Raw genomic sequence first — 243,838 nt, forward strand, 5'->3', positions numbered from 1 at the left:
TTTTAGTAAGTTTTCCAACTTTTGCCAAGAGGGAACTTTAGATATTGGTCCCTAGATCATGTTCACCAAGATTCATGCAGATCGGTCAAACTTCCTAGGAAGAGATCAATTTTAAGTGTTTTTCAAAAAATTCAAAATGGCGGAAAATCTATATAACCGGAAATTATGGGTTCTTGAGGCAAATTTGTTCCTCATGAGGAGAGGCATCTCTGTGCAAAGTTTCATGTGTCTACGACATACGTGGCATGAGATATGCCATTCAAAGTTTGCAGTTTCAATTGATTGCTATAGTGCCCCCCTTTGGCCAATTGATGTAATATTGCTTCATTCGCATCCTCCCATGACCCTCTATCACTGTGCCAAATTTCACATGGATTGACCAAGTCAGTGAGGAGAAAAACGTGGAACAGACACACAGGCAGAATTTTTGTCATTATATGTAAGATACAGACCCTGGAAATCCAGAGTTCTCACGAGAGCACAATTTGAATTTGCTCAGCGAGTCACTCTGGCAATCAGTAATGATGCTCATTACCCATGCCATTGGAGTCGAGCTGCACCAATCACATTGGTGTATCTGATATAGGCAGGCCAGAGGCGAGCTAAACAGATGACGACAGCGCTGCGACGACGAAGTCCGGAATCAGTCAGTAAACATTGCAAGATGGCTACAGATGAACACCAGTTGTTTGAAACGGCTTTGGCCGCTACAATGAACGAGTTAGACTTGGCTTTTTCTCTAAAAGAGGAACAGAAGACGGCGCTCGAATCTTTTCTTTGCAAGAAGGACGTTTTTGATGTTTTGCTGACCAGATATGGCAAGAGTCTAATCTACCAGTTCGCTCCACTGGTAGCTAAGCTCTAAGTATTGTTCTGATTGGTCGTAGTGTTACCCAATTGCTTGCAGTGATATTTTCAAATGCATGCTTGGTGCCGCCTCCCGAGTTGGGCCATTTGCATTACTCATAGCCAGACCCTAAATCTTTCTAGATTTGGGTCTGGATTTCCAGGCTATAAGATACATACACTGCTCAACAAAATTAAGGGAACACTTAAATCACACATCAGCTCTTGATGAACAAATTATTCATGTTGAAAATCTTGACTGATGTACATTGTATAGCATGTTGAGAACAAAATGACGAAACAACAGAAAGTGGAAACCACAATCATCAACCCACTGAGGGCTGTATTCAAAATCACATTGAAAATCAAAGTGAAAAAATGAAATCGTAAGCTGATTAAACTTGCATGAAATTTGCAATGGCGACTGACAATGTCACTCAGTAGCATGTATGGCCCCCTGTGTACCTGTATGCACTCCTGACAATGTCTGGACATGCTCCTGATGAGTTGGTGGATGGTGTTCTGGGGGATCTCCTCCCAGACCTGAGTCAGGGCATCAGTGAGCTCCTGGACAGTCTGGCGGTACTTGGCGGCATTGGATGCACCGATACATAACATCCCAAGGGTGCTCAATTGGATTTAGGTCAGAGGAACAAGAGGGCCAGTCAATGGTATTGAGGAGCTGGACTGCCTGTGCAACCTGATTGGCCTGCAGGTACTGCCTCATGCTACCAGTAGTAATTAGGACACTAGCTGAACGCAAAACTAGAGAAGAATCAGTCAGGAAGGATAAGGAGAGAGCAACTGTCTGTGGACACCATATATTCCCTTGACTTTTGCCTCTCCATTGCACCTGTTGTCACTTAAATTTGCACCAAAGCAGGTAAAACTGATTCACAATCACTTGTGCTTTCTACAGGGACAGATTGATATCCCTCAAGTGTTCCCCTCATTGTTTTAGCAGTGTATATAATTCCAGTTTCTCATAATGTAAGAGCTACAAACAGACATCCTTGGCCAAAACTGACATGAAAAGGACATGTGGTTAATGACATAACTGTCCAGAATTTGCTCAGTTTTTGTGTTTAGAAGTTAGCATTTGGTGACCCTTTAACTAGATTAGCCATCAAAGTGTGCCGCAGCTGCTACTACTCCTTCAATAAACAACAGTCAGCTCATTGATATGTTTTTATTTAGAGGCATCAGTTGAAAATACTTTTTATAAATGACTGCATCACAGAAAGACATGACTGCTGTAAAGAAACTATAAAGAGCTGTTTTTAAGTCAATGTTACAATTTTGGACATTTGTTACAGTGAAAGTAGCTCAGACCACAAGCAGTCGCTCACCGAGTACAGTTAGAGCTGTCAGATCAATGTATAAGCTTTTGATATTCAACAAAGATTTCTACATCAGCCAGCTCTAAGGAAGTCAAAGGTCTGTTCCATGCAATAATCAATCAATCTTGTTTACCCTAACCTGTGCAGACCACCTCAACAGCAGAGGAGGAAAACCGCGGATTAACAGTTCCACAGCTCATCAGTGCAGACTCAGATCCATCACAGTCAGAGTAGAATCTCGCCACAGCTGTGTTTTTGTGAAGATCAATCTCTCTGGTTGAAACAACAGAACCACAGCCCAGCTGTCTACACACCACAGAGGCATGCTTCAGGTCCCAGACTGTGGACTCTGTGCTCAGAGGTCTCATCTCATAGCCCAGGCTCGCCAACAGTTTGCCGGCACAGATTTTCATATCGACATCTCTGAGCACTCCATCATCCAACGCGACATCGTAACGCTCTAGCCAGGGATTAACAAGAAAGCCAAGGTACGTTAATACAAGTAGGACAACAGATCTAAGCATTTATTATTATATTGCATTATCTGTGTGATCTATGCAGAAATTGAATACAATCGCACTGTCCTACCTTCGACAATGACTGATAGGCTCTGGCTCTCAGAAGAGAAGTTACGATTGAAAACAAAGTTGTGATAAACACAGCTCCAGTTCCCTTGGTGAGCCTCTTCTGCAGCAGGGATCATGAAGTAGGCAGAGTTATTGGCAGCAGGCTGGGTGTAGCTGTGGGTTTGGTTGGAGCCAGTGAAGATGAGGCTGAAGTGACCTCTGGGGTATTGTGGCTCCACGGAGCAGATGACAGTGAAGCTGTGGCCCTTGTACAGCACTGCACCCTGCATCTGTTTGTCAGGGGGCCCAATCGACATAGTGTTAATATCAATTTTCGGCCGAGGCAGGATGTCTGCAGGCAAAGACAAAAACTGGAGATGTGACACAAAGCTTATGCAAATACAACTTTATAAACGTAGAAGTGCAGAAGCTTCTGTGTCTACACCTAAGACTCTCAAGTTTGTTTTACAGTCAGCGAGAAGAAAAAAAGTTGTAATAAATTATTCACTCCAGCCCACTTGATGGCGGTAATAAATTTACGTGGGTGTCGCCAACCGGCAGGAAACCATTGCAATGTAATGGGACACAGAGAAGAAGGTTGGCGTTATGTTCAAAGGCATCGTACTGCGAAGGATGTTTAGAAGCGAGTAATCCATTGTGCAGTTGCTTAAACTTATTACAAATCTTTTTCGTTCGTTCTCGTTCTTCCTCCAGGAGCGCACACAGCACTGTCGAGCCGGCACTTTCGCTGAGCTAAAAGACTACAATGACTACAACCTTGTTGTAAACAACCCTCTTTCTGTTTCCGATGGCGGATTACTACCAACGGACAATGAGGCTTTTATATAAACCCAATGTATTAGAAAAAATGTCAAATAAATCATCACGGAAACCACAGTCTGCTACGGTTTTTATGTCAGAACATCAACGAACACCACTGACCACTCTGTGAGTGTCATGGCTTTGAAAGCGAACGTTTAGGGTGGTTTTAAGACAGGTTCACACATGGCCCGGCAGCGGTGTTATGCCAGGCAGGGGAAAGCCAAATTCTACGAAAAGGAGCAATCGTCACAGTTTTGGTCTTAACCACTCTATTTCATCATAAACGACCCAGAAATGGGGCTCAAAGTGCAAAATACTGGACTTCTCCTTTAAAGCTTGGGTAGGCAGTTTAATTTTGGCTTCACTGGGCAAAAATTCTATGATAAACTTTGAGCATATTATAATGCAAGTGGTCTTAAAAAAAAAAAAAATAGAGTTCAGCACCTCCTCTTTGCTCTGTTTTCAGACTTTAGAGAATCTAGAACCCTACAATACCAGAGTAGCGACACACATTGGTCAAGCAAAGAAAGTTGGCCATGTGTCCTCTAGTGGCGGGATAGCACGTGGCATATCCGACCAAGAACTGACTGAACTTCAGTATTGCTGCCGTCCAGGAATTCTTGTGAGTTTCCAAAATCAAGCAAACCTAAAAACATAATCTACCATAATCTACCATAATAGGAGCAGCGGGGACCCGTTTATGGGTAAAAAAAAACAAACAAACAGTTGACTACCATAATGTTACTCTCTACATTTTGAAATAAACAAATTATAAGCATAACTTAATATGACCAAGACACCTAAACGTAAAACAATGCCGTTTCATCAACTTACAAGCAAGTGTGTGTCAGACATCCTGTAAGTGAATGGGTTTTCTGGTTGGAAAGGTAATGCCCTCATGCCCCACTAGAGGGCGCGTAAGGCTTAACTTCAGCATACAACAGGAGTCAATGGAAGTGTCGTCACTCTGGTATTGTAGGGTCCTAAGAGAATCTAGCCAGTGATGGAAAACTTTGGCCAATCAGAGGTCATTTCAGAGTAAGGGCATTCCTGTTGGCTGCTCTACAAATGCAAATACACAATGTGCGTCCCTTCAGTGAAAGCCTGATCAAAGAGCATGGATACCAAGAGGCGAAGCTACGTTGAATTTTTGACAACAGCCACTAGGGGCGCCATTTTGCACTGTTGAGCTTGGACTGTTGCGCCCAGACAACATGCAGGAGGAAGGAGGAGGAAAAAAGTAAAAGAAAACAGTGTAGTGCAATTAACTGCAACAACTCAGTGGAACACCCCGCACCTGGCCTTCCACCGTTTCCCGAAGGATCCTGACAGGTGAGAACGCCTGAGGTGTAAGTTTTAAAGTGTTTTAATATCAATTTAATATGTATATATACAGTGGTGGAAAAAAGTTTTCGGACACCCCATGCATTTTGTGAAATATTGCATTAAGAATCACTCTTAGGTCTTCAAGTGCAATTTCTTTTAGTACAGTCACAGCCAAAATACTAAATAAATCCTACAAAAGCCATTAAAAACTTAAAATTGATTGGTTCCATAAAAATACATAAGAAATTTTGAGTATTGGGTCATTTTGGTACCAGTGATGAAGGTCGTTCTTGTTATTAAAAGACACAATTTTTGTTTCCAAGCTTCGTGTCTACATAAAGCCAGCACATTTGAAAGTTCTTCAGACACAAAAATGGCTAAAACAAGGAACCTAACGCAGGAAACACACCTGAAGATAAAGATTCTCAGCCAGGAAGGGTACAGCTGCCGCCAGATAGCCAGGAAGTGCAGATGCAGTCCTTCAGCAGTTGGATACACTCTGCAGAAATACAGGCAGAACCAACAGCTTGGAAGACAAACCAAGATCTGGGCGTCCAAGGGTTTCTTCAGCAAGAAATGACCGCATCCTGATCCGCATGTGCAGGCAAAACCGCCAAATGACATCACAGGAGCTTCAGCAGCAGTGGTCAAACCAAAGTGGTGTCCAGTGTTCCACCCGCACTGTACGTGGCCGACTTTTAGATCATGGCTTAAGGTCCTACAAGGCTACCAAGAAGCCCCTGATCAATGAGAGACAGAGGTTAGCCCGGCGTCGTTGGGCCCAGGCACACAAGAACTGGACAGCCAGGTACTGGAAGAAGATTTTGTGGTCAGATGAGTCCACTTTCCAGCTTTATCTTCCTCCTACTAATGTGAGGGTACGCAGAAGGCCAGGCGAAGCATTATCTCCAGCATGTACAGTACCTACTGTCAAGCATGGTGGAGGCAGTATCATGGTTTGGGGATGCATGAGTGCTGCTGGTGTTGGTCATCTCACTGTCTGTGATGGCACATTGAACTCTACCAAGTATTGTACCATTCTCCAAACCCACATGCTCCCTCCTGCGTGCACTGTTCCGTCGAGGTAAAAACTGGATGTTTCAACAAGATAATGCCCCTTGCCACACATCCAAGGCCAGTAGAACTTGGCTGCAGGAGCACAGTATCCAGGTCTTAGAGTGGCCAGCTCAATCCCCGGACATGAGCCCCACTGAAAATCTGTGGTGGATTATCAAAAGGTCTGTTTCGAAGCATAAACCAAAGAATTTAGAAGAATTAAAAGCAGTAATTCAAGAAGAATGGGACAAGATTACCCCTCAACAGTGTGAAAGGCTCGTGGGGAACATGCCAGCCAGGATTAGAGCTCTACTACGTGCCAGTGGCAGGACTACTAAATATTAATTTGAGGATGTGATGGTTTATTTATTTTTTGTTCAGTTTTGAACACATTCTCTGTTATTTGTTGACTTTGATACCGACAATGTTGAGAACTGACATATTGAAACTGTCAAGAATTTAGTTTTGTTAGTTTTTCTTGTAAACAAAAAACAAACAAAAAAATGTATTTGTTTGTATCTGTCTAATGCAGCCACACCTTTTGAAACACAAAAAAGATTTTTCCACAAATATTTCATGATAATATTTGAGATTGTGTAAAATTTTAAGGGTGTCCGAAAACTTTTTTCCAACACTGTATATATACATATATATATATATATATATATATACATACATATATATATATATGGCCTCTTGGACCATTTATATCAGAACTGATTACTGCTTTAGCATTAAAATATATCATATTAAAATAACCTATATATTATTATTATTATTATTATTACTGTCCCCTTACTGTGCAAACTGTAAATAAATCTTTATTCCTGACTATGTGACGTCGCCATTAATGTGTTTCTAGTTAAAATATTGATTTTTTTTTTTTTTTTAATGTTTTTGGTAGATTGGCTTATGGGGTGATTTTGAAGGAGTAATTAAGTTAATCTTCTCATAAGTGGATGTAATATGTAGAGATGCCATCTAGGCCGTTTTTCTTTGTTTTTTTTTTTTTTTAAAGTCTATATTTTGCTTTACAAAAACATGAAAAAGCAGCTGTGACCAAGCTATCACGAGGTGAGTAGCATTGTAAGCATAATTAATAGCGATATACTTCAGTTTGTCAGTGTGTTTTTGTATGCAAGCGGGTCTGCTGCGGTCTGCTGACAGTCCAAAATGGCGGCGGTAGGACGAAACCATGGGTGAGTCTGTTGCTATGGGGCGTTCTATTGAGCTTCGCCTCTTGGTATCCATGCTCTTGGGCCTGATTGTAGAATCCAGCAAAGGAAGTTGCAATTTCAGCATCGACAACAACTGCCTGCTGCAAAGCAACTCAACAAAGGAAGACAAACTTAACAAAAAGAGAGTCTGACAATAAACAAAACAGATTTCAGATGGAAAGAAAATGTTGCTAATTGTTTAGCCTTCTGCTACCCGGAGCCAAAGGCTCACAGCTGCAGCTTCAAGTTCAGGTCTATGTAGCTCAAGTTAGCTAGAGCCTTGAATCACAATGTGTCCTCGGCTTCACTCCCTACCACAAAAGACCACCTGACTGGGAGAAGAGTGAGCAGCAGCTCTGGAGACAGACCTCCAGTCGGCAGCCACAGCAACATGAATCCAGCCAGCGCAAACCCCAGCTCAAGGGGGGCCAGACAACCCTGACTCCCTGCTGGATCAGCTAACAGGTTAGACACAGTGCTGTCGCTGGCCACCAGCCTGCTGTGACACCCGGCACTACGGGGTTTGCGCTGAATATCTTGGGGTTGTGGACAAAACAAGATGACATTCGACATTCAGCAGTGAAAATATTTGTTGGTTGCAGCTTAAATTATGAGGCAGGTTTTCTTGTGCTCAAATCATCATCAGCTAAATGTAAAAATAGCACTGTTACTGTTCTTACCTGAGCAGATAACCTCAACAGTGGCAGAGGAAAGCCACTGTCTCACTGTCCCGCAGTCCATCAGTGCTCGCTCAGAGCCATCACAGTCAGAGTAAAAGCGCCACACTGGCAGGGGTTCAGTTAATTTGTGTACTTTCCTGGTTGAAACAGTGGAGCCGCAGTTGAGCTGTCTGCACACCATAGCTGCCTCCTTCAGACTCCAGGAGTGCTGGAAGGTCAATGGTCTCCACTCTGTCTGATGCTGCACCTCCAGTCTACCAGCACAGCGGGTTCTTGTGTTCACCAACCTCACATCATTGGGCTCTGCAATTACATGATCAACAAGTTATATACAATCCATCCAACACCCATGAGAAGTCAAAAGTACAGGATATTAGTGTTGACCATATATTACATATACAGCATATAACTTCATTAGTCAAGGGATGTCTCAACATGTCCTAATTAAAGATCTGTCTTGAGCTGCTGTTCAAATATGCTCTGACAGAATCCCAGATCTTTACATAGGCCACGTTCACATTACAAGCAAATGTATCCCAAATCCGTTTTTTGCTCTTATGTGACACAGATCAGATTTTTCTCAGAATAGTTTGGACACAGAAATCTGATGTTTGTACAATAAGATCTGGCCACTTTCATATGTGGTCCTAAATCTGATATATAGCCAGATCAAATCACCATCATGTTGGTGTCTTTGTCTTGTGCTGGTGGTGGGCGCAGTTTGTATGGACATGTCGAGTACGCTTCAAACAGCATGTGGATGCAGCTATATATGTCTTAGCCATACCGCTGCTGCGACCACTTGCTCGTGGAGCCAGCTTGCCTACATGCTGTGACAGCGTTTTCATCAGTGTTGCTGCCCTGACCGTGTCACTATTTTTCCTGTGTTTCTCTTCATCCGCTGTTCCCCGCTGGTTGTCTGTCTCTCTAGCCCTTTTAAATAGCAAATTTGCAGTAAAGCCCAATCAGTCTTTTTTCAGCATTGGCAGTATAAAAACAAAATCGGGGAGTGCAGCAAAATGCCGCCTACCTACTTTTGTTCATACCGAATGCACCTTTTTCGGGGCAATGGGGGGAGTGAGCAAGTAACAAAACGTGTAGCTCAGCGTGTGGCATAAACAGTGACGTGAGAGGGAAGCCGCGGCTGGTCAGTCCTTTGGCGATTCTCTCGTAAGTCGGCCTGCTCTTCACCATCCCCATTGACGGTTAATGGCCTCTTCGTTTGTGAGGGCAAGGAGGGCGCGCAATTCCTTGTCTCCCCAGTTGCTCATCTTTACAGTCTCTGTCAGGTTTGCGTTTCCCTCTTGCTACTAGCTCCTCGCTAATTCCTGCTATCAGCTGTTTCTTGTGTATTGCACATGCGGCGTCATCAACAGCTCCTCCCACAACTCATCAACAGCCCCTCCCGTTGCAGAAGGCCGCCTCGGTCTTTTTAAACTAAAAGGGTTCCGCCAATATGACTACCCTACGAGGTGGAAAATTGGGCACCTCGGATCAACTCGCCAATCCGGCTCTGTGTGTCTAAACGCTCGCAGCTTGCTGGCAAAACGGCCCAACATTCGTGGAAAATCTGGCAGTGGAAAAGGGGCTTCTGTGTGTCTGTGCTGTGGGCGTGGCAACTCCCTCACTCTCCGGGGCTCCTGATTACACTCATTCAACTCACCTGCTCACCTGAGAACTATTCAGTAGTCAACCCTGCAGCTGGTACCTCCAAGGCTGCCTAGGTCAAGGCAAGATGGAGGAACCAGTGGAAGTCAGCAGAACCATCAAGGCTCCACCACTACATTGAAGACCCCACAGATGTTCCCGGCCAGCAATGGACAACCCCTCAATCCCCTGAGGACAGGCATAGGACACTTTGGGGCAGCAATGCAAAAATGGGGTCTCGTGGACAGTGCCCACTGCGAGGCTAACGCGGGGATCGCCTACAAATTGTAGAACACATAATAACCAGCTGCCCCAAACACCGGTTCACCTGCTGCGCCCACACCTCTTTCTCCATTGAGACTACCAGCAATAGCTGCTAACAGAGCTAGTGGTCCGAAAGCCCATTTGTACGACAGCTCATTTACTTGTAATCATCTAAATTGTTTTTTTTCTCCGAAAATACTCTACACACTTTCCCAAACAGAACCACATGGCCAATTACTGTGCAGAATGACATCATTAGACCTTATGGCAATCATTCTTGCACAACGACTTCATCACATCCCGGTGTGTACAGTATGAAGAAGCCATGCCGTTTTTCCCTAAATGGCTGTTTCACAAATGTTTTATTGTTGTTCCAAGGTGCATGTCTGTGATAGTATTGGTTGCATTTCAGGGCAGAGATCCATTCACATTGATGTCAGGTATGAGTCACTTCAAACATAAATGTAAACAGTCGAGGCAGACAGACTGGATCTAGGGAAGTAATCGGAATTTAGGATCAAGCCTTGTCATGTGAACGTAGTCATAGTTTGGTTTAGCACTGGTCTCAGTGCTGACTGCACATAATAGTGAGATATCATCTTGATAGCTGGAGAACAACATGTTACCAACATTCAGTTGAGCTATAGACAGGATGTTAAAAGCTATAACTCGGAAATGAACTGCATGCTTTGTCTGTTGGATTGATAAACTCAGGTTTACCTTCTACAGTGAGAGTGATGGTCTTTGACGTGGAGTAAATTTCAGAACTGACGTTCAAGTTGTAATCACATTCAACAACCAATTGGTCGGCATCCTCTGCAGCAGGAAAGGTGAAGATGGCTTCCCCTGTGTCAGGTGACTGGGTCTGCTCAGTGTGGTTGTCACTGTTAACACCAATTCTTAGCCTGTAAGAGGCTATATCGTATTTTGAAAATTTAGAGCAAGTGATGGCAAAGCGTTGGCCCTTGAAAATCCTTGTGGGATTGTCAGAAGCATGTCCTTGCGAGGTATACAAGCTGATAGAAGGTTCACGTGGGCGATCTGTAAAGAAAAAAGAGAGTTAAACGTTTACTTATTTCCTATGTCATATGCATGAAAAATGGATCCATACGTGTTACGTATGGCAGAGATATTGCAAATAAAACTTTTTTTTAAAGATCCAGTGTGTAGGATTTAGGGAGATATATTGGCAGAAATGTAATATAACATTCATAAGTATAAGAATCGTTGTGTTTTCATAACCTTAAGGTGCAGACACACCAAACCGACATCAAAGAACTAGCAGTAAAAAAAAAAAAAAAAATCTGTCAACACAATCTTCAGTTCACAAAATATCTCTGTCCAACTCATTCTCACTCCGACCTGGTCACATATCGACGTTTGGTCATGGACTATGCACGTCCAGATACGATGTGACCCAGGTTTGTTGGATGTTGGTTCTGGGACGCCATGTCAAGTTCTGCCTGTTACATGCATTGTCTTCTTTCAAAATACACTTCAAACTACCGTTTACATCCAGTCCCTCACTGTCTCAGTACAACAACACAACAAAAACGCATGGAAAAAAGAATGTTTAGCTTTAGAATCTTGTGCGACACAAACACCGCTCTCCTGGGTGAAAGTCGGAGTCTGGTGGACCCATCCACCACCCCTCCCTCCCACCCTACCCCAACGTTCATTGCTGTCCTGGCATGTTTCCCCCTGATGCTGCTGAGCACTGTTAAACTATAACAGCAATTGGCCACGTATCATGTCAACATTAAAAGACAGCTTTTTTTGTTAGTCACTGCCCAAGCCCAAGCGCAGCAATTCTTAAGGAAAAATATAAAAGCTGATTTCATGGGTTCTTATGGAAGTTTGCACACCAGGGTGGAACTTTCATGCGGTGAAAAAAAGTTTCCGCCCAGACTTTGACCCTAGCGGAAATGGCCAGCGGAACTACACAGCTGGACTAATGAAATTGTTTGTTTATAGTATAGTTTCACAGCACCCCGTCCTTTTTGATAAAAGACGGGATTTAATGAACAATGAATTAAAGGACAATGTCAGGCATTCCATTGTCCAGCTTGGTGGCTGTGGTGAGAGTGGTAAGCGCTAAAGAAAGTTGATGTTGACGCTTGTTAATCGTTAGCTTGCTAGCTAGCTAGCTAGTGCAACTCCTGGATGAGCCTGTAAAACTCCCCATGTTACGACCAACCTTGGAGGATCGGATGGACCCAAAACTTTTTTTTCTTTTTGTTCAGGCAATAAATAACAATAATGTCATCGTTGCTGCTGCTGCTGCTGCTGCTGCTGCTGCTACTCTCGTCCATATTCACCCACATCCGTTCATACTGCGCGGACTTGGAATACAACAATGTGAAATTCTGCACTGCATCCGTCCCGCATTTCCGCATCGCGGCAGTGAGAATGAACTTTAACACTAACTTTTTCAAAACACCTACTGGTGATCTCATCACCGTTGTTTCCCGTTTGATATGAGGAAGAAGGTACTCACTTGCTCTTAACAAGCAAAAGTTTTCCCTCCCATCCTCATCAATAATATTCCCCCTCTCGAAAGTATACCACCATCTTCTCGCCTGATCCAAAACCATTGTTTCTGGCTAATGGACAACCTCAGATGCTGAGATGGGCCAAACAGTGGGCACAGAAGATGCCTCTGTTAGACCATGAAGTGGTGCAGCAATAGAGAGTTAGAAAGAAAAGTCATCATTACATGAAAGAGTGCTGACAGAATGTAAACCAATCGGTAGTCCGCCATTGTTGTTGTTTCTAGTGTGCGGTCATTACACAAAAGCAGCAATGTCATTATTTTCTTGACCCTCCATTTTACATTTTCACATGGAAACAGAGTGACCGTTTTGAAAAATCTGCACATTAGAAGGCGTTTTACAAAAACTCTGTTTACGTGTGGACGAGAGGCCAAAATGTAGAGGAGGATATCCACGTTCAATTTGTATAATATCTGTATACATGTAGACAGGGCCAAAAATAACCCGTGATTATTGGTTATTACCTATACAGGCCAGGTAAGTATTTCGACAACCACTCAGTTCCTCTTCTGTGGTGGGACAATCCACAAGACGCTTCTCGTTGCCTTCACACTTAAAGACTGGGTGCCAGATGGGTCCTGTATTTATAAAATAGTTGTCATTCCACCTCCCATGGTAATCATCAGGAAGCCCACAGTGAAGATCTCGACAGGCAACCAGTGCATCCCAGGAGCTGAAATAATCCGAACACACGCGAGCCCACGACTGACCAGACTTCACCTCAAGCTTTCCTGAGCATCTGCTGGAATCTTTTGCAATCCTCACACCGTCTGGAGAGACAGAAACAGACAGAAAGAGAACTTTGAGAGCAGCTTAAAATCAATTCATTATGTACAGTACAGGCCAAAAGTTTGGACACACCTTCTCATTCAATGCGTTTTCTTTATTTTCATGACTATTTACATTGTAGATTCTCACTGAAGGCATCAAAACTATGAATGAACACATGTGGAGTTATGTACTTAACAAAAAAAGGTGAAATAACTGAAAACGTTTTATATTCTAGTTTCTTCAAAATAGCCACCCTTTGCTCTGATTACTGCTTTGCACACTCTTGGCATTCTCTCCATGAGCTTCAAGAGGTAGTCACCTGAAATGGTTTTCCAACAGTCTTGAAGGAGTTCCCAGAGGTGTTTAGCACTTGTTGGCCCCTTTGCCTTCACTCTGCGGTCCAGCTCACCCCAAACCATCTCGATTGGGTTCAGGTCCGGTGACTGTGGAGGCCAGGTCATCTGCAGCACTCCATCACTCTCCTTCTTGGTCAAATAGCCCTTACACAGCCTGGAGGTGTGTTTGGTGTCATTGTCCTGTTGAAAAATAAATGATCGTCCAACTAAACGCAAACCGGATGGGATGGCATGTCGCTGCAGGATGCTGTGGTAGCCATGCTGGTTCAGTGTGCCTTCAATTTTGAATAAATCCCCAACAGTGTCACCAGCAAAACACCCCACACCATCACACCTCCTCCTCCATGCTTCACAGTGGGAACCAGGCATGTGGAATCCATCCGTTCACCTTTTCTGCGTCTCACAAAGACACGGCGGTTGGAACCAAAGATCTCAAATTTGGACTCATCAGACCAAAGCACAGATTTCCACTGGTCTAATGTCCATTCCTTGTGTTTCTTGGCCCAAACAAATCTCTTCTGCTTGTTGCCTCTCCTTAGCAGTGGTTTCCTAGCAGCTATTTGACCATGAAGGCCTGATTAGCGCAGTCTCCTCTTAACAGTTGTTCTAGAGATGGGTCTGCTGCTAGAACTCTGTGTGGCATTCATCTGGTCTCTGATCTGAGCTGCTGTTAACTTGCGATTTCTGAGGCTGGTGACTCGGATGAACTTATCCTCAGAAGCAGAGGTGACTCTTGGTCTTCCTTTCCTGGGTCGGTCCTCATGTGTGCCAGTTTCGTTGTAGCGCTTGATGGTTTTGTGACTCCACTTGGGGACACATTTAAAGTTTTGCAATTTTCGGACTGACCTTCATTTCTTAAAGTAATGATGGCCACTCGTTTTTCTTTAGTTAGCTGATTGGTTCTTGCCATAATATGAATTTTAACAGTTGTCCAATAGGGCTGTCGGCTGTGTATTAACCTGACTTCTGCACAACACAACTGATGGTCCCAACCCCATTGATAAAGCAAGAAATTCCACTAATTAACCCTGATAAGGCACACCTGTGAAGTGGAAACCATTTCAGGTGACTACCTCTTGAAGCTCATGGAGAGAATGCCAAGAGTGTGCAAAGCAGTAATCAGAGCAAAGGGTGGCTATTTTGAAGAAACTAGAATATAAAACATGTTTTCAGTTATTTCACCTGTTTTTGTTAAGTACATAACTCCACATGTGTTCATTCATAGTTTTGATGCCTTCAGTGCGAATCTACAATGTAAATAGTCATGAAAATAAAGAAAACGCATTGAATGAGAAGGTGTGTCCAAACTTTTGGCCTGTACTGTATATAATTAAGCCTTTAAAGCTTGGGTAGGCAGTTTAAATGTGTCTTCCTTTGAGCACATTGTAATTCTGTTGGTCTGTGAGAAGACTTCTGCACCTCCTCTTGGCTTTGTCTTCAGGCTTTGGAAAAATCTATGCAGTGACGAGAGACTTTGGTCAATCACAGGTCATAACCCAGAATTTCAGGATAAATCCAGGAAGTAAACAAAACGTTGAAGAAGAGTACACTTTCAAGACACTTTCTAATGTCACAATGGAAGGACAACTACGCAGGTTGATTTTAGCGCTGGCCATCGTGGACTATATTGCTGCCATTGTTCATTTTAGTCACACCATACAGTTTGAAAACAAGGTGCCGCACCAACTAGAAAACAATGTTTTGATGCATTAGATGTGCTGAATGTGCATATTAAGGCAGTACAGGAGGAGGTGCACATTAATAATCAGTTGGTTCAGATCGAGGTCGGAACACGTTGTTTAACATAATTAAAGTTTGTTTGGAGAGAGAGTCTTAGAATAAAGCAGCAACTAAAATGACCCTATTCTGGATTATACAGAGGCAACATATAACTCATCATACTAAAGCAGTGATTCTGAACATTATGGAAGACTCAGCTATCAACAAGTTTAAGGACACATGCAAATATCATAACGCTGACCTTTGTAAGAGGGTGGTTGAAGGAATACAAGAGGGGGTGTGTTTGCACACTGGTGGAGAACTTTGAAAATAATCCTATTTTGATGCAAAGAAGTAAAATAACAAGTGAATCCAGCCATTCCACTTTTCCATGTACTGACACAGTAACTGACAATTTAGGGCACATTAATCAGGTATGCATGGCTTAATGTAAACAGGGATATTAGTGGAATATTCATTTTCATTACCATGTAAACTGCTTGGTAGGGATATTGGGCCTCATTCACAAACAGTATGTGCACACAAATCTGTGCTTAAACCAAGCGTTTTAGTAGAAATCCAGGATTCATCAATGTGTTTTTACTTTTTTCACACCCTTTGGACAAATTTAGACCTATATAGGCTGTTGCTGCTCCCTTTCACTCTTCGTCCGCTCTTCAATTTCAATGAGCTCTGCATCAGTGTACGTCCGTGTACTCCGTGTTCAAATAAATACGGGTGGTCATCAAATTCAGATGGCTCATCCAGATCCAGTTGGTCAAAATCAGGTAAAAATTTAGCCATGACTACTCCAAACAGAGTAACTCCTCGCGTTTGTAAGGTCAGTCCAGCGGTAACTTCCTGCAACAACTCAAATCTAGCGAGACGTGAGATTTCAGAGCCAGACTTTGATTTTGACCAACTGGATCTGGATGAGCCATTTGAATTTGATGACCGCCCGTATTTATTTGAACACAGAGTACACGGACGTACACGGACGCAGAGCTCATTGAAATTGTCACTGTCTGAGTGCCCGCTCACAGGCTGCAGGCAGGTCAGCCATAGCTTCGTACTCGAGAAATGTCAAATATTGAACATCCTATCACTCATTTAGACAAAAGTAGATCGGAAAATAGGGCCCAGGTTGAAAAAACATTAGTTCCCCTTTAAGTTTAATTTGTAAGTTTTAGAAATTCCGCACGTTAATTTGTAGCCAACTGGTTAATTGGCAGCCTATTAATAGTCATACAGGGGATATGAAAAACTTCCGATCTACATCCAAGCAGGTGTTGAGATGGCATATAACCTTCAAAACATGTTTGAAGGGAGTGATGACTGGCTTATCAACTGTTTCTGATTTTCGCTACATTCGCAGACACTCACTGATGGTCTGACACTGGAGTGTCAGGGCCTTAATATGTGAAACAACTTCACTGCTTCCTCCATGATACACCTCTGGGCAAACATATTTCCGTGTATAGAGAAATCAGTGTATGGCAGTTTGCTGTTTGCTAATAGCAGGGCACCTGTCAATTTAGAGTGATTGTGATTCACTAACATACACAAGGTGGTAAGAAAAGAATAAGCCAGCGTGCACATGTCATGAATCAATCCAGTGGGAATTTTGCATGCACACTTTATTATGCACAGAGTAAAAATGTTTCTATGCACATATTATTAAATGAGGCCCATTGACTCTTTCGGAATAAGGGCAAAAATCGAAATATTTTGTGCATGTAAACATAGACACTGTTGGCTCAGGATGTTACATGCATACTGAAAATAGCATGTATTCACTGAAATGGAGTCACATTCAGGTAACTTCTGCTCGCCTTGTATTGTTTTGAGCTTTGTCATTCTAATTAAGGAAGTCATCATTAACAACAGGAGATGGAAAAGGGAAAGACAGATAGATATGTCCCTACATTTTAGTATTACCTGTACAAGACACAGTTATGGCTCTGGCTGAATGATTCTCTTCCCATGATTTACACGTGAAGGGAGTAGTGCAACCATAGGTTTTAGATCTGTATGACAGACGCCACACAGGTTGTCTTCCTGGGAGAAGACCCATTGATGTTGAGATGGCATCTCCACAGTCCAGTTGCCTGCAAACGTCCGCAGAGTATTCTGAGTTCCAGTTACCCCAAATATCACCCAGGGGCCTCCACTCTCCATGATGCATTCCCTCCAGTGTGCCTTTGCAATGAGTTTCTCCTCCTGTCAATCTTAAAGTATACGGACCTGGACGGAGACAAGATTGCAACACTTCAGTCTGTAGTCTGTCTATGGTCTGCATCACAATCTGCTGACATGAAAGCTTTATTAAACCTGGATGTGGACCAAGAGGCTGCGGTGTGTGTGTGTGTGTGTGTGTGTTTCCTCACATGATGCCTCCCTCCTTAATTTTCAGTGGTTTCATTAACCACAAACTGATATTCACTCTGCTTTTAGCTCTATTTTGGTCTCCATCAACCTCTGAGGAGCTTGCCAGCTGCTTAAGTGTTTCACTATGTACACCAGCTAGTTGCTAACTGTGTCTGTCTGTGGTTTGGTAGTGTACGGTGGAGTTCCCAGAGGTATTTTACCAAAAACGGTCGTCTGTTGCGACCAGAAACGAGGATTATTAGAGTGGTGGGACTTACTAAAACAGTAATTTGCAGGCTCGAACACTAATAGATCAAATACTGTCATTTGCATTGTATAAATTTAAAAGGAACAGCACACAACTCTTAATGTAAAAAGGGCAGGTGCAATAAGCTAAGGCTTCAGCCTACACCTTTTTGGTCAGCTTAACTTGCTTTGTTTTGTCACTGCTTCAAAAAGTAATGACTTGTTATTGTTATCACTATTATTACTATCTCATTTTTTCTTGTGCATGTTTGGCTGACAGGGACAGACGCACAGTACGTCTATTCCAATGCTCCCGCGCTTCTTTAGCCTGGGGTGTTGTTATATTACATCATATTTATTCAGCTGATGCTTTTATCCAAAGTGACCTGTGCTGCATTCACATGGAATCAGGCAGATGGTAGATGGCAGACAAACAACACAGCACAGGAAAAACAAACAAACAGTCCAATAGAATGCTGGGATGGTAAAATGAAACATGCCTCATCATATGTCCCAATGGTGACGCCATGTCTTCTTACTATCTGTCTGTGGGTGTGTGTCTGTTCCATGTTTTTCTGCTCACTGACTTGGTCAATCCATGTGAAATTTGGCACAGTGATAGAGGGTCATGGGAGGATGCGAATGAAGCAATATTACATCAATTGGCCAAAGGGGGGCGCTATAGCAACCGATTGAAATTGCAAACTTTGAATGGCATATCTCATGCCACGTATGTCGTAGACACATGAAACTTTGCACAGAGATGCCTCTCCTCATGAGGAACAAATTTGTCTGGAGAACCCATAACTTCCAGTTATATAGATTTTCCGCCATTTTGAATTTTTTGAAAAACACTTAAAATCAATCTCTCCCTAGGAAGTTTGACTGATCTGCATGAAACTCGGTGAACATAATCTAGGGACCAATATCTAAAGTTCCCTCTTGGCAAAAGTTGGAAAACTTACTAAAACTGAGCTTCTATAAGGCAATGAATATTGTGGAGGGCGTGGCTCATCACATAAAGGTGTATAACATCTCAAGGGTTTCACCCATCACCACGCAACTTTGTAGGCATATGACCACACATAATCTGAGGGGACCCCTCCATTATTGACCCCATCAAACAAAATGGGGGCGCTAGAGAGCTAATTTCTTATCTAGGCCTAACCGCCATATGGATTTTTACTAAACTTGGTTGATATGTAGAACAGGACGCCTCAAGGTGACTGGAGAAATTTAACTCTAATTGGCAACTGGGTGGCGCTGTAACAACGGAAAAATGCTTAAAAATGGCTAAAATGCGACCGATTACTGTGGCTCCCCTTGTGGACCAATGTTTTGGTTTTTTTTCCCTAATTTTTGGTATGACCAAGTCATGGTATGGTATGCTGTACATAATCATGGTAACTGTCAGTGTGTCATTCTGTAAGTCAGTCAGTCATTCTACCAGTGTGCCCCACTTTTAAGTCAATACAACATATAAACACTTTAACTATCTGCCTTTCAACGTGCTACCTCAATTACTAATGTACAGTTTTAGCCCACTAACTATCCCACTATTGGCAATGGTACGACTGTACTTTCAATAAAGCAATCGTACTATCAAATTCACAAAAACTCTGTCTGAATACATTGCTCTTCTTAATGGGTTGAGTTGACTATTTAATCTGCAATTTCCTATGACCTGTATCCCAAACACACACCATGTGAAACTGTGTGTGGGCAACTGTGCACTCAATGGGTATGGACTAGTTGTTAACAAAGAATGGAATATAGTACACTAAATACAATTGTTTTGTGTTTATTTTTTATGTGACTACTGACTAGTAATGTCTACTTATTGTCCAGATCACCTGTGTTTTCTCTTTGTGTGAAGGAGTTACATAACATCTGGTTGTAAATTTTATCCAGGAGGACATATAAAGTTGAACGGTAATGTCGTCTACCAATACAGTTATACTCTGCCAGCCTCAACTAGTTTTACCGTCCTGCTCTCGTCCACTAAAATGATATCCAGTTAGTTCTGGTCTGTCTGGTCTTGATCTATCTTGTGCCTGATTCCATGTGAAATCAGTATTACAATGAGTACATTCAACCACGTTCTCATTCTGAAGTCATCATCACATCGCCACTTTGCAGTCACTTGTCATGGCATTGCATGCTAGGTAAGCTGTCTGCTGTTTATGTTCCAGGACACTGCAACCAACGCCAGGACATCAACAAAAGCACATGGTAAGGATTAGGCAACAAAACCATGTGGTTAGGTTTAGAAAACAACATCATGGTTTAGCTCTACGTTCATACGGGAAGCAAACACGGGCCTTCCTGGTGATCCATCCACCACTGCTCCTGACCGCCCTATAGGGACTTTCCGGCTCCTTATATTATGTCGTTACCAGTAGTGTTGCTGCCTTCCACAGGTGGCTTTTGACGTCAGTGTCTGACGCTGAAATCACTGACAAAGCGACAGCATTTGATGACTTCGGAATGAGAATGGGCTGGGGAACAACAACAAAAATTAGAATAAAAAAAAAAGATGGTGGATGTATACATACTGTTGCATTCGAATTCAGGGGCACGTGTGCAGTTGTTGCGGGTCGATGTGGCGCACTCCTCAAGACGAGACTCGTTGCCTTTACATTTGAATTGTTTGGACAAGACAGGCACGTCTTTTCTTCTTAATGATGACGTAAAGGAGCTTGGAGGCCCCCAGCCTAACTCCCTGCAAACCACCTTTCGAGCCTCAGAATCAAAGCCATCCGCACACACCGAGACCCAACCCTGATCGGACTTCACCTCCACGTTGCCCCCGCAAACTTCTGCTGCTCCAACAAACCTCACAGTCTCTGAAAAACAGACAGAGAGAATGATCAAGCTTTAAAAAGGAATCCATGGCGAATCTTGCAATCTTAGAATCTTTGTCACCTGGCTGCCATGTTAGAAACAGTCGAGACAAAAACCAGGCACTGCCCACCCACCCAAATGTTATCATTTTACAGCTAAACTAAAATATGTTTCTAAAAATATTTGGGATGAGAAATAACAATGCACTAACAGTATCTTGATTCATATTTGATCAGTGCTGACAGTTTAACTGCAGTTCACAAGCAGTGGTTGACATGATTGACAGCTATGTTTGAGACTCTTGATTGGTTGTTTTCCATGAACTATGGTAGATTCTAGCAAAGTCATTTAAAGCACAAGGAGTGGGAGGAGGGGCCTATTGTTTTTAAACTATCTGTAAAATGCCCCGTTTCCATGACTCAATACATGAGTTGACGACGTGATCCATCATCGCACCTTAAATTTCACTGTGACAACTTTGACCATTACTTGAGTTTTAATAAAATATACACTTTTAGTAATGAGTGGATCTTCAAGTGTTTATTACGACCAAGTTATGTGAACTGCATATATTCTAATCCTCACTCAGAGAAAAAAACAGTGTTTCAGAGCATTGTTCCTGTGGGCTCCGCCAACACTAACCCCCTGAGCTTGCCTGAAAAGGACTAAATGCACAAACCTGCTATTTCTAAATATCCCATGGAGAGAGACTCTCACTGTAGCCTGTTTTATTTTATACTGAAAATGTCAGCATGCAGCCTCTTTCTGTGGATGACAAATTGAGTGCAGACTTCCCCCTGTGTCACTGGTAATGAGGAAATACAATGAGTACTGGACGGAGCAGCAAGTGACAACAACCCCGCCCACATTAAAGAGTAATGTGTTAGGTAGAAATGCTAAACAGACTGAGGGTCTAGGTACCATGTCTGAAACGTTACTTTTGGTTCCAAAGGTACCATACCAAAAATGTTTGATGGAAATGGAGCTTACTGTACTTCTGTGTGGACATAGTGAGAGTTTCAGAAAATATGACAAAAAGTTATTTTAATGTTATTTATATAAAACTTAAGTGATTAAAGTTTTGGTGCATTTAATTGCAAAATTTGTTTATTAGTTACCCTTTAAATTAACATTTTAGTTGATGTATCCTGTTTCCTGCAGACATTTGAAGAAGTAGTACAGGTAAGATGTGACCGTGAGGCATTTGGAGAAATATTTGATGTGAAAAGTTGATTTGATATTAAAAAAAAACAAACGCTCATAAACTGTTATTTGTGATGTGACATGAAAATATTGCCTGGTGCCATTTTTTGTCCTGTATTACCTGAGCAGATCACCTCCACACTATAGGTAGAATTATCTTTCCTCTGCACTCTTCTACGTGTCATGGTACTCTCGCACTCCTTCAGGGTCGACTCAGTGCCTTCACAGGTGAACTGAACCTCCCAAGCTGGATGCCTGTCGGTGTTGTTGGTTCTCTGTGTTATTGAAACTACAGTGCCACAGTCCATCTGCCTGCATGCCACTAGAGCATACTTGACTTTGTCCCTGGCTGAAGCCGCATCCTCCACAATGTTCAGAGCTCTCCACTCTCCCCGATGCTTCATCTCCAGCCTGCCAGAGCAGAGGCTGTCACCATTGGCCAGCCGAGCATCTTCAGGCACTGAGGAGGAAGGCGGACAGTGAAGCTCTGATTTAGTTTCAAAGCACCGATTTCAAAAGGACAGCGAGGCTGAGGATACTGCATCAGGAGTCAGCAAACACTCAAGAGTTGTTACCAGAAATGTGAATCTGAATTATGAAAGCCAAACTGCAATTAGAATATATAAAATAAAATGATGAGAGTAAAGCAAAAAGTCCTCTATTTTTTCAGATATATTCATTCATTCACTCATTCATTCATTTATTTTTCGTGACCACTCATTCTGTTGTATAGTATGTCACCAAAACCATGAAAAAAAGTCATAGAATAGTATGTCGTCAAAAATTGTGAAAAAAAAACTTCATACTATAGTGTGTCATCAAAAACTATGAGAAAACGTCAAAGTATAGTATGTCATCAAAAACCATTAATAAAGTCAAAGTACAAAATGTCATCAAAAACCATAAAAAAAAGTCATAGTATAGTATGTCATCAAAAACCATTAATAAAGTCAAAGTACAAAATGTCATCAAAAACCATGAAAAAAAGTCATAGTATAGTATGTCATCAAAAACCATTAATAAAGTCAAAGTACAAAATGTCATCAAAAACCATGAAAAAAAGTCATAGTATAGTATGTCATCAAAAACCATTAATAAAGTCAATGTATAATATGTCGTCAAAAACCACGAAAAAACGCCATAGTATAGTATGTCATCAAAAACCATTAAAAAAAGTCATTATATAGTATGTCATCAAAAACCATGAAAAAAACGTCATAGTATTGTATGTGGTCAAAAATCATGAAAAAAAACCAAACTCATAGTATAGTATGTCATCAAAACCCATGAAAAAACATCATAGTATAGCATGTCATCAAAAACCATGAAAAAAAAAACGTTATAGTATAGTACGTTCTCAAAAGCCATGAAAAAAGGTCATAGTATAGTATGTCATCAAAAACCATTAAAAAAAGTCAAAGCATAATATATCGTCAAAAACCATGACAAAACATCATAGTATAGTATGTCATCAAAAATCATGAAAAGAAGTCATAGTATAGTACATAACATGTTTTGCAGTAGGGTTCAAGAGTTTAAACTATGAGCAAACATTGCATGGCATGGGACAGACCTTCAATATATAGGTCACACATATATTTTCTGTATTTTAGGATACGTAAAATTCACTGAGCAATTTCATAAAAACAGACACTCTAAAAGGAACAATGTGTAAATTATGTGATACTTAAACTAATTTACAAATGCTTTTTTAAGACTAATCCATGCTTAGAATGATTTTTAATGTTACTAAGTACAGTTCAGTATTTGAGTAGTGTCATACTCTGTCTTCTTGTCATTTCTCTGATAATGAATAGACCTGAATAAAAGGCTAAACTGAAGTAACGATGTCTCTGCTAACTCCAAACTGCCTCACCAGTCAAATGTACTCACCGGCAGACTTGCTCTGATGTTTCTTTCCTGGGTTTTGACTGGAGATCTCTGTTGTCAGCAGAACAAAACACCAAAATACTACTAATGACCATCTGCAAATTAAACTATGCTGCATTGAGAGCATTTTTAATTTGGCTCTGATTTCACGTAAACACAAATCTGAACCTACATTAAGTTTTGGTAGCTGGCTTGGTGAATACAGCAGGGCTGCACTCTGCACTCTTTTATACACACGTTTGTTTGCATAGTTGTCCTACCTTGTTGCCTCACCAACACAACCAATGGTGTCAATGAGCTTTTCTCCAGCACGTAGCTGGGAAAGTGGCTAATGTTAATCAAAGTGATACGTTTATGTGGCAATCTGTATTCTGCATCAGCATATATACAGTAACCTCTATACTTTATCAGTTTATGTAACCTGATGTTAACCTTGGTTCAAGAAGGCCCATTGGATTACATTTCCTTAACAACAAATTTTACAACTTTGTAGTTATATTACAGAGATGAAATTTGCCTCAGTCTGAGGTCTTGAATATTTTGATAATTACTGATCAAAGTGGAAAAAAATCCACAAAATCTATGAGTGTGTTTTCTGATGACTGCACAAGAGGAGAGCATTATTGAGAATCAATATTCACATCCAACAGCTCATCAAATTATCAAGATAACATTACAGAGCTCTAGTACTGCCAACAATGAAACATTCAATCTGTGAGTATGCTTAATTAAATTAAAAAGAATCAAACTTTCATTGTGTCAACATACTGTACAATGGTTTTAGATTCACTAAGATTTTTTTTAATCATTTACAAACTGTATTATTCTTTTATTTGATCTTTGTATAGATATTTTGGGGGCTTTTTGCTTTTATTTGATAAGACAGATATAGCATCAAAGCCATTTTCTTGTATATGCATGAGTTGTGATGCTGTAGTTGCATGTAAGCCACTACAGTGGATCCAAGAGCGTCTTGCCACACACTGCCGCCCATTGGCCAGGTGTTGTAAGTGCAACACAAATCTCTGAAAACCAAGATGGCCGACGGACCGCAAGAGATGTTGTGCAGCTCAGGAATTTATCGCCAGTCCTACTATAACGGGACGCCTTTGCAGGTAATTAAAATCTATCAAATAAAGCATCAAGTAACATATAAGAAGTAATGCAGTTGTTAACATTTCCAAGTATTGGTTTTATGTTGGGAAGAAACTACAGTTAAACCTGGACATCATGCAGCACTGGCTATATTTTAACTGCAATAAATACCATTACTACAACCTTGTACTTTATCTACATTCACTCTTTGAGCTGTAAATACTTTAATGTGTGTTATCGGAATGTAACTTGCAATATTTGTGACAAAAAATATTTTTTACGCAGACGTATTTGGTAAAACGTTCATTGAAAAAATATGATTAGTTTAACAGGGGGAGGTTTGTGGGGGGCTGAGGAGTCAAGAGCAAGGAGCTGAGTGAGGGAGGAGGGGTACAAGAGGCTAAGAGTCAGATGCAGGTTCAACGCTTTTGCTTATGCATAGAATAGTATTGGAGTATCTTTAAATATGTGAACACTCTAGTTTAACAGCATTAAAGTATATCTTGTTGTAGTTTCACATAGTTAATCTTTTTTTTTCATTTGTTTATTAAGGTCAGTTGAAAACTTGAGCGCAGGCTGTCCACTGGACTGGATGGGTAAAAAAAAAATCTTAAAAATGCATGCTTTAAAAAATGAACATCGTATTTTTGTTTTCTATGACTTAAGGTGAATATCTAGAAAAAAACATGACTGAAGTAGTCATAATTTACGTGTGAAAGGGTTAAAATATTTAGCTTAGCCCTCTGGGCCATCGTGTTAAGGTGATAATAAAGTAGTTCTGATTTAGTGCCGTCGCCATTTTATTTTGAAAGCACACAGCCAAACCGGAAGTCTTAGCAAGCTCGTGTGCAGTGCTGGGAAGGTATGGGTTAAACAGGATGACGACCCGTCGTGTAGTTACGACGAACAGAAACAGAGAAACAGCTTTTAACAGAACCGCCTGGAAGACTTGTGTTCTTTATAAACGAGTAAACGGTTAATAAAAAGTGTACGAGAGTGGCTCCTACGCTTAAACGCCATATACAGAACATTACCAGTCCCGAACAGAGACACGCTCGAGGACGTGGCTCCAAAGTCCGTTATCCCGTCTGTTCCGTTAATATCATTGACCCAGTGACGTCAGTCCCTTTCAGATTGTTCTCTGTAGTACATGATCGTGGAGCTATTGACACAACATAGCGTCATATGAAGTCATATAAAACTGTTTAATCGATGACGAAATGTGACGTGTCGAGTTAAAGTTTATTTCCGGTTGTGCGTCGTTCATCAACAGGTGGCTCCGTGGCGCAATGGATAGCGCATTGGACTTCTAGTCAAGCACTTGAGCAGTGATTCAAAGGTTGTGGGTTCGAGTCCCACCGGAGTCGCACTTTTGCATAGCTTTGCTGCATGGATTACAGACGTCCTGACACTTTTATACGGTCTTTTTGGCTCTAAATCGCTTTTACATAAAATTTCGCTAGCTAACGCCTGAATGTTTTCAGCAATAGTTCAAGTAGCTAACCTCCATCTGCTCTCATGTTGTCTGCTGTGTGTTGCTAAGTGTGAGTGTAATACACGACACACGTCATCATATTGTATGGAGGACGAAAATTATATGCTGAAATAAATACATGAACCTTTCAATTAATAAATATTTTAATTATAAAATGAAACAATAGATAAAAGCGAATATAAATAAATAATATGCATACTTACCATGTCTTAAGTGTTGGCAATTAAATTATAAAATATGAAAATGCAGGAATTTAATTTAATTAATTATTTACAGCTTGTATTTATTGTTAATTATATTTATTAAGCAGCTTAAAATATGAGTTTATTTACCAGTGTATTTATTCAAGCTTTTATCCACATATTTACTTAAATATTTGTTGCCAATAAGTCACTTTTTAGGCCTGCCAAATAAATGTAGGTAGTTAATTAGGAAATGAATAAACATTACTTATACAAATCTGTCTGTCTGTGCCTTTACGTTAATGAGGTATTTGGTACAGCTCCACTTTTGCCTTACAGTAAGGTTAATACCACCTAACTTCCAAAATTTAGTTGTACATTTATTACTGTGATTAAGAAAATCTATTTAATGATTCATTAATTGATTTATTTCAGTTTTTTGTCTTCATTTTACCATTTATCTACATATAATGATGTGATTTATGGATTGATTAAATTTTTGATGATTAAGACATTTTAGTCCTCCTTAACATACATCAAAAATGACACCTTTATATTATCCAGACAGGTAATTACTCCATCATTACTACATTGTTTCTGGGGATAACAGACTGTGGACAAATGAAATAGGTGATACATAGCCAAGTGAAATCGCTGTTGACCCTGTATGTTCAGTATGAGATATTTGGTATATGTAGGAGACAGTTACTATTTAATCAAACCACCAGATGGCATTTTTCAGTAGTATCAGTCCATGTGCAGTCTAATAATCTCCAGCCACACAGAGTCATGGTGAGAAAGAGCAGTGAGCACCATCAAAAAACCAAACAGCGCAGAGGAGAGAGGACGTCAGTGAAGCTGTATAGTCAAAGTGAGACGAGACAGAGCGGCAGTTTGATTCAGTCTTCAATCAGATCACCGATGATGGGAATGCTGAGGACATCAGTGGCCTTTCTTCTTTACATGGCAGCCTCTCTGGCGGTAAGAAACTCCAACTCCTTCTCAGTATATAAAACTACTGCTGTAAATACTATATTACTGTAATCATTTCATATGACCCAAGATATGGGGGTTAAATATAGTTTGTAGATGTTGAAATAATAACTAAAGACAAACCAGATTAAGGAGGACAGTGTATCTCTACTGTCTACCATTTCAAGTTTGTTTCTATGAGACTCAGGTTTTGGATCGAGGGGGATCATTGGTGCCTGTTCTTGCTACTTAGGTTGCTTATATTAGGTGTCACCTTACCCATAATTACTGATGAAAACATTATGTAGCTCTACTCTGGTGCAGCTTTGCCCCCGATAAAATTAAATATTATATTTTTCCTCATTGCTTATGCACAGATTTTAAAAGTAAAGGCCCCTTTTTGAAAAAAAAACTGCACACACTAATCACAAAACCTTTACCGAATGTAAACAATTCTTGCAAAACTCTTTTAAAAAATGTAATTTTGCATTAATACAGTACACACACACACACACACACACACACACACACACACACACAGGTATCCAAATGTGTAAAGTGTGGATGTTTATTCCACACTATTAATACAAACACTGTAAGGGGAAAAGATTTTTTCTCTCACAAAATGTTTTAACACTTTTCAAATGGCAGACGTGCAGGAGAAGAAATTAAAAACATTTGTGTTAAAAATTAGGCTAAATGTTGCCGTCTTTGTGGGTCTGGCCAGAAGACTTCATCTACATCGCAGTTAATGTTTTCTTCAGCCAAGCAGCAAATGTGTCAATAAATGGCGAAATAGTGTAGAAATGTAAAGAACAATGTTCACAGTTTTGCAAAAAATGTGTCATAATATAAAAAAGTAATGTGTTTAAAGCAGAGGATATTAATTCAGTTTGGCACAGTTGGTAAATGCATTGGTTACATGTGATAATGGTTCCAGAGACAGTGCTTAAAAACACTGTGTTTAGCATTAATAAAACTGTAAAAACGTGCCTCTGTAACAGTGTGAGAAAACATCTCTCATCTCCTCTCTTTGTTCATATTAAAGGTGGTATATGTAACTCTGGAGAAAGATAGTTGATAGTTGGGTCTCATTCCCAGGTCGTCAAACACTGACACCTTGGGTTGTTAGTCAGACTGAACCACCAACCACCAGTATTTCACGACCTAGGAATAAGACTCATCCATCAGCTATCTTTCTATGTCTTTGTTATAACTTTCAAAAGATCAACCTAGAGGGTTAACTGTTGCATAACAACCACAAAAACACAAAGCCACAGTATGTCAAACATGAAGCATTTATTCTTTGCATAATGGTTGCAGTTTTTTTTATATCCAAAAGCAAATATAATCAAGTTGCTGACTGGTCCTGACTGTTTCCATCCTACTACACTTAAAGTCCAGGGTAAGCTGTGATGTATTACTTACTAGTTTTGTCTTTCTTCGTCTGTCCAGGCCCCTGTGCCGTGTGAGGAGAAAGTGGTCCGTCTGGAAGCAGAGATCCAGGGCCTGAAGAACGTGATCGACGACCAGCGTCGCTACATCAGGGGGCTCCACAACAGCCAAGCTCAGCAGCTGGAGCACATACCCAACTCACACCTGGGCCCTGACAACCTCTACAGAGGTAGGGAGAGATTTCTATCAGAGATACATGCATGTGTGTTTATTGTATCTGCCTTCACTACCTACCTGTTTACAGTTCTACCTGCAGAGCTAGCAATACACAAGTGCACTAGCTACTTCCCTGCCTGTACCACATGTCCTCCCACAGTGTTTAGCACAATGTTAAAACTATGCTAATTGTCTGATTTTACCTCGGATATCTTTGTGTGTTCAGACTGCTCCGAGGTGTTTGCAGACGGTAACGTGGCCAGCGGGCTGTATGTGATTCGTCCAGACGGCTCTCCCACCGCGCTGAGCGTCTACTGTGACATGAATAATGGAGGAGGATGGACTGTCTTCCAAAGGAGGAGAGACGGCAAAGAGAGCTTTGACAGGTGTGTGTGTGTGTGTGTGTGTTTCATCTTTTCACACATAAGCACAGGAATTCAAACTCTGCGTGTGTCAAGAAATTTGACATTGCAAGTGTATGTATAATGAGTGTGTGTGCTGTGTGTGTGCAGAGCGTGGGTGGAGTACAAACATGGATTTGGAGACCTCTTCTCCCCTGATGGAGAATTCTGGCTGGGCAATGAACCTCTACACTTTATCACCTCACAAGGTGAGTTTATCCATATATGTGTGTGTTTGCATGATTCCTTAAACATTATAGGATCACAGCCTGTGTAACTCAGTGTCTTGTAGGAAACTACGACCTGCGGATCGACATGGAGGACTTTGAGGGTAAGCAGCGCTACGCAGAGTACAAGAACTTCAAAGTGGACAATGAAAAGGTAAAACAGACAGAGCCCGGTCAGTTTCCATCCATTTAAAGTGCTTGTTTTTGCCACTGAAAGGCTCAGTTTGTTAGCATGAATGTCTCAACAACATTGCAGAGAAGACCCCACAGAGAAATGAAACTTTTCCTCTGTACCTTTTGCTAGTTCTAGTCTGTTTTGTGTCTAAGTCTCGCTAAAGGAGAAGTCTCGTTCTGAAATCTCACGAGAGGTGACTTATTGCAGTAAAAACAACAGTGGAATGTTTGCGATGATGTGAAGGTGATGAAGGAGACTCCGCTGACACCGTCTTGCTTGTATATAGAAAGGTTTATTACAAGAAGTCCAGCATCAAATCAAGCACCTAGGATTGCCTGAGAGAGGGTTCGAAGCCAATATGAACTGCTCCAACTACACTGCTTATAAATAGATAAAATTCAACCATTCAACCTAGCTAATCAGTTCTTGACCTGGGCCCCAGTCAATCCTTGACCTAGGCCCCTAACTGATCATATCAGACCCAGGACGTCAAATACCATATGGATCTTCAGACACTACAAACTGAAGGAGCCTCTTGGATGAGATGTCTTCAAAGAACCTCAAGCACGTCTAGTCGCCTTCGATATAGCACTTAAGAAAGGTGGAACTGTTAGTGAGAGTTGTAGAAAGGGTTGCCAGTAATAGTTTGTTGTTACAAAAACTGTATCTTATCGTAATCTAAAAGATTTTTAATGTCATGGCTGAATATTTAAAGATTTCAACAATGTGGAAAAAGTCTGGGAGATTACAAAATGAGACTTTTCCTTTAGTAAGACAAACCGAAACAAACGCAGAAAGACGTTTAATTTCTTTTTAGGGTCCTTTCCATAATGTTGTTGAGACATTCACAAAAAACGTTTGAGCCTGTCAGTGGCAAAAACAAGAATTTTCAGTGGATGTTAATGGATAGCATGCACCTGACCCAAGTGATTACATTGCAGCTTGTTTCAGCACTGCCGGCTGCAGCAGTCTTGCTCTATACAGGCCCAATTTCTAAAATGTTGGACCCATGAGCCACTTAGACAAAAATCCATGAAAAAATAGGGTCCTGGTTGGAAAATACTCAAGGCCCCTTTAATTTAATTTACTGATCATACAACGCAATGTTCTGCGGATCCATTTGACATGCAGCACCCACCCAAACACTGTTGTGGACCGAGTGAAGAATGCAACAGAGAGCTCAACTCATCGACCTGACCTCCAAATATTCCAGATCCCAATCTGATAGAGCATTCATGAGATCTGCCAGTACCCCAGAGGTACCCCTGATCCACTGTGGGGGCTTTTGGATCAGACTTGGCTCTGACATGTCAAGGCATGGACACAAGACCTCTGTGGGTGTCCTGTGGAGTCTGGCAGTGGATCCTTTGAGACCTGTCGGTCGTGAGGTGGGGCACTGGCATGTCCCACGGATGCTCGATCAGATTGGGATCTGGGGAATTTGGAGGCCTGGTTGATGCCTTGCACTGTTTGTCACGTTCCTCGGGCCATTTCTGAGCATTGTTTGTGGTGAGGCATGGTGCATGTTCTGCTGGAGGGGGGCACTGCCATCCAGGAGTGTTACTGCCAAGAGGGGGACTTGGTCTGCAATGGTGTTTGGATGAGTGAAGTGCTTCAAGTGGCATCTGCATGAATCCCAGGACCAAAGATTTCCCAGCAGAACATTTTTTCTATATTTTTCCTATCTTGTAAAAACAGCTTGTAACACTCTCTGTCTGTCCACCTGTCTTTTTTCTGGCTTTAACCTCGCCCTCTCGTCATTTCCCATAACAGCAGGTGTCCTATTTAGACTATGTGTGTTCTTTGTGTTTTATTACCTTTGCTACAGAAACAATAGCAAGGACGTCTGGCTCCTGGCCTGCCAGCTGTTCTCCATTTCTTTCCATTCATCCTCCTCTCTCCCCTTTTTCTTTCTCCTCCCTTCAGGCTTCTACCTGCTCATTAACTTTCCTCTCAATACCTCTATCTCTATCATCCCTTTTTATCCATTTATCCCTATAACCCTGTTTCTCTTCCCTCTATCCTTCCCATCCAAAAAGCTGCATCAATTCACAGTATCATAGATATGAATATAAAATATACAACATTTCTTGCCGTCCTTACTTTTGATTGTAAGTTTTCTATTTCTAAAATAAAAGTTTGTTTGTCATTGATGCAATAACTGGATAATAGTATAACATGTAAGAATATCAAAGTATGAAGCCCCTAAAGTATTGAAAGGTGACATTTTTTATTATGTGCTTTTGAGAACAGGTTATTATCGTGTGCACACAGAATGAAAAAATACCACCTTTCTGCACTTTACGGGCTCCATACCAAAGTGCTTTTGCAGCGTCAACGATTAACTCAAAACTCTTTGCTCTTACTCCTCTGTTAAACCAAAGGATCAGTACCAGTTACATTTGGGAGAGTACAATGGGAATGCAGGGGACGCCCTAGCTGACGCCCATGGCCTCCCCTCTACACATCAGAAATGGGCCGGTCCAGGTGGGATCAAGTTCAGCACTTACGACCAGCTGAATGACGGCGATGCCGACAGCGAGGCCAAGTGCATCAGACACAGCAAGTCAGGCTGGTGGTTCAGCAGGTGACACACAAATCCTTCAGTTATGCTGTAAAAAAAACATTTGGAAATTAAAAGAGAATACAACAAAATGGCAACAAGTGTACAGTAGTTACAACTGGCAATGTTTTTCTTTTACCTCCTCATCACAGGTGTGACTCAGGCAACTTGAACGGTCACTACTACAAAGGACCGTACCAAGCGATGATGGATGACGGGGTGGTGTGGTACACATGGCACGGTTGGTGGTACTCCATCAAATCCGTGGTCATGATGGTGCGAGCATCTGAACTGGACCATCCGCCGCCAGCCATTGCGCCGTTAACGGGACCATTTGACCCAAGCAACGCGCCAGGTGATGTCATTGATGTTCCTTATGGCCAAAAGGCCTGAGAGCAAGTGTGGAAGCAACATGTGTCTCCTCACTGGAACTGAAATCTTCTCCTATTTTTTGCATATTTGACTTAAATGATAACTTTAATGCTCTTTATTTGAACGTAGACCTTATTTTTACCATGTTTTTGTGTCTAAGTGACTTTTTGATACTGGTCCTGTATTAAGAGAGGGTTGCAGCCAGCAGCAGGCAAACAGGCTGCAACGTGATTCCTACATGCAATAAAGCACCATCAATTTACATCCAATTAAGTCCTGGAGTCTCCTTCAAGGAGAAGTCTCGTTCTGAAATCTTTGAGTTTTCCAAATTGTCAAAGTCAGTTACGTATTCAGCTGTAATGTTGAAAATCTTTTAGATAAGTGTAGGCTATGCTTCTGTACTCCAAAACAAGAAACTCTCCCGACACTCCTTCTTTCCAACTCTCACTAGTTTTTCCATTTTTATTTTTTGTGCCACAAGTCCCCTCTTGCAAGATTTTAGAACGAGACTTCTTCTCAAGTGAGACAGTAAATACACATTAACACACAGACCAGCGAAAGTTAAGGTAAAACATTTCATTTATCTGTAGGGTCCTTTTCATAATGTTGTTCGACACTCATAATAACAGTCTGAACCTGCTGGTAGCAGAATCAAAAACATCCAATTGCTGTAAATTGACTGCACAGTTGCCTGTAGGGATTACATTGCAGTCTGTTTCTCCACTTCAGCTGCAGTGGTCTCACTCAGTACTGGACCAATTAAAAAAATTGTTGTCTCCATTATTCACTTAAGCCCTATTCGTACAGGATTAGTATTACCTTGGGACTACATGTGATTTAGAAATCACCCCACCACGTCTGTGTTTCATCTGGCGCATTCATGGGGAATGAGCAAAGTCTTTACTCAAATTTACTGACATTATTCCCAAGGTATGGTGCACAGTCATTTGTAATTTCACTACAAAGCACAACAAGTACTGATGTACAGTGTTAATATCCTTTTTTCCTTAAACTGTGGGTTAAACCAAGATTTCCCTCTTCTGATAAATTTGAGCTTGCTTTTCTGCGAATGGTTCTCCACGCTGTGTAGCAAATGAGACTCCAGCACCAAAAATGCTGTCAAAACCTTAGTGTATAAATGCAAACACAGTTTCCATAAGTCTCTGTAAGTCATGGAGAAAACAGAAAACTTACATATGACCCAAAATCCCCTAGAATATTATATTATCACATGGCCTCTGTGTATGGTGAATTATGATGGGTCATTTTCAGTGTAATTTTGACTTGACAAATTATGGACATGGCTGATTTGCAAAGAATTAAGATCACAGACGACCTCCAAAATTACAACAACCTACCAGAGAACCACAGGTAATACTGCAGGTATGTTAATAGGGCTTTAGACACAATAACTTCGGGAAATAATCCACATCTGTAGCAGGGTACACACTGGATAAAGTCAGTGCCATCTAACTCAACCCTTGCTTGTACTCTGCTGTTTGACTTTATAAAAAATGCATACCATAGCATTTATTTTAAAATAAAACAATGTTGCTTTGATCTGTCATACTGAATTTATTCCGTGTCCAAAATAAAACAGAACATGGTGAACTGAGGCAATTTGGGTACATCTGAGGTTTTTCAGGACAAACACCAGACAAACAAAGTGATACTTTTATTTGGATTCAGTAACACAAAGGCCAGTTATCGCTCAGAGAAGGAGAGTCTGGGAGTTTTCTCTGTGGAAATGATCATGGGTGATTTCATATGCGACCCAAAGCAAAGACAGATATTAACTGATCAGCCACAAGTTCAGCTTTGTTTCTGTTTGGGCCCAAGGTGACTTTAGAGGATGTGGGGGAGTCGATGCCTTTATTTAGAGATTTAAAAGGAAAAAGTAAAGGGGTCGGAGTTGAACACTGTCCTGGCCAACACACTCCTTCTGCATATTTGGCTCTGAGATGGTGTGTTGCTTCTCTCTGAACTGGCCTGCTCAGATTTAACATCCAAGGGTGATTACATTCCACATAGTAGATTAAGGTAGAGGTTGTGAGGAGCTTACAAGGAAGAACAGATATCCATCGGATCAAAGGTTCATGTCAGTAATACAGGTCAGTTCCTCAGGTGGACACTCTGAGTATTTGTTCCTGTTTGCCCACTGAAGGACATTGAGTTCATCCACTTGTTCCAGAGGTCCAAAGCAGATACGTGATTGAGCTTCGCTCTTTGGGGAAAAAATATCCTCTTTAAAAGAAGGGAAAGGCAAAAGAATCCATGCCATGCCCGTCTCTTTTATGATTTGCCAAACCCAAACAACTTGAGTCTGTTCCCACAAACCTCCATCCGCCACAAATCCAAGGTTTTTTCTCATCCACCTCTTTAGAAAAAAACGGTATAAAAGAACAGGACGAGCTGAACTTAAACTGTACAACATATCAGAAAAAAAACAGGTAAAGATAGTCATAACGAGAGCGAGGCGCCATGTACAGACCCTGAGGTGTGCCTCTTATTTACGTTTCCTTCTGAAAAAGAAGAAAAGTTTGTTGGAGAACCAGGCGTTTGGTGGAGAGCAAGGCCAGTCCTGCTCCCATAAGTTAAGTGCATCGGTGCCACTGCAATGTCTTTGCTTTCAAAATAAGTGTCTTCAATGCAGTTTATTCCAAATGTACAAGTTTATCAATAATATCCAACAACACTGATGTAACTGAAGTCTCTCTCTGCATTTGGAACATCTTTGCAAGGCTTGTAAAGGTTATAAAGAGGAGCAGGAGGTCAGAGGAGAGGAAGGGGTTGCTCTGGTTGGGGTTATCTGGGCGATAAGGGCGCCGCTGTGGGGAAGGAGGCAGAGTTCCGAGGTGAGCTGAAGGGAGAGGTGGGTGAGAGGCGGCGGGGACTCGCCAGCAGGTCACCGTTGTGGAGCTTCCACAGCAGCTCCTCGTTCTCCATGGACAGACGCTTGTTGACCTTGGACTCTTTCTGCAGCGTCTGCTGGAGTTTGGCCTGTTCGTTGGACAGCTGCCTGCGGGGGGAGACAGAGAGCTGAGTGGGCTGAATGGAGAAACACTGATGCTACAAGAGTCAAGGTTCATGAAGATAAAAAAATGTGAAAGAATAAAACTGAGCTTAGATTTTAATATCTGTGAGAACTGCTTTACAGTCCACATTTTCATGTTTTCATTAGTCAGACGATATATTCCTCCTGAAATCCGAAAATGTCTCTAATGTTACTGTAAAGTGTAAAGTTTCTTTAGCAGCAGTGAAAATAACCAACATCAAATCAACATCGAAATGCTTGATGTGAGTCTTTTGTTTGTACACGGATGAAGTAATTAAAATAGTTACATTATCTATCACATTTCTAACAGGGTAACTAGTAATCGGTAATCTCTTTACACTGGTTAAACCTCACAATACTTGGTATTCCTGGCAGGTTAAATCAACAGAGTCATATCTGTCACAGGTCTGATGGAGTCATGAAGCAGAGATGGACAGCTTTACTGGATAGCTGAGAGAGAAGTGAAGTGGAAAACAGGAGGCAGATAGATGCTGCTGTCAGAGCAGATGGCAAAACTGACGCCTCTGCAGAGAGATGAGTCACCATCTCACACACACACACACACACACACACAGAACCTGGAGTACGTACTTGGAGAGAGCAGCGTGTTTGTCCATCCTGGCCTTGTAGTCCTCGTTCTCCTGTTGGACCTTCGTCAGACACTCCTCCAGCTTTACATTCGTCTCCAACTGTGTCATTAACACAAAATATTAGTTTGATACAAACTCCTATATACACATGCACATATTCCTCTGAACTGTGTCAGTATGTCTGGACTGCATGACTTGTGCTCATCTTCAATCGCACAAAAAATTAAAAGTAATACGATTATTTCAGAATACTGGACTCTTGTGAGAATGAAAACGGCTCATTCAGACCACAGAGGAAACCTGATGCTCACCAGTTTGTCCATCTCCATGAGCTTCTTCTCCTTTTGGTGCAGCTGATTGTTCTTGATCTCCAACACCACCTTTAGACTCTCCAGCTCCTGCTCCAGGTACAATGTGTGGGAGTCCTTCTGCACAAACAAACAAGCAAACAAAAAAGTGAGCGCATGACATTTCAACGCCCTCTGTGGGGAAAAGCACAGATAAAGACCTGATATTCGGTCACCATGTGGTCATGCTAATCATGTCATTTCTGTGAGCTTAGAGCACTCATGGTTAGAGAGAGGTCAGTTCATGGAGCTCAGAATAAAGTTAGAGTGTGTGACTCCTTAAAACCAGCAGGGGGAGGTTTTGTTCAGCAAAGAAACAGATTCAGACCAATACTATCTGAGCTGAGAGTCACAGTGACAGAAAGCTCTTATTACAGATGCAAACATCTTTACCAGATTCTTGTCACTGAGTATCTGCTTCCTCTTCTCCTCCTCCGCTTTCAGCTTCTCATTCAGAGCCTCCTTCTCTGCCGACAGCTCAGATATTTTCTCCTGGTAAGAGGGACAGAGGACAGAGACAGAGGAATTACTGAGTGAACAGTGAGCTTTGGTCCTTACAAAGTTAGCCGGACACTTCAGAGTCAAAAACGGTAATAGGTCAACTTCACTGTGAACCTGAGAGGGATTTAAAAAACATGATTAAAAAAAAACTTCACTGCCAATATGAGGAGCATTTATTTATTTTTTGTGCGTGTGGGACTGCAGGACTCCAGACATGCTACATTATGAATTTTTAAACTTGGTGTATCCATACCTATCATAGCTTTGTTTTGTTTTTGCTTCCAACCAACAACTAAACTACAGAATTTCACCAAACTGTTGGAGTATGGCAGGAATATACACAATAAATCATTGTGACTCTGACAGAAGAATTTAGACATTTGAATATTTTTCCCTGAAAAAAAGTGCAGAAGAAGAACATGTTTGGGTAGCAAGGGAACTCTATTTTTTTCTGACTAAACTGGAATAGTGCAGCACCCGTTTAGTGACCAAAACCAGCCCTGATGCAAGAAGAAAATGTCGGCATTGTACGTTTCTGTAAACCATGATGTTACATTTGCACGGTTTATATGCATCATATCAATGTTTCTAAAGTGACGTAGTATATAAGCTGACTTTGTCACCAGTAGGTGGAGGGGATGGTGAGGCAAGACGTCTGCCAAGCTGCAGAAACACTGTTCCAGACCAACAAACAATAAAACCAGTCGTGTTTTAGTGACCTGTCCTGTTTACCCAGGGGCACCAAACATGGGTGTTTAGGTGACCCGTCGCGCCTGCTTCTTCAAACTGGGGGCACAGCAACTACCATCTACTGTAGGTAAAACACTGACTACACGCAAGTACCTCATAAAACCCCACTTAAAAGATCCGGACTATCTCTTTAATACATGAGCAGCTCTTACAGAGAGAGATTCTTCTGTCTCCTTCAGTGTTTTCTTCAGGTTCTCCAGGTCGGCCTGCTGGAGCCTCTTCAGTTCTGAAATGCACAAAGAAACACACGTTAACAATCAAGTGAGCAAAACCACTGAATAATCAGAGGTGAATAACCTTAAAAATGATCATTCAATATATTAAAACAATAACATAGTTTAGTATGTAAAGTCTTCAGTTTTGTGAATGACGTTGTATATGCTTGTCCTGCACACACACCTTCTGTGGAGGCCTCGTACTGCTGTATGAGAGACTCAATCTTCTGGCTGTGACTCACTTCCTGGTTCTTCCTCTCTGCTTCCTGTTGGCTCCTGAGCTCCTCCACCTGAAGGATGCAGACACAAATCAGGGTGGTGCACAAATGTCTTAAACTAATGCTCAAACTAAACCCAGCTGAGAGGAGTTTTTAAATCAGCTCGCAGGAAATGGCTGTTAATTAATGAGCAGATACACACAGTAAATGTAGAATTTTAAATAACTCATCAAGTTGTGCTGAACCATAAAGTAGCTCGAGCTTAACATTCATATGCAAGCTGCAGTAATTTCATCAATCAGCAATCAGCTGTATCAGAGGTGTAACCATGACGACGGTCATAAATCTTTGGCAGAGATTTTTTATGGCTGCTACATGGTGTTTGTGCTGAATCTGAGCTGTGAGTCACACCAAGCTCCTGTGAACCAATCAGAGCTCAGTCTGAGGAGGGCGGAGGATGTCCCCAGAGGTGACACCAGTGTTTAGAGCTACAGTTTAGTTTTTTTTTTTTTAAGATATTTTTTGGGGGGCATTTTGGCCTTTAATTGATAGGACAGACAAGTGCGAAAGGGGGAGGGAGAGAGAGAGAGAGGGAGTGACATGCAGGCCACAGGCTGGAGTCGAACCCGGGCCGCTGCGGCAACAGCCCTGCACATGGGGCGCCCGCTCCACCACTAAGCCACCGACGCCCCCAGTTTAGTTTTTTTTTATGAAAATAACTTTGTGTCATATTTAATGAAGCTGTTACTGCTGCTTAGATTGGCAGTTTAACCGCAGTTCATGAGCAGTGATTGACATGATTGACTAGTCTGGGGCCGTTTAGTGGCCGTTTTGGTAAGCAACTGGAACCAGGGCAAGAGAGACAGGATACGGAATTCGATGGATGCGCCTTTCCGCCTTTCCGTCAAATAAAAGCACCAAGCTAATAAAAATGCGGTGAAACTTTTTAATTTAAAGAATATAATTTACAAGAAAAACTCTAAGCCATTAAGACAGAAGAGAGAGAGAAAAACTGCATGATGCTCGCCATGTAGCATGCTCTATCAACCACAACAACAGCAACAACAACAATATGGTATTAAACCGGAGACGGAAATCGATGGTGCGCCAGAATTTAAAGTGGTAATCCAGTATCTTTGGTTTTACTTTGGTGAACACTTTGACTTTTCTGAATTTGGTGAATTCCAGATCTGCTCTCTAGACTGGATCCAGAATCCAGACAAAATTCAGAATGAATGGAAACCAGGCTCTTCGCCGTACGTGAAGAGCCTGGTGACGCGAGGCTATGATTGACAGCTGCGTTAGAGACTCCTCAGCTCTGATTGGTTGTTTTTTGCTCAGCTGCAATAGATTCTAGCAAATGCTGCCAGGTGCACTACGAGGAGGAGGAGAAACATGATTTTTTCCACATATTATGTGTCTCGCTCTTAGTTCTGTGTGAATATAGTGAGAGTGTCAGCAAATATGACAAAAAGTTGACCCTGATGACAACCTGTGAGTCACAACACGCTGGTCTGTTTAATCTGTACTGCCATGTAAAATAAAGGCATTTTAATTTTTGCACAAACTCTACAGTGTGCCTTGGATTGGAGACTTGCATTTTATATTTTGGATTTAGAGTTTACTCATGCAATGCATCTTTGAGGATGTTTTTTTCATCAGATAATAGGATTCAGAGATGATCAGATGAACACAGAGTGACCACACACTGCTTTTTTTGTCTCCTGCAGTCATGTTTGCAGCTCAGCAGTAGATCAGAACATTAAAATCCATGTATCAAACGTCATGCTGCATTGTGAGAGGGAATGTTGTCTTCATCACCTGTCGTGTTCAACTCTGTCATTATTTCATAATAAGACTGTTTTATGGGAGCTGAAGAACATTTTATGAGTCTAAGAACATTTTATGAGTCTAACAGGCAGCTACTTGTTGCTCATGTAACGGGAGTGACTGTAACAACATGTGTGTGTGTCCGCTCTGACCTGCTGTTCCATCAGCATGCGGTATCTGTCAGCCTCCTCCTGGTACGTCTGGTGAACTTTGTCCCACTCTGTTTGGTAGAAACTCCTCAATCTGACACACACACACAGACATACAATTAAGGACACAAAGTACGCCCAGAGAACAGTACAATCAATGCAGACTTTGATTTCCCAATAATAATGTGATAACACTGTTGGGTGTCTGCCTGTGAGCACATCAGCAGAGGTGGATGCCACACCTTTCCTCCAGCTGCACCAGCTCCTCCTTGTGCTGCTCCTCCAGCTTGTTCAGGGCCTCCTCCAGGTTGACGCGCACCTCCTCCTTCCCCTTCTCCAGACGCTCGCAGCATTGTGACGATACCACTGCAAGGAGACAAGAAGAGCAGAGGAAATGTTAGTTTGTACTTCTCACTGAAAACTCTTTAAGGACCCTTGAGACTTGTTGGTTGGGAAGCAATGTTTCATATGAAATTATGAATTAATATGAATGAGCAGCACACAAAGAGCACAGTCTAACCTAGAATGAACTGTTTTGTTTAACACTTTGCAACAAGATCCAGAAAACAAAAGTCTCAAAATGAAGAAGGAAATAATCTTATCCATTTTAAAATGTAGAGGATTATTATTTCTTTAGATATGATTATATTTGAGTGACTCAGACAAGAAGGACAGCACACATCATGCATATTTTTAAGCCTTTACACTTGTGACCTGTTTGTTCTTGCATTGATTTAAAAATGCTTTTTATTAGTCTATGAGGCACTACATGGCCGTATACCAGATTACCTCACAGATATGTTTTTATTTATGAACAAGTAAGGCCCCTCAGATCCTCCAGCTCTTCTCTCTCAGCTGTTGCACAAAGCAGAGCAAAAATATTTGGCAACGCTGCTTTCAGCTATTTCGCTCCAAGCTGCTGGAACAGCTTCAAGAGGATCGGAGAGGAACTGAATTTACTGATATCTTGGAAAAGCATAAACTAAAACTCCATTGTATTAGTCTGGCATTCATGAAGTATTTTACAATTCCATAGCTTAATTATTTATTTATACTCATTTTATTATTGTTGATCATTGCGATTTATTTTATTTTATTTTTTTATTTGCATTTCACTGCTATTTTTTGTTTTTGTGAATCACTTGTAAAGCATTTTGAGATGCACTGATTTGTTTGAAAGGTGCTATAGACTGAATAATTATGACATCACGTCGACAACAACGATCACTGCCAGGTAAATAGCTATGTGAATCGGCAAACTTTAAGCCGTCACGGTAACATTTAAAGATGTACAGTAAAACACTGGTCTGACATATCTGACGTTTCTGCTGTTCTTATTTTATGTTCTGTGTTGCTTTGCTCTCATCTTTAATAAACCAAATTTATGAGCATAGAAGCAAAGCAATGTACTGCTGCAAGACATATTTTAGCCACCTAAAATAATATCACTTTAAGTGCACACTGTATTTGGAATATTTTTTATTGCTTTACATACAGCATTAACTAATGGAGGCAGTGGTAGACCTGCAACATCCGTGGTCTGCCAAGCAAAATTGCTGTTTTTGTAAATGCAGCTTTAAAAGAAGCGAAAAAGGCTGTCTGACGCCAAGGTGAAGCAGTGAAAATATACTGCACATAGTGTACACTTAAACTGATACTGATTTTTTTTTAGGTGGCTAAAAACTAAACAATTAAGGCAGCGTTTGCTCAGCGCTGTTTCATTTTACGTACGTGGCACAGAGTTTTTGCACCTGCAAGTTATTATAAACATGCATTAGACATATATAAATAAAGTTGGACTGATCTATTGATTGATTAATGTTTCAATAACATGAGAATATCTATATTAATCTCACTGACTAGTTCAAATGGGTCAGGGTTTGACCTGCTGGCTGGGGTCGTTGCAAAACAAAGGAAAGAAAAAAAAGGGAGAGAAAATACTGAACTGGTTTTGAATCAGCTGTTTCTCACACAACATAAGATTTCAGTTAGAAATCCTCTGAGAGCAGATGTGGAGTCCGTTAGCCATCATCATCATCACTGAGCTACTATTTTGACCGTTTATTATTTTACCGTTAATCAAATGTCACATCCTCAAAATACACCCACACTTTCATCACATCACATTATGTCAGCCCTGACTACACAGAGGTGGGACATGCCTGGAACAGTCAGTGTCTCAACAGGTAATGAAAAACAGATTTTCTGTGTGTGTGTGTTTGTATGTGTTTGTATGTGTGTGTTCGTCAGCATTCCCTGACAACCACATTCCAGTTTAATTACTCTTACAGCAGACAGGAGATCCAACCCTGAAACATCTGCAAGTCAGCTCAGAAGTATGCAGCAGGACTCATTCTTCTCATGACTAATTTCAACTCTCGCAAGCACATGCACGCTTCCCTCTGTCTTTACCTATCGTCACACGCCATGTTGATTTATGTCTGTTCCTAATCTGAAATATTTGGAAAAATCTAGAGCACCTGGACGACCAGAGATCTCTGCCTCTCACTCGTTTCTCTCGGCATTCACACAGACCACAGATTTTGGACAGTGATCTATCAATATCAATATCAATATCAGTGCATTGTGTATTGGAGTCACGGTAAGTACTTTCAGTGGAGAATATATTGTCCCACAAACAACATTTTAGGACACGTTATGCCCCTGGTATGATGATATAATAAGATAATAATGTGAGTACACCCTTTCAAAGAGCAGTCAAATCTTAATTCTTAGGAGTATTTGGACACTAGAGCTGGAATGTGAAAAAAAACGTTAAATAAATATAATATGATTCAAATAAAATCACACAAACAAAACAATAACTAGACTCTCAGGCTCTGTGGGGGTATACAGTCATTCCTTAACCGGCAGTACATGACCAAACTCTGCAGCTTTTCTCTGGCATCATGTCCCAAAAATGTTGGTAACATTCTTATGTACCAACCAGTGGCATACAGACGTTAGGCTGGGCCCCAGTGCACAGTATTATGACGGGCCCTTGTGCCAGATTTTGCGTCGAAACAGCTACCGTATATTTTATAGTATCATCTCATGATTAAATACAGACTTGACGTTGGACATCTACATACGTATTACCAATCAGCACTGTAAACCTGTAAAAATACCAGAAAGAATAAGAAATAATTCTAGTTTATTTATAGTTTATGTAAATATACATTATAAATTTCTACTGACTATTTCACAAAAGAAAAAAGAAACTGACAGAGATGGGTTTGTCTTCTCGAGGGCATATATATAGCAGATGGCAGCGTTTATATTTTAATGCGTATTCTTCTTTGAACACAGGCGCATTTCTGAGGTGGCAGGCTGAATAACTCGCAAGGGCCTGTTCTCTGCTCTATAGAGAGTGGCCCCTCCCACCCCCCTGTGCAACTGCACTGCCTGCACGGTCTGTATTTACGGCCATGGTACCAACTCAATTCAGTTCAACTGTATTTAAGTCCACTATCACGTGTCACAATTTGCCTCAGAGGGTTTTACAGCACACGACATCCCTCTGTCCTTTCGACCCTCACAGCTGATACGGAAAAACTCCCCCCAAATAACCTTTAATGGGTAAAAAACGGTAGAAGAGCAACTGAGGAGCTGTCCGTCCTTCCTCCAGGATGGACAGACATGCAATAGATGTTGTGTCCAAAACAGATCAACGTCATGAAATTACAGTAATCCATATGGCAAAATATGACGGAGCCTGACCATTTAGAGCTTTGTAAGTGAGGAGAAGACACGCATCTAACCACAAAGGCAGTGTCGTACGACATATGGATGTGACCTTGATAATTCGATAACAGTCATGGAATCTACAAAAAATTATTGATTTTAATCTAATATATATATATATATATATATATATATATATATATAGATAGATATATATATATATATATATATATATATATATATATATATATATATCTATATATATATATATATATATATATATATATAAATAAAATGCTTTAAAAATGGTGCAACATTTCGAATGAGAATACACTATGACCTGGGTGTTCTACAGGGGGTTCATGACCCCTAGGGGGTCCTCAGAGTTACTATAGAGGGGCCACCAAATGACCTCTAAATAATCTAATTAACTAATGAAAGTTTTAGTAAGTAAAATGTGTCTGAAAATCCACATTAATGAATCAAACATATTATTAGCCAAGGTAAATCAGCCTATTCATAAAACCTATTCGTTAACAGTACACAACATTTTTGATAGGCTGACTGTTACCCAGGAATCTTCATGCGATCATGTGAGCTAGCTAACACTACATCACTGTGCGGCACTTGTAATTATTTTTGCATATTAGCCAGTTAGCTGTATTACTATGTCAAGTGTACAGACATTCTTGTGTGCCACAATGGATTGTTTCATAACTTTTTAACAGACTCTGACACACCGTCCACCGTTGAAACCACCACTGAAAGTGCAGAGGGTGAGGCTAACGCACCTAGCAATGCTACAACTACAGAACTATCTCAAGTGCAACTCTTTTTTTAAAAAAAATATATGTAGTAGGGGTCCCTGCTGTCTGTCTTTGGGCCAAGGGGTCCTTAGCCTGAAAAACGTTGAAGACCCCTGCACTATGAGATCCCTGAAATGTAATTTGATATCAGCCTGTTACAAAGTCACGTTCAACGCAGCGCGCACTTTCATCCATGATTAGTTACGAGCTAAAGTGTGACGGTGAGATAGTAAGTGGAGGTTAATCGGATGGTTCAAAAACACCGCAATGGTGCCTCCAAATGGAAACTATTAAGAGGAGAAGTGCAGATCAGGAGACTATCTAGAGCAGCCCTACTGAAACTGAAGTGGACATTAAACATAAATGCTAGTAGCTACTTAAGCAGTGACCTGTGCAGTGTATGACTGTTGTGTAGCAGAGTTGAAGTGCCAACTCTGGTGCTAAGCCTTTGTACAGTGTGGCCGACAACAGTCAACACTATATGATCCTCTGATTAAAAATAACCTGCCTGTAGTGGGAACTCTCCACAGCTGAATATAGTAGGCCCGCCTTGCTGTCTTTTAATGGTGGTGCTTGAGATGGAGAACCACTGATCTACCAGGAACAGCTGGAAGCCATCACCTGAGACGTGAACTTATCAAAAGCCACCCTGTACACACAGCACTGACTGTGCCTGTGATAATAATGTTCTACCTTATGTAACTGTGTGCTAACAACTGGCTGCAGTCGGGACAGTTGCTGTCTCCCTCTGAATGGAGCTCTATAGTGCGAGTGAATGCGCCTGTCACCATGGTGATGGAGACACAAAGCCAACGACAGCTGAGGGCAGTTCGAACACAAGCCTGCTCTCTATCGTAGACCAGACAACACTATCTGTGTGTGTATGTGTATGTGTGTGTGTGTGTGTGTGTGTGTGTGTGTGTGTGTGTGTGTGTGTGTGACAGCAGGTGCTTGGCAGGTGGCGGTGTATTATAATGACATCACTTCAGAAGAGACCCCTCTTTTTCTCTCCAGTGTGATGATGTCTACCTGGAGGTCGTGTTTGGGGTTGTAAGGGGGGAAGTGAGGGCTTTATTGCTGCTTGCTCCAGTGAATAAAAACAAGAGAGTGAATGCAGGAAGTCAGTGAAACAAGGAAAACCGATTGCGATCAAGGTAATGCAACCAACTTGTTTAGAAGAGTGACACACAGCTGCAGAGACTTTATAAATACACTGTTGGCTGCAGGCACAAGGATTTTACTTTATAATGTACAGTCTTTTACAAAGCTTTCCTCCTGTTGACAGGGTGATAAACTAAAACATTTACCGAATGTGACTTCTGCATATAGCCACGAGCTTTGGGTTTAATGTCCCCCAGGAATGGGTAGTTTCTAAATATGCAAACATCGATCACATAACAAGAGACTACGCCCTTTTTCAGAACTCATACATGCTTTTCCTATGGTCTCAGACAGTCCAAAAATATAAGTAATCTCGAACAACACAACACTCCCAAATTTTTTGTGCTGACCTCATTTATACTGGTGTCTGCAAGCATAGTGAACCTACTGAGTTTTGTTTTTTCATCATGTCTGTAGGAGTAATGTTACTTCTGATGTTAGAAAGTGCAAACTGCAGGCAAACTCGTGGAACGTTATATCACAGGCATCTTTGTGACAAGATAACATTTGAATTACCTAAATAAAGCTCAGCGTAAATTCAATCAGGAAGACTTTCTATGTGCTCACCCTTTCACAATTCTCTCCCTCCCACTCCCACTGCTTCCTCTAATCAGCTGACTATGGGTGTTCACTCTTCTAGTTATCCAATCAAACGTCGCCACGATCTCTCTCAGCCAATCAGGATGCTACTGCAACATTTTAAATCTGCTCTCTCCTCTGCTGCTGTCAAATGTCATTTTAGGCAGAATCGTCTCGCCCTCCTCGGTTGTATCACCGCCAGCCATTGCATCCAGAATCCAGGATGAGCTCAACAAAGGCTCATTCCTCTACTCATCCAGATCATCAGTACTTCTCCACCCTCTCCTCATCTTCTTCTCATCTCATCTTCACCACCTCTTCCACCACCGTCAGCGTCTCCTTAAATCAGACCATCTCAATGGGGTCTCATCGCCAAACACTTGTCACATTTTTCATTATTATGTGCACATGTTAATAAACATTCTTTTTACTATAAAAAAGAGTTTTTCCTGATTGCTAACAACAATGTTTAGCAGATAAAATGTTTGTGTGTGCCAAATTTCATGGCACAGCATCCACACTGATTCTGAGACATTTCAGTCTGGATCAAAGCAGTGGAGCGACTCACCGCCATCCCTGAAGCCACACCACTGTACGGCTAACAAAAAGCCCAACCTATGTTATACCCATACAAAAGCTCAGTAATTACGTAACATTACATTTATTTACCACAATACTTCATACAGTGTTTCCTAAACTACACATCAGGCAGCAGACTCACGACCAAAGTTATTCACCTCTAGAGATATTTAATATGTATTGATGTTATAGAACTGCTTCAGTCGCTGTCTGCTGTATAAAACTTAGATACTGTACAAAAATGTAAAAGGACTAAAATGCAGGTATGTTGAAATTTGATTTGGACGCGCCCTTTAATCTTATAATTTACAATATGTGCAGTTTAGTTGAGCAGAGAGCTGCGTTAGGCATGGGAGCACATCGTTTTTCTACTGTGTGACTGAGTGTAATTTCAGCTTTTCAGTTAACAGTTAAAAACTGGATTACATCCCCTGTCACTCACATCAAACTTTAGTTACTGTGCCTACAGCTCAGTAGTGGCTTTTTTGATATTCAGAGGGAATGCCACTACAACCGCGTTGCATTGCGGGATATACTATAGTATTTCACTGGAAATGGTATACAATTCACTTACCATTGATTTCAAAGCTCACATAATGTTTAAGCCTGCTGCATCGCATGTTAATATGGAATTTCAGATGCTGCTTTATTTCTCTAGTTTCTGGCTTTGAGTGACTTGAATGTTTTAATTTAGGTGGTGTTCCCCTTTAAATCTTTGACTCTGCCTGAGCATTAACCTCTTTACATCAGTGCTTCTAAAACACACTTCATCTATTCTGATTGCGGAACTTTACTTTAAAGCAAATAAACAGGTTGGCATTTCAGGATGAGTGAGATGAGCGAGACCTGTGTGGCAGCAGAGGAAGCAGGAATGCCGCTCTAACCTGATCCTAATAGTTGCAGCAGCTAGTTACAGTTACTCAACATTGTAAAACTTCACATGAAAGCTATTAAAATCACCTTACCCAGTGAGACAGGAACGGGCTGTTCACATTCAGTTTGACTTGGAGGCTATGAGGGATTAACAGACAACTCTGTGTGTGTGTGTGTGTGTGTGTGTGTGTGTGTGTGTGTGTGTGTGTGTGTGTGTGTGTTGACAGCGGGAGTCTATACATTTTTGACATTCCTCAGCTCTGTGTGTAAAGAGATGAGCCAAGGGTCAAACATGCAGTAAAAGAAAAGATTATAGTCAGAGCTCAGACTGATAGACGGAGGGAAAGTTGACAGAGAGAGGGGGTGTTTTAAAAGGAAAGTGACGGTGAACAGGAGAAGGCGTGTGTGTGTCTGTGTGTGCGCTGTGTGACATGTGCAGCGTGCATGAAGCCAAATATAAGATGGCATTCAGAGCAAATGTGTGTGTTTAAATACTTGTATATACTTGACTTACAGTCAGGGTTATTTTTAATACAGCAGTAAGTGTGGGTGCATATTTCTTTGTGCGTGCTTGTGTGCAGATATGCATGCCTTCATGTTGCTATGTAAATACAGCGCATGTGAAGACACACCGTGCAAGTCTCTCCAGTGAGTGTGTGTCACTATGGTGCGTTAGTGTGACTTTAAGTGTGTGTGTTCTTATATAATCCTGTTGTATCAGCCAAACTGGCAGAGCTGTTATTGACATGACACACACTCCCAGCTGTCTGCGTGCACACATACCAGCATCACTTTGTATTTGGGACACAAAGTGTACAGTAATGATATTTCCATATTGCGACCTAAATGTTTGTGTTCAGATGCTCAAACAGAAACTTTAACCCCTCTCTCCACACATATGTGAAGACATGTTTGTCTAGTTTGAGAGACGATTCAATCATCTGGAAACAAACTATAACTTTAACAACCACTGCCATGAGAACACTGATACAAAATATTCCGCCTTCCTTCTTTTCTGAGTAAACACATAGTTTGTAACCATCAGGGTTGAACTCGTGTATTGTCTTCAGGACAGATGAAATGGCTGACTGCCAAACGCTGTGGAGATACTGAGCAACACACCTCAACAGACACACGTACATAAGACATGAAACCTGTTTCCTAATCATTTTCCAAAACCTCCCCAGCAGGGCCAGGTGACATTCTGCATTCTTTAGACGGATCTTCTCGTCATTAAAGTCTTACTCACCTGCTGCAATTATCTTCCATTCATTACATTACACTGTGAGACAAGATGGTTCTGACGGGCAGTTATTGAGTGAGTGGAATAAAGAGAGGCCTTTATGTGCTGCTGTTGACACTCATACTAATAGACTAGTCGCTTTTAAAGGTGCTCATATTATTCAGAAAAATAACATGAAAACCATTGAACTTTTAAACCATATATCTACTTAAAATTGACAAATAGTCCAGTTAGTTTTGTGCCATAAATCTATTTCCAGGGCTGTCCCAAATGTCATTTTTTTCCATTTAAAGCTTCTATTTAGGTTTACAAATGAAGCTTTGAATGTCTGTCGTTGTTTTTTATGACGTCATCACCCTAAAAAATACATTAAAAATTCTCTAACAAAATCCTCAATTTGAGTAAAGTGATAAATCAGATTAAATTAGTTAGTTCTCTTTAAATTTAACCAAGTTTCTTTCATGAATAAATGTAATTTACAGTGCTGTTAGACTGCTGCTTCACCTCTCAGTTGATACAGGTGCGTGCCTCCTTTTGTGTGCAGGAAGCGGGAGAGCAAACAGTTTTTTGACCACAGTGAAAATATTGTTCTTTAAAAGGCTAGACACTGTTTTGATGGTTTGAACTTTGGAATGGATTACATCTTACTTTTTCCAATAAATTTTTCCTTGTGACTTAAAAATGCTCTGGAGTTATTGGAAATGTTTGGATCACACAACATACGCAGTCATCTCTGGAGTCCAGGGTCCCGACCACACAGAAAGTGTTTTAGCAGCTGGAGACGGCTTTTTGAAATTCTTTTTAATGAGAATGAAGCTTTTTGCTTGCTGTATTTGTGTTGCCATGCACCTCGTGTTTCAGCGCTCAAGGTGGCTGATGTTTTTGCCGGAGCGCTCTGAACTCCTCCACTGTAAGCTCAAGTTTTTCAACAGAAAAGCGCCCCAGGTTATCTCTGATTGGATGATATGAGAGGCGGGCCTTTTGTGGTGGTTGTGACAATAAGTTTACAGTTGCTAAATAATGGAGGAGAAACTAGCGGTAGCAGTTGCTGGATATCCAGTGCTACACGGCCCGACGATAGACAGCAGGTTGCCAAACTGCCCCTGAGTCATCCTAAAATATGTCTGGAAACAGCCATCATTGAGGTGAAGCTCCTGGACCAACTGGTGGTACTCCCCATGATCCGCCCTCTCTTTAGGGTCTCATGTGCCCACACAGATCTCCGTTTCTTTATGTCCAACAAACTATTTGCTGACAGCCTCTCACCCTCAACCAGAGCTACAGCGAGTACCCTCTGCCTGTGCGATCGGGGCCTGACTCCACAAATAGTAGAATACTGTTATTATTGGTGTAGCCCAATGTTTATCTGCAAATGTGCAGAAATACCAGTTTAAACAGAATAAAGAGACATGCAGCAAAAAGTTGATTTAGAATTTGAATGCCAGTGTTATCAAAGAAGCTTTGGAGCTTCAAACTATTAAATACTTGCCTGGCTATTTCTGTTTGTGCTGTAAAGCAACAAACCAGATTTCATTTCACATCCAACCTGGTGACACAGACATTCTCAAATAAAATGTGAAGATGGAGAATGCTCCAGGCTGTCAGTTGTTGATGTTTAATATGAATATAGTAATTAAACTAATTAGCCTGAAAATTAAAATCCTAAAAACCCATCGATGTTGTGTTGTTATGTATAACCTACTAGTCCTCAAATGCACATAAAAAACTCATGAAATCACAAGTGCACAGAGCAGATGACAGATGTGTTGACAGGTTACAGCCTGTGTGGAGAATTCTCTTGCTTTGAGCCCTTTGCTGAGCGTGAGGAGCAGCTGCACTACAGCATAACAGCAGAAACAACATCAGGTTTTGAATGGCAGTTGACCTGTCCTTGATAAGCTTCATATACGTGCTCCACATGCAAATGTACGAGAGAGACAGAGAGAGGAAGTGCAGGGATATGAATTAGCACTTGGTAGCACGAGTGGTTTTCTCTGAAGCGTCTCTTACCCAGCTCTTCTCGGAGGTTTGCCAGCTCCTGCGTCAACCCTTTCTTCTGCTTCAAGGCCTCCTCGCGCTACACAGGAGAGAAGATGAAGAGACTTAAGTCAAACTCAAACATGAGCAGAAATTGGTAAATGCACACACACACGCGCACACACACACACACACACACACACACACACACGTACAGTGTACACTATAAAAGGTTTGGGACAACACTGCAAAACAGCGAACATATCATGTAGTGAACTACAAAGTGAGCGGTGCATGATTGCAAAGATATCTGCCATTCTGTGTTTTAGAATTTGTACTCATCACAGTTAAGTGATGCAATCAGTGACAGATAACTACAGGACACTTTTGTAGAGGTCAGGTGAGGTTAGAGACAGGACTCTAAGTAGGAATGTTATTATACAGATTAAAGAGCTAGCGGTTTACCAAACATTAGAGAAAGCTTCTGAAAGAAGGGCGACCAGATCCTATCTGGTCTTAGAACAATCAAGAAAATAACAAACATCCATCATGGCTGAAAACACCCATTATACTGCTCAAGGCTGCAGCTGTAACTGACCTGAAAAAGTAAAGAAATTGCTTTTAAAGGTTAACTCCAATAAAAAAGATAAAAGATATGATGTTAAGATAAAGTCTGTCTCAGTGTTTTTATAACCATGCTCTGAGACATCAAGGGATGCCCGTTATATACAGCACTTTATATACATTTCACTCTTCACATCTAACACTGTAAGGCTGCTGACACCACACCAACACACACACACACACACTTGTAAACATGTGGACCAGCACACGTGATCCTGATGAGCGTACCAAAGTGCACTGCTGCACTCCAAAGAAGAACATTATGATCCTTTACTCCCACATCTGAATAAATTAGTCTACCATAACATTCACTCTTTCCGGCATACACAGTGAAATCTGACTGCAGCCGCCTCCTCCTGCCCTGTCGCAGATGACAGGAACAACCCCCACCATTTTTTGCAAAGTAACTTAGTGAGTGCTGTGTTGTCCTGTTTGTGAAATCAGTGGCTATCCACTCTGTCTTAAGTGGGATTTTACTCACTTTTGTCAAATTCTTAAATCATTTAAGCATTAGTAATGACTGAGATGGAAAGAAGTGGGGCAAATGAACAGTTGCTTGGTGACATTAACGGGGCTTTATGTAAAATTCAGAGTGTATGAGTTCTCTCCACATGGTTCTCAACATGGAGGTGGCCGAGCCAGCAGCTAGCAGCTAACTCCATAAATAGTGCTAAACAACAGCAACAGTGCTGACAGAACAAACCGGTGGGGAACCTGGGGATGTGTGTTTCCACGACGATTCTGTCCTGATATCAGCAATAACTGCCGCATGAGCGCAGTACAATATGGCGACGATAAGTTAGCCAATGGGATACACACACACACACACACACACACACACACACACACACACTAACATCCACATGTAGCCAGACCAGTTTACCACAACAAACCACAGAGAAGCTCGGATTACAACACACACACACACAGTTAGCGTGACTTTATTCTGTGCTCAGGATGCCTTAACCCCACTACATCTTATAGCAAATAAAGGTTTGCTCCTCTATTACGCCTAAAAACACACCAAGGAGTGGCAAAGTGTGGCATGTGGGCTTTTTTCCCTTTATTTGATGGGACAGATTTAGTGTGAAAGGTGGAGAGAGCGTGGGGATGACATGCAGCGCAAGGACACAGCCTTTGTACATGGGGTGTCTGCTCTACCAGGTAAGGTAAGTGAACTTCTAATGACTAATTGCGGCCAGAAAATATGAGCAGCCAATCAGTAAACAAAGTCCTGTAACATGTTGACCTTTGTTACAAAGAATTTCTTCTCACCTGAAACATATCAACATGTCTTCTGGACACAGATCAATATAATTATTGCGACAAGCTTTACTTCACTGCTGCTTGGTGCGTTTTCAGCGTTAATGCTCTGAATGTCACACACAAAAACACTGACATAGGCCTGAGCAATCTGAACAGTCTTCTAGCAAGACATTCAACATCTATTGATGTTAATATGCTGTTAGTGAAATGTTGAGTGCTAGCTTGTAGGCTGTATCCCCCGAAAAGGGTGATTCATTTCATCAGTGGACATGGTGTCCTGCATGAACAGCAGCAATATTTTTGTTCAAATATTTGTTAAAATATAATATTTTTGTTATTCTGAAAGAAGAACCCGCCTTAAACTGCCACCAAGAATGTCCACATGTCCTCATACAGCCTTCGCAAGATGACTACTGACTGTGTCCTAACATGAATACAACTCGTCTTGGTTCACTGCTGTCATTTTTTGTGCCTTTACGATGAAGTAATAACTAAAAGTAGAATGAGCCAGAAGCAGCTGTGCATTGATGCTAGAGGAGCGGATAGCCTCTAAATAACCATTCTTGTGCCCCACAAGCCAATCATAACAGTGGGTGTTCCTCTCCCATGCAAACCAATGATCTACGACCGCCACACACACGAACGCACGCGTAAAATAACAGCAGCTTTACAACAGGAGTAGTGGAATTTACAATGGAAAGCGAACGTTTGTGCTGCTGCATTTTTGCTTTCAAACACACACACACGCACACACACACACACACACAGAGTCATAAAGACCATCTGTTGTTGGAGGGGTCAGTAAAGTGAAAGAGCAGACACAGATGGAGGAAGCGGTGGGAATAGACAGCCGAAAGGTACAAAGACAGCTTGTCATGACAACATTTTCCTGACAGTGAAAATGTAAACTCAGAAATATGATTATAGGAGTAGTGATAGGAAGCGTTCAGGTCCTGTTGTAGCCTTTATGTCACATTTCATAACTCAACCATGACATTCATGATCCAAACCAGACGGTGTCATGTTGTTTCTGAACAGTCTGGACTGAAAAACCAACAGCTAATGTGACCAATGTGAGAAACAAGGCGGAAAACACATGCAGCTAGAATCCTGTAAAGTGACCCAGCTGTAAAATGATTTCATAATCCCTGACGTCTCCAGCGTGTTGATCACAGACCAGCAGAAGTGAAGAGAAAGAAAAGAGCAGCAGCAGATTGAAGTAAAGCAGAGCCCCGTCTGTGGCAGTAAACACACACACACCTTGCGTTTCTTCTTGCGCCGATGAGGGAGGGCCTTGCTGGGCTTTGCATGGGCTTTGCTGGCCGTGGTGCCCATGCCTCGGTCAACGAAGACACACACACACACCCTTCAAAGAATGTCCTCAGTCCTTCCTCCTTCTCTAACTGATTCCCTCCCTCTGTCACCAAGGGACAACACACACTGCCAAACACACACTCTCTCTCTCAGTCCTTCTACTGAATGAGACACTCTCTGTCTACTACTGACTCAGCCACTTCTACTCCTCCCACTCTGTACCTGTTCTCCACCCTCCTTCCATCTGTTTCTCCTCCCACTGCCTGGATACTGTATGATGCAGGAATGCAAGTTATTTCTGCACCACCTTCCTTTTATATCTTTACTCTTATCTCCCTTTGTCGTGTTCCCTACCAGTCGTTTACGCAGGAAACTGGTGTTTCTGCATTTAGCTCATGCCTCTCCTGACTTTACTCATGTCCTTTCTAACTTTCTACTTATATATTCCTCTGTCTATTTAAAGTTTACATTAAAAATAACTCACACTGAATCAGTCATATAAATTCACTCTGTGGTGAAGACAGTTTATCTTTATGGCACAAACTTAAGTTTTACAGCACTGCGGAGAAGATTACAAGCTGGGACTTCTTAAATTTAGGGCAGCACTTATCTATCTTCCCCTGTTCACCACGAAACCCTGCCAGCACTCTGTAACAACATTGTCTCAACACTAACATCAACACAGAAAAGACGGCATGCTGCAGAGTAATAACAAGCTCCTTCTGATGGGAACACGATGGACAATGAATAACAGTCTTCATCCCTGAAGCATGATGGTTTAGTTTCTATCTGTGTCTATTTGTTCACCTAAATTAACTAAAAACAACAAAGTTATGTTCACTTGAAAAAGGGGATTAAAGCTAATTTTAAATGTGACCCAGTATGACAGCAGTATCATTTATCAAAATGTCCTCAAAACCTTCTAAAAATCACTTTAACACAAACAAATTCTCTACTGTCCATCCATATTGGTGTCAAAACAGTATCTACCAGAGGGGTGGACTTGAGTCACACAACTTGGACTCACAGTTTTGATGACTTTAGACTCAATGTGACAAAAATCTGAAAGACTTGCAACTCGACCTGGACTTTAACACCAATGACCTGTGACTTTACTTGGACTTTAAAATACTGAAAACCTTCCCCCAAGCACGAAGATTAAAAAGCATATTATTTAAAAAGCGTGTCACGGATCAATTCATTTCCCAACTCAACTAATGTTAACACACATTACTCCAAGTTAGCCAATAGTTAATCCACTGGATCCACTTTGTTTGAACCTTCCGACAGCATGAAATCAAGTCGCAGGCAAAAACCATGAGGAACTGACGTTACATTACCGAGCAGCAGTTGGAAAAATGATGCAAAGGATCATTTCATTGGAGTACAAGAAACATGTGGTTGTCAGCAACAAATGATTGGCAGTATGCCATGTCACAAATTATAGACAGAGCTGAGGTGGCTGCGATGAGCGAATTGTGGTCCTAGTTAATAATTTTATATGCTGTGAAAGTGCAGTCAGCAGCACTGCTTCTTTGTGATCAAGTTCAGCTGCAATTGTTTTAACAAATACAAATTATTTAAAAGCATCCATGATTTTTTTTGCATGTAAAATGGCAGTTTGGTGACATTATGATTTGTGTAAGTGCTGTTCATCAGTTTATAAGTTAGTTTTATTGTTAGATGGTGTGACTTGCTACAAAACAGAGAGAAATATGTTTCAGTGTGATGTTGAAGAGGTTGTTAAATATGTGAGGTTATTTTGTTCCTGTATATTTTGACCTCTGTGAATCTTTATTGCTCCTCTGCAGCTACCGTCTATATGTGACAAAAGAACAGGAAGTGAAGCTTTTATTGTGAAACTTTCAGTTTGAGAAAATAAACAAGGACGGCGGAGCAATACAGTTGTTTTACCGTTTGTTAATTGGCATTGCTACTGAACTGACATGTAAAGCAGTCTCCTGTCATCATTAAAATGTGGTTAACAAAGATGAAAACAATGAAGACTAAGGATAGCCACTGCAATTTGTTAAGGACTCAAAACTTAACTTTTAGGACTTGGGACTTAAGCGCAAAGACTTGAGACTTATTTGTGTCTTCCAAAACAATGATTGGTCGCATCTCAGATGTGCCAGAGAAAAGTGACAATGAGAAATCAAAACAAACAAAAATAAATAATCTCTAGCTAATTCATTCAGTAACTTTAAAAAAACAACAACTATGTAATTTGGAATAAATTTTAATGACACTTTCTCATAGAGTTTCTGGGAAATAAATCCTTTGTACATTTACGGTTGCCAACATATGAAACACTCAGAAAGTGCAGAAAATAAATAAAGAAGTCGAACTGAAAACATGAGGGTTGCAAAGGTATATCGGTTTTAAGGTTTACCGTGATATGAAAAGTTACGGTTATCATACTGTTAACATTTTGCCGGTCTACAGTATTAAGGGCAAAAATGCAACCTGATGAAGAATCTCACCTTCATTTTTTTATTTTCATTTTACACATACATCCATTAAAATGTTTTTAAGTTTCAATTATAACAAATCTTTTGATCAACCGAGAACACTACTGTTTTTATTACTTTAACGGTCATTATAACTGATAATAAATAATCATGTTACACCATCTACTGTGATACTGTGATATTTTGCGAGATGGTTATCATACTGTGAAAACCTCCTAGTGTTGCAACCCCAGTGTGGGTCTTTCAGAGTGGAGTACACGCACCACCCACCAAAACTAAAGCCTCATTAAACCAAACAGCCCCACCCCCACCCACAGCCCACCCTGAGGGGAAAGTAGCTCTGCATCAAGTGTGCAGTTTATGCTCACCAGTCACCTTTTAAGTGTGTAGGCCAGATTAGATAGCATTGGTATTCATGCTTCAGATAAAACACACATTATCTCAGACATGCATATCAAAGTGCTCCAGGGCTTAAACTGCAGCTGCTGCATTCCTCCGCCCCTCCCTCCCCTCTATTCATCACTCCCCCTTCACCTCCACTTTCCACCAGGCCATCCATCTAATCAATAACCCAGCCAGGGAGGCTCCTGCCCTGTGAACCTCTGAGAGCTCGCTCACAGCTGATCTTTACATGCTACAGTCCCATTGTACACACTTAGCTGCTGGAAAACAGCCACAGAAATTGAGCAATTATCCTAATACACAAAACCATGCTAATCAGGTCCCGATTCAAACAGTCCATGCTGAGAGTTATGTAACAGTTAACATTCGCACACACACTCATACATGAGCTGGTTGTTACTGCTGATAGCAGGTTATTAAACAGATAAAGAGCTGTTTTCCCTCGGAGAGACATGCAGGGAGTTATATCTGTCCTGAGCCTCTCACACTAACACACACCAAGGACAAGTGTGTGCGTGTGTGTATGCGTGTGCGCCTTAGGTGTATGTACATTTTCATTATCTTCAAAGCAAGAATAGAACACAGGCCACTTTAGAAATATTTGCATGTGTTATCAGTAAAGGTTCACCTTGTACGAGCATGTGTGTGTTATTGCTGCCTTTGTCAGCATGGTTGGATATAATGATTCTACCACGGTAAGTATTAAAGGGACAGTTCACCACAAAATCAAAATTACTAATATTTTCCTCTTATATGTAGTGCTATTAATCAGTTTAGATTGTTTTGGTGTGAGATGCTGAGTGTTGAAGATATCGGCCATAGAGATGTCTGCCCTCTCTCCAATATAATGAAACTAGATGGCACTCGGCTTGTGGTGCTCAAAGTGCCCAAAAAATACATTTGGAAAACTCAACAGCAATGTCTCTCTCCAGAAGTCATGACCTGGTTACTCAAGATAATCCACAGACCTTGTTGTGAGCAGTTTCATGTAGGAACTATTTTCTTTCTACCTAACTACACCTGCCAACCTTATCACTGTGCAGAAAGAAGTGTACATCCACTGCTAGCTCACTGAACATAACAGCTCAGCCGAGTAGGGTGCCATGTTGTCTGTTCCTAGTGCTCGGACTGAGCTGGGTAAGAAAGCTTTTATGTGCTCTGCTCCTCTCACTTGGAATAACCTCCTAAAATATTTGAAACTACGCAACCTGGTCCCTCTGCCTGATTTTAAAGCTCTCAAAAGTACAGGGATGAATGAGTCGGTTGGGTCTTGCCATTATGTGTAGGTGCTCTGATATTTCTACGTGTTACTGTGTATCTTTTATGTGTTTTTATTGTGTTGTTGTTTAGCTGTAAATTTTTGTGTGCTGCTGTCTCGGCCAGGTCTCCCTTATAAAATAGACTGTTGATCTCAACAGGACTTACCTGGTTAAATATGGGTTAAATAAAGAAACAAAAAAATCAATGTTTACATCTCATATCACAACCATGAGCCTCTTGTCCATGAGTAGATGCACGCTTCCTTCTGTGCGGCGATATGGTTGGCGGGTGTAGCTCGGCAGAAAGAAAATAGTTCCTACATGAATTGTAATGTTGACTTTTTTTAAATACGTGCTAAATAAACAAACAAACACACTCCAAAACAGTCTAAACCGATAAATAGCAGGTAAGATTTTAGGGTGAAGTGTCCCTTTAAAGTTTCATATTTTGCTTCAATACTGTGGTTTCATAAGAATTTAATATCATTTATATCGTGAGAATTAGTGGTTAGAAGAAAGTGAAGCAGAGTCTGATTCCTGCAGTGAAAGGCAGAAATCTACACAACATGCAGCTACAAAACAAGTGTGTACAATGAACTCAAGTGTGTGTGTGTGTGTGTGTGTGTGTGTGTGTGTGTGTGTGTGTGTGTGTGTGTGTGTGTGTGTGTGTGTGGTTGTAAAGTCCCCTGAGGTCTCACAGACTAAAGGCATTTGTGTTATTCTGCCTTTGCTCCCCCAGCACCTTCCGCACGAACAACATGACAGTTCAACCAGGCAGAGTGAACGAGAAGAGAAGAAAGTTCAAAGTGACAGAACTCTATCCAAAGTGCTGAGTTCATGTACATGTATAGGTTTAAACACACACAATCACACACTGAGAAAACAGGTCTAATGACAGGGTTCACACACTGGATCACTTGACAAGGTGCGCCCAGCTGAATGATAGTTATTGTGGCTGAACCAAAACGACTCCCAGTGATGTGTGTTTGTGTGCATTAATTTTCACTTCATATTCATTATGCCCTGCAAACATGACACCACTAATCCCTGTAATCAGAGAGCAAATATTTACTCAGCAGCCTATCCATGTCCGGGACTGTATGACTGACACATCCTGGTGCCTGAACGGACCAATCAGAAGTCTCCAGCACATGAGGAACCAGCCCACTTCAGTATAAACTGACTCAGTGATGTTTAACCCCCTTAACAGAAGTGTTTAGAGACTAGAGCAACAAATACCTGCGCCTTTTATTGGAATTATTTAATTCACTTTTCTTGGATGTACCTGTCATCACCTCAGTGGAGATACTTTATGCGTCAGCCAAAGGAAGACGAGTAAGAAGTGTGTTTATACCAGGAATTAATAAGAGTGTTACATTCAAAAACATCAAATCAGAGTTTGTAAAAACAACATAAGTGTTTGCACCACAGAGCCACACATGAGAGAGCATGCCTCTTGAGAAGTGTCATACAGGCTCATACCACTCACACGCACTCACAAATCCATCAGCACATCAGTGTCAAACAGCAGCAGGATGTTTCAGTGGCATCATGTGTTGTTGTTGTTAATGGCAGCTGGGTGTGGACTCAGACAAGCCTCTCCCTGCTTAACGCTTCCTACTAAAAACAGCCATTACTCCGCTCCTCCTCTACAAGCATCCCAACGAGCACCTTAAAAACAGCAACACCGTCATATCACCGACAACTGTGCGTGATGCTTTAATTACAGGCTGTGGGTGCTTTGCTGTAAAATGCCAAAGGGGAAGGATGGTGTGCTGATAACTGATAGTTTCCCCTCATTTGCCCCCTTGGAGCTGCACTAGACTGTATTGTATTTACATGTACAAACACATCCACCTTATCTGCCTTTAAAGTGGTGCACCAGACACACTGTAGAGCCACCATAGTTACCAGAAAGTGTGGGGGAACTCTCGCTAACAGGAGGTACGATACTGGCTGCATCCAAAAATATTTTCATTAAACAGAAGATCCCATCTAGAGAAAACTAAAGTCAATAATGAGGCTGAACCTCCTACAATACAGCCACAGTAGACAGAAAGGGACACCATTTTTTATGTTCTCATTATAAAGACTTAAACTACCGCGCTGGTGCCGTGGAGCTCCAGTGAGACATAACATAAATAACAGATAACAATCCAATCACCAGAATGAAAGGTTGGCATCGCACATTTCTGCAAACCATAGATTCGTTACATTTGCATGTTATTATATGGTGGACACCTTAAATTTTACGCTTCAACAACGTGTGGTTAGGTTTAGGCACAAAAACCACTTGGTTATGTTTGGAAAAGATCACGTTTTGGCTTTTTGGGACATAATTACTGCAGGAAAAGCAGAAACGGGTTGTTTGTAGGTCTCAAACAGTGGTGTGCAGCTTGACAGACATTTCACCCAGGTGTCACACCATCCACTGTCCCCTCCCTCCTGATGCCAAAGTCAGCTCATATACTGTCACTTTGAAAATGTTGATATGATACGTGTGAAATATACAAATGTAATGTATTCAAGGTTTGCAAATTACTGTGATTACTGTGTCAGGAAACTTGAGAAGAATCTCCTCATTAAAGCTGAACACAGCTAGACCTTGCAAGCTAGCTACGATGTTTATAAGGCGGTGACTAATGTTGGCCTCTACTGATTATGAAAAAATGAATAATAACAATAAAAAATGAAATCCCCAAATTTCCTTCCAACTTACTCTTAGTTTTTTGAAAGCGGGTCACAGTTGTGATCTGAAGGATTTTGGAGACACTAACTAACAAAATCAGAGGGTGTATCGTTGTGAGCAAACCAGATATGCTCCATTGAGTCCTCTTTTCTTTTAACTTGTAGAAAGAAGCAATTAACACTATTATGCCCCTAAATGCTCTCCACCTTTCAGCCCTTAGATTTATAACTAGAGACAGCTATAGCACTCATCATAGTTTTCTATATCCCCTTTCTATTAGAAATTGTCTGTTTTATGTCGTTATTAATGTACTTAGGTTTCGTGTGAAAATGAGATTGCGATCTCACCAGAATTGACCTGATTAAATAAAGGTTTATATATATTACTTGTCCTGGTATTAATGTCAGCTGGTCAACAAGCTGAGTGAAATCTGTTGTTTACGTGCACTGACTGTCGCATCTTTACCAAGGTCTCTCATTCCCCCCGGTATAAAAAAGTTTACACTTCACATTTATCCTGTAAAGTATGAACTCTACTGGTTCATTTCATTATAAAATAAAAACATTGCCTGGCCATATCCGCAATGTGGTCAATATGCAAATCAAGCAGCTTGGGCTGATTTCCTGCTTGGCCTTTCTTGCCAACACGTCTGAAAATCTCTATTAAAATATTTCTCCGAGCTATCCTAATTACCCAAACATTATCACGCACCGCAGCACTGGACGACTGCCATTTTTATTTGTCACACAGCCTGAAGCTTTCACTCCACAGCAGGTGATGTGAGTGTTTTTTCAGTGTTTGGTAAGCGCAGAAATAAGTGAAGTACCTCAGTGAAGAGATGCTGGATGACTGTAGCCAGAGCCTCCACTCTCTTATTCCCCTGGACGAGTAGCTTCCTCAGCTGGATGATGGCTTGGTTCTTCTTCTCCGCCTGCTCTTTGCTCTGGTTCTGTTTAGCTGTGACCATCCGCTCGGCCACAGCCGCCCCGGCTGCTGCTGGCTTGGGTGCATTCTGCAGGCGGGATACTGCTTTGGGGCTGGATCGTGACCCAGTTTTTGCTTTGGACCCAAGAGCAGGGGCTCCGGTGGTGCCTGACCCAGTGTTGGTGGTATCAGTGGCAGGCGCTGGGAGAACTGCTGGTACTGGTGTATTACCATTCACCACGTCCGGTACCTGTGAGTAAAAAATACCACATAGCATTCTAAATAAAGATATTAAATCAGAACACCTGATTTTGAGTGAAATATATCATAAGTAAATGTCCTCAAATGAACCCATATACATTTGATTTATCATCATGTCTGCACACTTATAAAATGCTGAATGACAACTTGTCCACATGAGAAGAAGAAATGTAGTCAAGAAACACAAACATAAAGAGCAAGGTGACTTTATATTATAGTTAAATGTGGATGCTCCTACCCTCTGTGGCTAATTGACTGTTGAATCAACTTTTATCCACCTCAAAAATGCCTGTATTTTGCCCGTGACTGAGCTGAATGTGCGTCCTAAAGCTCAAAATGTTAAAAAAGAAGAGGACGTACCAGGTCAGGTGGAGGTTGCTGCTTCTTCTGGTTGTTCCCTCCTGCAGGAGCTGCTACCTGCGAGCTGCTGTTGGTGTTTGTGGGTCTTGCCGGTGCCTCCCGGGGCTTGTTTTTGTCCACTGCAAGAGAACGGCGACTTCTTAGTGTGCGGGTGGCAGGCGCAACATTCAACATGGTGTCCACACACATGCAGAATACTCCCTCAGCCCCATTAACAAAGAGTAAAGCCCCACAGCGCAGCAGGGTCACAACATGAAACTACACTCACTCATCCTCTGAACACAATAACAACCAAATACATGTGTGTAAAAGAAAACAGAGGAAAGTGTATGAACACACACAATGTCGGCCCATCTGGACTTGACCACCACAACATCAAAACACAGAAAACATATAAACATAGCCCACACACACACACACACATACACTCGTCTCATACGTTTGCTCTGGTCTGGTAAACGAGAATACGCCCTGCTGACTGTAGAGACTGATGCATCATGGGATTGCGTGGTAATGATGGCAAATGTGTGTGTGCGTGTGTGCGTGATGGGCCCTGGGTGTGCATTAAGGAGTGCATTACCAGAGAAAAAGCTATTAGAGAGAGACAGAGAGATCAACACACATCTTTTCTGTCTCCTCCTCTGCTCTCTTTCTCTCTCATCTCCTCCATCCTTCCCTGCACTTATTGGCAGTCTGTCAGCTCCACTGCCATCAGAGCTGCATACTGATTGGAAATAAATCCCAGCGTGCTTCAGTCTGGGGAAATAAACCTTAATACAGTCATCAGCAACAGTAACACCACTGTCAGTAATCACATACTTGCAAAACTCACACTTAGACTGAGCTCTAATCTCATCTGACCAGGCTTTAACCTCTGGGGCTAAAAAATGAGGCTAATGTCTAAGTGGAATTCAGGAAGAGCAGAAGAAATGTCCACTTGTCACCAGGCTACCTTATACAATGTAAAATGTCATAGACTTGTGCTAATGATGTTAGCATCTGTTTGGAAAATGTGTTTAGCATGAGACAGTTGTTTTGTCAGTGAACCTTGTGAGTTGTAATGGAGCCAAATTTTGTGACATCACCTTTGTTAAATGTTGCTGCTGTCCCTGGCCTCATATGAGTAGAGAGAAGTCCACTAGCTGCTAGGCTAATTCATACAATGTGAAATGCCATAGGCTTGTGCTAAAAACATTAGCATGTCGTATTTGCGGGGAAAATGTGTCCAGATAAAGACAAGTGTTTGTCTGTGAGTGCTGCGAGTTATAGTAAAGCTGATTTGTGTACCTGAGTTTGAAATGGTCTCAATTAAGCCATGTTTAATGTGTGTTTAAAGTGTGTTTCAGGTGTGTCAACTAAACTTAACAACACTTCACAGAAACCGCCGCCGCCAACTAGAGTTTTGGAGGTGTAATTGCAGAGCGACGCAGACACCACTGCTCAAGTGCTCACAACGGCGTAGGGTCTCCAACACAGTATAAATCCCCCTTAAAAGTGCCGAAGTGCCAAAAACTGCACTTCCTTTAATGGCCACCTGAGACTGGCTCAATCCCCTTAGAACCCCCCCCCCATAAAATGCACAACTAATAGTAGCGATAAACATGTTTAAAGCCTGATACAAAAACTGTTTTGGTCTCTATGGCTAATTTTAATCTTCTTCTTTAATCTTTTTATATAACTCAACCGTTTTAAGGATTAAAGTTGGGCATAATTAAGGGAGCGGCTGCTTTGAGTGACAGACTGTGGTCTACGCCTCGCAAACAGCCTGTGTGTCAGATCCAAACACTCGCTCCTCCACAGCTCCATCCTCTCGTCCAGATTCAGAGTGATTCTTTATTGTCCTCTAAAGAAGAAATTTGCTTTCACAGGCTGTACACAATCAAACACTTAACAAGTAGGTAAACCTCAGAGTTTTGGCTTTAGTGCCTCTAACCTGGAAATTTAAAAAAATGCCGTGACCATTTCAGCCACATGCCTCAGATCAGTCAACAGCAAAACTGAATTGCAACAGCTTGGTTTCAACGAGTGCTGTTTCTATTCTTGTTTCTAACACTATATGTATCTTAATCTCAGGTTGATTTTTATCCAACTAGAAAAACCAATAACCTTTGCCTTGCTATTGTTATTGCTGAAGCCATTGTGTCATGAATATGTTCTATCTTATAATTACGTTGTTTTTTTTTGTTGTTTTTTTCTGTTTGTTTTTTTTTCATAATTGTGTCTTTTAGAAGATAGCAATTATTCTCTGTTTTGTGCCCAGGCACTACAGATGAAAATTAGCTTATGGCCTTCTCTCTGGTGCAGCCAAGTAGATGTGCACTGTCCCTGTTAAATTAACTGATAAGATATAAACTGGTTTTCGCTACAGTTTATGGGTTTAGTTACACTTTAAAAAACACCCAAATATGGTCACTTCTGGCTCCAAAAAACCCCCCAAAAACAAGATGGTAACAACCAAAATGCCAAAACATGTACAATGTATATGTAAGACATATATACAATACAGCTTCCTGTGACAAATCACACTTGCAACAGAGATGTGAGGTGCAAAAAGCCTCTAAATAATTCAGTATTCCCCAGCAGACTCTGGTGTGACGTCACATAGGTTTTCCGTGCAGACGTGCAGTCACTGGGCCAGTAATACAGTGCTACCTGCAGGACCATGAGTGTTGTGTTATCTGGATTTTAATGCTTTGAAAATGAGTACTTTTTCTGAATCCTGGGATTAATGAGTTGAACATTTCACTCTCAAATTTTAGTTTCATCAGGAGCAAAATTCAGTTGGTCTTAGCTGAAACTGTCACAAAAGGTATTGTGAGATTTCAATGGATGAGATTGTTTGGTAAAGTGATGTTTTATTCTTGTTGAGTGAAAAATGATGCACCGAATTTACCTTTAAAATCTAATTCAAATGCTCCTAGACTCATATAGGTCTGTACTCTGCAAATAGACTTGAGGTAACTTCCTTAAAGATACTGCCACCTACTGGCAGCCACTGAGCAGAACATGCTGGTCTGTGTGAATGTTTCTAATCAGAGCGTGTGGGAGAGGAACAAGAAAGGTCAAACATAATTGAAATGGATTGGACTGCTGAACACTTCTGTATGGGAGCGATTGGGGGGAAATCATTAGCACACACTGACAGCTAAAAGCTGTAAAACACGAACTCGATTTAATCTATGAGTCATCATCAGCAGCATCTAACGACAGAAGCAAACATCCTGATGAGAGTGCAACCACCTGCTGCTGCGGTCTTACAGTGAGACACTGAAGGACAAGCAGGAGCAGTGACACTTATTAGATGTGTATGTCTGACTTTTTATAGTCTAGCTGATCAGCTCAAATTTAAAACAACGATTAACATATTTATATTTATATTCATAAAGATCTGAATGTAACACCAGTATCAGCAGGACAGAACGTTCCAATCATTATTCCAGTGTGTGGAAAATGTTTGTGAGTGTAGAAATATGAAGGCAGGTGAGAACATTTTGTAGTGCAAGGGAGCAGTTGCTAAGACAATACATCTCATGTTGAGTGTCTGCCTCCTGTTGCAATGTGTGACGGGTCTGTGTGAGTGTGTTGGAGATGATGTTTTGTACCTGGGTTCTGCCAGGCAGTCATGCAGAGCTGCTGAGCCCAGACTGAGAGAGAAACAACACAGTTAGCATGCACATCACGTTACAGAAGCACAGCGGACGGGAAAGGACAATTCCTGTGTTGTCATGAGAGTCTCCTCCAGTACACAGTAAGATGACCTTCATAAATATGATGAGATAAGAGAATCATCATATGAATTATTGGAAGGCTGTGTGACAAATAAAGATGTGATGATAAAGATGACATGCACTGAAAAATTTGACAGTCACATACCTTTGTGAAGCTGTTTTATCAGTTTGATAGGCATCACCATCATGTCAGCCATCTCATTTGTACCAGTCTCATGATCACTCAGTGGGATTGTCTGCTGTGCATTTAATCACAATATAATCGAGGGGAAACCAGTGAGGGACTGGGGAGGATTTTGGGAGTGGAGGAATGAAAACACTGGAGAAGCAGTGGGGGCTTTGTGTCGACCTGTTTTTAAAACAACAGCAAATATGTCATGTCTTCTCTCTAAAATAGCGACTGTGTTCAACCACCTGCCAGATTATTTCACTTTGGCTTGGAAAAAACAACCTCCTTCACATCCCATGGACTGCAACAACAGCTATGACATCATGGGGGGAATAGGGGTTTCTTTGTGTTAGTCTCAGTTAATGTTAGTGTAAGTTCTCCCCTTTGTGTTTAAGTTGGTCTGATCCACCACTATATATGTTGCTCCATCATCTCATTTTGTTCGGTCTGTTTGTTGAGCTCATGTCTAGTTTTGTTAGCCTTTTTTTAGCAGAGTTATGTTTGGCTGACCTCTTTTAAGGGCCCTGTAACTCAAACTTTGTTATCTTTAGTCATTTGCTTTGTAAAATGTAGTTTTTGAGAAATAAACCCACCTGTTTTTGAGCTTTAAATCTGTGTTTTTGTGCTTTGACTGCTTGGTCCATGACAACATCTCAGATGAAAATACAGTGTGTCCCTTATTATGCATCATTGTCCTTCTTTGTTCTGCATTAAACAGTGAATAAGTATATAATTTGTTTTAAAACTGTGTCAGCTTATTCATTTAAAAAGCAGCAACATAATAGCTGAGAGTTTATTTATGAAGCAGTAAAATCAAAACAAATGAAGTAATTTGCAAAAACAATAAAAATGTTGGTGTTAGTTTCCGCATATCATCCTGTTGAGCCACCCTTAATCACCACAAGGGAAATTCGTTCACAGTGACAGCCCTAGTTTAATGACAAAGTCGAGTCGAGTTTCAGTGTCAGTTTGAGTTCGTTAACAGCTGGGTTAGGATGTTTGTCACTGCTGATTTGTTAGCTCTTGCTAAATGGGTAGACACTGAATTGACCGTCCTCCATCTGGCGTGGAGTCGGCACGGTCCAGAATCAGACCCTCAGGGCAAGGACTTAATGTAGGTATCATTTGATTGGAGATGTTTCAAAAGTACTTGGTACTTGAGTGAGTCTGGGGGCAGAAGTGAACAAATAAACAGTGAAACGATCAAGTTGTCCTTTGTGTTATTTAATAAAGTGATATGACACAATAATAAGAGTAACAGCAGTCACCTGGAGTGTCCTCCGTAGCAGAATAGATTCAGCCACATAATATAATTGAAAGCAAAGAGGAGGCCTCCAGTTCACTGATAACTGTCATGGGAACAGCTACAAAATGTGTTCAATGACACAGTTCACTTCAGGTATGAAGAAAGGGAATATTACATGCCCATTGGTGGTGATGACAAATGTTGCTCCTACATAGAACAGGCTCTAGTGTTGTGGCCGCATCTTTAATAAGATCCCTCATTAACACAAACTCAGACAAGTCCTCCATAAATTGGACCAGCTGAGGCAGAAAACTGAGTTTACTGTACGGCCACCCGGAGCTGGCCAAATTAAACATCACAGACGCAGACAGATTAGTGCTGGATTATTCTCTATGTGTGTTTGCAGGACAAAAAAAGTGTGCCAGTGAAGCATGGAAGAGGGATGGCTCACCACATACACACACTACATTTAGTTGTAGCAGTCCTAATCTCCTTAATCTGTCACTCAAATGGATAGAAATATAATCCATCCCTTTTTATGAAGAGGGAGATTCCAACAGAAGTTTGATTAGGGCGGGTATTTTGAACTTTGACTTCACTGGGTTGGAGTTTCCTAGAGATTAAATTGGCATCCCATAATCAACCACATCAAGCACAGCAATTAGCTTACAACAGTTATCTCCTGACACATTGAAGGAGGACTGCACGGCTGGAGACATCAAGAGTGCTGATGATCAGCCATCAGGTACAATTATAGATCCATATCGTCTGTACACTGGAGATTCAGCTTCCACATGCCTGTTGCCATGGAAACAAGTGGGCGGAACATGTCACAGTTTGTACCATGTCCACTTTTTGACCCATTTACATGCAAACTAGACCATCTGGTCACCTAGCAACAACCCACGTGTCCATTTTGTCTACCTGTCTAACAATCATGTCATCGATCATGACGACAGAAAGACAGACGGCTTGATGTTTTTACTCTCCCTCCACATGTGTCAGATCAGCTGAACCGTGAGAGCTCTTGTTATTTCTCAGCTGTACAAAAAGATGTTGAATGCAGCAGAGACAGGGAAACCTCAGCGGAGGCACCACTGACCACTGACAAACTGACAGACAGATGGACTTCACCGCACAATGATAACTGGTTTCTATCCAAGTATATCTATGCATATTGTCTTGTACTGAATTTAAAAGAAAATGCACTGAAGAGGCAGTGTTGGCAATTCTGGCAATGACTTGTCTATTGTCACTATAAACAATGATGCAAAAAAACAAGGAACACTGATAATAGTGACGGTTTAAGCGGGATTTGTTGAACTGATGATGTACCTACCATGTAGGTACATCATCAGTTCAACATGGTAGAAACCGTGTAGCTGCGTACCCCACCCTGTAGCCTTCAGCTGAAACAAGGCTTTTATTTACTTTTGTTCACAGATAAGAAACAATAAATTGTGATCACAATACGCCCCCACAAATAAGCAATTTAAGTCTTTTGTGTGATTTATCCTGACTTTATATGAGAAGATGAAATTTGACCAGGCTTATGCTAAATACGTTAGCATAATATTGTTGCTACATTAGCATGATATTGTTGCTATTAAGCCATGTTTTATGTGCGTTTTTGGTGTGTTAGTTAAATCTATCAGTCTTTACTACACTACAGAAATTCAACATGGCATAGAAACTCCACCACCACCTAGTGTTTGGAGGTGTAACTGCAACACACCACTGTACAACCATTGGCGGCAGAGTAGCTCAGGTCATAGGGACCTGGCTTGGGAACTGGAGTGTCGCCGGTACAAGTCCCTGTATGTACTAAGTATGGAGCGTGGACTGGTAGCTGGAGAGGCGCCACCCTGCCGCCTGGGCACTGCCGTGGTGCTCCTGAGCAAGGCACTGAACCCCCAACTCCTCAGGGTGTCTGTCAAAGGCAGCCCCCTCAGTCTGACATCTCTCCATTTAATGCATGTATAGGTCCTTTTTGGGCCTGTGTGTATATAATATAAAAAATGAATTTCTCCTTGGGGATTAATAAAGTATATCTTCTTCTTCTTAAATATAAAGGTTCAGAACGGCGTAGGCCAATTGTGTAGGCTACAGCGTACACTTTGTGTAGAGCCTACACACAACTATGAATTCACCTTTACAAAGGCAGATTTGGAGATTTTAAGTGTTAAAACATCCGTAACAGCTCAGCTGAGGACGCCGTTGCTTACATCTCACGCTGTCACGAGCACTCATTCATGAGTAGATGCAAACTTCCTTCTGCGCAGTGATATAGTTGGCGAGTATAGTTCTTTAGAAAGTAAAAATAGTTCCTACTTGAAACTGCTCTCAAAAAAAATCTGTCGATTATCTTGAGTAACCGGGTCATGATTTCTGGGAACAAACATTGCTGTTGTATTTCTTTGGTGCTTTGAGCACCATAAACTGAGTGCCATCTAGTTCCATTATATTCAAAAGAAGGCAGACATTTCTACAGCCGATATCTCTAACACTCAAAAACTCACACCAAAACAATCTAGATTGATAAATAGCACTACAGGTAAGAGGAGAAATATGTATTTTTAATTTGGAGGTGAACTTTCCCTTTAATGCTCTGACTATCACATACAGCTCCATTAAAAATGTTTTTTTGTTCTTATTACTCTTAACAAAAACACATTTTGGTGACATTTGAAAGGTTTTCTACATTTGGTTTGGTAGTTGGATAGAAACATCCAGTAGCCCTGCATGACCTTATGAATTGGTAACACTGCAGCGGAGAGTATCTAACCAGTTAGTCAGAGATCATAAAACTAAAGTTCTAGCAAACCACAGGAGAGATCTTTGAATGATTATCGTCATATAGGTGAGCCAAACCACTTCATTGGCAATGCATCCCACTGAGAGAGACCGAAGAGTCAAAAACCACATGTTAAATAAAAGAGGCCAAAAATAGAAATTCTAGCTTGAAAATAATACCCTGCTCGTCATTAAAGAAGAGGTTAAACAACTGCCGCGACATTAATGTAAAGATCAATTTAACCGCTTCAACCACCGGCTGTTTTTGGAGTGAAACATAAAGCAGTTTTTGGACTCGGAGGCAAAAACTGTTTAAAACAACTGTTAGTCATTTCACATGAGGTTTCCAGATCAGATGCAGCACCAGATGTGCACATGGCTGCCCTTGATCTCCACGGAGAACATCTCTACCTAGTTTTATAAATATAAAAGAATACTGCAGCCTAAATCTACTGTACATCTCTGCTGAGCCTGTGGGAATATTCCACTCCAGCAGATACAACCTCTAATGTCCTCATCTGCCACCACATTAGGGAAAAAAACAACAACCTCCACATCAGATTAAAGCTTGCACGACTAGCCAGCCTCAGCTGAACCGTTGTGCAGCGTGCTCGAGTGTCTCTGCTGAGTGTGTGTGGATGCGCACATGTGGTGACTAAAGCCTGCTCTAACCTACATTTCAGTGCAGCAGGGAAGTGGGTTTGTGGAGCTCAGACTGAGAAAACACACTGCAGCCAAACACGTGCTGCCGCGCTCAGATGGGCCAGCAGGGATACACACAGTACAAGCCAGAGAGGAAGAGAGCTGGAGGAGGAAAGGGAGCAGCATGTTCTCAAATGAGGAAAAACACTGTCTGCAGAACATGAGCTGATTTGTAGATAATTTGCTGCCGAACATGAAAAAACATGCAGATCATTTGGAGAGTTTAAATGGATAAAGACGATTTGTCAAAGATGATGAGAGAATTAGTGAGTAATTTAGCCAAGACACATGAAAGAAATTAATGCTTCAGAGTAAGCCCAGTGGCCTAATGATACTGGCAGACGCACAAGGCAGAACCCACGTGAAGCTGCTGAAGAAGTCAGACTTGGAGAAACATTAGCTTAGCTTCTCTGCTCCTTGTAATAAGCAAAACACATTAAGGTTTAATTCTCTGGTGTCTTTGTGGATTATTATCTCAGCTCTTAATTTAAGGCTATTCTCTTTCTTGTTTTAATCCGTTCACATGCACATATGTAATGTAAAAAACAAACAAACACACTAACAGCTTAACTGATGTGTTTAAATATCCAGCTCTAGTTCACTGCCTTATTTTGTGTTCAGCTCAGACCACAGGGCTAACACAGCAGACAAAGCAACACTAACACTAAGAAGGAAACTTCTCTCTAACATAATGCCAACACTGGGCCTCACTTACAAACAGTCCGTTCACACAAATATGTGCTTAAAAGGATAGTTTGCTGATTTTCAACCAGCTCTGTGTCATAACAATGTGGGCAGTACGTGTAAATGGACTGTGGTAAACACAAAGAGTGTAGAAGTGGATCAAGAGAGTGACCCACCTCTTTTTTCTCTCACAGTCTCCCTCTCTCAAACTCAGATCAGACAGTAAAACTAACCAGTGCCGATCAAATATAAACCAAGACTCCGTTACTGCATTGCCTGTTTGTCACCTAAAATATTTTCAGAAACATATTTAAGCTCACGGTTTAACTACAATTTTAAATCGTTTGATACCAGCTGCCCACCATATTGTTTCCTGCAGAAAAATGCTCCGGTGTGGTGCAGTGCATTCTGGTAGTTGTAGGTTTCTACCTCTTGAGCAAAAGTGTATCCCACAGGCCCTTTCCTGTTTTCTCTGGTCATGTTGCACCAATGAAAAGTATTTACGTCTTTCCACTACATAGGCAGCCCAGTTTCATAAATAGATCATCTATCCAGGGGTGAAATACTTCCTTAAATCAGGGTTACAAACATTTTGCGTACTAGGATTCATCAATCTCTTTTACCTGAATTTGCGCGTCCTCTGCAAACAAACTTAGAACTGCAATAAACAGTTCAATGAGCTGCTTCACAGGGACTGCACCCACAGAAGATACTGGAGCACATGATTCACTTAAATATTTAATAAGGTGCAAGAACTACTAACATTATGATGCACACTCAATCTTCATCAGAGTCAAACAGTCAAAGTACAGACTGAAAAAATTAAATAACCTCCTCCAAACAAAGAACAATCTCTCATTGGAGAATCAGGACCAATACAGTGACAGCACTGAATAAAAAACTCTTTTAATTCTGCCTCAAACCATGAGTATGCACAAATGATGAAGGCCTGGCTGTCTTAGGAAATTTACACACACACACTTTTTAACTAAAGGCGTAGCATAGTAAATCTACATTCATTAAAAAAAAGGCTTCAACAGACAACAGTATTTAAAAACCTTAATTTACTAATGCATTTGCCAAATGCAGCCTATTGAACAATTATGAAATTAACGCCCTTGAATCCTCATCAATTATTGTGATAATTAAATTTTTTAATTACACTATAATCTGCAATGTGACAAAGGCATAAAATAATTAGCAAGAAGGAAAAAATTAGTTTAAAACCTATTATCTGTGATACAGTTGGGTGGTAATTTATTCATCATTCGTTTTCAATGCACTAAAAATACATCAGTTACGAGTAGCAGCACTGGCTGACGAGAAGCAGACCTGGGCTGGTGTGACAACGGCACCATTTTCTCCATGATACAACTTGGGGAAAACATATTTCCTTATTTAGAGAAATGGGGGCGTGGCAGTTGGCTGATTACAAATAGCGGGCACGCACCTGTTAGTTCAGAATGATTCTGATTCACTAATATGCGCTTGGTGGTGAGAACAAAATTGGCTGGTATGCATGTGTCATGAATCCACTGGTAATTTTGCATGCACACTTATTCTGTGTGGAAAGTAAGAACATTTCTGGGCACATGAGGGTCATTACATCTCATTTGCTTGGCAGGCTGAACCCAAAGAGAGTTCTTTACAAGACACACTCTCTTATCTCTATCTCTTATCTGTCTCTCTCCTGTATACAAGAAACAAACACCATTAACACTGAGGACGGACTCTCTGCCACAAATAAACGCTCTTTAAACGGCTGAATAACTAAAAGCCAGATGCAGCTATTTCAGGTTTGTGTATGTGTATGTGAGTCACGTGTTTGGTGCCCGTCTAAGCGTGGGTATCACGGCTAAAAGGAGCCCGCAGCCACAGCTATTCATCACGCCACTGCTCAAGCACTCGTGCAGAAAGCTTCCAAACACACACACACACACACACACACACACACACACACACACACACACACAGACTCATGTACACACACTTGTGTTGAGACAAATGACGGCCCTATTGTAACCCTATACATCCATGGCGGCTGTGGTAGCCAGCATGCACAATACTGAAAGCCCCCACGGTGGTGGAGAGAGGGGAGGCAACAATGGCTGCCAACACCGTGTAGGAAAACAGGAGGAGCCGGACCAAGAGGAGGAGGGGAGGGTGTGAGAGGGTAAAGTGGCCTTTGAGGCTGATCTGGGGTCAGGCTTGCCATCCCATGACTAAAGATTAAGCTAAAAGAAATGGTCAAGAAAGCTGAACCTTACGCTCTATTCAAAGGCAACCTCACCCGTCAGCTTAAGAGGAGGACGACGGATTGCAATGAGGGGTTAAACATACAAAAAAGGGTGACTGGTAAACAATATTGATAAAATAAGATAAACAATAAAACACAATGCACAGACAGGTGGATTTGTTTTGGCACACCTGCTTTCAAAATCAGTGATTCTTTGAGTTTTAATCAGAAATGGGGCAGCCAATGAAGATGAAGATTCAAACAGTGACTTTCAGGGACATATGAGTAGTCTTGAACACAATTAGCTCCTTGCTAGGGTGTGGTAGCATCCCACCTATAACCCCACCCAGCCATGTGCATCAATGGTGGAGGAAGAACTGATGGAGGATGAGGATTTTCTAGCACTCTGAGCACATGGTAAAGAGTGAGATGACGGGAAAATGGATGGATGGATGGATGGATGGATGGGGTCACAGATGGTTTGGAGGTTCCTGTCACACTGCAGTGATCAACCTGTTGGCCTGAGACATGCGTTGATCAACTCTTGGAAAGACAAATGTGTTACAATAATTTAAAAATCGATGGTTGGATGATGGGAGGACCAGGGGAGGACGAGGAGGGGGGAGAGTGGCGTACGTATCCAGACCTGCGTGGAAGACCATGGTGTTCTTCCTGCATCCCGACAGCAGCTGAAGGTTTCGGAAAAGTCCTTTGGCCGTCAGCTTCACATGGAAGTTGGACAGCGACAGTCTGGGAGACCATAACATCGTCTCTGTTTGTTGTCCAGCTCTCTTAAAGATTCGACTGATGTTTCTGGGTTGGATCTTCTTTGCGTGTCGGAACTTTTCAGCACTTTCTCTGCTCCTCTAGACGGTCAAATTGACCCAGATTTTTTTCTCCTTGGGGTCCAAATTCCCAGTGTTGCCTGTCTGACCTGTTTACTATTGTCACCTATTTTCACAAAATGATCACCTTTTAATTTTAGACGCACAATAGTTGCTTCAAACTGAAGTCCCAACTCTCTGGTAAAACTCTTCCTCTTTTTGTCTTCAAGTTGAGAAGTAAGAAATAAATAAGTCCACACGAAAAAGACAGCAAAGACTTAGAGATTGTTGCTGCTGGAATTTGCGCCTTGCTTCTCCACGACGGCCACGTGGAGATCAGAGAAAGGACAAAAACAGGAATTTAAAGGGGCAGAATTTTGACTGGGTACAGAGTGTAACAGAAGCATTAAAAAAAACAAAGACGAAAAAAAAAGGGAGTCCATTAATCCGCCAGCTGCCCTTCATCCATTCAAAGCCGAGGAGTCGCCACTGCACAACAAAAAAATAAAAACCGAAGGTTTCTGTAGCCTGGCCAGTAAAAGAAGAGAAAATGGCGCCAAAAATAGCTGTGTGCTTCACAGTCGTCCAGGTGGTAGTGAATCATCCAACGATAAAAGATGGAGAGAGAGAGGTAGTACTCGTGTGTGTGTCAGGGAGGAGAGAAAATCCTCGATGCGGTGATGATTAGTATTCCATCGCTGCTGCTGCTACACGCAAAACACACAGCGTCCGTCCCACTGAAGCACGCCACGGAGGTGTGTGTGTGTGTGTGTGTGTGTGTGTGTGTGTGTCTACTGTCACAGAATGTAGCTCTCCTTCACACACACATGCCGAGTGGTCGGACAAAGACAAGCATCAACACACTCCCTCTATTTTACTGCTGTTTGCAAAGCTCTGTGAAGCCAGTGTACACACACAGTCACACACACACAGAGGGAGGGATGCTGCAGGGGAGGAGGGGGAGGGGGAGTGGGTGGGATTTGAATAATTTGTCTCCACTGCTTACTCGCTCTCTCCCTCCCTTGCTCCCTTGCTCCCTTTATCATTATTTTTCAGGTCTCTCGTGCTCTCTCGGTCTCCAGTTGAATGTCAGGGATGAAAATGTCAGAGATGAATCATGTCAAGGTTAAATGTGATGAAAGGACCACGATAAAGAGGAAACACACTGAGGGTAGGAGGCGGGCTGCGTCTCTTCATCTCTCAGTGGCAGGTGTTCTATTAAAACTTCAGCCAAACACAGACGTCTTTGTTTTGCGCGCGCACACACACACACACACACACACACACACAGTTTATATGCAGCTAAGCCTTTTGCTCAAATAATGGAATTCAGCTATGTTTTCAAAATGACAGAAATAAGACAAAGATGGAAAGTAAAATGTATTTTTGCTGGCTGCAAAGGCAGATTACACGCCCTGTTTATATTTCTTTTTTTTGCCACTGTGTATTTGCAACATGTATTTATGCTTCTTATCTTTTACGCCCCATATTTGCTGTAAATTTACAGGCAGTTCGATTTTTTTTTCCAAATCAACTACAGCTGTCGAGTCCGGTCTACAGGTGGGCATGGATGGGCGCAGGTCAGCACATTTTCACTCCCCACTTGTTAAATACTGATGCTTGATCAGGAAACATGTTTATGTGACATTAGAGAAAAATGATTTATTGTGTTAGTCTGACTGAAATCACAATAAATTAAAATTCTCAAAGTCGGACTAACACACACAGATAATGCAATTGGAAGTCAAATTACTCCTGCATGTATACAGTCAATCAGACCCAAACTGGCTGTGGCGCTCAGTGCATGCTCCGTAGTTTCCGCCCCTGGACTTTGACCCGGAAATCAGAAGCATTAAATGCATAACAGAAGAAGAAGCAAAATTTACATCCAGAGCCGTGCATTTTTGGACGGAGTTGTACAAAGTTGTCCACCATGGTACCAGTTTGCCACTAGCTAACCAAAGCTAACTTGTTTGTTGATTGTTTGGTCTGTGACAAAATAGGTCGACCAGAAAAAGGTCAAATACTAACAAGCTGAAAGGGGGCAGATCACCACCTATCATATTGGAGTTGGACATATTTCAGTCAATAAATTGATGAATTAAATGACTATGTCAAGCTATAACCATAGGTCAGCTTAATTGTGCATATGAACGTACTGAGTGACCTAACAGGTCAAACTATGACGCTCTAGGTACCCCTCCAGCATCACTTTTGGACACTTCGGGATGGCGTGTCAATTTATGTTTACAATTACGGTCTTTCCAAATCACAGGAAATGCACAGTGCCCGCTCATTTGGGCAACAAAAACATGTTAGGTTTAGAAAAAAACATCATGGTTTGGCTTAAAATAAGAACTTTTGTTAATATGTCAAAGATCACAAATTTCAAGTGACACCCACCTCCCCTCACACCTGCCCATTGCGGACTTTCTGCCTCCTTATACTACAGCAGTTGCTTGGGGCGTCAAAAAATGCCTCCTCCTGCAGCACTTCACACTGATGCTAAACGGTGCGTCAGCATCTGACACTGAGGGCCACTGACCAAGTGTTGATGTGTCACTATTTGACTCCAGTCTGCTCTCAATCCCAACTCATCAAAGGCTTGTCAGTGATCTCTGCAGAGGATACCGACACAGACAAGCACCTTTCACGGCAGAATGATACACCCATGTTGCCAGATTTGGAAGAATGAGATAAATATTTTGATTGTAGAGAATCTAACCAAGCTAACGATGTGTAGCATGTCCATATTGACAAATGTTTAAACATTAAATATATGTATACGTGATGCTGAGCCACTTAGAGCCAACATTTCATAAACTTTATTCATAAACTCCGCATGGTAAAATGTGCACGGTACACTGCTTTTAAAACAAGAAGTATGAATCTCAAAAATTACAACTCAACCGTGACACATAAATAATCCCCTGAGAGCACAACACAGCTCATGGACAATAAAACCAGTGTCCCGTGTGTGTATATAAGAATCAATAAAGTGTGTGTCCATATAGAGACAAACAGAGCTAAAGAAAGCCACTGGACGCGTTAAAAGCCCACACTGCTAACCACTGTCGCCTGAGGGCTGCTGCGGTGTGTCAATGAGAGAGAGAGGTGAATGAATCAAATGCATGTGTGGGGTTTATGAAGTGGAGGCTGCCTGCCTCTGTGTGTGTGTGTGTGTGTGTGTGTGTGTGTGTGTGTGGTGGTGGTGAAGCCATCACAAGGGTGACAGCATGTCTGTGAGTAGTGGCTCCCCACAGGCCCCAGAGAGACTTCCAGGCCCGGCCACAGAGGGGAGGCAGCCAGGCGCCCAGGTCCACACCAGAGTCACCACACTGGGGGGAGGCTGCAAGCAAAGGCCCCGGATTCACAGGGCCCACACGTGCGAAACCAGCAGCACTTCACAAAAAATGGGCCTCAGAAAATACGACCAGTGTTTTTCATGCTAAGACACCGTCTGTGAGTGCACGTGTATCTGCTGAGATGTTGTCTTGGTACCAAAATCGTTCCTAAAGCTGCTTTAAAATGAGTTTTAGTGTCACGTGACATCAAAGGTGTGAAATGTTGGACTGTCGACTGCTTGCGTAATTCAACCTGTGAACAAATGAGTGTTTACTGGTTGAAAACTGAGCGTTTCAGCACACTAAACAGTACTAAAACATCCAACGTAAGTACTGCTCAGACGCAAATATGGCTCCACTCTAAATTCAAAGAACGTAATTTCTGTGCGTGTGTGTGTCATGAGCAGGAGAATAATTACAGAGAGACTGCAGAGGGATGATAATTATGTTTGCTTAAGCTTCCAGGGTCTGAGACGTCGACAGTCAGCCCGAATCTGTGTGTTGGTGTGTGTGCAGCTGAACTGTAAACATCCATGAGCATAGTTTAATGATCTCATATCACTACTTAAAAGTTGTTGATTTAAGATTTAAGATTCAATACCTTTATTACCATATCAACATGGTTAACTGGAACTTATCTCGATGAGGTCACTGATGGTATCAGGTATAATGTATAATGCTGTATTTAAGATCAACAACAGACTCTGTGACCTTATTCCAACTTTTTTTCCTCTCAGTTTTCCTCTCATACACATGTGACTAGAAAAAAAGCATCTTATAGAGAGTAAAAAATGCAAACTTAAATGTGTGAGCTTTGGTTTGGTTTGTAGAGGTCCAGGTATGGAATAAGACTGATAACTGTAAAAATCTGTTAAAGCATGAACACCCTAAACGACTAATATCCATTTACACTGTAAGGTTATTTCCACTTGCCGTGTGTTCCTATTTATGTTGTCTAAGAGTTCTGTAGGTTATGAATGTTACTGTAAATTACATGCACTTCCTTTTCTTAAATCTAGACAATGTGTTCATATACACATTTTAAAATACAATTTGCGTCGTGTCTGGGCCCCTATTTTCGAGCATTATTTCTTATGCATTGTACTTGTGTTTTTCTTAATCTGTGTTTGTGAATAAAATTGAATTGATTGACTTAAACAAAGACAAAGAAAGACAAATATAGTAAAATCACTATGCACATTAGGCAAAATAAAAACAGATTCAGTTCTATCCATACACATGATCATAAAATCTAAAAAAAAAAAAAGGATAACATAAGATCCAATGCACAGACTGTGGAGTATGCATGTTCTCCCCGTGTCAGTGTGGATTTTCTCTGGGTACTCTGGCTCCCACAGTGTAAAGACATGCAGGTTAATTGGTGACTCTAAATTGCCTGTAGGTGTGAATGTGAGTGTGAATGGTTGTCTGTCTCCATGTGTCAGCCCTGTGATAGTCTGGTGACCTGTCCAGGGTGTGCCCTGCCTCTCACCCAGCGTCAGCTGGGATAGGCTCCAGCAACCCTGCAACCCCAACAGGATAAGCAGTTATGGAAAATGAATGAATGAAGATCCAACGCATTAGAGCACCATATGAAAACATAAGCACCTATAGGGCATTTAGCATCACATTAAACAACCATCTAGATAAAATGCATCAAGTGCATTAAAAACATCTGTTGTACTGCACAACTATTTAACCTGCTGAGTGTACTGCAGTGCGATGTTTGTAATGTTAAGGAGGCAGACCGCCTCAGGATATGTGCTCTTATGGAACTTGGATGTTCTGTTCTTAGTGCATCTTAAGCCCGGCATGTACTTTCCACAAACACAACACACTTAACATACAAACCGACACATGCAGAGTGCAGAGTAAAGGCTCTTAACAGGTCTCAACCAGTGGTGAAGTGGTACCCATCTACCGTGGTAGATGTGGTACACCCACCAATAGGGTGGGTGTACCACACGGTAGATGGGTGGGTTACTAAAAACAACATGGGTATACTCTCCTATACATTCCACAGTTTTTTGGCTAACAGGTAAAATATGTCATGTCATGTCCATATTTCATGTCCATATTTCTCACAGATATGCTGCATAAGAGGGCACACAATTATATGTCCTTCATTTTGTATGCCAGTCTTACAGCAACACACACGTTGTTCTGGTGGTGTACGGCTCCACCTCCCTATTTCCACTCACAATCTGTGAGAGGAAAACTAGAACCGGGTAGTTTCAGGCTTTTTGTCTGAAACTGATGCTGTTAAATTTGTCCTTTTTTTCGTCCTCCCTTCATCTAAATTGTCGATGACTGATATCAACCCTTTGGAAACACTCAGCCAGTATTTCGTGCAGCTAAATAATGTCTATAAACATTACTATTAACAGCATCAATCTAAAACCTACCAACACTGGCTTTTAAAGAGCCACATTATCTGAACCTTTGTATAAATAAAATCAAAGTCACTTCCAATGCGACACAAACGGAAAGTACAAAGTTAACGGCAACAGTTTTAATCATTACTACTTGGTACAAAGCTGAGTGTTGTTCTGCCAAAAACCTTCAGAATACCAGATAAAACAAGTCAACAGCTTCAGGTGCTTTAACGTCAACATCATTCAAGATGCACCCACACACGTCAACACACACAAATCACACACAGTAGCTGTGATAACCCTGGGTGTTTGCCAGTGTAGCTTTTGCCAAGAGTCTTGAGATTACTGCGGTTTTGCTCCGCTGACACACCCGCTGCCTGTTACACACAAACATCTCTCCTTGCCAACACACAATATGACAGTCACACAACCAACGCCCTGCACACACACGTACACACACTGCCTCTCACACATCCTTACCTGTGCTGTTCAGCCGACTGAGTCTCGCCGAGCCACTTCTTTGCAAGGGGTACTGGGATGCCTGCTTTGTCGGCCCCTGATTGGCAGGTGGAGCTGTTTTAGCTGATGTTTGATTGGCGGCGGCTGTCTTGGCCGTGTTGTGGTTGGTGACAGTCGGGGCCTTCAGACCTGCGAAGAGGACGCAGGAGTCAGTCAAATCTCATCGCAGAACTTGTCCTGGGCTTTGTTTCCTCCTACACTGTTGCAGGTCGAGGGACAGTTCACCCTGAAATTAAAAATACACATTCTTCCTCTTGCCTGCAGCGCTATTTATCAGTCTAGATTGTTTTGGTGTGAGATACAGAGTGTTGGTGATATCAGCCGTAGAGATATCTGCCTTCTCTGGAATAATGAAACTAGATGGCACTCAGATTTAGCAGCAAATAAAGACATGTCAACCCTCATCTGGGTTTCCACTCTCTCCTCAGAGCTGCTGGGTCACAGAGTTGAACAGCTCAAATGGAAGATTTGAAATCAGTGAAGCCAGATAATGAGCAAGAAGTTAAGTTTTTGATCATGTATCTTCCACCATCTATCTCTTGTCCTTCAGCCCTCACTCAGTGCTCAGTGTCTGACAGCTAGCATCACAGCTGTAGTCACTGTTTCTCTATTACACTCTGTGACTGTCCCTCTTTTTGTAATAGGATTGCATGTGTCATCCAGCCTCTGACCCAGATGTGTTACGCCACAGAAACAGCTGTCTGATTCTCTCCTCCAATGCAAAGGAAAAGTACGCACCATGTGTGTTATAAAACCAACCTGCTAACTAGTCTCTGTTGCAGGAGGGGAAGTTGCAGTCGTTCACACTTTTAATAAAAATGTCTCTCTGGTTTATACACACTGACAAATGGAAAGGTCCACATTTAGAATGGTACCAGCCTTCATACACTTCCTGATATTGAAAAAAAAATTACATGGGGCATTAAATAAATTGTTCATTGGCCTTACAACTAAATCATGTGTTAAAAAAACTACTTGCAAAGATTAGATCTAAAAGCAGGATTTAAAGAGTGTTGAAAAAAATCTATTTCCACATTTTACTTTGATATTTTCTGTCAAATTTCCCAGTGTTGATTAAAAGTGCACTGAAAATGCTGAAAAGGCATTAAATAAACTTTTTTTTACATAAACCCACACTGCTAGAAGAATATTATTCTTGGAGGGGTTTGAGGATGATATTCTGCCAAAGCAGAGATTCCCAAGAGTGCGTTGAATGGGCCATTTATCAAAATGCTGTTGTGGGCTTCCACATGAACCTCTCAGTAGGTCCAAGACTCTGCTTATCATAGGTGTAGATTTTGGGGTGTGGACGCAGGGGACACATCCCCCTCAGTATTTAGAACATGTGCATTTGTGTCCAATGAACATGAAAGTAAAGGAGGACTTTATTTTGACAAAATGTAAGGCACTTACACCATAAAACTGACGCAGTAAATTCACAAATTGGTGCATAAGAATTCACCAGAATGCAGGAAATTAAGTATTTGATACTTGAAATTCACGGAGGACCACAAAGTCCCCTGTTTTATAGGCGTTTCCCCCAATGTTGAAACTAACCCTACGCCCAGTTACTGATGACATATTCGAATCTGCCATTTGTTCACAGTTTAGCATCATGAAAAAATATTACCTGTTGAAATTAAACACTTTCCAAGAACACTGACGTGGACAAAAACAGCTCTTTGCCTGACATGTTCCTGAAAATAATACGAGACGTCGCCCGCTGCCTCTTCTTCTGGTGAGTTTTATGGCAGTTGGCATCCATAAGTGATGCATTAGTGCCATCTGCTTGTCCCTTGTCCTATCTATTCCGGCACTGTAACAGCGTGTGTGAAAAGGCTCAAGACGGAAATGTTCCTGAATGCAGTGCACGCGTGAATAGTGAAAAACACTAGCGCTGTCTGAAAGTTCATCCAAGTAATTTACAGGGAAGTGAGTGAGAAAGAGGCTCAAGAATCTGGACTGAAGTGTTTAATTATATTATGCATCTGATAGATGCTATCTTACTGTAATTCTTAGAGTGACAAAAAAGCAACCTTAGTTTGTCATTTGAATCTTATCACTAACTGAACAGTAAGTAAAACACACTCACCTGTGGCAGTGCTCCTGGCCTGCAGTGACAGAGCTCTGCTCCTCATTGCAGGAGGCTTTGGAGCAGCAGTGACACCAGTGGTAACTGCGTCACTGGGAGCATTGGTGCTGCTGGGAGCTGCTGGGATGGAGACGAGGGGCTTTGCTGTGCTCGGGCTGCCCACAGGAAGTGAGCCTCTGCTGGGCTGCTCATCTGGCTTGGTCCCTGTTGGTGGTGGAGCACCTGGAGTTGCTGGAGAAGCTGTAGGAAAGAAAATAAAAGTGCTTTATTTAAATGAAAGAGCAAAAGTTTGGAGTGGGTGTTTAAAGTGTCAGCTTTTTTTAATTTCAAGGTGTGAATCCTATAAATAATAATTTAATATCTATTATAGAAAATAATGGAGGTAAACAGAGACAAAGACGAGGAGGAGACCAGACTGTGTAATCATGGACAAATCTTGACATTATCACTTGAGCGCAAATTACTTTCCAACCTCCTTTGTAAAGCAGAAAACAGAAGTGTAAACTGAGGTGGTGTTTGGGAGGAAGGTTTAATGGTAGCACTCACAAAAACTAAATGTTCATGTGTAATTCCTCTCCTCATTGATACAGACAATAAATATAGCCCGGTTTGGCATATTTGAATGAGGGCATACATGCCCACTCACCCAACATACACTCAGTAAAACTACGCCCTGCAGAAAATTCTGTAAACATCAGATCAGATCAGGATGCTGGTTATAAACTTCTTCGATGGCTGTCAAACATAAACACTGTTATCTGTCTGAGGCAGTTATCGCTCCATTTGGACTAAAGACATCAAAAATGAAAGCATGTGGGTTTTATCAGATGCTTGTGTGTGGTGTGTCTGTGTTGTGGTGTCAAAGAGGGAGACTCAGGCCCTGTCTACACATATACAGATGTTTTCAAAATGGACACATCCCTCTATGTTTTGCCCTCTAGTCAACACGCAAACAGAGTGCTAGGTCACAAAAACGGAGATGTGTGGATTTTTCAAAAATCCTGTTACTTTGTATCTGTGTGAAAGTGTGCAACGAAGCATTTGGGAAACAATAAAGTACACTCCTCAGTTTGCACATGTCCATGGCTGCTTTTTGTAATGAGCGTGCACCAGAAACAATAACCACAACGGCAGGCTACTGGTTTTGTTAGCACTGCTTCATCTAATGACTACTTTAAACTTAAACTCAGAACTGCTGCACCACTTCATGGACAAACAGAGGTGTCTTCTGTGCCTAGTGTTTTTGGTCGACCTCAGTGTTTGCAGTTTCAAGTCCTCCAGAAATGATGGCTTTGGATATGGCACGGCTGAACCAGCAGATGGTGTGACTGATTTCGAGAGTGGGATTGTTGTTGATGAGTAATAGAAGGAAAATTTTTGCATGTCCAGAGCATCATTCATATCTTCGAGTGAGCTCCTCCACCCCTAAATTAAATGGGAATAAACTGAGATGAGATCTCCAGAGACAGAAATATTTTGTATAACGAAGGTCAAGTGGGCAGATTTTTTTTTAAACATAGAGGGAAATAACTGTTTTTAAAAATATGTAAATGTGTCAGGCCTGAAATGTTCACAGCATCTAATTCATAGAAGATATTAATACAGACGCTGTCATGTTAATCAGATATTTTAGGGTGACATCAACATTTTCCATGTCAGATACGACTGTATCTGTCCTAATCTGCTGGTGTTCTGCCGCTCACTTGATGCACCTGATCTGATTTATCAGGATAAATTAACCAGGTAAAAATGGAGGTGTCAGTGCAACTAAAATACACAGAGGGTACATCTGGTTTTATACAGAAACTAAAGCTTTTATTTAATTTTTCACCTCACAAACAACTGCAGAAATTAGTGACTAAGTACTGCTGTTATGTTCTGGGCTGTGTTTGATTATGTTTCATATCCTTCTATGCAATTATAAACTGATTCAGACTTGCAGAAAAACAACAACAATGTTCCTGCGGCACTGCACGGCATACAGAGCAGAAAACAAGCACTCAAGTTTGCAAACAGCGCATGCAGTCTCTAACCAGTACACCTGCGGGGAAAGAATATTATGACACAGTATGTTCTTTGCAAATAAACAAATAAAACAGGTATGTGTACCGCCAGATTGTTTAAGTGTGTAATTATACAAAACCAATACTGTATTTTCTACTAAACCCTTCAAAATACGTTAATATTTTCTGTTAGTCTCACTAATCAATTCTTTAATCAGGATAATTAAAGTCCAACATATCTGAGGCAGGTGACGGTGGGTGGACCTGATCGGACTGAAACACACACACACAGTATAATGCCCTTAGAGTTACTCTCATTTATTTCCAAGAGACAGAATGTCCAGAGCTCCACATGAACAGCTGAAACGAGGTGTAAATAAATGAGTCATTACGAATGTGTGGGTGTGAAATAACACAACACGTAAAAAACTACCTGCGTGGGGGTGTATGACACGGACGCTGCTCTCTGACAGGACTAAATACAGAACCAACATATTACCATGGGAACTAGCACATTTAATCTAGTAACCATAACAACCTGGCAATCTGTAACCATCACTGTGATGTGTTACTGTGTGAGTGAGACGAGAAGAGAAAGGTTAGAGAGTAGAGCTGTTAACCGAGGTCCTACTTATGGTTACATCGAACTACAAGAGGAGTTGTGGAGGAGAAATGTCAAGACAAGTATCTTTGAGACAACTCCACTTACTAGCTTTTTCTCGTGAGCCTAAGACCACAATTGATGGTCTTCATCTTTGTTTTTGTAGGGATGTTTTTAGTGGTGGTTTGTAGAGGCCTCATGAGAAAATGTGCAGATCCTTGCCACAAAGATACGTTACTTAAAGTGACAAATAAAAACCCAGTATAGGGTCCAAAACTGCAGCTGTGATAAAAGAATAAATCTATGTAACTAAAAGAAAAGAAAAAACTAGATTCAACTAGAATGTGTGCGCACACGCCGCACCGTCTCACCTTTGCCCGTGGCTCCGCTGATCTCATTGCTTCCCACTGATGAGAAACTGAGGCTTGTGGGTAATCCCTTCACAGGAAGTTTGGAAGCAGCAGGCGCTGCAGGTCGTCTGATCGACCCCGATGCTGGTTGCTGATTGGCTGTTGGTTTGGAGTTGGACGTTGCGGGACCTGGGACCGCCGAGACAGATGCTCGCTCTGTGGTGGTGCGAGGTTTGGGGATACCTGGTAGACAGAGAGTAAAATGGGAGGCCATGAATTTATCAATACAGACACAATACTGACACTAACTCTGCAGATAATCTAGTCTATAGTCTTACACAGTCTGATGTACTTTGATACGCACTGAGACTGATAGAGAACAGTCAAGGATCTAAACTTGTAGATGATTCGTAGATGCAACAGATGTTAAATGTCGCACTTGATGATATTTGTTGCCTTTAAGCTTCTGAATTACACGAACAAAAGCAGGAAGGCTGTAGCCATGCACAGGTTAAAAAAAAGGTCAAAGTGCCCTTTGAAACAAAAAGGGGCAAATCACTGTGACATTAAATTGATATCAGCTCATGTTTACACTGCAAAACAACCAGTTATCACGACTTGGCTTTACACACACAAACACACACCGTCTCTCTCTTTGTCTGTGCCACCAGCTGTGTGTGCTGCTTCTTTCTGCCTTTCTGACTGACAGGAATACAATATATTGTTATGTAGACGCAGATGACACTAGTTGGAGAGCTGCAGCTGCATGATCAAAATTCTGGTAGTGGTTTGGTAACTGATCGAGGCCTAGTCCACATGGAGACGGGTATTTTTGTGAACAGGGTTTTTCCTCCTCTGCTCTCAAAACAAAATTCCGTTTATACTCTCTGTGATAAAAAAAAGTCTCTGTCCAAATGAAAACGGAAAAACAATTGAAGCGCTGTCAAGAGCTGCCAAACCCACAGGCCGCAATGTAACTGTAACCCTAAAGCCACGCGAAGAAGAAGAGGAAGATGACGGCCAATCAGCAGCCTGAAAAACTTACTGGCAGGCTACCTGGAGCAGTGACCTCCATAGCACATTCTGACACCTCTGTTCCTCAATATAGTGGAAGAGTAACTACATAGGATTTTCATTTTGGACACCATGAGTACATGCGTGTCTAACAGTATATACAGTATATGTTCATATAAAATAATATGAGGTATCCAGAGGATGACAAGAGTTTCCAGGATGTGCTGCCGCAGAGACTGTAGTTCTATAGTTATGGAAATGTGAAGCACAACGTCTCAAACTCTCATCATTTTTGAGGACTGAGTCACACATTCTTTCCAAAAACCAAAGAAGAATTAATTCTCCTGAGAGCCATGACGCCCTCCTCTTCACACCAAACAACGGACACGAGATGCTTAGAAAGTGAGTGAGCATGTGTACGTGTGTGTGAGTGCGTGTGTGTGTCTGAATGAGTGAGTGGGTTGAGTGGGTGAGGTAAAGACAAAAGACTGTGATACAAAGAAATGCCAGTACAAGGGGACAAATGATCTCTGTTTCACTCTCAATGAAAATATAGTCATGGAAATATTTCAAGTGTCCATGATGCAGATCCACCGTCCCTCAGGTCCCACATTTTGTGGTGATGCTGTTTTATGAAGTAAACCGTCTTATACTCTACAGCTACACCACTAAATCCTATTCCTGTCTGCAGCTGTTAACACAAAAAGTACAATCATTGCATATTACTTTTTTTTTTTTTTTTTCAATGACAATCACGACCTGCAGCCTAATCTCCAGCTAAACAGTGAGGACCCGGCAGTCCTGCTTGTCCTCTCTACATCAGGACTGCTACCATGGTACGGTGTTTTTTCACTGACCTTTAAAAGGGACAGTTCACCTTAAATTCATAAGAACATATTTTATCTTCCCACCTGTAGTGCTATTTATCAGTCTTGATTGTTTAGTGTGAGTTGCCGAGTGTGGAGATATTGGCCATAGAGATGCCAGCCTTCTCACATATACTGGAACTAGATGACACTTGCCCTGTGGTGCTCAAATCCAAGATAGCCCCTTTTACACCACCTGTTCAAGGCTTGAGTTTCGTGCCATTATTCCGCCTCACTGTTCTGTACAAAAGGTAAGATAGTGGAATAAGGGGACAGAGTTGTCTCGACTTTAAGCCAGCAGTGGGGGTAGTAACAGTGCCGAATCGATGACGATGTAAAAGGGACAGCCGGCAAGACGGGACAGGTGTGATGTTTAGACAACATATTATAAGTGCGGCCCAGCCCCGGAAGACTTAAAAAGCAGCTAGCAGCAGCTAGCAGCTAACTCACAGAAGAGGAACAGCAGCTAAAGATGTCTGCAAATTGAGAAAACAATGAGGATCAGAAACTCCTCATCCTCCAAGCAGAGACAGATGGTAAATTATTGTTATTGCCATGTTATACCATTGTTGTTGTTTATATAGCGCTGCCAAGGCATATATTACATGTCACACTTGAGGGCAGACACTGTTGTGTTAATGCTTTTGCACACTGAGTCTGTTTTTTGTTTTGCTAAATTGTCGCACGTCTAAAAATAAATATGACCTCATGTTTTGTCAATCACATTTGCACACTGAGCCTAAAATTTTCGTCCATCATTAAAATTTTTGGAACAGGTTCCATTTTCCGCATTTTTCGCATCCGTCAGAAGCCTATAAAGAAGACTGACCAAGAATCAGTGAAAAAAATATGGTAGCTCATATTCAGCAGTTCAGACAGTAATATTCAGGTGGACGATGATGAAGAGGAGGAGGATGTAGACCGAACACAGAATGTGGAGGACAGCTCCGCCCCTTCATGCAGCTGCGGTGCCGAAGGAAAGACAGGGAGGGAGTGATGACGGTCAGATAGATCACTCCAGTGGAGAGGCAAAGGAGGAAATGTCTTTTCATTTCGTCACGGATTGTGAATTTTCACAATGAACAGAACAATTAAACGCATTGGAATCAGTCTGCAAGGTTTCTGTGTGGAATGATTTTTTTCGGAGAAGGGATTTTTGATTTTGGGGCGAACTATCCCTTTAAACACTGTTGAAGGACCAGACCAAAGGTGGATTTGTTCACAATGACAGGACCCTAAATCACAGCTCCTCTATCTGAAGTATGAGAATGTACAAATGTATCATCTAATATTAGACATGAAGAATTTTCCGCACCTATTCTCAATGTCGACGTGAGGTTGTACCAGCCCTCACACCTATTTAAACACAGTCCCACTAACATACTAACGACTTAATATACGAGTTATCCCACTTCCCTTTTTGGCCTCAATGGAGTCTCTTACTGACCTGTTTTTCTCCTCCATGACCTCATTAACAGAGTTACTGTTGTTAATTTGTGCATCCTGCATGTGCTCTAAACACATTTCACTTTCTACAATTGTAATTAAAACTGTTGGTTTTCTATGTTTGCAACCAACAATTAGCTCTTTTGTTTATATCCTATTTTTGCTGCTGGTTTCTACTCTTTTACAGGCTGCACGAACCTCATTCATCCACTAAGGTAATTAAAGTTTCAACTCAAACTTTCACTGAGTCTCTACAAACATAAGTTCTGCCTGGCGAAGGGGAGGGAGAGCGAGACAAAAAGGCACAAAGAAAAAAGGTTTTGTATAAAGAGAGGGAAAAAAAGTTTACATGTGTTCACCGCAATTACATTACCTCACATTAACACACACACACACACACACACACACACACACACAGAGTCTCTGTTGGCTGAAGGTAGAGCAGCAGTAAAACTTGTACTGTGACTGAAGCCAGCAGGAAACATCTGGCTTCATTTGGTTTCAGTTCTGATGAAAAGCCAGCCAGAGGAAAGCAGCTGGATTCTGTTACCTCAGAAATCAATGTTAGGTAAGAGCTGGCTCGCTGCACGTCAGCCTCGTGCTTACTGTTGATACACAAAAACACACATGTACACAAAATTGTCTGACTACACCAGTTCAGACCTCTCAGGGAACACATTCCTCGTGTAATCCCTGACTTTTACTTGATTCTAATCATAAACCCAAGACCAAACTCCGAACTAACAACACACACACACACAGCAGCAAGACACTATCTGCTATGTAAAGATACAGCGGAGTAACGGCATCATAAGCAGAGACAGAAGTCATGTTACCTCTGTGGGTGGTTTAATTAGCGCTTCTCTGTGGCTTGTTGTTGTAGACGGTCCGGCTGTGCGTGCATGTTAGCGCAAATTTAGCTGTATTGGCTAGCTCATTGCCACCGCTTTGCACTATGCTCTTACGGTGGTTACTGCTGATATCAGGCTGACGTTGTCGCACAAGCGTAGCGCCCACCCTCCGGTTTATCATTAGCTCTGCCAGCACTGTTGCTATCGTTAGCGCAGTTCATTGAGTTAGCACCATTAGCTGCTAGCTGCTAGTTCAGTCACCTCCATGTTGTTGTTTTATAAAGTTGAGATACTTTTACTTCACTTGAGTATATTAATCTCATACCATTTTCTAGTTTTGCTTCACTACACCTTAGACAGAAATATTTTACTTTTTACTTCACTACAATTATTTGATAACTTTATTTTTTGGTGACTGTACAAATTAAGATTTTTAAACACAAAATACTAGAAAATATACAAGTGTATGGCCCCAGCTTCTCAAATGGGAATATGAATTATTTTGATTTATTAAACTTTTTATTTTTTTCTGCATGATCACCTTTACGTTTACTTAAAGGTCCAATTGGTAGGATTTAGGTTGTATATATTGGCTGAAATGATAATATGATATTCGAAATTATGTTTTCGTCCATTTATGATCACCTGTAACTAAGGAACTTTGTGTTTTCATTTCCATAGAATGAGTTGCTTTTATCTACACATGGAGCGGGTCCTCTTCTATGGCGTCCGCAATGTTGTTTCAAATCAAACACAGGCTCTAGATGGGGCCATTCATGTTTCTGCATTAGCCACCATATTCTCCTACATGCTTTGCACACAGGAGAAGTTTTAGTTGGTTGCAATTTGCAATCTCACTGCTAGATGCCACTAAATCCTATACTTACTTACATACATAAAGGTTCAGTGTGTAAGATTTAGTGGCATCTAGCAGTGTGGATTGCAGATTTCAACCAGCTGAAATTTCTCCTGGTTAGATTGCCTTCAGTTTTCATTGTTCAGGAGGATTTAACGGGAGCTGAAGTATGCGCAGAGGTCTCTTCCTCTCCATAACAAAAGAACCCGGTGGTTGAAATTGGTAAAAACACTGAATAAAGCAACTTCACATTACAAACCACTGTTTCTCTGAAGGTGTTTGGCACATTGGAGACGTGGGTTTGCCCACCAAGTGCTAATGCACGTTCACAAGCAGTTTCATGTTGAAAAATCTGTATTTTTTCGACACTGCACATGGCAGAAGCATTTGGCCAAAGCAAAAATGCAAAAAAGCATTATCTAGAGTCAGTGCTTGGTTCATCCACTCTAGGCTACTGTAGAAACATGGCAGTAAACATGGTGATTTCTATAAACAAAGACCCACTCCCGAATTTAAGGTAACAAAGACATGATTCTAATTTCCAGGTGATTAGACACAAAGAAAACATACTTATACACAATTTCTTCTGATATATCCCTCTAAATCCTGCACACTAGACCTTTAAATAACATTTTTATCGAGGTCTTTAACTGCTAACAGAGTATTTTTACAATCCATCATGTTTTGGGAAGAAGCCACAGAGTGTATTACATTCCCTGTTTATAACAGAAAGAAAACTGGTGGCTTAATGTCTGTGGATCGCTTGGTTTGAGAACTCACAGCACCAAATGCAACAAACTTATTCAGCTGTCTTCCTCAGACCTAAATCCTTGTCATTAAATGTGTCTCCTCCTCTGAAGATAACAGCCCTGCTCTATATATGATGATAAGCTTAAACATAACATAGTGGGTGTTGTGCCTTAGGAGCTCTTCAGCAGTTCAGTGACATAACCAAATTCACACTGACACTCAAGAGTAAAGACACAAATCAGCATATCAAACAGGAAAGACGACTACGTGCTGCACGGGACACGTTAAACTTTCACACTTAACTTTGCAGAAAGCGAACCAAGGAGACCCGACCCTAAACTGACCCTGTGATAAAATGTGGACTGCTCGGTTTGCCCTCATTTGGGTGAATTTCTTTTATCTTACAAGCAGATTTATCTGTTTACAGAAGCCTATCACATCTGAGTGCAGATAAAAACACTGAGCACATAAACACGTTGGCAAAACCTATTATGGAAAAGATTTGTAATGGATTAATCAAGTCAGGACCAGATTCAAAAGACGCAGACACACACACAAACACACACTCAAAGGAATCCATTGATGGCGATTTCAGTCTGAGGTCAAGAGGCATCCGTTTGTTCCTGCGTATCAGCAAAGAGGACAGACCAGCTTTTGTCCATCAGAATGTGACCTTTATAAGGAGAAAGATCTGGTTTTACACTCACACACACATTCACACACACATACATTTCAGCATTTTCCGCGATGTAAATGACACAATGCAGCTCAGTGATTATGGAAAACAAGGGTCAAGTTTCGCACACACACGAGCACAGGAGTGGAATTACAGGCCACTGGACACCAGACAGGGGACACCATGTTTAAGTTGAGTGTCTCAACAGTGTTTCATCACCAGCATTTACTAGCATACACACACACACTATAGACTGCAGGCTACAGTGTCAGGATGTGACTGACATGACGCCAACAGACTTCTCCATTACACCATTCAACACAAATCACGAACGCACAAAGCCACAGACAGGAAACACACACGGGCCTGAAATTCCCTTCAGGAACAATAAAGTAGAAAAAACAAAGAGGATGACGGAGAAGACGGGGAAAAGTAATGGAAGCACGAAAGCGAAAAAATGTTACCCATGAGTTTTTTTTAAAGGTCCAGTGTGTAGGATTTAGAAGGGATATATTGGCAGAAACAAAATACGATATAACAAGTATGTTTTCTTTAGTGTATAAAAATTGTCGTCAAAGATCACCAAGTTGAATTTCGTTCGTTTCTACATTAGCCCAGAGTAGATAAACCAAACGCTGGGTCTAGATAGGACTATTCATGTTTCCGCATCAGCCACTGTAGTTAGCAGCCCCTCCGCTATGAGAGCGTTGGAAAAACACTTACTTTAACAGTGTTTTTACAGGTTTTCATCACCAGCTCTGTTTGTTTTGGAGAGGAAGAGACCTCTGCAGATAATCCGGCTCCCAGTTAAAACCTCCTGAACATCTGGATCTGGAAGTTACCAGAGAAAAAAGGTGTGCACACATTAACAGGTGCTGAGCTACTGGTCATCTCTGATATGCCAAACAGCATCGGAGAAACACGGATTTGTGATGTGAAATTGCTTTATTCAGTTTGTTTGTTTTGGAGAGGAAGAGACCTCTGTGGATAATTCAGCTCCCACTAAAAACCTCCTGAACGTCTGGATCAAATTTAAGCTGAGCACATATTAAGTTATCAGAGAACAAAGGTGAGCACATTTGGCAGGTGCTGGGTAAGAGGTCCATCTGCAACGTGCCAAATAGTGTCTGAGAAAAACTGATTTGTGACATGAAACTGTTTCATTCAGTGTTTCTACCATTTTTAATCACCTGGTCCGTTTCTTCTAGAGAAGAAGACACCCCTGCAGAAAATCCAGCTCCTGGTAAAAACCTCCCGAACAATGAACACCGCAGGAGTTCTAATCGGGAGAAGTTTCAGCTGGTTGCTGTACTCACTACTAGAAGCCACCAAATCTCCAGAAATCTTACACACTGTTCCTTTAACTTTGTCTGAAGAAAAACAGGGAGGTGCAGGATAAAATTAGTTTGCACACACACACACATGCAAACACGCACAGCCCGAGTGTCCAGCAGTAGTTTGTGAAGTGAAGTGTTAGTGCAGAAAGATTCAAGATACTAAAAAATAGAGTTCTTATGCAACACACTGCAGCTGAAACTTAAAGAGAATCTAATTCTCCAGCTGCACGCACACAGACAGACGATAACAGTACATGCCTGTCCGTCAGTAACTTGCTCCCTGTATGTGACAAAGTTTGGAGATCACAAAACAGTCTGTGCTTGGGCCTGAAAGTGTGTGTGTGTGTGTGAGTGAGTGTGTGTGTGCGAGTGGTGTAGTGGTATGTGGAAGGCATTTTAACTCGCAGCTCTGCAGTGTCAGCCTGCTCATTTCCTTAGTCTGCTGCAGGAACGAGTTTTTCTTTCCTCCACACAGACTGACACACGAGTCTATACCCCTGACAGACAGCTGAGGAGCGTGCTGTCGATCTGAGCAGACCTACACTCCATGTGCAGTGTGCCGCTGTGTGTTTACATTTCAGGTTTCATGAAGTAAAAGTGTCTCTACTGAAATAGCGCATGTTTATGTCTCCGTATACATTCAGACACCGTGTTGACTCACCCTGGCACTGACTTTGGCTCTGCCTCACTCTCGTTGGAGATCCACCCCCGGCGCTCTGTCCACCCTCTCCCAACACGGAGCCATCACTCTGCCTGGGCCCGGGGCTCCCCTGTCCTGGAGGTCCAGTCCCTGACCCCGGAGGTGGAGCCGGTCCTGAGGGCCCCTTCTCCACTCTGGCGCCTTTTCCCTGCTGCCTGGCATTGGGCCCCAGCTTGGAGGAGACTTTCTGTAGGAAGAGGTGACGTTTAGTGACAGCGTCCCAGCCGAGCGGCCCCAGCTCCGAGCTGCGCACCGAGACCATGGTGTTAGCCATTCCCCACTCAGAGTCAGAAATGTGGACTGGGGGAAGCGAGGGAGGCAGGGAAGGAGCAGAGGGGAGGAGTGAGGGAGAGAGTGTGTTAAGACAAGAGGGGGAGGAGGAAAAGAGAGAGCAGGAAAGAGAGGTAGGAGGGAAAATTGGGAGTGTGCTGCAACCACAAGAGGGGTAAAGAAAAAAAAAAGTTGGTATTGTGTTGTACATTCCCTTTGAGAATCCCAGCTCTGACCAGGCCAATTTTTTTCTCTCTCTCGCTCTCTGTCTTACCCCCACCCCCGTCCCTCCATGTTCCTCCCCCTCTGACTCTATAAACACCAGCACACATGGAGTGAGTTTGTGGATGAGGGCCTGCCGTTTGTCTCAGACTTTTCAAAGGAAAGGCTCAACTTATAGAAGCTGTTTTGTCTTTTAACATTTGCCCTAACAGAGCAGTCAGGGGGGAGGGAAAGTGAGGAAGACGTGAAAGAGTGTTCACAGCTTCACAACAATTCTCTGATAAAATCCCTGATGTGCTTAACATGCAAAAAGCCTTTCACCCTGTCACCTCCACATCCACCTCCCTACCCAAATCTCAGAGCAGAGCTTTATTCAGAGGGGACGAAACACTTCGGAGTGTTCTTGTAACTTATAGCCTCATCGACTTTCCAGCTGAGCCAAGAGGCTGAGCCCAAGGATTACTGTAGCATACCAATACACACTAAATCATGTGTTGACATGCTAGCTGGCAGCTGGACTGGGCCTAACTGATGTTCTGTTTGGCAAAACATAAATGTTACGCACACGTGAAACACCATGTCTCTGAATATTGATAAAATAAAGGACAAAATTATAATAAAACAAAGTACAGTGCATCTAATTAATCATTAAGACATCTGAATGTGTGCCACTACATGGATGGGAATGTCATCAAATCATCAATAATGGAAACTGTGCATAGTTTAGTGACATATGACATTTAACCATAGTCAAAGCCATTAAAGGCTGATGCACAGAAAACACAGCTTGTTATCTAAAGCATCTTATTTGCTTCTGATACATATACATATACATATACATATACATATACATATACATATAGGTTAGCGTACGTGCACAGCTGACATGTTCCCAACACACCCTGTACTGTTACAACCCCTCAGGCTGCCTATGAGAGAATACGCTGGGGCAGGTTTCAAACTTGTCACCAGCTCACTGGATCTTTAAAAACACATACCAGAGACTGAGCACACATACTGTACACGCACCACTCCTTCATTTAAAACACACTTTAAACTACTGCTACGTTGACTCTCCTGAGGAAGTAAACAATGCTCGACGACAACAACAAAAACAACAACAACAAAGCTTAAGGGATCAGACAACTATAGCTAACTTCCTTTTTTTGTGTCGGTCCTTTATTTAGTTAATTTTCCAGTCTTGAATTATACTTTACATACAGTAATTGCATCCTGCCATCCTCTGAGTGCAACTGTTAATGACAAGGTTAAGCTCCAGTATACCCGGCTCGAGCACATACCATGACTGCTGTTTTCCATCGAGCTGCAAAGCTTAAAAATAGAACATTGTAAAGATTTCTCAAAACCTGCGCTCGTATTAAAAAATAGCCATGCTTAAGACTTTTTGTATGTTTCTATATATATATATATATATATATATATATATATATATATATATATATATATATATCCCCACAGGTAAAGTTATCCTTTCATGCATGGCACCCCCTCTGTGGTTTGGGTTACAGAAAGGGGTTGGTTCAGGTTTAGACAGGGGGAAACAGTCTTTGGATACAACACTGGCAGCTAATCGCAACCTCCGGGGCTGAAAAATGAAGCCAACATGAAGTGTCAAAAAACTGCACTTCCTCGAATGGCCACTTGAGGCTGGCTCTAGAGGTAAGTTGATCCCCTTGAACTCCCATATTTAAATGCATAGATTTACAGCAGAAATAAACATGTTTACAGCCTGGTACAAAAAACGATTTTGGTCTCTATAGCTAAGTTCAACATTTATGACAACTGTATGGGGAGTGACTTGTTACATAACTCACACATTTACATTTTGTTAAGGCTTAAAATTACAGATGGTTAAGGGTTAGCCTCCACAGCTCTGCCTTCTCATCCAAATATAGTCAATCTTGGCTCCAAAAAAACCAAGATGGCAATAGTCAAAATGTTAACCTCGAGGCTTCAAAACGGGAGTCCGTAAAACCAATTGGCGACGTCCAGAGACTGTATAAATAACGGATGAAGCTACAATGAGGTTACCAATTGGTTTAAAGACTGCTGTTTTGCAGCCTTGAGGGTGGCATTTCAGTCGCCATTCTGTTATTTTGGAGCCAAAAGTGACCAAATTTAGCCAAGAGGCTGGAGCTGTGGAGAAGCGAGGGGTGGATCTGACTCATAGACTGAAATGGGTTAGTTATATAAAAAGTCACCTTCTGTACAGTTGTCATGAATGTTGAAATTAGCTGTAGAGACAAAAATCATTTTTTTTGTACCAGGCTGTAAACATGTTAATTTCTGCTGTAAAGTTGGGCATTTTAACATGGAGGTCTATGGGGATTTGCTCTGTTTTGGAGCCAGCCTGCAGGGGTCATTGAAGGAACTGCACTTCCGCATTGGCTTTCTTTCTCTGCCTCAGAGGTGGCAGCTTGATGACGTCAAGGTAGCTACAGCCATTATTTTATACAGTCTATGGAGACAGCTCTAGGAACTCCCCATCCATGCAACGAGAAAAGTCACCATCCAGCGAATTTGGCCAGTGGACAAGCGCAAGAGCTCCTGGTGCTGCTTTCACAGGAGGTTCCTTATCTACACACACTTCCTACACCACAGTGACACAGACCTGGTAGAGAATTGGGAAAGTTTGCCTCTAAACACACTTGGACATGCTCATAGTACTCACCCTAATAGGATTCCTTGGTCTCTCCACAGCAGCCTTTCCAGAACCTTCATGAGCATCTTCACTTGAATGTTTACCCTCCACCCCTCCGTGTCCTGTTTCACGTTTATCATGCACTTCCTGAACAGCCTTCCTGGGAGAGCCCGGGGGTCCTTCCTCAACCACCTCAGACCCCACAGAGCTGGTTGATGTAGAGAGAATTCGACTGACAGCCAAACTCTTCCTCTCTGGCCGAGCAGAGTCATTGGCTGCTGGCTTGTGGTTGGTTTTAGGATCAGTGCTCTTTCCTCTGAAGGGTTTCAGCAACACGGCCACTTTGACTGGACCTGCGGATGACCTTTGCTTTTTACCCCCGTCCCCGGTTTGAGCTTCCTCCTTCCTAAGAACAGCTCTCTTTCCATTGGCTGAAGCAGATTTGTTCTGTTGAGTAGAGGAGAAATGACGTTAGACAGAAAACAGCTGTACAATATTTGATACGTGTAAGCTTTTCCAACCTGTTCTCAATCTCAGGTCTTCAAATGCAGATGCTTTTCACGCCCCTCGGTATCTCATGGCAACGCACAGGTCACCCTTTAATGTCTTTATATGACGCAAAGCTGAAAGACTTTGTAACATGTGTTTAATGTTACGAAAAGGTTGCGCTTAGGTTTAGACAAAAAAATCCACTTGGTTAGACTTGGAAAAAACATCCAGTTTAGGGTTTAAAAAATTACTGTTAGCAACAACATGCTAACAACAACAGCATAGCATAATGTGACGTGAATGTGTGATGTAAGTAGCATGAGTCCACGACGACCATATGTAAATTACATAACAAAATGTCAAGACAACGGTGACTCTTGGTTTCACACAGGACAGAAAATATGGTCTCCTGGGTGAAAGTCCTGTTTGGTTTGATCTATCCACCTTACGTCCCTCCTGCCCATACAGACTTTCTTGCTCTTTATGTGACGTCAGTTGCACTCAGAGGCAAATTTTGCCACAGATGGTTTAACATCTGTGTTAGCTGAACGTCCACTGCCTCACATAAAGATGCAAAAGGGTGCCTTTGACGTTGATATCACATGCCAAGGGGCGTGAACAAGCGTCAGTATTTGACGACAGGTTGGCTTTTCAGTACAGTACCTGGCTGGGTGTTTTAGGTGGAGACGGGTTGGACCGTGATCTACCTTTGGCCTCAACATCTTTTAGGTCCACTTTGGAAACTCTCTTTGCCTCCACACTGGATGGTTTGATGGCTGTGGGTGCTGCTGTCTTGGAAACAGCTGAAGTAGCAGCAGCTGGTTTGGTTTTTGCTGCTCTGGCAGGCTGACTGGTGTTAGGTTGGGATGGTTTGGAATCCACTGAATGTCTTTCCACTTCCTCAGGTGGAGGAGATGTGACTTCCTCAGCATCTTGACCTGGATTGGTGGAAGATGGAGCAGAGGAAGATATCTGAGTGGTTTCACAAAGGTCCTCAGAAGCAGGAGGCTCTGTCTGGCGTTCCACAGGTAGACCAGGAGGATAGTTGACTCCAAGCTCTTCTAACACCACCTCATCATCAGCTACATTCACAGCAACAATCCCTTCTGTCTGTAGCTCAGTTGTCGCAGCAAGGTTCATCTGGCTGTCGCTGGATTGACTGATTGAGCTTGTGAGGGTCACGCTGCTTCTTCGCACCCCCATGTCAGAGCTCACAGACAGAAACAGAGCCTCCTCTTCGTCATCATCATCAGGAGGGATTTCTGTTGCGTCCGAGTCTGGAGTTGAGGTGCCATGCCTTCTCCCATGACTGCTTCCACTGCTGAGGTCATCATTATTGTCATGGTTGCCGCTGTTTGTCGTCAGGGACAGAGCCAGCGTCAGGGTGTCATTATCATTCCAGGTGTCTTGGCGGTATTCACAGCTGTTTGCGTCCAGGTAAACAGACACAGAGTTGTCATTGGATTCTGTCAGCTCTGTTGCTGTTTGAATCTTTCCTACCGAGACGTCATCATCATTATCATCCAGTTTATTTTCCTCCTCTGGCACCCATTTTGAAATGACAACATCTGTTGTTTGGTCCGTTTTGGTCGTCACTGTCGTCATCAGGGTGACCTCAAACATGTCGTAGTCCAGTGGGCTGTCAGTCCGGCCCCCGCTGAGGCTGCTCAGGCTCCGCAGTGACTCAGGAGATGACTCCCCTAGACAGGATGAAGAGGAGGAGGAGGAGGAAGAGGAAATTGGGAAAGCGTTTCCATTGTGGTCTCCTGCGCTGTGGAGAGGGAGCCTCATGGTAGATCCAGTTTTGCCCCTGACAGGGAAATCATCAGTGGGTTGAGAGACACTCATCTCTGGGCCGTGAAAGCAGAGGGTCAGTCACTCTGTACAAGTTTCCTCTGATCTGTGACGCACAGTTTTATTTGCCCATTTGCTTTTTCTGTAGTTCTTCTTGCTGCAAACAGCAAACAGGGCTCTTTACAGCTTTAATCCTCTTTATACACACAATACTGACATTTGATAAAATGTCCAATCCATTCTCTCCATGCAGCAGTGTTTGCAGTTTTTTCCTCTGGATTTCTAATTTCTAATCCATCCACTTTCATATTTAAACACGGCACAAAAATGCTGCAGTATTTCCAAAAGGCCTGTATGTCATCGTGTCCTCCTCAAGTGCAGAACTGTCATTTAGAGACGTATCACTTTATGGGCGCTGATCCTTGCATGTTATTTGAAGACAAGATTCCACATTTTCAGGACTCTGCTGTTGAAAACATCTGAAAAAGCAAGAAGAAAGGAACATTAAATGTTAAAAGTTTTATAATTTTGACAAAATGGCAACAGTATCAATCAAATCAATGGATGAATAAGATGAAGATGAATAATTTTGTTCACACTGAATCAGGGCCATTACTGAACGAACCTACCAGGCACAGGCCCAGGGAACCAAAGTGTCAAGGGGCCCTCTGACCATCACTGGCAAAGTGTCAAACAAACACATACCAACCAGTAAGGAGGCTCAAAATGACTGCAAAGTGAGAAAAAAACAACCAAACAAGATGTAAAATTACCTCAATGAGATACAAAACTGCTTCAGCAAGACCCAAACGACTACGCAAAGACACAAAGTAAAGAGACACAAAACCACAAAAGATGCTTAACGACCACAAAGTCCGTGTGTCTTTCATACATGTCTGTGCCCAAGAGCAACTCGTCTCATAATCCCCCCATGACTAGGGCTGCACAATTAATCAAACTCTTGTATGGCAAAGTGCAATTTTCAAATCACAGGAGCTGCAAGTTTTAAATAAAGATAAGATGTATCACAACATACCATTTTAAATGAAGCATTGTTGTGCTACAGAGATGCCCAGCCTACAAATCATATTCCAGACATGAAAGACTACACTTGTTTGGTACAGACCGCAGCTAAAGTCATTTTTATGTTTTTTTTTTCCTAGTGAAAATAAAACGCAAAAGTGACCATTCCCACAAAAATCCTGACTCATATCTCAATCACAATATCTGTCAAAATAGTTGCATTTTACCCTATTTTGTATATATTTTGATTAATTAAAACATGTTAATTTAATACACTTAGTATGAAACTCACATTCAAGTAAGCAGTTTTATTTTTGTCATTTATAGTTTTACAGAAAATAATTAATAAAACAATTGGACAAAGAGAAAAAAATATGGCGACAGATATGGATAACTTATTTACAGTACAAAGAAAATATCTTTTCTTAAAGTAGAGAAATTATGATTCATTATTAACACCCTAATATATATATGTGAACAAAAAGCTAGGTTCAGTGGCACTAAAGTTTTGTTAAATATAAGTATGCAGTTTTAAATTTTCTATAAGATCCATGACTCCTTTAATTAATAAGAATCAGTTGCAAATATTAAATATCTTAACTGTTTATAAAACACTTGATCTAATAACATTATTATTATTTTAGTAATTATTATCTGTATGCACATTATTTTCCCCGCTGCTGAACAGACACCCAGTTTACCCCTACCGTGTCTGCACACTGATGGTAGATGGGTTGAGAAATGCTGCCCTCTGCAGGCTAAAATCAAGAAGTCATAGATTTTGATTTTGCTGCATTGCTGCCTGCAACTGCAAGAATGATATGACACAAACTGTCACAAACTCTTGGAGGTGTTTCTGATGAATATCCTTAAAAATCCCGTGTGAAATCAACATGAAGTCCAGTCACAGCAAGTCAAAGTCCTGTTGAAAGCAACGCACTTTGTCTGTGGAACAGTGATTTAGACCCGTATTAGTTTTCACAATCAGAAGCCCCACGATCAGGTGAAACCCATTTGAATGTAACACGGGTGCCCATGCGTGTGCGCATGTGTGTATGTGGGTCAGGGACCAAGAGAAAAGAGAGAGGCGGCTATATAAAGGCGATCAGATCCAGGACAGTGTTCTATCTCCATTATCCCGTAATGACTGCAGGGTCCCTGAGAGACACAGTTGACTCACTTCCAGGTAAAAAGAGACAGAAGGCAGACGGTTAAAAGCCTCAGACTGCTCAAGACAACATCACCTCACTGAAACACCTGAATCTTTTACTTATCCACATGTATTTATAGAGGGGCAGAGTCGCCTGTAACAAACTACTCTCCAAGCAAACGAAGATGACATCAACATTAATTTCAACAGTTTCTTGTCATTTTTCATGCAACCCAGCGCTGTGTGGGTGTTTTTTAATACCCATAACTGCATTTCCAGCGGCTTTAGTGCCACCAAACCTGGGTGCTTTCAGCCGAAACATATTTTCCCTAACCATAACCAAGTTCTTGTGCCTATACCTAACCACACGTTAACCACAGGGTTGCTGAAACGTAAAGAATCGTTAAGTTTCAGCTACATAATAATGTACAAATGTAACGTATCCATGATTTGCAGAAAGGTAAAATCCCAACATTTAATCTGGGGATTAGGCTGAAAGCACAGCAAATCACAATTTGAATGATACAAAACAGAAGTTCTGAGGATGGAGCGGCATGGAGAACGGAGAGGAGGAAAAGAAGACAAAGAAGAAGATGAGGAGGAGGAGGAGGAGGAGGAGGAGGAGGAGGAAAAAGATGGAGATGAAGGAGAAGAAGAGGAGGAGGAAGAAGAAGAAAAAGAAGAGGAAGAAGAAGAAGAAGGAAGAGGATGAGAAAGAAGAGGAAGAAGAAGAAAAAGAGGAGAATGAAGAAGAGAAAGAGGAAGAAAAGGAAGAAGAGGAGGAAGAAGAAGAATATGTTTAAGAAGTAGAAGAAATAAGAAATGGAAGAAAAGGAAGAGAAGAAGAAGGAAGAAGACAAGGAAGAACAACAACAACAAAATAAGAGGAAGAGGAAAAAAGAACAAGAGGACAGAGAGGAAGAAGAAGAAAAACAACAACAATAAAACGAAGGGGGAGAGGAGGAAAAATAAGAGGCAGAAGAAGAATCCCTTGTTACCTTTTTTACAGTAATATGTGCACTGATTTCCTCATTCCAGTCTAAACATTGTCTCACTCAGTGTTGCTCATTTTACTAACCAGTGCAATTTTTGTGAGTTTTGCCAAAATAGGAAACATTTGTGTTTTGTGTATCATTTGATAGACACACATGCACTGTATGCACTGCAGACTATTTTGATAGAAAAAAATACACTTTGAAAAAAAGGAGAAAAGTAAACACTTTCTAGGAGTTTTATATATTTGAATATGTAGGATGAACTCATGAAGCCAAAACATATTTGAACAGTACTGTGATGGTAGAGTTTTGTAATTGTTTCACCTGTGTTTAGTTGATGCCCTGTAAGAGACATTCATATGGTCACTGAATCCATTTTAAAGGGAGAAAACATGGTGTTGAGTGCAGTGTTCCATTTGGCAAGAGATTGAAGAAACTGAGCTTTCAGGAAATGTTTTTAAACAATTGGGGAAAACTGTAGCAGCCACAGCCCGGTGAAAGAGTCAGACTCTTTCCTGCTACATAATCCCTTTAGTCTATCCATAATGTACGAGCAGGGGCTCAGAGACACACACCTCATCCCAAATCTTGTGACATTCGCACAACAAAACCTAAAACAAATCTGGCAACCATACAAACGACAAGTCCAGCTGGCATTTTGTCCTCTGGTGCCAGAAATATAGTCAAACTAACTGAGGAGCTTGTGGACTACCACTTCAAAACGGAAGTAATGAATTTCTTTCAGGTGAGTTGGTCTGTCGCATCTATGAGAAATATTTAGTCCGGAAACAAGACAGCGGCTGCCCTCTGGCATCCACTGAGCTATTTGTCTAGGAACATCGCTATTCAAACTCTCGTCCTGATGAAAGGTCATTTCATTTTGTTTGTGTGTGTGTCTTGAGGGAAGTTGTTTCCTCTCAACAGTCTGTGGACATGCACATGTTTCTGTCATTCCTATGACTGTGGTATAGATGCTTTAATTTTAATAACCCCGCTCCAACAAGATTCCTCTCATCATGCAGAGACTGAAAGACAAAGACATAAAGACACAGAGGAAAAGACCGTCCTACATTACGCTCAGACAGAGTGAGCAGCCCGCTGTCTCTGACATGAAGCCTCTAAAACTGAACTGACTTTCTCTGGCTTAAACTCTTGAACTGGCCTCCACCAACCAAACGCCTCATCCACTCCTGTTAGCATCAGTTTCACCATCGGCCTGCGGGGCCTCACTGTGACTGAGTGTGAGTGAGCTGAAGTGAATAACAGGGCTAATCCACAAGTTAATGACTATTGTTGAGTGGCTGGACCCTGCTATGCATTAAGACACGCTTGTCAAGCGCAGTGCTGGAGGAAGCATTCAGATTCACTACTTAGGTTAAAGCATAAACACAAGAGTATAAAAAAATACTCTGATACAAGTTAAAGTCCTGCAGTGAAAATGTTACTTATCACCCTTTTCCCATCCAAATCAGCACATATATGTGGCTTTATTAACTGCAGGAAAACATGCTAAAAATAGGTGATAAACTCCTTTCCTATTGCCTGCCTATTACATTTCACGAACAAACCAGAAAACAGGGTTAATAAACAGTAGTAAACAGCATGGAGGGTAGTAAAAAAGTTTCAGTGGTTATTTCTTTTTTATATCTCCTATTATTCAGTCTCTGTCTCAAACTTGGCACTGATCAATTTTAACCAATGTTAAAGCACTGCTTGGATGGAGAGGGATGGAATTCATGGCGGTGTGTCATTGCATCATGCCGCAAAGGGGGCAATAATTAGCGTGTCAACCTGAGTGTCCTGTTTCTAGTATCTAAGTAAAATATATAAAATGTACTTTAAGTATTAAAGTAAAAGTACATAAAATGCAAAAAAGTCCCCTATGGCTGTTATATTATTATATCATTTCTCATAAGGTTATTATTACTCATGCATTCATGTTAAAGCAGGTTTTTAAGTTGGTTAAGCTCACTGTCTTTATTATTTAAAGCTAGATTTACCACCTTGCATTTGCATGCCGCTGCGATACTGTCAAGTTGCAGATACAGATTATATCCATGTCTGTGAAAACACGGATGCTTCACACACATCTTTCCTCTGACAAAACAGAAGATCTATACCATCAGCACAGTTTCAAGATGGGCACCCAAGATTAGTGTTACTGATTCAGTATCTGACAAACTGTCTCCCCTTCTGTTCCTGAGTTATGACGTTGAGTACTGGCCAAAAAAGTGTTTTTTTAGAACATTAACAACACCTTTGGCCTTTTACATAAAATGTCATAACTTTATCATTTTATCCTGTTAGAGATTTTTGTGAAATGCTGTTGAGTTATAACATGCTTTCTGAGGTCAAAGTGACCTTGACCTTTGATCTTCTACCACCAAATTCAAATCAGTTATTCTTGAGTCCGAGTGGACGTTTGTGCCAAATTTAAGAAACTCCCTCAAGGCCTTCTTGAGAAACTGCGTTCACAAGAACACTACGGAAGAGGTCACAGTGACCTTTGACCTCTGACCACCAAATCCTAATCTCATTGTGGAGGTTTGTGCTAAATTTAGGGTCTTCTTGAGATATCACGTTCAGGGGAATGGGACAGATGAGGTAACACTGACCTTGACCTTTTACCACCAAACTCTAATGAGTTTACCTTTAACTCTAATTGGACATAGAAATTCTCTCCAGGAGTTCTTGAGGATATCGCGTTCGGGGGAATGAGACAGATGAGGTAATATTGACCTTGACCTTGACCATGAAACTTCTTCTTTAACTCTGAGTGGACATTTGTGCCAAATTTGAAGAGATTCCCTTCAGGAGTTTTCGAAATATCTTAAACACGAAAATGGGATGGACGTGCATACAGATGGACAACGTGAAAATATAATGCCTCCGGCCGCGGCTTTCACCAGCACGGAGGCATGATAATGATTTATTATTGAATCTAGACATGTTTGAGTACAGTACGAGACTGTGGACGATGCAGTTTTAACAATAAATATCAATTCTGAATATTTGAAACGGTTTGACAACAATAGTGTTGACGACATTCAATGACATTTTCAAGAGAAGGCTGTGTCTTCAGAGTATGTCTGTCAGTGTCTTTAGACTGAACACATTAAAAAGAGCATGAATGAAAATGTCTTTGCAGTATTCCCATGGAGAATGAAATATTCAGAGGGGCTCAAAGGTGACACACTTACCCAAAAACACATCTCCTTCCATCTGCCTTGTGTTATGCAATCACCCCCCTGCAGATGCCACATTACTTCATAAGGCTGTGAAGCTCTGGAGGGGGTTTGTTTTGTTCAGGGGGACAGCCCAACAGATCATGATGTAACATTTTCTTTGCTTGGCTCTAATCACTGCACACAGAGTTTAATTCAAACAAGAGAATCGCTGGATAAACAATTAAAGTTCCACGAAGAAGGCGGACCTCGCTCTCAACTGGACTTGAACAACAAGCCGTGTGGCAGCAGCCAGGGGAGGAGGCTCATCTTACCACACCATTTATTACTGTTACATAAGAATACACACATGAAGAAACATCAAACTGGAAGAGCCCAGAGAGACTAATAAAACAACATGTAGAACTCATTTCTCTTTTTCCTTGACACTTGCTCACGCTCGGCACGCTCTCATCGTCTCTCTTAATCTGTACAGACACCATGCCTCTGTTCTTAACACTAACTTTCCACACTGTAATCAACACCACTTTCTCTTCCCCCAGAGGCCTTTGAAAACCACAACAACTGGTTTTTCCAACCTTTGTAATCACTTAACATCCTCCATCCTCTCTTGCGTATCTCGATCAGTGTTCAGGCTCATTTTCGAGAACTTTCTCAAAGGAAAATCACTCAAGTTATCAGTCACAAGGTTTGTATCAGGCTGCCAAAGCCTCCAGAAGCTCTAAATAAAGGTTTGGGTGGAAAAATGTATCAGTTACACTAATATTTGAGATTTCCCTTTTGGTGGACGGAAATTGGCAGTGTGGAAATACCCACTGGCATTACACTGTTGCTAGGATAGGATGCTTAACTCGCACATGTGAAACTGTATTGTATGCCTTTTAACTAGGGGTGTGCCATATCATCATGTTCACGACAATTCTGAAATAACTTTTAATATGATGTGAAAAATTCATACTGTGATACTCGTGATATTTCGACATGTTGACATATTGATGTCATACTGTTAGCCACAGCAACAACAAGCATGGCTAAAGGAGAAATTATTATCGAACAGAGGAGCAGCTTCAGTGGTGTGGAATAAACTGTGGCGTCCTGAATGTTATATGAACAGCCCCAGACTTTTAGCGAGTTACCACTCAGAGGGAAGCGGCTCCTCTGGTAGCAGCACAGCGTCTCTCCCTCTCCTCTCTTGCTGTGCGCACACAGGATTCGGTGTCGTCAAACGATTTTGTCATAAACCTTTCGTAATGTAAACCTACATGATGCTGAGTGGGCGGAAGTTTGCTGCAGAGATCAGCCTCTCATTGGGCGGAACGAGCCACCCGCTGAAGTCCCGCCCTACCACCTCCGGTTGTGTAGCAGTTTTCAACCGTTTTCAACACGTCCTTTACTAACTTCTGCGGTGTTTGATCTTGCAGGGATGTAGCCATTTTTCTGCCATGGTTCGCACGCTGTTGGCGATATTTTTGTGGGCGTGTTACACCAAAACCCGTTTCCCCCGGGCAATATTTTTGCAAGTGCACCGTTGCTGTGGCACCGCCCAGAACGACTGTGATTGGTTGAAGGAAATAAAAGCAGCCGGGGCGTTTTTTTCTCCAATCTTAAAGTGAGAGTTGGTCCAGCCAGACCTTTCTTTTCTTGTGGTCTGGTGAGCGAGACTACTTGCAGCTTGACAAAAAACAATTTGTGGTAGATTTTATTTTGTTGAACTATTTATATTGCATACAGAATCTGAATCTCACTCTGAGTTACTGTTGTTGTTCACAAACTTAAGAAATGACAGATTTTCATCTTTCAATCATTTTAGGGCCGTATCACCCACCTCTACTTTTAACCTGAAAGTTGTGTGTCTTTAACCACTGTACATGTTGTATTCTTCATGTTGTATTCTTTTTATTATCCTAGGACACCTATTAACATCAGGCAAAGGAACTACTGATGAAAACTAGCTCTCCAGCTAATTTAGGTGCATTTACATTTGTTTAAATGTAGATTAATTTAAACTATCCCTTCTTAAATGAATAAACAATTGACAGTTACATCGTAGCCCGTTTTGAAGCTCCAGCCCTCTCGCTCAATACTGGACTAATTTCAAAAACTGTTAACCCAACGAGAAATTTAGACACACATAAATATGGGAAAATAGGTCCAGGATGAAAAAGCAAGGTTACCCTCTAATGTTCTAACCAAAATAGCTCCTACGCAAAAGTCAAGGTCAACTCTATTTATAGAGCGCTTCAAAAAACAAACAAGGCCAAATTTAAAAGGTTTGTTTTATTTGGCCACATCTTTGCAACCAAAATAAATAATTCCTGAGCACAGAATATTGTGTATATATCAAAGTGTATTAAAACTTGTTTAATTTAACGCTAGATATTACGTGACAGTAGTTTGTGAAGGTTCAGCGTTGTGTTTCTGCTTTCATTTTACCGGATCTCGTTGAAAAACTGAGCCGTTAACCAGACTTATCACTCCCCTCCAGTTCTAACAATAGAGTAGTTAAAGTTCAGTATGTTCCACTGAACCAAATGTACATGTGAAAGCAGTGGCACAGATGGGAATGTTGGCTTGCTCTAAAGTATTTATTGAAGCTGTATCTCTTCAGATGTTCACTTGATATGGCTGAAAGAACAACTGGGATCACAGTGTGCTCGGACACTATTAAATCCTACTGTCACGTTGTTACTTCACATCCAGAGGAACCAGGACTCTGGATTAATGTGCTTGTGGAAGTCCTCATGGGGACATTTTGAAAACAGCACTGACATCTCTATACCATCCTCCCTCGTGTTCCTTTATATCCATTTCCTCTCAAATTTCAGACTAAGCAGGTTTTTAAATTTATATTATTTCATATACTGCAGGCACGTTGCCATTTCTCTTCTGTTCATTTGACTGTTTTGGCTTCATCGTCCATGATCAGTGACTACAGACTGAACATTGTGAAATATGTACATTCACTGGTGTCTCTTTGGGTAGTAAAACGTAAATGTATATAGCAGTAAGGAAACACTGTAACTGATTATAGTGATAAGACCGTGGATAAGATCTACAAACACACACGTTGGCTGAAAACTTGGGCTGAAGTCCGACTTAAAAACTTTCTTGTTGGTAAATATTAACCTCCACTGTATCTGTACATTCACTGCCTCCCCACTGCTGGACGTGTGTATGTGTAGGTGTGTGTGTGTGTTGACCTTTGCATGGCCCAGTGACTATTCACACTTCAGCAATTACTGTTCTGATGACTGCAGATGTCAGGGCTGTCAGTGTGTTTAAGTCAAAATAAAAGTCGTGTTTTTCTCCCTATACAGTACAGTAGTAAAGCAGGACTAATGTCTTTACAGTGTTTGTGATGTGGGAAGAAAAATGTCTTGTTGACTATCAACAGTCTGCCAGTCTGTCCTTGGTAATGTCAAAGAAAACTAAAGATGCAACATACTATTTGTGACAGAAGCAGCAGTTACTGACTTCATTTTGAGAGTGACTTGCAGTCATGTCATGATAGTGAGTTTAATACAACTGCATATTGATATGTAAAATGCTACACTGAACTACCTTCATGTTGTTCATGGTGCACGACTAGAATTTCTTTTAGGAAGTGTTGTGCTGAAACAGATTCAAATATTAACAGACTGGAGCTGCTATGTCTCTGCACTGCTGCACTGAGCTCTGCAGCATTCTGCATGTTAAACTTTGCTTTTACAACATTCACTGTCTGCTATGTCTGGTATCCTGAAAAAAAATGTAAGAATGAAAATTATGTGTTGCTCGTTTCTTGTTTGTGAATAAACGCAACACATTGAGCATAGCGTTCGTTCAGACAGGACACAATGTCAGGCTCAGCTCACATCCCAGCTATGTCAGCTGATCTCAAGCAGCCCAGTGAACTAATGGAGCAGCTGACTGACAGAGGAGAGTCAGTGGATAGATCACGATTCATTTCTGTGCAACCAATTGGTAAGTCTCATTCATGACGCCCTATTTAAACTGCTCTAATCTGCCTACTGTTGCTGCTTCCTCTGCAAGCCGCTTTACAACCTGCCTTCAGCCCAGCTCCTCCTTTTCATGCTGTGTCTGACCTATCAATGTCATTTCTGTTTGTCATTGATGCTGCTCTGTTCTGTTCCCGGGGGGGGGGTCTTTGCTGCTGCTCTCCCTGCCTTAGGTTTTCCATGTAGGCGCATGGAAGGGCATGGAGGTTTGCTCACTCTGCCTCAGGCTTTCCTCGTTTGCACATGGAAGGGCAGGGAGGTTTGCTCTCTCCACCTTAGGCTTTCCACATAAGTGCGTGGAAGAGGCTTTGCAGGTAGGCCTAGGAAAGGCAGAGAGGCTCCAGAACAGAGCCATGCTGCCAAATATAATACTGCAAATGGAAATTAAGTTTTCTTAGATTAAAGTGGTCCTGACTGAATTACAAAAACTCAAAATGATCTTGATGGTATTTTCATTTAGTCCCCACAGTATGTCAATACACCATGCTGCATGACACTGGTTTAGGTGTTTAACTGAACCTTGAGCCAGGTTCTAAATCCTATATTGATCAGCTAAAAACAATAAAGTTGACTGCTGGTCATCACATATACATGTGCATGCATACAAACACTATGATGACAGGATGAAAGGGGAGGCTGCAGTAAGAATCCGAGAAAAGGCAAGAGAGAATCTGTTCCAACAATCATCAACTCTGTTTTGGTTTAAATAAACCCTTAATCACTTAGTTTGATGTTGAAAGCATGCTGACTGTACACACCCTAAAATAACTGTTTATTTGAATGAAGTCTTATGAGTTTAGTGATCATGATTTTGAGGCTGTTTCTGGTCAAAGAAACGATATCTTACTCCTCAACAAAAGGTCTATGTCTGTGGGAATCCAATCCATTATATTTTAAGACCCTTAGAATAACAATCTCAGCATATTGATGGCAAAAACGAGCACTTTTAGTGGACAGAAACTGACAGTGCAAACATGTCCTGAGTGGTTACATTGCAGCTCGTTTTGCGGCTGCCAGCTGCAGTGCTCTCACTCAACACTGGACCAAAGTCAAAAATTGTTATTCCATTTAGTCACTTAGACACAAAAACATGGAATAATGGGATCCACATTGAAAAAACAGATGTTACACTTCAAGTAGCATTATCTTAGATGCTCTGTTCTTACTGCCACCATCAACTGAAGAGGACAGGAGAATAAGTTTACATGAATAGCTGAATCTGAAATACCCCAAGCATACAGCATCCTCTCTATGCACACAGTTTCAGGAAGGACAGGTCCTGGGACTCAGGTAAGCTGATAGAGGCAGTGATACCCAATCAGGCTTCCGAACTGTCGACCTGACGGACCATAGCAGCACATCTCAGACACAACACCAGTGGTTTTACATTACACACGCAAGCTCAGTTATACTGTATTCAGGCAATTTAAAATGCAAACAGTGTGGAAAATAACTGGTCCAATGATTCTCAACACAACAACCTGCCTGTTATTTCAGATTCCACTCGAGCTAATGTCCTGAATTGATCTCAAACTGAACCCACTTCATTAACTTGTGATGTAAAAGCCTGCAGGCTCTCTGCTGATGGTGTTTTGTTCCAGTCGGGCACACAGCCAACCTGGGAGCTCGTTAACAGGCAGAAGGCAGCGGGCTCACCTTACCTTCATAGAAATACTTGGCCAGCGTCACCACTGCATCACATTACAGCGACACACACACCGACACAGAGCTGCTATCACCGCACACACATGTCCGCAGCCCAACGACATGCATGACACATAAACAGTAATAATGACACATCATTAACACACACACACACACACAGACAGGGTTGCTAAAAAAGCAATGTATGAAAGACAGCAGTCGACTCGGTGCACTCAGCCTATCACCGCATCACACACAAACACCCCCAATACAGAGAAAGTGGTTGCCATAGAAATCAACAGACTGCTTAGTCACTCTGAGAAAAGATGAATGCGACTGTGTGTGAGTGACTTTATAACCAGCTGGTGTCATTCTGCTATGAAGATACACCCCCCTACAGTTACTGCAGAGGTGTCGGTGCATGTTCGGGTGTGCATGTGTACATTAACGTGCGTGTGTATGCATTTAACTCTATTCTGGTGTAACAGACGCTGCATGTGAGGTCGTGTCAGGAAACGTGACACTGCTGACAGGGTGTGCGTGTGTTCAGATGACATAAAGAATACATGTACACACTGATTCTCCCTTTGATTCCACAGTGAGAATGTGAAAAGAGCTGAGCTGGTGAGATTAATATCATAGTATTCTCTACTGACTAATGACATTATATGACACATGCACGTCTATAAAGCAGCTGAAAATGCAGCACTAAAACAGTTACAATGCTTGATGGAAACGATATTAAGATCAATAAGCATCAAGAGAAACTATAAAATACGGTGAGTCACTACTGAAAGAGAACGAGGCAGCATTAGAGTAATGAGAGTGATGCTGACGGAGATGAGAACCGCGTGGAAAGTAACGAGGTACTACGTGGTGAAACAGAGCTGGTTGGCTGGTTGCCAGTCCAATCAGAAATGGTCCTGAGGTTATACAGCACAGCGTGGATAAAGATGTTATATAAGCAGCTAGCTCTGACACCACCACTATCTTAACAGATCAATACCTGGACACAGGGCAGTGGATGAGGACTCATTTGGACTGCAGCCTCATTAACAGTGATGTACTGTAGTAGTGAATAAACAACTGGGTAAACTAGGACACCAGTTACTTTAACCCAGAATATAAATGATGCCAATCAAAAAAAAAGAAAAAAATGGCCCATTTGCAATAAAGTATAACAAACACAAGACCGTTTTGTCATTCACCCCAAGTCTTATTAATAGGTTACATCACTAATGACTTTTTCTAAATAATGAAAAGCTCAATATTGTTTTGTTTAGACAATCTGTGTTTGCCAAGGACAAAAGCACTGGGATGCTACATAGGTGCCCCAGCCTACGAATCATATTCCAGATGTAAGGGAACAGGACTGTTTGGTAGAGGCCCCAGAAAAATTACTTTATCCTGATTTTTATATTTTTCTCAGTGAAAATTTAATACCAAAATTACCATCCATCCATCACTCCATTTTCATCCACTCATGTGGGGCCGGGTCGCAGGGGCAGCAGGCCCAGCAAAACACTCCAGACGTCCCTCTCCCCAGCAACACTTTCCAGCTTCTCCTGGGGGACCCCAAGGTGTTCCCAGGCCAGATGAGATATGTAATCCCTCCAGCGTGTTCTGGGTCTACACCGCGGCCTCCTACCAGTGGGACATGCCCGAAACGCCTCAAATGGGAGGCGCCCAGGAGGCATCCAGATCAGATGCCCGAACCACCTCAACTGACCCCTTTCAACGTGAAGGAGCAGTGGCTCAACTCCGAGCTCCCTCTTGATGCTAGAGCTCCTCACCCTATCTCTAAGGCTGAGCCCAGCCACCCTGCGGAGGAAACTCATTTTGGTGGCTTCTATCCGTGAACGCATTCTTTCGGTCACTACCCAGAGCTCATGACCATAGGTGAAGGATGGGACATAGATGGACTAGTAAATTGAAAAGCTTACCTTCTGGCTCAGCTCCCTGTTCACCACGACAGTCTAGCATAGTGCCCACATCACTGCAGATGCTGTGCCAAACCGCTGATCCATGTCAAGCTCCATTCTACCCTCACTCATGAACAAGACCCCGAGATGCTTTAACTCCCTCGCTTGGGGCAGTAAGTCACTCCCAACCTGGAGGGGACAATCTACTGTTTTAGAGCAGAGAACCGTGGCCTCAGACTTAGAGGTGCTGACTCTCATCTCTGTGCTCAGCTGAAATCTGGTATTTTACCTTTGACTGGACAGTAAGTTAATCTAGAAGAAGAAAAGCGGATCTGTGCAATGTGCTGTCTAAACAATATAGAAAATGAGCCCATTTTATTTTCTCCTATCATTTTGTTTTTCGTTAACAGTGACATACTTTAGGAAGTTAAAAATAGATATTGACTTTGGAGATATGGAAGATTCAAAAGGACTGAGAAGACATCTGTTAACTTTTTAAACATAGACATTAGCCAGTTATGTAGAGTAAAGAAAGAGGGCTCTGCATCCAGATAATCTGTAAATGTTTGGTATTTTCTCATGTGAGCAGTTAATTTGGTATGTTGTTTGTTTTGTCTTTAATTTGATTGTGTTTCCTTTGTGTTTGCTTTCCTTTTCCACATGTTCTGTTTTGTTTTGTACACGCAAGACTAGAGCATGGTTATGAAATAACTGCGTCTTGTATTCCCATGTGGGATGACCCTAAAAAGGCATGACATAAAAACAAAAATAAATATGGAGTTCATTATAGTACACATTTTTGCTTTAATATAGAGGCTAAACACAGTTTAAACTGGTCTGGTAATGGTGCTGTTCCACTGCAGTAGTGCTTGCGAGGGGAATATGAAGTGTTTCCCATCATTGAAATGCAGCACCAGAACACGTGATCTGTCCATACATGGTCAGAAATGTCCACACAGTCTGATCTGTACAGTGGTTTCACTATGTGAACCGAAATTCCTGATACAAGTGATAATGCACTGCAGAACTCACTAAACCCCCTGTGCTCAAACCCAGAGGGCATTTTTTCAAAAATATTTTGGTCTGAAGACAGTTTCTGCACTGTATGAAATATAAACTTCAAATTGGACCTTTTTAAATAATCATGAACATTTTAAAGTTCCTACACTGCTGCTATGAGGCCTCTCTGCTGTGTGTCCCTGTTTATACTGACTGAGCCTGCTCTGGCAACATTGATGCCTCGGCTCCGGCTGCTGCACTACGTCATTAGCAGATTATGTCAGGTAGTAATCATCACTTGATAGTAACAAGTGGTTACAGTTAGCTTCACTGTGGGACCTGAAGCAACTAACAGAGTGAGCAGAGCATTCAGTAGGTTAATGTTACAGTCTTATAACATTACTAAAGCTTATCAAGAATCAGCCAAGTTGCCTGAGGAAAATGTTGGCTTTGTACATTTCTGCAAACTATGAATACATTACATTTGCACATTTCATACACATCATATAATCGTCTCTAAAGTAACATAAATACGAGCTGACTTTGCCATCTGGGGTGAAGGGGAATTGTGTAGCACCATGGCAAGAGAACAACAAACAACAACAACAACCAGCTGTGAGTTAGAGAGTCACTGTTTTTTGAATGGCTCTTAAGGCACCAAATGTGGATGTTTTTTAGAGACCCATCACTGTGTTTCCAGCAGCTTTTTTTGGCGACCCATTGCTGTGTTTCCAGCAGCGTTTAGCTAACTACTGTTGTGTTTCCAGCAGCTTTTTAGTGACCCATCACAGTGTTTCCAGCAGTTCAGTGACCCATTGCTGTGTTTCCAGCAGCTTTTAAGCGACCCATCACTTTTTTTCCAGCAGCTTTTTAGCGACCCATCACTGTTTCCAGCAGCTTTTTTACCGAGACATCACTGTGTTTCCAGCAGCATTTTTAGCGACTCATCACCGTGTTTCCAGCAGCATTTTTAGAGACTCATCACTGTTTTCCAGCAGCATTTTTAGCAACCCATCACTGTGTTTCCAGCAGCATTTTTAGCGACCCATCACCGTGTTTCCAGCAGCATTTTTAGCGACTCATCACTGTTTTCCAGCAGCATTTTTAGCAACCCATCACTGTGTTTCCAACAGCACTTTTAGCGACCCATCGCTGTGTTCCCAGTGGGGATTGTGCCACAAAAAACATCTTTTCCTGACCATAACCAAGTGGTTTTTGCCCGTAAACATAACCACACGTAATCCACAGTGTTGTTTAAGTATTAACATAAATGCTACATGATAAAAAACAAATTAACGTATGCGTGGTTTGCAGAGAAGTACAATGACAATATTTTTTCTCTGGTGACTGGGTTGCATGACTGCTATCCATAAAGGTTTCATATGTTTCAAACTTGATGAAACTTAAACACATTTTGATCTAAATACATGCCTATTAGCTGCTCTAAACAAAGTCATTTTTTCTCTTGACCAGCTCTCCATCAGTTCTATGGATCTGACAAACACATATTGGAAGCATTTGATGCAAGTCTGCATGGGCCTCTATGTTAAATCACATTTGGACTAAAGACAACTGTAAAGCCGCCACATGCAGTTGAGTGAAACAATGCTTCCACTGTACGTACCGTACATTGTGAAGCTATTTAGTTACATGTGCAATCATCTCAACAAAGCATCTGGATACCATCAAGCCCCTCATCTTCAAAGACCACAGAGAGGAAAGACCACAGGACTGCTTTGTATCTTCAGTTTGGCCACATCAAGATCTCTTTGGCAATTACTGTTTTCTTATTATGATAAAATGTACAGGAATTTGTCCTGGACTTCACATAAACTGGCAGCATTTCTCGGCACATACTGAGTCATGGTGAGTCTATGCTACAGGGAAAACAAAACAAAATCAATAAGACAAAATTTAGTCACATTTATAAAAAAAATAAGCATCTCAAACATTATATGAATATTAATACTATTCAAAATAAATGAAATGAGTTTGACCCAAGTTAATGTTTAATGACTTGTTTTGCAACAGTCAACATCTCAGAGCGCACAGAACATTTGCTTTTCCAAAGACCTATGCTCCAGAACACACGCAGGCAATAACAGAGTGGAAAACACACATAACACACGTGCTGGTCCCATGCATAACTGTTGCCACAGACATAACTTACTCTTCTGTCTCCTTCTCCTCAGGCTGCACTGCAGCAAAAAAACACATCCAGCAAGAATTCATGGAAGCTCGCTCACACTCCTCTCTTCAGTCTGACACGCACTTGGCTGGCTGTCCACCTCCACAAACACCCCTCACTGCGCTGGACTGCACGTTCCTGCGTCGTATCTTATCCCATCACTGCTGTGTGTGTTAAGCGTGTGTGAGCACAGACGAGGTAGGAGACTACGCAGGCTCTGACGGTGGTTGAGTGAGGGAGGGAGGGGACAGAGAGGGAGAGTGAGAGAGGGATACACCTCCCTTTTTGGTTCTGAAACACGAGCAAGCTGCTCAGTGCTGCAATAACAAGGAACACACACACACACACACACACACACACACACACACACACACACACACACTTTCCTCAAGGTCTAGTGTGGGAGGGGATAGTCAGTCCCATGTCTATGTTTACAGAGAGCTGGTGTGTGTGCGTGTGTGTGCCAGGTAACCTAACCCTGGTCAGGGTCCACCCTCCACCACCGAAAACTGTAGGAGGGGCCAGTACTGACCGGTCCAGATGGGTTGGCTGTTGCTAAGCAGCACTGGGCCCCCTCCCTGTTACTGGCTGAGGGGAAACAGAGAGGGAGGTTTTGGACTGAAGGAGAAAGGGGCAATGAGAGTAATGGAAAAGTAACCCATGTATCTGATGGAGAGGAAAACAGGAGAAGTAGAGGGAGGAGTAGAGAAGGCACTGGTGAGCCAATGACAGGAACAGTCCAAGTGAGATTACAGAAAATCAGTCATGTATGTCCTGCCAGTGCAATGAATAATAACTAAACCAGTGGATTAGCAAAGGACCTGATCTGAGAACTAAACCACTACATTAAAGGAATACTTCACCCACAAAATGACCATTTGCATATCAGCTATTGACTGTGTGTTGCCTTAAATCCGTGAAGAAAACTTTTTCACTTCTAACTAGGGTTGGGTGATGTCTACAACATTCTGCAGCTAAAATATCTTCACTTTTTCTGCCTAAAACTCAAACTAGTTTTCACAAGGACAGAAGAAATCCTGACATGCACACATACACACACTGGCCCCGATTCCTGTACTAATTCTGTCACTCTTTAACAGTGTGAAACTGTCAGGAGAACCCACTCTGCAGAGAGCAGGTGCTGGCATACATGAGCCAGCACCTGAACCTGTTGGGTTCTTTTTTTTGGGCATGTTGTTCAAATTTAAGGAGTAGTACTGATGGTTGTAAACTAAAATGAATAGGATGCATAAGTTTGGCTCAATTTTGGGACAGTTTTTTTTTTTTTTTTTTTTTAACTAAAGTTGGGAAATGTCTGCTTAATTGACACATGACGATGTCCACAGTGAAACATTGTGATACAAGATGATGTTGTTTTTAGAAGGACAACATAAAAATGTGCGTTAATCAACCACCTGAACCCGACAGGGCTTGCACACGGCCAACTTTATGCATTGCACAATTACCCCGACTGAGACGAGGACAGAGCACTGCAGGTGAACTGTGTGTTTGAGAAAGAGACAGAAAAGGAAAGGGAAGGAAGGGAAGAAAAGAAATACTGCACACAGTGTTTGTTAAATTATTAAACCTGTGCCCCCTTCTTGGTGTGGATGGAGCTTATAAATCAAGATGTCTGGCTCAATGGTTGATACCTGACGGCCATCAGTGATGAACAATCACCCAACTCTAATGTGAACATCTGACATGTCACCATCGTATCGCCTAGAGGCGCCTTCATCAGTTTGGTTGACTTATGAGACTTCCTGAACTTAAGAGAGACATGGCCGCCATGGTGTTTATTTGTTTGTATTTCTGGGAGTTACTGCACTGCTGCTATGTCATCTCTGTCTTCTTCCGGGGTGAATGCCTGCAAAAGAAAAAGTGATGCATGCGCCGAACGCCTAGTCCGACTCCAGTCGGACTAAATGGATACATGCAGCAATGGTTTGATTTTCAATCGAATTATCTAGGTGTGTTAGTCGAGCTACAGATAGTCCAATTTCGGTCGGACTAAGTTGTTTACATGCCTTTAAAAGTACGGTTTCAGTCTAACTAAGCCAATAATTTAATTTTCTCAAGCTGCATGAAAACGTACTGGTTGTTGAGTTTTTTGGACAACATCACCTACCTCATGTGACATACTTGTAACTTACTTATGTAAGTGAAGTTATGCCTAACAAACATATTTATCTTAACCTAAACCACAATATTTTTTCTAATCCTTACCAAGTAGTATTGTTGCCTAAACGTAAGGTAGACAACAAATCCCATGTTTTTTGTGAACACATAAGTTTATTTAACTCACTATTTGACTCACTGAAGCATGTAACACGCAGAACTGACACCCAAAACTAATGCTAAGTTTGAGGCATAGGGACACTGACCATGCTGCCATATTTGACAAGATGGGAGTGAGAACATGTTGAAAATTGACAATCAGAAGGCAAGTGACAGGATGTGAATTAACTATTCAGTAGGTAATAAAAAAATGCACAGCCTTTTTGTTCTACAGGACTGATGCAGTACGCCCTCGCCATCCAATCTATTCAAGTTTACAAAGACTTCTCACAAAAAAAAAAGCTTGCTCATAAAGTTGACCCATCAGGAATGTTTGAGGTTTTGTAGTCTTTGTAGCTAAAAGGCGATGGATGCTTGTCTGTAGCACCAGCCTCCATCACTGAGCAGCTCAAAATGTCAGTGTGGGTGATGGAGGAGTCGGAAGAGTCTTGAAATGCCAGAGGGTGAAGAGGTTTTGTTCCAAACCTGAGTGCAGGCTGGAAAGGCAGCAATAAAAGCCTGAATTCTCTGGACAGTGTTATGGTTGAGTCACCACTTTTGAACAACATGAAAATGTTGGGACAAAATGTACTTTTTTTATGGGGTAGTGAAGCCCCATTTGACTTTGTTCTGTGATGTCACAGTGTTCCCAAATTTCAGTAATAAATGTTCGGGACTAAGTTTTATTATGTCAAATTAGAGAGATGGACCAAAATACTAAATAAAAATCCAAATCCAGACAATACCATACATATACCTAACAAGATCCAGGTTGTAAAACAGAAGTTATTTCATTCAAGCTTAAAGAGAACAGTGTATGATCAAAGCAACTAAATACAAGACTTTACAAATGTGGCACCAGTTCACCAACTTACATGAACTCACCAAAGTGTGATCCAATACTCCGATTGCATAATTCAAGTTGGCACTCACACACCACTGAGACCCTGCGGCAAAAATCCCCCTTTCAAAATCACTGTATCCAACACGGGTGACTGAGCAATCCACTGGCCCAGTAAAGCTAATAAGAAGACTTCATGTCATTCACATTGATCTGTGAAGGAGAGTCAAACAGACTATACTTACACAAGGAAATTTTACAAATATAATTTCTGTAATGTGGCCAATAATAGCTTATCATAACAACTCATCCATAATCACCTCTTGAAAGGTGTCCTGGATTGACCTAGATTAAGCTACAGTTCGTATGTGCACTGTAACAGGCTTCACTATTGGTTAACCTCCCTCCACCTTGGCACCCTGAGACAGATCTCTGCACTCACTGCCCTATCAGGTGGTAGCATGCAAGCTCTATAAAACCGTGGTGCACCAGTCACTCTGCTCCCTTTTGGGCTCAGCCACTGACGGCTGAGTCAGCTGGGCATGCAGTTAGAGGGCTCTGCATGTACTCATAGAAGTGGAGTTACATCTAGGTAACTATTTCTCCTCGTACACGCTCAGATACTATTGCATCCAGCCCAGTCACCAGAAGAAAATGTTGGTTTTATACAGTTCTGCTAACCACAAATGTGATTTCATTTGCACATGTCAAATGTATCATATCAATGTTTCTAAAGCAACATCGTATATGAGCTGACTTCGTCGTCGGTAGGTGGAGATGTGAGTGATGGCGTGACACCCAGGTCAGACGTCCTGCCAAGTTGCAGACAACTGTTCAGGACCAACAAACAGTTGGTTGTGGAGTTTTCCTGCTGTTTTTCCACCAAGGATTGTGCCATGAAAAGCAGATTTTTTTATCCAGATATTGATGACTCCTCCAGCTGTGATTCTCGCAACAAAACCATGTTTTTAAACCCCAAACTGGATCTTTGTCCTAACCAGTGGTTTGGAAAAAATGTACAATGCCAACATTTTTTCTAGCAATTGGGCTGATCACATCCCAATGGATATCTCCTTGCTGCAAAAGGGTTGTAGTGGCCATAGCAAGCTGTAATCACTGCTGCAAACACCTCTAAGGCATGACTTTTGTGAAGCAGACCTGCAGAGATGCAACAAACATCACTGAGATCTGGGAGGAACACTGCAATTTCCCTGCTTGCACACAGACTGGGCACCAGTTGACCAAATTTGACACTATAATGACACAACTCTCTCGAGGAGGACAGTCGAACGTGTCAGGCTATCAATTTCCAAAAATTGACTGTCAGCCCTCCTGTGGAAGCTGGGGAGAGTCAGATCCCCCTGCCCGTTCAGGCCATCACAGTGATGGGAAAAACTGCTAAACGTGTATCTCCCCTGGAGACTGAGCGTACTCCTTCCTAATTTTTGATGTCACCATAACAACAAACAAGTGTCGGAGATAACTGATGGCAGAGGCTAAAAGTGGCAATAGAGGGAACAAATTAGATCCTCTTTCAGCCGCCTCCTCCTCAGTGTGGGTGAAAGGTAACCAGAGAATGATAACACATTTCGATGTTGAAACCTGTGACCAGGGTCCACTGCAGAATCATCACCAGTTACACACATGGGAGCCCAGTCTTGTGCTGCTGTGTGCCTGGCACAGTTACGGCACATTTAATGTAAATGGGAGGTAAAAAATTACTGGCTTTGTGCTTCTTCCTCGTTGGTGTGGAAACTGTGATGAAAAATAAACTCTACACATTAGTGACAAAGTCAGTCCATCACTGCTATCACCCAGCACGTGGGCTGGCATGATGGCGTGTGCTGGGAGAAAAAGACTTGGCCCAGCGATGTGCCTGAGCTGTCTCCACCTTCTCAGCCTCAACACTTCACTAAATGAGAAGGCATTGTTTTACACTCCCGTGCACCCAGCGTTGGTGAGCATGATGCGAGTGGGAGGCACTGAAGAGCAAACATAAAGATGAGAGACCAAGGAAGAACCAGCATTAGACATCGCCTTCCTTGTTACACACCTACACTGGGGAAACAACTCTGGTCAATTAATCTAATCTAATCTGGGGTGCATATATGTCTCATTTCTCAACACACACTATCTTTGTCTCTCCGTAAACCCTCCTGCGCCACCCGGGAGAGGCTTTTGGCTTTTTCTCAAAGTCTGTTAAAGATCATATTCTGTAATACCCTGATTGTTCAAATGCATTCCAGCTCAACCAGTGGAACTACTGAGGAGCGCAGTCAATATTTCATTCACCACCTCCCCCTGTAATGTTAATCCCATCATAATGGGGCTCAAGACAAAGGGACCAAAGATTCAGCCCCAAACTTTATCCATGATTATCAAAATTACCACAAAAAAGCCCATTGTGTAAAATGTGGCAGAGTGTCCAGTGTTTGAGAGGATGTAAACAAACACAAAATTAAAAAAAAGGGGGTTTGGAGAAGACCTGCAAGGCCTCATGAACCAACAGAGCATGTTGAGGTGACTTTAATCCCAGCAGTCACTATATACAGCACGAGCTACAGCTTAGAAAACTGAAAACCTTCAACTTAAACATGCATGTGAGTGGACAATAGTGACTGTGTGGGCTTAAAGGGAGACTTCGGATTATTTGAGGTGGGGTTGTATGGGGTACTTATCCATAGTCAGTGTATTATACAGTAGATGTCTGTTGGCACGGCCCCCAGTTCGGAGAAGTGGCAGGAGTGCTGACACAGAAGCTAAGCAATGTACTGCTGTGCATAATGTCTTTTATGCACCTACACAAGTCCTATCTAAAAACATCTATAACAGTTTAATTGTATCCCATGGTGAGAGTATTTTCTTCACTTTACCTTTCCATCAGACAGGCCGTTCCAATGGGTAGGGCGTTAACAGCTTCAGTTCCCCATCTATGCTCTTGTGAAAGCCACCAGACTTCATTGACCAGAACAGTCATTTTGTCTCGCTGAACCCAGGAGCTATTGGTCTATCGCTGCCTTGATCAGTTAAGCCTAGTTCACATTACACCATTTTCACCGCGATTTTGACGTCGCAGAGCTACCTTGGGTCGGAGGTGAGTCTGCAGATAGTCTGCCACGACGAGTCCTCATGTGTGAACAAGGCTACGAGCAAGTCACCCCCTCGTCTGCGACTGGAACTGGATATCTGGCATGCTAGAAAACTGGAGAGGTGTGACACGACTGACAAAGAGCATCAGCCAATGAGAGATACGTCCCACATCAGCACGCAGGAGGACGGAAGAAATATGAGGAGGACAAGCGGCAAGCAACAACAACAACAATGGCGGCGTCCACAGGATCACGGGGAGCGCGTTGTGTTTGGACCCAGGCCCTGGAGGCAGATGATCTGATTCAACACTGGGAAGAATATCCATGCTTTTACGATGTGTCATCTCCAAGTTTAGCGCCGGGGAACTTGATAATATCCTGTTTTGTTCACTAGTGATAAAACGTAGTTTGGGGATGTCACTACGTTATCTGGGGCTCTGTCGGCGAGGGCTTGGTGGAGAAATCTTGTGGTGTGCACACACAAGTCGTAATGCAGTTGGCGAGACTCCCGATGACAGAAACACATGTCGCCAGGTATGAACAGTCATAAGATTACGATAGTCTCTGCGACTCAAGACCGGTCAGCTAGTTGTGTAATGTGAACTCGCCTTTGGTTAGTTTGCGTTATTGTGTGACTTTGGCTTTTTAACAGGTTAGTTTGGATTCAACAAAATCACACAATAATACAAACTAACTGATCGAGGCAGCGACAGACCAAAAGCTCCTTTGCTCAGCAATTTTAAATCACTGTTTTTCCCAGTGGAGTCTGGCTTTTAAAAGAGTGATATAACGGTTTTATCTCAACATCAGAAATCGCTGTTTGACCACAAGGTAAAGCAGTGAAAATATTCCAGATATAGTTTACACTTAAACTGATATTACTATTTTTAGGTGGGACTTTTTAAAAGGTGGCTAAAATGTGTGTTGTTGCTGATCCACGCTTCTCCAAACTGACATCTCCTACCCCATACAAACCCACTTCACAAGATCAGAACTACCCCTTCAACTACATGTACGTACAATGCAGGTTTAATTGCAGCTAAACAAAAAAAGCTTTTTTGAAAACTGTTTCATGACGCTCCACAGTTCCTATATGCCTCCAACTGAAATGTCTCTATAAGCCAAAACCTTGTGACTTTGCCCCAAAGCCAAACACAAATTATGAATCTGACAAATTCTCCACATTCTCTCTGACTGTTTAACAGCACAGACAGGGGTTCATTAACAACATGATAATCTGATTAACGTCTGATCTTTAAAGTGAAGTGAAGCTAACATGGGGGTGGGGATTTTTAAGCTTTCGAAGCATGCAAAGGCTCAGGGGACAATGTGTGTGTGTACAAACATGCACCACACACAAATTATTTTGCAGGTAAGGCTGAGAAGGGTACAAACTGTATCTCTGTCAATACATGTGTGTCTGACTTTAATTAACCAGAACATCAGACATATTTCTGCCAAGTGTTTGTGTGAGGGGAAAACACCTCAGACAGCCCATGGCGCCGTTTATATGAGGCACCTGCTCATCAATAATGTTACGGCTCAAAACATGTTGCATGTTTTAACTGTACCACCAAGACAGCAACGTGTGTGGTATAGTCATGAAAGTAGTAGTGAAACTATTGTGAAGCTGACAATGGTGGCACAAGATAATATAATCTCTCAGCCACTGGTCCTTCTGGAAACAGGACTAAAATAGACCGTCTGACACAGGAAGTGTGAGGCTGTCGTGATAAACAGTCTCCCTCTCCACTGGCTGCTCTCAGACACCACAGCAGTTCTTTTCAGATGGATTTGGATATGATTCTGACGTCTGCTGTTGCGTACTGTAGCTGCCACAAATTTATTAAGTGATCTCAACCAGTGCTTAATATACAAATGACATTATGCTCCCAAAAGATCGACAGCTATGAAATCTAAGGGTTACTGTGAAGTGTGAAAGCTGTCTTCTCCTCACACTCGACAGCAGCTGAACTAAAAACAAAGTGGGAACAAATCCAAATAAAACAGGTAGACTGAAGTGTTGAGAACAATAAAGTTGTCTTACAGCAACACACATGCAAAGTAATGAAACACATACACCAGTTTTATTTTTGGTGAGTCATACCAATACAGGCTGGTTTTATAGTGCTGTCACAATACGAAAATGTAACCCTTGATTAGAGTTCGTTGCAAAACCATGAGACCTACAGAGTGCACAAAATACATTTACAATGATATCTTAACTACATATTAGGGCAAATTGCTAATATATGGTTATATTTATTGGGTGAAATGTTACGATATTTTGTATTATACACCTGCTCTGCACAATGCCCATGCATGTTCTTGACATGGTGAACAGGCAGCTTGGTGCAGTGTCAGCAGTGATGTGGGTGCTTCACTGGACTGTCACGGTGAAGAGGGAGCTGAACCAGAAGGCAAAGCTTTTGATTTACCGGTCCATCTACGTCCCAGCCCTCACCTATAGTCATGAGCTATGGGTAATGACCGAAAGAATGAGGTCACGGATACAAGAGGCTGAATTGAGTTTCCTCCGTGGAGTGTCTGGGCTCAGCCTTAGAGATAGGGTGAGTAGCTCAGACATCCGGAGGGAGCTCGGAGTAGAGCTCCTTTGCGTCAAACGGGGCCACTTGAGGTGCTTCAGGCATCTGATCAGGATGCCTCCTGGGCGCCTCCTATTAGAGGTTTTCCAGGCACGTCCAACTGGCAGGAAGCCCTGGGGCAGGCCCAGAACACACTGGAGGGATTATATATCTCATCTGGCCTGGGAACACCTTGGAATCTCCCAGGAGGAGCTGGAAAGTATTTTCTCCATAAACCACCATTATAAAGACGTCTGTAAAACTCTCGAACTGCAAACAGCGTCAATTATGACTCTTTCTTTTATGAATTTTGGATCCACGGTGATTTTATATATTTTAAACTTTCCTTGAGCTGTGAAAAGTGATTTAAACATCTCTGACATCATTGCAATGTAAAGTCTATGGGCCAAACTGGAACACGTGGGTGGAGCCAGTGACTGAAACACTACTGCACATATTCAATGGGCCACATACTGCAGAAGTAAACCCGGGAGAAATAAGCTTTTTTGGCATATGCAATAGATGAGCAATTCCATCGGACTTGGGGTTCAGTATCCACTTATTATAAATCTATGCTCAACATCTTCCTACCAGCTGGCTGGCCAGCTAGCTTATTTGCTAACCTGTCATGTTTTGTGCTCTTTGGTCTTTGCATCTGTCACCAAGGTACTTGGTGGGGTTTGAAGTGTTTCCTCCCTTGCACAATACTGTTCTATAGCACTTTGTATACAGACTTTGTTCTGTCAGTCCAACAAAGTCTTCTTTCACCGCCTTGACTTTCTTTCTTGTCCTACCACAATTCCCCCGATGCCGCCGAGCACTGTTGAACTACAATGGCGACCCGCCGAATATCATGCCTGTTAAAGGATGGCTTTTTCGTCAGTGTCTGACGCTGCACGTCCCTGCCCAAGTGCTGGATTTTGTCGACTTCAGAGTGAGACTGGATTGGTCAGTCAGTGAGTTTGCCATCAGCATCAGCTCTGCAATGTTAGTCAAAGTATTCTCACAGTAGACTTCGGCAGCCTGTTCTGTTATCCAGTAACTCTACAGGGTGTGGAGGTCTAAGATCTGATTTATTTGAATCATAATGATTCAGCTCGATTGACAGTAAACGGTCATAGTTGCGGTAAAGTTAGACTGATGTGCAGGTTTAGGGTTGGGTTAGACAGGTTAATAGCATCACAAAGGAAAGTGTTGCTCTGTTAATCTGTTCTTGTGGATAAGAGCTACATCATTCACAACAGGTTACTGTATTAATCCAACGACAAGACCGGGCAGAGGAGGGCTTTCAGCTGTCTCACACACATTCACACACAAAAATGCAAATAATGACATTCTCACAGACACACTTACATACACACGAACATGCACAGCACATCTGAGTGCACAATCACACCCTTGAACAAGGAGTGGCTGGATTAGACTTGCACAAACTTGGCACGTGATATTTTAAGCTCTACTGCCAAGTGAGGCGAACGCAGTGTGGTAAGAGAAGAGGCTGCAACACTTTCACATACAAGAAAAATCAATCTGTTAAGATGACCCAAATCTATTGTTAATGCTCAAAGCTAAGATTTGAAATGTGTTAGCTGCAAAACAAAACATGAGCTAAGGAATCCTACTGTTGGCAAATTAACTCAAGCAGGAGAGAGTTAACTTTTATATGCAGCAATTACATTTTCAAAGCTGCACTATCTACCAATTGTACCAGTGTAATCAGCCTTAATCAAGAAACATTTGAGTGTGTCATTTTAGCTTACACCTCTACAAAACAGTGGCGTGTAAGCTACAGAAGTAAAATGTTCTGTGTGCGGCATTCAGGGCATTAATAAAGCAGCAAACCACTATTTGCTATGTAAAGATATAGTGAAGTAATGGCATCCTGAGCAGAGAATACAGTTACGCTACCTGTGTGTGTTGTGATCTGAGCATTTCTGTGGTTTGTTGTGGTAAACCAGTCCAGCCATGTGTGCATGTGTCTGTCCCACTGACTAGCTCATTGACGCCACTTCTGCACTGCGCTCATAACGGTGGGTACTGCTATTATGGGGTTGCCGTTGTCACAGAAGCGTAATGTCCACCCACTGATTTCCCACTGGTTAACACCGTTAGCTCTGCCACTCATCTTTCTATTGACCTCATACTGGAGAGGCTGTACTGAGGATGTTTTGCACATTGCATGCCAACCAAGATCAGTCTGGTGCAACAGATAGCTGAGCTGACTGAGTGGTGGGGATAATGGTACAGGATGTAAACAGCCGGCCCATGTCGTGCCCACAACAGCAGAGAAACTGCAGGGAAACCAGCTTGTGTTCACATCCAACTTGAGTAGCAACACACACTAATACAGTCATATCCCGTCTTGGGTGAAATGTCAGGAAGATACAAAAGGTGTGAAAAAATAGATACCGCTCAAGCCTAGTTATCACTGTTAGCTGGTAGCTGCCAGCTCAACCGTCTCCTTATATGGAGCCATGTCCAGTCTACACTCTGAATTTTGCAAAGAGCCCCTTTAAAGGTATACAATGCAGGAATTGTCGGCTACTGATTGCAAACGGCACCACGAGCGTGAGAGAAAGCCAACCCTAGATTTTAACTCGTTTTTGTATATTTGCATTTTTTTTTTCTGTGCCACATCAGCAATTTTCATCACTTCCTCTTGGATGTGTGCTGCTTACATTCTCACACCTGGTCACTCTCTTTTAATAAAGTCCTGACCTTACCTGCGCACTGTGTCCAGGAATGTTCTGAATGGGAATTTGCATTTCCTTGGATAAAGCGGAGGACTGACCTGTTTTACTCTTGCTTACTCTGCCTGTGACTGGCTTACCCTGACCTTCTTACCCTAAACCTAACCAATCCAGCCATCCAAGGCAGTGAGCATATGGGAGAATACGGCAGGTCATTCCTTTGCTATCCTAGGAAATGCAAATTTGCATACACTGCCACACACATCTAGTGGCTCATACGATTAAGAGGGATTACTCTTGTTTGAGTCTATACATTGTTTCTTAGGAAAAACCTGCATAGTGTGTCTTTAAGCACATCTATATATGCAAGTTTGACAGGATTTCATTAAAGTACTACTACTTACAGTAATTCTTAATGCCATTCTTTAAAGTTACTTTCTCCACCAACTCCAAACTCCCTGCAGTCTAACCTGTGAAAACCTGCATTACATTAATTAGTAATTCAAGTCATGTTTCAGCCTCTACTGGACTGAAACAGATCACATCGAGACATCAAGAAGAGCAAAAAACAATGTCAGAAAGTAACTTTTGAAAGGCATCAATCTGCACTTACAGTTAAGTAATAGCTTCAAGTTATTGCTATTAATCAACAACCACAGAGGCCCATGTTATCATTAATATTTATGTTCTATGGGATATAAATAATCCTTCGACACACTGAAACACAAGGCTTGAGTATGCATCAGGACTGGCTGTGATAAAGCTGTAGAGGTGCATGCTCATATTGCACACACACACATAAAGCCTCCCCATGCCAAGGAGAAGCACGGAGTCTTTATTTAATCCTGGGCCGCCCTGCAGGATGATGCAGAGGACAACCTGTTATGTAACACTCAGAATGCTGCTGCAGCAGAAATGTCCATTACACACTTTGCTGCACGGACACTCACAATAGACACACACACACAATGCCATAAACAGTCGCAGCGGCATTATGCACAATGCCATTCATAAATGCCACCGCACATGGCTGTGGACATGTGTGCTTGCCTGAGCAACCACACACAGACATGATGCAGTTGCACTTAGATGACATTACATACAGTATTCTTTCCAAAGAGCCAACACGTACACCTGTGCACACACAAACATGCACAGCCATAGAAGACAAATGGGGTAATTTCCTTGAAAGATCTGTCACTGAGAGAGTAAAGGCTTCTGTGAACATAAATGCTGACATACTGACATATTTCAAAGGCATGCTGGTGTTGCAGAAGGGATTTAAACCTCACATTACTGTGAAAACAGTGATGAAATACTGGTTGACAATGCAATAACCTGCATTGGGCCAATTTGTATAGTCTTATAAACAAAAATATTGTGTCATTTTGGTCCCTGGCTATAGAAAAAAACCACTGACGTCATCTTTTTCATTGACATGTGGGCAGAAAATAAACTCACCTGTCAGTTTAATGTTCTTGTTTGCAACAACCGGCTCCTAAACCAGGCTATGATAGACAGTTAGACCACTTAATTTAAGCCATTCTCCATATTTAGAGATCAGTCTCTGATTCATCATGCAGCCAGTATAATAAAGCAGCACTTACTGCAATGAAATCTTATTTTATACAATTAGTTTTTACCTTAAGTCACCACACTACTGCCACAGCACCATGAAGGGCACTATTAAGCAACATGAGTACATTTTAAAGTTAAATTTGTGCAGCTTTTTGGATCAAATGTATGCCGAATTTTCCTTTAGAGTCTGTCAAGTTCTAAAAAGTGTTTAGTCCTTTTCAAAGAGGTACCTGCCTGTCCCTGTCAGCGAGCAAACATTACACCGCAACATTTTTAATGGAGTTTGGCGTTACCTACCTTTATACTCAACGGCATATTTAAAGCTAGTAAACCTCTTGTCGCTAAAATACCAGGACACTAAGGGTATCAAACCGTGTAAAGTCACTCATGCACAAAAGTGTAAAGTGATAATTGGTGTCTAAACCATCACTCACCGTTTCAGCCCCGTGTGTGGAAGCAATTTCCAATCCGCAGCTGAAAGCTTTCACCTGGAAGCAGCACGACCACAGCATGAATGCATTTACACGTCTAACGCAGATTCTCCAAATGTCATCACAGATATCTTATGTTTTAGGACCTAATTGCAATGGTGCAATTGATTAATCCCTGTAAGATGATCAGTGATAGCTGCAGTCCTCGAGTCTGAGCAGTTGCGTCACGACGGAGCCCACACACACTCACCTGTGGATAACAACAGTCCAGCCTACTCACATGTTCAGGGACTGTAGTTTTTATGAGATTTCCTTTGAAACAGTGCAATGTTGCAACTTTTTATAGGCTTAAATGAGTCACTCAAGCTCATTGTATACTATTGTTATCCTCTAGAAACATTTTTTCGACATTTTTGAGGCATTTTTTTTTTACTCCATTCTGTATTTGTGTTTATTCTGCATCATTTGTTTGTCCTTTAATAGATGCTAAACTTCCACAGTGTGCTCAGTTTTTACTGCAGATGAACTAACAGGACAGATGACCTCACCTGCTTCACCAGTGCACATTTTCATTTCTAACACTGCCATCTAGTGGCCCAAAGGAAGACTGACAGGATGTGCACTTCAATCCTGACTCCATTCAGTCCCACTGTATCAAAGGTTCTTATACATATTTAATCACTTGGAGCAGTGTGACTGGTGTGTGGTATTATTACCAGTCTGACAGTAACAGTGTAAAACTGAGACAGTGTCTGAGTTGAAGTTTCGTGTCGAAATGGTGCCAAAGTATCAGCTAACAGTGTAAAAGTCTTGTGATGGAACAGTGTGGCAGTCACTTAATTATGTAACACTCTTGCAGCTCAGTGCAACTTTAGTCATGTTACAGCTCAGGAAGTAAAACATTTCCAAATTATCAGCTTTGTATTATGTGTCTTGTCCTGCTGTCTGGTTTGTTCAGCGCTGTTCTGTTAGCTTTACGATAACTCTGGTACAATACATTAACTGGCAGATGTGTGGACTCCAGTCAGACTTGAATCACAAGTTTGATGACTTTAGACTGGACTTAACAAAATCAAAAAAGACTTGCAACTCAACTTGGAGTTTACCGCCAATGATTCATGACCTCACTCAGACTCAGACTCAGACTAAATACTCGATTCCTTCCTTCAAGCCCGAAGATTAAAAAGCATGTTAATTAAAAAGTGTGCCACGAATCAATTAATTTCTCCTCATTATCTCAACCAACTAATATATTTATTCCCAACGAGTTGACACAAAATTCCCCAGGTCTACTTTGTGTGAACCAGTCCAATAGCACCCAATCAAATTGCAGGAGAGAACCAAAAGGAAGAAATGTGACGTTATTGAGCGCCAGTTGAAAAATGTCTACCAAAGATACTTAACTACAAAAACTGTTAAATGTAATTGCAGTATACAAAATGTGCTGGTCTAAAGTTACAGTCAGATGTAACATCTTCCAACAAACTATATAACAAACAAAATATAATGGCATTACATTTAGTAAGGGCGGCACGGTGGTGTGGTGGTTAGCACTCTCGCCTCACAGCAAGAGGGTTGCCGGTTCGATCCCGGGCGTGGGAGCCCCTCTGTGTGGAGTTTGCATGTTCTCCCCGTGTCAGCGTGGGTTCTCTCCGGGCACTCCGGCTTCCTCCCACAGTCCAAAGACATGCAGATTGGGGACTAGGTTAATTAATAACTCTAAATTGTCCGTAGGTGTGAATGGTTGTCTGTCTCTATGTGTCAGCCCTGCGATAGTCTGGCGACCTGTCCAGGGTGTACCCTGCCTCTCGCCCGATGTCAGCTGGGATAGGCTCCAGCCCCCCCGCGACCCTCAAGAGGATGAAGCGGTTAGAAGATGAATGAATGAATACATTTAGCAAAGAGTGCTTTGTGACTTGTTAAGGACTCGAAAAACAAAGTTTAGGACATGAGACTTGACTTGGGACTAGTCAGTCTTGAAATGGGACCATAGATTGTATAAATAATGTATATAATTTCAGTCATCCATTGGTTTGTGGACTGTAGTTTTGATTCATTTTGGTCACCGCCATCTTGGTTTTTTGGAGCCAGAAGTGACCACATTTGGACGAGAGGTCAGAGCTATGGAGGAGCGATGGGTGGATCAGCAACTGGTAATGATGCCTCTCAGACAGTCTGTAAATGAAGCTGCCTTTCCATTAAATATGCATAACTTTGGGCCTAAATAAAATGTAAATGAATGTGTTGTAAAATGAATAAATAAATAAATTCACCCCTGTACAGTTGTACAGTACTCAAACTACTTTTTGAACCAGATGCTTATTTATGCTGTAAAATAAGACATTTTGACATGGGGGTCTATGGGGGACTCTGTTTTGGAGTCAGCCTCAAGTGGTCATTTGATGAACTGCAGTTTGTGGCACTTGTGTATTGGCTTCGTTTCTCAGCCTTGGAGGTTTCTGGGACTCCACTTGGAACTTGCCTGTCTTGACGTAGAGCTTAAGGCTCATTTGTGACTGGCAAAACAATGACTGGGTCCCACCTATGTCAGTGGTAACACCTTTGTTTGCTGTTTTCCTAAATCTTAAGAATGTGTTCATATTTTAAAATGCAATTTGCTTAATGTTTGGGCCTCTATTCACAAGCTTTTGATAACTTTGAGGAACTGTACTTTTAGATTTTTTTCTTTATCTGTTTTTTTTAATAAAATTGTAAAAAAAAAAATTAAATATTGTACAAAATCCATTTACTACTAAAACGAATAATAAAATAAAATGACTTATATATATTCTTTTTTATTTGACCCTCCCATGAGCTATAAATATTTTTCCTTGTTCCATATACAAAAGGTCTCACGTTTTTCACTCCTGTCATGCATACTGGTTAGTGCAAATGGCTCATTTTTGACCAAATTATAAATGTGACATGTGGAATAAATTGATTTTAATGAAATATCACCATTTTAAGCTCAGATTTGTTGCACATGATGTGTCCTAGGATGGTTGGAAATTTGATAATCCAACGATAATGTCTGTTTTTAGCCAAATTTTAGGAAAAAAAGCAGGTCTCTCCCCTGTGCTTAAAAAATATTTGACATGCCTCCCCCTATTTGCACCACCCCTCCCCTCTCATAAGTAATGAACAGTCCCTAATCAAACAAGCTTAAAGCAATGTGAGCCAGTCCACCCTTAAGAAGAAGGCCACTATTTGAGTGCCTGAGATAGGCTAGTATGTTTTTCCTCACAATTAACCATATCATCATTCTTATGAGGCAGAAAAAAAACAGAGTCCATCTTTTTGTACATTTATTTTTCAAAAGTGATGACAGAAATGACCCTGAAACTCTACTTCCGCCGGATATAAACATACTTTTATTTTGAAAGGAACAACCGGATGCTGTGTAGTTTATCGTCGTTAACGTGACGGAGTTGTAGTCATGCAGTAACCCCGCTGCTGTTATCAGCGTCACTATCTGTCGGGGTCGGAGGCAGACAGAGCTCGGGTACCGTTAACAACGGGCAGCGGCGGTACAGCGTCCTTTTCCCTCCGGTTTAACGGAACAAAGCCGGGATACAAGAGGACGGGAATCATGGGAAATATTCCAGGAAGGTGCGAGTACAGCAGCCACGGACAGTACCGCTCGTTTAATGACGTAAATCAGGGAATATAACCGCTAACGGCAAAACCACAGAACACGTCGGGCCACTGTTTCTCCATCTCCACCATTTTGGTTGTCAGTGATGGAGCACATCCGGACGCCCAAGGTAACAACACTCGGCATTTCAGCACCAGTAGCCGCCTCTGTCCTTCGTCTTTGTCTCTCCTCTGCTGGTGTGTCCATTGGTTTAGCCTTTTCTTTCAGTGACAGGTCCTTCTGTCTGTCTCCATTCCTCCATCTTCCCCCTGCCTCCGTTACTCGGCTCAGTGTTGATCAATATCTGGGAGGCATCTTAAAACTGACGTCTGTCTTATTATGGGACAGCCTGCAGGAGGACGTCCTCTAATCACACTGTAATTGGGCATGATGCGAGTCATACATCTTTTTATGGGCTCCAGACAGTGTAGCCAACTTAATTTAATGCTTAACAAATATTTATCACAGCAAACCTAAAATCTCTGTTAAGCTATTATCATGTGTCCGATAATGGACTCATCCCATGAATCCCTGACGTAGCTCCAAACACACCTGCCGCATGTTGCTTTTATGATGCTGATGTGCTCCTGCTGCCAACGATTTATCTTTTCTTTTTATTACTTCTGGAATATGTAATGTATTAAATGTTGCCCTGCCATGTACCATGACGTAGCACTGTGCTGGTCACCACCATTTTCCTCCTCTCAGCCACCCTGGCAAAGGCACAAAGGCCCCACATGGACCCCATCCTCCTCATCACCCCATCACTGTGTTTATAACGGATGTGCATTAGTTAATAAAGCATGCATAGTGTGCAGAATCTTTTATAATGCATGCATTACACTAACAAATCCGCATAACACTTGCTGAATGACCTTGATATTCAGACATACTTTAATTTGAGCTCAGTGAACACGCCAGAGGCTGTGTGCTGTTACACTTAAAGGGTCTGTGTTGTGTTTATACACTGGTAAGAGATGAGACATGTCTTTTGTCTCTGACTATTAGTCATGTTTGATCAGTGTATGTTTCCATGTGCCTTTGGTAGGTGGAAAATGTGCGCCTTCTGGACCGGTCATCAGGACAGAGAAAGGCCAGCATTGGGACTCTCTACCTGTCTGCCACGCACACCATCTTCGTAGAGAACAATCCTGAGACGCGCAAGGAGACATGGGTAAGCATGAAGGAGGGGGCTGCGTTGTGGTCAAGGTGGATACATGTAATTAACAGTTATAATAACAGCCTCATCTTAAGTGAATCCAGCCTTTCCTTCAGACTTTGCTGACTCATATCCCTGTCTGACTCTGGATTGGCTGCTCCTGTGCATCTGAATAAGCTGCTTTCAAATATCCCGTGATTCATACATCCATTAAGAAACAGAATATCTTCTTCTTCTATTTCTACAAGCAGTGGTGAAGTTTATTATCCAGAACTGACAAAAAACAAAATTTTTACAGCCTCCCCTGAGGCATCTGCAGCGGATGGGGAAACAGAGTTTGAAACTGATAGTTCTTTACACAACATCCTACAGACATAGAGACAGATTTGTATCTGAAAGTGAACGGCAATATGACGACTTTTTGTGACAGAAATAAGATCTGGGGAGATGTATTTGTTTGACTATTAACCTGATGGATAGCGACACTCAGGCTCATTTCATTATGCCTCGCATTAGTTACAGAAATATCAAAATAGTTTCTTCAAGCGAGACGTCAAACGTATTTGTTTCAGTTATGTGAGCAGCTGATTTAAACTGAGAGATCTGAGAGTTGATCTTTTTATCCTTTGACTATTGAAGGATGGCAGCGTCAAGCTGTGTTCAAATGAGCAAGTTGCCGCTACAGATGTTCCGATTGAAATTCAGGAAATGTTTTTAGATGAAAAGTTATCTTCAACGTGAGATATTCACTCTTGAGAAAATTAGCTTATACATCCAGTACAAATAGAGAAGCACATAAAAGTTATGCAATTGAATAAATGAAATGATCACAGTGACACACACAGGACTGAACTGAAGCCTTCAGTTGTGCAGCTGCATTATATCATTCTATATCCTCTTCTGTAGTAGGGGTTGAAATGTCATGATGACAGGGCGATTAGTCGGCCATGTTTGAGCTTCAGTGTGAAATCTTAACCTGGCATGTTCATATTTGTTAACGAAAATTGTCCCAGCCTTTTAACAGAGCTGGCATTACCACCTCACTGTTTCTGATGACAAATTGTGAGAGTGCTGAGTTTCCAGACACAGGAAGGAAATATGCCACCCTTCCCCATTTCAGATCTCCTGCACAAAGACACTGCCCTGTCTCTGTGGACCTGATGAGATAAAACAGGCATCCAGAGGTGTCAGATTTCACCCAACAAGCACTGACTGTGTCTGCTGGATTAGCAGGAACAAAGAAGACAGATCCCAATTAGCTTGCGTAAAAACACAACTGCTAAAGCAACCGTCGACTTCTTCTTCTTCACCACAGGGCATGCACTTCCTGTGAGAAAAGCCCAGGAGCTTCCCCAAAAACTGATGTTGACATTCTTTCCTGAATATTTTAGCTCACAAGACGGATTACACAATGGTGTGACTCGTGTTGATGCCAGGTTTTTTTTTATAGTGGTGACTGACATCACTAACTTGTGATGTGTGTTTTGTTTGCGTGTCATAATAGGACAGATGTGATGTGTATGTGTGCGTTTCAGGTGTTGCACAGTATGGTGAGCAGTGTGGAGAGGCCACCCACCATCCCCGCAGGAAGTCAGCTGATCCTGCGCTGTAAGGACTTTCGGGTCTTCCAGATCCTCATTCCGCAGGAGAGAGATTGTCTAGATGTCCACACGTCATTGGTCAGATTATCACGACCAGGTGTGTGTATTCATGTATCTAAATGGGATGTCATGAACTGGTGTGTTAGTGTGTTGCTTTGACAGTAAGTTGAGTGCATATAATACTGATTTAAGGTTATTTTTGTGTCGCTGCTTCTCTCAGAGAAGTACAGTGAGCTGTACTGCCTGTCCTTCAACCCCAATGTGAACAAAGTGGAGAGAGAAGAGTCCTGGAACTTCATAGACCTCATGGCCGACTACAAGAGGATGGGAGTCCCTAATAACTTGTGGGTCGCTACAGCAGCCAACAGCGAATACAGGGTCAGTCTGTTTGTGATTTATGTGTAAGGTGCAGAAATAAAAAGCAAAAATAAAGTATAAAAGTGTTTTCTAAGAGGAATAAGACAACCAGTCAGTTGGGGAGTTTGAACTTTTTAAGAGATAAAGGGTAACTTTATGCTGGTGTTAGTGATGAAACATATTTCTCTCATCAAACAAGACAGGTTGAAGTACTCTATGCTTCTCTTGATAAGTGTAGTGAATGTGCCTCACACTCAGGGCATTTACAAGGTCATAGATAAGATACAAGCCTCGCTTCAGCACTGAGTGTTTATCAGCAGCTACCTCTCTAACATGAGCAGCATACAGCAGCAGCTCTCTCAAAGCAAGACCTTAGAGTACCGTCCTATAATGGCACATTATGACCGTAGTTTACCACAAAGTGTTTAAAGTGTGACTGGTCCTGAGCAAGAAACAGTGGCATATAACCCACCCAAACAGCAAATTTTTACTTTTAAACAAGATACAGCATGTGAAGTAGTGAGCTGTAGAGCAGCTGGTATTTAGATTGCATTGCCTTTGAACAGACCTGAGCTAGCTGCTTCCCCTTGTTTTCAGTCTTTGAGCTAAGCTAAGCTCAGCGGCAGCTGGCAGGAGCTTCATCTTTAGCTTACAGACATGAGAGTGATATTGATCTTTCATTCTAACTCTTGGCAAAAAGCCAATAAGCATGTTTTCCAAAATGTTTAACTTTTCTTTTTAAGTGTTGTTATTGCAGCTGCACATCACACAGTGTTCCCACAGTCAAGGAAAACCTGGAAGAGCCATAGAATCCACAAAAATCATTCAAAGTTTTGGAAAAGTCAGAGAATGTTGTTGTGTGTCATGAAATTGTTGCAGTAATCTTCCACAGATAACCTTCCACATAATGTAACATAACGGCATATTAACTTTCTAGAGCTGACAATGTAGTATTGCTCCAATATACGTCGAAATGTGATGTTATGTTTTCCATCACGTCTTTCTCCATCTTCCCTCCACGTTCCATTGAAAAAGCATTGAAACAAAAATTACTATGGTCCTTCAAAAGTCATGGAGAAGTTTTGAAATTCTGTCCATGAAAAAGTGTGGGCACCCAGTGCAGATTCAGCCATCAGTTTTTCCTGTTGTGGCGCAGTGGTTAGCATTGTCGCTTAACAGCAAGAGGGTTCCTGATGTGGGGTTCAAACCCCAGGGTGGGGGAGCCCTTCTATGTGGGGTTTGCGCATACTCCCCATGACAGCGTGGGTTCTCTCTGGGTGACTCTAAATTGCCTGTAGGTGTGATTGTGAATGTGTATGGTTGTCTGTCTTTGTGTGTGAGCCTTGTGATAGTGATAGTGTGATAGTGTGGTGATCTGTCCAGGGTGTACCCCAGTGACAGCTGAGATAGGCTCCAGCATTAGTCATTAGTCAGAGGCCTGTCATATGCTGGACATTGTATTGCAATGTTATAGGGGAAAACGTTAAGCAGCAGAGTGACTGTTCAAGGAATGTATAGTAATGACTTTATTAATGAATGAGCTTAGCAGTATTCAGTTTAATCCTTTATCTGCATTATCTCTTCACATATAGGGAGGACAGAAACATAGTTCAGTAACAGTTTCTAATGTGTATCAAACCTGGGGTGACCAATGTTAAATTGTGTGTGTGTGTGTGTGTGTGTGTGTGTGTGTGTGTGTGTGTGTGTGTGTACTTTCCCAGGTGTGTGACACGTACCCATCAGAGCTCTTTGTTCCAAAGTCAGCCACACCCGCCATCATCGTAGGCAGCTCAAGGTTTAGGAGTCGAGGACGATTTCCTGCTCTGTCCTACTTCCACCAGGACACACTGGTCAGTCTGATGCACGTCAACACACACACACACACACACACACACACACACACACACACACACAGAAGGAATCATGTGAATATTTGTTTTGGAGGATTGGACTGTTTACTCGCCCTTTAAATAAGAGTTGGAAACACAGACTGTATAAGATAATGGATGTACCCACTATCGTCACACGCTGGTTTGTGGACTCTCGTTTTAAAAGCCGTTTTAAAAGCCTTAAGTTTGGCATTTTGGCCATTGTCATCTTAGATTTTTAGAGCAAGAATTGACCATATTTGGACGAGATGGTGCATGGTGGATTTAGAATTAACTTCCATGAACTGAAAACACTCTGAAATAGTTATACCTGACGATGATGTTTCACTGTCACACAGGCAGCAGTGTGTCGGTGCAGTCAGCCGCTGTCCGGCTTCAGCGGACGCTGTCAAGAGGATGAGATGATGCTCCAATCTGTGATGAAGTCCAACCCTGGCAGTGACTACATCTATGTGGTGGACACAAGGCCTAAGGTAACAACCCCCCACACCCACCTACACACACACCTCCTCCCTGAGAGATATAATATTGTCATATTCAGTACTCTGTGTGTGTATGTGTGAGTCCAGCTGAACGCCATGGCAAATCGAGCAGCAGGTAAAGGCTACGAGAACGAGGACCACTACACCAACATCAAGCTGCAGTTCATCGGCATCGAAAACATTCACGTTATGAGGAGCAGCCAGCAGAAAATCATCGACGGTAAGAAGCATAAGAGAGTGTGTGTGTGTGTGTGTGTGTGTGTGTGTGTCTAGAGCAAAGACGCAGTATGAGATGGAGAAAGGGAAACAGCTGAGTGAACACGAGGAAATATTTGTTATCACACAGAGCTGATATCAGTAAATACACAGACTTCCTCTGATAGCCTATCTGTGTGTGTCTCTCTCTTTTCCATTCAGTTGGCGAGATGAGAGCTCCGTCCATGACTGACTTTCTGTACGGTCTGGAGAACTCGGGTTGGCTCAAACATATTAAAGCCATACTGGACGCTGGGCTCTTCATAGCCAGGGTGTGTAGTGTTGTCACAGATAAACTTTTAAACTACTTGAACTGAAAGCCTCCACAAACACAGCTGCTTGGATTTCAGCATCGGGCTGTTTTTGGTCTGAATGCCTGCTGAGGACACTGCTCTCCTTAAACTGCTCGCTCATTCTCTTTCTTGTCTTCAGGCAGTTGCTGATGAGGGTGTCAGTGTGTTGGTTCACTGTTCAGATGGCTGGGACAGGACGGCCCAGGCCTGCTCTGTAGCCAGTATACTGTTGGACCCGCACTACAGAACCATTAAAGGACTCATGGTAACACACACACACACACACACACACACACACACACACACACACACATAACACAGACACACAACACAGACAAACTCTTATTCTTATCCTAAGACCATCTCAGTCCTTGTTTCTGATTTGATCCTCCTCTTTCTCCTTCTCCTCCCTTCCTTCCTTCCTTCCTTCCTTCCATCTTTGCCCTGGCCTCCTTTATATTCTGACCTCTTCCTCTCCTCTCTTCTAGATGCTGATAGAGAGAGACTGGGTTTCCTTCGGGCACAAGTTCTCCCACAGGTCATTAACTGTGAAAGTGTGACTTGAAGTTTCTGTGTGTGACATTTAGAGCATTAATGTAGCAGCAAACCACTATTTGCTATTTAAAGATATAGTGAAGCAATGGCATCCTTAACAGAGAATGAAGGCACGCTGTATCTGTGTGTGTTTTATTTGTATGTATGTTCGATATTTAATGAATAATTGGTCACAAAAAATACACTTGATTTTCTTAAGAGTGTGTAGGGTGACAGACAGTTAAAACAGAGCTGTATACCCGCAGGTATGCCCACCTGGATGGAGATCCCAAGGAGGTGTCTCCTGTCATCGATCAGTTTCTGGAGTGTGTGTGGCAGCTGTCTGAGCAGTTCCCATGTGCCTTTGAGTTCAACGAGCGCTTTCTCATCGCCATTCACACGCACATCTACTCCTGTCAGTACGGGACCTTCCTGGGCAACTGCCAGAAGGAAAGAAGGGATATGAGGTACGCACATACAGCATCTGTAGAGACAGAGACATGTTAAAGCAAAGGTGTTTGCCTAAAATATAGATGATTTCATACAGCCATTAAAAAACTATAGAATACATACTTAGAAAACAAGCGCTTGTCTCTCCAGACTCTTTCTGTTTCTCAGTGCAGCACCATAAAGTTGGTGTGTGTTGTGTGTGTTGTGTTACTGCAGGCTTCATGAGCGGAGTCATTCTGTGTGGCCTCAGCTGTGGAAGGACAGAGCCGAGTACGCCAACCCTCTGTACAAGGCTGAGCTGAGCCAGAGTCAGGGCATCCTGAGACCCAACACCACCCCCTTCTGCTTCAAGTGAGCTGCTGCAGCAACACTGACATCACATGACTGCACTCTGCCTCAGAAAGCTAAATGTATTATCGGTTCAGAGGGGTGTGATAAATAAATGTGGTTAAATTTAGTTTTGAGTCATTTCATTTGACTGCAGAAAGGGCCAAATAAGTACTGCTGGTTTGTGTATTTATTGCCTTCTTAAAATCCAATATATGGTCTATCTTTATATTATATATTTTTTAAAAGTCAAGCATTACTCCAGAGAGCATTAAACAGTCTAAATAGTCTTTCCTTTATTTTCTCTTCCTCTGTCTTGTCTCTAGGATGTGGAAGGGTCTCTATAACCATGTGGAGAAATCAACGCCGCCTCGCCAGTCGCCTGCTGACTTCCTGTCTGCTGTGAGGGAGGAGTCCCAGCAGCTGGAGGAGGAACTGACCAATCACCAGGAGGTACCGCCAGGAGGAACCGCCCACCACCACCACCTGGGCTCCAGACAAGGCATACAGCACACAGAGACACCCCCCGATACGACACCACCATAACCCCCTATTCAACATCCGTAGCTCCAAACTGAATCTGAAAATCTGTTCATTTAACAGATTCACTGCCTGAGCAGAAATCCATGTAGTTCTTCCCTTTTTTTGCCCATCTAAATGAAAATTTAAACTGGAAACAGGCAACTTTTTAACCAACCAAGTTCTCTGGATTATCTAAAGTAACCAGATCTTGAATTCTGGCAAGAGACATCACTGTTAAGTTTTCAAATGTATTTTTTTGCCGCTTTGAGCACCACTAGCCGAGTGCTGTCTTGTACCATAATGTTCGAGAGAAGGCAGACATCTCTATGGCTGATATCTCCAACACTCAGTAACTCACACCAAAACGATCTAAACTGATAAATAGTACTGCTGTTGAGAGGAAAAATATGTACTTTTGGGTTTGAGGTCCCTTTAAAACATGTCTGGGGGGGATCTCAGTGTTTCCTCTTGAAATGAAATATAGGCACGCCAAAGCTGCTAATCTGGCAGGATTTCTCCAAACTGGAGATGAATTAAAAGTGTGTACACATTTGGGGCTTTACTTTAGAGAAATTAAAACCAAAACTTTACTTCAGTCAGGAACTTTTTCTTCAAAGAAAACTTAATCACCATTTACAGTATTATATTTGGTGGTATGGCTCTGTTTTGGGGCCTCTCTGCCTTTTCTTGGGCCTACGCAGAAAGCCTCTTCCACCTGTCTACGTGGAAAGCCTAAGGCGGAGAGAGCACACCTCCCTGCCCTTCCATGCGCCTACATGGAAAGCCTAAGTCATTGAGAGCAGCAGCAAAGACCCCCCTTGGGAACAGAACAGAGCAGCATCAATGACAAACAGAAATGACAGTGATAAGTCAGACACTACATGAAAAGGAGGAGCTGGGGTGGAGGCAGGTTGCAAAGCAGCTTGAAGAGGAAGCAGCAACAGTAGGCAGGTCAGAGCAGTTTAAATAGGGCGCCCTGAATGAGATTCACCAACTGGTTGCATAGAGAGGAATCATGTGATCTATCAGCTGACTCCCTTCATCAACCACCTGCTCCAACAGTTGATTAAGAGGTATGAAATCAGCTGATGTAGCTGGGAGGTGAGCTGAGCTTGACATCGTTTTCTGCCTGAACTAACACTATGCTCAATATCGTCAGTCAAGTTTGAAGGAGACGACAAATAAATTTGAAATGATCCTAGTGAGAATGACAGAGTTCAATCTCGAAACACTGGTGTCCAAATGACGTTTAGCCACCCACATATCCCACCTCCTAACCCACTCAACATACATAGTGAGAGAGGAGTTTGTTAACACTTCTGAGAAATGAATGGAAGAGCTCTTTAATTAAGAAAATGTCCATCCTGTTCTCTTGTCTCTGCAGAGGATAGCAGCCCTGACAGGGAAGCCAATCACATGGGAGAAGGTCAGTGTTCCGAGGAGGAGGACTAGCCAGCTGCGGCAGAAACACTGCGGGCCCGACCCACCCACCACCTATACAGACCCAATCACCAGCCCTGCACAGGACAACGGCCACGCCCTCTCCTCTGAACCAGCCAACTGGAAGACTCAGACCAAGGACCCTGATCTCACCCTGCCTCTACGAGCACATGCACAGCTCAAGAGTCACAACCCTGATGACCTCTCCACCTGCAGCGACCTGGAGTCAGGCGTGGCTGACCTCAGCAGCCGCTCGTCCAGCGGTGGGGACGACGGCAAGGACCCGGACTCGGACGAGGCTGTCTTCACTACTGCCTGACTTGAAAAAAGGGAACCCTGAAAAAAAGGAATGACTGCTGTTACAGTAGATCCCCCAAAAATATTTATTCAAACACCTGGAGGGGAGCGGAGGCAGACTGCGATGAGGTAAAGATGGCTACTGACTGAAAGGCAGTTGGATTTTATCTCTCGTTTCAAACTGTAGTTTGTCTCATTCCTTTCAGTCTAAAGGAGTCACAGTGAATTAGGAAGAAACCTCGCCGGCTGTTCTTCAGTTCACCTTGTTGACGAAGGCACTGAAAGACATTTAATTTAACATTTTTTAAATTTAATTTTGTTGTTGAAGAAGGCCTGTTTTTTATATGTGGATGGACTTGTTGCTGTCATTTTTACCTTGTTTAAGGAATGCACTATTAGTACTGTGAGAGGGATCAACGTTACATGAAATCAGCCTGAAATAATGTACGACAGGCTCGATGAGGGGAGAGTGACAGTCCGATGAAAACACTTTCAGAGAGTAGAACAAACACACTCACTACACAAAGCTTAACTCTTATATTTATCTCATCTTCTCATCGCCAAACGCGTCCGCTCTTCAAGCAAATCTAAACATCATTTGCAATTTACCAAATGATTCATTTACAGTCTTCCCTCTTCTTAAGTGTAAAATAATATTCATCATGATAGTAATCATAAAAGTATTTCCTTTCAGGGCAGTTAGTTAGACATTTTATCTTTAGACGCACTGGAAGAAGCGGATGTGTGTGCTGACCTGTTGTCGGTAACGTCATATCTGTCATAACTATTCCACAGTCTGGACCAAGTTAGGTGTGAGGGGCCACCAGTAATATACTGTAACTCAGTAATGATGTAATCAGAAGCTGATTCAGAGGCACATATATTTTGCTTATTTGTTCATGTAGAGGAAAGCAGATTTTTCCAGTGAGTTTTAGGGTTTTCATACGTGGACAATGTTCAGCCTCACCCTGAATCAGCCCTCCATCGTTCCATTTGAAGCTTTATTTGAGTGAAAGAACGGAAATCAAGCTAGAAAGTTGCCACTTGGGAAAATATAAAATATTCAACTGTGTAGTCTAAACACTGGGAGGCCTCTCAGTTTCTTCCCTGACCTGAATTTGAAGGGAAACCTTGTCTTCGGTAGCACTCAAGTCTTAAATGATTTCTTATGCGAAAGCATATTGCTCCAGAAAACAAAAATCTGCCACTAGGGGTCAGTATTTAGAAACCAGAGAGTTCAAAGCTATGACGCTTTAGATGGAGTAATGTGAATCCTCCAAATGCTCTTTTTAAAAATATAAGTTTGCTCTTACAGTTGTGATGGACATAAAGGAAGAGAATATGGTCATCGGATTCAACAAGAACAAAATGTGAACAAAAGTATGAATGTTTATTTAAAACCATGTATTTTTTATGTTTGAGTGTACTGTCAACATCCTATATCCACACTGATGTGATGATATTTATTCTTGGACCAACTGAATCCTTGCGATGATGACGTGGACATCATGAGATCAGTGAAATTTGTCGGATGCTGCTTCGACTCTCATTATATAGACTGTGTTTGACTGATGTGTGCTCTCAGAACTTAAGAAGTTATAGTTTGTGTCCTTTCAGGTGAGCTGTAACTTTTTACATTCCCGTTTAGAATAATGACAAACAACAAGAACTCTGTGAGAAAATGTCCAGAGAGATTGTTTCGTGGTCTGTGCACTGTCCAGAGGGATCTCTCTGTGATTCCATATTTTAACAAGCATATACAATGTCTGGTCATATGGTATCTAAGAACTGACCTACTGAAACACATTGTCATGTTAGTGTAACGCTGACAGTAAAAACCTGCTGTGGCTCCAGGTAAACATGACTGGCTCCATGTTCATCTTTAATGTGGGTGGACAGACTGTAACAGACACATGCTCAATGAGTAACACATCTCAAAGCTGCTGACAGCTGGTGTGTTTCACTGAGGACCACCTGTAAGACTGAATGGGTTAGCACAGATATTGTCACGTAGCCCACAGATTTTAAGAACAATTGGCCTCATGCAGCAACACTCTCTTAAATTGCTCATATATTTTCTCCTAATTTTCTAAGAAACAATAAGAGAAGTCAACTCCAAATCTGCTCTTACCCAGGTGTGCTGATTAATGAATCCCACTTGATCATAAATCAGAGGTGCATGGCCCATTTTTTGTTATTAACATAGGTTACACCCCCGAAACACTACATAAGGACAGGTGTTCTGCTGACCAATGCCTTCTAACTGGAGCGATGCCACCAAGAAAAGGGTACCAAGAAGAGGAACTTCTGCAGTTGTGGATTTGACGCACTGTTAGATAAACTTTGACGAAGTAAATGTGAATGTGTTAAGTCAAAAACCTAGCACCATGGCAGAACATTTGTGATGCTGTGAATGCTGTCAGCAGAGGGCCAAAGCATCTGAGAGCAGTACGTAATCCATTCAGAAGATGAACACGTAATGTCATCCAAGGGTTTTATAGTGTATATTGGGACCAATGGACCAATAGTATGTCTTTAGCCCACAAATTTAAAAATACAATCATAAATACTCTAAAACATATAATAATCTAAATCTGATTATACGATATTCATGCATTCTTTTGAAGTTCCTCAAATTTAAAATGTTATTCACTTATGTTAGACAATTTGTGGACTCTGAAAACAAGATGTTTTTTTCGCCCACCCCTCATAAAATTGTCTCTTACTCAAGAACAAATGTGGAGACGACTATAAAGATTAAATCTGATCAAATGTTGCTGTATCAGGTCAGTGTCTTGAAAATCATTTTTATACTTGACACTCACAGCCAAACCAAGACAAAAAGGGAGAAGATTTTTCCCTTTTTCCATTGTTGGTATACTTTCAAAATGTTTTAAATCTGTTTGGCTCATGCAGCTGCACTAAGTTGGACTAAAACTGAATTTCATTGGCCCTGGCGGGTGCGCCAACATGCAGTAATGTGACGACACTGACTCAATCTAATGAGCTATAAGATCCCCTCTCCCTCTCAACTTGAACATTTCACTGTAGCCTGTGGTGTGTATGTATGTGTGTGTGTGTTCTGTATCCATTGATGTAAATGATTTATCAATAAATGCACTGTTAAAGGGAAAGAAACACAACACAGACAGGGTCTGACGTCTTATTCAACATGACATGAAAATCCCAACATGGCTTCTTAATTGTTATTACACTGAAAGATTTGAAGACACATTTTTTACTTGTGTATTTCATGACAAACTTTGACAAATCTCATTTAATATCAGGTGCAATCCAAATGTGTTTATGGCTGAGGGCTCTTAGGCTCAGGGTGTGACTTGCACTTGGATGATTGCTATGAAACGTTAGTGCAAATTTAAAGTGCAACTTTCATTTTAACAATTAAGAAACTGAGAGCAGAAAAAGAAAAAAATCAGTTTAACTCAATTTAAGGATCCTCCTCACCAGTGGTCGAATTGTTAATTTTTAACAAGGGGGATGCAATGTAGCTTTGATTTTTTTTGCGTGCACACATCATCAAATATGACAGCACAGATGTGCAAAATTAATCAAGATAAAGAAAAATGGCATGACCTATACCTGCTGCCTTTAAAAACACAAAAATGCAGTAGTATTGCTATTGCATACAGACAAAAAAAAAACATTTTAGAGAAAAAGAGTAGTTCTGAAATAGCTGTGAAAATTTATCTTAGAGTCACTCTTATCCTATAGACATTTCCTTAGCCAGTTATAATTTCTCCTTACTTGTGAAGCCTTGGGGGTAACTGGTGCTGCTGTCAGGTCCCTGTCCTGATACCTGCCTGGTTTCTCCCTGTCCCTCTTCTATCTATTGCAATAATATAGATAATAAATGTGCAAAGCAAAATTTATAAATAGAACTAAGAATAGTAGGGGTGACATAGCTGTGGAAATTAACGTCAAAGTCACTTTTATGCTATAGATATTTTCTCTCAGCCAGTTATAATCTCTCCTCACCTGTGAAGACCCTGCATGATCATCCTTGCTGGCCTCTGGTCCACTGTCTCCTCCCTGACCCTGCTCTTCATATTGTGGCAATAAAGATTAAAAAAATATGTGCAAAGCAATAGTGAGCACAAGTTCTTATTAAGGAGGAGTGGGTTTATTCCTAGCATGAAACTCGCTAGCAAGTGATTCAATATAGGTAACAATAACATTAGTATTCTTGTTAACTAGCTTAACTTGATACATTGGCATCTATTAATTAGTCATCATTAAGCTAACATTATCTACATGCAACAGCATTACTCAACTTACACGGTTTGTTTGGAAGAAACTGCAAGGTTTTTTGCTTCTTTCTGGCCGGGGGACAGAGGGCACAGATATGGGAGGTGCACGGACATGTCCCCTGTGTTCCCCCCCTCAAATTACGTCCATGCCTGCACACACAGATTCTAGTTAAACTGGGGGGATGCTTTTTGGTCAATTTTCTAAAGGGGATGGCATCCCCCTCATCCCCCCTCAATTCTACCACTGCTCCTCACAACATACAGGTTTGTATATTTAATAAAGACAGCTCATTGTACACCAGAGGTGGAGCAGGTGGTGGCTCCTGAAGCCCCAGCTCCAACTCTTTTAGGTTTTTAGAATACCTTCAACTTTATGTCGTCCCATAATAATATATGCCCGTGTTTTTTTTGTTTTTTTTTTATCTATGTTTCTTCCTAAAGAAATCTAAAATAATTGTGTTAATGTTCTTCTGATGGCCAGATATTCAGTTCACAGTATTCAAGACCACATTTACTTGGCATCATTGGGGATCCTTGATTCACAATCAGAGCAGCCCAGATTGTTATATTTTACTTCAGCGTAGTGTAACAAAAATAGGATTAAAGATTAGTGATGCTGTTCACACCAGCCCTACCTATGTTACATAACTTGACTTTTTCCTCTTTTCAGATAGCAGGAATATAAATTAATTACTGTTATTTGTGTTATCTTTCTTCAGAATGATGAAGACAGCTGGAGAATAGTTAGATGTACGTTCCACAGCTGTGGAGTGTGTGGCTGCAGGCCAGTGGCGGCCCTCAGAAACATTTTGTGCAACCCTCGAACATGACACAAAATGCACACATTATCTTTTAATAATTTGTGGTCCATTTCAATACTTTCACTCTCAATAGCTTACGTTTAATACACTACTTGTAGACAACATCAAGCTGTGCCCCCTAACAAGCATGTATTTAGAGATGACAACTTCTAGCTGCATGGACACTAGTGGCACTTCAAGAGTGTGTGGCTCTCAATCATATGCTGGCTCCCTAAACTGGCACTGATTTTTTCCTTTGCAACTGTCAGGTTTTTCCTAAGTGACGTACAGATTTTTAGCCTTTCTACTATCCCATATAGCTTCAAAATTTGTGCATATGGCTGCTGTAAATGGTCGTGCCCCTGGACCCCCCAATATTTGGGCTGAGCCATGAGTGTTTGCAATGTCTGGCTCCACCCCGTTGTACACTTCCATTATCATAGTTATGATACATCAACATAGAAAATATTATAGTCTAATTTGAGAGTTGTGCAGATATCTTGGTATCACTATACATGTCAGGTAGGAAGATACAACAAGTGTCAGTATAGAGATCCTACAGACGTCTGAGGACGTGTGCCATTATGTATTTTGTCCACTAGAGGGCAGAGACAAGTTTATTTTTAAACTACAAAATGCCCTGCTGGGTACATACCCTGGTCACAGTAATTTAGTCACTATATTTCGGGTATTATGTGTTTTTGTGACTCTCGATACCAGCCTAGAAACTCCAGTGCCAGTCGAACTCAAGTTTATAATAACGAAACATAATTTATAACCTCAACTGCACTTCTAAATCCTCATTATTTATACTTTACAACCTGACTTTGTACTTTTTATATATCCTTGTTTAATTACCCACTGTTCACATATCTTACAGCAGAATCCTCAAACAAGTAAATACTTCATTCAAGCTCAAGTGCCGTCACACAACTGTATAAAGCTTTTCTTCTCAGATCCATATAAAAATGGTACAATTTGCTCCCGACAGCCATGACACTAAACAGTATGTATTGTTCTATAACATCTAGGAGATAAATCTGACAGCACACAGCAGATGATGTGTGTCATGGTTCCAGTTTGTTCATATAAAACAGAGCAGTGACACGAAACATGGCTGAATAAAGAAACCTGCAAAGACTTCAACATTTGGAAGATCTCATGGTCTCTGGTCACAACATTTGACTGACAAATTAGCTCTGGGAAAAGAAAAGCAGCATTCATTGTCTGATTGTTTCATGAACAGTGACATGTGACCAGCGGGTTTAACTTGAAGCCTCTACCCACTGCTACAAAATCACATCTGAAGAAAATCAAAGAGACGTCTGTGTCACTGACGCAGCTTGTCAGAGGCACACCAGGTCACGAGGGAGTTCTGTTCAAAGCACATTCAGAATCAGACCGTATTGACGTGCAGTGCAAACTGATTTCTAGTTGAGTTATGTTTCCACAATTAAAGATAGTGGACCATTTTTGCACAATAAAAGCCGTCCTGCCTCTGACCATCCACTTAACTCTAGTTGAATTTCTTTCCGTCCTCTCAACACTGTGTTAGCCACCTGCAGGCTATTTCACTTGTACGTGGGTAGCTGAAAACCCCCATTTCTACCCGGCTCACCTTGCTCCTTCTGGCTGGTTTGGCCCTTGTCATTGTGCATAAATGGTCTAATATTTCTACATGTTACTGTTTATCTTTTATGTTTTTTATTGTGTTGTTTGGCTGTAACTTTTTGTGTGCTGCTGTCTTGGCCAGGTCTCCCTTGTAAAAAAGATTGTTAATCTCTATGGGATTTACATGGTTAAATATGGATTAAATAAATGTATGTAGGAGAGTTTATGGCAAGAGACAAAAGGATTTTTTGATCCCATTTGAACTGTCTTGAATTACACATATGTTTGTCAATTTAAAAGATAATTTTGCAAGTCAAAAAACTCACATTCATTCCAAGTACATATTGAAGTGATCATGGAAACTGCGAGTTGCAAACTGTTGGAGTATAAGAGTGTGAAAACACATAATTAGAAAGACTACACACCCAAATGTTGCATATGACGTCATAACTTTCTCTCTTGCTAAAGCTACAATGGCTGTGTGTCTCATACCAGGATGTACACACACTTACACATCTATGGCTCACACAAGCAAAAGTCTTACTTTGCCTTTTGCTTCCCCGTTGATAAAAAGACCAGGAGTCACTGGATCAAACACATCAGGTAAGATGAAGAGGATATAACTTATTAATCCCCGAGGGGAAATTTAATTTTTTTTCACTCTGTTGTCAAACACACACACAGTCCTGAAATACACACACATGCACAAACAGGACCTATACACACTTTAAATGAAGAGATGTCAGAGCAAGGGGCGGCCAATGGACAGGTGTCCCGAGCAGTTGGGGGTTCAGTGCCTTGCTCGGGGGCACCTTGGTTGTGCCTGGGGGTGAACTGGCACCTCTCCCGCTACAAGTCCACACTCCATATTTGGTCCAGACGGGGACTTGAACTGGTGACCCTCTGGTTCCCAACCCATGTCCCTATGGACTCAGATATTATATTGTGCTACGATAACGGCCATGTTGGTGTTGGTGACAAGAGACGTAGTTTCCTGAGTGGTTACACACAGAAACTAAATGGTACTATGACAAAATGCAACTTTTTTTGACTTGTAAAAGTGTCTTTTAAATTGACAAACATCATATGTGTAATTCATGGCACAACTCAAACAGGGTCAAAAATGATTCGTCTTGACGTTAACTATCGTACGTATTTTTGGGGGGAACCAGAAGGGGAGGGACTTTGCCCCTCGATAGTCTCTGCAAACAGGAACATTTTGTTGCTAACTGTTATGGCTCAAGGTTTACCATGAGGTAATGTTAATAACACAAGCTAGAATCTCATTATAAAAAATCAAACCGTTACTTTTACCATCACATTTAAAGGCAAGACAGCTTTCATTTAAACCCCAATCAAAAATACCCAGAAATCCCTCCTTTCATTCGTCAGCGAATGTTCCCTCTTTTTCCTTGAATTCACCAGAGACGCCGTAACACTGGCTCTTTGTGCATTAAATGAATTATTCCTATGATTAAACCTCGAGATAAGATCGTGACAGATCAATAAGGCCTCCAACAGAAGCCTCTCTTGTCTGTCTAGTTAAAAAGACGTGAGCGTGCAGTAACATCTGCTGCTTCTCTCTCATGAGAGGAAAAGCTGCTGACAAAGTTGTTCGGTTTCCTCTGGACAGGTGACTTCATGGCCGATGGTCCGCGGGTCGCTGTAGATCTCGTAGTCGTTTCCTCCCTAATACAAACACACACATACACAGTGATACTTAGATGAGGATCAGAGGCAAAGAAACCTGCTGTTGTTGTGTCTGTCTACAGTTTGTCTGATTGAAAACCAGTTAAGTGCTATAAAATGAACCCGTCATCCCTGGGACAGCTATTTCAGAATTGAATACAAACTGTGCCTTTATAAAAACACAACACAGACCTTTCTTTGTGTTTGCCTGAATCTCCAAAACTAACACAATGACTGCCTTACATGAGCGTTTGCAGGCAGTAAATCTTAGCTACGTGTGTTAACGTCACCAGATTGCTATGCGCAGCAAACTGCTCAGTGAGAGCTGGATCAATGGGGAAATGTTTGTGAATGGGGACGGTTGTCAGCTGGAGCTCAGTGTGTTGCCTTGTTATGTTTATGCAGCTCATCACTTGGTGTGACCCTCCTCAACAACAGCACAGCATGCAGACCATTATTGACATGGAGTGTCCCCATCTTTCAGTGAACTCGGATTTAACTCACAAACTTTAGGCACATGTAGCAACCAATGATGTCATAGTTTCCTGAAATTGTGATTAAAGATAGCATCATGTCAGCCTCCTGAAAACACTGACACTGATTTCATGTTTGGAAATGGAAACTCTAAGCCTCATGTACAATTTGAAACCTACGACAGATGGCAAGTTGTGTGTTGTCATCAGGCAAAGATGCATTGAACTAAAATCCCTGTCAAATGGTCATTGTGTAAGGATCGTCCGTTCAGCCAGAGTGGATCTTAAATTAGACATCATTAAAAGATGGCTGACCTTCTACAATCTCTGTCTCTTGCAGTATTAGTCAGGGTATTTTATTACATTTTTGATCAAGTGCAAATGTATTACATTTCGGGTGTTGGTACATTTTCATCATATTTGTACATCATTGGGTGCTACAGTCATTTCCTCATTTTATTTTAACAAAATCCAACCACATCCCGAAATCAAGACACATTTTAAATAGTTTTTAAACATCAGCAAAAAGCTGGGAGGAAATCTTGGGGATTAAGAGTGTATTCAGTTCCTTTAAACCACAATGAAGACACCACACATCATCTGAAACTCTAACAATAACCACAGTAATCTGGCTAAATCTACACTGTTTGCGTAAGTAAGGAAACATCCATCCACACTAGTGTTTTCAAGTTGTCTTAATAAAGATCTTCATCCACACTGAAAGCCCTAAATAATAAGACAACAGCTCAGTGACCACACTAAAAAGCAGGGCATGTCCACACTACAACTGCATTAAACAACACATCTTTTCCTCTCCATTGTGGTCCTCTGTTCATACCAAAACACACCCAAAACACAAAACACAACACTGAGTGGATGAATCTGTTAATACCATTCAGTGTTAATTTCGTTGACGAACATTTTCATCAACACCCTTTTTCCATGAAGAAAATTAGACGATAATGAGCTAAAAATACTCCTTGATAATAAAAACTAAGACGAAATCTGTGTTTCATTTTTGTGTGACAAAAATGTTAGTGGTGGACTATCGGACATTGAAAGCTGAGAACTGCAATGCTTGCAATTATCTTAAAATGCTGCATGAGTGACAGGCTGGTAAACTCCTGTGACAAAGTCAACTACTGCTGGAGAAATGCAAGTTTGTAGTGTTTAGACATTATTTGTAAGTGTAGAAAAAAATGTCTGAGTGAAAGTTTTATACAACATGTCACTGTGATTCTAATTTCAGATACATGAACTAGCCTAACTGGATTAGTTTAAGAATAAAAAAAACATAATGACTTAAAGTTGACTAAAATTTCATGACTTTCATCGACTAAAACATTTCGAATTTTTGTCCACTAAAACTACACTAAAATTACGAAGTATAAAAAAGACTAAAAACTGAGAGCAAGGGTTGATTTTTCAAATTTAGGCATGTTAGTTTAGAGTTACCTGGATGATTACTGGTTAACTCAGAAAGCACACTGTACGTCTCAGCTGTGGTGCCATCTAGACAACATAGACTCACTTGCATAAAATATGTTGTCAAAACAACCCATTCTTTAGCTCACTTTTCCAAGTGTGGACTCTTGATGAGTTGTCTGTCTGGTTTTACATGAGAATTTTATTGATATTCTGCCTTTGAAAGTATCATGTGCTCTCTGCAGCCATTCAGCCCTCCCTACATGGTTCAGTTGTAGTTCTCATACTCACAGGTTTGGTCTTGTCTCCAAAGAAGTGAACAGCTGAGAAGTTGTCCTTCTCCACAAAGCTCAGACAGTATCTCTTATCCCAGCCGTCAGGAAACACATCAAAGCTGATCTGCCCTCCTGCAGAGAAACAACGACCGAGAGGCAGGAAGAGATGATGAGGAAAATTTACATCACACTGACAAAGAAACAGTCACAACTAAACTAATGTCTCATACTGCCCGAGGCTGTGATAGCGTTCTCCTGATGCTGTGTTGCCTTTAGGAACAGATTCACTGTAAATACAAACACTATAATAGTTATAAATGCACTCACCGATTGAAAAAGACAATCCTTTTCCTTTGAACTCTTCCCTTAATATGGACACAAACTTCTCTCTGATTTTCTCTTTCTGAAAAGAGAAAAAGAAATTAAAAAATAATCACAGCCCAGCATGTGGTATCAAGTCTGTAATTAAAGCCTGGGCGGCTCTGCTGTCGGTCCTTCTTGTTGTTGCCAATGTTATTATTATTATTTGTACAATGCGACTTGCCTTCTCATGAATGAAAATAAAACAAACTTCACACATAAGTCCAGTCCTATTCCAAACTTCCTTAACCAAAATTTGGGGCCTCAAAGTCCTGATGGTGGCGCTACAGCAACTGTCTAAACTTAGAAACTTAAAAAAATTCATAACAAATCTGTCGTACGTGCTACTACTTTGCAACTTCCACCAAAATGTAGCCACGATAGAGCTGAAATGTTCACATGCTTTGACCTGAAACTAATACAACTAATTAAACGTCTGTGTTAAATGTGTGTGCTACCTTATCTAGCTCGTAGAACTCATTCCTCTCTTCCTGTGAACAGCTGCGTCCAATGGGGGAGACGTTCAACATGCCATTACGGAATTCAATAAACGTCCCCCTGTAAAACATCACGCAATACAATGTAGTCTCCATCACGTAAACCAGATCATTATAATGTATTATCATTTACATTTTCACAGCTTCCCAGTACCCTTAGTGCCCAGTTCATCACAACTACACAACCATTAACCCCCCCAAAAACTAATAAATATTGATAATGAAATCATGTTTGCACCTCTTCTTGGGCAGTTTGATCTTGGCCATGTAGTTGAGACAGAAGTTAATGAAGTCTTGGAGCAGTTCTTCTCCCATATGGGCCTGGATAGACTGACAACAGCAGGCAGACAAAATAAACCTCCTGGGACCATTTACATGAGATAACATCATTATATTCAGGCTATTAGGATGGCTAAACCTGTCAAACACAGACTCAGAGAGAATTAGTCGCGTCAAAAGGTGAGCTTTGGACACAGTTCAGCAGTCTCACCTGTACAGAGAGCAACTCGCCATTCTTATAGGCCACAAGACCATTCTCAGCAAACACGTAGTCAGCTTTCTGGATCACTGCACACGTAAACAAAGAGTCAAACTAATTCTGTAGTTAAAAAAGATATATATAATTGGTCGACTCTAGAGGTACAGATGTGCGTCTCACCATCATCTCCCAGCTGCTCTTTGATCTTGCTGAGGTCCGACCCTCCGACTACTCCGACTCGAACCCGAGTCCTCAGCTTCTCAAGGAACTCGGCCATGTGTGGAGTCACACGCTGAGAGACACAGCAGTTACAAGATTAATACTTATATATAGCAGTCATCAGTCACTATCATAACATACATTTAGTACCAGACTATATTTTCTGAATCAAAAATTCTGCTTGTATATCAGCTGTCGGGATTCATATCAGCTGTTATATTGTTTTGTGTATAACCATGTACTGCTCTCTTTGCTGGTTTGATGGTAGTTCTTTATGCAGTGATTGAACATTAGGTTTCCTGTTTTATCTGTTTTACAAGAACACATGCTAAATCCTCTTATGATACAATTTCTTTCTGTTTTTTTCACAATCATCGTCCAAACACTAATGGCAATACACAATCACAGCTCAGACTCAGAAAACACATCATGAAAGGACAATAAACAGGAAGCCCAAAGTGGTAATAATGACTGTATGCAAATCAAGGAGCAGACACCATAAGACTACTAGATATGACCAACATTTCATTGTAACTTACTAGCACACATATTTCATAATATACATGAATTGTGGCTCATAAATAGCCCTCAGTTTCGAGCAGACACATCTGTCACTGTATGCTCTCAACTCCCCACTTTCAGATTGATTGATTGAACTTGCATTATGCTTTGGATTTTTTTTGACAAACAATATAATTTTGCCATTTCCATCATATGTCAGTCAAGAAAAAATTTGCAGGGACATTTGTGAAGAGGGTGTTTTGGATTAACGAGTGACCCCGTTAGCTGACACCTTTCAACGGTTGTAGTAGTGACGACAGAGCAAGAACTAGTGAACGTCTATCTCTAATAAATGTTGTTATTAGTTATTATGTTTTTGTTATTTGGAATATGTATAAGGAACATGATACTATTTTTGACTCTGCCACCACAGGTTATCTTCAGTTTTTAAAGAATTGTAATTTTATGAAAATGGCCACTACAAGGTCTGAGCATATTTTTACTGGAAATTCTGAATAAACCATTGGAAATGCTTCGGACTGTGTTACACGTCCTGCAGCAAAGTTCTTTTGGGCTTCTGTAATGGGTGATTTACAGAGGGAAAAAACCTTGTTCTATTTTAAACGGTAAAGTGCCCTTTCAACATTTTTATACTGAATTTACCCAGCTAAAAAACTGCTGGAAAGATTTAAGATAAATATAGATTATATGTGTGCTTTTTGTATTTCAGATAGAGAAACGATATTTCATTTGTTCTTTCACTTTGATCATTCAGAGTAATTTTAAACAGATGTACTTCATATATAGGAAATTGGACACTAATGTACAGATTAATGCAGTCAGTGTGATGTTATATTTTGTGTTCTATGGGATGGATAGCAACATTACCTATAGCTTCTGATCATTACTGGTATATTCCATGTCCATAAATTGAAATGGTCAGACTCCAAATCCTGCTGTAACAGGTTTAATGATGAATTCAGCCAATATAGGCGGCAGTAGCTGAGTCCATAGGGACTTGGGTTGGGAACCAAAGGGTCACCGGTTTAAGTCTCTGTCAGCACTAAATGTATGAAGTAGGGACTGGTAACTGGAGAGGTGACAGTTTGCCCCTGGGCACCACCGAGGTACCTTTAGCAAGACACCAGACTCCCGACTGCTCGGGACACCTGTCCATGGACAGCCCCCTCGCTCTGACATCTCTCTGTTTAATGCATGTGTGTAGGTCCTATTTGTGCATCTGTGTGTGTATTTCAGGCCTGTGTGTGTGTTACATGTAAATAACAACAGAGTGAAATCACCTTGGGAGTTAATAAAGTTTGTCCTTTGCCCTAGAGCAAGGCACCAGACCCCAAACTGCTCAGGGCACCTGTCCATGGGAAGGCCCCTTGCTTTGACATCCCTCTATCTAATGCATTTATAGGTCCTGTTTGTGCATGTGTGTATAGTTCAGACGTGTTTGTATATAACAACAAAGTTAAAAAATTGAATCTCCCCTCAGGGACTAAAATCCACTTTCTATGTTACCTTACTTGAAGATGTTATGAACAAACACACTACAAAGACTTTCAATATGTTAAAGTATGTACATTTACTTCGAACTGTTATTTTTAAAAGAATAAACAAATACAACTCTGACAGGACCTAATGTGAATGAACTTTTAATACCTCTGGCACATTGTTTTCTCGTATGACATTTGTTGTATACCTCTTTGTTATATTTAAAGTGTTTTGGTAGGGGGAAAAAAAATCTCTTATAAATTTCCTAAATACACTTTTTCATCTTTGGAGCTTAGTTAAGTAAACATATTTCACGTAAATAAACATATGTCACGTAAATGAACTTTTTTTCCCCCCGAGACTTCAGATATAAACTTTTATAGTGTCCTTGTTATCAAGTAACAACAAGCAAAACGCAGTTCTTGACACGTTGCCTAAAACAAGACTAAAAATAGGGTTCAGGTAGATATATTTTGACATTTAAATAATAAAAAAAAGGAATCATTACGACATTCACAGGGACAGCTAGATATTCACTTCCTGTTTAACAGCTGTTGGCACCAATTAACACGATAACTCGTTAATCCGATACACCCGGTTCGACTTGTTAGAGGACTGCGGAACCCAACGGAAAAATTGGCATATTTACTGATCAGGAAAAGTAGCTATGTTTCAAAAATGTAAAAGATGACAACAGTGTTCATATGTCACGATTTCAATTGGAATATTTACAACAAATTAAAACAAACGTTTATGAAACGACTGACATCCTCCAGCCGTTGCGTTCCGCCGCGCACTTCCGGTGTGTGACGGTTGACCTAAGCTCATATAAGTACATTATCGTTAATAACCGTTTTTTTCAGTGTTATGTAAGTGTGCGTTCACACTGTATCTCGTATAAGCTACAAACCAGATGGAGTTTTAGGGTGGAACCTATTTCAAAGTACATGTTTCTGCGGAACACAAGATGACGCGGAAGAACTACAATAACAACGTGGAGCCGGATGTTGCACTGACGCAACGTAGCCAACTACTGTCAGGTGTTTGTATGAATGAACCCATGTGTAGTTCATCATGTATAATACACAAACACAAGTTCACTACCTGTCTCGCGGCCGTGAGCGTGCCGTCCACATCGAAGAGGCAGAGCGTGCTCGAGTCCACAGTGGATTCACTCATGTCAGCTGCTGTCTGTCTCACTGTCCCTCACTGTGGACACAGTCCCTCTATGTCCCTCCGATGTAACGTTACAGTGATCCCTCAGTGTGTGTCCACAAGCTGTCTCGCTTCGCTCCCTCTGTTTCTGTCGCTGTCACCACAATAAAGCCAAAGATGCTCTGTAACAACCCAGCTGCACAACTGCTGAGTACTACATTTAGAAAGTAAGGACCAGCTTCTTCTTCTACGGTGTTAATTAACGGGTTGCAAAGTGCATGTCGCCACCTACTGCACCGGAGTGTGTAGCACATGGTGTAGGCTCAGCGTGAAACTATATTTAACTACAAGGCCTCTTCCTCATTCAGCTCAACAGCGTGCAAACCAGTGTCAGATGAGGATACTGAGACTTTTCTTGCATCATATAAAGCTTCACTGAAGGAGAAAATGTATCCTGCAAAAGTTATTTCTTTTACAAAGCCTTACTTTCAGCTTCTCGTGTTGGTAAGGATGTTTGGGCAAGGAGAGGCAGCTTTATTTGTATGGCACATATCATACACAAGGGCAATGAAAAGAGCTTTACAGAACAATAAAATACAAAACATAATAAAGGATACAGAAAATAGTGAAGAGAGAATAAAATGAATAAAAGGTAAATTAATTACTAAATTATTTACAATAAAAAGTACAATTATAAATAGCAGAAGTGCAGAGATAAAAGGGTGCAAAGATAAAAAAAAAAATGTTATTTTTAATATTATTTAAAAAACGTAAATGTTTTTAGCTTTGACTTTAAAGCGTTCAGAGTCTGGGTTTGTCCAACATTATCTGGGAGGTTACTCCAGGTTTGTGCTGCATGATGACAAAACGTCGGATGGTCAAGCCAGTCCGAGATGTCCTCAGGGTCCGAGAAGGTTCAGATGTCCCGAGCATGTAAGAGAGATATATGGGGGATGTGTCACAGAGCAGGCAACCAGCAAGACTTTAAAAATAAATTCTGTGAGTGACAGGTAGCCAGTGTAAGGACTTCATAGCTTGAGTAATGTGGTTATATTTCCTAGTTTTTGTCAGGACCCTAGCAGCAGCATTCTGAATAAGCTGAAGTTGCTGAAAGTCCTACTAACCATTCTCCAGGAGAGAGAATGGTTCAACTAGGCCATGGTTCTGCATTAGGATAGTCTACTGCTATGTTGTTGAGGTTGTTGCAGAGAGCTTCACTTAGTTGGAAATGAATTTGCAACCCACCATTTGCCCCCAGCAAAAGGAGAAACGTTTTGCTGATGTTTGGCCTTTGACATGTAGATGCCACCCACCCTCAGCTCCTTCAGGAAGATAACCTATCTACTATATGCATGTGTGACCTAAAGATAATGGTTTTGAGGTGTGACCACTGGCTCAGAAAGATCACCCTCGATCCACTTCATCTATCAAATGTGTTAACCGCAGAAAATGAAAGTGCATGTAATCCAACCGACATCCCAGCATTAACTATGAGACATCAGTCAACCAAAAAGGTTAAAAGAGGCTGGATGACCTGCCAAAATGATTAAAAAGGAACTAGGGTTGCAGTGGTATACATACTATATTGTGGTATACATGCTTAGCTATGATATTGGGGAAAAAATGCAACTGAGCAGAGTATCTCACCTTTATTTAAGCTGTTTCCAAACATTTCAATTATAGGTAATAAAACGTTTGTTCAGCTAAACAAACCCTTCCATTTTCATTTCTTCAAGGGTGATTCTGCCTGATAATAATATTAATAATTCTGTAATACAATGATACTGCAATATTTTCTGAAACGATTATCACACTGTGAAAATCTCATACCATTGCAACCCTAAGAGGAGCATCAGGCCTGTGCATACTGCCAAAATATAAGAGCGCAAATGGTTCATACTTTTCCCCATAAAAAAAATTAATTTATATTTAATTTATAAACATCCATCCATCCATTCATTTTCATCTGCTTATCCGGGGCCGGGTCACAGGGGCAGCAGGCCAAGCAAAGCACCCCAGACATCCCTCAACGCTTTCCAGCTCCTCCTGGGGGACCCCACGACGTTCCCAGGCCAGATGAGATATATAATCCCTCCAGCCTGTTCTGGGTCTGCCCCGGGGCCTCCTACCAGTGGGACAACACTTCTAACAGGAGGAGTCCAGGAGGCATCCTGGTCAGATGCCTGAATCACCTCAGCTGACCCCTGTTGACGCGAAGGAGCAGTGGCTCTACTCCGGCTGAGCCCCACAGAGGAATCTCATTTCCGCCGCTTGTATCCGCGATATCATTCTTTCTGTCACTACCCAGAGCTCATGACCATAGGTGAGGGTTGGGACATAGATGGACCAGTAAATCGCTGCCAAGTCTCCAAGACTACTGGAGACAGAATCACATTTTGTATGTGCCCCTTCCAGCCAAAGTGATGACAAGAGACAGGTTCCAATCCATATTTTGGAACATCCACCTCAGTGATCCTGAGGAGGATGTACAAAATGACAGAAGGAACGGAACACCAGGCCATGAGAAACTGTTTAGAGTCAGGCCTCTTTATGATGACATCCTCAGTGCCTGCCAGGCTTATTACCACCCTAGGAGGGAGCTGGCAGTGGATGATAGGATGGTAGCGACTATGGCAAAAACTGGCATGACACAATACATGAAGGACAAGCCAACTAAATTGGTTATGAACATTTTTGTATTGGCTGAGTCAAGCAGTGGCTACACCATCAGGTGCAGCATATACACTGGCAAGACTCTAACTGCAAGTGTGCATGGGCTATCTCATGATGTGGTCATGAACCTTATTCAGCCACCCTGTCTTGGCACTGGGTGCCATATTTGCATGGACAATCTTTACACCAGTCCCAAACTGTTCATGTACCTGGCCAATATGAAGTTTGGAGCATGTGGCACCTACAGGGAGAGCAGGATGCCCCAGAGCGAGGGCAAATGCTCTCACCAAAAAATGTGGAAGAGGATCCGTGAGATGGATCATAGAGGGCCCACTCCTTTTTGTGAAGTGGATGGACACACAGGAGGTGTCTTTGTGCTTCACCATCCATCCTGCATTTGCAGGTGAGACAGTGCGGAGAAAGGTGAAGGATGGAGGTAGACGCTGGGCTGTGAGAAACATTCCTTGTCCCACACCAATCATGGCCTACAACAAGAATATGGATGGGGCTGACTTGTCGGACCAGCTCATTCAATACTACTCCACCCACAGAAAAACTGGTCACTGGTACAGGACCGTGTTGCTTCACTTCCTGGACACTGCAACAGCAAATGCCTTCATCTTGCGCTGTGAGATGAGCAGTGCCAAGCAGGTGCAGGTGCAAAGACTTAATGGTGGAGCTGGTGTGTCAGCTTTGTGGCATGGACAAGACAGGTGTTCCCTAGAGCAGGAGAGCTGATCACGTTCCTGCGCCCGTTGTCACAGCCACAGATGCTGGCCAAGTGTAAATGTGCCTCCAGGTGGACAACAGGAGGAGTGACACACCCTGGAAGTGTCAGGCATGTGATGTGCCCCTCTGTCATGTGTTGGACAGGAACTGGCACAAATAATTTGTGTGGCATGTTATGTGACACCTGATTGTTTTGTAAATAGTTGCACAAAAAAGGCCTGAGGCATTGCCTGCATTTTAATGTAAATAGTTGAATATAACTTTGTTGTTTGCTAAATTTGTACATCCATTTTTGAAATTTACCATTTATATTTGTGTTCTAACTTATAAAAATGGTTCATTTAACATGTTTGTGGTTTTCATAGTAAAAAAATCAAACTTTTTCCTACTTGGATTATATGTTTTTTGTGTGATTTTAGGTCCAATAAGTTAATACAGTATGTCAAAATGAAAAAAATTACTGTAAAGTCACACATGTGAGGTTGTGCTGAAAAAAATGACACCAAACAAGGCAAGGTAAACACTTTTTAAGGTGAAATTTAAAGGTAAAATCAAAAGTAGGCAAAAACAGCCAATTATACTCTTGACCCCAGAGGGTTAAGTGCTATAAGGCTAAACTGAACTTTTTTTCCACACTCATTGTTTTAATATTTTGGTGGTGTAAGAATCTTGAACATATACAGGTTATGAATTAATATAAAAAGGTTCGCTTTTTTGATTTGTTTTAGTTTGTAGGCCTACATCACACAATCTTTTATCATACCAGATATTGATTCATTGGTTTTCCAGTAGTCTAGCCTAATTGATACTTAATATAGGTATACTCAGTCAAAATGCTAAGTTATAGCAGTTCATTATTGGTTTTTGTGTATTCATTATTAGCTTAAGTTGTTCATTAATTTAATTGTTATTTGACATTTCCCTTATTGTCATTATTATGAAGGGTAGTCTTTAATTTTCTAGCCACAGCAGTAGCTATTTGTGTGTCTTTTAGTGTTTAAATACACACTAAACATTTAAATATCTGTCAGACATTATCCAGGCATGCTGTATAGCCTACACTGGAACATCTAGCTAACTTAACTAAGTAACCTCTTACTCAGGGGTGTCAAACATACAGCCCGGGGGCCATTACCATCCCGCTGGATGACTTTTTACAGTCATGCGTTGCACAAACAGTGATGCACTTGACAAGGCTAGGTTTCAAGAGCAAGTTTAACAGAGAGAAGTCTACTTCATGTGAAATAATACTACTGAGGCTTCTCACTCAGACCAGAATACAGTTCTCTAAAACATCAGTGAATACTTATTGTGATCATATTTAAAGATAGAACTTAGAGCAAAATATTGTCAGCAGCTGTATGAGATTTCTATCTTAAACCCATATTGGTGGAAACCTGTTGCTACTACACGGCCCAAACTTTAGATGGTATTTAAAGTTAACTTCACCTGGTTCATCGATAGCTTCCACTTTAGTTTGGTGTTACACGGATTTCTACACACATTATTACTACACAGGAGTAGAAATGTATGAAAAAATGCACGTAATGCCAGTCAGTAGAGAAAATCGATTTATTAGTAGTCCAACTAAAACCAGACTTTTAAAATATATCTGAACATGTTAGCCCAAATGTAAATGGAATTTCTCAAAGTCGGACTGACAAACCCAGATAATGCAAAATTACAGCCAATCCAACCCAAACTGGCCTTGGTGCTCTGTGCATGCTCCACAGTTTCCGCCCTTGGCTTTGACCTGAAAGTCAAATAGCATTTCAGTGCATAACAGAAGAAGAAGAAGAAGAAGAAGAAGAAGGAGGAGAAGCCATAACAAGCTAAACAAATGGGAATAGCTACATCAAGAGCCATGTATTTTTGGATGAACAAAATGCACAGAGCTGTAAAGATGTCCGCCATGGTACCAGTTTGCCATTAGCTTACCACGGTTAATGTCGATTGTTTGGTCTGTGACATAAATGTCAAGTGGAAAAAGATCCAATACTAACAAGCTGAAATGGGGTATCACCATCTTTCATAGCGGTGTCCGACATATTTAGATTAAAAAATTGATTCCCCTCCTGTGCTTGTATATTAGGACAAGGACAGTAGTCCAATTTGATGGCCTTGTCGAGCTATAATAACCATGGCTAAACTTAACTGCGCATGTAAACGTAATGACAGCACTTATTTTACTTATTTTTCAGACTTCTCAGGCTATTCATCATTTGTGTTGTACATGAATGAATGTTTTCAGAGTGTACTTGTGCTTCTTTACACTAAAAGAAAGGGAAAATTTAGAGATGTTGTTATTTACAGGTTACTATGCAATGGTTTTATTGGTCTGGTCCTGGTATATGGCCCATGAACTAAAATAATTTTGACACCCCTGTCTTAAATTAATCGTTGGAAACGTACTCTGATTTATTTTTATGCTTTATATTCTTATTATTCCACATTTTGTGCTTGTTTAAGTTGTATGTCTATTCTGTGTACATGTACATTAGAGCAACAACAAAACAGAGCCAAGTTCTTTGTGTGTGCACATACTTGGCCAATAAAGCTGGTTTGATCTGTGCCAGTTAAAAAAAACAAACGAGCAATTTGTTTTTTTCGAATTTTTAATCATTTCCTTTTGATGCAGCTTGTTGTTTGAAACGAAATCGAAACGGAATCGTTGTTGTTCGTGCTGCTGTCAGTCTCATCTCGAAAACAAGCGGTTAAAACAGCACAGGAACCCCCGACCACACATAAACAGATGAAGATATTTTGACTCGAATCACACAAAGGGGTTTTCGCGCCGTATGTTTAAAAGTCCAGCTCAGCCAATCAGCGACCAAGTAGCTCATACAAACTTGCTGTCTCGAATGCAATTCATGCAGCCAATCACAGCGGCGTGTCTTTCTTGTGCCCCACGTTCAAATAAAAATGCTTAATTCTGACCAATCCGCCGAGGGCGGGAGGAGTTGTCTAAGTACTCCTGGTTAAGTTAGGTCGACCTTGTAGGCAGTGACAAAACAGTCCCGCTTTTGTCCTTAGTCAGTCGTTAACAACTTCTCTTGCAGATAGCAGGTAAGATTCCGCTGCATGACGATTCTGTTTAATCCATTTTGTTATTTAAACTCTGCCATATTGTCCTAGTAGCTTGCTGTGATGTCCAAGACGACCAAATTTCATATTTCTGCACACTCACCAAGTAATTAAAGCCTTTTCGGGAATTAAAACGTGTATATGTTATCGTAGTAAGGTAATAATGTTGGCTGTAATGTTTCTGCTGAAAGCCGTTGTATTCTGCTTAATCTAAACGACAAACGGTGAAGTTTTCGGCCTGTTTCGACGCCGTGACACGGCAGTTTAACGGTGGCCTCAGTGCATTGCTGTGTGCGCAACATGCAGTTCAAACGCCATTTGGTTTAGTAGCTTAGCCTGCTACAAGGCGTTAGCTCCAACACTTAAACTCTGAGCTCGCCATTTGGTTTTCACTCACACCATGGCCAGTTGTGTAGTAGTTAACTGCCAAATGCCAGTCGTGTGATATTACAGCAATGGCTATTAGCTTATATAGTTGAGCAAGCTTTTGGCGCAGCTTAGTTTAGGCGGGAAGATACAAAATGGAGTCGCGTCTTTTTGTCCCGGAGAAGCAGAAATCCGATTAGAGCCTTAAAACACCCGTGGGCGTCCGCCGGCACTATTTGTGTTGCAGTAACGTTACTTTAAATACTCACACGACGTCAAATGTTAACATATACGCTTTGGTCAACACTCGCAAATAACAACTTAAAGACATCTTAACGTTAGTTTGGCGGTAGTGCAGATACAATCTGGAGTAGGCCTGTAAGTCTACATTAAAACGCATGATGCCATGCCAAAAAAGGTGGTTCGTTGTTACTTGTGAGTCATGTGATGTTTTTTTTTTTTTGCCTTGTTTTAAATGTTAGATTAACCGCAGCGATGACAAAGGATCCAAATAAGCCGAGAGGAAAGACCTCCTCCTATGCCTTCTTTATCGCAGACTGTCGTGAGGAGCACAAGAGGAAACACCCAGGGACCAGTGTAGGATTTGCAGAGTTCTCCAAGAAATGCTCTGAGAGATGGAAGGTAAGCTGGCATTAGTAATAGGAAAAAAATACATGCTTAGTGTGCATGAAATTATCATGGGTTGTATATGGCATTTGCCATATTGTAAAGCTTTACAAATAGAACAATTCATAAACTAAAATGTGAAGCTATTGAATTGAGTAATACACGTTTGATGTTAGTCAACAGAAAACAACATTATAGCTTGAACTGTATAATTGAAAGTATAGCCAGAAGTGGGATTTGTTTGTTGCTGCTCTCATGTGCCAATATTGCCCACCCCCTGCATGGCCTTTTGCCTTCTGTGTAGTGGGAGGATACGGGATGATGTACTTGGCAGAACAATTTATTTTATGTTGCACAAATGCAGTGGTCTTTGGAGATGATCTTGCACTTAGAGTTTTGGTGGTACAATATTTTTTAGAAAGAATCAGAATTTTGAGGTGGTTTGTTTTGTAGACTATGTCAGCCAAGGAGAAGGCCAAGTTCGAGGAGCTGGCAAAGACCGACAAGATCCGATATGACCGAGAGATGAAGACCTACGTCCCCCCTAAAGGTGCCAAGGGCAAGGGCAAGAAGAAGAAGGATCCTAACGCACCCAAAAGGCCCCCGTAAGTCCTTCACCCTTCACTGCGCTGCCCCATGAGGGGAGATCCTTGTTTTGTTTCCATATAAATCATATTTAGCTTCTTCACATTGCAGGTGCGTTCTGGCATTAATGCAACCCCCTTTCTTTCCAGCTCTGCATTTTTCGTCTTTTGTTCCGAGCACCGTCCCAGAATCAAGGAGGAGTGCCCTGGAATCTCCATTGGTGACACTGCCAAGAAGCTTGGCGAGTTGTGGTCTACACAGAGCTCCAAAGACAAGGCCCCCTATGAAGCCAAGGCTTCCAAGCTGAAGGAGAAATATGAGAAGGTAACCACCTGTTCATATTTTTGCATAGTGCCACTTACGTAAACACCAATGTTAAAGGCTAAGTGTGACAGTTGATATTGTTCACGTAATCAATGAAAGGACCTAACTGAGAAATTTACCATGTCTTTGACATTTCTATCAAGATGTTAAACAATTTGTCGTTTTTATTTTATTAGGAGGTTGCTGCTTACAGAGCTAAAGGTGTCTCAGGGAAGAGTGATGGTGGTAAGAAGAGTGGCCCAGGCCGGCCCACTGCCAAGAAAGCGGAACCAGTCGATGACGACGACGATGATGATGATGAGGAAGACGAGGACGATGAGGAGGAAGACGAGGACGACGATGACGATGATGACTAAGCAGTTTATATGTTAACGGGTGTGAATTTTCCAATGCATTGTTCAGCTTAACTTTTTTTTGTGTGGATGATTCCAAAAGTTATAGTCTGCTGTCCCTGTCGGTCTGCCTCTGTAGGAAACCAGACCTGTATTCCTTTTCAAATTCAGGGATTTAGCTTTTATTTGTCACTTAGTCCCCTAATTTTTTTTTTTTTTTTTTTTTAACGGTTTTCTGCTGACCTTGGGTTTGTTACATCTCGATCCTCGTTGCTACTTAAACGGGCAGCTAGATATGAATTTCCTGTGAAAAATACAATGGACTGAAACTTGTGTACAGACAGTGGACAGCAGCAAATCAGCAAAGTTTTAAAAAAAAAAAAAAATGTATTGTTTCTGGAAGCACTGCGTATGTTTTCTGTTTAGTGGTGCTGTTTCTTCACTGTCATTTTACTACCAAGAGTTATCTGTAGTTTGATTAAAAATGTTGGAGCCATTTTTAATGTGGAACTTTGAAGACTGATGTAGAACAAAAAAATTTTTTGTAATAAAATTTTGTATATTATAGTGTGGACTCAGTGTTCAATGGTTTAATGTCTTAGGAGGAAAACTGCATTTCTTTGTGGTACTTCAATACAGGTAAATCTTTGCACAAACAGCTCATACAATACATTTAAAGATGCTAATGTGCTTTGAATTACATCTTTTAATCCTCTTTGGAAGTAATTCTCAAGTGGCAGGTATGTTTTAGGATTCTGTATCATAGGGAACATGTCAGGGTGTCTGCAGGTATTTAAATATCTTTAATTTATTAAGTAAATAAGCCTTAGGAGTCTAAACGGGCTTAAATTTAAATTCTGTGGTCATAATTGCCACATAGGTCACCTCACTCTCAACATTCTTACATAACCTTATTCTACATTAGACCACAAACTAATACTAATGCTTACATGCAATTCATGAGGCACCAAAACAATATCTAAATACTAAAAGTTGTTACTGGGTAGCTGTTGCTTGTTAACAACATGGTAGAAGTTAGGATGGCTCAGAGTTTCTGATAATACCACACACGTCGCACATTCTTCAGTTTGTAGTATGTGGTATACAGTGACCCCAGGCTCCATTATTTATATTTCTGTGTATGCCTACTATTTTATAAAATTCTGTCTTATCAGTCACTGTATAATCATGTGGGACACATCCCTAGTTCAAACAGCAGTAAATGAATCTGGCACAGTTGCTAATTGGCAGAACTGCTGTCACATGTCATATCATGGCCCAGCCTGGTTTGATGTTAGCAGGCCTTTCAGTGGCTATTTATAGAGCCTACTCTCATGGGGAATCAACTCGTGCATTTATAGTGATATATGTTTATGTGTACTCTGTGTTGTGGGATGAGTGTTATGGAATAAAGCTATCAGGGTTCCCACGGTCTTTTACAATCATTTAAAATATGTGCATTAAAATCCCCAAACACGTCTTAACATGATGCAAATTCAATTCCTTGTTTTATTAATATAAAATCTAGTGCTGCTTTCTTTGACAGTTAAAATGTTACCACTATCACATGACAGGCCTACACACAGACCAGAGCCGGCAACGCCTTATTGCCAAGGCCATGCCTCCTTTTGAGGAAATAATCATGCACATCAGTAGAGACACAGGAAATGTTGAAAAAAAAAGTTGCGTGGCGGGTTAACCGAGGCTTTCACACTGAGATTTCAGGCACATAAAATATGTGAACATTCACTGTTAGTAATGTAAATAGCTGAATGATGCAGGTGACAGTCACTACTGATGGAAAACTAATGTTAGTTTAAGTGGGAAACAATATTTTACTTTTTTTTTATTAAATAAATGCATACTAACTTTTTAAAATGACATCCAAATACATGTCAAATTGCACTGACATCCACAGGACCTTCTGTTTTTCTAACCCCCAAAATAGGGCACGCTTCTGATGTTGTGTGAAGTACCATATGTGCTGGTCTGTTGGCATATGCAGGTAGTTAGAAAGTGGAATGGCTAACAAGCGATGGGTTAGCACGCCATGGCAGTCTGCTTATCCACAAATGCCTGGGAAGTGTGTGTGTGCTGTATCGGTATATTGGCCTACCCATTCTAAACAACTTAAATTCATGGAAATTGGGTGAATTGTTATGGAAAAGTTATGGAAACATTTTGAAAATGCATTGGTTAACGTGTGGTAACACTGAGCTACTGTCTTTTTTCTTTGGCCTAAAACATACATAACATTATTTGTCCAATAGATTAGAATTCTCTGATCTTAAAGTCAAGGGTGTGGGTGTAACCAAGTAAGTTTTATGTCCATTTTCATGTCCATTTTGTGCTATTGTATATTTCTAATACACTCCATTTCAGAGGGAAATTATTTATCTTTTGCTACACTACTTTTATCTGACAGCTATACGCAATAGTGGCACAATACACAGTCCTACTAATGGTGTCACACTATGGCACTAATTAACAAGTAAGCCCCAGGATACACAGCAGTGCATCAGCACAGGGATGGAAGACAACTACATGCAAAGAACATGTACGCATGTAAGGATATAAAATGGGCCAAAGGCTATGTAAATGTTTTATTTGGAAAGGACTGTATGCTGCACATTTGTTAGAGCTACAGGGGTGTCAAACATACAGACTGCAGTCCAGAAGAGGCCAGACAAAAGGTCCGATTTGGCCTACTGGATGACTTTGCACACCTAATACTGATGCACTTGTGAAGGCTGAAGGTGTTTCATATCAGGTATATTTGATTCATAGTGTGTCTGCATATGATTCTCCCCCTCTCCTACCCCCCACCGCTCAGCTTTCACATTAGTGATTGTGTTCTGTGACATTTTTGTTATGCTACAGTGTAGAACAGGGCAGGACCTGTGGAGCACAGAGGTATGGAGCATCTGTCAGGTGTGGAGCTCTCCACCTTCTACCAGAGCTTTGACTGCAAATCAAAGGGGCCAGCAAAACCAGTTTTGGGTCTGTCCAGGGCTGTGCTCCTGTCCGATATTGAGGCATCAGTATCAAATTGACACTGTTTCATAACTGTTTAAAAACAATTTGTATAGTCACGTTAAATAGCATCCACTCTCGTGTTTTGGTACAGCTGGAGTTCTCACCTGCTGCCTCCTGTAGTGGAGTACACCTGAATTGTAAATGAGACCATCTTTACAAATGGACTTGAGTTTGGATCGCTGTACTGTGTGTACATGTGTGGTACACGATTAACACATTAATGGAGTGACCTGGGGTTTGAGGTCAAGTGCACTGGGATCTGGGCCCGAGTTTCTGATGTGAAAGGCCCTTAAGAGGAGCCCGGTTTCACGAGCAGATTAAACAGTCAGTGGCCTGCTTCATGGAAAAAGCGGCTCCAGAGGCTTTTCCACCCTGAAAAAACAATCAGTACTTAATGTTATCACATTAAAAGATAGTGAGCATTGTGCCAAATATTGTCTATTAGCAACTTCAGTACAAAAGAATCTGTGTCAGACTTTAATCTTAAAACAAAATTAGATGGACCCTATTGCTAAAACACTCACAAAACTTTTGATTTGTGAGTGTTTTGTAAGGCAGGGGATAAGTTAACCTGCTTCCTCAAATGCTTTCACTTTAGTTTGATGTGACATTAACAAGAGACATATATGGAAAAATGCACCTGGGATCGACTGAATGTGGAAAACTGGGACAGTTGAAACTGCACCAAATTGCATCATCTGTTATGTAAATGGATGGACGTTATCAAAATATCTTTACACTAAAAAAAAGGGAAACAATTGGAAGTATTATTATTTATTGGTTGCTGCCCACTTGAGATCAAATTGGGCTTTATGTGGCACATGAACTACAATGGGTTTGACCCCCAACCACACACACAGTGCGTTGTGGTGAGTAACACTGAATAAAACATAACTTTTGTTTGCTACGTTTACATAGGTAATGTTTTGAATGCAGGGCTACATTTGTATTGCTGTATTCATGGGGATAGCTTTCGTTTCAACATCCTCGGGAACACATGTTAGTAGGGGGTCCTCCCCCAAGAAAGTTTGAGTGTCAACACTTAATTTCCTGCATTCAGATGAATGTTTATGCACCAATTTGTGCATTTTTTTCACCAGTTTATGATGGAAATATCATCCAACCGTGCATAGATGCTTCATCTTCTCTCCATTTTATAGCAGATAACTATTTATTTTGAGGTTGTACACTGCCACCACTGACTTTACCAGAGATGTTGTTGCGCCTTCGAGTTATGGTTTAGCAATTTGTCGATATAGAAGTCCACTTTAAAATTTTAATTTAGTTATCGCACTAATTTGGCAGTGTATATTGGTTAAAAGAGTGAACTTTGTATGAAAAAATAGTGGACATTTTCTGAGGTACAAAATGGTTTAGTCGGCCTCTGCACTTGGATTCCTCTGTAGATGCAGCCAAGTAAGTGACTGCTGTCACTGGATTTGGCAAAAGCTTGCTTTATCAACAGCTCTGTTGGTGATGAAGAAGATGTTTCCCAGTGTTTTGTTATGCTGACTGGCTGAAGGAGTTTCTCTGTTATGGCGTATACTCCTGCCCACATAAAGTGTCTGAGGTGGCAGCGAGTCCAGACTGACACCTGTACTTATGACAGCTTCAAAATCAGGCAGAGAGACCAGTTCACATAGTTTACCCAATATGGCTTTATGAATGAACAAATACCAGTGACTGAGCCTACAAAAGGTCAAAGATGGCCACCCAGCCCTGGAATAAAGTGTGCAGTGATGAGTGAGGGGTTTACAATTTGTAACAAATCTCAGTGCACTATGGTATGCAGCATCTAACATGTGCAAACAATGTGCAGATGCATTCATGTACAACAAATCATCATAATCTAAAACCGGTGAAAACGTAGCAGCAACCAGTCTTTTCCTAGGCTCAAGGGAAAAACAGGATGTTTATGTTTCTGACATAAAACCCTAACTTCAGCCTCAGCTTTTCAAGCAGATTGTCAACCTGAGGTTTAAAAGACGAGGAGTCATCAAGCAAAATACTGAGAACTGACAACCTCTAATGTCTTTCCCTGAGCAGCAAGAACATCAGGAGTGTTCACAAAACCAGCTTTAGTTGTGAAAGCTGAATCTGGATACATGCAGTCATCAGGATGGTCTTACCATGTGACACAGAGAATGCTTATGCATCAGGCCCAAAATTTGGTGCAACACCCCTGTCTGCTACTTTCATGTTTTCATTGGAATGCATGTATTCTAAATATCCTCCTGAGACCCTGGGTCCTCATGGATATCACATTTTGGGTTTACTTGACCCTTATACTTCATTCTACATAACTTGGACCTGTTGTCCTTGTTCATGGACGCTTTTTTTTGCCATCTAGTGGTAGTAAGAGCACAATACACAAATCCATTTAAAAACAAGATGACAGCCATCTCTGCCAAGTCAGCCTGCAGGCAATCCCGAAACTAAAATCAACAAGGTCCAAATCCTGATCACATTTTAGGGTTGAAACTTGTTTATTTAACAACAAATTTGACCAATTTTAGCAATGATAAAAAGCTAAGACACTGTTAATTAGGAAGTACTCCTCTGAAGAGATTGGGACTTTATTGTCATCCAAATGGAGGACATTGGGACTTAATTATCGTTGACAATGTTTTTCATTTATACTTATTTGGTCCTACTGATCCCAAATGGGCGGCACGGTGGTCTAGTGGTCAGCACTGTCGCCTCACAGCAAGACGGTTCCTGGTTCAATCCCAGGAGAAAGCTTCTGTGCAGAGTTTGCATGTTCTCCTTGTGTCAGCCTGGGTTTTCTCTGTGTACCCCAGCCTCCTCCCACAGTCCAAAGACATGCAGGTTAATTGATGACTCTAAATAGTAGCTGTGAATGGTTGTCTGTGTCTGTGTGTCAGCCCTGTGATAGTCTGGTGACCTATCCAGGGAGTACCCCGCCTCTCACCCAATGTCAGCTGGGATAGACGGATGGATGGATGATCCCAAATGCCTAGGACGAATTAAAAACCGCATGCCAAACAACAGTTCTGGTCTTCGGAGGATAATGGGCCTCATTCACTAATATGTGCGTGGAAATGTTCTTACTTTGCGCACAAAAGTATGCAAAATCACCGTGGGATTCATGACACCTGCGCAGCGGCCAATTTTGTTCTCACCACCTTGCGTATGTGTGTGAATCAGAATCATTCTAAATTGACAGGCGCGTGCTCGCAATTTGTGATTAGCATACTACCACGCCCCCATTTCTCATAAGGAAACTGCTTGCCTAGAGTTTATTCATGAATGAAGGAAGCGGTTACGCGAGGAGAGAAGTAGTTAATTTCACAGTTTGTTAGAAGCGATGGCGCCGGGTCTTACAGGAATGCCATGGGTCATTGTAAGATTGTGGAGGACACAGCATGCCAGGATGAACTTGCACACCTTCTCAGGGGTATAAAGTAGTTTGCCACCGGCTGGATCCGATCCAAACACATCCAACGGCCCTTAAACACACCAAAAGTGCGCTCTACGGCGCGTGTGTGGGCATGTATGTTATAGCGCACCTCTTGAGGGGTTTCAGGGTTTGCGTATGGTGTCATCAGCCATGTTTTAAGGCCATATTCCCTGGTCACCCAAACAATATAACATTTTAACATTAATGGAATAGAGACTTACTAAAAATACTAACTAAAAGCAATTGAAATAAAAGACCAGAACAAAAGATACTCACCAACATGCCATCCACTTCTCACAGCCCCTGCCTCCAAACGCATTCCCACTGTACTGTTATGCAAAATAAATGAGTCGTGGGTGCCTCCTGGCCAGCGGGCCACAGCCTTAAGGATATGGCAGTCGGCATTACAGATCATCTGCACGTTGATGGAGTGATAGTTTTTTTTTGTTCATGTTGTTGTTAATATTTTAATTGTCACAATGATGAGGGTGAACGTGTGTCAATTTCATGGTTATTTAATACATTTGGCCAATATATTAGTAAATTATTTTAAAAATGTTAATTAAATCTCTTTTTTAATGAATGTGGTTTTATAGACTCTGCATGTACTTAAAAGGTATGTGTTTGCATTTTATAAGTCAGTTCGGCCATCCTCATTTGTGCGTACGCATGGTCTGAGGCACTTCTAAATTTGTTCGCAGAGTAACAACAAATTCGGGTAAGAAAATATTGATGAATCTCAGATTTGTGTGTCAAACGATCGTACGCACAGTTTAAGCACAGATTTGTGCTTACGCACTGTTTGTGAATGAGGCCCATTGAGAGGGACATGTCCCCTGCATCCCACTCAAAATCTACGCCCATGGTTGTAGAATACTTGTACTACTCCTGCTTAGAATTGACCCTCAATCACCAAAATGCATTTAAACTGCCAAAAACAAATGAAATCTAGATTATTCTGATCCAAGCTCCAGGATCTGACCCATAGAAATGAACCCTGGCTGTATCACACTAATATAATCATACATCATGAGGGGAGACTCACACACTTGAGGATTTACACAGCAGAGACAGTCACACTGACACTGCACTCAGCCAATAGCTGATCAGGATGATTATCCCCACAGACCAATCACAGCCGCCGTTACGACCCTCGTCACGCGGAGGACAGTGAGCAGGGAGCATTTCAGCACCCAGGAGCTGTCCGTTGTGCACGAGCCGGCTGACAACCGACGGTAAGAGGACAAACAGACACACCTCAGCTGCCTGCTAGCACTATGATACAAACCAATGGCGATGACACTCGTAACGTAGATGTAAAATGATGCTGAACGCACCTTTGTTATCACCAAGCTGCCGCTGTGTGATATTCAGACAGACTCACCACATCTGCGACACTCAAGTGCCTTAATAACACACAGTTTCCACACGGATTAGTTTGTGCTGCTCAAACCTGTTGATGCCATCTACATATTACTGAAATATAACCGGAAACAGGCTGAATTAAAACAGTAAACAGCAGCTGGTTAGCGAGTGGTGGCAGCAATTTTGAAAACAGCTAGTTAGTAGCGTACACACAGGGTTAGCTTATTGATTAACGGTCGCTCAGATGAGCATTACAGTTATCATGTCTGAAACCAGTTAGCTGTGTTAATAGCCTTGTAGTGTCGTGCTAATTGAATGCCTCTTCTGTTAGCCTACACAGAGATAACACGGTTTACATGTCTGGCATTTGGGTTAAAACAGGGTTCAAATAACGTTAAAGGGACACTTCACCCCAAAATCAAAAATACATATTTTGTCTCTTACCTGAAATGTTTTTTATCAGTCTAGATTGTTTTGGTGTGAGTTCCCAAGTTTTGGAGATATTGGCCGTAAAGATATAAGCCTTCTCGCTATTATAGTGGAACCGGATGGCACTTGGCTTGTGGTGCTCAACGCATCAATAAAATATATTTGAAAAACTCAACAGCAATGTCTCGTTCCAAAAATCATGACCTGGTTACTCAAGATAATCCACAGACCTTGTTGTGAGCAGTTTCATATAGGAACTATTTTCTTTCTACTGAACCAACCCCACCAACCTTATTACTGCGTAGGAAAAAGTGTGCATCAAGTTCTTTGGACCCTCACAGCGGAAAGGAAAAACTCCCCCCAAAAAATGGGGTAGAATGGTAGAAACCTCAGGAAAAGCATCTGAGGAGGGATACCGCTTCCAGGAGGGGCAAACATGCAATAGATGTTGTGTGTACAGAACAGATCGACATAACAAATGTACAGTAATCCATAGACGTAGAGAGAGAGACAGAGAAATAATAGTATTTTGGTAGCATATATGTTATATGTATATATGATACTATATGTATGTGACAATAATAGTAGTAGGCATCAGGTAGGACTACAGCAGCAGCGCAACCAAGACCCACAATCCAGATGTAGGCGCGATTCGACTGCTGCTCATGTTAGTGCGAGATGTAAACATTAATAGCGCCCTCCACAGCTTGTTTGCTAGCTCAGTGGTGCAACGTGAGCTAGCAGTATCCGTACACAGTGATGCAGTTGGCAGCTGTAGTTCAGTTGAAAGAAAATAGTTCCTACATGAATCTGCTCACAATGAGGTCTGTGGATTATCTTGGGTAGCTGGGTTATAGTTTCTGGAAAGAGACATTGCTGTTGAGTTTTGTAAATGTATTTCTTTTTTGGCGCATTGAGCACCACAAGCTGAGTGCCATCTAGTTCCATTATATTGGAGAGAAGGCAGACATCTCTATGGCTGATATCTCCAACACTCTGCAACTCACACCAAAACAATTTATAAACAGCAGTACAGGTAAGAGGAAAAATATGTATTTTTGATTTTGGGGCGAACTGTCCCTTTAAATCAACTAAATGCATTTGAATCACTTAGTATTAGGTCTATGTAACAGAGGCATGCAACACAGCCTAATTTACGTAGTGTGTTACCTTAGACACCTAGTATTTCGCCGGAAAATGACACAGACCATGCTCACTGGAAAATAGAACCATTGTCTTATCTGAGTATATGAGCAATTTCAAGAGCCATCTAAAATAGCAACATGTCTTTTCATGGCTGCATCTTTACAGTTTCATTCTGCATTGCTTAGTGAGTCTGAGCTAATTTACTGTGGGCCTATAGGGAATACTCCCCCTTCAAGATGAGATGTCTTGATTGGTCTCCGAGGGGCACGTTTAATTTTAATAGACCCTTTTCATGGCAGACTGTAATTAATACCATCATCCAGGATGCATTCATTTAGGTGAGCCAGGTCCAGGGTCCTTGTTTTGTGCATGCTGGCATATTTAATATGTGCTTATCTTTATCTGCTGTGAAAAATGTGTCATTGTGCAGATGAAGAAAATAATTGAGCCCGCCAGATTTTCAATACAAACCATTGTCTTGGCTTCATCTTGCTGAGATAGTAGCCGTTTCCTTGACACACACCAGGTTACACACAGTTCTGTCCGACATGCTGACTGTGGGGGAATACCTAACAGGCTGCTTTATTTAGACATAGCATTACTGAATTCATTATGAGACAGAGAAGCTGAAACCATGCTAACACCTGAAACTGAATGTACTGTGCAGGGTTCAGTTTGCAGAGAATCTGATGCACTTTTGACCTGGTGTGCAGGGTTTTTCTTCCTGATGTCAGCGCTCTGTGTACTGTAACACCAGACAGACAGAGGTGTGCATGTACTCATGGACGAGAGGCTTGTGCTTGTGATGTCACGAGATGTAAACATTAATGGCGTCGTCCTTGACTGAGCTGAGCTGTAGGTGAGCTCGCAGTTGATGCATGCTTCCTTATGTGCAGTGATACGATAGGCAGGTATGGTTTGGTTAAAAGGAAAAGGTTCCTATATAGAACTGTTCACAACAAGGGGTCTGGATTATCTTGAGTAACTGGGTCATGCCATCTAGTTCTGTTATATTGTAAAGGAGGAAGACATCTCTGTATCTCCAACACTTGGCAACTCACACCAAAAAAAGAGGAAAAATATGTGCCTTTTGATTTTTTAGTGAACTGTCACTTTAACATGAGAGGAGGTAGAGGTAAAACCCTTATTATGTTTTAAAGTACAAGTAAAATTTATTTATGGGATATCCAGAAAGGTCCACTTGTAGCATGACTTCCTCCTGTTCCTTCATCAAAGTGCCATGTGGTCATTACTATGAGAACTGCACATCATTACTGTTTGGATCATGAGGGCACCATTATCTAATCAAGAAGAGAATGAGAAATTTATATGTAAATCAGCCAATTTGCACCTGACAGGAAGAGGTTACAGGGTAACTGGTCATCAGGTTTTTGAAGATTACCTTTGATAGGAAATCCCCAGTCCCTGTTTGGGTGAACAGCCCCTTAGAGATAATCACCCATGATGCCTCAAAAGTGCTTTTTATTTTAAATGTCTAAAAGATTAAATGGAATTAACAAATATACCGAGTACAAGAGGCCACAGCTGTTCCTACAGGTTTATGGACTTAAAGGGTCAGTTGGTATTTTTTAACCTGTACGCTATTTTCCCATGTATTTGTGTCCAAGTGACTGATGGGAATAAAGATTTTCAAAATTGGTCCAGTATTGAGTGTGAGCGCTGCAGTCAGCAGCAGCGAAACTGGCTGCAAATTAATCCCTGCGGGCAACTGAGCACTGTCAGTTTAAGTCCATTAAAAGTGCTTGTTTTAACCACTTACAGGCTCATATTGTTATTAAGTGTCTGACACCATTATGGCAATGATCCCTACAGAGATAGACTACAGAGACAGAAACAGAAATAGCCATTGCTGAACCCACCAGACTCCTTCTGAATAAACAGCAATTAAGCGTGTTTACAGCCATTATATTTTCATACCTAAACGGGCAAATTAAGGGTTTATTTAAACCAAACCAGAGCTGATGATTGTTGGAACAGAGGAGAGAATAAACAAGGTGGTTATTGTGTTTTATTTTGTTTCTTTAGACTTCTAATGAAGTGTGTTTTATGTTGATAAAATTACCATTTATTTAAATTAAGTCTGGTGGGTTTGGTGATAGCGATTTTGGGGGCTGCGTCTGGTTAAACAAAAAGGTCTGTCTCTGTAGGGATCCTTTCCATAATGTTGTCAGACACTCATAATAACAATCTGAGCCTGTCAGTGGCAAAAACAAGCATTTTTAATGGACATAAATTTACACTGCTCAGTTGCCTTAAGAGATTGAATTGCAGCTTGTTTCGCCGCTGCTGGTTTCAGTGCTCTCTCTCTCAATACCAGACCAATTTTAAAATTACTGTCACTTCAGTAAAATGCTTTTCAGAAACGCCCCACAGATACAAAGGAATTAATTCAATGTCTGGCCCATCTTATCTTCCACAGGAGTTCCTTTAGGACTTGTGGTTTGAGGATGTGCAGTTGCTGCAATGAGTCCAGTCCCACCATCCAGACATTCTGTACATTGTAGTCAGTTCCTCACATTAACAGTATTCACTCAGTGGATCAGCAGCAGTCTGAGCCAATCACAGCAGAGATTACTTCAATCCTCTCTCCACGTCTGTTTCTCTTTAATCAACTTATCCTCTTAAACTTATGGATCTAGTATGTTGTGAGTGTAACTCTGGGGCTGATAGAACTGAAAATAATCCCTAAAATATATTAGTTTGAGTGGTGTTGACTTAAATCTGAGTAGAGTGGTTGGTGTTGCACTGGACTGCACAGCAACACTACACCTAATGATGCAATGCATTAATAAAATGCAGATAATAGTCTTTCAGCTGACAAATGATGTTTAGACACTGTTTAAGGTACATGCTGTAACCAGAGACACTGAGGATCCAGGGTAGGTCATTTGTTAGTAAGTTATATTCAAAAGATTTACTTATTACTGCCATTCATTTATTCATTTACATCTGAGATCAATACTTTTTTATCTACTAATTTGTGGCCACTTAAAGGGATACTTAGGTATTTTTGAATCTGGACCCTATTTTGCCATGTTTTTGTGTCTAATAGAAGGAACAATTTTTGAAATTGGTCTGGTATTGAGTGAGACCGTTTCAGCTGCAGCAGTGAAACAGACTACTGTGTAATCCCTGCTGGCAATTGTGCACCGTCTATACATCCAATAAAAGTGCTTGTTTTTGCCACTGACAGGCTCACATTGTTTTTATAAATGTTTGACAACATTATATAAAGAACCATACAGAGAAATGAAATGTTCTTCCTTACCTTTCACTGATCCAGTCTGTTTGTTAGTGTGTGTGTGTGTGTGTGTGTGTGTGTGTGTGTGTGTGTAACAAGTCTCATTCAAAGAGAAGTCTCTTGTGGATTTTTTTACATTGTCAAAATGAGCTAAATATTTCACATTCAGCCATGACACTGAAAATCTTTCCGTACTACAACACAGTACACTTTTGCTGATACCCTTTTCTCCAATAGTCACTATCGTTTCCACTGTTGTGTTTCTTGCAACTATAGTCACCTCTCTCGAAATTTTGATGCAAAAGACCAGCGAAAGGTAAAGAAAGATGTTTCATTTGTCTGTCGGGATCCTGTCTACAATGCTGTCAGACCTTTATAATAACAATCTGAGCCTGTCAGTGGTAAAAACAAGCACTTTTACTGGACATAAATTGACAGTGCATAATACCCGTGGGGATTACATTGCAGCCTGTTTTGCTGTTGCCACGGTCTCTCTCAATACTCGACCAGTTTCAATAACTGTCGTTGCAATTTATCACCTAGACACAAAAACATAGGAATATAAGGGCCAGGTTGAAAAATACAGAAGATTTCCTTTAATAAAGAATAGACAGAACATATAACTGAAAGCTGTGTAAAAGATTCATCTTTGCATCTGTGAAATGACTTAAATGCAACATAATTAGTGCCTGCATGTGCTTCTGTGTCTCCAGGTCATAATGGCCAAGGTTAAGCAGGTGGGCTTGCTGGCAGCAGGCTGTCAGCCCTGGAATAAAGATGTGTGTGCTGCCAGTGGAGACCGCTTCGCCTACTGTGCTACTTTGGCTATATACATCTACCAGGTGAGCTACTTGTGTGTATTTGTGTGTGCGTATGACGGTGGTGAATGTTTAAAAATCACATGGCTTTAGTGTGTGCTAGTAGTTACCCGCAGGAGCAGCTCTAACACGCAATTACTTTAGTGTTATTAACTGTGTTCAACTCACCACTTCAACTTAACTTTCATCTGTTGTCACTGGAAGTGTTAGTTGCTAGTTCCCTTTTCTTTAATTCCTTGTTCTTCTCCCTGTCTCCTTGTTGCAGCTGGACCAGCAGTACAACGAATTCAAGTTGAGGTCCATCATGTCCGAGCACAAAAAGACCATAACAGCCATCAGCTGGTGTCCTGACAACCCTGACCTGTTTGCGTCAGCCTCTGCTGATAACCTGCTCATCGTGTGGAACGTAGCAGAACAAAAGGCCGTAGCACGACTGGACAACACTAAAGGTTGATGGATGATCTACACCAGGTTTTATTGGCGCACTGGAGTGTTTAAGGTTAGAGTGCTGCAATGTCCGCCCCTCCGTAAAGTATCACAGCGTTTCTTCTTCTTTCCCAGGTGTCCCTGCGTCAGTAAGTTGGTGCTGGAACTTTGCCGATGGAGTGGCGTTTGTTTCCCAACGTGGTCCGTTGTATATCTGGGTGTATGGAGGTCTTGACCCCGGGGTCACAGTGCATAAAGAAGCCCACTCCTTCCTGTCTGATATCTGTCTCTTCAGATGGCACCCCACCAAGAAGGGCAAACTGGTGTTTGGACACACAGACGGAAGTTTGTCTGTCTTTCAACCAGGTACAGACGTTTTCCTCAATTCATTTAACATTTGATAGAGGCCTTATCCACACGTACAAGGGTATATCTGAAAATATAAAATAAAATGTATATTCGGCCTGAGACATCAAAGTGTGCGCTGCTGTCTCCTTTGTGAGGTATCACAAATGAGGGGACATTTTGTGCAAAGGCAGACTTTGCTAACAAGATGTTTACACATTAATGTACAGTTACTCTTCCACTATTCTGACGAACAGAGGCATCAGAACGCACTATGGAGGTCAGTGCTCCAATGTAACCTTCTGGTGATAGCTTTTTTTCAGGCCAACATCTTTTTCTTTAGGGTCACAGTTATATTGCCATGTTGGTTTGCCATGTTCTTGACAGTGCTCCAATTGTGTTTTTGCGATTTAATTCTGTTTACAGAAATAGCTGTGTGCATGGGACTTGGCCACAAACACATTCTTACACATGCATTTGTGTCTTTGACTTACATTCATTGCCTGGAGGCCTTTACTCTGAGACTAAATATAACACACTGTATACTGTGCAGTGTGATAGTTCAAATAATGTTTTAATTTACAACATATCCAACTGCTGATAACTGTCACAGTTTCTCTGCCAGGCATTCATTTACAATGCAATAAAAACAATCATGTATTAATGTAAACTTTCCATCCTGGTAGTCAGCCTTTCTAAAAATTCTTAGCATTAGGGTTGGGTTCACATTTGAACCGACACTGGAATGACACCTTGGATTCAGTATGGTACCTTTTTTGGCACTTTATTTTCTCTGTAATAACAAAAACAAAATTTCTTAACAAGCTGCATGGGTGACGTAGTCTCGTTCTCTCTCTTTATTGCCTCCTCTGCGCTGGTCAACAAACGATTCTGCTCCTCTGCTCTTTAGTAATTACACGTAAAGCTGTGCCTCTGTAAATAGACCGCACTTGAGTAGCGCTTTTCTTGTCTTCTGACCACTCAAAGCACTTTTACTCTACACGTCACATTCACCCATTCACACACACATTCACACACTGGTGGCCAAGGCTACCATACAAAGTGTCACCTGTTATTCAGTAACCATTCACTCTCACTCACACACCGATGGAACGGCCAGTGGGAGCAATTTGGGATTCAGTATCTTGCCTAAGTATACGCACTGTCTGTCCGCTTCTTGCGTGCATGTCTTCTTGTGTCTCTCGCTCTCTGTTTAGACTCAACTGACAAATATCTGGAGAAAGTACATCATTTAAAAAAAAAAAACGATCACAAGCAGCGGTGATACTGGGCTATTTCTAAAATACAATAGCAAAGAAAACAGACCAGATGTTGAAACTACTGGCGATAGTTTTGTCTCACTGGGAAGCCAACAGAGATCCGTTGACAGCCACAGTACTCCATGATCAGCTTCTTGGCTTCCGAGCTTCCCAGCTTTGGGGCACTTGGGGCGGGAACTGCCCATTGGTCCGACATCCCATTGTTCCGACCATAATAAACCCATTGTTCCGAAGTCCGTTCCGAAATTATCATGATGCCCTGTGGTTAAGGTCTGGTTAGGTTCAGGCACAAAAACCACTTGCTTAGGGTTAGGAAAAGATCATGGTGTGGGTTAAAATGAAAAAGAAAGTGACAAACACATAAGCTGTGAGCCTGCTCCGCCTCAGGCCTTTCCCAGCTGACCCAGAGCCGGTCGCAGCACACCATCAAGGTAGAAATAAGCCCGCCGAGAGCCGTTCAGCACCGCAGACCATTGGACTAATGGGATGTCGAACCAATGGGCTGTCGGACCAATGACATGGACCCCTTGGGGCTACGGCACTTTCACCTCCTGTGTAAACCCACTGTTCAGTTGTACTCTCAGGCACTGAAATTTAGCACCAGTTGATTTAATGTAAATCAGTAGTTGACGTAATTTGGTCGGTACCCTTAAAAGTAATGAATTCCGTACCTAACCCTATTGTGCATATATCCTAATTAAGGTCTGTGAAGTCTTGAGACAGTTAGCGATTTCCATTTCCATATGGACCACTATAGTCTACTGTTGTTGTGATGGCATAAAACCTCACTCTAAATGTCAGTATCATTAGAAGAGATTCCACGGCTGCTGTGAACCTCTTCTCCAATGCACTGTGAAATAAATCTCATCACTGAACCTGTGATCATGATTCTTCTGTAATGCCTAACCTTACTCTTCTATTCAGGTTCCTCAGGCAGAGACATGTGTCTGTAAACACACACGTCTTCATTAATCCATCTGTCCTGTCTTCTTTAGGGAGTAAAGGTCAAAAGCATGTGTTGCGTCCAGAGTCACTAGAAGGGACGGATGAAGAGGACCCAGTCAGTGCTCTGGAATGGGACCTTTTGTCAACTGACTATTTACTAGGTTGGACAAAATACATCACCAGGATTTTGTTAGCCGAAGTGATTTTAATTTAAAAGACTTACAACAAGACACACACCTGTAGAATAGAAAAATAAAGAAGGTTTTTTGTGTTTGCCGAGTAACTACAAGTTAGTACCATAGATATCATGATTGTAATCAAAATACTTAATCTGGTCTATTCATGTAACCCCCCCACAAAAATCTCTGTGACTATATTTGCCGTCTCAGATGTTAAAGTGATAAACACATTCTCTCTGTCACAGTGTCTAACCTCCATAATGGCATCAGGCTGGTGGACAGCGAGGCCTTGGCGTGCATCACATCCTTCTGCTTCCCCTCAGCTGCTGCATCAGTTCAGTGTTTGGCCTGGGTCCCCTCTGCACCTGGCATGTTCATCACCGGAGGTAAGGACCATGGCTTTCTGTGTGGGAGGTGTAGGATCCAGCATGCCAACCAACTGGTATGGACCAGTTGTTGCCACAGGGCCATCTGTCTATGTATACTGAATATGTCTGACTATGGCTGCGTTCACATTACAAGCAAATGTGGCCCAAATCTTTTAGTTTTTTGCTCTCATGTGACACAGAAATCAGAATTTTTAGGCTCAGACCTGGGCCACATTCATATGTGAAGCCCTCTACATTGTGGCCCCCCCCACTCCTGTCTCCTTTCCTGGTCACATCCACACCTCTATCCTTCATTAAATACCACCAATTGCTGCAAATAGAGTCAGTAGACCAAAAGCCCATCTGTACAACAGCCTGTTATCTTGAAAACAACTGCCCATTGCTCCAAAGGGCATTTCTCCAAAAATATGCTAGACCCTCTCCCAAACAGAAGCACATTGCTAATTAGTGCGCACCACTGTTTTATTCGTTTTTCCCAAATGCCTGTTTTGCAAATGATTATGTTATTGTTTCAGTGCGCATGTGGGTGATGTTACTGTGCGTTTCAGGGCAGAAATATGTTCACACTGATGTCAGATATGGGTCGCTTTGAACACTTCTAGGCCAGCGGTGTCAAATATATGGCCTATGGGCTGAACCAGCCTGCCAAGGGTCCAATTCAGGCCAGTGGATGACTTTCCACTCCTAATATTGATGCACTTGTGAGGGCCTGGAGATGTCAGGTTTCAGGAGCAAGTTAAACAGTGAGTAGCCTACTTAATGTGAGATGCAGCTCTCTGAAAAAAACAATAAATACATATTGTGGTGATATTTTAAGATATCAACCTTTGTGCAAAATATTGTAAATCAGCAGCTTCAGTACAAAAGATTCTCTGTCAGACTTTTAACAACACTGGTGGAACCATATTGCTAAGGCACTGCCTAGACTTTGGATGTATAAATCAATAAATGTTTTCAGAATGTACCATATTAAAAGAAAGGGAAATGTTTAGAGGTGTTTTTATTTACAGGTTATAATGAAGTGGTTTTACTGGTCCGTGCACTTGAGATCACATTAGGCTGTGTGTGGCCCATGAGCTGAAATTAGTTTGACATCCCTGGTATAGGCAGACAGATTTTAACTGGGGGAATAATTGGAACTGAGTGTTAAGCCTGATTTCGTCAACAACCTTTCTTGTTAATTTTTGCAAGACTACAATGAGACGATGACATCATCAATTAATCTGTAGCTATACAAACTGAAAATCCCTCTGTTTTTTTGTTGACAAAAAAGAGGAGATGAAATATTACAGTCAGAACAACTCGGATTAATTTACTTCAGTTAAAGTTAACAATGATACTAACAGGCCTTGGGAGAAAGAAACAAGGAGACAGACTAGACCAGACTAACTGAAACATTCGATATAATGTCATCATCAAAAATACTAAAACAGTACTAAACAGTTTTCATTGACAAAAACTATCATACAATAGTTATGGCTGTGTTTGAGATAAAACTAAAATGCACAGACTACACCTTGACCAAAAAATGAATGAACAATCTTTGTATATTAAAGTGGAAGCAGATGCCCATGCATTATGAGAGGACAAGTTTACAGACCAAGAAAAACATCTAACACATTTGCATTTTGGAAGAGACCTTTGACATGTTTTGACTAATTTGTTTTCCTCTGTCTGTCAGACTCGCAGGTCGGAGTGTTGAGGGTGTGGAATGTGTCTCGCTCAACTCCTTTGGACAGCTTCAAACTGAAAAAGACTGGATTTCATGCTTTGCATGTCCTCAACTCCCCTCTCGCCAAGAAAGGTGACATTCAGAACAAACCATTTTGAACTTATAAATGTGGTATCAACTCAATAATATATATATACATATATATATACCACAGCTGTTACGAGTTGCAGGGGTCATATTTTTAGGTTGGTATCAAAACCTTGTGTCAAATTTACATTCTTATGAGTTTTATACAGAAAACACATCTTCACTATTGTGGTTCTTGAGGACAGTTGTGTGTGTGTGTTAACCACCAAAGCACAACAGATGAGAATGAACATCTCATAATATGTATTAAAATCTATGCTGTCTGGGTATAAAGCAGCTGTTCAAACACTGAGCAATAGATGTTTCCTCTTGTGAGGCTTCATTTGATGAGATAAACAGCTCTTTGGCGCTGAAATCTGATTCAGTCTGACTGTTAAGAAATGGGAGCATTGTCTTGTTTAAGATTTCTAGAATACCACAACAGGTATTTTCTTCTTTAACCGACCTCTTCCACTGTCTCTACAGCTCAGAGTTCTTGTTCTCCCAGTAAGAGTCAGCACACCAGTTCCACCAGTGAGGCTGTTCCTCCCCCAACCCTGTCACAGAACCGGTCCTTCTCTCTGCCCCCTGGCCATGCTGTGTGCTGTTTCATGGATGGAGGGGTGGGACTCTATGACATGGGGGCCAAGAAGTGGGACTTCCTACGAGACTTGGTATTCTATAACATCCTTTGTGAAGTAAACAAATGCTTACACGTGACTGAATGAACAAACCAGTAAAACAACATGCCTTGTACTGTGTTTTTTGACTTGTGAATCATTTGGTCTTTCTCTCTGTTTTCGTGTTGTTTCCAGGGTCATGTAGAGACTATCTTCGACTGTAAGTTTAAGCCAGATGATCCCAACCTGCTGGCCACAGCTAGTTTTGATGGAACCATCAAAATCTGGGACACAAATACACTGACAGCTGTTTACACCTCCCCTGGCAATGAAGGAGTGGTCTACTCCCTGTCCTGGGCTCCAGGTAGATCAACTCCACACATATATACCCTTTCCCACTAAAATTAGTGCACATATGCAGGTTTTTGAAATGCAGGAAATAGGCAAAAGACTCCTTTCCCATTGCCAGTAGCTGTGCAGTAGATAGGTACACCTTTGTGTTTTTTTGTCTTAACTGGTGTTTCAGGTTTGATGTCACATATGCACCAGTAAACAGGGTTAGTAAACAGTAGAATGCAGCATGAAGGCCAGTGGAAATGTTACGATGGTTACTTCTTTTTTAACAAAAATCGATGTGTGAAACCTCAGGCGGAAAAAAACTAACTTGAAAAATCACTTGCAATCCAAACATACATGAACACACCCTAAAAACATTCCAGACCAACAAGTGCATACAAAGAGGTCAGGTATATGGAACAAACAAGTTCAACTCCTATGTCAACAGCAATATCTCAGTAAAGTGTGTCGTCTGTTGCCCATGTGAAAGTTTGTGACCTTTCTATCTGTGTGTGTTTTGAAGGAGACCTGAACTGCATTGCAGGCGCAACGTCTCGTAATGGAGCGTTCATCTGGGATGTCAGGAAAGGGAAGATCATCACTCGCTTTAATGAGGTTACTTTAACTTTCAGTGCAAAACTATGAATCTGTGTATCATTAATCAGAGTATCTGCAGGTCCTTGAAAAATCTTTGCATGCCTTAAGTTCAGTTTTATAAATATGAGGCCTTAAAAGTGAATTTGTGAGGTCTTAACTGACACAAATATCTAATTTCATTGATCCACCTTTTAATATGTTTTTGTCAAAATAAGCGAAGCTCTTTTGCATGAATTCTACATTTCTCATGTTAATAATCTGACTCACCTGTTGGCAAAATGTAGATGAACCTAAATCACTTTAATAGTCCTATTCCTATTTAAAACCAACTTCTACACGGGACAATTTATTTTATACTTACATTTATATTTACATGCAATGCTTGAATAAGAAGACGGTTTGTCAAAATTAGCCTTAAAACTTGTTAAAAATTGTATTTAAAAGGCCTTAAAAAGGCATTAAATTCAAGTGTCTGATACCTGTAGCCACCTCACCAATGTGTCCCTTATCTTAGTCAACTGCCAACTACCCTTAAGTGAAACATGTGACTCCAGCTTATTAAAAATGATGTATGGCATGATGGTGTTTGCAGTGACGGCCTCTTTGTCTCCCTCCAGCATGGTAAGAACGGCATATTCTGTATATCATGGAGCCATAAGGACTCCAAGAGGATTGCTACCTGCAGTGGAGATGGATTCTGGTAAGTTCTCATCCACCCTGATACCTCTGTTCTGACAGCAGTTTGCTCTACTGTGAAAATATTTGCCCTTCATAATATGTCTTACATGTTTTATATTGTTTTGACAACAGTATCATCCGGACCATCGATGGGAAAATCCTCCATAAGTACAAACATCCTGCTGCTGTGTTTGGTTGTGACTGGAGCCAGAACAACAAGTAGGACCTCGATCCATCTGCCATTGTTCTCAGTGGGGGAGTCAATATGCATTAGAGTCACGTCACGCTGCAGTTGGCTGTGATTCAGACCTATTAGGCCTAATCACTGCTTTACTTCTTTCACAGTTTAAACAGTTTAAATACAACTGGACCTGAAAGACAGCATTTGAAAACACCTTATAGCCTACAGCAGAGCAAAAAGCAGTTAAATTAGACAGTACAAAATCACTGTCAGTCAGTCAGTCAGTTGTTTCAACCATGTCAAGCGTGATGTTCTAGCACATTAATATTGTCACATAGAAAGGTGTTGTGCCATCTGTTGTTTTTTTTCACACATCCTCTTCTCTCTCTCTTCGTAGGGACATGATAGCAACAGGCTGTGAGGATAAAAATGTCCGTGTGTACTACCTGGCCACCAGCTCTGATCAGCCTCTGAAGGTCTTCACAGGGCACTTAGCTAAAGTATTCCATGTTCGCTGGTCTCCACTGAGAGAGGGAATACTGTGTTCTGGATCAGATGATGGGTGAGTGCAGACACAGAGAGGGAGGGGTAATGACAACGCTTCAAAATGTTTTTCTTGGATGAGATGAACGTTTAATGGGACAGTTCACTCCAAAACTAAATACACATATTTCCTCTTACCTGTAGTGCTGTTTATCAGTCTAGATTGTTTTGGTGTGAGATGCCGAGGGTCTCTTTCTTGTGAGCAGTTTCACCAACCGTATCACTGTGCAGAAGGACGTTTGCATCTACTCACGGACGAAAGGCTTGTGCTTGTGACAGCATGTAAACATTAATGGCATCCTCCTCTGAGCTGTAACATTAGCTAGCTCAGTGGTGCTAGGTGAGCTAGCAGTAGATGTACACTTCCTCTGCGTGGTGATACAGTTTGCAGGTGTAGTTCAGTAGAGAAAAAATAGGTCCTACATGAAGCTGCTCATAACAAGGTCTGTGGATTATCTTGAGTAACCAGGTCATGATCTCTGTAAAGAGACATATGTATTTTTAAGGTGCTTCAAGGACCACAGTTCAAGTGCCATCTAGTTCCATTATATTAAATAGTGAGAGGGAATATAGGTGTTTTTATTTTGAGGTTAACTGTTCCTTTAAGTAATCATTTGACATTGAATATAAAAGAAACCCCTGTGTGTCTGTGTGTGCAGTACTGTTCGGATATGGGACTACACACAGGACGCGTGTATCAATGTGCTGAGTGGTCATACAGCTCCTGTCAGAGGCTTGATGTGGAACACGGAGGTTCCTTACCTCCTCATTTCAGGTAATGTCACTGAAAGTACTGTTTGATTTGTTGTGGTCGTCTTGGATTTGTGGAGACAGAAGTGACCATGTTCTAATGATAGAGTGGAGATAACCCTAACGATAGCTGCTAGCATGCTTAGCATGGTGTATTTACAGCTGTGGTTAACTGTGATAATATTAATGCTATTTTCGCTAGTGAAGAACAGCCTTAAAACCACTAAAATAAAATGTACTCACTGGAAAAAACGGAACATCTGACTTTTTAGAGGTGACCATGCTCTTATTTATGCATAACTTAATAACATTTAAATAGGTGGGATAAATACAAATTCACCCCTTGTACAGTTGCCATGAATGTTGAAATAAGCTATAAATACCATAACTGTTTTGTACCAGGCAGTAAACATGCTTATTTCTGCTGTAAAGTTCTGCACTTTAACATGGGGGTCTATGGGATTGACTCGCTCTTGGAGCCAGCCTCAGTTGGCCATTTGAGTAAACACTGTTTTCATCACTTCTGTGTTGGCTTCATTTTTCAGCCCCAAAGGCTTCTGCTGGATTTCAACATGTTGTTCTGCTCAGCATGTAAAACCTCTTACTGTCTAATCATAACCAGCATACTTTTATGGCAATAAATAATTATATACTGAGATTCTTTAGTGACATGATAGTTGTCACAATTTTAAGTTATACAGCAGAGGGACAGTGACCTCCATGTTTATGAGGACATGCTGATAGTATGTTTGAGGGTTTATTTTTGGAGTACCAACTGGTAAGCAAGAGGCGAGTAGCTTTGCTGTCAAGAAACTTAGTAAGATTTTTGTCACAATGATCCAGGTTTAAAATACTCTATTGTAACCTCTATAAAATATCATGTACGATTGACAGAGAAACGAGCAGTTGATGAAATGATTTAAAAGCTGCACTATTATGACCCCTACTTGCACCATTAGTAATGTTTAAGTTGCTGACAGTAAATGATGGCTCTTTACTATCCTCTAGTGGCCGTGACAGGAAACTACAACATTAGCAAACGTCTCCTCTGCAAACCTCTGTTTTTTGGCAAATTATACATTGGAATTTCACTCACAAATTTCAGATTTACCACTTGTTACTTTCAGCTCATATTGTGCTGCTGAGATAACCTGCAACTTCATATCTTAACAATATTTTCTATATTGTTTTACCCGGTTTTAACACATCAGTCCACACATGTACTGAGAACAAAATAACTCAAGTGACATGGTGCTCAAACTAGCAGCAAAAGATGAAGTTACTGGCCTCACATTCAGAGTTTCATTATGTGTTTACCTCCTGTAAAAACTGAGAAATGGATGGTGAGACAAGGCACAATGAGAGGATGTCTTGATGTCTGTAAAATGTTGGTCAGTGTGATGCTTCAGTCAGCTGACATTTCTTCTGTTGCATCAACAATAAATAGCTCACGTGGCTAATGTTACCTGTTTACCTTTCCAACAAATGAAATATAATCTCTGCATTAGATGTTGAAAAATTTTCACTATATTCTATGATTTTAAACCGTGCCTGTTTAAAATCTCTGCAGCTATTTAGCTGACAGATGAGCAACTGCTGCAAATAGTAGGCTAAATTGTAAAATATTGTATTATTTTGTAGGTTCTTGGGACTATACAATCAGAGTGTGGGACACAAGAGATGGCACATGTCTGGATGCAGTCTATGACCACGGAGCTGATGTCTACGGTAAGACTGAACCATAGGTGGAAAAATCTGTTAGACTATTAATACTGCAGATACATAATGTGTGTCAAGTACATATTAGATTTAGGATCACAGAATCTGAAAGCTAAGCTCTCTACCACCACCACACTGCCCCACCATTTCTATCATGACATTAATAAACTGTGTCTGTAGGTTTAACATGTCACCAGAATCGTCCGTTCACCATGGCGAGCTGTAGCAGAGACAGCACGGTGAGGCTGTGGTCTCTCACGCCGCTCATCTCTCCACTGCTGCTGAACATCCTCACCAACCAGCCTTGGGAAAAGATAATAGGAAACACAGGTAGGAACAGACTCTGCTCTGTTTCATGGTGTTCTGTTCTAAAACCTCCTGTAACCATGCTGGTTATGTGTGTCTGCAGACACAGCTATGGTTCCTGGCTCACCGCCACTGCTCTGCGGTAAAGTGTCTCGAGACATCAAGCAGGAGTTGGATAAACTGAGCTGTGACATCAGGGCCAAGAAGCTCCGCTGGTTCTCTGAGTGCTTTTCGGTAGTTATACGCTAAATGCTTATTTATTATTGGTCATGATATGTGATGATGTGTCACCTAAATCAGTGTGCAGCCCAGTCACCAGAAGAAAATGTTGGCACTGAACATTACTGCAAGTCATGAATACGCTACATGTTTATGTTTCATACATGTCATACCAACATTTCCAAAGTGACATAGTATATGAGTTGACTTATCAATGGGAGGTGAAGGGGATGGTTGATGGTGTCACACCTATGTGAGATGGGTGCCAAGCTGCAAACCACTGTTAGAGACCAAGAAAAAACAAAACAGTTTTCTTTAGCGAGTCATCACTGTGTTTTCAGTGGATTTTTCGCCCCGAGATCTGGGTGTTTTTTAGCAACCTGTTGCTGATTTTCCTGCCAGGATAGTGCTGCGAAAAGCAGTTGAGACAATACTGGGTTTCCAACAGTGTTTGAATCACCTCGATTTGGTAATGCCACTCAGTCACCTGTCGGCAGTCGCCTGGCCGTTCACACCAGAGGCACATTTCTCCGCGCTGATCAGCAAGTGATTCCTTTCTCTGCTGTTTATATCACATGTAGAGCTCTCTGTCTGATTGTGTGTGTGTGTGTGTGTGTGTGTGTTTGGCTCTGCTCTTCTCTTTGCCTCTCTGTTTAGACACGACTGACAAATAAGTGGAAGGATGGGGCTCATATTCTATCATTCATAATTGTCAGATTATTTATAGAATATTTAATTTACACTTTATATCGTTTCCAATACACTTTCAGTGTGTTTTCTTGCTAGATTCGCTCACAGCTCACGGCTTGCGGAAAATATAGACCAGACGCTGAAATTATCACTACATATTGTGAGCCTGTCTGGGCGCTCATCACCGCGCTGCATGCAGTGTGAATTGCCCAGTCGGTTAACATGGACACAGAGAGCAAGCGAACAGCGTTCTATTGAAAATCTGCGCACTTTGTGGTGTCTCTGTGTGCAGTGTGAACCCAAATATAAAGGAGACGCCTGCCAAGCTGCATACCACTTCAGAACATTGATTGAAACTAACAAACAATGAAACCACATGTTTTCTGCCACATGTTTCCACCTGGTCTTTTGCCACCAAACCAGGTATTTAAAGCCAAAACATTATCTTTTTCCAACCATAACCAAGTGGTTTTTGTGGCTAAACATGAACACACATGAACTACAGCGTTCTTGAAATGTGAAGCTTCAACATATCCGCTACATCATAACATACAAATATTACATATCTGTAGTTTGCAGAAACATACAATGCCAACATTTATTCTGGTGATTTGGTTACATATTCTGTGCCCAAGTGATATTGCATATATTCAAGACTATTTGGGGCATTGAAGTGTAGACCATGTAGTTTCCATAGCTCCTGCTCTGGTTGTGTCTCCCTCCTCTGGCCTTCATGTGCTATTTCAGGCTTGTATTCAAAAATCACTTTGCAGATATATGTCATGGATCAACAATATTTACAAAAGCTTGTAACAGGTTACATGTATTTGATGTAACAGTGAAGAGCAGCTGTCTTTATGTTTTCATGTGAGGAGCTTTCATAGCTAAGAACAAACTATCTTCATATAGACTGTGCCCATGAACATTGAGAGGTGACGTCAGACGCTGGTCAGGTCCTCGGTTTTAACCAGGAGTGTAGCTGTGTTGATTCTGCATGAGGCTCATTTCACTGTTTGACTTTGATATACAGTTGGAAGGTGAGTCAACAAAAGGCTCTCTCCTGCACATCCTTTATTCAGTGTTTACTCAAGAAAATCAAACAGAGATTAGAAAAAGACCTTAATATACTGTAGCTTCTCTTTACTGAAACAACATGGAATGAGAGGCCCACCTTTTATTTCTGTTGAGATTAAAAGTCATTTAAAACGCCTTTAACAGGCTGCTGCATGTAGAATCAACCTAACAGGTTCAACTTGTGCCTCACAGAACACAGCAGCAGATGCATGCTGCATGTGTGTCTATGTGTTTCTGAACATAAATGTGTGTGTACTGTATCCAGCCTCCAGGAGGCAGCAGTAACCTGTGGGACTTGGTATCAGTCATTAATGGCCAGGACGACTCACTGCTACCAGCCAGCTACAGCAAGGGAGTGATGCACATGAAGCACCTGCTCAAGTTTAAAACGGTGAGTATCTGTAATTCCCCGAGTCACTGTTTGAATAGGAAGGTCACCATGTGTGCAAGAACCCAGAGAGGCCTAGATGAGGGCTTCAGTCAAGGAGATGCAAATAAATACAGCAATTTCTGCTCCTAAATATGGAAATAGGCACTCTGTAAACAATAAGTTAATAACAAGCTCCTTGCTGTACAAACAGCTGCAACAACTTACACATAAAAAGATCTAGACACATCAAAATGCCTGAGCACAATGATCATGTGTCTGTAAATATGATGGAAAGGATCCCAACAGAGGTCGACCTCATTGCAAGGTGTGAGATCATTTTTTGTTAACTAGAAACAGCCCTGAAATCACTTTTTTCTAAACACACAGTTATTTTTGTGTGGATAGAGGCAGAATATTTTCACACCTAACTGGGTGAATTAAGGATTTATATAAACCAAACTAGAGTTGGTGATTGTTGGAACAGTGGAGAGACGAAAAAATGCGGCTGTTTGAGTTTTATTTTCTTTCCGTTGGCTTTGAATGAAGTGTGTTTTACAATGATTAAATTGCTGTTTATTTAAATGGAGTCTGGTGGGTTTGATGATAGCGATTTTGGGGCTGCAGGAATCCTTTCCATAATATTGTCAGTCACCAATAATCTGAGTCTGTCAGTGGCAAAAACAAGTGCTTTTAGTGGATGTACATTAACGGTGCTCAGTTTTACTAGAATAAATATCCTCACTTCTCACAGGTGATCTTTATTTACAATCATTCAAACCTGCTTGTTTTGTACTACCTACCTAACAACTGCAGATAGACTAGCTAATCCTTATCCATTTCATTTACAGACCATGAGTCATAATTATTTCCCCACTATTTTAAGATTCCCTCTGTTGTATTTCACCATAGTCCATTTAAGATGTTATTTTCTTTCAGTCTGAGGCCCAGGAGCTCACCATTGTCAAGATGTCTAAATTTGGAGGCGGTATTGGAGCTCCCAGTAAAGAGGAGAGGCTGAAAGAAGCAGCAGACATCCATCTGAGACTGGGACAGATTCAGCGATACTGTGAATTAATGGTGGAGCTGGGACAGGTATGTAGGGAGTGTGTGTGTGCAGGTGCGAGTATGTGAGTAGTAAGTTGTGTTGGCACTGATCCTGTTCATGACTTTGACAATTTTAGTATTCAACATGTTTTTTTTAATCATTGGCTGGCTCCACCTTAGTCCTTTTTTTATCCTTTTATACCATGTCAAATGCAAATTAAAGTTACACTAAAATCAAAAGGACCTAAACCAAGCAAAGTTTTCTAGCTGTTATCAAAACACGATGTCACTGATATCTATAAACCCAGTGAAGACAGTATAATGCTTTGCTTGTCAGGGTGAAAGCCCAAAAGCTACTGTCTGTTCATAGCTTGAAGAATATTTGGTCACAGCCACTGTAATGACCCTGTTTCTGTTGACAGAAATAGACAGAAACGAAAAGAAAGACAGTGGGTATATTTCCAATGTAACTTAAACCAATGGAAAGTGAGCATTACTATCTCTCTTACAGTGGGAGAAAGCATTATCTGTGGCACCAGGAGTCTCCATGAAGTACTGGAAGAAACTCATGCAGAGGTAACCCATCTTTAAAGCTGTTTTCTCAGCTTTCCCCCCAAACAATAAAAAACAACAAAAATGTCATGTCCAGTTGCAGATGTTTTCAGTCAAAGCGAGAGCTGCAAGGATGATTGTTAAAAATATTTGCTCCAGAAAATAAGGTGCTGTCTGGAACCCAAACACAGCACTCAGAGGCAGGCAGACAGTTGTGACCTTTATTTAACATAGATTTACCAGAAACTTGAGGTGATGGCAGATATTCATTCTTCACGGCTCCGAGCTCACACACAGTCTCTAGGTACAGGGGCCAGGGAGTGGACTGGGCAGAGCAGTTCAGTTGGGTAGCCGGCAGAGTTAATAAAGAAGGGCGTACGGATGGCGTAGTTTGAGAAGGGGAGGGATTCGAAAGCAGGGGAGCAGTCCAGCGAAGCAGCAGAGCCGACGAGGGATGACCAGCAGGGAAGTAGGATGCTCAAACGTCGACACAGAGTCAGAAATTCGTGGTCGGGGACAGAAGGCTGGTGAGTCTACTGGGAAACAGACAACGTAGACAAGTCAGGGTCAGTACTGGGCAATCAAGCCATGGGTGAGTGCTGGAATGTATTGCATGGAGTTGAAGAACAATCTGGCACTGAGGGAAAGGCAGCAGCTGCTTATATGCAGGGAGAGCTGATGAGCACAGGTGAGTGGAGTTGTCTTGATGAGGGGGGCGTGGCTGTATCAGTGTGTGAAAAATAGTAATGCATATGAACAGAAACTGACAAAATATAAGCACATTTGAAAATGTAGCCCTGTCTATGTGTTCTGGCCTCATGTCCACATGCAAACTGCATTTTAGATCACTGAAAATGGATCCTTGGTAAAACTACAGGTTGAAGATTTTTAGCTCCTTTGTGAGGCGTCACAGATGAGCAACATCTTGTGCAATGGTGGACGTGACCAAAATAGTGCCTGTTCTAACCTTGTTAACATGACTTTTTACACATTTACACATACATGTCGGTTACTCTTTCAACTATATTAAGAAGCAGAGGCGTCAGACTGTGCTAAGGAGGTCACTGCTTCAATTAGCTTTCTGCTTCATGTCAGGCTTCAGTTTCACCAGCATCTCCTCCTTCTTCTTCTTCTTTGCATGGCTTTAGGGTTAGGATTATATCACTGCCTGATGGTTTGGCATGCTTTTGACAGCACTTCAATTGTATTTTCCATTTATTTTGATATTACATAGATTTTTTATAACAGTACATGTGTGGACAGATATTCTTTTGTAAATGACGGACGGAATAACACAGCTTTCAGAAATACTTGCATGGGTATGGACTGGGTCTGAGGCTGTAATGTGGAATAATCAGGGAAAACATTTTTTAATTACAATGAATAATTAACAACACTAATGATGGCTCTGTTCCATTTGGTGTTCAGTAAGCAGAGCCAGTCAGCCAGCATGTACAACACCAGGGCCCTGAAACTGGCACACTTAACTAGACTGCGGCTATGATTAATGTTATCATTTACACCTGTTCTTTTCCTACTATAACATGTAAACATGTCTGATTTGATAAAATGTCTATTGCGTTCACCCCCTGCATGCTTCATGAAGAATTTAGTAGAGCTTATGTTTGTTTTCACCACATTTTCTTTCAGTCATAATTCTGAATCTAAATCTAAATCTCCTGTTTGTGCACATTAACATGTTCCCCCAGGACTCTGTTTGCTCTGAAGAAATAACACAGATCTTGTGTGGCAAGGACAACTCAGAATATGCTTTGTAGCACGAAAGGGAAAACAGGGCGATAACAAAAACGGCTGCTGATTATGCAGCAAATTAGGAAATGTGTCAGCCTTGTGATAGTCTGGCGACCTGTCCAGGATGTACCCTGGCGACCCTGAAAAGGTTAAGTGGTTACGGATAATGAATAGATGAAAGAATACATCAGTAAATGTCAAAAAAAGACAACACAGAACATGTGTGCTGCAAATGATTTAGAGCTGATTTTTTTAGCTTGATTTTAAGGGTGCTAATTGATTTTCTCCTCTTAATTTTACCAATTTTGATATATGTTACAGGAGAGCTGACCAGCTGATGGCCGAGGATAATGACGATGCCATCCCATACTGCGTCGCAACAGGAGACATAAAGAAACTTGTGACTTTCTTCACTGGCAGAGGACAGCTGCTAGAAGCCTTAATAATAGCACAGGTACAGAGAGGGGGACAAAGACACTGGTAATGAGACGTCAGGAAACAGTATCTTTCCTTAGAGCTGCATGAATGGTAGATGTTGAATAAATGCTTACAGATGGGTGCATCAAGAAAAGGGGTGGATAAATAAATAATGGGAGACAAAGACAGAGAGGTGAGGAAGTACTAATGAATTTGATGGTTGTGACACTAATACATAATAATATTCTTTATTTTTAGGGAGCGTGTGAAGGGAACATTCGTGCACCTCAAACCTCTCCAGTTAACCACACGACTAATGACGTGGATAACAGACAACAATACCAGAGGTAAAACAAACACCAATGATAACATGCTGTTATTGATTTTAGTGATCCAGGTCTCATTTATCCAGTCATGTGCTCAGTACTTCCCAAACAGACAGCGCTGTCTGACTGGAATATGAACTGAAAGTGAAACTTATCTATGCTCTCTGTAAAACCAGACTCCATTGACTCATTTTACCTCACTGAGCACGGGAGCTGCTGATCTACTGCTCCCTCTATCATTAGGTTTGTGTTTGTTATTGTGTGACTTTGGTGTTTTAAAAGGTTAGTTTGGATTCACTAAAGTCACACAGTAACACAAACTAACTACCGAGCGAGGCAGCGACAGACCAGCCTCTCTAGTGTTCAGCAAGGTAAAATTACAGTTTTTATCAATGGAGTGTGGCTTTGAAGAGAGCATAGATAAATTTTACTTTGTAGTCTGTTCAGTTCCCCATCAGAATAGACTGTTCGAGAAGTGCTGATCATACGACGAGATAAATGAGACTTGGATTATACTGCACAAGTTGTGTTTATCCCGGACCCAAAGCCAAAAGACATTTAAATAAACAGTATTTAAGTGTGTAAAGAGCAGCATATTTTCAAAGGTTAAATACTAAAGTTACCCTTTAATCCCAGAACATTTCTCGGATGATAATCTGTTGGCTTTATTTGCTCTTTTTCTCTCCAGTCTCCTCCATAAGGTTTGTGAGGAACTTGCTGAGTGGTACTTTCAGGACGGATGTTCTGTCCTGGCAGCATGCTGCCACCTAGCTGTGGACAACATCAAGGTACACAGAGTCATATCACTATGAGTTATATACAGTATATTTGCATTTGTTTGTTTGTGCATTTTCTGAGAATATCGTGCAGTTTCATATGTCTCTCCTTTATTATAAGTGATCAGTAATGAGAATAAGAAATCTGATTTTAATTGGCTGACATGTGTGTGTGTGTGTGTGTGTGTGTGTGTGTGTGTGTGTGTATGTGTTTGTTTTTAGTTAGCCATGTCGAGCCAAATCAGAGGTAATGAGCTGGAGTTGGCTGCATGTGTGGGTATCGTCCTCGGAGAGGCAGCCAGTGAGAGCACTGCATACTGTCTTGAACTCTTGGCCAGGAAGTACATGACGACACCCACATGGTATTTCACCATTCAGACACATCCAGTGACAGTGTAACCTCTGTTATTCTTCTGTAAACCTTAGAAGTAATCCAAACTATCACTGGCCCAGTGTTGGCTTTTTGGTTTGGTGTTCAATTAATGAAATGTGTACAAGTTGTTTCACTTTCCATTATGACATGTGTCCCTGATTGTGAAGGTTATGCACTGAAACCCTAGTTCTCACCTCTCACCTCTGTGGAGCAGGGCACTGAGTTATGAAGACAGTACATAGACGGCCAATAGCGAATACTGCCAACCTGTTTTTACTTTATAAATCAGCCAAAAGTCCCCTTTGCATTTATCAATATTAGTGACTGTAGACAGGCAGGGAGCTATAGTTACACACACACCTAGATTGGCTGCTACTAAGGTATACGTTTATCTCTACCGTTTTTACCTTTAGGGAACTCTCAGCTGACCTTCTGCGAATGATCCCTGACAACCACATTTTACTGGCTAAGCTGTGTGCATTTTACCCAGGAAGTGCCGATGAGATCAACCAGTTTCATGGAAGGGTGAGTAAGCAATTATTAAAGCTGACTTAGCAAGAAATCTGGGGAAAAAAATGGCAGAATTTGAAAACACACCATCCTCATGCAGCTCTCATCTCTCTGTCCTAAGCCCCTCCCACCACACAGACACAGGCATAAAAGGAATATTATCAGACTCTCTTTTTGATAAGTCCAGCTTCCTTTATTTGGTTGCTTTGCAGTAAAGGATTCCCTGCCATTGAATCAGGCTTCCACTGACATGATGTGCATCTGCATTTGAAAAACAGCCAACAGGAACACCCTCTCTCTGAAATGACCTGTGATTTGCCAAAGTCTCCCATCGCTGACTAGTTTCCCCTCAGTCCACTTGATTTACAGTATGCTCAAACATTATTATAGGTTTTTTGCTCAGAGGGGCCAGAAATAAAACTGCCTTCCCCAGCTTTAAGTTAAATCTAAGACATGTTTTTGGATGAAGCCAAATCAAGGCTCCATATCTGATGTTGATGATCTCATGAACATTTATGATGATTATAGTGACTACAATTATGTGTTGTTTGTCATTCAAGTGCGGTCTCCCTTCATTAGAGGAATGTAAGGCCTTGGCAGAAGCAGCCATGTCTGAAGGAGATTTGTTTACAGCAGTTAAGTTCCACTTGCTGAGCTCTGATCCTGAGAACGCCCTGTCTATCGGGCTAGAGCACGTCAAAGGTATTGACAACTCAGTTTTATCGTGTTTCATTGTTTTTCTAGTTCTGTTATCCCATTTCATTCTGTAAAACTGTATTTTATATATTTTTAAATCAACATTAAACTGCATTCATAACTAAAATAAGCCATTCCATGGTTGTCCCAGAGTTTGGTGTAGTTATAAGTGTAATTTATAAATGACCAGTTCCCAAACCAACTTTTGTGAAGACCCTTAAAATCTGCACTTTCCAGTTGATTTGGTGTAAAACTGTAAAATGTATGCCTTTATGGAGCACTAATTACCTGTAATCAGAAACCTTATTAATTTTCCTCCCCACCAGAACAGCTGACTGGATCTGATTGGACGGTGGATAGCGTTCAGCCAATCCTGGACCTGATGAGTTACATCAGAACGGACTGCCTCATCACCACCAAGCAGACTGAGTAAGACATTTTTTAACTTCAGCATTAGTATTAATAGTTACTATTTGAATTATTTTCCATTATGTGTTACTTCGCATACATTGTCAGACTGATCACTAATCATGTGTGTGTGTGTGTGTGTGTGTGTGTGTGTGTGTGTGTGTGTGTGTGTGTGTGTGCGCGTGCAGAGGCCGCAGTGAGCTGTTGATCCTGTGCGGTTATATTGGAGGTCTGCTGGCCATCAGAAGACAGTACTCCAGCATCGTACCTGCACTCTACGAATACACCAGGTAGACACCAACTCTGTGTGTGTGTGTGTGTGTGTGTGTGTGTGTGTGTGTGTGTGTGTGCACAGGTGTTAAAAACTCTTTATTTAATCTTTGAAAAACAAAACTTTGGTGGTGTTCTGCATGTGTCAAAAAGGCGTGGAGCTGCTTAAAAATATTTCCAATGCATAAGTTTCCTATCTGATTTATCAACTGTGATTATTTACCTGAGGTGTACCCAGTTTTCACCCTGACAACTTTTAATGTCATGAAGTGACATCTGTACTCTCAGTAATAAACCTTTATTTTACTTCTTGTAATCCTCTACGATTGGCTGTAGCTCTGTTTGGTGTAACACTCTGACAGTTCCCTCCTTACTTCTGTTCAATCATTCATTTTCTGTAACTGCTTATTCTGTTAGCGGTTGCTAGGGGGGCTGGAGCCTATCCCAGCTGACACTGGGACAGATCACCAGACTATCACAGAGCTGACACATAGAGACAGACAACTATTCACCCTCACTTTCACACCTATGAGCAATTTTGAGTCACCAGTTAACCTGCATGTCTTTGGACTGTGGGAGGAAGCTGGAGTACCCAGCAAAAACCCACGCTGACATGGGGAGAACATGCTAACTCCACACAGAGTTCAAACCTGGAACTCTCTCCCTGTGACGTAATAATGCTAACCACTGCACCACTGTGCCGCCATGATCATTACTAAACTTTGTGAAATAAGTCACGAGTCTTCATGAACATGTTTAACAAAGTTTAAGGATTTACCTAAAGTAAAGCAGGAGGGGTGTTTTGAAAAATAAAGGAGTAAACAGCAATAATGAGTTTTGCAGTGATGATCTGATGCCTGGTGTCGAGCTGCATATTCTGTATTTCATGAATAATTACAATAATCAGGCTGAAATTGGATTAACAATTTGTCCGTCAGTCTGACTACCATGTTCTTCGTTCTGTTTCCCAGTCAGTTGTTGAAGCGACGGGAGGTGTGTGTTCCTCTGAAGATTGAGCAGCTGTCTGTGGAGCTGGATGCCTGGCGGGCGTGCACACAAAGTAACAGCAAGTAGGTTACACGTACACACACACACACACACACACACACACACACACACACACACACACACACACACACACACGAAGACAATGGTATTGAATTTAATTGAATGTTATTAATAACACTATGAAGTACCAAATTGTGAAGGCGTACAAATTAACACCAATTAGATCAAGTGTTATCAGAGGCTTTAAGGGAGGATGGTGAAGGATGGGAACACTGAGGAGGCTGTCAGTCATGACTCAGTAGTATAATCATGCCTCGTCTCAGCTGCCCAGTGGAGCTAAAAGCTAAGGCCACGATGAGGCCCGTTACCAAGGCAACACAAGAGAGGAGGGACTTGAGATACATGAAGAGCAGCTGAATCACCTCTGGGGAGAGAGATGTGTTGTCCTGAGTGATGACAAAGACGGTTAGGTTGCTGCTGACTGACAGATCTGGTGACTGAAGATAAACATGTTTCTGAGGTGTCAGGGACTCCTCAACACAGGGACACAGTATTGAGCCTCATGGTAACTGCACCATGGAGGAGCTCAGAGTGCTGCACAGCTTTGTTAAATTCTATGAAGTCACAGAAGCTAGAGCATCTTGACAGACTACTATCAGACTTCATTGGGTATGTGTGTAGGATGACTTCAGTTAGCCTGGAGGCCTTGTATATATGATGTCAGACAAATAAGGCAGAGGGTGGCAGCAACATTGTGGCCGCGTTCGGACGCCACTGCTGCAAAAGTGGCCACACTGAAATAGGTAAAGAGGAAGAATGTTGATCTGTACATCTATTGTCAGAGAAGTATAGGGCAGGGATGCTCAACTTGCTTTACCCAGGGGCCACTTTTGAAGAAATGACAGAAAGCCAGGGGCCAGTTTTTAGAATTTGAGGACACTTGAGACTTAGCCTGCACTTCTGTTGGGTGAACCTACCCTGACACTTATTTCTTGATAAACAGGCTCTATTTTGAGCGTTTTTAATGTTATTTTGCACACTGAGGTTTTTTTCATCCAAGAAAAATCGTTACGCATAGAAACCTTGCAAACTGTTCCCAGTGTGTGTCCTGTTGCCACATTTTCTTCACTGATTCTTGGGCAAATGTCTCTAAAGGCTTCTGACAGATACCAAAAATGCAGAAAATCTAACCTGTTCCAAAAATTTTTATAACGGACTAAAGTTTTGGATGAAAAACAGACTGGAACCTCTCAGTTCACTTTTAATTTCCAATGGGTGTCATCAGCAGCCATAGATCAAAATGCCTCTGGACGCAATTGGATAAACCGACAACCAGTCAAACAAATGGAAACAGACTACAGCGTGCAGAGATGAGCTGTGATAGTGTAGCATCAATTGTCCAACGAGCGTTGCCAACTTTGCCATCAGAATTGAAAACTAGCACTTGAACATAAAGTTCCACCATCAGCTGCAGCCATCTTGGTTGTTTTCACACACTGTGATGACATGGAGCTGGTTGAAAATTGCAAAGTTTACCTTGAGCGTGAAGGCTCTGCCAGTTATCAGTCACTATATAGAACATACCTGTATTAGATAGACGGCTGTGATAGGCCAGTTTTGGGCCTGTTTGGCTGGAAATCTGTTTGAACAGGAGAGGGTGCAGATGTATCTGCCAGAGAAAATGAAGCAAGGCTACTATTTTGATGCTTTTTAATGCACAATGGCGCTTTTAAATGCATTCAAAGTAAAAAAAAAAAAAATCCAGTCTGGATCAATTTAATATCACTGTGGGCCCCCCGGCACCTGCTGGGTTGTAAGTTGATTATCACTGACACTGAGGATTGCCCATTGAATTAATGGAACCAGAGATGTATGAGTGATTATTGCCTCCACCTTACCCTCTGGATGTTTTGTTCTGAGTGGGAAAATATCAGTCACACATTAAATATAGATCTACTCATGTTCATACTACCATATGTAAGTCACTGGCAGGTGACTGTTGTTATCACTATAATACCTCTACACTGCTTATATGCATGAACCCAGCTTCACAACTGTGTCTCTGTCTGTGTTTTCAACAGTCCTCCATCAGAGAGTCAAAGGGAAGAGTTCAGCATCCTCGAGAGGAGAATCCAGCCAACAGATTCAGGTATAAAAACGGTTCTTGACATAGTTTATCAGAGAGTTTATGGAAATAAAACACCACTCATATAAGATTTTTGTATAGACCTTCATTTTAGATCAGCAACATAAGCCCAAGACTAAGGTGTGTTGATGCTGGTAGTGGTCTGAGGGTGACAACAGCATCAGGAGTCTGGTCCTAACGGCTAAGGCAGTCTTTGTTAAGACCAGTCTTTAGAATGGACTTTACGTCGGTTGCATCAGCCAAATTTAACCTAGTCTTAACTAAGCCAAACTTTATGTGAATGCCACGTCAGTGTGTGTTGCTAGGATACAATATCATTGCTGTCTTGCTAATCTGTAGCTGATGCTAATCATTTCTAATTTGCAGCAATGTTATGGAGGGAAAAAAAAGGCAATTTCACAGACATTGAGATAAGAAGGTTAACAGAGCTGTACAGCCAGCACACCAATATGCAGACTGTCAAGCACCCAAACATTACAAGTAGTGAACTTGGAGAGAAATAACGGAGGCCATCAATAGTTGTTCAGAGTTGATCAGCGTTTGCTCGTGAAACAGTGTGAAGGAAAGTGGAAAGACCCCCTGAGCAAGGCAAAGAGAGACATTTCTGCGAAAAAAAAAAATCCGTCCAACTGGCGGGTTCTTCCCCTGAAACATCAATAACATCACTGTTGTTATTTTTGGGAAGGATTCACCTTTTTTTTAAACTGATTTGGTTGGTGCTGGTATGGACCAGCCACCGGGGGAGAGTGATGTCTCACAGATGGATGTGGTTCACATTATCAATAGCAACAAGAGCAGTGACCTTACTGTGAATTGCGAAGGCTAAAGCCTACATGGTGCGAACCAGCGTAGATATTATGTTAGACTAAGTTCAAACCAATGTAACTAAGGATCCGGTGCAGGCGCTGTGTAACCGGCCCCAGGAGCTGGAGTCAGAGACAGTTGCCCTTATTTCTATGAAACCTGATGATAGTGAATACATATTATGTGCAGTTGTTAACTGGTAAAACATATTTCCTTTCTTTCAGCTGCTTTAGTCTTGTGCGGTGCTGATTATGTGACAGGCTCCAACCTGCCGAGCCACTCAGATGTTCAACTGTCATGTTTCACTGGACACAGAATACAGGTGAGTGCCTCTTTATTTTATTGGTGTGTTTGTATCTCCACCGACATGTCGTAAAAACTTGTGACTTTTCTCATGTTTTCTTTTTTTATGTGCAGGGTCCAGTGTTTTTGCTGGAGGACGGTAAATCAGCGATCTCTCTTAATGACGCTTTAATGTGGGCAAAGGTCAACCCTTTCTCCCCTCTGGGAACAGGACTGCGCATCAACCCCTTCTAACACACACACACACACACACACACAAAGAGGACATACCAAGTGACGAAGCAAAGGGTTCACAGTTTGGAAATAAGGAAGAAAAGTGACAACTGCACTGAAAACAACATTTCTGTGCTTCAGCTAACTGGCCAACTGTATTCCTTACATAACTTAAAAAGCCAGTACAACAACACATCTCTGAATCGGAGGATGATTCAGCTTCAAACTCGCTCATGGTAATGATAGATAATCATACTGGTTAGCTGTTATGTGATGAGAACTTATAGCCAACAGAATCATCATGCTTCAGTTGTGAAGGGGGATTCTTATTGAACGCCATGTAATTTATTCCCTCCTTTCTCCAGTTAACAACTTCTCAACATATGAGTATGTATATACAGGGTATAAATCTGAACTACTTTCTTCTATCGTTGTAAAAAAAAAAAAAAGAAAGACTGAAATAAAGCAACCATTGCATATTTATACAAGACTTGTCCATGTTGTTTTAAAATCATATTTACATCAAAAATTAAATGCGTGTGAATGCTGACAGCTGAACAAAGTGCTGCTGAAAATGCAGGAAAGTGAAAAGCATTGCCTGAAAAATGTTAAAGCCCAAATGCATTGAACTGCACTGCTGAAAAACTCAGAAACTGAAACCAATCAGTGAATCCAGCAGAAGTAGAAGCAGAACTGTATTACCTAAAGAAGCTAAGAAATTAAATGCATCACTAGAAAAATGTCTAGCTCAACTGTTAGAAAGCTGAGTGCCAAGAGTGATACTGTCTACTGTTATTATACACATGATTACTGTCACACTGTATACTATCAGATATTAATATATTATTATTAATTATAATATTATTACTTTCATTAATGTTGTTGTAAGCTACTGCCATTACTGTCTATCCTGCATCTCTCTCTCTCTCTGTCTCTCTCTCTCTCTGTCCCATTGTGTCATACGGTTTACTGTTAATTTATTATGTTGATCTGTTCTGTACGACATCTATTGCACGTCTGTCCGTCCTGGAAGAGGGATTCCTCCACAGTTGCTCTTCCTGAGGTTTCTACAGTTTTTTTTTCCCTGTTAAAGGGTTTTTTGGGGGGAGTTTTTCCTTATCCGCTGTGAGGGTCCAAAGGACAGAGGGATGTCGTATGCTGTAAAGCCCTGTGAGGCAAATTGTGATTTGTGATATTGGGCTTTATAAATAAAATTGATTGATTGATTGAATAATTAAAAGGCAGAAAGACAACATCGTTTGTATTTTAAAAAGTGTTAAAGGTAGAACATAAAGTTTTGACATTTGAATGGTTTCTGTAGGTGAAAGCAGGCAGCAGTAGTCGTCTACGACCAAAGAGTGTATGGAAGAAGAACAATTAAGCATCTCCTATATTTTGGGACTTTTATTTTGTAAATACCTCCTACTTTGGGTGGTTCCCATGAGGTGTGGTGACATGTCTTTGGACTCTAACCACCGTGTCACTGAGCACCTGAAAACGTCTGCAATTAGTATTTATGGTTGTTACACTGCTGTGCTAAACCTGGCTCGTTAAACTGCATCAGCTAAGGCTAGCAAGCCCGTAACTTAGGGCCTCTCCCTAAGTGTAGCATGAGATGTGAGAAATGTGCCTGGATTTCCCTGACTCACCACCAGGCCACCGCTCTTGCTCCTCATGACCAGCTCCCTCTGACCAGACGACTCTGTTGGACATCCTTCAGGTGCTGTCGGACCAGTCTCTTTGTCACTGTTCAGAGTGAATGTGTAATTACATGGATAATTGGTGGGTGGCATGTCAAATGCTTTCTCAGTCTCTTTGTCTTCAGAATGTCTTGCCTACGGCATCTCCCTCTCCGCTCAGCTGAAAGGCCTCTCCAGCTCTCCCTCCAGGTGCAGCTAATAGCAGCTAATGAGACATTATCACCAACCCCCAACGGTGACGTGAGTGCTGACCCTGCCTCCTACCACCTGCCTAAACCACACCCACAAGACATTCATTAAACTACCAATAAAGCTATCATAACAATGGTAGTGATTGTGACGTCATGTCCCATGACTAGATAGCGATGTTCCCATGTCCAATAATGATCCATTTAAACCCTCTTTTACAGGAAATATTGATCATATTACTGCTATGAAAGAAGAAAATGGACGTGTCCTTTTCTTATGGCATTTGACAGTTCATATGGTTGTGATCAGACGGCCGCACAGTGACGTCCACTCCACGTTCAAAGATTTGTCGGCCAATTACGGGACGGCCATTTTTTAAAAACATAAATACATGTTTATCCCATTCATGTATATTTACATGTAAATGATATTCCTGCCTCATTGTTTTAAGCCTGTGGTGTTTGTTAGAACCTAAACTCTTTATCCAAGCTGCTTTTGCACACACACATGAAAGAAGTTTTCCTTCAGGGTTTTCTGTCAGTGAGTCAGATGACATGGTATAAAGAGCGACAAAGTTGATGTAAGAGGGAGGATAGGTCACACACAAGACTTTCACCAGAATACAAGGGTTTAAGTTCTGTGTGGGTCAACTTAGCCTTATCATTTTTAGACTTAGCTGACTTATTTTCATTTCATAGAATGTATACAGCTGCTGAGTGCACACTGTGTACTTAAACTTTAGCAGAGAAGAGAATGTGAGGTTGACGTCTCACCTTGTTAAATGTTTTGTACGGGCGTGCGATCTTGTGAGGATCGGCTGTTATCTCTGCCTTTTACAGTGGTAAAGCAACAGTATTTGGACAAAGTAATCACAGTAAACAGCATCTAATTTTTGGACTGAGCGCATACCTCAGAAGATGGCGTGAAGTAGTTTCATGTATCAATAAATGAGCTCCATATCTCCCATATTAAACTATTCCATTATTTTTTATTTTTACACAAATCAAACAGCTGTTAAATAACTGTTACAGTTGTTATGAAATAACACTGTTTAATCAAATAAGCTGCAATATCAGTCGTGCCTGAGGTTTGATGACACTAACTGTCATTTATATCCTGTAACACATAGAAAGCTTAATGAAGAAGACAGACCTGTAAATTTGTTTTGGTTAGCACTGAGAACACTAGACTCTCTACTTTCAATTACCATCATTAGTATAATATTACTAACACAGGGTGAAGTCTGGTATGTTTGGACACGTTTTGGTAAATTTTATTTTTATTAAGTTCAGTCATTTATTTATTAAATCATAAATGTAACTTAGCTATTCATTGAAAAAACTTTAGATGGGGTCTAATCACCAAAGACTTCTCACATTTCTCATATTTGTGTGCAGATGTAAATAAATATTAATTTCCCTCAGAACGAGTCTCTCCTGATTGACACATAGTTAACAAGCTGATGCTTAGCTAACATTAGCTTCACAGCTAAGTAACTTTTTAATGAACTTGTTTTAGCAAATACATGCAAACAATAAAAGCCAGTCATGATTTTTGCTCATTTAAAATTAGCATAATTTTATTGACTTAACTTGACTTAAGACTTGTTAAGATTTGAAACTCAAAGTTTTGAACTTGAGTCTTGTTAGTCTTGACTAGGACTTGAGTGCAAAGACTTGAGAATTACATGCGATCTGCAAAACAATGACTGGTCCCACCTCTGATTATAAGTCAGACAATTAATAAAATGCAACATCCTGCAAACATTTTAATTGCTATACTGTTTTAGCTGCAGCACTCTTGTTACCAAAAACTCAACATGCTACATGGTGTCACACCTTGCAAGATTTAGGGCGAGTGATTTTTTTTTTTGAGTCTTTACTGTGCCCATCTCAAACCAGTCGGCATGATTGTTTCATGTAAAGCACATTAGTTGTAATGATGCAATAACATGTTCCGAGATTTACTGCTAATATTTAAAGAACCTGAGATGTAAAACCTTATTTGTCCCAATTTACCTGACTTCACCCCTTATTAATCAGACAATTAGAATATTACTGTTATTTACATAGCATTCATGTGTTCATTCAGACAGGCCTATATACACAATCAGGTCAGTTTCCCTGTAGAATCTGAATGATGCTCTGACACAGTTCTGATACAAAGTCCAGCAGCAGCCACGTGTCCTGAACTCGAGTCTGGTGTGTTGATTTCAGACAAGCACTGCATGATTCTCCTCCTCAGCAGCAGCACCACGAGCAGTCCAGTGTAACAAGGCTCAAGCAGACAGAGGCTCATAGGTGTGGAAGTGGATTCCCTTGGAGCAGGTGATCTTCATCACCGCTCCGTGCAGACTGGTGTCCGTAATCAACCTCATCATGCCCTCCGCTATCAAGGATGGCCTGGAGATACAGAGAGGAAATGGAAATGGCAAATTACACGAGATTAAAAGAAATAAGAGAAATAAAAGATAGAGACACACGCTCACACACATTCAGAGGAGGACTGATAATTAGTGATGTATTTTCTGTGCAGACCATCTTAAAAATATAAGATAAACCTTCTGTACTGCCCTCACTTAAAGAGACCGTGTGTTTGTGTGGTGAGTGTGTGATCAGGAAGTCATCTAGCCTCAACTTCCTGTAACACTAAACACTTCCCTCCTGCTGCTTGTCTCTGAGCTGCACAGTTTTCTCGAGCCACAGACAGATAAAGTTTGATGACATCAGATGGAGCGATAACAGCTCAGATCGATTCTTATCATTAACTATAATGAACCCCCACAGTGAGCTGACAGAGGGCCTGTTGGCACATTACATCTGATCTTTCATAGCTGTCCTGGTATGTGAAGCACAAGAGCATTTACGTCTGCGCTTTGGTTCAGTCCCACTCAGAGCAGCTCCAAATAAACACTTGTCATGTTTCCTGAGAGATAAAGTGTCATTCAGCTGCCAAGTGGACTCTGGGCCACTTGTATGAAATAAGAATGTAATCAGAACGCAGACAGAAACAGGCCAGAAAGAAGCTGAGTGTTTTCAGCACCGTACATTTTAACTATAGCTGTTTGGAGAGAGCCAAATGGCAAATCACTTCACAAATAGAAAATCACCACATCTGACGTACGAAGTGGAAAGTGCCATTTGTCATTACATTAGTAGACACGGCTCAACAGTTTGTTCAACGTCTCCTGAGTGTAACACATGTGCACAGTGTCCAAACTGTACCTTGGCTTTCAGGGAGGTTTTTTGTTGACATGGCGACCGCCTGAATGTGCCTCAAAGTGAGAATGCAAGCCTCTCAAGCTGCAAGTTTACAAACCCTTTTCTTTTTTTAAGGTTATTTTCGGGGGCTTTATCACAGGACAGCAGGAAAGAGACAGAGAGAATGGGGATGACAGGCATGAAATGGACTTTACGTGGCATAAACTCTACCTGTTGAGCGAGAAGACGCCCCACTTAGACCTTTTTTCTGATACTTGTGTTATTGTGAGCGATGTTTCTGATATAGCAATGCCACACTATAATGGTGATGGCAAAAATAGCATGCCAGTATCTTTACTAACCCTTTGAAACCCGAGCAAACTGGCTTGATTTCTTTTAAAAATGTGGGAAGAAGGCAATGACCCCAAAAAATAGCAAGAAATCAGTAAAAAGGGAAAATTAAAAACAAAAAAAAATTAGTAAAAAAACAAACAAAAAAAGTTAACAACAAACAAACAAATAAATGACCTGGAAAGAGTGATTAAAAATTACAATAACTATTATCATTATTATTATTATTATTACTACTACTACAAATAAAGTTTTCGCTGGCTTTTTTCTTTTCCCCCTATTTTTTAAATAATTTTCTAAATTATTATTATTATTATTATTTTTTATTTTTATTTTTTGCTATTTGTAGGACATTTCTTCCCAAGTCGCTCACTGGCTTTTTTTCCCCCATGTTTTTATTTTTTTATTTTTTATTTTTTAAAAAGAAATCACACTAATTTGCTCAGGTTTCAAAAGTTTAAATAATTGCAAAAGGTGTCTCAAAGCAGCACAAGAAACGTGATGTTGCTCCAGGTTTCAAAGGGTTAATGGGATAAGCAATGAATCACTGTCATACATGAATCATAAATAAGTAGTCTAATTTTGTGCATGATTCATGATAACAAAGGTCAGCAATATAGCAATGAATGGCAAAAATTACAACATGTCAACCTTTTAGAGAGCCTCCAGAATTTTGCAAACCATGCTCTCAGGGAAGTTCATGTCTGACACACTAACCACAAACCCTTAACACAAACCAACAAGACATTGTACATCTCTTGCAAAAGCAAACACTTTTTGTAAAACTCTTAAATTCTTTTTCTTGGTTTTGTCTCTACAGTTCACACGTATTTGTTGCTTCATGAGCTTACTCAAATGATGGTTTGCGTTTGTATGAGATATACATTGTTTTGCTGGTTTGGTGTTTTAAACGGCCCTCAGTTTGTCTGTCAAAATATACTATATGACGCCTGCCACACTATGTTGGAACTACGCAGGGGGGAACACCACACACAAACAGAACGGTTACCTAACAGCAGATATCTTCTGCTACAGCATAAGCGCAAAGGCAACTAGGAACGTCACCTTTAGGAGCGGTGGAAAGTTGAGTACTTTCTCACTGAAAGATAAACAGTTGTGTTTGTATGTTTTTAATAACCCATATGACGTGAGAAGCAGCTCATCCCAAGAGACCTTCACATTATCATTTCACACTATCTTATCTGGGCTGCATTAAAAAAAAAATGGACTTGATGGTGTAACGTTTTGAGGTTAGTGTGTTTTGTTTTTCAAAATGATCTTGCTGTTTCAAAGATAGTATCTAAGCAATGAGAAAAAAACTGTAAATATTTTCTAACAACAGAATGTATCCAGTTACGATTCAGAGTGTTATCTGCACTCAGTAACATTTCACATCTCCCTGTTTCATGAAGAGTATATACATTTTCTCAAAAAAGTTTATCCCATTAAGCTACGTTACCTACCTGTGCTTCAGTTTGGTGTTTACAGGTGTTTAAAAAAATTCTAAAAATTGTCTTAAATATTCTAATCTTACTATTGTGAAGCTTGGCTGCAAACAAAACTTCTCAATTAAAGACATTAAGCCCAACTAGGCTGTAAGTTTTGGCTGATTTAAACTTTGTGTCATCCATTAAACTGAGAATTACAAGCTCCAAACATTCTCCTTTGCTCGAGAGTAAACCCCAACATTTATCAATTTATTGTAAATGTTTTATCCTCAATCAGATGTCTCCTGGCAGCTGGAGATAATCTGTCCCACCATCAACACTCAGGCTGCACTTCCAGGAACCAGTGCTAGACTTCATCATGTTTACTCAACTCAGCTCAAATTTATTTACAACTCAGGTTGAAGTGCTGTACAAAAGGAATAAAATGCTATGAGAGGCACCATAACTGTCGGGCATGCAGCACCAACATTTAGAGACACAACACACAGGCACGCATCAGAGAAAACCACATCAGAGGGACTCAAACACTAATGAATAAAAGTAAGTTTTGAGCCTGGACTTAAACAAGTCAGTGCTGGGGGTGGCACTGATTGGGAGGGGGATGCTGTTCCACAGTTTGGGGGAAGACACAGCAAAAGCACGACCAGCCCTGAGCTTGAATCTAGAGCGTGGGACTAAGAATGAAAATGACTGATTACTACAAGATTATTTAAACCTTTGCTGTCTCAAAAAACGTATTAATAAAAATGCTAAATGGACCTGCACTTGCATCGCGCCTTATTAGTCGTCTGACCACTCAAAGCACTTTTTACACTTCGAGTCATGTTCACCCATTCACACACTGGTGGCTGAGACTTCCGTACAAGGTGCCACCTGCTACACAGCTTTTAAAACACTCACACACTAATGGAACAGCCGTCGCGAGCAATATGAGGTTCAGTATCTTGCTCAAGGATGCTTACAGGGATCAAACTCTTGATCGTCCAACTAGTAGACAACCTGCTCTACCTCCTGAGCCACAACCACCCTGAAGCGTATATTAATGTTCACAAAAGCTGCAGGAAGTTATTTTCCACTTACATATCTCAACAATAAATTCATTGTATGCTGCATATGTGAAACTGATCTCAGATAAATGGATCAGCTTCACAAAGAAGGAGAATTTTAATAACAACGGTGACACTTGTGTGAGCTAACTTACTGTAAAACTCCAAACTTGCTCATCCTGAGTTTAAAATCATCCTTGAACTTGACGAACTTGCCCATGTTGTCTTCATGTTCCACCGAGTGCAGCAGAGGAGTGTCGACGAAGGCCGGACACAGGACGTTGATCCGCACACCGTAGTCGCCCTGAGAGGACGCGTCCTGCAAGAACATGTGAGTCACATCTCATGCTTTGAGTTACCGTGAGAACATCCTATTCTACGATAACTAAAAATAACCTTTTATGCTTGTCTTATTTACTTGTGTGTCTTACCGCCATAGCTCTGGTGAAGCCAATGACTCCATGTTTCGTAGCAGTGTAGACAGGCTGATGAGGTGAATGCAGAAAGGCTGAATTACAAAGAACAAGAGGAGACACAAGAACAAACGTGTTACCAGCAGAACAATCAGTGACCCTGTTTTCATTCATGAGCCGAATTCTGGGAGTTGCCATTCTTGGTGAAAACATGGTGTCACTTACACTCAGTGTTTTCACTATGAGCTTCCCTCCATACGGTGAGTTTTAAACATGCAGGCTACAGTATGTCAATAGAGTAATAGGGTGTTTGCTCTTTGAGGGGGACACATCAGGGCTGCTCCCAAACACAGCTGCATCTGCTTCTGAACAGCAACTACTCGTTTTAACCCCTGGAGGGTCACTTGATCCAGGATCAGTGAGATAAGGCTCCGCCCTTATTTCTCACAGCTGCACCACAACGTCTCAGTCTGCTGTTTATATTTTCCCACAATGAAGAGCATCAAAAATACTGTCTCTCTTTCTTTCAAAAAGTCACTTTGAGCGATACTTTGTTGATCCTCCTCCAGGACATTATGACTGTCAGACACCTAATTTTCTGAATTCTGGTGAAATATTATGCAGGTGGAAATGTCTTTGATTTTGTCAGACTAAAAGCCCTCTTTAACTTTCATTCTTTTTATTGAGGTGAACAAATGCCCATGTTCTAAATTTTGGGTGTCTCCTGCATCCCCCCCAAAATGTACACCTGTGTATGCAACACCAAATTGCATCTGCAGCACAACATGTGAGTCTTAAGATATGAACGTTTTTACAGCAGGAGTAATAATAGCAAAACAAACAGGACTGTAAACAGTTGGTTTGAATCCACGTCCAGAAGGTGCCGATAATGGATGTCATTAAAAACACATACATCCACACACACACACACACACACTAACACACACTGTTTCATTCTTTCTCCCCAAAACAATGTGCTCGGAGTAGTATGCTTGACCATGTTTGGACAAGTCTGTGTTTGCAGTGGTAAGTGCACACACATACCACACACACACACACACACACACATAGATGTTATCACAAGTGAGATAAGTGAGAAATGATTACTACGTCTCTGCCTCTGCTGGAGGCTGAAGTGTTCGAGATCTACGAGATGATGTGTCCGACTACAAGCACCGAGAACATCCTCTGGAATCTTATTAAAACATACAGAAACGTCTGGAAACATGCAGCTGCAAAAATCCTGCAAACTTTAGTGGAAAGAGTCGATGAATACAGCTGAAACTAACAGAAGAAAACTTCATTCATAACAGACACAAAACTCACCTGGAGTGCATACACCATGCATTCATCATTACAATACAAAACATGCAACTTACAATAAGTGTGTTCAACCATGTGGATGCAACTCAGAAATTGCAAGAATCATGCAAGTACATAAACTTGACCAAATATTACATTTAGAGGCAACTCTGACTCAACTAGATAAAGTTGACTGACCAGACAAGAGCAGCCTGCAATCAGATTCAGGTCTACTAGCATCACAAGAACAACACACATTTAGACAAAACAGCAGATGGAGCAGAGTGATGCGGAGAAATGCCTACATGAAAAGTAAACATACTCAGCCCAATTCAAACAGTCTTTAAACGAGTTACCCTCAGAGGTCAAAAATGCACTCTGATGTTTTTTGCCTCTTGTAGCTCAGAGTTTCTCAGAGTGGGGGTTGTGGACTTTTTCTGCCATAAGGAGTGAGTCTATAATATGTGTAACATAAAGTTGTAACTGACTGAGTGTGTCAACATGTCCTGAGAAACACTGACTGTGGTTTTTGATGTCAGTGCAGTGTCTAAGAAAAGAAAGCTTTGCCCACCACGACCACAGACTGTGAAAGCAAGTGAGGAAAAAAAAATTCTGGTGAATTAAATCTGATCTAAGATGTTTTGTCTCTTCTGTGTGTCACTTGAATTTGTAGTTGGCAACTTTTATAAGAAAATACCTTTCCATATTTGCTGGAACTGTCTCTATATTCACACAGCATTAATAATCTCTGAGAGCATTCATATTCCTCTGCCTACTCTGTTGCCTTGTGGTGCTTATAATTGCTGCATGGGAACAGTTCACTAAAACATGTTTCTAAAACATTTGAGGTGAGGAATAGGCAGTGCAGTAACAGACTTGTGAGTCATATTTGATCAACACGTCTGGTCATGGACTTTCCACGTCCACACATGACGTGAAAGGTACCCCTATGTGCGTTGGTTGTTGACATTCTGGGACATCGTGTCAAATTTTGCGTGTTACATGCATTGTCTTCTTTCAAAATACACTTCTGTTTTCACAGGAAAACAGGTCTGCATGCAGTCTATTTCAAAATAACCAAACTACGTCAGAGAATTGACGTTTTTTTTTCCTCCAACAACTAACGCACGTGGTTGAGTTTAGGCAACAAAAGCATGTGGTTAGGTTAAGGAGAGAAGAACAGGGTTTGACTTGGACCCATCCACCATCACTCCCACCCACCCAGTCGGACTTTCATCCTTTTCCTGCCGTGTTTCCCCTGATGCTACTATAACGGCAGCCAATCGTGTATCATGCCGATGTTAAAGGATGCCTTTTTTTTGTTGGTTTCTGACGCCGCAAGTCATTGCCCAAGTGCTGGATTTCGACAGCTTCGGAATGAGATCTGGCTCATTTGATCAGTGATACTAAGTTTAACCGCAGTTAAGCAGTGATTGACATGACTGACAGCTGCGTTACAGACTCTTCAGCTCTGATTGGTTGTTTTTAGTGTGAAAATATGACACAAAGATATGTACATAAAAGTTACCAACTGTAGCTTTAACAACAGGTGAAAAAGTTTGGTTTTTTTCATCTGAGAAAAGACTGGTATATAACAAAGCGTGGACCCCTATTTGATGATATTCTATCACCTGCCAAAACTTCTTTCTCACCTGTTTTCACAGATGAACCCTTGGTTTCCTGAGCTGCATACAGTTTACATGTTGGATCACAACCAGGAGGAACAGTGTCCACACACAAACATGATAAAAACTACACTTTATGTACAGTTTTACTGGGACTACCACACCATAGAACAGGAGCAGCACCATCAGCTGCTTGTTGGAGGATCCTTGACCCCAAACTAACACCTGCTGGACCTTCTCTGCTCAGAGCCGAGGCCCCTCAGGAGAACAAAACCAGCGAGACAAAGGAAAACTGATCAAGGCGGGAAAATGTTTTCAGAGAGGAGCTAACTTTGGATCCCAGAAAGTCATGAAACATTTTAGGTCACAGTAGTAATGTTAGTTGGCATGGAGTTAGTAGGAATCACTCATTAACTTTCGTTCTTGCCCCGCTGCCTTTACTCCCTGACGCCGCTGAATGCCACTGAATGTTAGACTATGATGGCAACCAGTTGTGTATCATGCTGACATTAAAGAACGACTTTTTTCATCTGTGTCCAGCGCTGCAAGTCACTGCCCAAGCGCTGGATTTCAATGACTTTGGAGTGAGACCAGGTTGCACCGCTAGCTGTCACTACGTCCCACACACTGCACATATTACACACATATTACCTTTTTTCATGAGGAGAGAGATCTGATTAAATTTCCAGTATTTCTGCGAATTAATAACTACTTCCAGTCACATGAAAAGGTCATGCGGTGTTTGCTTTATTAGGGTATGTTTACATGGTGTCATTGGGTGCTTCTTGCAGGATTTTTGTTTTCTGAATGTGAAAAAGATTGTAGCTTTTACAAACCTGGCTTGGGATATATATATTGGCCCTTCAGAACAATGTAAAACCATAAAAGAGCAGGAATTCACTTGTAAAATCTGTGTTTGTGTGTGTGTGAGTGTGTGTGTGTGTAAGTGAGTGAGGGTGTGGGTTTGTAGAGAGCAAACAGATGAGGAGAGGATTTTGGAGGAGTGTGAGCTTTTCCATGACGGAGACAGAGGTGCAGAATGATCCAAATTCCAGATTTCAGTTCTAGGGGCTCTCTGCAAACCTGTCATGGTGGCTTTACTGTAACACACACACACTGGAGGAAGAGAGGAACTGTTTTCATTCCTTCAGAGACGTGAGATATTCATCATCCGTGACATTCTGACATAAATAAAGGAGAGTGTTCGGGGAGCCGTGAGTTTAACGCTTCTGAACTGAACTGAGGTGTCACTGAAGTTTCAATTTCTCTGCTGATGTTTTTATCTTGCAAATCTATTGCACACATAAAATCAGACAGCTTGACTCATATTCTCCACTCTGTAACTGGAGACTATTCAAAAGGCAACAATGTAGCAAGGTTCCAGATGTTGACTCACAATTGAAAGCACATTTTCCATCCTACCATCCAACAAGGTCAGTCCTCAGGGTCAATCTACAGTCATGTTTTTCTCCATCCTTTGTGTTCCTCAGAACTCTGCAGTATTACATAATCCACATTTCAACCATTCCTAGTGACAGTATGATCCCTGCCTTCTGTATCAATTTTTCTTTTTACTTTCAATACATATACAAGAGCTGACCTTACAAAGTACATACTGTTGCATGGAGTATGCTTACATTTGGACGTACCACTTAGTCATAATGCGCCACAAACTTTGACCCTCTTGCTCATAAATCTGTCGCAGTGCGTAGTATGAAATTTGAAGTTAAAAGAACGAGTATGCGATGTGGAACACAGCAAATTTCAATGTTATTAAAGAAATATTTGGTTCAAAGAAGATGCTCTTATCATAAAATTGGGCTCTCTATGCAGTAGAAAGAGGCAAATACTTTTGAAACTGGTGCTACATGACCAGAGAAAACAGAGGAAAAGGCCTGTGGCATTCATGTTTGCTCAAGAAGTAAAACATCTACAACTACTAGAACGCACTGCGCTGAACCAGACTAATAAAGACCCTTGCTGGTGGGTGACATAATGCGAGCTCAGCCGTTTCGTCCACAGGAAACAATATTGTGGCCGGCTGGTAACAAACTATCTTTTGTTACAGTTAAAACATGTTTCTGAAAACATCAGAGACAAGTAATAGGCAACACAGTGACAGAATCTTGGTCCATATTTGATCAACACTGCTTCCGTTTGATGTCAGTTTTTCCACCTCCATTCAATACAGGAAACGGTATTATGCCCAATTCTTGTTCACAGATTCTCGTACTACAGCCAAACAGTGCACTAAAACATGTTTCTGAAGACATTTTTAGCGAGAAATAAGCAATACAGTAACCGAATCTTGGTTTATTAGCTTGGTCTGAGTTTGAAGGGGAGAGAGAAAGACAGAAGGGTGGGTCTTGCTTTCGATCTGCTTCTACACACCATGTGTCAGTGGTGGTGGGCGTATGAAAATGTGGAACTAGAATCTGTAGTTTCAACAACAGCCCTAGAGCAGTGGTTCCCAACCGGTCCAGCCAAACGGTCCAGATTTCTTTTTGATCATTAGTTCAAGGTCCAAATAGTTTAATATATTCGAAATCATACCTGCGTTTGGCCATGTGGTTGAATTAGTTTGCCGTCTCTGTCAAGTAGCTGTCAGTTAGTCACTGACTCTACAACAGGAAATTACACTTCAAAATATAAGCTATGTGTTGGGAATTCACTGTACTTCAAAATAATGTGTTTTTTTTTTTTTTTTTTTACAAACTTGACAGTTTTGTGAGTCACTTGCAGTCCATTCAGAATGGACCCATGACCCATTAGCTGGGAACCACTGCCCTGAAGCCAGAGCTGCGCAGGGAGATCTGGGCGCTGGTAAGATGAAGGGAATTTTAACATTGTTCATTTAGTTACATACACTACCCGCATTGTTATGATACAGCTTGTTGAAAATCAGTTAAAGGTATCCTTTAATGTTACCTTGGAGATAAAAGATAAGTCATCGCATTTATTTTTCATTCTTATTATTTTTATCTATTTGACTGATCATCAGTCACTTGAACGCGTCTTTGTCATCTGTCACTGCGACTTCTGTCAGCTGTCAACCAGCTATCATCTGTTTGTGGATCAACTGATGTTACATATCTTGTGCTGTGCAGAGGATTGTGGGTCAGAATAGCCAGAAAAACATGTTAGCTTGCACACTGCAACATGCGACTGGATGTAGTAGGACATCCTGGTGTTTTTGGCACACTACATTTGGCATACTATGTCACAATACTTAAACTTTTTGTGGCATACAAACTAGTATGATGGTATGGGTGTCTGAATGCATCACAGCATCATCCCTGCAGTGAAATGTATGTGTGTGTGTGTGTGTGTGTGTGTGTGTGTGTGTGTGTGTGTGCGCGCGTGTTACCTGCCATAGAGGATACATTGATAATGGTGCCTCCTTCCTTGCCGTACTCTTTACTCATGTGTTCCAGGGCCAAGTAGGTCCCTTTGATCACAGAGGTCTGTAACAGATAAAGAGACAGCACGTTCACTGTGGTAATCTATACAGCAGACAAGCGCAGCAGCACATAAACAGGAAGTGAAACTATAAAGAACATGCCACAAAGAACATGTACTGATAAGTAAAGCTGTAATCGTTGTGTTTCATTGAGGGCATCTGTTTGGACAGTTCTCTATGTGGAAACCCAACAGAGAAACCCTGTGTAGTGACATATAGTATGTAGCGTCCACTAACTGCCTGCTGCTGTGTCATCATGGAAGCCATATCTTTGCAACAGCAGTTACAAGAGCTGTGTTCACACCATAATCAGACAGCTGGACAGTATTTTCAAAGATGTGTAGAACATGAAAAGCAGCCTCCGGTAAACACAGAAAGATCAACTCAAAAAGGCGTGCAGCAGGCTTTCATCAGATTGCAGATCATCTGACCAGGACATGAAGAGACTGGCTGAATCTTTCATCTCTGTGGACTCTGAGGGTCCGTCCAGGGAAGTTTCAGTTTCAGGGAAAAGCTGGATTTTGACCTTACTCAGATAGAGATCGAAAGGGCCCATCACACAGGAAAAGAATCCACTAGGCTCGCTGCCCAGGCTGACGCCAACAAAGTACAAGGCCTGATAACAAAAAAATCTGACGGGCTTCACTCCAGAGTGGTCAGGCTCCCACAGTAAGGTTCAAGGACAGAGAAGCAGCACTGTGGAGGGAAAACAAACTCAAACCGACAAATACATTAATCAGGGAGGATTATCTGGAAGCTGTCACACCGAGGAGAAAAGAGCTACTGGAAAAGATGATGGAGGAAATAAATAAATTAATATGACAAAAATCTCAAGACAAAAGGTCTAAAATGCAACAATTATATTGCACAATACAAAGATGTTGGACAGAACAAAGAAGAACACACTACACTGGAGATACTGTTAGAGTTACTGATGCTATACCAATGTGCTAAGTAAATTTCATGTAAGCTTGCTCTTTAGATTAGTTGGATTAGTTAGGAGAAGTATATTAGTGCAGTAAATTCTTATCAGACTTTATCTTTTTTGATTGCACATGCTCTCTTGGTAATATGCGGTTAGTCATGCAAATGTTTTGTCCTCATCAGTCTGATACTTAGATAAAATGCTAGCGCCCTGAGGGACCCGCACAGCTGATAACATCTTTTGATAAGGAGGAATATCCTCCTCTGAGTGTCATCAAAGCCCAAAACAAACAAATACAGACAGACAGATAAGATCATCACATTCAAATGGCCAGTGCCAATGTGCATAAAACGAAATACTATTTGACATGAGTCATTCATTGTAACTGGTGATGAGTGATGGCTGTGATGATGCTGGCGATGCTGGCTCCCTCAAAGGCGCTTATTTTTTTTTTTAAATCTTAGGCGCTTATTTTTTTTTTTAAAAATCTTTTATTATTATTTTGACATGTTTGGGATGTTCTTGGGGACAGCGCACAGGTGAAGTCCAGACTTTACAAAATAGTAGCGACCAGGTGCCAAACCTTAAGCAGTACGCATCCAGAAGGAAGCTATGAAAATCACACACACACCAGAGAAAAACATGGAAGTGAGGCGAAATGCCAAGTGCACAAAATTCTTTCAGAAATGAGAATGAATCTGGGCCGGCTTTGACTTTCACTGGCAATACTATTTAAAACAGTAGCCAACAATTACAGCATCATTTCAGGCTCACAGCCAGGTAAACACATTTTCTACCCGCAGGGGACATGGTCTTGAGTCACTGAGAGCCTCATACAAAGCAGATACTGGTGCTCGTACAAACAGTCCGTCCTCCCCACATATCTAATAGATTTTTATGTTGTACAGATTGAAAAGCTCACAGATCACACGTTTGTGAGTCATTATTTTCACGTTTATGAATAAAACTGACTTGACCTGACTGAAAGTCTTCATTGTTTCATCTTACCAGGTTGACTTGTATGGTCTTCTCCCAGTTCTTTTCGTTGTTGATGCCAGCATTGTTGATGACGATGTCCAGACGACCAAACAGGTCCACGGTGCTCTGGAACGCATCTATGCCACAGAAACAAAAAGCCATCAGTGAATGACTTCTTTCAGCTTCAGCTCACCCACACCGGAAAACTACTAATGAAACGTGGCGTTACATTACTTCGACACACTATGTTACGTTAGTAAAATAACTCAATGTAGACTTTTGCTTCAACACAGGACACAAACACTGATCCTCTGCATGAAAGTCCTGTGTTTGTTACCTCACACACTAACCAGACTTTGTCGCTCTTCATACTACGTCGGCTTCCTTCTTTGCTCCCGTCATATTCATAGACCACTAGAGGTCGCTGCCTATCAATAAATATAAATATGGATCGCAGTTGCTGCTTGTACAAACTACACATTTTGGAGGAGGACAGTCTCCTCTTAGGATGTTTGAGTAACTTGCAAAAAATTGCATCATACACATCCTGAGAGGAAAATCTCAGCTGAAATGTCTGCATGAAAGAATGTGTGTTTTTCCATTCCTCTGTCAACACAAATGAGGAATCTCTTCGCTGCAGAGTTTCAGCCCACTTGTTTTGTTTCTTTGTGTATGTTGCCAAACTGACTTCAGATATGTTAATTAAATATTCACAGAGAGACACTGTGAAGGTGCCATACATTAGGCGTTTACACAATGAGCCACTAGCAGGTTGTTTATTTTCCTACCTGAGCAGACAGATAAACAGCTGAAAGGAGACACCTGAGGTGGTAAAGCCGGCATGTGTCATTGCCTGCCGCATTCCACACTTGGATACCCCACAATTAGAAGTAAACATACCTGCTTTTAACAGACTAATTTACCTATCAAACACACACACACGCACACACACGTGCACAAATGAGTCGCATGTTCTGAAGACGCTTACACGAAAAAACACACATGCAAACATGCACAGCTAACAAATGCACGCAGTGTGCATACTTGCAAAGATGCATGCATCCATGTAAACACAATTAATCCCTTCTTACTGCACACACACACACACACACACACACACACACACACACACATACATACAGGCACACAGTTTCACTGGCTCCATGCAGGCTTACAGTGTGTGCCCACATCAACAGTTGTACTATCACACAGTAAGGAGCAACACCAAACAGCATTCCACAGCCGTAGGCCTGCAGGGATTTACTTTTTCAATGTCAGACAATGAAACCTTGTTCCTCTTTCCCGCTTACTTATTCACTTACACACGCTTTAATTCTCTGCGTCTTCTCTTTCCCACCCAGACACGCCCACGCACACACACACACACACACACACACACACTGAAACATCTGCAGAAAAAGCAAAAGGTTAAGTCAGTTCAGAGCAGTATTCTGTTCACGTGGAGCTATGAGCAGGCATTTTGACATCTAATCTGAAATAGACTAAAACAAATGATCGTGTGACTACAAAGCAAGACCAGGCAAGCTCAGTCTTAACTGGACCATGAGTGCAGCTGGTGGTGAGATACACCTGAATGAGCAGACTTTGCTGTTTTTACAAATGTCTGTTTGACTGAGCGCGCTGAAAGCAGCTATCACCTCAGAACGCAGGAACAGCAGCTCTGTCCAAGAAATAGTCTCTACAGGTTTTAGGTTATTTTAAAGTCACTTCCTCGTTCATCATGGGCACACTGAAAATGAGTTCAACCCTGTAGTGAACAGTCATGTTCTGCAGGCTACATAAAGAGTCATAATAAGTGGCTTTTGTGTTATGCAATGACCTAGATAACTGAATACCTGATCTTATCTAAAGTCTTCACATTGCGTCACTCAACGAATAGTAAGGACAGGCATTGTCCAACAGTCCCACAGACAGTCTTACCTCTTAGCGCTTCTCCATTGGACACATCACATGGGATAAAACAGCAGTTGCCTTCTCCAAACTCGGCGTCCAGCTGTGCCTTGCACTCTTCACCACAGGTCTTGTTCAGGTCGACCACGGCCACCTGGGGGACCAGACTCTGGTTGTGAGTTGGACTTTTTTAAATTCACACACACAGCAGAGGCGGAGGAAGTTCGGTGCTAAAAATTGAATCCAACTCTGCAGAACAGAGTGCTGAGTCAGCGTAGATCATACTTAGGTAAACGGCTACATCTGTTAGGTCTGTGGTTTGACAAGTGTCAGTAAATATAGGTCACAATATACTACACTGATGACACAGCCCTGGGCTGCAAATAGCCAAGTTTCAGTTCTCAGGAAGTTCTCAGAAACTATTTTGCCTCTTAGTATGCATGTTTCCTTCACTGTCTAAATAATAGTTTAAACATGCAATGCCTCTTGGCTAATCTCAAAACATTACCCTATTCTTTTTAGACTCATCATCTAAGACAAGTTATCACTAGCTCTGTTTCAACGTATGTACCTTAGAAAACTCTAAAAGCAGGAGTGCAGGAACGATGACAGATTCATTTTTAAAAAATGTGATAAAACAGTAAAGATAAAATGTTTAACATACGTTTCCATGGTGTTAAAACAGTCACAGTAAAGTGGTAAAGGACTTAAAGTGTGAAGTCAGCCCATAATTGAATCACTAAACCACAGCAGTTCAGTCCAGCTTGTGTTTGAACAGTGGAGATAAGAGTCATGTCAGCAAGAGTTTGAGTTGGATCACAGAGCATGTGGCAGTGACTTCTGCCAAAAAGCAAAAGCAAAAGCACTTCTATTTAATTTGAAAAAAAATAAATAAATAAAAATAAATAATGGAGACGTAACTCAAGTGATAAAGCAACTGTCAAAGCAATAAAAAAGTTATGTTCTATCTCTTCTGTATAGTCATGTTCTTCTTGTTAAACTTTTGTTTAACAAGAAGCAAAGCAAAAAAAAAAAAAAAACCCTCTCACACTCGTAAACTTGTGTAATCAGACTGAGCAGTACTGACCTTGGCTGAGCTCTGAAGCAGTGACTGGACCACAGCTTTCCCAATGCCCTGAGCCCCCCCGGTCACCAGAGCCACCTTCCCATTCAGAGACATGATCCCAGCACAGCAGCAAAACCCCTCACACTTCCTCCTTCTGACTTTACCTCTCTCCTCTTCTCTTTCTCTCTCTTCTCTCTATGTCTGACTGAATCTTCTTCTCTAAGTCTTTTTTTTCTGTTCTCCCCTGTGTGTTCATGCACCTATCTGCTCTCTGTAACACAATCACATAGGCTTTCTCACCCCTGTGTGTGTTTTGACGCTTGTAGCAGGGCTGTTTTCCCTCCCTCCCTCCCTCTGTCTCTCTCTCTCTCTCTCTCACTCTCTCTCTCTCCCCTTCAGCTTATCAGTCTCTACAAACACTGCACTAGCGACAGAGGGAGAGTCAAAGGCTAAGTAAACTCCGTAGGATAATAATTATAGGTTTTACCCAGCTTGTTGTACCTGCCCTCCTGCCTCCTCCCACTTCCTTCACACCTCCTCCTCCCTTTTTAAACACTCTTCGCTCCACTCTTTTTTCGTTAATACACCTGAGCGCTGCACACGTCACTGTTTATATAAGAATCTGTATTTCTGTACATGAAAAAAAAAAAAAACTTGGGTGGCAGCAGCTTCTTAAGTAACTTAATCTCACACTCTCCTTTTCACCACATTGATGTTATCTTATTGTGTGTTTTCTGACTAACTGCTGTTACACATAATGGAAAAACTATTCAGTGATACATTACACCGGGTTCAGGTCTGTGCATGTTGACTTTTAAACTGTGCTGAACTTAATGGAAAGCAATAGCTGCTATTTATAAGCCAAGTGTAATAACACCACTTTGGTACTTTAAAGGGAACATTTGCCACCTTTTATGTGGATGTCCAGTCGGTGCTGATGGTAAACGTGATGAAATCCTTAATGCGAGTTCAGCAGCTGCAAAGTGTGCTTACTATATCATCATTTGTGGTGACAGTGACATAGTTGGAAGCAGGAAGGACTACAGGTTGGATTTTTCCTCCAGTAGCCAGTGGGTGTGCTCAAGGCGCCGCTCAAAAACAGCATTTCCTTGCTCTCCTTACTTGTACTGCAAACTAGCTACATTTTTAACAGTGAAATGGCATCCTAGAATATGAGTGCAAAGGATTTTATGGATGTTTGAAAGTGTTTTAGCTGGCTCGGATGTTCAGCAGTATTTATTCGAGGCCATGGCTGCACAGCGGGGACTCTTGACAACCTGAGCTGCCAAGAGCCAACACTGACTGGCAGTACCTTTGCCCACATTGCCCTCTGATGCCAACAAAAAGAAACTAAATCATTCATTCAATGAATTTCAGCGTGGGCAGTTTTTGTTGGATGCTATCACAGATGCTGTGAGTGTGTGTGTGTGTGTTACTGTGCATGAAAATTTTACTCCTCACTTGGACAGAGGTGTGCTGGACGTGGCAGGAATCCGTCCACTCCAACAACTACAGTGATTTGTCCAGAATCATAACACGAAACAGCTGTTTCTCATTTACAATACAAAATGATCCAGTGAGAGCAGAGGGAAGACTGATTAGCCAATCAGTGCAAATTGCGAGAGTAACGCCTTTATCAAGCTGTAGTGAAGTGGTGTGCTGGAACCAATGAGGAGTAACACCATCAGTGGAGAGCAGATAAATGCTGCCGTTGGAGCCATAATATCTTCCTGAGACCCTGTGTCCTCATAGGTGGACATCACATGTTGGGTTTACTGGACCTTATACTTCATTCTGCTTCACTTAGGCCTGTTGTCCTCATTCGTGGACACTTTTGTGCCATCTAGTGGTAGTAAGAGCACAATACAATAATCCATGTAAAAACAAGATGGCAGCCATCTCTACCAAGTCAGTCTGTAGCCGATCCTGACATGAAAGTGGACAAGGTCCAAAACCTGATCACATTTTGAGGGTTGAAATGTTTATTTATGATTAATAACATTTGTTGTTTGATACGGCGACAAATTTGACCAATTTTAGCAACAGAATTAAGATAAGATGCTGTTAATTAGGAAGTACTGACATTGGGACTTTATTGTCATCTTATTTGAGGACATGAGGGCTTAATTATTGTTGTCAGTGTTTAGTTTTTTATGCATATAGGAGCCTACTGATCCCAAACAGCTAGGAGAAATTAAAAATGTGAACCAAACAAAAGTTTGGGTCTCTGGAGGATATAGTCTTTGTTTATTTTATCCTTATCTTAACACAAGGTAAATATAAATATACACAAGCAGTTATTAAACAGTTTTTGACCATGTTATGGAAGCATGTCAAAAAGAATTAAAGGTATAATATGTAGTTTTTCCACATAAAATGTCTAAAAAAGACTAAACCAATATTACATATTTTGTTTAGTTGTGTACTTTGATTATCAGAAATGTTTCCAACAATTTTTCAAACCCAGATAAATATGAAATTTTAATAAAAGTTACGGACCGTGTCATTAGGTCGCATGTCAATGGCGATGTAACTCCAGTTACCATAGCCATTAAATGAAGGAGAAGAAGAAGAAGCAGACCGGATGAGACGTCAGAGAATGAACGTTACTGTTGCTAGGCTAAGCTAACTCGTCATGGAGCATGATTATGCATTGACGGTTGCTGCACCTTCTGACACCGAAGCTGTCCCGGTAAACAAGCTGGTAAAACGGAAATGTACGGGTCAACCAAGTGATCCCAGAAGAAATTGGGATAAGAAGAGAGCTAAATCCAGGATAAATATTGGTATGGCCTTTCCGAGATGGAGAGAGCTTCATGAAAATCTAGGACTACAATTCGACGCCGACCTTGTGTGTGTTCTACTAGACAGGTGAGGAAACATTCGGCTGATGTTATTGAAATATTAATCATTTCCACCAGTGTATTGCAAGCACTGCTGCAGCGCTCTGGCCAGCGGCCTCCGCTGCAGAGCGGTGTGGAGCGGAGGCTGGCTAACCACAACATCTAAAGATGGGTTTCTATAATGCTGAGCTGATGCCAGTAAATGAACTGCATTTATAAAAGAGGCAAAGGAATAGCTAAACATAAGACGCACTGAGCAAGAGAGAGCAGCAGAGAGGGAGAAGCCATCGCTAACTGTAAAGCTAAGTAACTAGCAGTTTGCTCAAATAACTAGCAGATTGCTAACCGCTCAGCTAAAGTAAGTAGCTCGCTCTGCCCAAAAAACTGCCACAGTCGGTTTCGGTTTCACAGAGTGAGGAACGTCAGATCTGTATCTGTTATATGACTACAACTCCCACGATCCCATGCTACTTCGTGATGTCAACTGCGTCTTCTGTTATTGTTTTGTTTTGAGACCCCTAGCGGCAGAAAATTACATGTTGCACGTTTAAGTATTAGCGTGTAATAATGAATTTGCTGAATGGAATGATTATTACATATGGACATATGCTGTCGCTTGCTGTGAGCATGTGTATATTGTATTGAGAATAAATGGATCACCAAATCCAAATGGATAACATGCGCTGGACATTGGTTTATTCTTAGCCCAGAACACACGTCCGGAACAAGTTCACCTGTTCACCCCTCAGTGGCCTGTTTAGACATTTTGTTTGGTTAAAAAGTCACCACAGCTGCTATCAGGGCTGTTCTAAATAAAAATGTCTTCACAATATTGCCTAACATCGTAGTTTGTTTAACTTCACTCTGCCTCACTCTTAAAACTCTCGCAAGACTGGTATATCGGCATGGCTATGCATCAGTGTGGACTTAAAAAATGATGTTAGATTCAGCCTGATAAGTTGGTGTCTAGAGATTGGTCAGGGAGTTGAACCCCCTTCCCACACGTCAATGAGATAGGGTGGACACAATGTCACACTGAGGATGGGAACAGAGTGTAACACGTTGACAGTTCTGTTTGATATCAGACAACTGGAGACCTTCTTCAGGAGCCCGAAAATAAACTGGAACCAAGACCAGCTGGGCTGAGAGGACAGGTGACCACAGACTGAATACTTTTGTCACTTAATGCTGTTGCAAATTATTTTGTTGCCTCTCAGCAAAATGCTTATTAATTGAAGTTTTATAACTAAGTTCAGGAACAAAGTCCACGCCTTAATCTCATCCACATCCACGCCAAAAGTATTTAAGCAAACCTTAAGCAAACCTTATCTGTTTCCTTAACCTTTGACTCCATTCTCACATCCCTCACACCCAAAACCCCTTTCCTTTGTTTTTCTTTTCGTTATTATCTCTCTCTTTTCACACAGTACAGGACTCACCAGGGGTCTCTATCCAAAGAAATAACTCCCCACTCTATCTCAACTTCCCTGGTTTGTTGCACTCTTCCCCTTCAGCCGACACCGAACAGCCATCGATTCTATCCTCCACCTGTCTGCGACCCTAATTTCTCCCATCATTCCCCCCACCTTCTTTACTTCTGTCTTTACATCCCCTCATCCTTCCATCTCTTTGACCCTCATCCCTTCATCCCACATCTCTTGACTCTCATCCCTCCATCGCTCATCCTTCATTTCCATCATTCATTATATGTAATAAACTAATTGCAATCTATAACTCCATTGGCATTGTCTTTGTTAGTGAAGTTGGGCTTTTATTGTGAAAGGTAAAGAAGTAAGTAAAGGAGTGGTAGCACCTTGGACAATGTGAAAAATAATAATTAAGAGTGTTGCCATCTTAAATCACGCTGGTTCAGAGCCTCTGTGTTTTTATTTTATCAAAAACCCTGGAAACACTGCTTTGGCTAACAAAGTAATAGCTATAGGCTAATAGGCTAATAGCTATGGGCGCCAGAGGGTTATGCGCAATGAATCCTGGTACATGTAGGCACTGCCAACATGGCTCCATGAGCAGGATGACTCAGCATTTTTCAGTTAATGTAGCACACACTGAGGGTTTTATTGCTTCAATAGACATAATTTACCTGTTTGGCACATCCACATTAAAGGTGTCAATGTTTCCCTTTAAGTAAACTACAATGACTCGCACTAATCTTCTGTGTAGATATGTTGTGGGCTTTCTTAGAATAATACAGAATACATACAAAAGATTTTGTGTATAAATAAACACCACTATTTATACTTTGCAAAATATCAGATTCAAATTCAGGATCGTCCCTACACTTCCCTCCTCCTCCTCCTCCTCCTCCTCCTCCTCCTCCCTTTACACCCTTCCTTCCCTAATCCTCCTTATCTCACATCCTTCCTCCATTCCTCTGCAGGAATCTGAAGATGTCATCCTTCAGGTTTCTTGGATCTCCCAGGACCGGAAGTACCCGAGCAACACAGGCTCCATTGATAAAAAGGCTCAGCGGAGGATATAGTTTCTACGCCAGGTGGGAAGTTCAACCTGAGTCGGCAATGGTATCAGGGTGACCATGCCCCCCGCCTAGCCTGCAATCTGTGACCAGTGAGTTAGCCAATCATAGTTTAGGATGATGGGTTTGCACCTGGGGTGGTGAATTAGATTTTAGGGTTGGCCACCTCAGGCACCTCCCTTGACACACTGCTGTTAACAATTGGAATCAAATGGTCTTTCACAAAGTCAAGGATCCTTCCTTGGTAGGATGAGTCCTTCCTACAGAGGCAAGGCAAGAGTCCTTCCTATCATTCATTGAACACACATTGGAACAGGCGAATGAGTGTCCCCAGGTGTGCGCCATTAACCCTCAGCAGACTGAGGGGGTTTCAGGATACTGTGATAATTTTGGCACTCTCTAATGTTGTTGTTCAATTTGAACAAATGTAGCAGTATTTTCAGAGTCACATGACTTTTAGGGAGAATACATTTCTGGATTGTACTCAAAAAAAAAGCCAAACAGGTAGGCTACATGAAACTTTTGTGGCACTTAGTGCTCTATCTCCCCTGTAAATTATTAATTCAAAAACTTTTTTGTTTTGTCTTAATCACAGGATGTTAAAAATCTCATTATTCGGCAGTGGACACATTGGAAAATGTTAATCATGAGGTTTCTGTCAGTATTTTTTTGCGCTTGTATGATTAAAACTCCTGAAGATATTAATCCAAATAAATGCCATATTTATGTAAATCCTGCCGAGCTCTGCCGGCACAGGTTTCATTGAAGAGGCCTGACCTTCACTTCCAAGAAATCGTGTGCAAAGAATTGTGGGTACTTCATACCAGCTGAGGATACACACATGCATCCTTGAATATTCTCTGAATGAAGAACTCAGTCCTTGGTAGAATTTGAAGTATACTTGACATTGAAACACACAGTCTTAAGGTGGGATTTGATGACGTAGCATACTTGAAGTTCAGTCATTTAAGGATCCTTCCTTGACTCTGAGAAACACCCAGAGTGTCCATGCATTTGTAAGGGAGTCCTTCCAACAAAACAACTGTCTTAAACTAAACGCATTTTCCAAACAAATACAACATGCTAAAATTATAAGCACAAACCTATGGCATATTACATTGTATAAATTAGCCTAGGGACAAGCGGAGATTTCTTCTGCTCATATGAAGCCAGGATAAATCACACACAAGACTTAAAATGCTATTTTTGTGGAGGCTTTAATTTCTTAACAGTTTTTTGTTTATTATCTGTGAAATAAAAAGTAAATAAAAGCTTTGTCTCCACTGAGGGAAATGGTTTCAGCTTACAAAAAAAGACAGGAGGTCTGCATCGCCACGATGTTTGGTTACATTTCTGGGGAGGTGCACGTCAGGCCACGGCGTAGGCTCTATGTCGACACAGAGCCCACGCTGTTTGTACGTTGTTGAATCTACACAGAAGTATAAATCCTGCATAAAAGCTGCTGTGTTAAATTGAACCAGAGTCCTTCATTCAGAGAATTTTCAAGGATTCTTGTGTGTATCCTTAGCAGGTATAAAGTTCACACAATTCTTTGCATATGATTTGCTGGAAGTGAAGGCACGGCCTCTTCAATAAAACCTGCGCCTTATTGTGTCAAGCCATATGCAGGACAGGCAGGGGACTAATATTCCATTAAAACTGATCATTTAACCCAAAAAGGACAAAACACAGATTCAGCAACGGCTTTCTGGACCCAGCGTACCACTCTCCCGTGCCATTAAGAAAGGCAGCATTAAATAACCTATCCAGGCAGACTGAGAAAAAAACAAAGGACAGACAGTCAACATTAAGAAGTGGCTACCAAGTTTATTTTGATTCAACAGAATGTCATTAGAACTATGTAAAATATGCACATCTTATTTTACAAAAAATAGTGTATGTGCTCTCAACTCTGCACTCTTTTCTTGTGTTTTCACCATCAAACCTAACAGGGTCATGACAGAGTATTCTGTTGGCATACAGTATGAATACTTATCTGTTGTGTGGTGTTTTGAAAGATATGTGAGGTTTAATTCTGACAGAGAACTTACAACAACAAGGGTGTGAGCAATGTGGCATTTTGTTAAAAAAAATCCGTCTGATGAAACACAACCTCTGATATATGAAATCGGTCCGAGTACAGAACACAGTCCAGCTATGACATAACTGTAGTCAGCTTCGTCCAGGGTTCCCTTGATAGATTTTCCATGGAGTTTTTACGCTGCAGTGAACTAAGACTAGTGATGAGCACACAATTCAACTAAATATTCTCCACAAATCCACACCACATTGAACCACATTACACGTATAAATACAAAGCAAACATAACAGCCTCAAAATTCATGGCTCATATAAAACATTGTGAAATGGTTTTAGGTTTATGTTTATATTTTCTACATACAGCATACAAAAAAAATCCTGTAGGGAAAACTGCAATGGAAATCTAGCGAGGGAACCCATGGCTCCAGTGCTTCTGTTTTAGGCTGAAAAGCTGTAACGCTCCGTTATGAGCCAATCAGCAACACATAATGTCATTACAAGAATTCATTTTCTTTTTTGAAAACAGCACAGGAAGGCATATCACATAGAAAAGTGTCTGAAAATCACAGTCTTCTGGTTTATCAGCTGCCTCTTCCCAAAAGCAGCAAAAAGAACAAACAAAGTACAAACCATCAAACAAAGTCCGCCCACAGAGTTGCATGAATATACATATATATATAATTCATTAATATATTAATTTAAAATAATTTAAAACCTCTCCATTTGTACAAAATTAATAATCTTTCACCTACCATAGAAATGTACATACACTGTATCTTTTTTTTTTTTTTTTTTTTTTTTTTTTTTTCCCATTGCGTTAGTTAAAACAGTGCACTCTTGCTACCAAAATCGGAGCAGATTCCCACCAGCATCACAGAGACAGTTTGTTTGTGAGGTTGTGAAGAAGTCATTCACGCCAAGGCCCCGAGAACAAAACTCAAACACACCCACACCGGTGTTTTCAATTCTTCTGGTTGATTAGACCCTTTCACAGGTTCATGAGGTGCTGTGCTGGGAATCACACAAGGTCACATGTGATCAGAGTGACAGGGTGTGACGTCTCTCACCATAAATAGGTGCCACATGGCCAACAAGAGAGTGAGGGAGATGCTAATTGAACACAGCCTGTATGTCCATGCTGTCCTGAGGAGAGCTCTAACAAGGTGATCAAAGTGAAAGCAGCTGTGAGGGAACTGTGGCAGGGGAAAATGTTTAAAGCAACAGCCCACCCCAAATCAAAAATGCATGCATATTCTTCTTTTTACCTGTTGTGTTATTTATCAGTCTAGGTTGTTTTGGTGTAGAGATATTGACCATATATAAACTATATGGCACTTAGGTTGTGGTGCTAAAAAAGTGCCAAAAAAGCTGAAAATCTCAACAATGTCTCTTTCCAGAAATCATGACCCAGTTACTCAAGATCATCCCCAGACCTCGTTTTGAGCAGTTTCTTGTGGGAACTATTTTCTTTTTAACAAACTACATCCCCCAACCGTAACACCCCGCAGAAGGAAGTGAGCATCTACTCATGGACGAGAGGCTTGTGCTTGTGCAACACATTCTCACTCCGACCTCGTCACATATCAACGTTTGGTCATGGTTCAGTCAATAAATGCACTACGTCGGTACAACACCTGATGTGTTGGGTTGAGGTGTTTGTTGGACCATCCACCACCCCACTCAGACTTTTGCCACCTATTTTTTGTTCTATTCCTGCCGCATTTACCCTTTGCTGCTGGGCACCTTAAACTATAATGGCGACCGGCTGTGCATCATGCTGATGTTTAACAGTGGCTTTTTTGTCAAGATTTCGACAACTTCAGCGTGCGACTGGTTTGGCTTGTGACAGCACGAGATGTAAACATTAACAGCGACTTCCTCGGCTGAGCTTTAACGTCAGCTAGTTCAGTGATGCTAGGAAATAGTTCCTAGTCATGATTTCTGGAAAGAGACACTGCTGTTGAGTTTTCCAAATGCATTTTTTGGTGCTTTGTGCACCACAAGCCGAGCACCATCTAGTTCCAATACATTGGAGAGAAGGCAGACATCTGTACGACAGATATCTCCAGCACTTGGCAACTCACACCAAACCAATCCACTGGTCAGAGGACAAATATGTGTTTTTAATTTTGGGGTGAGCTGTTTCCCTTGAAGGATTACAGGGTATAAGACTATTCCTTCACTAAGAGTGATTTGAAGGACTATATTCATGTTTTTAGTGTTATTTTTAGAACATTAACAACAAACTATGTGGACCTTAAAGGTCCAGTGTGTGGGATTTAATGGGATCTATTTGCAGAAATGTAATATAAAATTAAGAACTATGTTTTTGTTAGTGTATGGTCACCTGAAACTAAGAATCTTTGTTTTTTTGTTGCCTTAGAAAGAGTCATTTATATCTACATACAATGAGGGAGAAGTTTCAGTTGGTTATAATCTGCAACTTAACTGCCACTAAATTCTCAACACTAGACTTTTAAATAACCATCTAGATTTTGGATAAGTTTTCCTTCCAGGCAGCAACTGATTTGCATTCATTTTACACAATGAAAATCTGCTCGAAACCTGTTTGAGATAGTTGTGTTGCTGTTGTGTGGTAATGAAGTCCAGACTTTTCAAGTGTGCACTTTAAAATGCATTAAAACACAGAATTAACATAACTTTGACAAAAATTTAAGCAGCGATGATCACAGTGGAGTTGATTTTCATGTGGTGTTTTAAGTGGATACAGAACAATGTCGTAAAGAGTATGTTAATATGAAAAATATGAATATGTCATCACGACACAGATTACAGTCTGCTGCTTTTGCCCAAATCCACAAACATGAGCAGCATCCTAATTCCATATTGCGTACTAATTTTAAGAGGGTTTTGAATATGTAGAGTGTTCACACTGGAAACTGACAAAACAAAGTGCAGTCAAAAAAAAAGGTAATATGCAAACACAATCTGCTTGATTAAATATGCACACATGGCTACAAAAAAAGGAAGGATGATGAAGAGAAAGCTGCAGGCAGGTCTGAGGTTTAACTGGCAGTGCAATTCCAAAACTAGTACTGTACCATTTCCTGCATGTAGGAAGTAGTAACATACATTGATAGCTTGTATCTTTTACTGTGCTATGACCATCAGTAACCTACCGTCTATGGTACATATGTGTAATATCAGTATGTAGCACTGAGTTTGGACATAGCAGTGCAGTTCAAACTAAATACATGGCTGCTACTATTTATTATCTAGCATGATCAGTGAATATTAAAGGTCCAGTGTGTAGGATTTAATGGCATCTAGAGGTGAGGTTGTAGATTTTAACCATCTGAAACTTCTCCCATGCCTCACCCATGTGTCCCAACTATATGGTGGGTGATGCAAAAATGCAAACAGCCCTATTAAGAGCCAGTGTTTGATTTGTCTGATCTGGGCTACTGTAGAAACATGGCGCAGCAACATGGCAGACTCCATGGATGAGACCTGCACCATGTATAAATATAAATGGTTCATTTGAAGGTAAAAAAACACAATGTTTCTTAGTTTCAGTGATTATAAACTAATAAAAACATACATTTCTGCCAATATAACCCCCTAAATCCTACACACTGGACCTTTAAATTCAAAACATCTACAACACAAACAAACATAAGTCCCTGGTTGGAGCTTGGCAGTAGACAACAGCAATGTCTTGACAAGGGGAAACAGCAAGAAGTTGTTTGCATTAGAACCATGCAAATATTTCTAGTGGGGAAACACTGATGTAAATATTGTACAGCGACAGCACGGGAAGGCTTCATGCTGACAAGCTAACTGGACATCCTTTCAGGAAACTGAGTTCATGGGACATCTCAGTCTCTGAATGGGAGAGTTGACCTGTCATTCATTTAGCTCTTTAAGGATTGAACCTGTTTTGCATGTTTTTGCTGCATTGTTTTTTTATCATTTACTCTGCTCTGTAAATCATTAAAATTCACGTACAGAAGAGTAAAACTTGTGTGATTCGTTCAACTCATCACAGAGAAGATTATGTCTGCTTTCATCGTAGTAATTATTAATATGGCACGGTGACTGACATACGCATGCACCTCAATCCCAACAATCAATGTTGGCATTGTACGTTTCAGCAAACCACAGATAGCCTATATTTGCATGATGTTATGTAGAGGATAGATTTTAAGTTTATGTTTCTGTGGTTTAAGTGTGGTTAGGCACAAAAAACCACTTGGTTATGGGTGGGAGAAACATTATGGGTTAGCTTAAAACACCCGTTTTTGTGGCACTATCCCAGCTGGAAATGCAGCAATATCTTGGAAAAAGCAACCCCTTTTCATGGCAATAACCTCAGTGGAAACACAGCAACAGGTTGCTAAAAAACACCCACATTTGGTCACTGAAACGCTGCTAAAAATGCAGCAATGACTCACTAAAAACAACAGGTTTTGTTCTCTGTTGGTCTCGAGCAGTGGTCTGCAGTTTGGCAGGAGTCTTGCCTCTGTGACACGCCATCCCCTCCAGATACTGATGACAAAGTCATACACTATGTCACATTAGAAATGTTGATATGATACTGTACAAATGAAATGTACAAATGTTAAGTATTCATGGTTTGCAGAAATGTACAATGCTAACAGTTTTCACTAGTGACTGGGCTGACATGACTGTCATGATGGTAGGGTAAAGACAACGGAAAATGTAACACATTAGGTCAGTTTTGAAAACATCAGTAATATTAACTGCATGTGAAATAGTAAATGTGATAAAACATGCAAAAACATCAGAGTGGTCCTTCACAGTGTGTTTCTTATCAAAATGTCTGTGAGTTAGTTTGAGGTCATGCACCAGCTGTTGAATTCAGTCCAAGACATGCTCCATAACGAAGAACTGGAAACTGATCAGTATGTGAGATCCAGGTTTATAAGCCCCTGTTCAACATGAATAACATAAGATGAATTAATATCTGAGGCTCCTGTGCAGCTGGCCATGCACAGAGCACACATCAGCCACGAGGCTGTTCAGTTTGTCATGCAGGTCCTGGTTTCGGGCCAACTATGCAAAACAAAACAGTCATGAATGACTGTGCATTTTCTGTCACACAGCAGGAATTTCAAAAGTTCACACGGGACTTGTTGCATATTTTAGCCGACACATTCTGTTCCACTGACTTCCCTTAAAGTATGTAAATCAACATGTAGAGGCTTGAAACAGTGACAATCTTATCACTATGATCACTACTGTTTAACAGATGGCATATCTCAAGCAAGTTTCACAACTCTGCAAGTCACACTGACGAACACAGAACTGAAAAACTTAAACACTACAGTATGCTTTGGCAGTAAATCAAATGTAGTTTGTAGGAAGTGGGCTCAACATAGATTTAAAGCACTCATGGCTGTCTCAAGAGAAAGAAACACACAATATAATACTACAGCACAGAAATCTCTGCAGACCCCTCCACTGTTTCAAACACAAACAGTTTGAATGTTGCAGCATTGGCTGATGTTAATAACAGCTGACAAGAATTAAAGTTAGAACCAAGCTGTTTCTGAGAAAACACAATGAAATTCCAAAGAAATAGTGTGTACTCTGAGGCCAAAGTTTCATCAACCAACAGTAATTTGGCAACGTACTTGATCTGATTACGTAACTACAAAATATAGTATACCAAGTTCATTTCAGACTCACAAACTGCAGACTGATATTGACTTTTAAGGGACACAAATGACTTTACATCCATTACACACACACACACACACACACACACACACACACACACACACACACACACACACACACCACATGTCCTCCCTAAACTGACTTTTCATTGCATTCATTGCTCCCCTATGACCTACACTGGCACTCAACATGTAATAATCTCAAATAAAGTCAATTTAAAGGTCCAGTATGTAAGATTTAGGGGAATTTATTGACATCTAGTGGTGAGGATTATGGATCGCAACCAGCTGAAATTTCCTCAGGTTAGAATTTCTTCAGTGTTCATTGTTCAGGAGGTTTTTACCAGGAGTCAAATTATCTGCAGAGGCCTCCTCCTCTCCAAAACAAACAGACCTGGTGATCACCACCACCCGCTCCCGTCTCAAACATGGAGGTCTCCCTCTCCGCTGAGCACGCCCGGCCTGTTAAATAGCCTGTAACCACTGTGTGACACAAACTCAGTGCTTTGGTCATTAAATAATGTCAGGCTCGGTTCGGGTTCGGACAGAAATATGCGGCCGGTGCCGCACTCTAACACACACACATACAAACACACGGAAACCGGACGTTATCATTAGTTTATAAAAACCCCCCGGACGCCCCGGACGGGATGTGAAAAGTGGACATGTCCGGGCAAAAGAGGACGTTTGGTCAGCCTGTTGGTTTCTTCAACCAACAGGGCTCTCATGTTAGTGTAGAGCATCAGACTGAATTCACAAACGCGCCATGTGAAGTCACTCACTCTCCAGGACCGCGAGTTTTACTTGAATAATTAAACAGCGGGACCAGACTGGCCGACCTGTATGCTCTCACTAAGTGGATGGATGATTTGACAGGACTGCCAGAGGTGGAATGGACGGCTTTGTGGTTGATTACTATGCCAAACTTACAAAGGAGGACGACACTTGAGTGGTTTCCAGTTTGTTTTGCTATCAAAGCTAATGTTAGCTAATGTGATACAAGGTTTGTGTTATGGAGATATTCAATATTCCTCTTAATACCTCCCCTATTTCTGATCAGGTGGACATGATAACCTTTAATTCACATAACGTCATTCATCATTACAACAGGAAATACTTTTTCCTAACTATTCCATTGTGGGCATCTTTGATGGTGGCCTCCGTCCAGGCCTTCAGTCTTATCACATTTAACCATAGCTGTTTTTGTTTTTGTTGACAGGCAGTGGTGGTTGGTATGTGATAAAATTTAGGTTTTGAGCCATGACTTCTTTTATCCTGGCTTCTAATAACACAACAAGACGACATTTTAAAACTCCTACGTAGCCCACAGCCCTGTGGTGGCATCATGTTTTGCCTCCAACTAACAAACTGATGTCAGTCTTGAAAGGGTCTATATCCATGGATGAGGACCTGCTTCCTGTGTAGATATAAACGGCTCATTTTAAGGGAACAAAAACACAATGATTCTTATTTTCAGGTGATTACAAACTAAAGAAAACATACTTATTATGTTATATTCCACTTCTGCCAATATATCCTCCTACGTCCTACACACTGGACCTTTAAATGCTATATCTGTCAGTGTGTAAATTTCTGTTACAAAATAATTGCATATGAATGTATTTGCAGGAGACACAAAAACAATAAACTTCACTTCTCCCTTTATCGTTTCACTGAGTTAGAAAAAATGTCCACACAAACAAGAGTTTCTAAACTCTAGTTTTCTGAAAAGGTAGAAAACAAGTCTAAACGCTCGAAGAAGAAAGGAACCTGTGTGCGACTGAACATAAGGGCGAACTGGAAAGTACCACAGGAGTTGTAGCGTTAGTCACAGTGTAAACAAGGAGGTTTTTACTGTTTGATAGCTAAATAAAAACAGTCATGTAGAGAGTGGGGTTTGGTGGTAACAGCTGTGTGTGGGTGTAATGAGAAGTTGAGAAGTATTAGGTGGGGCTGAAAACGCAGGGGACAAAAACACAACATTGGCAGCTGAGCTGTAAGACACAAGTGGGCAAAACAGTGTGTAATTCATGCGTGTGTGTGTGTGTGTGTGTGTGTGTGTGTGTGTGCGTGCGTGTGCTCTTGTGGTTCCTAATATTCCACGTCTTTGAGGAGACTTTTCCATCTCCAGTCTGTTACAGGACATCGTCTCTCCACAACAGTATTGATTGATCAAAGCACCATGATGACAGTCTTTTATCATGGTTGATTTTTGTAATGAAATTCCTCCGTGCTGGCTGTCTTCTCATATCTGGAGCTTTTTTAGCTGTTCACTGTCTTTAAGTCAAGTACAGTATTAATTCAATTCCACTTTCGTTCTCAGGCTTGTCTTGGTCTCTGTCACAGTGTTGGAAGTCTTGAGAAGTCCCAGGTGAGGGCGGGTGTCTCACAGTAACAATGTCAGGAAAAGAGGACTGGAAATTTGATAGAAAAAATAAATAAATAAAAAAAATACACACAAACAGCCACTTTCTGGTGCTCCTAAAGGGATACTGTGAATTTTTGGCAGTATTGGGATTTGCCTCACTAGCATCAGAAAACCGAGGATGCTGATGTTGACTGACAGTGGTCCAGGGCAACATACTGCATCTTAACAACTCCTGAATTTAAGTTAACAGATTGTTTATTCATGCACTTCTGAGATAAACCCTTTCCATTTTTGGATGAGTGTAAGATGTTTTATAGTTCTATGAATTTACGCTGATCACATTTACACTCTGTATGAGACAAAGTGTTTTCATTTTAATGATGTCATGACCTTTGATCTACCACCAAAGCTTTTTTTCTTCGTCATAGACTCATGATTATTATAGTAATTTCCACTAATTACAGTACAAATGATTGCACTACCCTTCATGGTTGCTGTTTTAATAAGTGTGTTGTGTAATCATTATAGCATGCAGCTCTGGTTGTTTACTCTTCACACCTCTGAAATGATAAAACCATTGCAGCTGCAAGTGTGTCAGCCACAAACATGTGATATCCGGTACACTGAACAGACGATTAAAAACATAACACCTAATAACTGCCCTTTACAGAGTCTGTATGTGAAACGCAGAGAGTTTGAGTTGTCTGGCTTGCAACTCGTGGTGCTAACTCAATAAACACCATTTAACAGCACCAACAGTGCTGACAGAGGTGACAGTGTTAACCCGCGCTACGTATCCGTGTCAACGGCATCCCAATATCCAACACATTCTCACTCCAACCTCGTTACATATCAACATTTGGTCATAGGCTTTCCACGTACAGATTTGATGTGCAAGGCTCCTGCTCCCCTGGGTGCGTTGGTTGTGTAAGTTCTTGACACTTTCTGTGTCAAGTTCTGCATTGTCTTCTTTCAAAATACACTTCCATTTTCACAGGAAATTTACTGTTTGCATACAGTCTCTTTCAAAATAAATGCACTATGTCAGTACAACACCTCAAATTGATGCTTTATTTCCTTCAACAACAAACACACATGGTTGGCTATAGGCAAAGGAACAGGGTTTGGCTTTAGAATCTTACGGTATGTGAACACCGCTCTCGGCTCTCGAAAGTCAGCTTTTGTTGGACCCATCCACTACAAGTCCTGCCCGCGCCATGTGGATTTTTGTCGCTTTAACTTTCATTCTTGCGCCACCACGCTTCCCCCTGACGCCGCTGGTCAATATAATGATGACCGGCTGCGCATCACGCCAACATTAAAGGACAGCTTGTTTCGTCGGTGTCTGACACCACAAGTCACTGCCCAAGCGCCAGATTTTGAAGACTTCGGAGTGAGGCCGGGTTGCAATATCAGTGGTAACTGCTGTATGAGTGCAGTGCAAAGCAGCAGCACTGAGCGAGCTAGTTGGATACACACATGCCCCAACATTCACACAGATAAGCTTGGATTACAACACACACAGAGCCAGCCTCACTTTATTCTCTGTTCCGGATGCTATTACACCACTATATTTTTCATAGCTAACCATGGTTGACTGCTATATCAATTCTTATAACGTCACATACGGAACCTGTCATGACTCAGAAATGTCCCTTAGATGAGAATATATCAATAATTGTTAACTTGAAGGATTACAAGTTAAATTTAGAATGATATTTATCAGGTCCAGCTTTCCCCTCTACACTGTTTGCCATGGGTGTAGCATGTTTATCTTCTTGAAGCACTCAGTCTAATCAAATGTAACAACTCTCCACCCTGCTAAGCCACAGGAAAAGGTGATTAAGATCTCCACTTCATTGACAGACCAGATATTTCAACTAAATATGTCTCATCAGACACCAACACTTCAACTGAAGCAGTTCCACTGGGCTGCTATGATTCTCTCTGTTGTTGCCT

At 41.4% G+C, this 243,838-nt stretch overlaps 8 protein-coding genes and 1 non-coding gene across 13 annotated transcripts; 5 read left to right on the forward strand and 4 right to left on the reverse strand.

The window, feature by feature from the left end:
• Positions 1-2,052: 2,052 nt before the first annotated feature.
• LOC125885072 (scavenger receptor cysteine-rich type 1 protein M130-like) lies at positions 2,053-27,283 on the reverse strand. 3 transcript variants are annotated; one of them, XM_049570499.1, is made up of 10 exons: positions 25,842-27,283; positions 23,716-23,763; positions 21,944-22,282; positions 20,331-20,621; positions 17,101-17,406; positions 12,781-13,086; positions 10,485-10,805; positions 7,854-8,156; positions 2,775-3,104; positions 2,053-2,646 (listed from the first exon to the last, which is right to left on the reverse strand). In XM_049570499.1, the coding sequence occupies exons 3-10, from the start codon at positions 22,224-22,226 to the stop codon at positions 2,321-2,323; spliced, it is 2,466 nt and encodes an 821-aa protein (XP_049426456.1). In that variant the 5' UTR covers positions 22,227-22,282; positions 23,716-23,763; positions 25,842-27,283; the 3' UTR covers positions 2,053-2,320. The 3 variants fall into 3 exon arrangements, with proteins under 3 accessions (XP_049426456.1, XP_049426455.1, XP_049426457.1); XM_049570498.1 differs by lacking the exon at positions 25,842-27,283 and having other exon boundaries at positions 23,716-23,839; XM_049570500.1 differs by lacking the exons at positions 2,053-2,646; positions 25,842-27,283 and having other exon boundaries at positions 2,791-3,042; positions 23,716-23,839.
• On the forward strand, positions 24,744-34,230 carry LOC125885107 (fibrinogen-like protein 1). Its single transcript, XM_049570553.1, has 8 exons — positions 24,744-24,827; positions 27,270-27,465; positions 28,912-29,080; positions 29,294-29,453; positions 29,580-29,677; positions 29,761-29,849; positions 32,255-32,457; positions 32,586-34,230. The coding sequence occupies exons 2-8, from the start codon at positions 27,274-27,276 to the stop codon at positions 32,824-32,826; spliced, it is 1,152 nt and encodes a 383-aa protein (XP_049426510.1). The 5' UTR covers positions 24,744-24,827; positions 27,270-27,273; the 3' UTR covers positions 32,827-34,230.
• Positions 26,083-26,174, forward strand: trnar-ucu (transfer RNA arginine (anticodon UCU)). Its single transcript is given in 2 exon segments — positions 26,083-26,119; positions 26,139-26,174. It is a non-coding gene; the product is annotated as a tRNA-Arg (tRNA).
• Positions 34,231-34,360: 130 nt separating the features above from the next.
• LOC125885054 (microtubule-associated tumor suppressor 1 homolog) lies at positions 34,361-131,316 on the reverse strand. 3 transcript variants are annotated; one of them, XM_049570454.1, is made up of 19 exons: positions 117,618-117,870; positions 101,161-101,261; positions 99,401-101,010; positions 98,279-98,695; positions 95,056-95,281; positions 86,620-86,841; positions 83,645-83,884; positions 81,514-81,681; positions 62,933-63,051; positions 62,214-62,561; positions 51,396-51,462; positions 40,703-40,826; positions 40,464-40,554; positions 38,448-38,553; positions 38,201-38,274; positions 37,191-37,289; positions 36,762-36,878; positions 36,452-36,549; positions 34,361-35,824 (listed from the first exon to the last, which is right to left on the reverse strand). In XM_049570454.1, exons 3-19 carry the CDS (start codon positions 100,583-100,585, stop codon positions 35,611-35,613), a joined length of 3,915 nt encoding a protein of 1,304 aa, XP_049426411.1. In that variant the 5' UTR covers positions 100,586-101,010; positions 101,161-101,261; positions 117,618-117,870; the 3' UTR covers positions 34,361-35,610. The 3 variants fall into 3 exon arrangements, with proteins under 3 accessions (XP_049426411.1, XP_049426399.1, XP_049426390.1); XM_049570442.1 differs by lacking the exons at positions 101,161-101,261; positions 117,618-117,870 and adding an exon at positions 131,130-131,316; XM_049570433.1 differs by lacking the exon at positions 101,161-101,261.
• Positions 131,317-134,608: 3,292 nt separating this feature from the next.
• LOC125885384 (myotubularin-related protein 7-like) lies at positions 134,609-148,756 on the forward strand. Its single transcript, XM_049570872.1, has 14 exons — positions 134,609-134,890; positions 135,809-135,934; positions 137,455-137,617; positions 137,741-137,898; positions 139,599-139,727; positions 140,105-140,239; positions 140,336-140,468; positions 140,666-140,775; positions 140,936-141,061; positions 141,285-141,334; positions 141,597-141,797; positions 141,997-142,131; positions 142,434-142,560; positions 144,014-148,756. The coding sequence occupies exons 1-14, from the start codon at positions 134,867-134,869 to the stop codon at positions 144,386-144,388; spliced, it is 1,992 nt and encodes a 663-aa protein (XP_049426829.1). The 5' UTR covers positions 134,609-134,866; the 3' UTR covers positions 144,389-148,756.
• Positions 148,757-150,575: 1,819 nt separating this feature from the next.
• pmm2 (phosphomannomutase 2) lies at positions 150,576-159,859 on the reverse strand. Its single transcript, XM_049570873.1, has 8 exons — positions 159,567-159,859; positions 156,423-156,534; positions 156,255-156,331; positions 156,003-156,094; positions 155,726-155,825; positions 155,235-155,310; positions 154,924-155,039; positions 150,576-152,734 (listed from the first exon to the last, which is right to left on the reverse strand). Exons 1-8 carry the CDS (start codon positions 159,639-159,641, stop codon positions 152,630-152,632), a joined length of 753 nt encoding a protein of 250 aa, XP_049426830.1. The 5' UTR covers positions 159,642-159,859; the 3' UTR covers positions 150,576-152,629.
• A 6,102-nt stretch (positions 159,860-165,961) lies between these two features.
• hmgb2a (high mobility group box 2a) lies at positions 165,962-168,904 on the forward strand. Its single transcript, XM_049571681.1, has 5 exons — positions 165,962-166,085; positions 166,952-167,111; positions 167,550-167,701; positions 167,831-168,005; positions 168,182-168,904. The coding sequence occupies exons 2-5, from the start codon at positions 166,965-166,967 to the stop codon at positions 168,359-168,361; spliced, it is 654 nt and encodes a 217-aa protein (XP_049427638.1). The 5' UTR covers positions 165,962-166,085; positions 166,952-166,964; the 3' UTR covers positions 168,362-168,904.
• A 7,010-nt stretch (positions 168,905-175,914) lies between these two features.
• wdr17 (WD repeat domain 17) lies at positions 175,915-207,525 on the forward strand. The gene is made up of 32 exons (XM_049571678.1): positions 175,915-176,029; positions 181,710-181,838; positions 182,080-182,263; positions 182,376-182,606; positions 184,861-184,971; positions 185,235-185,375; positions 187,060-187,182; positions 187,663-187,850; positions 187,992-188,160; positions 188,656-188,747; positions 189,347-189,429; positions 189,540-189,626; positions 189,986-190,150; positions 190,791-190,906; positions 192,523-192,609; positions 192,781-192,930; positions 193,010-193,140; positions 195,155-195,280; positions 196,196-196,351; positions 196,815-196,879; positions 198,929-199,061; positions 199,283-199,371; positions 200,039-200,138; positions 200,349-200,488; positions 200,913-201,024; positions 201,570-201,711; positions 202,032-202,134; positions 202,302-202,403; positions 203,355-203,453; positions 205,473-205,540; positions 206,566-206,663; positions 206,759-207,525. The coding sequence occupies exons 2-32, from the start codon at positions 181,716-181,718 to the stop codon at positions 206,876-206,878; spliced, it is 3,834 nt and encodes a 1,277-aa protein (XP_049427635.1). The 5' UTR covers positions 175,915-176,029; positions 181,710-181,715; the 3' UTR covers positions 206,879-207,525.
• Positions 207,526-209,714: 2,189 nt separating this feature from the next.
• On the reverse strand, positions 209,715-226,842 carry hpgd (15-hydroxyprostaglandin dehydrogenase). The gene is made up of 7 exons (XM_049568881.1): positions 226,493-226,842; positions 225,436-225,559; positions 223,525-223,631; positions 221,499-221,595; positions 215,223-215,299; positions 214,947-215,110; positions 209,715-211,148 (listed from the first exon to the last, which is right to left on the reverse strand). The coding sequence occupies exons 1-7, from the start codon at positions 226,583-226,585 to the stop codon at positions 211,025-211,027; spliced, it is 786 nt and encodes a 261-aa protein (XP_049424838.1). The 5' UTR covers positions 226,586-226,842; the 3' UTR covers positions 209,715-211,024.
• Positions 226,843-243,838: the final 16,996 nt, after the last annotated feature.

The sequence above is a fragment of the Epinephelus fuscoguttatus genome, linkage group LG3 (genome assembly GCF_011397635.1).
Source record: "Epinephelus fuscoguttatus linkage group LG3, E.fuscoguttatus.final_Chr_v1".
NCBI lineage: Eukaryota > Metazoa > Chordata > Actinopteri > Perciformes > Serranidae > Epinephelus > Epinephelus fuscoguttatus.

What these genes read in the sequence shown, in the direction of transcription:
- LOC125885072 (XM_049570498.1), bottom strand. Translation starts at nt 23,839, where the DNA reads ATGCTCTCAATGCAGCATAGTTTAATTTGCAGATGGTCATTAGTAGTA. An exon ending in ACATCAGAGCAAGTCTGCCG is followed by an intron (nt 22,283 to 23,715) that starts GTGAGTACATTT and finishes CTTCCTCCTCAG; the next exon opens with TGCCTGAAGATGCTCGGCTG. An exon ending in TACTTACCTGGCCTGTATAG is followed by an intron (nt 10,806 to 12,780) that starts GTAATAACCAAT and finishes TTTTCTTTACAG; the next exon opens with ATCGCCCACGTGAACCTTCT.
- LOC125885107 (XM_049570553.1), top strand. Translation starts at nt 27,274, where the DNA reads ATGGTGAGAAAGAGCAGTGAGCACCATCAAAAAACCAAACAGCGCAGA. An exon ending in ACATGGCAGCCTCTCTGGCG is followed by an intron (nt 27,466 to 28,911) that starts GTAAGAAACTCC and finishes TCGTCTGTCCAG; the next exon opens with GCCCCTGTGCCGTGTGAGGA. An exon ending in GGCAAAGAGAGCTTTGACAG is followed by an intron (nt 29,454 to 29,579) that starts GTGTGTGTGTGT and finishes GTGTGTGTGCAG; the next exon opens with AGCGTGGGTGGAGTACAAAC.
- LOC125885054 (XM_049570442.1), bottom strand. Translation starts at nt 100,585, where the DNA reads ATGAGTGTCTCTCAACCCACTGATGATTTCCCTGTCAGGGGCAAAACT. An exon ending in CACCTAAAACACCCAGCCAG is followed by an intron (nt 98,696 to 99,400) that starts GTACTGTACTGA and finishes TCTACTCAACAG; the next exon opens with AACAAATCTGCTTCAGCCAA. An exon ending in GACCAAGGAATCCTATTAGG is followed by an intron (nt 95,282 to 98,278) that starts GTGAGTACTATG and finishes CTCTTCCTACAG; the next exon opens with AAAGTCTCCTCCAAGCTGGG.
- LOC125885384 (XM_049570872.1), top strand. Translation starts at nt 134,867, where the DNA reads ATGGAGCACATCCGGACGCCCAAG. An exon ending in AGCACATCCGGACGCCCAAG is followed by an intron (nt 134,891 to 135,808) that starts GTAACAACACTC and finishes TGCCTTTGGTAG; the next exon opens with GTGGAAAATGTGCGCCTTCT. An exon ending in GAACCATTAAAGGACTCATG is followed by an intron (nt 141,062 to 141,284) that starts GTAACACACACA and finishes CCTCTCTTCTAG; the next exon opens with ATGCTGATAGAGAGAGACTG.
- pmm2 (XM_049570873.1), bottom strand. Translation starts at nt 159,641, where the DNA reads ATGAGTGAATCCACTGTGGACTCGAGCACGCTCTGCCTCTTCGATGTG. An exon ending in CGCTCACGGCCGCGAGACAG is followed by an intron (nt 156,535 to 159,566) that starts GTAGTGAACTTG and finishes TGTGTCTCTCAG; the next exon opens with CGTGTGACTCCACACATGGC. An exon ending in AGTTCTACGAGCTAGATAAG is followed by an intron (nt 155,311 to 155,725) that starts GTAGCACACACA and finishes TTCTCTTTTCAG; the next exon opens with AAAGAGAAAATCAGAGAGAA.
- hmgb2a (XM_049571681.1), top strand. Translation starts at nt 166,965, where the DNA reads ATGACAAAGGATCCAAATAAGCCGAGAGGAAAGACCTCCTCCTATGCC. An exon ending in AATGCTCTGAGAGATGGAAG is followed by an intron (nt 167,112 to 167,549) that starts GTAAGCTGGCAT and finishes TTTGTTTTGTAG; the next exon opens with ACTATGTCAGCCAAGGAGAA. An exon ending in AACGCACCCAAAAGGCCCCC is followed by an intron (nt 167,702 to 167,830) that starts GTAAGTCCTTCA and finishes CTTTCTTTCCAG; the next exon opens with CTCTGCATTTTTCGTCTTTT.
- wdr17 (XM_049571678.1), top strand. Translation starts at nt 181,716, where the DNA reads ATGGCCAAGGTTAAGCAGGTGGGCTTGCTGGCAGCAGGCTGTCAGCCC. An exon ending in CTCCCTGTCCTGGGCTCCAG is followed by an intron (nt 188,161 to 188,655) that starts GTAGATCAACTC and finishes TGTGTTTTGAAG; the next exon opens with GAGACCTGAACTGCATTGCA. An exon ending in ATCACCACCAAGCAGACTGA is followed by an intron (nt 202,135 to 202,301) that starts GTAAGACATTTT and finishes GTGCGCGTGCAG; the next exon opens with AGGCCGCAGTGAGCTGTTGA.
- hpgd (XM_049568881.1), bottom strand. Translation starts at nt 226,585, where the DNA reads ATGTCTCTGAATGGGAAGGTGGCTCTGGTGACCGGGGGGGCTCAGGGC. An exon ending in CAATGGAGAAGCGCTAAGAG is followed by an intron (nt 223,632 to 225,435) that starts GTAAGACTGTCT and finishes TCTGTGGCATAG; the next exon opens with ATGCGTTCCAGAGCACCGTG. An exon ending in AGACCATACAAGTCAACCTG is followed by an intron (nt 221,596 to 223,524) that starts GTAAGATGAAAC and finishes TATCTGTTACAG; the next exon opens with ACCTCTGTGATCAAAGGGAC.